The sequence below is a fragment of the Cryptomeria japonica genome, chromosome 10, assembly GCF_030272615.1.
Source record: "Cryptomeria japonica chromosome 10, Sugi_1.0, whole genome shotgun sequence".
Classification (NCBI taxonomy): Eukaryota; Viridiplantae; Streptophyta; class Pinopsida; order Cupressales; family Cupressaceae; genus Cryptomeria; species Cryptomeria japonica.
The window spans coordinates 449638505-449926862 of NC_081414.1; the positions used below are offsets into that span (position 1 = coordinate 449638505).

General features: G+C 37.0%; 2 protein-coding genes across 2 annotated transcripts; one reads left to right on the forward strand and one right to left on the reverse strand.

Annotated features, from left to right (window-relative positions):
* The first annotated feature begins 38305 nt into the window (after positions 1 to 38305).
* On the forward strand, positions 38306 to 38776 carry LOC131859019 (uncharacterized). Its single transcript, XM_059212531.1, has one exon. It carries the CDS (start codon positions 38306 to 38308, stop codon positions 38774 to 38776), a length of 471 nt encoding a protein of 156 aa, XP_059068514.1.
* Positions 38777 to 74837: 36061 nt separating this feature from the next.
* Positions 74838 to 228352, reverse strand: LOC131067533 (probable protein phosphatase 2C 40). Its single transcript, XM_058002574.2, has 5 exons — positions 227980 to 228352; positions 135464 to 135519; positions 75802 to 77211; positions 75401 to 75665; positions 74838 to 75119 (listed from the first exon to the last, which is right to left on the reverse strand). Exons 3-5 carry the CDS (start codon positions 77188 to 77190, stop codon positions 74986 to 74988), a joined length of 1788 nt encoding a protein of 595 aa, XP_057858557.2. The 5' UTR covers positions 77191 to 77211; positions 135464 to 135519; positions 227980 to 228352; the 3' UTR covers positions 74838 to 74985.
* Positions 228353 to 288358: the final 60006 nt, after the last annotated feature.

The window sequence follows — 288358 nt, forward strand, 5'->3', positions numbered from 1 at the left end:
TGCCTTGGGAAACTACCCTCCTTGAGACTATTGTTGCGTTGTCTTTTCCTAAGAACGATTTCTTGCCAAAATTAATAATAGGAATAAAGGCAGACTCAGGCGAAAAGGTTGGCCTGTCTATAAAAGCAAGCTTCTGTTAGTCCTTCCATCATTCCAAAAGTAAGTTAGTTTTGAAGAGAATAACAATTGGAACACTATTGTTGTGAGAAATGGATACTCTAGTGAGGTTGACAACAATGAAGGTCCAACAAGCCTTCCTTGGGAGGGTCAGCAACATTCGCCTTGAATGTTTGCTGGGAATGGATAATGACTTGGTCATTGCAACAATGAATTAGGTGCTTGGGAAGGATTTCCTCATCAATAAGGATAGGTACCGTGTAGACACAAATATTGTGTTGCGTTTTGTAGACACAAATATACTGAATCTCTGGTTCCACGATCTTGATTCCTCATCCATTGGGATTTCTAGAATCCATGACAGATAGCTCTGATTGGATCTTAGCAGTGGGTTTGCCAAGAAAGGCCTTCGAAGGTTTTTTCACCTTCTTGACATTCAAGATCCCGCAATTTAAAAAAAAATTAAATATTAGAAGGTTTCTAACCATGTATCTCAAGCGAATATCAAACCTTTCTTAAGAGACTTATGGATTTCATTTTGAAAAGAAGAATAAGGCTAGCTTGAAAGCAATGAAACAATCAGGATGTAGTAACACCAGAGGAGATCAAAATGTTCGAAGCAAAGGTTGTTTCAAATGAAAGAAAATATAACATAACCCCACACTTAAAGGTAAGAGAAACGCGAGCACTAAATATTATTCTAGAATATAAGATTTAGAAGAACCTTGATAAAAGAATTTCGAGTTTATAATATTGAAGTTTGCATGTTAGAAATTTGTATGTAGGGATAAATTATTTCATTGCTTGTGTGTCTGTGTGATTAATTCCTTTCTCCTTGAGTAGAATGAATAAAAAATGTATATAGATGGATAAGATACATAGATGGACCCGACCTCCTATAGCTGATGAGATAGAGCCTTGCTGTCAGATAGACATCCATAGCTCTGACAATGATATCACCCTGGTTCCAAACAGACATTGCTCTATTTCTAAACAAGTGTCTATAGCCTCGATAGAGTTATCTGCATCTCTTGTTTTCAATTTTTCATTCCTTTTCTTTTGAATAGACTTAACCCTTTTTCTTTTAATATTTCAAGAAACCTTTTAAAGGTTCTTTAGTAGGTTAGGAATTGGGGTGGTAGCAGAAGCAGCGTTTGGATTTTTCACTTATTTCATCATATATTAATTTGTCAAACAAGAACTCACAGGAATATTAAATAAGAATTTATGCTAAGAATTCACAGAGATTCATGGTACATGACAAGACATTTTAAATGCACAAATTCGTAGTTATAAAATGAGAGGAGGAAATAAATCTTATATCCTATATAAAATGCATTTATTTTCTTCTTACCCAAGGTGTATGATTTACATCATCTCTAGTGCCATGCGACATAATATTTGCCTTGGGAAACTACCCTCCTTGAGACTATTGTTGCGTCGTCTTTTCCTAAGAACATTTTCTTGCCAAAATTAATAATAGGAATAAAGGCAGACTCATGAAAAAGGCTGGCCTGTCTATAAAAGCGAGCTTCTGTTAGTCCTCCCATCATTCCAAAAGAAAGTTAGTTTTGAAGAGAATAAAAATGGGAACACTATTGTTGTGAGAAATGGATACTCTAGTGAGGTTGACAACAATGAAGGTCCAACAAGCCTTCCTTGGGAGGGTCAACAACATTCGCCTTGAATGTTTGCTGGGAATGGATAATGACTTGGTCATTGCAACAATGAATTAGGTGCTTGGGAAGCATTTCCTCATCAATAAGGACAGGTACCATGTAGACACAAATATTGTGTTGCGTTTTGTTGGGTCCTTGCTGGATTTGGGCAAACCAGCGCCCGTCATATTGAAATTGACTCATGGGTTGTTTGGAGATGAACTTTAGTGGACCAGACTAGGTTCTAAGGCACACACAGTATAGGGTTGGGCTTCCTGTCGCAACCAACTTAAAAGAGAGAGATGCAGTTGTGCTCTAGCTTCTCTTTATTGGAAACTTTCGCACCATGTGTTTGGAAGAGCATAAAAATTGTTCCCTTCCTGTGTGTGAGTTTCTGAGGAAGCTCTTAGGACAGACCTGACTCCTGATATGGGCTGGATTGAAGAATTTAGGGTCATGGTATTCAACATGAATGTGGACTCTAAAGGGGATGAGTGGTTGGATGATTTCGACCTCGAAGATGATGACGAGGATGAGGATGACAACGACAATCAAAATGTGTCCGACTGACTCGAGGAACCTTATCTCTGCTATTGTGGACTGCCTACACCAACCAAAAGAAAGAAGAAAAGAATAAAAGAATGACACCATTTTGTAATTTCAAGCTCTTTTTGAAAAAGATGTTTATAACGTTATGTAAATACTGTTTTTAAAAGAAAATACATAGGAGTATATATGACTTTACTAGATTTCTTGTATGTCTGTCAATTTTCTTTCCCTTTTGAATGGGATTTTAATTCTGGTGATGCATTAAGATGAACAATTTTAAATTACATGGTCTTTTGTTTGTTCCTCTTTAAGGAATGAAGGTTGTCATTCACCGTTTACAAAAACTGATAAACGGAATTAGGATACCCGTTTCGTACAATTTCCTTATTCATGTAACATTGCTTTCGGTCCTTTTACTTTTTCAAAATGCATGATGTTCGAAAAGATGTGCAAAATTCAGAAAATACAAAGCTTCCACCACATGAAACGTGGACATGAGGCACTTGGGGAAAATACTAGCTATACAAACCTACCCAAAAGGGAAAGCACATGTGGCATACTCTTATTGAAAGAAAAAACAACTAACCTAGCATAACTTCCCTTTCATCCTAGGCTCTTTTTTCTTTCAAATTTAAGGCAACACCGATAAGAATAGGTGTATGATAGATGCCTGTCATGGGGTCTTTCAGATCTTATAGGGATGAATGATGATAGCATATATAAACCTAAAAAACTCACAGTGCACACCCTAGAGATAACGCAATAGATGGCTTTACCTTCAGGAGTTGAAGAAGTGGCGGCTCTAATCACTTGCTCTTTTTGTCATTGCATAATGCCCCTGATCGCACAACCGCACAAGAGTTGAATGTAGTGTAACCCGAGCTTTTCGTAGGAGGAACTTTCATTTGAGATTTGAATTTCTGCATAAATTGAGTTCAAGCCACTTTCGAGCTTTTTGGCTTCCTCGGGGTGATATTTGGGGAGTTGACAATCTTCCGTCTGCCCCTTTGACATTCATTGGCGAATGATGAACAAAAAAGCTCTAACTTGTCCTAGAAACTATCATTGTTGACTTTGATTGTCTTCAGGTTCTGCACTTCTATCTCTGTTGTGTGGAGCGTCTAATTATCTTAATCTAGGAGCCCCATGTGGAAAACCTTTTGTGGAGTCAATAAAGAGCTTTCAAGAAATTTCCCTTGCGATATGCTTGGAGTAGGAAATTTTGATAGGGCGTCGGATTGTAGAACTTCCTCTTTTTGTTGATTCAAATGACTTGAGTGCCAAACTAATGGAGATTGTTTTTGGAAGTAGGACATCTGCTGGGAAGAAACACCAATCTTGGCTAGGGTTTATCTTCTCTTGAGGACCATATTTTTTCTTTGAATCTTCGACATTCATGAACCGAGTGAAAAAGGTTGGCGATTCTACCTTCTTTTTTTCTTCTCAGGGCTACCATTTCTCCATCTCAATGACCTCCAACTACTCTTGAAAGTTATGCACCATCTCGTTGGCTATCTAGTGATTATAATCTTCATAACATGATGTCATGAATGCATCCTTCGTGGTTATTTGTGGGCACTGATGGAAAAAGCCATTCATTACTCCTTCAAATAGACAAAATCTTCAATCGAAGAAGGAATTCCAAGGTCCCACTGAGCGTGCCAAGAAAAACTATTGATCCTCGAAACCGATTAGAGCCAATTTCAAATGATAGTTCGAGACGTTCATAAGCATGGGACCAAATGTGGCCTATGAAACAAACTCCAGGATTTTAGAAGTCAACTCTTTTTTTGGGAAAGGGGGATTGGAAAAGGAAGTAGGACGACCAACACCCAAACTAAAAGCTTTTGAAGGAATGAAACCTCAATGAATGCAAAGCTTTTACAAAATATTAGAAGCATTTTGTAAGGGAAACTTGGAAGAGAACGAAATGAACAAAGTAACTTAGACATAAGTCATAACATTCAAATTCTCTCATGAGAAGCACCTATAAAGGCCAAACAAAATTGATAACCCTAAAATCTTGGAAAGACATGTCCCTTTACATCTTGTGAAACAAATGCCATCCAAAATCGATTTTCATAAAATTGAAAGAGTGATTACACATGATCCATATTTCATGAATGAAGGAAATAGAAATTAAACATTCATTAAGAAAAACAACCATGCACATAACATCATTTATATTAACAAAAAGGTGACAAAGGCATAATCTATTGATTTACAAATGACATTAAGGCCATGATGCAGGTCACAATTCATGCAAAAATAAGTGGTGGTGGGGGGGGGGGGGTTGGGTAAGCTTATATTTCTCCTTTTAAATCTTTTACATTCATAGATGTGCTCGACAATTCCCTGTGTTTTGTTTTCCTGCAACAAGATACATGACGTGTTATCCAACATGGATTGTCAAACTTAATGGATTGGGATTACTTGACACCTCACTGATTTGTCTTTCAAACAAAAAAGTCCCACATATTTAGTCTACAGTTTTTCCCATTTCATATTTATGTTTCATTCATATTCATATAACATTTTTCTATGTACACCTCATATTCACTCTACTGTAGGTCTGTCACACTTGTGATTTGCATTATCTGGGTGACGCATCGATGGAGTACATTACATGTGTGTTGTGGAGAACATTCCCACTCAGCGTGAGAATTTTGGGAGTAAGGCCAGGGTGGCGTTGCCGACTGGTTCTGTGCTGGTGAATTTTGGATTGTAGATATCTAAATGTGATATCTATTGTATAGGTAATATTTGGTCTAAATATTGTTATGTATGTCAAACTTGTTAAGAATGAGATAGTCTTTTACATGATGGTTTTAGGGTTTAATTTAATACCAATCTTAATAGATCTACCAAGCATATTAGAATCCATCATATTATATTTTTGAATTAAGTCATTTGCATAACTTGCTTTGAGATGCCATAATTAATCTTGGAATGTTGTCTTTCCAAATAATGAAGAAAATTTAGAACAATCATCTCTGATAATTGAATTGAATTATTTTTATTTGTGAATTAACTTGACAACTTATAATAAACAAGTCATCCACATATAACAATACTCAATATAATGATGATCTAGCTATCTTGATAAAGAGATCACGATAAAGTTTTAAACATATCTCAAATTCCCTATAATATGACTTAACCAAATGGAAAACCAAAATAGCAAAAAAATGGTTAAAGGATGAGGTGTCTAATCAAGACATAAGCCTTAATAAATAATATATGTCCAAAATAGTTACCAAAAAAGGGGTCAAAAGGAGATAATGTATCTGTGCTAGGAGAAGTAATATTGAGCTACTTTCACCTAGTTTGCAATATATCTAATGCTTGACCAATTCTAAGCATTAAATCACACTCATGTGAGACAACCATATTTTAAATGATATATGGGATTGACTCTCTACAAGATTGTTGCAATTGGTCATCATGTGTGAGAAGTAGAATCTAGAAGAGAAATGAGGAAAATGCACGAAAACAAGCTCCTACTCTAGATCAAATCACACCTAGATAGAGAAAAGAAGACAATTAATGTATTTGCAATAAGGGTTCATATAGAATATTATCTCTTGATATGGATGCCTGTTATCATGTCTTAGATGAATTTGCATGTGAGGAGGGATAAGAAGTATGCAAGTGGAGAGATGAGATTAAATCAAGTTGATGGAGGGTAAGGATTGTCTTAACTTGCATGGAAAAACGAGATGCAAGTAAGTGAAGGCTTGAGGAGAATGCAAGTGTCTAGAAGCAATTGCATCATGTGGTGGATGAATGAATAATCTACATGCACAAAGTCCGTATTTTGTGTTGAAGTAGAAATAGGTTATTATTTATTAGTTCCAACCAAGCAAGCATGCTATGCATTCCCCAAGTTTTTACTAGTAATGAGAACTAATAATTAAACATGCTAAGTTGCTTAATGCTTTTTTTTAAAAAAAATTATTTCAAAATATACAAATTGTTTTATCTATTATTTTATTGGATAATAGTACTCAACAATCTTATTAATATGATGTAAGCTTTTGACTATTCGTTGGAAAAAAAATTCGTATTTTTCCTAATATCATTTTAAACAATACTATTTTACACTATTTTTGTCCTATTTCTTTTGACTATGCAATAATTGACAAGTGGAGCCATTTGATTTTTAGTAATAATAATTTAAAAAATAAATAAAATTATAAATACCAAACATATAAAAAAGTTACACATGTGACTTTGGTAAATAAGGATAAGATGCCAATAATCTCTTATATAATATTATATAATAATTTGATAATTACTATATAATAATGTAATATATATTAATATAATAATAAATAAATTTATATAATAATCAATACATAATTAAATTATTAATACTTATTTGTATATATAATTATTGATAATAAATAATATAATAATAGGTGTTATTAATAATTACTATTACAATAAATTATATAGATATATAATTGTAATTATTATTATACATATACTATCAATTATAATTATTACAATATTTAATTTATTTATAGTAATAATAATTATATATTAATTATTATTAAATATATTACATAGTATTTTGATTTTATATAATTATATATATTAATCAATTCTAGTTTTAAAATATATGTACATGGAGCTTTAATTCTAATTTGACATACCTATGCAAAACCTATACAATACAAATCTAGTTTTTGTTACATGCACAAATCATTATTGTTATAATTTTGTTTAACTAAGCAACATGTTATATATTTTATTAGTAGGAACTTTTTAAAATGTATGAAGTATGTTCATTAGCTTAATCAATTAAAGGAGAATTAATTTAATTAACCAATGAAAAATAGATAATTTAATCAATTAAATAATATAATTTATTTAATTAATTACTAATTAATTAGTAAATGAATAGCATATAATTATCAAACATTGTTATTAATAGATCATGCAATTGGATAAAAGATGAGATCTACAATTATGAATTGTGATAATGTAACTTTAAAGTATATGGTACTAAAATTTTCCATTTGGTTGTTAGGGAGGTATTATTTGATTTTTGCATGAATAACATGATTAGTTTTAAAAATTAGATAAGTTGTCTTAATTCCTATTCATTGAAGAAAATGGTGATTGTCTTATTGATGCAATCTATAATAAATAATTTTGGTCTATTATAGATAGGATTTGAAAAATAATTCATCTATTGCTTTAGTTGTTTTATCATTTGATAGGAGTGCAATAATTTAAATGATATGTCTTAAATGTGAAGATAAGATAAATGAAATGATATTTGAACCTTCAAGATAACCTAAACATTTAAAATTATAAAAATTCTCTACACAACCTAAATGCTGAAAAAATATATTCTCAATTAGAAACATGAAAATTTCACAATCCATAATGTTCTAGCTATTGTATTTCCTAGATTTAACTTGTAGATATTTTTATGTCCAACATTTTTATTTATTTTTGCTCGGTAAAAGGCCTAAGCCATATTTTATTAATAAATATTATTACAATCTTCGCCCAGTGTGGGTGCCAGTAGGAAAGAGCGGAGAGGAGAAAACCTTCGGCCTTGCCCAGGACCATAGGTCCAGTCAGTGACTACTAGCTTTTAATGATTTACATATAATCTTTTACAAATTCTGCATTCTGGCTAATCAAAAGCCCTTCATAGGTAGCATCCTAGTTCACTGTTGCCATCTTTTACAAATTCTACATTCTGGCTGATCAAAAAGCCCTTCATAGGTAGCATCCTAGTTCATTGTTACATCCTAGTTCACTTCTGCCAAATTTCCTAGTTCACTGTTGCCATATTTGCCATCTTTTGATTATCTTGCAAAAACTGATTTTCAAAACAATCCTTCTGCAAAACCACTTTGTTAAGTGTTAGTGCCAAAGAAGAAGAGCCAATATTATCTTTGCATACTTACCCCTGTTGTTATTATAGCCTAGGTTTCTTTCATATTAAGTCATCATCATAAATTATTGGCTATACTATGAAAGATTACCCAGTCTACAATAATATTAGGGGTATAAACACTGGTCAGCAAAGGACTGATAATAACACAACCTATCTAGCATGTACTTCATGCTCTTACCATGATATCCGAGACTTATATATGTTTAAATATAAATGCTGAAGTAAATCAATATGCCAGAGTTAATAAAGTACTCCCTGTTACTGTATTTTAGTATGTGCCTGATTCAAAAAACATCCGCATTCTAAACTTCACTTATTTAGTATAACTATATGTTTTGAAACTGTCATCAAGTGAGTATCTTACCCTTTGCTATCAAGTTACCCTGATACCCGATGAGGTTGTTGGTAGAACCTATGCCGATACCGGATGGAGCGGTCACTTGTTGGCTATGTCATTGAGTCATTGGAAAGCATTATTCTACGTTACCCCGATACCCGATGGGCTAGGTGACAAAGGAAGTGTTATCAGCTAGACTTACTCCGATGAGGCGATACCTAAAGTGGGCCATCAGGGTAACTTGAGCCATCGGGGAGAGGTGTTTAAGGTTATGTAGATACCCGATGAGGAAGACAAACTGAGCACAGAGAAGGAGGCTATCAAAATGACTTACATTGATGAAGGAGAATGCAAAGCAAATGTTTTGAAGTCATTGGGACATCGAATAGTGTAGGAAATAGCTACCCCGATACACAATATATCATGGCGGATGGAAATGAGGTTTCATTGAGATAGCCTACACCGAAAGAAGTGACTAAAAGAGTACCAAGGTGATGTCATCGAGGTGACATCGGTTATTCAGAAGAAGACATTTTCCACTATGCCAATACCCGATGAGGAAGCTGAGGTATTTGTTAGGAAGGAAACCTTATCGGGGGAGCATAAGCCGATAGACCTAAAGACAGACAAGCTGGAGCCTGATGTCATCGGGTCATCGGGGAAACATAGGATGTCCCGACACCCTATAAGCTTTGCAACACAATGAACAAGAAGGAGGTTTCATCGGGGAAGCGTATGCCGATAGACCGGAGAAGTAAAAAGATGCACAAGTATGAGGGCGATGTCATCGGGTCATCGGAGAAACATAAAATGAGTTTTTCTGATACTCGATAAGGTGACCCGATGTACCAAACGAGATGCGAACTACGAAGGAGGACTCATCGGAATAACTTTTAACCATCGGAGGAACATATTTGGAGCTATGCCAAAACTTGACAGTCTACATAGAGAGATCCCTATGTATATATGCATATATATCTATATACATATTTATATACTTCTGTATGCATGCATGTGTATTTATTTATACACATATGCACACACACACATATATATATGTGTGTGTGTGTGTGTGTGTGTGTGTGTGTGTGTGTATGTATAGTGTAGTCACACAAATCTGTCTAGCTTAATTAAATAAATATTCACTATTTATTTGATTAAAAATCCACTAGCCATCAGTTAATTAAATTAATATTTAATTAATTCATTCCCAAACATTCTTCTATTAATTAAATAAATTATTCAATTTATTTTAATTAAATTCATTAAATCAAATTCAAATCAATTAAATAAATAAAATCTATTTATTTAATTAAAATCCCCCTTTCCTCTTTTAAATAAATTAAATAAAAACATTTATTTAAATCATTATCCCCCCCACTTGCATTTTCCTACAAATGCAACTTGCACACATTTATTGAAATAAATGAATTCTTATTTTAATAAAATCCTATTTTCCCTCACCCACCAAATCCACTTGCAAAATATAATCCCCTTCTAGATTCTTCTAACCCCTTCCTAATTAGCCTAATCCATCCCCTAATTATTGTCACATTCCTAAGCAAAATGAAGTCACTTCTCAAAGACTTCAAAAGTCTTTGAAAAGCATTTAATGCTTTGTGTGTTCAACAAATTAACCCCCCAAAGTCTTCCAAGACCACTAATGGCTCTTACATGACCATTTATGGCTCTTACATAACCATTTATGGTTATTTCAAACTTGTCTCCCCAAACATTTATTGTTTTGACCATATTCATCCTTTTCACATTTGCACAAGAGTTTATCCATTGGATAAAAGCTTTATTCTTTGAATAAAGAGTTTATTCATTCAATTAACCTTGACTTTAACCCCCAAGGTCATATCAAGCATTTAATGCTTATTCCCTCCCCTCTCAACCTATCTCACATTGACACTTGTCATCCTGGGATTGGGTTGAAAGCCCTCACATGGATTTGAAATCATTCAATCCTGACCCTTGTTGAGATTACTCAATCTCAACCACCCATTGCTCCATTTTTCCTATAAATAGAGCCCATTTCTTCATAATCCAGATCCTGAAAACTTGTATGCATTTAACCTATAGACATTTTAGAGAGCATTTAGCATAGCAAACTCCTATATTGTCATTTTGGTTAAAATAAATCATTCTAGTATCAATAGCTTAATATTAGCTTCTTTATTTACATTTAGAGCAATATTCCAATCTCAAACCTCCATAAGCATCCATAGTGCAAAAAGCTGCTAAGAGCTACACTATTTTGGAACTTGGAGAGGAGAGGAACAAGGGAGAAGGAGCTAAGAGCATGCTAAGAGGCATTTGGAGATGCCTCATTATCTTTGTTTCGTTTGTTAGATATATTAGCATGATTTTAGCATCTCTTTTGATATGCCTGTTTAGATTAGCTTTTGGTTAACTAACACTAACGATTTTCTGGTTTCTTGTGTTGTTTGTCATTTGCTAACCTTGTCCATTTAGCAGAGCATCATATAGATTTAAGATAATCCTGTTATATGTGTACAAATGAGCATATGTATTTCTGTCACATTTGTGAAAGTTCCAACCCTATTCTGTCCTTCCATTGTATGATGTTTTGTATATATGCATATATTTGTATCCCTATATGCATACCAACATACTTTGTGTATATTTGTTTGCTCTGCTCTAAGAATACTATTTATAGGTATATATATGATTATATGTGCATATATTTGTATATGTGTCAGTGTGTATATATATAGTTATATATGTCTACGCGCATATATATATGTATCTGCTACCATATATATGCACGTGTGCACATATAATTATATAAATATAATATATACGTACACATATACCGCTATATGTGCATATACATATGTATACCTTCCAATATGTGTGTGAATGTGCTATTTTTAGGATTATGTCTAAATCTCTGCTTGCCTATGAGTATCCTGGTTTGATTGCTTGTACGTTAATGATGTGGTTCTATTTGTTCCATCTACCCCTAAATTAGCTAGCTTATCTACCAATGTGTTAGCTTCCCTATATATGTGATTGAGCGTGTAATCTGAGAAGCTTTCCATTAGAGAAAGGGGTCTATCCAATAAACTTTTGAGCTCCCAGTTTGGCATTGTCCTGGTCCTTATTGCATTAACTATGATGGCTGAGTCCCCTTCTATTTCCAATTTGGATATTTTTTATTTTTTGCATAGGTTTAAACCCTCTATTAAGCTCAACAATTCTGCCTTATTGTTAGTGTAATGCCCTACATATCGAGATCTTGATCCAATACATATCCCTTCATATGAGTGGATTATACATCATGCCCCTGCCTCCCCTAGGTTGTCTTTGGATGCTCCATCAAAATTGAGTTTGCACCATCCAATCTTCGGGGGAACCCATTTGCATGCTTTTCTACCATCAGTCTTGTCTCTGTTCCCCTTCCCAAAGAAAGGAGGGATTTTAATCCCATTCCACTTCTTTCTGATGTAGTTATCCCAGTCTTTAAATGTCTTGTCATGACATGGAATGCTTGTATTCCTATTATTGGAGGTTTTTGTGATGGAGGCTTCTATTTTTGCTATCAAATTTTCTACCTTCATTTATGTCTCTTGGAAGATTCTCCTGTTCCTCTCCTTCTAGATCTCCCAGATTACTATTGCTGGGCTGCATATCCATAAATTGTGGAAGATGCTATTCCTTTTGATGATTGGCCAACTTCTGAGCCAATCCTTTAGGTAAGGGATGAGGGCACCTGACCAACCTAGTTGTGCCATCAGCCAATACCAACATTTCTGTGTGTAGTTACAGGTTGTGAATATGTGATCATTTGTTTCCTCATCTTTCTTGCATAAGAAACAAATTGAGGGTCCTTCATAACCTCTAAGTTTAAATTGCTCCACAGTTAGGACCTTCCCCTGAAATGTCGCCCATGCAAAGAAGCCAACTTTCGGGAGACCGAATTTGTCCCAACATATTGTGTTAGGGATATAGTCCTTGATATTGTTTGCCTCATCATATATGGTTCTGAAGCCATCTTTGCAGTTGTATTGTTCATCCTTTGATCTCAACCATATAAGCTCCTCTGGCCTAGGTTTGAGTGTTATTAATCAGCTCTCAAGAATTTGCACCAATTCTCGGTCATTGTTGTCCACCAAGAATGGGAGCATGTTTTTCCATTTCCATCCCATTGTCGATTGTGGTGCCAATGTCATATAATCCCTTACATGATTACCCTATAAAGATTTCATTTGGTCTTTTATGCTGGTTGTGTTCATTAGGCTATCTATTGAAGGGTAACCCCCCCAGGAATCTTCCCAGAGCAAGGCAGTTTTACCACCATGAATTTCCCAAGATAGGTGGTTCACTATGAGCGATCGACTTTCTTTTATAAAGTTCAAGATTCTAGATCCCTTGGGTGGGTTTGTTTCCCTAAATACTGTCTCTTTCTGATTTTTTGATATGTATTTGCTCCTAAGGATTCTGGCCCATTTGGCTTCTGAGAATGTGTACATTCTCCATGCCAATTTTGCCCCTAAAGCCTTATTTTGCCATAGTAATTTTCTAATTCCCATGCCTCCATCACTCGTTTCTCAACATATCTTTTCCCATGATATCAGTTTCATTTTGTTTTTATCCTCTGCACCATTCCAATAGAAATATCTAATTATTTGAGTTAGTTTCTTAAATGCCCCTTTTGGAAGTGGTATACATGATAGAAGATAAATAGGCATTGTTGCTAATACTATTTTTATGAGGGTTAATCTTCCTACCCCTGTCAACCATAAGGCTTTCCAAGATGACAAATTATTCCTTACTTTTTCACTCAGGGGATCCCAAAGTTTATTGGTTCTGATACCTTTGTCCAGAGGTATCCCCAAATACCAGATTGGTAGATGACCTATTTTGTACCCTAGATACGAAGCTATCATGTATTCCTCTTGTGCTTCCATATTAAAGAAGAATATTTCTGATTTCTCCTTGTTTACCATCTGTCCTGAAGCCACCCCATAAGATTGTAATATATTCTTAATTTCCTTGGCTTCTTTTAACTGTCCTCCAAGAGGAATAATAAAACCAATTAGAAAACCAAACTTCCAAGCATGAGAAATGAACTCAACTAAGTAGCTTTTATAACATTCTCAAGAGGCTCCACTCTCTTTACCAATCCATGTGGGATAAAACATTTATTCATAAATAAGCCTCACATAAAGACATAAAAGGGCCCATTTTTAAAACAACATTGTGCAACTAGGCCAAGGGGTACAATTAACTTAAGTCATAAAGTGACAATATAATAGACTTAAGTAACTAAAAATCAAATTATATTTCTTTTAACATAATTAAACTTCACTCAACGTCCAAGAATGACATATTTCAATGCTAGGAAAATAAAGGCCAACTCACTACTAAAAATAGACACTTATTAAAAATATCAACCGCTAATAATAGTAAGTGTGTCCAAACATCAAACTAGCCTAATCTGGGATGCACTAAAACTTACTATAAATTGTAAGTGCTAAAAATGACCACTGCTAAAAATAGAAAGTCTCAAACAACCTGTCCAAAATCATTCTTGAAGGTGTCGTTTATCTCCATTAATCCATATGAACTCATTGGTGCATCTGGAAAACCCCCCAAAGCCAACACCAATTGTGCTACGAGAAAACCCTTAAAAAATAGGGACATTACATGTTTTTATGGTTCAAAATATTTCTTGAAATGTTAAAAATAGTTAAGAAGAAAAATTGAGCTTGGGCATGATTCAATACAATTGGGAATGCCTAAGCATGACAAAATCATGACCTTGGCTATCCTATGCATGAACTCAAGTCCACTCTCGAACTTATTTCTATTTGGTCCCATAGTCAAGGAAATTTGAGAAATTTATGATAACATATCATTGAATCATTCACTTTGGATAATTATTATACCAAAGGTGCTCCCTATGTGAGGTTGATTGAGCTTATATTTTCCATCAATGTCGTACACTATTATCCAAGGCATGCAAAATGATCTAAACGATCCTAACCATTTCTCATTTGTTCATTTTATGTCATCATTTTTTCCTTCTTTTCATACATTTATCAATTTCCTGACATCATATTTTCCTTCTCCGCTCATTTATTTACTTGTGTAAATGGTGGAATGTGTTTCTGCTAAGCTCTCTTAGTTTAGCAATCAAATAAATTGATGTGGGTAATTAAAAATTGGAAAAGTTGGCATTGGAAAATTTGGCATTATTACAAATATTAAATATTTTTAGGACCATGGAGTTGCACTTACTAATTAAAAATTTGTTTGCTAAATGGTGCAAGTTTATTTGTAAAGAACATGCTTTGTTAAAATAGTCTCATCTACATCTATGTATGTGGTAATAAATTTCATAGCTACTTCCTTGGGATACTCTTGGGTGCATATACATATGAGTCTAGACATAGGGAGTAACCTTAAATACTAAATATTGATGAATGTTGGAGTTGAGGATGTGGAAGACCATTCTATATTCATGAATTTGAATGAATCAATGAATGAAGGAATTTTAATGACATCCACATTTTTGAGTTTACTTCAATGTTGGTTCTCTTGTTATAAATCTTGAGTAAGAAATTCAATGTTTTGTGAAGCTTTTCCTCTTCAGAAATCTCATTCAAATTGTCCACCTTTAATTTTTTATCTTCATATGTTGCGCACTCCTTGATGAAATTCCATTCTATTTCCACCACCCCTTGTTGCAAAAACTGCAAGTCCTTTTTTCCCAGTCTTTTTGAGTTTCACATCTCAGATGATGAGAGCCAGTAAATTTTTAACCTTTCCCTTAATTGTAGATCTCAAATAAACATTTTCACCATGCTTCCATGTGCGGTTAAATTCTTCTATATATAATGTCTTTTTTGTATCTATCTATTTTGTCCACATGACATTCCTGAATTTTTCTAACACCCACTTTTTTATCTCCTTATTAGTGTTAGGATAGTCATGCAAATTTATTTCCCACATGTTCAACCACTTGCTATTTTGTTTCTTCCAAGTCTTTTTCATATGACTTAGCTCCTCTTCAACAATCATTTTGGGCCACTGTTGCTTATCCATATTTTCAGCCTTTTTTGAGTACCATAACAACTGAGTGAGATCTAAAGCATCAACTAGGAACATAACAACCTTAGCTAAAATAATCTCATATAGTATTGTTGATTTGACTTTGAGGCTGCTAGTGATTAGTTGTTTTTAAATTCATTCTATTTGGCACTATTTTTGGTTTGACATGTTATTCCCCTAAATCTCACACCTGTAAAGGATAATCAATACCACTAACAAACCAAAAAGGATTTCTTGGTCTTCCAGTCTCACAAATATGCTTTCCTACATTTGTTTTGAAGAAGGTATAAATATTTCCACCCTCCTTGGATCCTATTTTATCTAAATGTCTCATAACTAAGCCTACTTTAAAAATCAAATCCTAGGTACTTGTATTCCACCACTATCTCCAAGGGGCTGCACTCAAATATAAAGTTAACTTTTTGCTTCTTTTTCAAATTAAAAATCATGACTTTGGACTTATTGGTATTCACTTGCATCCCAATCTCTTGACAAAAGAGCTCAAGAGATTTCAAATGCTCTCTTGAACCTTGTACAAATTTTGCAATAAGAATAAGGTCATGTGCATATAGAAGCAACTTCACCATATATCTCGTCAATTGGATACCTCTCCAATGGTAATGTTTAATTACTCTTTAAGTTATCAATATATAAACCAATCGATGTGGGGAATAAATGAGACCCCTGTTTGATGCTAATGTCACTACCAAAGCATTCTAACATTCCCTCTTTAATTCTAATTTTAGATCTAACCTTCTCATAGAGTTTATGGACAACAATTCTAAACTCCTTAGGAACCCCAAGTTCTTCCATTTTGTGCCAAATCTCATCTCTAGAAATACTGTGAAAATATTTTTTGGAATAAAAAAAAGTAGCAAAAAGCTTCTCCACCAATGCTATCCCAAACTTTTTCAATGAAATGTCGTAGAGTTGCAATGGTCAATAGTAGAGTGTTTAGGCTTGAAACAAACCAACCCTCTTTCTCTTTTTCCCTCTTCTTCTACCCATTTATTGGTTTTATGCTCTAGCATTCTTCAAAAAAGATTTCCAAAAGAGGGTTGACCATAATAGTATGGTAATTAGAAGGATTATTGATATCTCCACTTTTGTGAAGAGGTATAAAAACACTACTTGTCCATTTAATAAAAAAAAATGTTTCGGGTAACTTCTTTAAAGATCTTCTTGATATGTGGGGCTAAGAGATCAACTCACCACTTTAAAAATTTTGCCTACAAACCATCAATATCTTGTGCTTTACTACTTTCCAAATTCTTTATACCTTGATTGATGTCTACCACCTAAAAACATCATTTGCAGCATTAATTATGGGTGGATTAATTTTCTCATTCATTCATACATAGAGGAGCTTCAAATAATCTAGCCACTAGGCATGTGTGAAATTATATTGTTTGTTTTCTCTTTGAATAACTATCATTGGTACTTCAAGTTTTAAAAAATTAAGTTTTCCAAACAACACATAAAACAAAATGGGAATAGTGAGAGATCGTGTGTGGTTTCAAAGATCCATAGGAACCATTATCAAACATAATGGAGTAGTGGGGCCAACCCAACAAATTAACTGAAGGTTTTGTAGGAACAAGTTGGACCCACATCTTTTCTCCTTTTTATATTCTTGGCTCATACTTTAATATTTTAATGCCTTCTTTTCCAAAGAAACAAACTGGAACTTCATAAATAATGGACAAATTGGGCCTTTAATCCTTCTTGAACCACCAAGATAGTAGTCAAGGAAACTTAACATGGAGATTTGGGGGTCCAAAGTAGAAAAAACATAATTTTTGAGGGAAGACAAACACCTAAAAACCATGGGGTTAGGGAAATATGCATCAAATATATTTGAGACAACTTGTGGTTTTCAAATGTAGATATCAGGTTCCTTGTTAAGGATTTTTTATGAGGACAATTTGAGAATTCCTTAGAATCGCACTCTCCAAATCTTAGGACTTATAGATTCATACCCCAATACTCTTGCAAAGAATATAACTGGGACTTGGAGTTCCTCTCTATCATGGTTTCTTCAACTAGTTTAATTATTACAAATTAAAGGTTGATATTTGTAAATGTGAAACAATACAAGGGTATTCTAAGACACAGATATATTAGAAAGATGAGAAAATCACAAAGAAAAAAACTCCCCATGATCTTATGGAAAATAACTAAAAGCAATACAATTTTTTCTACCAAAATACATTCTTTAGTAGGAGAAAAACCAGATTAGGTTATGGTTAAAGGAAAAAACAATGATATTTTTTCGTTGCAAGACCTAATTCTAGGCCAAAGAAAAGTAAAATTGAAACTATATTAGAAAAAAAAGGATAAAGTAATAAAGATCCATACAACCCCACAATCATTGCACTATTGTGGTCATCTGAGTTCTATGCAAATGAGCTCATGAGCATAAAAAAGATGATTGAGTTTATAGAAGAAAAGGGGCAACATGAATATATCAAGATAAAGGAAATTATATAAGCTAGCTAGAACCTTGAAAGGGAAAGCAATTTGCTCAAGACACAAGTAATACATTTACAAAATAATATGAAAAGAGGACAACAAGAGATAATCGATATAAGATAATAATTAGAAAAGTCAAAATAAATGGAAAAGAAAGAGCTCAAAGAGAATAAAAGTGACTCTACATAGTTGGAAGAGTTTCAATTAGCAATGGCAAGTAGGGAAGTAAGAGAAGAAATAGAAAAAGACAAATCTTGGGCTCAAGTTGTAAATGGGCCATAAATTGAACAAAAAGAAAACATAGAGAAACAAATAAAAAGGTAAATAAGATAAGAAGAAAAAACAAACAAGACAAGGAAATAAACATCATCATCAAAGGATTGAAGGACTTTGGTGAAAAGGAGAAACTCAATATTCTAGCAAGAGACTTTCTTAACAATAAGCTAAAATGGGAAGGGTTATTTGTAATGGCATGAAAAATTGGTTCAGATATAGTAAAAAGGAGAGACTCGATATTGTAGCTTGTATGGATTGGTTATTTGTAATGACATGAAAACTTGGTTTAGATTTGGTGGTTTCACATGTAAAAACTACAACGAGAAAAGTGTGTTGGCCTATATAATATGATCTCAGAGTTCTATTTTTGAGTTGTTGGAGTTCAATATTGAGAGATGTCCTATTGAGTTTAAATGTGATCTTATTGTTGGAGTATAATAGCACTGAGAGAGGGTGGGGGTGAATTTGTGGTATACCTATTTCAAATGACCTTGAAATAACCTTTCAAAAACCTTGAAACATAACAACTATGTGGACAAGCATACTTAGAATCAAGAAGTTGGGCAAACAATGATAACTCAAGAAAACAACTCAAAACTTCAACAAAACTCATGACAAATTATGATAGATATCATGACAACACAACAATACTAACAAATCAATTCCAAGAATATATCAACACATTGTTATGAAGCAAAACATGAAATCATAAGTATAAGAGTTAAGAGTAATATATTCACACAACCTTTAGATACCATAACTCAAAGACTTGCTGTGAAGTTTGATTGAGTATAATAAATATGAGTAGAGGATAACTTAAAACTAAATGACACATGAGGATGAAGCATACCAAAGTAACAATACATAACACAAAACTTATCCCGAGTGGAAAACCCTCATGAGGAATAAAAACCATTCGAAAATGCCTCACGAGAAGTGCCTCACTGGCTACAATGTGTCTCACTGACATTCAAATATGCCTCACTGGCAATGTGCCTCACTGGCTATCCAACAATACACATCATATCATTATAATTTTGATACAAATATAGAGTATCATCTCTGTTTCACTTTATAGCATCTTCTGATCCCACATTTTTTAGAAGCAGAAATCAATATCCAAATACAATATACTAAATTGCAATATATGTAGTAATATAAAGTATTTACAATTTCGTCAATGAATATATTTCCAATGCACAAAAAGTGCCATATAAAAGTACTGATAAGTTTTTCACATGAATATCTCTGATAACATAGCAATAGTCACAAAGACAAATGATATGTCTATCTTTTTACACGTGTTGGTGAATGCCTTCAATATAAATAATCATCTTTGTTTTTTAACCAAAAGAGCCCCATAACTGTTGCTAGAAAAAATAATTGTTCTTGCCAAACTGAATGTTTTAAGCACTTTCACTCTCTGTTAAACAAAAAAACAAGAGCAAACTTACCCTAAACTAGGGTATCTAACATAAACATTTCATTTTCAACAAGGAATGCCAACCCCTTAACAAATGATAGAAAAAATGATTAAATAACATACAACCCCATAACATAATATAACCGTAGCACCTAGGGCTTTTAAGATATTTTGTTTGCTTCAAAAAAATATGCAACATAAAGATGCACTACTGAAGAAAACCAGGGTTCAAAAACTGAAGAACACATTTATCCATAACAATAAGACATTTGCAAAACCCACTTCTTCTATTAACAAATTTGTTAAACCATAACAAATTTGAGACATGAACGATATTATTGGATTCAAAGAATGCCATCCAACTAAAAAAATCTTCATTCCAAATGTTTCCTCTTCCATGCTTGCTGCTAACTGTCACTTGGTTCCAAGATTGCAACTATCAAAACAAGTCATGCCCTAGTAGGCGGCTAGGATTTCAAGATGAAACCAAACTCAAATGCCCACAACCTGTTTCTATGTTATTAATTAGCACAAAGACATAATGAAACCTGTGTGCTGAATATACCAAAAAAAAAACTTTCGGCCAAAGTAAATGATAATGTCTTATGCACCCATGACTAGACCAACACTTCATAATGCCTTCAACACATGCACATGGTCTCCAAACATAATAGGCCCATAGTAATAATGCCGACAAGGATGCCTTTTCATAATGCACCAATATAATATGATGTCCATCTTAATGTCTTGGTCTAAAAATAATGTTGATCACAAAGTATTTTACTTTTCAAAATCAAAGACCACCATGGTCTTATAACATATCAATTTTGATAAACCTTGTCATATATGAGCTATTATACTAAGATATCCAAGACTACATTTATTTTACCAAGACACATGATATCATTATATCATGTAAAATATTTGTAACCAAGTGATGTTGACTAAGATTAAAAATCCTTGCAGGACATAAATTATCAACAACTTATCAACCTTGTAAAAATAAACTATTGATAACTTATCAATGCAATATTGATAGGATATCAATCCTTATTGATAACAAGGATGTATGAGGTATCAATACCTTATGAACAACAAGAACTCATAACATATCATATGACAAAAGTGCAAAATTCCTTATATATAGCAATGATATAATATGCACATGTATAAATCATATGACAAGAAAATCATTCTGTATACTTGACCATGGCAAAATTGTCCTTTACAATATATGGCATGTGCAAGCTGAAGTATGACAAACTATCTATCTGAAATGGGTCAAGCTGATAAAAAAACACTAAACTAAATAAGCCCATGCCAAGGTGACTTGGAAAGATGTGCCAGAATGATGTATATATATCATACCAAATCAACCAAAGTGTCATTCAAGTATATTTTACCCTAAATCAATAGCATCAACATCAATGTGTCACAACTTAAAGCAACCTGTCCAATGCACCATACCATGGAGATCATGTATTATATCACACGTTTGTATCCAACACAAACCTTAATGCAAACAACCCTTTTGATATTAATGACAGAAAACTATGCCGAGGGTCAACAACTCCCCCTTTGGCATTGATGTCAAAACCCAAAAACATTTACGTGATCTAACATGATACTCTTTCTCCCCCTTTTTGACAGAAATGACAAAGGACAATGGTGAGAGAGCCAAACATTATCCAAGCATATGTCCAAATTGGTATACCAATCAAATAAGACCATCATTTTGAGAGTATCAACAAGATTATCAACCAAGATATATGAATTTAAGCATGGCAATGTGAATGTTCATTGAATTAAAATGTTATTGAAAATCATTGAAAGTCACTGATGTAACCATATGCCAATACAATCATAGTACTATATAACATGGAAATACAACTTGATAACCTATTACCTTATCATTTTTCTTTATCATCAAGGACAGAATACAAGTGACAAAGGACTGCCATATACCATATTCATGCATAAAACAACAATTGTACTACACTCATTATTAGTGTAAGACAATAAAGCACTCTTGCCACTAATGAGTCAAAAAGATACTACAATGATACTGAACAAAATCACAACTCTGTCAAAACCACTGAACATAAAAGATGACTCCAACTTGCATATGTTCGAAGATCATATGCTAAATGCACTATATAGCAAGGCTGAGAGGAGTAAGCATAAGATCCATGCTAATAGATGAATGTCACTAAAAGGTTCACATGACATGCCCTGTCAATAGCCATAGAAAATGTCAGTTCAAATTGTGGAGTACAAAGACCAAGTAGAAATCAACAATGCCAATATACCACTTTCCAAGTACAAAGACCAAGTAGAAATCAACAATGCCAATATACCACTGTTCCAAGTTGTACTACAATAATACCCAATGGAAATAAAACAAAATGCTCAAAATGTATCAAAATGCATAAAAAATGTCACTGTTTTTGTTACTATGCTCAACAACTACAAACCAGACCATTTCTCTGAATACCACTCTATAATCATGTCCACAAGCACCAAGAAAATAGAGATCTTTGAGATCTAAACCAAGGTATTACAAGAAAATTAGTAGCATAGACTAATAGAAAGGAACTTAACACTTTCACAGCCTTATCATGAGCCACAAAGACTGCCAGATATTATAGGTTTCACAACAAGGTATTCACTTTAGTTTGTTGTTGAAAAGCATGCACACATTTCACTGCTAATCACTGGAAAACAATTTTAGAGAAGCTACAACAAAGCATACTAAAAATGCATGAACTGTTCAAACATGCAAAGTAATATGCAGAAGCAGAAGTGTATACAATGTGAACATTGTCCCAAAAATTTAATGGATCACTAAATGAAAATTACTGATACAATATATGTGTAAATTACAATGCAACTACAAAAGAAAATACAATACACAATGAATAGCTATCCAAGAAGGTAAAAGAAGTAAATGATCTGCAACTGGTCAAGCTCATGAATGTGAAGACTCAAAGGGAATGTCTCCAAATATTGTTCATCGTCACTAAGCACTGTCACTTTATTTATGATTTCTTTATAGCAACAACATCAAACATAGTTTGTACACACTGACAACATAGGCACTCTTATCAAATACTTGTGTGTCTCAAGGAAATCATCACAGTGCTATGCAATATTGGCATTTCATTATCTGCTTACACCCTATCAAGACACTAATATTGTTGCCATATCCTGGAGATAGAGTCCTTCACCATAACTGGTAGTATATCACTGTTTGTTGTCATCAACCCAAAACACCTCAATGTGCATTCCAAATTGTTACCTATCTCACCTTGTGAGTAATAAGAAACATTGAAAAAGACTTTTGACTTAGATCACATGTGAGTACCAACACAACATCACTTGCAAGCATATACCTAGGTTGGGAAAGGACAAAGAGAACTTGTATAATTAAATTACCAAAGATTCACTTGACACCATCATTATATCTATCATTGCAAACAAATGATATAAGTATCAAGGTCATGAACCATAGTTGGGTTATCTTTTGTCACTGAGATATCCTTAATGAAAAGTACTAACAACCATCACTGCCACTACTCCATCAAGAGTCATGTCACTACACTATAAAGGTTCACACTATAAAACCATTGTCCTATGACATAGAGCACTTTCACAAACAACTTCTATAAGTGGATCAAACTATGTCAAGGGCAAACATTAAAAATATTATATAAAGAACCAATTGTGCTAAATGTTCAACACACATCAACTTCACTCAAACACATATCAATTATGAGCACCTGCCAACTGATTTCTAAGCATCTATCCTCCTTGCAATAAGATTATTTCAAACACAATAATGCTACTATTATGCAGATCACAGTCGTGCGGATTACGACTTGTCATAAAGCTCATTGTACTCATCACATCTGAAAAGTATCAATCCCAAACACATGAAACCTGAAATCATCTTCCTTGAAGAAATGGGAACTATTTTACTACTTTTGCAAACATAAAGTGTCATGGAAATGGTTTCCTATTTATTACATACCACTACTTCAACAAAACAAGCATGAATAAAAGCTCAACACTGTTTTGTTATCAAAAAATCTCCAAGCAAGAGATATGTGTCGAAGTCAATTAAATGACTTTTGCATGAAATGACAATCCCTGAAGTACATTGAAGCACAACATAGTAACATAAAGCATCACTGAGTAAAAGATGATTGAATACCATGCCAAATTATAGTACTTTCCTCAACATGATCACAGTGATAGCATTAGGAAATAATCATAGAACTGTTGATAAATGTCTGCAACAAGTTATCTCTTTGTTGATGTTCTAGGGGTTTGACTAATACCTTAATAGTTATCTCCCCTTAACCTCATTTTGATCTTTCAGGCACTGTGTGTTGTTTCTTGTGTGATAAACACAAGATTAGTTTTTCCTTCATCTTGACTTTGTTTTCTTCCCCATATCTTCAAGGACTCTTTCTTTTTCTTATTCTAAGTACTCGTTCTTTTGTTAAACCTGCACTGTTGTACTTTAGGCCTAATATTATATCTAAAACTTATAACATGATGACCAACAGGATAATGAATTTTTGACAAACCATAAAAATTCCAACACTCTTTTCATGTGCCCAACCTTATTGCAGTTAAAGCAAACAATATTGTAGACCCATAATAACTATAATCTCTAGCTCTATGACCATATTTATGACAAATATAGAAATTACCATCAAACTGAGAATAGTTATACCTCATTGGATAATATTGTCTGGTAGATGAAGACCTTGTGTACCAATTGTTTCTTCTTCTAACTCTATTGGTGCCTTTGTGTTGTCTTCTATCAGTATCCTTGTTTTATGTTTCAGGTGTAGTAGAATGATAATTCAAGCCTGTCTTCATTCTTGGAGTCTGTCTAACATTGCAGCTCTTTCCATCTGTTGTTGTAAACACCATTTCATGTTTAGAATCACCTTGAACACCAGAGGTTTTTCCTATTTAAAAATTTAAACCAAGAAGATCCTTGTGATTTTTTGAACTACTCAACATTTCATCTAATGCATTTGTGCCTTTCACAATTTTTTTTATCTTGATGTTTTCAAGATCTTTTCTCAAAGTAACTACTTCTCCTTCAAGTTTTTGACATTCATTAGTTTTATTTTCCAAATTTAAGTTAGTTACATCTATTATTATCTTAGCTTCTTCTTCTTTTCTCTTGACTTATTCAAGTTGATTCCTACAATCTATAACCAGGTTTTATACATTTTCAAGGGCTGAAAGAGTTTTAGCCTTAAACTCCCTTTCTTCTTGGAGTTTCTTCTCTAAGTTTTGATTCACTTTTCTAAGACTCTCATCCTTGTCTAGTGAAGAAACAAGCTCTCCTTCAAAATAAACTTCAAACTCATCACCTTCAAATTCTTGTTCAAATTCACTCAAAGTTGGAACCTCTTCTTCTACTTCAGGATTGTTCTTAATATCACTTATAGTATCAACTAAAAAGGATTTTTCTTTAGACAGAACTTCATAGGACTTGACAAAGATTGTTTGATTATCCTTTAGCTTGACACTAGTATTTTTATTTTCATCTTTGTTTCTTTTGCACTTAGCCATAGTGAGTACTCTGCTACCAGGAATCCCCTAAGTTGGTTAGACAGGGTTTGGCTCTGATACCACTTGTTGGAGTACAATACCAATGAGAGGGGGGGGGGTGTGAATCAGTAGTATGCCTATTTAAAATTACCTTGAAATAACCTTTCAAAAAACTTGAAACATAACAACTATGTGGACAAGCATACTTAGAATCAAGAACTTGTGCAAACAATGACAACTCAAGAAAACAACTCAAACCTTCAACAACACTGGCAAGAATCACAAGACAACCTCTATTGAACAGAGATGTAGCATCATATTAATTATGTACATCATGACAACTTATGATAGATATCATGACAACACAACAATACTGACAAAACAATACCAAGAATATATCAATACATTGTTATGAAGCAAAACATGAACTCATAAGTATAAGACAAGAGCAAAGATATTCACACAACCTTTAGATACCATAACTCAAAGATTTATTGTGAAGTTTGATTGACTATGATAAAGATGAGAAGAGGACAACTTAAAACTAAATGACACATGAGGATCAAGCATATCAAAGTAACAATACATAACACAAAAATTGTTTTGAGTGGAAAACACTCATGGGGAGTAAAAACCACTCAAAAATGCCTCACTGGCTTAATTTAGAAAAAATCCTCACTGGCTACAATGTGTCTCATTGAAATTCAAATGTGTCTCATTGGTAATGTGCCTCACTGGATATCCAACAATACACATCATATCATTATAATTCTAATACAAATAGAAAATATCATCTCTCTTTCACTTTATATCATCTTTTGATCCCACATTTTTCAAAAGTAGAAATCAGTATCCAAATAAAAAAATACTATTATACATAACTTGCAATATATGCAGTATTATAAAGTATTTATAATTTCATCAATGAACATATTTCCAATGCACAGAAAGTGCCACATAAAAGTACTGATCAAGTTTTTCACATGAATATCTCTAATAGTAGAGCGATAGTCACAACAACAAATGATATGTCTATCTTTTCACCAGTGTCGGTGAATACCTACAATATAAATTATGGTCTTTAATTTTTAACAGAAAGAACTGTTACTAGAAAAAACAATTGTTCTTGCCAAACTGAATGTTTTAAGCACTTTTGTTGTCTCTGTTAAACAAAAACCGAGAGAAAACTTACCCTAAACTAGGGTATCTAACATAAACATTTCATTGTCAACAAGGAATGCCAACCCCTTAACAAATGACATAAAAAATGATTAAATAACATCCAATCCCATAACATAATATAACCGTAGCACCGAGGGTTTTCAAGATATTTTATTTGCTTCAAAAAAACATTAAACATAGAGATACAATACTGAAGCAAACTAGGGTTCGAAAACTGAAGAACACATTTACCCATAACAATAAGATATTTGCAAAACCCACATCTTCTATTAACAAATTTGTTAAACCATAACAAATTTGAGACATGAATGATATTACCAGATTCAAAGAATGTCATCCAACTAAAAAAAATTTCATTCCAAATGTTTCCTCTTTCATTCTTGCTGCTAACTATCACTCGGTTTCAAGACTACAACTATCAAAACAAGTCATGCCCTAGTAGGCGGCTAGGGTTTCAAGATGAAACCAAACTCAAATGCCCACAACCTGTTTCCATGTTATGAATTAGCGCAAAGACATAATGAAACTCATGTGTTGAATATACCAAAAAAAATCTTTTAGCCAAAGTAAATGATAATGTCTTATGCACCCATGAGTAGATCAACACTTCATAATGCATTCAACACATGCACATGGTCTCCAAAAATAATAGCCCCATAGTAATAATCCCAAAAGGATTCATTTTCACAATGCACCAATATAACATGATGTCCATCTTAATGTCTTGGTCTAAAAATAATGTTGATCACAAAGCATTTTACTTTTCAAGATCAAAGACCACCATGGACTTATAACATATCAATTTTGGTAAACCTTGTCACATATGAACTATATACTAAGATATCCAATGTTGCATTTCTTTTACCAAGACACATGATATCATTATATCATGTAATATCTTTGCAACCAAGTCATTTTGACTTATTAAAAATCCTTGTAGAACACAAGTTATCAACAACTTATCAATCTTGTAAAAATGAACTATTGATAACTTATCAATGAAAATTGATAGGATATCAATCCTTATTGATAACAAGGATGTAAAAGGTATCAATACCTTATGAACAAAAAGAACTCATAACATATCATATGAAAAAAGTGCAAAATTCCTTATATATAGCAATGATATAATATGCACATGTATAAATCATATGACAAGCAAATCATTCTGTATACCTGACCATATCAAAATTGTCATGTGTAATACATAGCATGTGCAAGGTGAAGTATGACAACATGTCTATCTGAAATGGGTCAAGCTAATAAAAAAACACTAAACTAGATAAGCCCATGCCAAGGTGACTTGGAAAGATGTGTTAGAATGATGTATATATTATACCAAATCAACCATAGTGTCATTCAAGTATATTTCACCCTGAATCAATAACATCAACATCAATGTTTCACAACCTAAAGCAACCTATTAAATGTGCCATACCATAGAGATCATGTATTATATCAAACTTTTGTATCCAACAAAAACCTTAATGCAAACAACCCTTTTGACATCAATGACAAAAAACTATGCCAAGGGTCAACACTTATGCCTCTTCTTGTAAAGTTTGGCATTCACACAAACAACCTACAAGAAGAGTAAGTTCAACACATGCACATGAAGGTTTAAAAACAAGGTAAAACTATTGTAAATTAGGGAAACTAAGAAATATTTGTTTCTATACTTGAGAAACACCTCCATATGGTAAAAACTAACACATGAGGCAAGAAAAACAATGAAGAAAATGATTTACATTCGAAGCAATATGTTGATGCTTATAATCAACAAGGCTCCAAATGTATGTAAAATATTTTGGCGTATTAAGAGGGCTAAAAATCATTTCCTAGCTAACCCTTGGTACAACAAAGAATGTAAGGCTGCTAAAAGATCATTTAAATGGAAGGATCCAAACAAAGAAAGTAAGATAAAATATGAAAAATTGATAGAAGCGAAAAGAGAAAGTTATGTGATATTTAGTTTAGAAACGAGTTAATTACTTTGGAGAAACACAATGCCAAATTATTTTGGAGGGAGCTATAGTATAAGAGAAAAACAACAAAAAATAATATCATGAATGTCCATTGGTTAAATTTTGTGAATCTCCTAATGAATAGTCTCACAAGAAAAGTAACCCTCCCATGATAGACACATCAACTGAGCTCTTTGCAATGGAATATATCAAGTAAGGAATACAAATTCAACAGGTGGTAAAGCTCAAGACATTGATGGGTTACACGGACAATTTTTAAAATGGGGAGCAAAGCTCGTTACTCCACATATTACATAGATAATCTTTAACAACAACACAAAGTGTAAACTTTTGATTGAGTGGACAACTAGTTTCATTATCCCTATCTACAAAAATGGTGATATCAATATCCCTTCCAAGTATTATACTATTATAATTGATCCTTTTCTTGGAAATTTTTTTGGGAGCATTATAGAATGCAGAATCAACAAGTGGGCAAAAAAAGAGGGAAAAGGGGCAATAGGGCAGGCTACATTTAGGCCAAGGAACTCTACCATTGATCATGACATCATTCTTAGACACTTCATTGAAAAGGTTTGGGACAGTCAAGGAGAAGAAGCCTTTTGTTGATTTATTTATTTCAAAAAAGCCTTTGACATTGTTCCTATGGATAAATTCTTTCTCGACTAACCCTTTGTATGACAAAGAATGTAAGGATATTAACAGATCATTTAAATGGAAGGAGAAAAAAAAGAAAAAAAGAAGAAGATAAAATATGAAAAATTGATTAAATCATAAAAAGAAAGTTATGTGATTTTGAGAAGGAAAGAGTTAATTAATTTGGGGAAACACAACCCCAAAGGTTTCTAGAGGGGGCTATAGTAAAAGAGAAAAACAACAAAAAATAATATCACAAATTCCAATTGGTTAGCTTATGTGAACATCCTCTATAAATGAGATCAAAAGAAAAGTAACTCTCCCATGATAGAATATCAACTAAGCTCTAGAGAAAAATAGAGGGACTTGGTACTTTGAAAGAATGTAGAGCATCTACAAACTTTATGAGTGGGTTAGAGTTAAAATCAAAACTAAAATGGGTAGGTCTAAATGCCTTGGTAGTGACATTAGATTTGAACATGTGTGTCCTCTAACCCCCACTTTGTTTGGCTTATATATTGATAAGTTAGAAGAATGACTAAACAAAACCATGGGAGAAGGCATTTTAGCTAGCAAGTTTTGTGATGACATTACTTTTGTATGTGGATGACCTTATTCTAATTACAAAATCTACCCATGTTTTGAGGGAGCATTTGAAGGATTTGGAACTCTTTTTCCAAGAGGTTGGGATGCAAGTGAACATGAACAAAACCAAAGTCATAATTTTTTCTTTGAAAATGAAGAAGTGACATGCTAAATATATCTTCTAGGGAACTCATTTGAGATAGTGAAATAATACAAGTACACAAGAATTAAGTTTTATAATAGGCTCAACTAGGAGATGTGTAGAATAATAATAATTCAAGGAGGATGGAGAGATTCTTACCTACTTTAAAAAAGGTGCGAGAAAATGGAGTTATGGGATTAAAAAACAAAGAAAACCCTTTTTGGTTTGTTGTTGTGTCAATTGTCCTCTATGGTCCTGAGGTTTGGGGGAGTAACATGTCAAACCTCAAGTGGAGACAACTAGAAAGAATCCCCCAAAAATCAATTTAATCAATTGTCTTAAAGTCAAATCCACCACTGCTAAAGCAGGAATGTTTCCAATGGAAGCATCAACGATAATCCATTTGCTAAGCTACTTAATTTTTTTTGAAAACACGGGTAAACATTGATGGCCCAAAATGGTTATTGATGAGGAGTTAGACTGTAGGAAGAAGAATTAGATGAAGTAAAACAAGAAGTACATGAGAAAATGGGACATTAATCCGTAGGAATATCCTAATACCAATGAAGTGACAAAAAAAGTTTGTGTTAGAAAAATTCACAATTGGGCCATGCGGATGAAATAAATTGGTCAAAAAAGCACACTATACCAAAGAGATCAACCTATTGTGGGAACGTGACTAAAAAGATTATTTAAGCACCATAATTAATGGAAAGGCTAAAATTTTAGTTTCTTAGTTGAGGACTAGGTCTTATCATCTTAGATGTGAGACGAGAAAATGAATGATCCCCAAGAAAGAAGGGAAGAACAAACCTACATTTTTTGTAGCAAAGGGATGGTTGAGATTGATTGCCACTTCATCCTAGAATATGTAGTGTATGAAGATATTCCTACTTAGTTTAAAATTTTTTTGCTAGTGGATAATTTGAACATTTGATATTTTTGAGGAGACTAGACTTTACAAAACAATAGGTCTCTTAATCAAAATACATAATAGAAGAGTTCATATCGAATGAAGCTTGAAAATGGATTAACATTGGGTCTCTTGGTCCCAAGCTTGGTCTCCTGGAAATTATTAAAATCATTCATTCATTTATACTTCATAGAAAGGGTGGGCTCAATCGACACACTCTAAGCTTTTGATTTCTTAGGTGGCCAAGTTGATGTGGGACCTCCTTAACCCACCTTTTCCTATTTATGTAGCATTTCCTTAAATTGAACCTTTCCAAATCTTCATTTCTATAGCATTCTATTATTAAAGTTCACATTTGTTGTTCCCATTTATGTAGCAGATCATGATTACCATTTGTACCATTTGAAGGATTCCACCATTTTTAGACTAACCAAATTTTGGTTGACTTTTTATTTCGTATACTTCACTCACACCTAGTTCTCCAATAACTTGCATTTTATTATGGTCTAGTGTCACATATTTGCTTCAAGATTGAATCAATCGTTTTAGTTTTAATCCCATATTACTTTTATATGTAGATCATGTGAGTAGTTCTTTATATTAAGAAACCACATGGGCAACATCGAGTAGGTTCTCTGACAAAGTAGTAGAGAATAGAAATTCTATACAAAATTATTAAAATATTCATATCTTAAAATTACCATTGTTTGTTAATATTTAATAGTTATATATATTTTTAATGATATTATGGATATTTAATATTTGCTAATGGTTATCACTTATATATTTATATAGAATATATATTTAATAACATATTATTAATGTTAAATATTTTTAATGATTATTTTTTAAACTTAATATTAGTATATTTAATAATGTGATTATATTTAGTTATTAATTTTAATGAATAAAAAAGTTGTTTATTATGATATATAACTATATTTGGTACTTCTTTTATACTTGATGTATGAAATGATTAGAATATTTGTACTCTTTTACAATTAATTTTTCTTTTTTCTTATAGTTTATATTTTTTTAGTGATTTGCAATTTCTTGATTTTTTTGTAATTAAAGCATAAATAAATCTATGAATTTATATTAAAAAATTTAATTTTAAGTATCATAGTTAAATTAATTATAAAATATATGTATTAAATTGAAACATTCAAAGTAAAAAATAAATTGCATTGTAAAGAAAAGCATCATTATTTAAAAATTTACAATTTTATCAATATAATTATAGTAGACTTATCAACTAGAAGATAATTATTATAGTATTTAAAAAATAATTTTATTTTAGAGGAAAGGGGGGGTCTGCAAATTTTCGGGATGGAGTGAAACTTGGAGCGAAAGGCCTCCGCTAGCAAGAATGCTATGGTTGGTAAACAGAAGGGGGGATTCAGACATGGCAGGGGGGTTCAAACATGGTAGGCTTGGTGGCAAGTGGTAGGCCCAAAAGAAAAATTTCAATTCGAGGAAAAGTAAAACCATCCCCTCCGAAGAAATTTTTATCCTTGTGGGAGTAGTCAACGCTACAGGCTCAAAGGAGCAACACGGAGTCAAGGCTAATTCGCCAAGTGGGTAGAGAGAGGAACAAAATTTACAAAAGAAACGATCGAGGAAAAATTCAAAGTATGAGGCCCTAACCTATTGGGAACTAGACAAGGTCCCCACCAAAGAAATCAGAAGGATCAAACATGGCGAAAGGCCAACAATGACTCAAATGGAAAATCCTACTACCCTCTGGTGGAGGAGTACCTAGTGGATCTCAGTCTTTGGTTTTTGTGTTTTATATGTTTCTTATGATGTAATAAGGTTCATTGGACCATTTGATGATGTTTTGTCAACTATGTAAGGCATTTATGTCATTTGATGCTATGTAACCTATCAGGACCTATTTGGTCCACTAGTGGTCAATGGTCACCCAAGTGTGTCAAAATGGGCGAGATCAATGTATTTGACATATTGAGACATATTTGGCCTATTTGTAATGATTTTGATGTGTCTAGGCGAGTTTTATAGGTTAGAATGTCATATTGTCAAAGTTGAAAATAGTTGCATGACAACTTTTGCAATTTTGTTGACAATTTTTGCAAGTAGTGGTTTCCAACAACCATATGGTTCAAATGGCAGTTATGGTCGATCGGTTTGATGTATTTTGTCTATTTAATCCTCTCTCTAACTAAGGCAAAGGTTGTTGACACATTTTTGAAGATTTGGCAATACAATTTCATAGTTTTCCCTACTAAACTGTTGCAAATCACGTGTTTCAGACTGAATTTCTCCTTTGTACGGATTGGTACAGACTTATAATGAGTTTGACATGTTAGGGAAGTGAGTTGGCTTCCATTTCCAACAATTTTCAGGTGTTGAATTTCTGTGTGGAGAGAGATCCATCAAATTTTGTCAAACCGAGTCTGCAAACCCTCTTCAACTAGGGTTTTGTACAAAAATGCTTATAACTTGACATTCCCTTGTCCAAAATTCATGCCACTTGGGGGAATGTTAGGTCTAGGAGTGTATTTTAATATTATTGAAGTTGTAGGGGTAGCCATGAAGGGTGGAGTAATATTTTTGAATTGTTAACCTGACATCTCTATGTGACAGGTTAAGGGTTTGACTACTCTTTTGTGGACTCGACAGATTTGATGAAGATTGGACCCCAAATGTTGGTGGAATATGTGGTTTGGAGGTGTCCCAATTTGTGGTTTGACCCTGCGATCAATTTGAAGGGTGGTTCCTTTGTAAATTAGGCCCAATTGGGGCTCTAGGCCTAATAGGACAGTGATAGACCTAAAGGGATAATTATTGTGTCAGGGTCTGAGTTTGGAGTATGTTTTAGGCCTTGTTAATAAATTTAATTTTATGCATTACATTGGCATTCTTACCCTTTGGGTAGGTGTGCATTAGTGTTGCCCTACGTAGAAGGCTACTAGGCCTAGGAAGGGTTTGATGGGTATCAAACCTTAGTTTGAGGGTTGTGACCAAAAGGAGTCTATTTGGGGTCTGAAAATTGCTTTTGTAAACATGTTCCAAGGTTCACACATGACTGTCCAAGGAATTTCACATCATGTTTATGTTGGCCTTGAGTTTTAGCATTGAAGCCTTGAGGGATTAGGCTTGGTCACACGATGAGTAGTCCATCATGCTTGATATGTTGTTACTGATGTCTAGAGGCTTGTGAGGGGTGTGTGGTTGGTTGGGAGTCTGATCCAAACAAGTTTGGGAAGTTGTGCCCAAATGTTGCCTAGTTTACTCATCCCTCTCTGGGCTCTGCATCATATTGGTATCAGAGCAAGTATGATCATTGGGAGGACATATTCTGGTGTATGTCAACAGAAGAGAGCCAAGAAGAGGCTAGCATAATGCATCCAAAGGGAATGTCCACAGAGGTGGCTAAGAAATTCCAAGAGATGTAAGAGATGATCAAGACCGGGGGTCAAGGAGGCACTCAAGGTTGAACTAAAGGCAATGAAGAAAGGAAAAGGGCCAAGTGAGGATACTGATGAAGAAGGGGAGAAAGAGGATGAAGAAGAAGAAGAACCCCAAATGTAGGAGTCCAAGATACTTTTTGATCAAATACCATTCCTTGAAGCTCTAAAGACAATAGGAAAACATTACTCAGAAGCCAGGATGGAGATTCCTACCTATAGTGGGAAAATGAATGTTGAAGAACTTGTAGATTGGATAGATGCCCTGAATAATTATTTTGAGTAAAAGGAAGTGGCTGAGGAGAAGAAAGTGAAGTTTGCAAAGACCAAACTAAAGGGTGCTACTTTAACCTAGTGGAACTATACTCAAGGTGAAAGGGTGAAGATGGGCAAGAGTATGATTCACTCATGGGACAGGATGGTGTCCAAACTCAAGGCCCAATTCACACCTGCTGATTATGAAGTGCAGCTGTATAGGAGAATGCAAAATTTGAAGCAGAAGGATTTGGATGAGAATTCCTACATAGAGAAATTCCACAAATTGAGTTTGAGATTAGGGCACCGTGAAGAGGAAAAGGAGAAGGTTGCTAGGTACTTGAATGGACTCAAATTCAACATTTAAGATGAGATGAGTCTAATGACTCCTAAAAATATAGATGAATTCTTTCAAATGGATTTAAGGGTGGAGGATAAATTGAGAAGAAAAGGTGAAAAAAATGGTAGGGGGAGAGGAGGCAAGAACTTTAGAGGAAAAAGAAATTTTGGGGGAAGAGGATAATCTCCAAAACCCCAAGGTGAGTCTAGCCAACAAGAACAAAGTGGAGACTCAGGTTCAAGAGGAGGCTTTAGAGGAAGGAGACCCAATGGAAGGGGTAGGTTTGGAGGACCAGGGAGAGGTCCTAGTGTCTTCATAGGGATATGCTTCAATTGCAACCAAGTAGGGCACACTGCAAGCAAGTTTCCTGAGAAAGCCTCAAACTCTCATGGAGGAGAGAGAAGGAACTAGTTGATTCAAGAAGAAGATTGCCAAAGTGTCAATTCCCCAATTGGAAGTGCAACCCTAGCCCATGATGGAGAAATATTGATGACGAGGAGAGCCATGTTGAAGGTGCCTCAAGTGAAAGAACCCCCTCAGAGGAAGACATTATTCAGAACCACATGCAAGGCCTATGGTAAGATATGTAAGGTAATTGTTGATTCAGGTTCTAATGAGAATTTTGTTTCCACAGAGATGGTAGACAAGTTAAAGTTGAAAAGTTTACCTCATGATAACCCTTATAAGGTGTCATGGTTGAATAAGGGGCAAAAGGTATTAGTGGATGGACAATCTTTGGTAGAGTTTGAGATAGGGGAGTATAAGGACAAAATATTGTGTGATGTGATCCCCATGGATTCTTGCCATCTATTGTTAGGACGTCCATGGCAATATGATATACAATCCCGACATGACGGGAAAACCAACTCCTTTCTCATAACAAAAATGGGAGAAAATATAATATGGATCCTTTATCGGATGAGAGTGTGGATAAGAACATTGGGTCAAGTGTCATGTTAGTAAGTGGAAAGGAGTTTCTATACATCCTAAAGGAGGAAGGGACCCCCGGGTATGCTTTGATTTTGAAGCCCAAAAATAGTCCTAATGTGCCTAGTAACGGTAAGGAAGAAGTCCCCAAGGAGGTGCCACAATTGTTGGACAAGTATAAGAGTATAATGGTGGAGGAAATGCCTAACACTTTACCACCCATTAGGGACATAAGCCATCATATTGACTTCATACGAGGGTCTACATTGCCAAACAAACTAGCCTATAAGATGACTCCATCTCAGAATGAGGAGAATGCCAAGCAAGTGCAAGAATTATTGGATAAGGGGTTGGTGAGAAAGAGTCCCAGTCCATGTGTTGTTCCAACAGTCCTAGCACTTAAAAAGGATGGTAAATGGAGAGTTTGTACCGATTCTAGGGCCATCAGTAGGATTACCATAAGATATAGGTTTCTTGTGCCTAGAATTGAAGACTTAATGGATTGTTTGGGAGGGGCTTGCTACTACTCTAAAATTGATCTCAAGAGTGGGTATCATCAAATCAGAATAAGGAAAGGGGATGAATGGAAGATAACCTTCAAGACAAATTGAGGTCTCTATGAGTGGATGGTGATGCCTTCTGGGCTATCCAATGCCCCAAGCACATTTATGCGCCTCATGAAAGAGGTATTGAAAGACTTCATTGGTAAATTTGTTGTGGTTTATCTTGTTGATATTCTTGTGTTTAGCAAGCCAAAGGAGGAGCATTTGGAGCACTTGGACCTGGTTTTGAAGTAGTTGCATGATGAAAAGTTGATGATCAACATGGAAAAGAGTGTCTTCATGAAGGAGGAGCTTGTCTACCTTGGTTGTTTAATTTCCAAGGGGAATTTGAAGATGGATCCAGCAAAGGTGGAGGCTATCTTGACATGGCCAACACCTAAGACAGTAGGTGATGTGAGAAGTTTCCATGGAGTGGAAACATTTTACATAAAGCATCAAAAAATTTAGTCATATATGTGAACCTATCCTAGACACAATCAAGGGAGGTCAAAAATGTAATTTTTCTTGGTCACATGAAGCAAATGAATCTTTTGAATATCTAAAAAGGAGAGTAGCACAACAACCCATTCTTGTTTTGCCTGATTTTAACAAGTTGTTCATAGTAGAGTGTGATGCTAGTAATCTTGCCATAGGGGTTGTCTTGAGTCAAGAAGGCAAGCGAGTGTCTTTCTTTAGTGAGAAACTCAATGATGCTAAAAGGAAGTATTATACATATGATTTGGAGTTGTATGCAATGGTACAATCCTTGAAGAAATGGAGGCATTACCTTTTACCTAAAGATTTCATTGTTTATACTGACAATCGTGCTTTTTGTTTTCTGAATGGACATGAGAAGCTTAGTCACAAGAATATGAAGTGGGTTGAACATCTTCAAGCCTACACATTCACCATCAAACACAAGAAGGGGCATGCTAATAAAGTGGCAGATGCATTGAGTAGGAGGGTGTGCATGGTGCAAGAAATTCAGTTACAAAGTGTGTGAATTGAGAATTGATTCCCTCAAGCAAATGTACAAGGATGATGAAGATTTCAGTGAGATATATGAGGTTTGCACTCAATTTTTAGATTCTTACTGTAGACACCTAAAATCATTTTCACCGTATACACTTACCACTCTGATTTTTCTCATTTTTTGTTGTAGCAGGGGTTGTTGTTCAAAGGGAGCCATTTGTGTGTCCCTAGATGCTCCATGAGGGAGAATATTATCAAAGAGAAGCATTGTGGTAGTTTGGGAGGCCACTTTGGGCTTGATAAAACACTAGAACATGTGAAGAGGTTCTATTTTTGGCCCAAGTTGCAATCAGATGTCAGGAAGTTTGTTGAAAGTTGCAACATATGCCAAAGGTCTAAGGGAACATCATCAAATGCAAGTTTATATCAACCACTCCCTATTCCTAATAGGCCATGGTTGAGTATCAGCATAGATTTTGTTTTGGGTCTTCCTAGGACTCAAAGAGATTTTGATAGCATCTTTTTTGTGGTAGATAGGTTTAGTAAGATGGCTCACTTTTTGTACTAATGATGCTTCCCATATTGTTGGCTTATTCTTCAAAGAAATTGTTAGAATACATGGTTTGCCTCTCAACATTGTGACTGACAGGAGTTTGTGGGCCACTTTTGGCATACATTGTGGAAGAAGTTGGGGACTCAATTGTCCTTTACATCAACATATCACCCTTAGACTGATGGCCAAACTGAGGTAGTGAATAGATCATTGGGAAATCTCCTTAGGTGTCTTACCAAGCAGAATGGAGAGGTATGGGACATGATCATCCCTCAAGCAAAGTTTTCTTATAATGCATTTTGTCAATAGAAGCACAGGAAGAATTCCTTTTGAGGTTTTATATGGGATTCATCCAAGAGGCATTCTATAATTAAGGGATCTACAAGGATTGGAGAGAAGGAGTTCTCAAGGAGAAGACTTTGCATTGACCATGAAGGACATTCATGATAGAGTAAGAGAAACTCTCCAAAAGAACACAAAGAAGTACAAAGAGAAGGCCAATGAGAAGAAGAGAGATGTGCAGTATAAAGTGGGGGACTTGGTGATGGCACACTTGAAGAAAGAGAGACTTACAAATGAGCAACCAACAAAGTTACTCATGAAGAAGATTGGTCCTTCCCGGATTGTGCATAAATTTGGTCCTAATGCCTACGAGATTGAAATTTCTCAAGGCTTAGGAATATCTCCCATTTTCAGTGTTTCAGATTTGTTTCCTTACAAAGGTGGTGTTGCGGGTCATGAGGCAGGTTTTCCATCAGATGGAGATGAAGGTTGGTTCAAGGATCTACCACCTAGCCAACCCTTGAAGTTGGAGAGCATCTTGGACACCAAGGTGGTCAAGAAGACTAGAAAGAAGAACTATAAGGAGTACCTTGTCAAATGCAGTGGCCTACCTACTTAAGATGCCACATGGATGAGTGAAGATGAAATTCTAAAGCATGGTACTTCTGTTTATTGATCTGGTTCATCAAGGGACTTGAGTTCTTCTACCCCCCAGGAGTATGGTGCAGGAGCACGTAGTGGCTCAAGGGGATATCATTCTTTGGTTTTTCTGTTGTTTATGTTTCTTATGATGTAATAAGGTCCATTGGACCATGTCATGAAGTTGTGTCAACCATGTAAGGCATTTATGCCATTTGATGCTATGTAACCTATCAAGACCTATTTGGTCCACTAGTGGTCAATAGTCACCCAAGTGTGTCAAAATGGGTGAGATCAATGTATTTGACATATTGAGGCATATTTGGCCTATTTGTAATGATTTTGATGTGTCTAGGTGAGTCTGATAGGTTAGAGTCATATTGTCAAAGTTGCAAATAGTTGCATGACAACTTTTGCAATTTTGTTGACAATTTTTGCAAGAAGTGGTTTCCAATGGCCATATGGTTCAAATGGTAGTTATGGTCAGTTGGTATGATATATTTGGTCTATTTAAGCCTCTCTCTAACTTATTCAAAGGTTGTTGACATATGTTTGAATATTTGGCAATACAATTTCATAGTTTTCCCTGCTAAACCGCTACAAATTACATGTTTCAGACTGGATTTCTCCTTTGTACGGATTGGTGCAGACTTCTATTGAGTTTTTAAATTTAGGGTAGTGATTTTTCTTCCATTTCCAATAAGTTTTAGGTGTTGAAGTGTTGTGTGGAGAGAGATCCATCAAATTTTGTCAAACCGGGTCTGCAAACCCTCTTCAACTAGGGTTTTGTACAAAAATGCTTATAACTTGACATTCCCTTGTCCAAAATTCATGCCACTTAGGGGAATTCTAGGTCTAGTCATTTCTTTTAAGATTATTGAAGTTGTAGGGGTAGCCATGAAGGGTGGAGTAAGATTTTTGAATTGTTAACCTGGCATCTCTATGTGATAGGTTAAGGGTTTGACTGCTCTTTTGTGGACTTGGTAGATTTGATGAATATTGGACCCCAAATGTTGGTGTAATATGTGGTTTGGAGGTCTTTAGGAGGTGTCCCAATTAGTGGTTTGACCCTGTGATCAGTTTGAAGGGTCGTTCCTTTGTAAATTATGCCTAATTGGGGCTCTAGGCATAATAAGACAGTCATAAACCTAAAGGGCTAATCATTGTGTTAGGGTATGAGTTTGGAGTATGTTTTAGGCCTTGTTAAGACATTTCATTTTATGCATTACATTGGCATTCTTACCCTTTTGGTAGGTGTGCATTAGTGTTGTCCTACGTAGAAAGCTACTAAGCCTAAGAGGGGTTTGATGGGTGTCAAACCTTAGTGTGAGAGTTGTGACCAAAAGGAGTCTATTTGGGGTCTGAAAATTGCTTTTGTAAACATGTTCCAAGGTTCACACATGATTGTCCAAGAAATTCCACATCATGTTTATGTTGACCTTGAGTTTGAGCATTTAAGCCTTGAGGGATTAGGCTTGTTCACATGGTGAGTAGTCCATCATGCTTGATATGTTGTTACTGATGTCTAGAGGCTTCTGAGGGGTCTATGGTTGGTTGGGAGCCTAATCTAAGTGGATCCAAGCAAGTTTGGGAAGTTGTGCCCAAAGGTTGCCTAGTTGACTCATCCCTCTCTGGGCTCTACATCACCCTCCCAATCAGAGAAGGAGATTGATGATCATTCTGTCAAACATCACAGCTCTGATCATAGATCACTACAAAGATTGTTCATAAAGAAACATGCGTCCCCTGAAAGAGCCACTATTAGCACATAATTTTTCAAAATTATTTATGCTCTTTAGGTACTATTTGCTTATGCTTTTCAATAAGTATTTTTTATCATGAGAATAGTTACTGCTGAAGTTTTATGTGCAGGAATGATCCTACAACACCAATTCGCATCCATCTATGATTTGTCTCTAGAGAGTCGACCATCAACTAGGCAATTAGGGGGTGGCACTAAGTAAGATAAGGTTTTCACTTTGACAAATTTAGCCAAAGAAGTAAGATCTATGTAATATCTTAGAGGTTGAGCTTTTGTGAGGTTTATATAAAGATTCATAAAAATGTGTATTTCATTAAGGGGAACACATTTTGTAGAGAAAAGTAGATTAAAACCATTGGTGTAGCTTACCCCGAAGAAAGCACCTTAGCAAAGAAAAAGGTCATCAAGAGGTAACTAACTATCATGAGAAGGGGATGGGAGTTACCCCGATACCCGATAGGCACATCGGGAGGTTATAAACCGACATGGTAACTACTAAAGCATCATCGGCAAAGAATTCACAATCGGAACATGTGAGTTAGGGTTTTGTCGATAGCCTTATCGACTATCGGAAAGACCTACACCAACAGGAAGAAAGATGTTAGTCATCGACATAGCTTAAAGAGATCAAGATGTATCATTTCAAGCTATCCCAATACCCGATGGAAATAAAAAAGGAGAAGGTTCATCGGAGAAAAAATGACTATCGACATAAGCTATTCAAGGTTGTGCCAATACCAGATAAGGGCATCGGGAAAACACATGCCGATGAGAAACAAAGTGACTTAAGGAATGAAATATTTCTGGTGGCGCCAAGGGAGTAATTCATCAGAAAAGCATATACTGATGAGCCGTTACAGATTTAATTCAAAACTAAAACCAAAGTAGCTTGTATTTAATGCTTACAACTGAGTAGATTGATGGCTCACATGAGGCAAATTAAGAACCAAGTGCAAATGGAGTCCTAGTGAAAAACACACAAGATGAGAAGTATTGCTCACAATTCTTCACACATCATGGAAGCTTCAAGTTCATCAGGAAGGAAGAGAAGTGCTAAGGGGTCCGAGTCCACATGTAAAGAATCTAAAACAACGGAAGTCCCTCCTGAACAGAAATTGAATCAAGATATTATTGATCAATTGCAGTCTCCAGGTCCAAAATCCAAAAGGTCGAAACAACATTTGCCCAGAAGAGATCAGCTTGAAGACAAGTTTAAAGGGGTTGGAGACGTATGGACAAAGGTGAGGGGTTATGAACTCTTCCTGTTTCATTTATTGAGAAAAGACAGAGAAATACCAATCTGTAACCCATGGATAACCAAATTAGGTAAACTTGTTGTAACGAATGTTTTCGTAAATATTAGACTAATGGAAGTCCTAGTAAAAAATTATAATTCTATAAAGAGATGAATTCAGTTTCCAAATAGGAGGTGTTTATCAGATTTTGCCGTGGCATTATAGATGAAGTTTTTAGCTTAGATCCTAACCTTGATGTGCCCTTGTCATTTGAAGAACTAGAAGAGGAATTTGTTAAAATGGATACTACTTACAAAGGGTGGAACATAGCCTTCCATAGGGTTGAGAAGGACATTCTAACCAAAGAGGATGGTCCCCCATTTAACATGGATATGTTTAGACACTACTTACAGTACACTTATATGTCATGCACACAGGTTGGAGGTATAGAGGTCCCTGAGGTGGCTAGTATTGGGCCGCTGGTGTTGGCAGCAAATGTACAAATGTATGAGTTGAGACCCTTTGATTATGCTACTTATTTGGTAGAAAAATTGCATGAGGGTTTCTTGAACCTCAGGGATAATAGGGAGCCCAGTTTTAAGTTTTACTTGCTGTTGATGCATTTGATTTTATTTTATGAAAGATTTCGGGGTATGTAGCCAATGAGTTTAGAATTGAACATAGTGGATAGAGCAGGTAAAGAACAACCAGTGCAAATGTGAACATCAATATGGGACTCATGATACGTGAGGTCAAACTACATTAAGGTTTGAAGAGCTAATAGTAAACTCACTATACCAAGTTTATGGTGTCTCGTGTGAAGGATCTATTTTCATTGAGATTAAGAGATTTCTGAGACCTACTTCTTTTGATGAGAGAGGTATTGTCAATCACAACTAGGGTGATATGGATTTGAAGTAACCCCATATGTGTTGCCAAAATTTGTACCAGACATGATTGCTTATCTGGAGATTGTAAGGCAATTAAGTGTGTCAAATGCTAGACATTTTGGAGATATGCGTAAGCAAGCTTTCCTACCCAGGACTCTTAGTTTTAGGGACTTCACCATTGTATCAACAAAGGCTTATGAAGCCATTGATAGGAAATTAATTAAAGAATACAATTTTTTCAAATATGTTGCTAGAGTCAATTATGACCCTGAAGGATATATTCACAGTTGTAAGAAAGGCCATAATTTGGGAGATTATTTTCATAATTGCTTGGAAGCAGAAGATATGTTTAGGAACATGGAGGAGGAAGAGGCCTAGATGGAAATTGATGAATTAAACAAAAATTTGGAAGAAAAGAAGAAGATATTGTAGGAAATGGAAACCAAAGAGGAGGAGAGAGAAAGTGAGTCAGAAGATGTTAATATAGTATCTAGGCATCAAGCACTAGACACAGTAGAGGAACATGACTTACAAGAACAAATTGTTGTCGGGCTGAACATCCATAATGATACACAATATGATGAGTATTTTTATTTTGTGTATGAAGATGTTTTTATCAAGTAAAAAGAATTTAAATCCTTTTTATATAATTTCAAAGGTAAAAAATTGAGGGAATCTATACCAAGCATAACCCCTGAAAAGGAATCAGAACTGTTGAGGAAACTCAAGGAAGAAATCAATTTAGAATTAACTACTATGACCCCTCAAAGGGGAAGATAACTTCTTAGTGAGGATGCATTATCATCTTTCCAGTATGGGATATGAGTGCATCATTTATTTTTGATATCATGTTACATTCTGAGAATAAGAAATTTAAATTGGATATTCCGGGACTAAATGATGTGTATATTGGCTCTAGATTTGACCAGGGTGAAGTGGATCTTCTTTTGTGGGCTCTTTACCCTCTGAATAAGAGACTGAAGATCATTGATTTGGATAAAGCCTTTGGCCATATGATGAAATTAAAAGTTGGTGAAATGGATCCTATTGTTACTGCTGACATGGGCATCGATATTTCAAAATTTAATAAATTACAATTAGTCAAAGTGATCAAAGAAAGAGATCAGTACAAGGGACTATATGAAGAGTTTCTAAAAAGATCCATGATGTGTCTCAATGGAAAAAGAAATGTAAAGAAGTGAAATTGGAAAATAAAAGGTTAAAAAAGAAAATGCAAAGTGTGAGGGCTGATGCAACCTTTGTTTTACTGACCAAGAGGTTTGAAAAGTTGCAAGGTTTCCTTGAAGATTTTTGGGTTGTTTATCAGAAGAATATGGATAATGCAGTATCTCACAATTGGATTTATAACAGATTAGGAACTTTGTTACGTGATAAGACAATGGCCAATGTAGATGCCAAAGTTATTGAAGGAATACAAAGGTTGTTGAGAAAACATGAAGACTTTGACACAGAACTACAAAATGAATTTGGTGAATGTAAGGAAATAGTACAACATGGTTTTCCAGAGATTAAAGATAAGGATAAATGGATTATGGAATGCCAAAGTCTTCCCAGTGCCTCCCTTAACATTGCCCGGTCTGATGGACTTGACATGACAGAGACAATCGAGCATATGGAAAACTTTGTCACTCTGGAGATTGTGGTCAGAGATATCATCTATGATGTAGATACCTACAAATCAAAAGGATACTTGAAGCATATCCAGAAGTTTGATCAGATGCTTGGAGATCAACCATAAATATCAAAAGGATGTTCAAAGATGTGACTTTGCATTTTATAGTTTTTGGTTTGTTCATGTTGTTAGGGCGGTTTTTAGGTAGTTAGTTTCTAGTTAGTTTTTGTTAATTTTAGTTTTAATGAAAGGGTATCCCTTTCATTTTCAAACTGAATCCTCATCTATATATAGAGGATCTTTTAGGAAAGACATAAAACACAAGTTTATAGTTGTATATCAAGACAATCTTTATGCATTTCTTATGAACTCGTTGTCTGGAAGTATCAAGTTGATGGATGATATACATTGAAATCAACTAGTTTAAGTATCATATTTTTAATATAAAGATTCAAGTGTTTTTTGATCATGATGGTATCTATCTTTTGAAATTGATTGGTCAGTTCCTCAGATAAATCTTTTTAGATAGATTGTTTCATTGTACAGTCTTATGTTGTTGTAATTGAGATTGATTTTTTAGTTTGAACATTAGTTTGAAGGATTGGTTGGCAAACTTCGAATTGTCTTATTGGTCTTTCAAAGTAAAGTTAAATTCAGTAAGATTAACTGGATGTTACATTTTAATTACAGTTCATATAGAAGCCTTTGAGATGATGGTCTTGTTTCATTACCAAGTTATTAAAACTATCTCTAAGGTTAAATGTGGGATTTTTCATTTGAAATGATATGAAACCAGTAAGGAATCAAGACATTGGTCTTTTATTGATTTTATATATTTAAATCAAGTATTTTTAGAGCAAGCTTCATCAAGGAAACATATTTCTAATTCATACAATCACTACTTTATAAAATATCATTTACAAGTAAACAGTTACAATTTTTCAGATAATAAGATTGGGTTTAAGAACAATTGGCATCTTGAAGTCATTAAATTTTTTAAATTCGCTATAGAAAAGTCTTTAACCTACAGATTTAGGTTTCAGGTATAGGTTCACCCACCTTGGTTTAGCGAAGCTTGAAGTGCAGAGGAATTTGATCTATCAACATTCCCATTTGTTGGCTAAGATTGATTTGGAAGTCATTAAGAGAAGTGGCAAAACTCTTTGATTTCCAATCTGAGGTTTTGGGAACCAACAGATTGGCGACTCTATTGGGGAGTTGCTAAAAGAAGTTTTCTAGAATCTTTGGTGAATAAATTTCAGATTCTACTAGGAAAGGAACTCAGACCAACTAAAATAAGGTTTTCCTCCAAAGGGGGTGGCGACTCTACTTTTAGTTCATGATTAATGCTCTATCTTGCAAGAGGGTAAGGAAGAACCTTAAGCACTTGTCATTAGATTTTATGTGGGGACGGATATCTTTGCACAATACACAAGATAATAATATTGAATTGAGTCCTAAGAAAAGACCAAATAGAAAGAAAGATCAAACATCAGAAATGACATCTGCAGGTTTTAAAAGTTTCCCTAGCAGGGAAAGAGGAAACTTAAATGAAAATGAGGATCCTACATCAAGCCATCACAGTCCTTAAAGTAATGATGAAAACCTTAATCCATTTTCTCTAATAAGCATAGAGAATTATGATTGGCGTCATGAGATGGATTGTGATAGACCAGATAAAGAGGAAGAGGATCTCCAATGGGATGCCCTTATTCGTAAAATGGCTAGCATGGGCTCAAATGAGAACAAAATGGCTAGGGCCCTTAGAAGGCAACCAAATGAAATATTAGATAAATTGAGAATAAAAAGAGATGCACTCATTTCCCCAAAAGAAAAGGCAACTATAGGTGAAACTTCAAGAAATGAGAGGGTTCGGCGTGAGGAAGTTGGAAGTGAAAGGGGGTCAGGGGATGACAAAATTCCTAGATACAACCTCCCTCACAAAAAGAATAGAGAACAAGTATTCACTAGGAATCTTTTCAATCCACTATTTGAACCCGAAGCTGGAGAGAGAAATAGAAATAGTGACAACATGAGTGATAGGAGTAACCATTGGAGGGAACCAAATTGTGGAAGGTTTCAAAATCAAGGAAATCCAAGACAACAACATAATGGTGACATGAATTAGAACAATAGAGGGAAAAATGGTGGAAATGGAAATCATGGGAATTATAATCCTAGGTATAGGGTACCTATGACTATTGAAAGATATAGGGAGTTGGATTTTAGTGGAATAATAGGATACCCAAATCATATTCAAATGAGTTGAGGACTGCTATTCCAAAGTTTACTAGCAATGAGGTAGAATCGACTGAACAACATGTGATAAATTTGAGGAATACCATTGAAGAATTTCAAGTTCCCCATGAAGATGTGTTCATGAAATTATTTGTGCAATCCTTGATTGAAGACGCTGGTGAATGGTATAGAGGCTTACCAGATGGATCAATTGTCAATTGGTAGGATTTTGCAACACAATTCATTGAAGAGTTTGGGGATCATAATGACACATCATTTGCTTCTCATGAATTAACCAATATAAAAAAAAACTTTAATGAATCAGTGGCAGAATTTAATAAAAGATTTAATAAATTATTTAATAGAATACCAAGAGATGTGAGACCAGTTGACTCCTTCCTAATTGATTTTTACTTAAGTGCATTTGATAGTAAGACTCATTATGAGATCAAGTCACACAAGCCTACACCATTGCAACAAGCTTTTAAAACTGTCGCTACTATTGAAAACAATAGGAAAGATTCTGGTAGACTAAATAAGAGAGATGATGTAAAATTGTATAATCCTAGGGCTCCAAAAAGAGACGATTTCAAAGAAATAATGGATATGCTCAAAGATATGAAAGGAAAGCATAATAGAAATGATAGGCCACCAGCATATAAAATATAGGCCATTAAATTATAAAAATGATAGGCCTAGACCCCATGACATGCCATACAATACTAATTGGAAGGATGGTAAGCCCGAGAAGCCAAATCAAAATAAGGAGACTCTTGATCCATTTGAAGAAAAGTAATCATTTGGTAGAAGATTGCCCATGGTGTGACATTTGGAGGTTACATCATGCACCCGACCAGTGTGTGATTGCTCAAAGTTTATTAGAAGATGAAAGCCAAGATGAAGATCAGCGACCCACAATAAATGTGCTTTCCTTTGAACCATTTTGGGGTAGAGATGATTATAGTTGATCAGAAGAAGAGTATGTATCAGATGTATGTCTGAGAAGGATAAATCAAAATAGCAGTATGAAACAACTATTATCAGATGAAGAGGAACCACCCTTGCTGAGAATTTTTTTCCTAAGAGATGAAGAGAAGAAGGCTTATACAATAGCAGCAGTAGCATAGGCTAAGAGTAATTATCAATTGAGAAACAAAACAATAAATGCAGATCAAGGAAATCCAACAGGGATGTTTGCAAAATAACCAAAGCAGAATGATAGTAAAGATGGCAATCTAAAAAAGGGGAATGAAAAGATATCAAAACAAAATGAATAGGTAGAACTTCCAAAGTTAACAAAAACTGTTGATAAGAAGACAACCGGTAAGCAAGTTTCAAGCTGTAATTCAGGTGAAAATTTCCCTCCCTTTACTTGAGATTATGAAATTCCCTAATTATAGAGATGAAACAGTAAAAATAATATCTAATGTGGGTAAAATCAATCAAGAGAACCCTAAGCAGTGACAAATTGCTGAAAATCCACCAGTCGTTTATCTAGGTACTTCTTTGGTTAAGAATCTAAACCAGGTGGACCCATTTTATCTAACATTGTTGATTAATAACAAGCTTGTCAGGAATTGCATGATTGATTCAGGGGCAACAGTAAATATTATGTCGATTGATGTTATGAAGGAACTAGGAATGAATGTTGACACCCCATACGGGCAATGTTATGCTATGGACAATAGATCGGTACCTGTGGTGGGAATCATGAAAGATGTGGAATTCAAATTTCCAGCGTGCCCTGACGCCTCTTACAAAACTGATATCACAGTGGTGGAGGTGCCTACAAGTTATGGGATGCTTTTATCTAGACAATGGTCTAATTTGGTGGGTGGATATGTGCAATTGGATTTATCATATGCAACCATCCTAGTAAATGGCACAAAGGTTAGGATTGATAGAGAACCCATGTCATCATACATCATTGAGGAAGTGGACCCAACTCAGATGACATGTTTTTGCCATACAGACATGGATAATTTTCACGTAAGTATAGTTAAACCTACCATGTCAAATATAGAACAAATTGAAATGCATGCTAAAGAAAAAAAAACATGATATGGCAAATGTATTTTGATGGGGTATGTAGCAAAGATGGAAATGGGGCTAGAGTTGTGTTTATATCTCCTAATGGAAAGTCTTTTAAATACTCATTCCTTTTAGCATTTGAATGCACAAATAACATAGCAGAGTAGAAATCTCTCTTATTAGGACTCAGAATTGCAAACATGCATGGGATAAAAATGCTGACAGTTTATGGTGATTGAGAGCTAATGATATCTCAGGTTAAAAACAAATTTGCTACTAAGAATTTAAAATTGAGACGTTACAAGAATGAAATTTGGGATTCCATAGAATTTTTTTGATGCTTTTGCGATAAATTGGACAAAAAGATCAAAGAACATCTTAGCAGATTTCATGGCTAACCTTGCAATCAGGCATAATGACATCCCTTTCGATGAAATAACTCAAGTGGAAATCAAAACAAGGTCAACAGTACCAGATAACATAAAAAGATGGCAAGTTTTTGATGATGATCGTGATTTATTGAAATTTTTCATATGCGAGGATCAACAAATTGATTTGACTGCCTATGTAGAAAATCAGGATGGTAAAGACACTTTGTTTGGGAAAGAGATTTTGCAACTAAAATCAAATAAGATCTTAAAAGGGTTGGTGTTGTTGGAAAGGATTTTTTATAATCAGGATAGAGCCGATCTAAAATCTAGCCCTGTAACATAGGAGGATGTTGAGAAGATAAATCTTGGAAGTGAACACAATCCTAGAGAGGTGTTCATTGGAAAAAGACTTACCCCAAAAATAAGAATGACCTTGATAAATTTATTAATAAAATACAAACATGTTTTTGCATGGTCATATGATGACCTTAAAGCATATACAAAAGACCTCTTTCAACATGAAATTCATCTGAAGCCAGATGCGAAACCTTTTAGACAGAGACAAAGGCCTATAAATCCAACACTAGCTCCAAAGATGAAGGAGGAATTGATGAAAATGAGGAATGCAGGGATCATAAAACCAATAAGACATTCAACGTGGGTGTCCAACTTGGTACCTGTTAGAAAGAAGAATGGTGATATAAGACTTTGTGTGGATTTCAGGAATCTAAATGTGTCTTCATTAAAGGACAATTATGCTTTGCCTAACATGGAAGCTTTGTTGCAGAAAGTTACAGGAAATGAATTGCTTTCCATGATGGACAGATTCTCAGGGTATAATCAGGTGAAGGTCAAGGAAATAGAGCAATACAAAACTGCCTTTACAACACCTTGGGGGACATATGTTTATGCTAGAATGCCTTTCGGACTCACTAATGCAGGAGCTACTTTCCAGAGGGCTATGGATGTGGCATCTGAAGGTTTGATTGATTATATTCTAGTTGTTTATCAAGATGACTTGATAACTTATTCAAAGAAAGAAGAAGACAATTGCAATGATTTGGAGAAGATCTTCATAAGGGCACTAGAGTATGGTGTTTCTCTTAACCCAAAAAAGTGTCATTTTGGAGTAACAAAAGGAAAATTGTTAGGACATATTGTATCAAAGGAAGGTGTTATAATTGATCCTGAAAGGATAGCGGCTATAGATAAAATTCAAATACCTAAAAATGTTAAAGTTATCCAGTCATTCTTTGGACAAATAAATTTTGTTAGAAAATTTGTCTCAAATTTTTCAGGAATTGTGAAACCAATTTCTAAGATTCTTAAGAAAGGGGCAGACATCAAATGGACAAATGAAGCCCTATAAGAATTTGCAAGTATCAAGAGGGCCATTAAAGAAGCCCCAGTCCTCAATTCTTATGATTTTTCAAAACCTTTCCAAGTGTTTTCTTTTGCATCTTACCATACCATAATAGTTGTCATGTTACAAAAAAATGATGAGGGATATGAACAACCTATGGCATTTTTTAGTAAGACATTGCGGGCATCTCAGTTAAATTATGATCTAAATGAGAAACAGGCTTATGCATTGGTTAAAGCTGTAAAATATTTCAGGCCATACCTGGTAGGAGCAAATGTAGTTGCATATGTGCCTAACACAATAGTAAAAGATATTTTCAGACAGACTGAGACTACTGGTCACAGGTGCAGGTGGATTAATCAGATCTAGGAATTCAGCATAGATCTACAAATCACCAAGCTTGTTAGAGGGCAAGGCCTGACTAAACTTATGGTGGATTCCAACTTAGAAGCAACATAAATAAATCAAGTGGAGCTAGAAAACTCAGAGGTAAGGATTGAGAGATGTCCATGGTATATAGATGTTGTTTATTATCTAGCTAACTGCCTAGAGCTCACTGCTCAAATACAAAATAGGAAGTCTCACTGACTTACAAAATGGATTATATAAATCCAGTGTCTTGTACTGCTTCAAAATAGCATCTATAATGCCAGATCCAGTACCAGTTTCTGCTCTGCTTCTAACATAAACCCTTAACCTATAATTCGCATAATAGGTCTGCCTTATTTTGCCTAACTACAATCTTCTTACTTCATTACAAATGTTCTACAATGATCTCTCTTATATAAGAGTCATTTTACAACTTGCCAAGTCAGATTACAATGATTTTACAAATAACAAACAAAATATATTACAATAAAAAATCATGTCGGCCTCTGTGTCGGTATGCTACCTTTCACTGCTGGTGCTGGTGATCTGAGTGCCGGTGTAGAGTCTGATCTTGCTAGTGCTGGTGGAATGCCTTGTCGGTGGAATAGGATTGTAAGGTTGCCATCAATGACAAAACCTTCAATCACCTACAATGTCTCATTGGAGTGTGCATATGCCAACAATCTCCCCCTTTGGCATTGATGGCAACACTCACGAGAAAATTCCAAAACTTGTAATCCAAAAATTGTGTACCAAAAATATGTGAGCTCCCCCTGAGCAGATAAGTCTTTTGCTGATTATTTTCTCATACTACTACTCCCCCTTTGGCATCAATGACAAAGGTTGCCAAGGTGTCAATAGAGTTGTAGTTTTTCTCTCTCAACCTTGTAACTGGGTGGTTACAATTTGAAAAAGATCTGCCAAAACCAAATTTATGCTTTCCATAAACTTATTACTGTCTTTTATTGCTGCCTCTGTTCTTTGAACTGTACCGGTGAGTTGCTGCATATGCTCTGCCGGTGTTTTCTGTCCTTGTACTAATGCCTCAGATATTTCCTTTCTCAAGGATGCTAGATAGTCCAGTCTGGGACTTAGTCTTAGTCTCAGATTCTTAGCCTTGTTTATTATTCTCTCCTTTTCTCTCTCTAGCTTCAGTAGTTCTACCTCAAAACTAGTTATCTTTTGCTCAAAAACTGATAATGTATCCGGTGAATTAACAAAATTGTCCGCAAGTTTATTTATTTCTTCTTGTACCTTGCTCATTTTCTTATCTATGTCCACTGTCAAAAAGTTTGTCTTGCAAGTATCTTTGTACAGAGTTTTACATTCCTTCAATATGTTACATAGTTCTGGTAGAAGTGTGTCAAATTCCCTAGTACACTTCTTTATTTGATCCTCAAAGAATTTTTGTTTTTCAATTTCCAATCTGTCTTTGAATGCCTGTTCCTTTATTTGCTCAACTGTCACTGTGTTGTCAGTAATATACTTCGACAAAGTGTCAAGTTGACTTAAAGAATCCTTATTATCTATGTTGCATTTAGGAGCTATCATCCTCAAAATTGGGATTGTGTCATCTATAGCTTTATAAGCTTGTGAACTACAATCAGTTATTTTCTTCAAAGAATCTAAAAGAACTTCAGTTACATTGGTTGATTTGTAACCTGTTGAGGAGGAACCAAAATTCTGAATTCCGCCGGTGGAGGAAGTAACCATGCTTGTAGTGACCTCTGGTAGGTCAGTCTATGTTTCTATTTCCTTAAGCAAGGGTTTTTGTTTCTCTCTAGTTGCCAGTGGCACTGTTTCCACATGAACCTGTTCCTATTCCGGAGCCTGTTGCTCTGCTTGTCTCTCTATCTGTGTCTCTGTCTTCCCATCTGTCGGTTTACCTTTAGTGTTAACAATGTTGTCAACTACCGGTGGCTCATTAGCCATGTGTCCTTGTCTATCACAATGTTGACCTTTTGAGTATCAACATCCACTGTGTATAGTACCTCGGGATTAGGATTAGTATCCTTTTGTGATACATCCATACTGTCATCTGCCGGTTGGTCTTCTATTGTTGTTACCAGTGTAGTAATCAGAGGCAGTGGGGATAAGTTATCTTTTATTTTGATACTAGGAGGTCCACCAACCTTTCCTTTACCCTTATCTTTGTCCTTTTGATAGACTTTGATAGGCTTGGGGTTCCTGTACTCTTCCTGGTTTTCTTTCTCCACAAGGAATATATCCCATCCATTTTATGTTTCTTCTGTTACCTCTTTTACTCTTCCTGCCATTAGTGCAATATGCTAGTGTGTAGTAGAGAATACTGACCGGTTGGCTTTTGCAATTAGATTATCTATTTCTTTTGGAGAGTTGACTGGGTAGACAACAAGTAATTTTTCAATTTTGATTTTCTTGTCAAGTTCTACAATAGATTGTCTTCTTGCTTCTAGTCTCTTGAATAATTCATCTGGTAGTTCATCTACAACTTCCATCAAAAACTTCTTATAGATATCCAAGTGCAAAATAACACTATTTTCAACTTGCTCTTTCTCATTTGTTGATAGTGTATCATATAATTTTTCTATGTTCTTGAGTTTTCCTTCTTTTGTGATTTCATCCAACAGTCTATCAATCGGAGAAATATTCTGTTGAGTCCTTTTCTTCTTAGGTGTTAGCTTTTTCTTTGGAATTGTCTTCTTTACCAGAGACCTCACTGCCTGTTGTTTTTGTCTAGTTCTTCTAGGCGAGGGTGTGGATACCGGTGAAGGTTGTCTTTTCCTTACAACTCTTTTGAATTCAGCTGGCATGTCACTCTCTGAAGAAGTTGCTACTGGTGAAAGGTGAGTTTTAGGTTGTTGTGCCTATAACTCATCTTCAGTGATACCGATTTGTTTCAGTACATCTTCTTTTATAGCCTTAGCCTGCCTTGAACCTCTCCTCACTATTGCTTCCACTTTCTTAACTCTCTTCTTAGATTGAATTTGGCTTTCAATGGTCTCAACACTACCAAATACTTCTTCCTTAGGTTCATTTGGTGCTTCCAGAAGTGCTTTAGCATATGTTTCAATGATGTGGTCATCAGTCTCATAACCCATTTCAGTAACCCAAATTGTTCTTGGGATAACTACTTCCATCCAGATCTCATCCTTTTTAATCACAAAACATATATCATCTTTGTATTTGTTAACAATTTCTTGTGATAGTCTGATTCTTTTGTTCATTTTGGCCTTTAGTGCTTGAAAATATTCATCAATATTATTTTCCTTGTTTTCACCCATGTTGTTAAATAAGTCTGATAATTGTTTTCCTACTGATATGTCAAATCCAAGATTCTTGTTGCCTATACCGGGCACCTGTTTGGTTATATGTAGCATTAAGCATACAAGTAAATTACCAAATCTAAAAGTTCCTTTCTTATCCTTCTTGATCTTCCTTAAATTGTCAATCAATTCATCCTTTAGCCATTCACATACATCAATTTTTACATTATCCTTAACCATATCATGTGCACTTTTTATGCATAAACTGGAAACTGAGTTAAGTTTGTTTGCATGTGTTGCTTTGTATCCTAAAATCATGCTAACAAATCTCACATTTATATCGATCACATCATTAACCCTTAGAGACCTTCTGTCAGATGTTACACCAGTTAGATTCATTACCAGGTCATTTGAGACCTTCTTTGTTTTGTCTGGTCTGCTACCGGTGGAGGGTAACCCTGTTACAACTTTCACCGCTTTCTTGGTAATTTTATGGATTGAATCTAACCAAAAGAATGCACCATGTACTCTTCTCAATACTATCCTAATAACTTCCTTAGGCAATTCCAGAATGCAGAGGATCTCAATGAATCCTAGGGTTTCAACAATTTGGTGTTCATGTTTTACTTTACCAGAATCATCATAGATAACAGATTTGTACATGTTCTTGATTTCTTCATCTCCCAATTCTTCTATATGGCAATGGATATAAATTCTAGGGTCTTCTGCATAAACAACTCCTTTGGGAATTTGGGAAAAAGCACCTACATTGTCATCCTTTTTAGCTATCTCGAGAACTAACTGAAATACGGGCCTAGGGCGTTTGATTACCTCGACCACAGTAGGGTTTGCTATGAATTCAGGTACAGAAGAGGATGCCATGATTATAAATACCTTTTTCTGCCTTTGGAAGGATTGATCGCTGAAATGCTTTGCCTCTTTGCTCGAAATGCCTTAGCTTGCGCTCTTCGAATGTTTGAATGCTCGGTGAAGTGAAATGGAGCCAAAAAATATTAATTTATAATGTCAATCTGCCAACTACCACATTTAATGCTTGCCGGTTAAGTAATCACTTAACATAACTGCCGGTATAGAAGTAATTTCAACTTCTTACCATCAGCCGAGGGAATAATAGCATATGTCTCATTGATTGCCAAACCCTCAAAGAAATTTCTTCAATTTGATGAAGAGACTTCTGCCAGTGGAGTGCTACTCTATCCTGTCGGTGAAGTGTTGCTTAGTTCTACCAGTGGAGGAGTATTCCTATCCACATTTAGTTCTAATTTCCTGATCCATTGTTTTGAAAATTCTTGCTTAACCTCTTCAACTTTTTCTTTACCTTTCAAACTAGGACCTTTATTGTTTGCCGATGAGGACTTGCTTCTACAAAATTTAGCAATATGCCCAATTTTGTTACATGCATAACAAGTCACATTATTTCTCTGAATAGCCTTTCCATCACCTATGCCGGTTTGTGTTCTGCATTGATTAGATAAGTGTCCAAATCTTCCACAAACATAACATTTTACATTCATTCTGCAATTCTTAGAGTTATGACCAAGTTTGTTGCATTTTGAACATTGACCGATGGGTGCATTGGTGTTCTGATAGTTTCTAGATCTACATTCATTTTCTCTATGACCATACTTATTACAGTTAAAGCATTTTCCATTAAATTTATAAGCAGTAGGTTGTCTTACCGGTTTGCTATGATCCTGTGTGTTTGCAGTACCAGAGCTTTCACCAACTTCAAAGCCAATTCTAGAAGTGTCACCTTTAGGTTTTTGATTCTTCAGCAAGTTACCAAGTTCCTCTGACCTTTTCTTGAATTTTTCTTTATGTTGATTTGCAGTATCTAGTTCTCTTTCTAAGACTTCTTTCTGTCTCATCAATTCATTGGAGTCATTCTGAGTGTGCATTAGCTCTGTCTTCAACAAATCATTTTCATAGCTAAGTCTTGTGTTCTCATTTGCAGTATCACTTAGTCTTCTGGTCAAATCTTCTTCATTCTTCTTTCTATCTTCAATTTCTTTTCATAATCTCATAGTCATATCCTGCATCTCATTCTTTGTTGTCATGTTCTCTTGTTTCATCTTGTTTAACATATCATTAAGAGTTTCTTTTTCATCATTTTCATTTTGAATCTTTTCACAAAGTTCTCTTCTCTTGTTTCTTGAAATAGTAAGATTCTCTTGAAGTGCTTGAATAATATCCTGAGTAGCCTTTAGATCATCTTCAAGTTCGATATTTTTCAATTTTTCTACATCATAGTCTAAGAGAGCTCCTTCAAGTTGCTTCATCAAATTTTCCATCTCTACCGATGTCAAGATCTTCCTCAAGCTGTTAGGCTTCTGAAAATGGAGGACCAGGCTCTGATACCAATTGTTAGGATTCCCACAGATACTGAGAGGGGGGGGTGAATCAGTATCTAACCGGTTATAAGATTTTATTAACTTAAAACATGTAGAGCATATTAATACTGTGTACCGGTAAGCAGAAAGTAATGCAATAAACATAGATAAAAACAACCACATGAAAAACACACCATAACACAAGGATTTAACGAGGAAACCCGGTGTGGGAAAACCCTCGGTGGGATTTGTGACCCACAATATTCACTTACTGGCCAATAAGAGAATATTACTTCTACAAGAGGGGCTTGCACATGCAGGAAGGCCAACTGCCTAGAGCTCACTGCTCAAATACAAAATAGGAAGTCTCACTGACTTACAAAATGGATTATATAAATCCAGTGTCTTGTATTGCTTCAAAATAGCATCTATAATGCAAGATCCAGTGCCGGTTTCTGCTCTGCTTCTAACATAAACCCTTAACCTATAATTCACATAATAGGTTTGCCTTATTTCGCCTAATTACAATCTTCTTACTTCATTACAAATGTTCTACAATGATCTCTCTTATATAAGAGTCATTTTACAACTTGTCAAGTCGGATTACAATGATTTTACAAATAATAAACAAAATATATTACAATAAAAAATCTTGTCGGCCTCTGTGCCGGTATGCTACCTTTCACTACCGGTGTCGGTGTAGAGTCTGATCTTGCTAGTGCTGGTGGAATGCCTTGCCGGTGGAATAGGATTGTAAGGTTGCCATTAATGACAAAACCTTCAATCACCTACAATGTCTCATTGGAGTGTGCATATGCCAACAATGTCAAGGTCTCATTGATAACCAAAAGAGGACAATCAAGCTTCAGGTAGCTAGATATGTTTTGCTACAAGGAGATTTATACTGGAAAAATCGAGATGGTGTCCTACTCCTTTGTTTAGACATGGATCAACCAGAAGCAATCCTTAAGGAGTTGCATGAAGGTGTATGTGGAGGACATTTTTCCGCTAAAACCAGTACACATAAGATATTACATGCCAATTATTATTGGCCCCAACTTTTCAAGGATTGTCATGCATATGTTAGGAAATGTGAGGCTTGTCAAAGGTTTTCAGGGAAGCTAAAATATAATGGTGCATGCCTCTTAAACCCATGCAAACTGGGGAAGCTTTCCAAATGTGGGGCATTGACTTCATAGGAGAGAGAGCAGAAAAATCAAGCAGGGGACACAGGTGGATTCTAGCAGCAACGGATTATTTTACCAAGTGGGTAGAGGCAATCCCAACTAGGCAAACCACAAGTAAGGTGGTAATAAAATTTCTTATGAAAAATATCTTGACAAGGTTTGGTGTACCTCATAAAATTATGGTTGATAATGGAATGTGCTTCAGGTCAAAGGAGTTTTCTGATTTTTGTGAATCATATGGCATTGTTGTATCTTATTCTTCGCCTTATCACCCACAAGGAAATGGACAAGCTGAATCCAGTAACAAAAATTTACTCAAAATAATTAAAAGGATGTTGGGAAATAATAAGAAGTCTTGGGATTCAAAATTGAATATAGTAGTATGGGTAGATAGGATTACCATCAAGAAGTCTACTGGATTTGCACGTTGTGAGTTGGTATATGGGAAAGAAGAAAAATTACTTCTAAACAATCTTCTCCCGGTATATAAATTTGTAACACAAGAGTAGTTAGAGGATGTAAACTTCATAAAGGATAGGATGAATCAGTTAGCAAAATTGGATGAGGATAGAAGAGAAGCTCAAAAGAAGAACATCAGAAAGCAACAACAGATCAAATTATTGCATGACAAGAAAGCACCTGACATAACTTTCAAAGAAGGAGATTGGGTATTAAAGCGGAATGCTAAGGATCAGGACAAAGGGAAACATGGAAAGTTTGAAGCACTTTGGCTAGGTCCTTATGTCATTGTGGAAAAGGGAGGAGAAAATTATACATTTTATAGAATACTGATGGGGAAATTCAGGAATTCCCTACCCATGGGCAATATCTCAAGCACTTCTTCTACTAAGTAAAACAGGGAGTAGTTCTTTGTACCTATTAGTTAGGGTTATTTTGTTTTTGTTTTCTATTCTTTATTTTTATGGTTTTTAGTAGATAGTTGGTCTGCTTTCCAAATATAACTAGGATCTCACTATGTTCATAAAGAAACATACGTCCCCAGAAAGAGCCACTGTTAGCAAATTAATTTTTCAAAATTATTTATGCTATTGAGGTACTATTTGCTTATGCTTTTCAATAAGTTTTTTTTATCATGAGAATAGTTACTGCTGAAGTTTTATGTGCAGGAATGATCCTACAACACCAATTACCATCCATCTATGATATGTCTCTAGAGAGTCGACCATCAGCTGGACAATTAGGGGGTGGCACTGAGTAAGATAAGGTTTTCACTTTGACAAATTTAGCCAAAGAAGCAAGATCTATGTAATATCTCAGAGGTTGAGCTTTTATGAGTTTTTGTTCAATTTATATAAAAAATCATAAACGTGTTTATTTCATTAAGGTGAACACATTTTGTAGAGAAAAGAAGATTAAAACCATCGGTGTAGCTTACCCTGAGAAAGTACCTTAGCAAAGAAAAAGGTCATTGGGAAGTAACTAACTATCGTGAGAAGGGGATGGGAGTTATCCCGATACCCGATAGGCACATTAGGAGGATATACACTAGTACAGTAACTACTGAAGCATCATCGACAAAGCATTCACAATCGGAACATGTGAGTTAGTGTTTTGTTGATAGCCGATAAGGCTATCAGTAAGACCTACAACGATAGGAAGAAAGATGTTAGTCATCGACATAGCTTAAAGAGACCGAGATGTATCATTTCAAGCTATCCCGATACCCCAATGGAAATAACAAAGGAGAAGGTTCATTAGAGAGAAAATGACTATCGACAGAATCTATTCAAGGTTATGCCGATACTCGATAAGGGCATCGGAAAGACACATGCCAATGAGCAACAAACTGACTTAAGGAATGAAATATTTCTGGTGGTGCCAAGGGAGTAATTCATCAGAAAAGAATATACCGAAGAGCCGTTATAGATGTAATTCAAAACTGAAACCAAAGTAGTCTGTATTTAATGCTTACGATTGAGTAGATTGATGACTCACACAAGGCGAATTAAGAACCAAGTGCAGATGGCGTCCTAGTGAAAAACACACCAGATGAGAATTATTGCTCACAATTGTTCACGCATCATGGAAGATTCAAGTTCATCAGGAAGGAAGAGAAGTGCTAAGGGCTCCGAGTCCACATCCAAAAAATCCAAAACAACGGAATTCCCTCTCACATGGAAATTGAATCAAGATATTATTGATCAATTGCAATCTCCAGGTCCAAAATCTAGAAGGTCGAAACAACATTTTCCCAGAAGAGATCAACTTGAAGACAAGTTTAAAGGGGTCGAAGACGTATGGACAAAGGTGAGGCGTTATGAACTCTTCCTATTTCATTTTTTGAGAAAAGACAGAGAAATACCAATCTGTAACCCATGGATAACCAACTTAGGTAAACTTGTTGTACTGAATGTTTTCGTAAATATTAGATTGATGGAAGTCCTAGTCAAAAAATATAATTCTATGAAGAGATGCATTCAGTTTCTAAATGGCGAGGTGTTTATTAGATTTTTCCATGGCACTATAGTTGAAGATTTTAGCTTAGATCCTAACCCTGACGTGCCCTTGTCATTTGAAGAACTAGAAGAGGAATTTGTTAAAATGGATACTACTTACAAAGGGTGGAACTTAGCCTTCCATAGGGTTGAGAAGGGCATTCTGACCGAAGAGGATGGTCCCCCATTTAACATGGATATGTTTAGACATTACTTACAGTACACTTATATGTCATGCAGAAAGGTTGGAGGTATAGAGGTCCTTGATGTGGCTAGTATTGGGCCGCTGGTGTTGGCAGCAAATGTACAAATGTACGAGCTGAGTCCCTTTGATTATGCTACTTATCTAGCAGAAAAATGCATGAGGGTTTCTTGAACCTCAGGGATAATAGGGAGCCCACTTTCAAGTTTTACTCGTTGTTGATGCATTTGATTTGATTTTATGGAAGATTTAAGGGTATGTGGCCAATGAGTTTAAAATTGAACACAGTGGACAAAGCAGGTAAAGAACAACCATTGCAAATGTGGACATCAGTATGAGACTCACGATACGTGAGGTCAAAATACATTATGTTTGAAGAGCTAATAGTAAAGTCATTGCACCAAGTTTATGGTGTCCCATGTGAAGGATCTATTTCCACTGAGATTAAAAGATTTCTGAGACCTACTGCTTTTGATGAGAGAAATATTGTCAATCACAATTGGGGTGATTGGTTTGTTCATAAGGATTTTACTTGCTTCAGAATTTATGGTTTTGAAGGAACCCCATATGTGTTGCCAAAATTTGTACCAGACAGGATTGCTTATCTGGAGATTGTAAGATAGTTAAGTGTGTCAAATGCTAGACATTTTGGAGATATGCGTAAGCAAGCTTTCCTGCCCGAGACTCTTAGTTTTGGGGACTTCACCTTTGTATCAACAAAGGCTTATGAAGCCATTGATAGGAAATTAATTGAAGAATACATTTTTTTCAAATATGCTACTAGAGTCAATTATGACCCTGAAGGATATATTCACAGTTGTAAGAAATGCCAGAATTTGGGAGATTATTTTCATATTTGCTTGGAAGCAGAAGATATGTTTAGGAGCATGGAGGAGGAAGAGGCCCAAATGGCCATTGATGAATTAAACCAAAATTTGGAAGAAAAGAAGAAGAGATTGCAGGAAATGGAAACCAAAGAGGAGGAGAGTGAAAGTGAGTCAGAAGATGTTAAGATAGTATCCATACATCAAGCACCGGACACAGTAGAGGAACCTGACTTACAAGAACAAATTCTTGTCGGGCTGAACATACATAGTGATGCACGATATGATGAGTATTCTACTTTTGTGTCTGATGATGTTTTTATCAAGTCAAAATAATTTAAATCCTTTTTTATATAATTTCAAAGGTTAAAAATTGAGGGAATCTATCCCAAGCATAACCCCTAAAAAGGAGTCAGAATTGTTGAGGAAACTCAAGGAAGAAATCAATTTAGAATTAACTACTATGACCCCTCAAAGGGGAAGACAACTTCTTAGTGAGGCAGGCATTATCATCTTTCCAAGATGGGATATGAGTGCGTCATTTATTTTTGATAGCATGTTACATTTTTAAAAATAGGAATTTAAATTGGATATTCAGGGAGTGAATGATGTGTCTATTGGCTCTAGATTTGACTAGGGTGAAGAGGATCTTCTTTTGTGGGCTCTTTACCCTCCAAATAAGAGACCGAAGATCATTGATGTGGATAAAGCCTTTGGCCATATGATGAAATTAAAAGTTAGTGAAGTGGATCCTATTGTTACTGCTGACATGGGCATCAATATTTCAAAATTTAATAAAGCACAATTAGTCAAAGCGATCAGTACAAGGGACTATATGAAGAGTTGCTAAAAAGAGGACAACCTGTGCCACAGATCCATGATGGGTGTCAATGGAAAAATAAATGTGAAGAAGTGAAATTGGAAAACAAAAGGTTAAAAAAGAAAATGCAAAGTGTGAGGGCTGATGCAGCCTCTGTTTACTAACCAAGAGGTTTGAAAAGTTGCAGGGTTTCCTTGAAGATTTTTGGGTTGTTTATCAGAAGAATATGGATAATGCGGTATCTCACAATCGGATTTATAACAGATTATGAACTTTATTTCATGATAAGACAATGGCCAATGCAGATGCCAAAAAAGGAATACAAAGGTTGTTGAGAAAACATGAAGACTTTGACACAAAACTACAAAATGAATTTGATGAATGTAAGGAAATAGTACAACATGGTTTTCCAGAGATCAAAGATCAGAATGAATAGATTAAGGATGAGGATAAATGGATTATGGAATGCCAAAGTCTTCTCAGTGCCTCCCTTAACATTGCCCGGTCTGATGGACTTGACACGACCGAGACAATCGAGCATATGGAAAACTTTGTCACTCTGGAGATTGTGGTCAGAGATATCATCTATGATGCAGATACCTACAAATCAGAAGGATAATTGAAGCATATTCAGAAGTGCGATTAGATGCTTGGAGATGAACCATAAATATCAAAAGGATGTTCAAAGATGTGACTTTGCATTTTATAGTTTTTGGTTTGTTCATATTGTTAGGGCAGTTTTTAGGTAGTTAGTTTTTGTGAATTTTAGTTTTAATGAAAGGGTATGCTCTTTCATTTTCAAATCGAATCATCTATATATAGAGGATCTTGTAGGAAAGACATACAACACAAGTTTATAGTTTTATATCAAGACAATATTTTATGCATTTCTTATGAGCTCGCTGTCTGGAAGTATCAAGTTGATGGATGATATACACTGAAATCAACTTGCTTAAGTATCATATTTTCAATATAAAGATTCAAGTGTTTTTTGTTCATGACGGTATCTATATTTTCAAATTGATTGGTCAGTTCCTCAGATAAATCTATTTACATAGATTGTTTCATTGTGCAGTCTTATGTTGTTGTAATTGAGATTGATTTTCAGTTTGAACATCAGTTTGAAGGATTGGTTGGCAAACTTCGAATTGTCTTATTGGTCTTTCAAAGTAAAGTTAAATTCAGTAAGACTAACTAGATGTTACATTTTAATTACAGTTCATATAGAAGCCTTTGAGATGATGGTCTTGTTTCATTAACAAGTTATTAAAACTTTATCTAAGGTTAAACGTAGGATTTTTCATTTCAAATGATATAAAACTAGTAAGGAATCAAGACACTGGTCTTATATTGATTTTATATATTTGAATCAAGTATTTTCAGAGCAAGCTTCATCAAGGAAACATATTTCTAATTCATACAATCACTACTCTATAAAAATTCATTTACAACTAAGTAGTTACAGTTTTGAGATAATAAGATTGGGTTCAAGAACAATTGCCATCTTGAAGTCATTAAATTTCTTAAATTCAACCATGCTAATCTATCTCCTTTCATGTCTATCCCTATTTGTTGGGGCTAGCAAGCAAATCAATCAGATCATGAAGAAGTTTTATTGGCAAGGGTTGGCAAACAAGAAGAAAATAGCAATGATATCTTGCGAAAAGATCTGTAGAGATAGGCGGGATGGAGGCGTAGGGATTATGAACTTGCTTTGGTAGAATCAGGCTCTTGGAGGAAAGCTGGTATGGAAACTATACACCCACCCCCATCTAAAGTGGGTTAAGATTTTACAATCAAAGTATCTTAATCCAGATAGTTAGAGAAGGAATATTCAGATCACCCAATCCTCCAAAAGGCTCTAGAATCTAGAATTTCATTCTAAACAACAAAAATCTTCTACTCAGACACCTATCATGGGACATATATGATGGGCGGTTTGCACTCTTCTAGGAAGACTCTTGGGGAGGTCATCCTCCCATAGACAGGCTAATGGAAACTAGTCCATGTAAGGACTCCTTCATTCAACTATGGCGTAAAAATCTCTGAAATTATGTGGAGTTGGATGAGTCCCATTCAGTTTTAGGTTGGAAATGGAAGGATTTCTCCAGTGTCATAGGTCTAGAGGATTGGAATATGTTGAAGGATATTCTTGCAGGAAGAGTTATCACATTTCGAAATGGCTCTGGCAAGTTGATATGGTTCAATTCTAAGGATGGACAGTATAATTCCAAGGATGGGTTCCATTCTGTATATAAGAGACCAATCCTAACTAGGGACAATCTCCCTATCAAATTGTGCTGGGACAAACATTGTTTGCCTAAGGCTAAAGTTTTTTCCTGGGCGGCCATTCAAGGAAGAATTCTAACCACTGAGCACTTCAAGAAAATTGGATTTGAAGGGCCCTCAAGATGTGCCTTATGCAAAAAAGAAGAAGAAATCTCTTCTCACTTTCTAATTAATTGTCCCTATAATCAAATGCATAAGAATTGGCCATGATTGAGGATTCCACCATTTTTTGGGAATGCTAAGGATGATAGTCAAGATAAAAGGAGGAATTGTGTTTGGTCCCTTCCACAATATGGATGGCATAAACTCAACTTTGATGGAGCATCGCTGGGGAACCCTAACAGGGCTGGAGCAGGCTATATTATAAGCTCATGGGAAGGTATTATTGGTGCAGAAAAAGTTGTGAGCTTGCGACAAGCTACAAACAACTTTGCAGATCTATTTGGCCTTATTAAAGGGTTGTTGCTATGTAAATCAAAGGGGATTGACAAGGTAGAAATCAAGGGAGACTCAACAATTGTGATCAACGCCCTAAGATCGAGATCTATTCCCAATTGAAAATTAAAAAGCCTTCTAGATCGGGCCCTGAGTATCTTGGATTTCATACAAGATTATATGATAAATCACATATACTACGAAGCCAATTTCATAGCCAATAAGATAGCAAATAGGGGTGTTGATGGGAATAACGTGGACCCTGCTGAGCTGGATAATATTGCCATGAATACCGCCATCGTGGGAGGCAAAATAAGTGATTTGGAAGGGTAGACATTTTTTATGTCAGCGATTACGATCACCTTCCACATCATGACACCGTTGGGTCATGATGTTATCTTGATATCGAGAATTTTTGCAATATAATACAGATTCCCAATAATACCTGGCTAAGGGTGGCAAACATGCATGGAGGTTTGATCACATCACTTGCAGTAATGGCATTTGTGCCATGTGAGGTGAAACTTACCCTCCCACGAGTGTAAAACATCATGAATCTACGCCCATTTTTGCAGATTAAGCCTAGTTTGGGCTTTAAAAAGAGCAACACGGTGGTGAAAACTGAATTATGTTTTGCTCACAAGTCGTGGATATTTTTGGTCTAGCCCTGCAGTATGGAATCTACCCTGCGATTAACATGGGAGAAATGAAAATTATCGTTTTTGGGTGAAATTAAGCATAAGCAGTGGCTGGAAATTCTCTCATCAGAGGATGCTTGGTGAATCGGGTGGTTAAGCAAATCCTAGGGGAGGAATTTATTGTGTCTGAACACCACCATCGTGTTAACTGTGACATCCCGACCGCATTCGTGGCTATTTTGTTGGTGATGGGGGGATCGAAACTTGCTACCATGCAATTATGCCAAGCGGTTTTCATGATAGGGCCGAGGGATTCTGATGAGAGGAGGGTGCAAAAAACAAAACACCCCATCCTCATGGTAAAGGATGAAGTTGCGTTTGAGGCCAGGAAACCAAACATAGAAAGAAATAAATGGCTTCGGGTGGTGGAGATTAGTGGAAAGATTATCTTATCGCAGAGGGTTTTGAGCTGTAGTCGGCGTAGGACTTGGTGGTAGAAGGCATGGTGGGTGTGGAGCCGTTTGAAGAATCCTGTAGACCATCAAAGAAATCAAGTAAGTCTCATGGTTTACATGAAAAGATGGCCGCGGAATCCTCTGTTGCAACCCAACGCTTGTCCTTGCATGGTGAATGCAAATATGTGGACCGCAGTCTGCTATCAAAGAAGAAGCCGAAAAGGACCTTTGGGCCAATGTTGGACGGCCCGTCTGGTGATGAGAAATCCTAGTTAGGGTTTGCAAACTGTTTGTGTATGCCTGGTTTTTGTTTATTTTGTGATTCCTTTCTGTAAATTACCACGCCTTTCGTAGTATAAGTAGTTTATGTATGCACGGGTTTTGCAATATGCCATGCTAATAACAGATAGGTGGTCCAAGATACTAGGGTTAGATGGTATATACAGACTTCTCAAATCTGCTGCTATGGCAACATTTTCTAACCTATTTCATTATCAATATATTACTAACCAAAAAAAATAAAAAACAACAACTTGAAGATAATCCCTTTATACTTTCAAATGAATTCACACATACCTTTAATATAACAAATGTTTATAGGTTCATAAATTTAGATTTTCATATAAAAATAATTACATCACTATTAATTTATATCAAGTAATTTTTTTAATGTTATATTCTTAATACAAAAAACATTAAAAGATGTTCAGAGATATCAATCTGTATTTATATTCAAAATCTTATTAAGAATAAATATATTTATTTAAAAGATGCTTAAATATAAAAATCTTAAGATGCTTATATTGAAATTGTTATTGAGAATAGATAAATGTTTCAAGAGTGATTTCTCTTGGTGTCTTTTTAGATAGATGTATTTAAGACATTTATGATAGTACTTCAATAATGTAACAAGTATGAGGAACTTTGTATTATCCAAAAAAAAAAAAAGCCATGTAGGAGGAACTTTGCATTGTATTAAAGGTACTTGAGAGGTAGGTCTTTCTCATTTATATTATGTTAGTTTCTTGTTCTTTTGTGTTTCAATATTAGCTCATTTTTCATCATATACTTAGAAGTTGGAGGACTTCAAATATTTGAAGGATGATGGGGTGAAGGTACTTGAGAGGTAGGTCTTTCTCATTTATATTATGTTAGTTTCTTGTTCTTTTGTGTTTCAATATTAGCTCATTTTTCATCATATACTTAGAAGTTGGAGGACTTCAAATATTTGAAGGATGATGGGGTGAGATAAAAAATCTGTCATGTAAGAGGAAATTTGTATTATATTGAAGCTACTTAAAAGGTGGGCCTTTCTCATTTACATTAAGTTAGTTTCTTGTTATTTTGTGTGTCAAAAAATGGTAGAGAAATTTACCTCTTGAAGATAGAGTATGAATAGGTTCACATTGTTGTAGATTATTGTTCTTATGTGTTTTGTTGTACTCTTGTTGATTTTTTTGTGCATTGGTTTGGATGATTTTCTAGGCGGCACATATTAGAATTAAGGTGCCATCAACCTTGTAAAACTTATGTATTTAATTATTCATAATATTATTTGTAAATCATTCATAAGGGATGAGGGATTCACCATCAATAGCAATTATTTTTTACCATCAAGATTTTAGTGGTACAACATTTAATTTTTACGACTAATAAGTTACTATTTATTGGAACAAAATCTTAGAGGTTAGTGGTCTTGGGTGCTCATTTTTTTATGGGGTTGTTATGAGATTGTTTTGTCACTTTGTGTGGCTATTATTAAAGTAACATCTTGTAGTTATAAATAATAATCAACTAGAAACTAACAACAACTAGGTATCTAATTTAGGAAAGTGAGTAAAATTATTACAAACTACATTATTTTATCTTATTAATGCTTAATTTATTTAAGAAGGGGTGTTGGGATATGATAACCAATTTCGACACCTCATTTAAAAGATAAAAAATTTATATAAATGAAATTTAAGATGAGAAGGCAATGCAATTAGCAACTTGTAAATTTATGTTTGGTAGAATGCAATGAAATTTGAAATTTAAATTCAGTTCTATTTAATATTTTCTTGTGAAGAAAACTTTGAATTCAAAGATATATGATTTGTATGTTGAGTAGTATATATCTTTGTGCATTCTTATGGTGATCATTTTGTTTTGTATATGTTGCTTGGTTTTCTTGAAGATTGTATCATCTTCATGTCTAGTTTGACTATCACCTGGATGCTTTTTGTGGGCTTGGTGCAAATCTAAATTAATAAGCTCAATTCTGAAACTTTTCAGCTCTCCCTTGTTTTGAAGGATCTGTTTTATTTTAAAACAAAAATTCTATTATTTTCTTTTCAAATTGAATTGTTTGCTTACCATATATATTTTAATTCATAAGATTTTATTTTTTAAAAACATAAAAACACATTCTAAAATAAATTTGTTAAAGTTCTATTTTTTTATTATTAGTACTTGCTATTAGGCAATTCTATTGTAATGAATTTTTTTAATGCTAAAAACAGTGATTAAAAATATTCATTTCAACAAATTGTAAACAAATATAATTTTTATATATAAATTTATTTATTTTTCTAAAAGTTAGATGCATATTTTTAAATTCATTAATTACAAAAAAATAATTTTCTACAACATAATTGGCTAACACTTCTTTTCTTTGTTATACACGTTTTTTCAAATGGAGGTTATGAATGCTTTTTTTTGGATAATGGAATGTATTTCTGCACTTTGGTGTCTATTTATCTATTTAAACTTCTATGCATACATCAAAATCATCCCATTTTAAATATGAAAAGTTTTATTTTTACTAACTTCAAATTAATTGATTCTATATTGATATAAATTTATTTTCTATTTTTTAATTATATTTTAATATACATTTAATGTTTTAAATTTGTTTAAATCAAATTTAATTTAATTTGTTAAAATTAAATGTAAAATAAATATATTGAGCCAAAATATTTTTATAATTATTATAAAAAAATATTTTAACATATCACATTTAAAGTCATCAATTCAAATAATTTAAATTAACTAAATACAAAAAAAATTAAATAAATATTTTAAAATATAATAATTTGCAAAGCCTTATTTAAAATAAATATTTTTTCTTATATTAATTAAAAAAATATTGAAAAACAAAACTAAATATAAGAATACTTCATAAATTTTTTTCATTATTTTAATATTGAAGATTGTCATAAAAATTCATTCATACAAAAATGTATTAAATATATATTTTGGTAAGTAGATCATATCTTTAAATACACCCACATTTGTCACCAACTATAACCCATATAAATATATATTTAAAACAAACAAAAATATCTTTTTCATTAATTTGTTTCCTCAAATTAAATATTCCCAATAATTTGAATGAAATAAACAATGATAATAAAAACCGTTTATATGAGCAAATCACTTATTCAAGTAAACTAGTCACATTAATGTTATTTAATATTATTTTATTATGTATAATTTTTAATTAATATTTTTTATTAAAATTATGATAAGTTTGATTCTTCCAAAATTATCTTTTATTCTATTAGTTTATATCATTTTCTATTTGTTTACTTTTTAAATTTTTTTTTTATAATTTTTTTTTGATCGATAACCAGGATAGATTTATATTGCTTAAAAAGGAAAGATTACATGCTTAAAGTTGATCATCAACATACCACAACATGGGGTCTCGCCCTTACAAAACCAACAGAACTCGAGATAAACACCGAACCTACATGGCCTACCACCACAAAAACAAACCATACAAAAAAACTTCCCCACCCAAAACCCAACAACCCCCATGGGGCCAACCTTTCGAAACCAACCAAGGGCCTCTTCCCTTGAGAAATTAGGAATGCCCTGACTGGGACCTACCACATGTATCTCTGCCCGCCACCTGGCATGGTACCCGGCCTGCCATCTTGAAGCGAACTACGCTCCACCACCTTCACTTGCTTCTGAGGGACTTGATGACGGACCAAAGGCCGCCCATCTTCATCCAAAGGAGCCTCCGACTTAATTGGGATCTGTTTGCGACACAATTTTGCTCTTTCCGTCGGTCCCAGCTCTCGCACAAACTTGACAACTTCCCTCCACCCCTTTCTTGCATCTTCCAACTGAGCATCCACTGTTCGAGACGCTGATCAAACCACCAACGACTGAATATCTCCCGTTTCCACACCAATCCGCCGCCACGGTCCTTGCACCACTCTCAGACCTTTTCCAATCTCTGCACTAGCCACTACCTCCTCCAGCCCTCCCGACCATTCAAGTCTCAGCACCAAGGATGTCACCCGCATCACCTCCTCTATCGAACCACCCACCGTTAGGGCCAACGCCACAAACAAGGACGAGATGTCCAGATTTGTACGCGATCGACAGTCGGAAACCAGAAATTCTTCCCCGACCATCAAGCACACAACCCTCCAAGACACTTCCCCATCAACCCTGAAAACATTCAACAGTCGATTACTCGAAATTGAACCACGGAATGCAGGCATTTGGCCGTCTGTAGACAGAGAGAAATTGGCTTCCATCCTTCCCCACTCTCTCGTCTAAAACCTGCACTCACAAACAAAACCAAAACCAACCACTGCAGAGTGCCAGAAAACCAAGAGACTAGGCCCTAAAATAGCCAGAGCCACATCAAGAAATAATTACTCCACACGTAACACCTCAAACCATGCATCATCGTCTGATCAGCCCGCCAATTACTACCATCATCATTCCTACACCGTCGTTGCAACTTGCTACCAGATCGAAGGTCACAAGCCACGTGACACATCTCTTCCCTCAAGTCCAGTGTCAAGAACAAATCAAACCAAACTCAAAAACACAACTCGGGTTCGCTTTTCACTTCTAAAGCACAATCAACCAAACTCAAGAGAACACACATTCCGTAGGTCCTCAAATAAATTGAAGTTGCTATCCAAAGAACCATTAGCTCCAACATTCGAGAGCTTGTCTACCTCAATGTTTGCTTCCCTGAGAACATGCGAAACCTTAAAATCATCAAACCCGCACAGAAGGAGATTCATCCTTCTGATGTGTTTGTCAAGATGTCAGGCCTCCATCCAACCCTTAGCAATCCCATTCAGCACGATCTGGGAATCCCCCTCAAGATGGAGTTTCTTCACGTCCAATTTCTTTGCCAAAAGAATGGCTTCTAAAGCCACTTGACACTTGGCTTCATTGTTCGAACCATCCACCAACCTCTTAGCTCCAAAAGCTAGAATACTTCAATACTCATCACGAGTTATGACCCCTACCCCGGAGATCCTGAGATTCCCCCTAGAAGCCCCATCAAAGTTGACCTTGATCTAGCCCTTATCTAGCGGAACCCATTCCTGACTTTTGTCACCCTTCCTGTGGGGATTAACCCTCAAAAGCCCATTAACAAGCCTAAATTTAATCAAGGGCCAACTCACCAAAATACCAGCATCAAACTGAGTGAAGGGAGTCTTAGCCAAGTTAACCTGAGAAGCAGCGTTAGTGACTAATTTCGAAATGGCCCTCTCCAATCTGATCAGAAAGCGTTCCAAAGTTTCCGCTTTATCCTCAAACAGTCTTCGATTTCGTTCTTTCCAGACTTCCCACACTACAGTAGAAGGCAGAATCTTCCAGATAGCAGCAAAGATAGAAGACTTACTCAAAGCTAGCCACGATTCCAACCAATCGCGCAAATCCCCTGCCATCGGTCCCTTCCAACTCAGCGTCTGCAACCCAAAACGCCAAGCTTCTTGGGAAAAGTCGCAATTCAGTAGAAGGTGATCCACCTCTTCCCCCTCCTCCTTACAAAGCACGCACTGAAATGGGCCTGCAAACCCCATTCTCTTAAGTCTATCTCCAATCAGGATCCGCTTGTTACCTGCCAACCAAGAGAAGGCACCCGCTTTCGGTAAACACTCTTTATTCCAACAAACCTTAGCTTCCCAATCCACCTTCCTGCCTTCTGTCTCCAACAAAGTATACCCCAGCTTGACTGAATAACTGCCACTCTTTGCACCACACCATATTATTTCATCTTCCTCCCTGGAGCACGTCACCTCCCTATTATCTAGGATATTCCTCAACAACCTTTCATCCGCCTCCTCCAAGTCTAGACCACGGGGATCCTTCCAATTCATCTGCTGACCCAACTCAGATGATTCTTGAGCCAGAAAATCGTGCACCTTGGTTCCCCAATGTTGAGCAGTCTTTAGAATAATCCGCTGGGGGGCCTTGGTATCCAGAGATGGGCAACCATCCCGAGAATCCTGCCAGAAACTCGCCTTACGACCATCTTCGATCCACTAGGTAAGGTGATTAGTAATTAGACTCTTGTAATTCACCAAAAAGTTCCACAGGGCTGATCCTCTCGAGGGGTTTTCAACCGTGAGAATCCTCTCCCTGTCGCCACTATCCAAATACTTAGCTTGAAGAATGCGAGCCCATCTCTGCTCCGGCTTGTTGTACATCTACCACACTAACTTTGCCCCCATAGCTTCATTAATTAGCTTCCAGTCGTGGAGCCCCGCACCTCCTCCCCCTTTGGGTTTACACACTCTGTCCCAGGCCATCAAAGGGATTTTGTCTTGTTCCTGATTACCGTTCCACAAAAATTTCCTCTTTTTTCTATTGAATATTCTTAATGATCATACCTGGGAGTTTAAAACAAGCCATGGAGAAAATCGACATTGCTGAAATAACTGTCTTCAACATCAGAAGACGACCAACCAGCGTGAGCCACTTACTTTTCCAGCCCTCCATTTTTGCTTTGCAACCATCGAGAAGCCCTTTCCAAATCTCCGCCTTACCTGCTCCAGCAAAGAGCAGCGTTCCAAGGAATTTCCCAGGTAGCTGACCAATTCTAATCCCAAAAAGTTTGGCTATAGACCTCTGAGACCCAGCTTCAGTGTGGAAGAAAAATATCTCCGATTTTTGCTAATTTATCTCCTGACCAGTAGCCCGAATAAATCTGTCCAACACTTTTTTCATCACCGATGCTTCTTGCATGGAGGCCTCTCCGAAAAGACAAGTATCGTCTGCAAATCGTGAATGGGTTGTAGAATCCACCCCACGAGCTATCTCGATACCTTTCCACAACCCTTGAGAACGCTTTCGAGCAATCGAACAACCAAGAACTTCTACCAATAAAATGAAAAGGAAGGGGGATATGGGATCCCCCTGCCAAATACCCCGCGAGGTAGGAAAGAAACCTTGGGGGCTGCCGTTGACTAAAACCGAAGCAGAAAACTGCATAACCATGCTGGAAATCCACTTAATCCAAGACTTACCTAAACCCAAATTTGGCAAGCACAACCAAAAGAAAAGACCTATCAACTCTATCATAGGCTTTCTAGATATCTAACTTTAGAATCATTCTTCTTTGTCTGCTCTTCATGGCTGTGTGGATCGCCTCATGAGCCACAATAACCCCGTCCACTATATTCCTCCCCGGAGTGAAACCACTCTGTTCACAAGAAATCAGTTTGTCTAAAATCAGTTTAAGCCTATTCACGGCAACTTTTGAGATGATTTTGTATATAGTGTTACACAACGAGATCAGACGAAACTCCTCAAAGCCCTCTGACTTATCTTTCTTAGGAATAAGCACCACCAGAGTACAATTGAATTCTTTCAGAATAAAACCCCTAGACCTTGACTCTTCAACCACTTTTAGTAACTCACCACCAAGCAAATCCCAAAAGAACTGGAAGAAGAAAGTCTGGAAACCATTTGGACCTGACGCTTTCTCCCCACCCAAGCCAAAAACAACAACTTTCAATTCCATCAAAGAGACATGTACCTCGAGCATCCTATTATCCTCCCTAGAGACTAAGGGAGGGATTACCTCCAAAAACTCTGCTTGCATACTGCCCTGACCTGACCCGCTCTTCCTCCATAAATTCCCCAAAAAAGCCACCGCCTCCTTGTTAATCCGAACGGGATCCTCCGTAAGGGTCCCATCCATGAGTCTCAGAGATAAAATTCTGTTGAGACTTCTCTTAACCTTCACTGAACTATGAAAAAATTTGGTGTTTCTATCTTCAGCTTTAAGCCAATTCTCTCTCGATTTTTGCTTCTAGAAAATCTCTTCCCTCTGCAGAACTTCCCCATATCTACTTAGCAGGTCTTTCTCTGTGAGATAATCCACTTCGTCCATACCTTCTGCCATGACTTTCGAGTTCAAAGCCCCCAACTCTCCTTCAATCTTGCGTTTTTCATCAAAGATATTACCAAAAACAACCCTGTTCCAAATTTTCAGTTTCTGTTTCACATAACTAAGTTTTTTAAAGAATTGATAGGCCAAGAAGCCTTCCACTATTGGGGCCTCCTTCCACCAACAAATCACCTGTTCTCTAAAGCCCGACTCCCTTAGCCACATCTTTTCCACCTTGAAGGGACATTTGATCGAAACTCCATCCTTCTGCACAACTAGAGAAACCGGGAAGTGATCCGAACCTGAAATAGCTAAAATTTCCGCCTCAAAGACAAGGGGTGCCAAGTTCCAATCCCTTGCCAAAAAGAACCTGTCAAGTTTCTCAGGAATGTTGGAGAAGCCCATCCACCTATTGGTCCAAGTAAAATTCCCCCCTTTAGCAGCCACTTCATACAAGGCGTTGGAATCCACAAAGGTTTGAAAATTAGTTCGAATCCTGCACATCCTTCTCACTCCTCCACGTTTATCTGAGTAGGAGAGCATGACATTGAAATCCCCAACAACAATCGTTAAGGCCGGCCTTACATTCTCTAAAAGCTTTGAAATTTCCTCCGAAAGATGACACTTCTCCGTAGTTTTAGTGGGACCATAAACGTTGATTAAGAAACATGAAAATTTCAAAATCCTTGAATTCACCTTTACCATCTGCCAATGTCTAGAACTTGAGACAACTATTTTAATTTTATAATTAACAATGAACAATTTCAAAAAAAAATCAATAATATAATAATTCAAGAATTAAAATCATAACAAGCAAATATCATTTTCTAAAATCAAAGAAATAATTAAAATTAAAAAAATTTCAACCTTAAGATATCACCTTCACCACTATTTACAAATACACTAATATTGAAATATTTCAAACAACCATACTTTTTCTTAAAATTAAAATATAATTAGTAATAAAAATAAACATATTTATCAAACTAAATTTATTACTTTTGCTAAAATACGACAAGTACTCGCCACTATTAATTTTAACCTCAGATTACCACCATTAAAAGGAAAACAACAAACCTAAACCAAATGAATAAAACAAAAAATCTCTCTTTCAAATGAGAACTAAATTAATATGCCAAATTACACAAAAACAGATTTCTTTGCAATAATGTGATTTAGTATATAATACATGACCAAATATGTAGCGTAAGGGCTTTATTTTGTTTTCATTGTCGTGGTAAAGAATATTTAATATCTAGAATGAAGTTGATGCTGTTGATGTGCGCTGCTGCTGTTGCTTCCCCAGCAAAATTATTACCACGGTGACATCATCATGATACTTCCTCCGTCGGCCGGAAGGGATATTCATCAACTCTTGTATACTCATACCTGCCAAAAACAACTACAATAAGCTCTACCTTCACCTGCACATACCTAATCATAAAGCCTTAGGTGAATGAACTCAATAGTGCGATTTGACTCATTGCTTCCCATATGCTCAAACATTCTATGACATAATTAACTCTAAAAATTCATTTTCAACATAAAAGATCTCTAACTGATCAAAACAAATATATGAAATTCGTATACAAGGATTAAACTCAATCTCACACTACAGCAACTAAATTTCATGTCAAGTAGGAACGAAAAACAAAGATTCTGAGCATCACCTGCATTTTCTGCAGCTCTTATTAAGAGTTGCTCTAGTATGTACTTGGCTGGATCGCCCAAAGGGTTCGCCAGAATGAATGAATCAACAAGTTTGACAACCTCATCATTGCTAAAAAAATCGAACAAACCATCACTGCCTATGACAACAAACCGATCATGTTCTGAGACCCTGTGAATATTCACAGATGGCTGAGTACGAATATATGGTGGGCTAGATAAATTACGAACTCTTAGTATACCCATCAGGACATTGTTCATTTTTTTCTGTCCCAAATCAACCATAAAAAGCTGTGAGATCTTCCACCAGATAAAAGTTTCCAAAGAAATGAACGGATAGATCAACCCATGTTTGAATCAAGGAAATAAAACAATTAATTTATACATTATTCCAGAATCTTACCTTCTTTAGATAGCCAACTCCGAAAGCACGAGTTACCTTAAGTTTTCCTTTCACCTTTCCCCCAACAATTGTTAAGGGATCATCAGGATGTTCTTCCAAAAGCTGCCTTCTTTCTGTCTCCTCATCAACGGTATGAGTTTCTGTAAGCTGTATTGCTTTTAAACATCGATCATCATCATTATTAATGGGGCCATCACTTGTTGCTAAAACACATCTGCTGTCGCCTAGATTTAGTGTGTAAAGGTCCTGACAATGAAGAAGCACCACCAAAACACACGATCCAATTGTCACTAAATCAGGACGGTGATCCATCTCTTGCTCAACCATATACATGAAGTCACTCTCAACTTGAGCCAGAGCAAGTTGTAGGCATTTACTAACCCCCTGCCTAAATGACTCGGACGAAAATTGTAAAGAATTACTATCCCCCTCACTATATGACTTGCATGGAACTTTCATATCTCCACTTTGGTTCATTTCTGTTTGCATTATTGTAGCTTCCAATGATTTATCTTTCCTGACAAAATTTAAATTGGGTGATAGATGGTTGCAAATATCATAGCCTTCAGACAATTGCCCTGGGCCGCTCTTTACACCTGATATATCTGCCTGGCAAGTTTCCTGCTGCTTCACACGCCACTCTAGTAAATGCAAATTAAATCCAATGTTCTCATATAAGAATCCCGCCAAGAAATCGGCTGCATCTCGACCATTGAATCCATCATACACCCCACAAAAAAGCCATCCATTCTCCTCTGAGCATACAGCTTGAACTCGATCTTCCCCAGCAGCTCCACCAGCCATTTGGACGTCAGTGGCATTTAGAAACCTTGAGGTCTCTATTCTAGTAGGTGCACTCGTAGATCCTAAAAGAGATTTCCCATTATTGACGACCTCACTTTGGATGACTAAGCTGCCATACATTGTGGAAATACAGCTCTGACAAGAAGAGGAGGAGGAGGAAGAAGAAGAAGAAGACGAAGAATCTAACCATGAGAATGAAGGAGATGATTCCAGTCTCCTAAATGATCTAGGAGAATCTAAACCAGGTAAAATCTCAACCCCAATCAACCCATTTCCTATCTTGGTATTGGCCAATGTAGCATTTGCACTCAGTGCAGCACCAGACAAACAAGAAAATGAACTACTCCTCTTAGTGAAGCTCTGATTACTAACATTTATCTCACTGGGGACTTCAACATCATGTGAAGGCTTGCTGGCAATAACGTTTTTGTCATTGCATTGATAACCAAAACTGATGCTAAGTTCTCCAGTTTCAGTATTTTTATCCATTTCAACTCCATCGTCTGGCAGCATGTCGCTTGGGATTGTCTCTTCCCTGGGAGCAAATGCTTTTATATTTGGCTCATGAGATAAATTTGCTCCCATTTTAAAATCAACTCAGGGTGGCTGCAAGAAAATCAGTCCAAGAATAAAATGCCGAGAAGATGTGAAAAATAAAACCATAACTTAGAGGTAAAAAAAAGATAGCATGTCTTAAGGAATAGCTGATATAATGCTGAGAAAGTGCAAAATTGAAAATACCAAACCATTTATTGATGGCCAAAGATGCCAGCAAAGTTTGCAAATAATTATTTAGCAAGTTCGTTATGGATATCATAGAAATGATGAAATATATGAATTACAAGACCAAAATAATATAAATTGAGTTACTGTACATTGCTTTTAAACTACATCAAGCAAAGTCAAAGATATTTGATACAATGCTTTTAAATTTTCTTTGAACTTCTGGAGAAGAACCTTGCAAGGAAAAAATATGGATATCCTAATGCAGTGCTTTATTGGAGCATACACCAACAGTCTAATCGAAGACACATGCACAATATTGTATGACTAGTTATAATGGAGCTAAATTTTGAAAGGAAATTACTGCCAGAGTGCTTGACTACCATTCTGAACACACAAGTCTACGGCAGGTTGTGTTAATCTGGAAAAATGCTTGAGTTTAAAAGAAATAAAAATTCATTTCCATGAAAGATCATAAAACATATGAAGTTGATAGTGCCTCATTACGACATCTTATAAATCATGTTTTAGTCTTATTTTGGATAATCTCTTTGCCTTTCTGAAAATCTTCATGATGAGGAATTTATTCTTATGTACCAGGTCCATGATATTGTATAGTAAAGGTCACAATTTTATGTCAGAACTGTAGCAGAGGAAATGAGAATATTTACAATATATCTGGGAAATACATGCATATTCACTAATGCTGGAAATCCTCCTCATAAACCAGTGTATGTGTGCTAGAAAGGGCTCTCACTAGACCCTACCATATAATTTAATCTACATCATCCTTCCCAATTCAACCTTCTAGTCTTCTCCCAGCTCATGTGGTATTGGAGGGCATGCGCGCCAACATCATCAGTCACATTAAAAAGTTTACCCAGTGCACTGCAGTTTATAGGGGGGCAACCCAATTCTTGCTATATATATATATAGCAGTGTTCCACAGGGATGCGTCCCCCCCAAAAAAACCCCACGTCCCCTGAATGGGAATGTTTACAAGACTTGGGGACTTGGGAGAAATGTCACCTCATAGTACCACCACCTCTGTCACCTTCGATAGGGACGCGGCTGGGTCACTTGCTATATGGCACATGCCATTAGATACTAATTGCAGCTTTAACTTTGTGAAAACTAGTTTGCCTTTCATGGGGTGCTTGTTATATTGCAGATTTTGCCTTGAAGATTTCAATTCACCTCAATTTGTATATCAAATCTGCCCCCCAATGCCGCTTCGCCACCATCCCCCTGCCATCCCCTCGTCATCCCCTAATTTAGGCCCTTGGTCCTCCCATCCCCGCATCCCCCTGTCAAGAAACTCTGTGGAACTATTTTATATATATATATATATATATATATATTCAGTAGAGCTTATCTAGCTAATGAAGGGGCTTGTTTTCAAATGATTTTGGCTATTCTTGAGCATCCATAAAAAGATTATAATTCTCTACACTAATGGATTTTCTTTTATGCAATTTTTCCCATCTTCATTAACTTTGATGATAAACAATTTTTCTCACTCTCAGTATAAGGCATAGTGACCGGGAGATGATTAAAGGTACTAGTTTGGCAGATGGTTATAAGTATCATTATGCCATTTTCAAAAAAAGTTGGAGATAGGTAATTGGAAATGGCAATTATATATATTCTACATGCTAAAATGCTTAAAAAAAAAAACTAAAATTTTGAAGTATTGAAATAGATTGATTATATTGATATTTGAGAATCATCATCATGATAGGAAAAAAAATTTACAACCATAATTACCTAGAGATGACAAACAAACTAGGAGGGTAATGCCATTATATTTGGAAACATGGTATCGGGGACCTTGAAGATGTATATGTTTTTTATTAATTGATATAACTTCAATGCATGTACACATCTTCAGACTAGTTATCATTTCGCTTCATATTCTTACCTCTTTGGAATTTAATAAGGAAATTTTCTACCACCAAAAAAACTTGTAAAATTTTATGAAAAAAAGAAAATTACAAGTTTGTTAGTGTATTTGTTTAGTTCTTTCAATTTTGTCAACCACATATCAACACTTTAAGAAAATCCAATGTAATTTATGTGATAAAAATAAGAAGATATTAGAAGTTTCTTGATTTTCAAGGGATGCTTATAGGAGATGTGTAGGAGATGCACAAAAACTTCATTTGAAGTCTCCTTATATGTCTCCATATAGGTCTCTGAGACGAGGGCGCATTTTTGGTACGGGAGATGAGTGCCAAGGGTTAGGTTGTTAAGAACTCATTTTAGTGTCTTATTTCTCTCTGCTCCACTTCCATTTGTGCATTTGAAACTGTTTACCCATCATAGCTGATCAATCAAAGAAATCTCCAATTGGGTCCCTATTGTGACGTTTTCACACATCGCCCCGTTGCAAATGGGGACCCCTGTTTTTTGCTTTTTAGGGTTTGCTTTTTTAGGTCTTTTAGGGTTTTGTCAGTTGGCTTTTGCATTTTTGAGTGCTGTCGAGGAGATCAATAGGATAGCAAGTCCGGCTTGAGTGAAGTCCTGATCTTGAAATTTGGCTAAGTCTGGAATGTCCTGATCCTGAAATTTGACTAAGTCTGGAAACTGAAAAAATCTCAAAAAACTAGATTTTGCAATATAACTCCTGGAGGTCTGAAACTACTCTCAAACATCCTGAAAGTATATATGGAATATAACTTAAAGTATAAGTGACATTTCCTTCTTATACTTAAATGTTATATTCCATAAAAATTATCCTGATAGAGAGTTCGAAAAAGTCAAATTTCGCTCCTGTCCTTCACTGAGGATCCAGAGTGAATTTCGCTCCTGTCCCTCTCCAAGGGACCAAGGCAAAGCGCTCCTGTCCCTCACCAAGGGACCAGGGCGAAAGGGGCTTATTTGAGTCATTCCTGGCCTTGTTTGGTCAGATTGAAACATCAAAGGCATGATGAAGGACGAAATGAGCATGATAGAGCATCCAAACTTGATCAAAGACAATGAAATGATGGAGTTTTTGTCTACAAAGGTAAAAGCGCTCCTGTCCCTCACCAAGGGACCAGAGCGATTTTCTTTATATACACATTTTTAGACCTTTCTTAGACTTGAACTCTTATTCATGGCGTGTAACAAGATGATATCTTCCTTAGCCATGACATTTCATGGTGAAAAGTGAAGCATTTTGGCCTAGAAGACAAAATTCGCTCCTGTCCCTCACTGAAGGACCGGAGCTTGAATTTCAAATTTGCATTGTTCTTGCAGGATCAAGACAATTTTATGATTTGAAGAGACCAAGGAAAACATGATTTATCCATTGAATATAATTTGGAAGGCTAACAAAGGACGGATAAGCTTGGATTTGCAAAATCGCTCCTGTCCCTCTCCAAGGGACCAGGGCGAAAAACCTAATATCCTGTCCTTCTCGCCAAGTTTGGACAAATCTAAGCCAAGGCGCGAATTTGAAATGATGTTTAAAATGCCTTGAGGTTGATATGATCAAGAATTTGCGCAATGGATGCAAAAGGCGCTCTTGTCCTTCATTGAAGGACCAGGGCAAAAATCTCTAGAACATCAATTTTGCCTTGCAAAAAACGAGTTGAACATGCACTGAAGGGACGAAAGGGATCGTTGCTAGCCCCACAGCGTGAATTGGCAATTAAAAAATGAAGGATTGAGGACAAAAGTGAAAAGGCGCTCCTGTCCCTCTCCAAGGGACCAGAGCAAAGTTATTGGCATTCACTATTTTCTACTTGGGCGTTAATATCCTCCAAATCGCATGAAATGCCAAAATCATCAACTTCGAAATATTTGAAAAAATTAATTAAATTGGCATTTAATAAATTAATTTTGGGCCTCAAAAAATCGAATTTCTATTATAAAGGCATTTAAAATTAATTTTTGTGAAATAAAAAATTAAAAGTTGAGTGCACAAGGCATTATTTTGTCTTTATTTATCAAGTCGGCCTTCTTCTTAGTGTTTTTTATATTTTATTTTTTGGCTTATTTTGTCAAGTCGGCCTATGGGAAATGAAATGGTGAGCGCTCTATATATTTGGGGTGTGTTTTTTCATTATCCAAATCATTCACTCATTATTTCAAAGTGCGAAATTGGAGAGCTAATTGAAGGTGCGAAAGCTGGCCTATTTGGAGCAAATTTTCCTCAAGTGTTGAAGACTTAAGGTGGTAGAGTTGATGCTTGTGAAGACTAAAGGAGGCGCATTTTGCTAAAGGGAGTCTTTGATCTACACTTTGCCTAGCAAAATTCATCTATTTTTACATCATTTCTTAGAGTTAATTCTCAAGAGGAGGTATGGCAAAATCATCTTGACACCCTTATTCAAGGTTTGATTTTTTAGACATTTTTTGGAAAAATCTAAGTATTACATGGTTAATTAGGAAATGATAACTCAAGATTTATCATGAAGTTTCCTAATTAAAATCTTGAGTCTTCCTTTTAAAGTTTAATTTTTAGATTTCAAGATATATTACTAATTTTGAAATGTTGTGTAGGTATCAAGATGGCGACTCCAAAGCCCGGAGGATCTACAAGTCGGCAAGTTCTCATCAAGGACGATCAAGCAAGGACAAGGGCGACCCCCTCCAGCCTAGCATCGACAAGGACGGCCTTCTTTGGACTAACGTCATTAAGGGCGACCTCTTCCAATCCAGCATTCCAAGGCGAGGTACATCATCATCCTGCACATCAAGGACACAAGAAGTCAGAGCAAAGGGTTCGTTGAAGAAGCAGATAGTTCCAGATGAATTAATTAAAGCTAGCTTCTCAACAACATCAAGTTGAATATTTACCAAGTTACAAGTGTCAGACGAGGTGGCATCCTAGTCATCACTTCTCCAGTCAGTGTGGTCCACCTCAGCATTTCCAGATTCAATGTACCTAACTCATGGAAGGTGGCACAAACTCCGGTGTACCTACCCCAGCTATCCATTGGTGGAATTTTCTAGAGAGGACATGTGTCCAAGCAATACAATTTTATCATTGGTCAAGCATTGAATGTTATGTAATGGTTGTAACAAACCCTAATTAGGGTTTTCATTGTTGAATCTTGGCCATTGATCTCGAATTGATCTAAGCCATCGAATTGTATTGAGGGCACTATATAAGCCCTGGCATTTCATTTTGTAAAGGAGTTAGAATATAGTTGGAAGCAGTTAGAAGGCAGATAGAGGGTAGTTAGAAGGTGATTAGCTAGTTGATAGAATAGCAATTAGAGTAGAGTAGAGAGAGAAGGCAAAGATTGTTGCCAAGATGTTGTTGTAAAAGACTTGTAACTTCATTGAAGAAATGGTGAAATTTATGGGTCGATTCGACAATTTGCATGGTCTCTATACTTCTCGTATTTGATTTCATGTTATTAGATGAGTGAAAGAAATGTGCTTGATTGATGGTGGAATTCGTATATCCATACTACTAGCAGTTTGTTGATTGCAGACTTGCCTTGTGTAGTCAACTAGAATCATTCAGCTTAAGCTTAACTTCAATTGTTGCTTCTTCATTGATATGCATCAACCTGATGGTGTCTATGCCTGCAGTGATGATTTGAACATCATAAAGCTTTCCTTCGAAGATCACACTAACCTTGTGGAGATGGTCCTGGGATGTCAAAACAAGACTTAGTTAGAATTTCATCAAAGATCATTCATTGCTCCTACATTCTTAGTATTAGAATTAGATCCTTTCCTCACCCTCCTCTTTTTTCCCTTTTTTTCAAATCAAAGCTAGTAAGAGCCTGTGTTCCAACAATATTCAAAGCAGATCAGACATTCAATCATCAAATGTAAGTCCCCTTGTGATTCCAGCAAATCACATCATACCACAGAGAGCTTATCTGTAATAACCCACCAAAATTAACCCAACAAAATTGAGTATATTTTTTTTTCTTTTCTTTTATTATGTTTTATTCAATTGCATACTCTGGGCATCCATCCAAATAGGATTGGGCAATCATCCATTCGGGATGAGCTTCTAACCATACGGGTTAGGCAATTGTCCATACGGGACGTAAATTCCATCTATCCAATACGGGATAGGCATCTACCCATACGGGGTAGGCATCTATCCAAACGGGATAGGAGATGCTCTGGCCAGAGACTTAGACTCATCGGGACCATTCGGGTCCTGAGCCACTCACTAAGTACTACATTCTTCTAACAAGAATGCACCGAGGTCGTCGTCCTTAGGAGTAATAAGAAAAATAACACAAGCTTGAATTCCGCCTCGGAATTTGGCTTAAAGCCTCGGGAAGTCAAGCGAATCCATACGGGATTCCTTCCGAGTATGCATTGAATTAAGTTTGATTATCTTATCTTTCAATTAGGATTCTTACTCAACCAAGCCTAGACCCCACCCACGAACGCCTGAGTACGAGGGACAACTCCGTCCCAAGACTGCCTACATACCCACTTCGGCGTGGGATCAAGGCGTAAAGTATGTAGTTCTATCTTCTAATCTATGGTTTGATGTAAACTGATTTTTGTGGGTACGCAACCCTTTCTAGGGTCAGTGTCCCAGACAGTTTCTCTGCGGTTGCTACCCACGAAGGTAGCACTTAAGCGAAGGCTCAAGATGGCCTATTGCTTGTGGCCTAAACAAAATAACTAGAACCTAATTCTTATCATGAGCGTCACCCAATTTCAATCACCAATATCCCTTCGAGGTGAATAAATAAATAAATAAATAAAGTAAATTTCGCGAGAGCTCTTAACTTGACCATCCCTAAGAGGGTTTACTATGGTTTATCTCAACGGATGTGGAATTCAATTGAAAGTTATCTTATTAAATTATCGATCCAAGAGGGATTACCCGCCCCTTGGATTTTTAACTTCCAAATGTCCCTTATTACTCCCCGACGATTTATAGGGACGATGCCACAGACGTCGTTAATGCAGCTTTATTAGGCGTTAAGTGCAGTAGTTCAACACGACGGCATTACCCGTAAGCGTGACCCAGAGGCACCGTATATACCGAACGCTGCTAGTTTTAGTTTTCCAACTCCATTTGTTTAGTTTTCTAAACTAACATCATACTTGAATATAATTATGAAATGGATGTACATAATTTAAACCTTAAATACTATTTGAACAAAGAATATCATTATTCTACAATTAATTGGATTAATACATGTATTGGCATGGTAATGATAATTGCGAACTTACGAGTAATTGCATGAAAAATACGAATTAATCATAATGCAATGCAAAAGTAACGTCATTTATATTCAAAATGCAGAAATGTTTTCTCTATCGCAAGACTTAATTAGTTATAAGGTTACAAATTTCTCATGAGTGACCAAATTGAATAATAATGAGACTTTACTTATCTCCAAAAATTATGGGTCAAATAATCCATTCATTTCTCTAAGGAATTGAAATAATACATTGAATTCAACTCTTGTTAATTTTAAGGAAATTAAATTTAACTAAACAAATGTACATGAAAAAGAAATTAATTTAATTTTAATTTAAAACGATACACAAAAATACTTAAATGTTAAATCGAATGTTAAAACTTCCATCGAAAATTCCTACGGCAATCTCGTTTTATTAATATATATATAAAACCAGGGGGTGGGGACCACGGGTCCCGTCACTCCCTGCGGTCCTGCATATGCAGGCCCGTAGGGGTTGGCGGGGCCACGTGGTCCCCTCCACTCCCCTGCGGCCACTTGTAGTGACCGCAGGGTAGTGGGGGGTACCACTAACCCTGCCGGTTTTCGGTAACGCCGCTCCGCGTACACGCGGTTATTTTCGGGTCTGTGCGTACGTGCGGATATTTTTGGGGTCTGTGCCGAATGCAGTGATTGATAATGCAACATTAATATTTGTAAATTGACATTAGGATTATAAATATATATATATATATATATATATATATATATATATATATATTTATATATATATATATATATGGTTTCAAATTCTTTACAAAGGATAATTTTTATTTAAGAAGGTAAGAACAGGTAAAATAACTGAGCATTTCTTGGTTTGTCTCCTTACAGAAACCAGACTTTTAATGTATATATATATATTTTTATCTGAATCACAGAGAGAGAGAGAAAGATTTATCCAGCCATTACAGGAAGGGAGTTGTTCTCAGACTTCTCAGGAAATTGGTTTGTTTCCAGGGTTATTCTCAGAGTCCAGGAGGATTTATTCGACTGGTAATTTCAGTGAGCTCTTTGTTCAATCCACAGAGAGTTTCAAAAAGAAAATAATAATAAGAATACTCCTTAAATGAGATTTGGATAACAATAACCAGAGAGATGAAAGATGGTTCTTCTTAGCAAGAATCAAAAAAGAATAAGAGGAACAATTTAAATCTGGATCTAGATTTAATATTACATTATTATTTTTTTTTTAAAAACAGTGAATCTAATTCTTTGTCAAGCAAATTTAATCTACTTCCTTATCAAGAATCTGAAACTAATAATCAACAATTTGTTCTATTCTACTCCAAAATTTAAAACTAAATTTTATCAAAGTTTGAAACAATGAATCAACAAATTTATTTTTCTTTCTATCAAACATTTTAATCTACTCCAAATCTGAACTAAATTTTATCAAAATCTGAATAATGAATCAACAATTTATTTTCCAAAATCAAGAATCCAAACAATGAATAAACAATTTAAAACATTTTAATCTAATTCTTATCAAAGTCTGAAACTAATTTCACGAATGAATTTCTTTTCCATAAAATAATCTAATCTAATCTACAACAAGAACAAGATGCACAAACTAAGCTTGAAGGAACCTGGATGCTTGCAAAAAAAATGGTGTAGAGTCTTCCTTGATCCTCCAAATTGAAGAGAAATCCTCCCAACAAAACCTTGGCTGCAAATGAAAAATGGACTACAAAGGAGAAATTGCAGAATTTTCTTATGGAATAGCTAGCTTTTCTTTTGAAACTTGTACCTATTTTATAAAGCAATTTTCAAATTCCCACTACCTAATTTTAAATTAAAAAAAATGAGATTCTCTCCCAATTTGGCCTCCATGCGAATTAATTGGGCTTAGTGGGAGGAGTTACATGCAAGGAGGTGGAGAAGCCTCTAGAAGCTTCTTATTCCTCCTACAACATGTGCCTTAATGTGAGGGAAATTAAGTAACTAATTTAAAATATATATGCATTTTCCATGTGTGTGGGGTTTATTATTATTATTATTATTATTTTATTCCCTTACAATATTCATTCAATAATTCATCCAAAGAATATAAGTAGAGTTTTGTAATTTAAAACAAAAAAAAAGGGTGGTAAAGGAGGGTTGTGACATCCTCCCCCCCTTAATCTGTGCATCGTCCCGATGCACTTATTAAATGCATTCAAAAGAGTTTATAGTTCATGTTCAAAATAAAAAGGGAAATAGCTGCTGCATCTCCTTAGCATCCTCCCAGGTGGCATTCTTCTCGTCGTACTGGTCCCATTGCACTTTGCACTGATCAACCTCTCTGTTGCGCAACTGGCACTGGCGCCTCTCCAAGATTCTGAATGGCTCTATCATTATTCCCCCCATTTCTTGGACCTGCAAGGCATCCCAATTCAAAATGTGTTTCTCGTCAGGTACATATTTCTTAAGAAGAGATACATGGAAGACATCATGGATTCGGCTCAATTGGGGAGGCAAGGCCAACCGATAAGCAACTGGATTAATTCTTCCCAATATTTCAAAGGGTCCGACATAACGAGGTGCAAGCTTAGTCTTTTTCCCAAATCTTATGGAACTCTTGTGTGGCCTAACCCTTAGGAAGACTTTCTCTCCTACTTCAAACTCCCTTGGTGTTCTGTTTTTATCTGCATAACTCTTCTGCCTATCCGAGGCTTCCTTCAACCTTTGCCTAATTTCCTTAGTTTTCCTTTCCATTTCTCTCAACATATCTGGCCCAATAATCACTCTATCTTCAAGACTATCCCAACTCAAAGGTGTTCGACATGGTCTACCATACAAAGCTTCAAAAGGTGCCATTCCCAAAGATGTTTGATATGTATTATTGTAGGCAAACTCTACCAAAGGTAGGTACTCTTCCCATTTTCTCTGTTGGTCCATGCAGTACATACGAAGCAGGTCTTCCATAATCTGATTTGTCCTTTCTGTCTGACCGTCGGTTTCAGGGTGGTATGCGGTGCTAAAATTTAGTTGAGTCCCTAGAGCTGATTGAAGAGTGGTCCAAAACCTGGAAGTGAATCTTGCATCTCTGTCTGATATGATTTTCTCTGGTACTCCGTGCAACCTAACTATCTCCTTAATGAAACGTCTAGCCAAGGTGGGTGCATCATCTGTCAGATTTCCTGGTATAAAGTGTGCCACCTTAGTGAGCTTGTCAATTACCACCATTATTGCATCATGCCTAGAAGGTGACATGGGTAGCCCTTGTACAAAATCCATACTAATAACTTGCCACTTATGTTGGGGTACATCGTGCGATTGTAACAATCCAGCTGGGTGCCTATGTTCTGCCTTTACTCTTTGACACTCCAAACATTTGGCTACATACTTGACAATATCGTTCTTCAACCCTTGCCAAAAGTATAACTTCTTTAGATCTGCATAAAGTTTGTTAACTCCTGGGTGGCCTGAATAAGGGGCATTGTGAGCCTCCGATAAAACTACTTCCCTTAAATTCCCTGAATTAGGAACATAGATTCTGTTATTGTATCTGAGTAGCCCATCTTCATCAAATGTGTACCCTTCAACCTTAGGGTCGGTCGGGTTGTGTCTTATAGTTAATTTGACTTGCTCATACCATGGGTCATGTCCTTGTTCATCCATTACTTGCTTTTTGAAAGAGGTTTTGAAGGTTGCTATAGTCATCAAGTGTCTTCTCCTACTTAAGGCATCTGCCACCCTATTTTCTTTCCCCTTAATATATTCGATCTCAAAGTCATATTCACTTAAGAACTCTAGCCACCTTCTTTGTCTGGCATTTAAGTGAGGTTGGGTAAAGATGTATTTTAGCCCTTGGTTGTCCGACTTAAGCTCAAAGGGCTTCCCTAGTAAGAAATGTCTCCACTTTTGCAGGGCATGCACAATTGCTGCCAACTCTAAGTCGTGGGGTGCATAATTGACTTCATGAGTCTTTAGCTTCCTAGATTCATAAGCCACTACCCCTTCATCTTGGACAAGTACCCCTCCTAACCCTTCAGTAGAAGCATCTGTTACAACTGTGAAGTGTCCATTTGGGTCTGGTACCTTTAGAATGGGTGCTGAAGTTAGTTTTCCCTTCAAGATTTGAAATGCCTTATCACTTTGCTCGGTCCATACAAACCTTTTGCCCTTCCGTTGCAATGAGGTGATGGGATTTGCTATCTTAGAGAATCCTTCCACAAACCTCCTATAGTAACCTGCTAGCCCCATAAAGCTTCTTACCTCTGAAACATTCTTAGGGATTGGCCATTCTACTATCGCCTTTATTTTATCTGGGTCGACTGCTATTCCTTCCTTTGATATTATATGCCCAAGATAGTGAATCTTTTCCTCAAAGAAGGCGCATTTGGACAATTTTCCATATAACTTATGTTCTCTCAATCTTTGCAAAACAATCTGTAGGTGCGCTAAATGTTCCTCTTCATTTCTAGAATAAATCAAAATGTCATCCAAGAATACCAAAACAAACTTATCCAAGTAGTCATGGAATACACTATTCATCAGGTTCATGAATGCAGCTGGGGCATTAGTTACTCCAAAAGGAACTACTGTGAATTCATAGTGTCCATATCTCGTCCTGAAAGCTGTCTTTGGAATGTCTTCTTCCTTAATTCTGAGTTGATGGTACCCTGACCGAAGATCTATCTTGGAGAAAACTGCCGCTCCTTTCATTTGGTCAAAAAGGTCCTCTATGCGAGGTAAGGGATACCTATTCTTTATGGTAACTTTGTTCAACATCCTATAGTCGATGCATAGCCTTAAGGTTCCATCCTTCTTCTTAACAAATAAAACTGGCGCTCCCCATGGTGATACACTTGGCCTTATTAATCCCTTAGCTAAGAGTTCCTCTAATTGCATTTTGAGCTCTTGTAATTCGGTTGTGTTCATCCGGTAAGGTGCCTTTGATACTGGTTCAGCTCCTGGGAGTACTTCGATAGAAAAGTCAAACTTTCTCTTAGGGGGTAAACCGGGTAGTTCTTCTGGAAAAACATCCCTAAACTCTTTTAAGAAAGGGGTATTTTCAAATGTTGGTGTATTTTCCTCCTTCCCTTCATCAATTTCGACCATAAAGATTTGTCCTCCTCTTCTCCTTTCCTTCTTTAATTGCATTGCTGAGATAGTTTCTACATTAATGGGTTTAAACTTTCCTTGGATTTTGACCCTTTTCCCCCCATCATCCAAACATTCAACAATTTTGCTATAACAATCTACATTAGCTTGATGGTCTGCTAACCAACTCATTCCCATAATTACATCATATAATCCTAAGGGTGCCACATAGAGATCTACCCTTGTTTCGAACTCAGGGAATTGTACCTTTGCCCTTGGCAAACACTTAGTTACTTCTCTAGTTGCCTTATCCCCATATTGAACCGTCCATGATGACTCCATTTGATTAACTTTAAATGCATATTTGTTCACTAATTCAGGTGAGATGAAACATTCAGATGATCCAGTGTCAATTAGAATTGATATTGGTTGTTCAAATAGTGTACCTGTAGTTTCCACGGGAACATTCTGGTATCTTCTTCTTTGGTTCCTAACTGCTGCATGAATCCTCTGTTGGGGCCCTTGTTGGGGTTGATTGGCTCTAATTTGTCCTTGCATCCTGGGGCAGTCTCTAGCAAAATGATTTTCCCCGCACATAAAGCATCCGCCTGGAGGACCTCTCCTACCTTGGTTTCTAGGGGGATCATTCCTTGTTTCATTTCCCCTGGGTGGATAAGTTATCCTGTTCTGCTGGTCATTCCTGTTATAGTTGCCTCTGTTATCATTGCCCCTGTTATTATTGCCCCTGTTATCATTGCCCCTATTATTGTTGCCCCTGTTATTATCATTTCCATTCCTCTGATATTGATTAGGCGGTGGTCTCCTTTCGGAAGAGTTATTCCTTTGACCCTTGTTGAAATTAGTGTTTCCATTGAATTCTTGCTTCCTTTTAAATGAGTGGTTCCCATTATAGTTTCGTCCTGCTAGTGTTTGAATCTTCCTCTCTTGCCTTAGAGACTTTTCAAGAACTTCATTCATGTTTCTGGGTCCATGCATATCAACCTCTGCCCCTATGTTGGTATTCAACCCCAAAATGAACTTCCTTGCTTGGCCTTCTTCATCCCTTTGGTACATAGGCACATACTTAAGCAACTTGGCGAATTTATCCCAATATTGTTGAACGGATAGGGACCCTTGACGTAGGTTATGGAATTCTGTCACTTTCTCATCAAAGAACAATTGAGGAAGCCACCTATCTCGAAAATGGTGAACAAATTGATCCCATGTGATTGTATCCCTGTTATACCCATTTTGTTCCTTGGTGTTGGTCCACCAACTAGCCGCCTCCCCTGTGAGTTGATAGGAGCCCCATAAAGCCTTAGTTGTTTCGCGGAAATCTCTTAGCTCAAAATATTTCTCCATTTCATTTAGCCAATTCTCAGCCCCTTCACCAATCTGCCTCCCATCGAACTTAGGAGGGGTGATTTTCTTCAAATCCTTGGAGAGTTCTAATATGTTATTTTCCTTTCCATTACCCATCACATTTCCTTGATTGCTACCAGGGTTTCCATTGTCGGTACCACTTCTATTCTCATAGTCATTCTGCCTTTCCCTAAGGTCCTGCAGTGATTGTTCCAGGAAGTTGATTTTATCTCTTTGTTCGGTTAGAAGGTCGATTATAGCTTGGACCCCATCTCCATTATTACCTAGGTTGTGTCGATCCTCTTCATGATCTTCCTCATGGTTTCCTTTATGGTTTTCCTCATGGTTTTCCTCATGGTTTTCCTCACTTTGGCTCCTAGTACGTCTTCCATTACCCCTTCCTCTTCCTCTTCCTCTTCCTCTTCCTCTTCCTCTTGCCATTCTAGGTTTTACCTGAAAGTTAAATTATGTAGTTAGTTTCTCCTTTTTTGTAGAATAAAATTTAATTTCCTATTATTGTAAAACATTCCCTTAGCTGAATAAATTGAAGTGAGCACAAGGCCTAGATTTGAACCTTTGCTCTGATACCACATGTAATAACCCACCAAAATTAACCCAACAAAATTGAGTATATTTTTTTTTCTTTTCTTTTATTATGTTTTATTCAATTGCATACTCTGGGCATCCATCCAAATAGGATTGGGCAATCATCCATTCGGGATGAGCTTCTAACCATACGGGTTAGGCAATTGTCCATACGGGACGTAAATTCCATCTATCCAATACGGGATAGGCATCTACCCATACGGGGTAGGCATCTATCCAAACGGGATAGGAGATGCTCTGGCCAGAGACTTAGACTCATCGGGACCATTCGGGTCCTGAGCCACTCACTAAGTACTACATTCTTCTAACAAGAATGCACCGAGGTCGTCGTCCTTAGGAGTAATAAGAAAAATAACACAAGCTTGAATTCCGCCTCGGAATTTGGCTTAAAGCCTCGGGAAGTCAAGCGAATCCATACGGGATTCCTTCCGAGTATGCATTGAATTAAGTTTGATTATCTTATCTTTCAATTAGGATTCTTACTCAACCAAGCCTAGACCCCACCCACGAACGCCTGAGTACGAGGGACAACTCCGTCCCAAGACTGCCTACATACCCACTTCGGCGTGGGATCAAGGCGTAAAGTATGTAGTTCTATCTTCTAATCTATGGTTTGATGTAAACTGATTTTTGTGGGTACGCAACCCTTTCTAGGGTCAGTGTCCCAGACAGTTTCTCTGCGGTTGCTACCCACGAAGGTAGCACTTAAGCGAAGGCTCAAGATGGCCTATTGCTTGTGGCCTAAACAAAATAACTAGAACCTAATTCTTATCATGAGCGTCACCCAATTTCAATCACCAATATCCCTTCGAGGTGAATAAATAAATAAATAAATAAAGTAAATTTCGCGAGAGCTCTTAACTTGACCATCCCTAAGAGGGTTTACTATGGTTTATCTCAACGGATGTGGAATTCAATTGAAAGTTATCTTATTAAATTATCGATCCAAGAGGGATTACCCGCCCCTTGGATTTTTAACTTCCAAATGTCCCTTATTACTCCCCGACGATTTATAGGGACGATGCCACAGACGTCGTTAATGCAGCTTTATTAGGCGTTAAGTGCAGTAGTTCAACACGACGGCATTACCCGTAAGCGTGACCCAGAGGCACCGTATATACCGAACGCTGCTAGTTTTAGTTTTCCAACTCCATTTGTTTAGTTTTCTAAACTAACATCATACTTGAATATAATTATGAAATGGATGTACATAATTTAAACCTTAAATACTATTTGAACAAAGAATATCATTATTCTACAATTAATTGGATTAATACATGTATTGGCATGGTAATGATAATTGCGAACTTACGAGTAATTGCATGAAAAATACGAATTAATCATAATGCAATGCAAAAGTAACGTCATTTATATTCAAAATGCAGAAATGTTTTCTCTATCGCAAGACTTAATTAGTTATAAGGTTACAAATTTCTCATGAGTGACCAAATTGAATAATAATGAGACTTTACTTATCTCCAAAAATTATGGGTCAAATAATCCATTCATTTCTCTAAGGAATTGAAATAATACATTGAATTCAACTCTTGTTAATTTTAAGGAAATTAAATTTAACTAAACAAATGTACATGAAAAAGAAATTAATTTAATTTTAATTTAAAACGATACACAAAAATACTTAAATGTTAAATCGAATGTTAAAACTTCCATCGAAAATTCCTACGGCAATCTCGTTTTATTAATATATATATAAAACCAGGGGGTGGGGACCACGGGTCCCGTCACTCCCTGCGGTCCTGCATATGCAGGCCCGTAGGGGTTGGCGGGGCCACGTGGTCCCCTCCACTCCCCTGCGGCCACTTGTAGTGACCGCAGGGTAGTGGGGGGTACCACTAACCCTGCCGGTTTTCGGTAACGCCGCTCCGCGTACACGCGGTTATTTTCGGGTCTGTGCGTACGTGCGGATATTTTTGGGGTCTGTGCCGAATGCAGTGATTGATAATGCAACATTAATATTTGTAAATTGACATTAGGATTATAAATATATATATATATATATATATATATATATATATATTTATATATATATATATATATGGTTTCAAATTCTTTACAAAGGATAATTTTTATTTAAGAAGGTAAGAACAGGTAAAATAACTGAGCATTTCTTGGTTTGTCTCCTTACAGAAACCAGACTTTTAATGTATATATATATATTTTTATCTGAATCACAGAGAGAGAGAGAAAGATTTATCCAGCCATTACAGGAAGGGAGTTGTTCTCAGACTTCTCAGGAAATTGGTTTGTTTCCAGGGTTATTCTCAGAGTCCAGGAGGATTTATTCGACTGGTAATTTCAGTGAGCTCTTTGTTCAATCCACAGAGAGTTTCAAAAAGAAAATAATAATAAGAATACTCCTTAAATGAGATTTGGATAACAATAACCAGAGAGATGAAAGATGGTTCTTCTTAGCAAGAATCAAAAAAGAATAAGAGGAACAATTTAAATCTGGATCTAGATTTAATATTACATTATTATTTTTTTTTTAAAAACAGTGAATCTAATTCTTTGTCAAGCAAATTTAATCTACTTCCTTATCAAGAATCTGAAACTAATAATCAACAATTTGTTCTATTCTACTCCAAAATTTAAAACTAAATTTTATCAAAGTTTGAAACAATGAATCAACAAATTTATTTTTCTTTCTATCAAACATTTTAATCTACTCCAAATCTGAACTAAATTTTATCAAAATCTGAATAATGAATCAACAATTTATTTTCCAAAATCAAGAATCCAAACAATGAATAAACAATTTAAAACATTTTAATCTAATTCTTATCAAAGTCTGAAACTAATTTCACGAATGAATTTCTTTTCCATAAAATAATCTAATCTAATCTACAACAAGAACAAGATGCACAAACTAAGCTTGAAGGAACCTGGATGCTTGCAAAAAAAATGGTGTAGAGTCTTCCTTGATCCTCCAAATTGAAGAGAAATCCTCCCAACAAAACCTTGGCTGCAAATGAAAAATGGACTACAAAGGAGAAATTGCAGAATTTTCTTATGGAATAGCTAGCTTTTCTTTTGAAACTTGTACCTATTTTATAAAGCAATTTTCAAATTCCCACTACCTAATTTTAAATTAAAAAAAATGAGATTCTCTCCCAATTTGGCCTCCATGCGAATTAATTGGGCTTAGTGGGAGGAGTTACATGCAAGGAGGTGGAGAAGCCTCTAGAAGCTTCTTATTCCTCCTACAACATGTGCCTTAATGTGAGGGAAATTAAGTAACTAATTTAAAATATATATGCATTTTCCATGTGTGTGGGGTTTATTATTATTATTATTATTATTTTATTCCCTTACAATATTCATTCAATAATTCATCCAAAGAATATAAGTAGAGTTTTGTAATTTAAAACAAAAAAAAAGGGTGGTAAAGGAGGGTTGTGACATTATCCACACGTAGAGACCCTACATACAAGAACCTTTAAGTCATCCCGATTGATCCTTTTCGCGACATCTTCAGCATTCGGAGGCTTTACTCAAGAGAGGATAAGGTACCTTTAGGTATTTTATTCTGTGTTTGATAGTGTACAAAATACACGTCAACAGTCCCCTACATGAAGTGTTGCCTAAGAGTATTCATTCAGAATGTTCAATCTAAAATTCCTTAGTGAAATTGGTTATGGGATACTTATGGGGTCGATGCCTAGTAATGCAACTTTTCCCTAGGTGAAATTAGGCCTCTTTAGGTTTTTGGAGGTTTCAAGGACATTGGAGCATGTCCTTGGCTCCTCGAGTTCCTTGATTCTCCGAGATCCCATTAAGTATATTTTGTAAGGTTCTAAGTTTGTAGTTTTGGGGGTGAGGGTGTCATGATATAATTTGTGGTTGATATTGTTCACTTTGAAGTTTATTGGGATGTGGACAAATTTGTATTTGTTATGAATTTGGCCAGTCAAATGTCTATTTTGTAGTTTTGCTGAATTTTGGAGGTTCTTTGCACCTTTGCACCTTGACATAATCTTGGAGTTCCTAACCTCAAAATGCCAATGTCCCATGGTCCCTATTCCCTCTGTTATACTAAACCCCAATATCTCAACACTCCTCAATTCCCCACAAATATTTTTAGAGTCTCATGTACATTTGCACCCTTATCCCGAGGTCCCCATTTTATTCATTTCCCTAGTTCCCACACCACCCTTCATTCTTTTTTGATAGACTTGTGAACTCCTTGAAAGCTTTCCCTAGGTTCTATAAAACCCACAAATCTTGCCAAGTTCAAAAATGATTAAGACCCCCAACGAGATTCAACGCATTCATTCTCACCTACCCCTCAACCATTCTTGGAACTTCAGCAACTAGTGTTAATGTGTGCAAATCTTGATGGTTCCTCAACAATTTTTGCAAGCTCCGGTGTCTCCATGCTTTGCATGCTGTAACTAGGGATGCCATTAATGGCCAAAACTACAATTGAAAGAGTGTCTCCAAATACTCTACACGTACAAACCGATGCATTTGTGATAGGTTTTCTATACCAGATCAAGGAAGGATGATGCATGAAGGAATGGGCATATCCTCCAATGCTTAAAGAATGTGGATCTCTTCCCTAGGTTGCACGAATGTGATAGAAGTATTTAAAACCGAACTTTTATTGTTTTAAGGATAGAAAAGCAAGTTGCATAGCTAGAGATAGAGAAATATTGCAACAAACCTTTAGCGTTTTAATTTCCAGTACAAAGTACAGATATTATTGCATTGTAACAATTTGGGTTCATCCTTAAGCTTTTAATGAATCTTTATAACCCCTAAAAAAGCCAGTTTAACGTACAATCAACATTGTTTGAGTGTCTCCATGTGTATTGTGTGTGTTTCTAATGTATTGTTGATTGGTTGGCCAACAAGAAGACTATAAAATCCTTGCAAATCTTTTGTAAGCTATCTTTTCAGGATAATAAAGAAATGTATAGGTCTATTCATGGATTATTAAGTTAGACTCTTTTATGTTTTGCAATTTCATTTATCTTTTCATATGCATGTGTAGAGCCTAGCTTATGTATATATTTGGAAAGGTATACTCTTCAGTGATATCTTTATTAAGGTATCACAAAATGTTTTCTAGTCATTACATCTTTTGTATGAAATCTGTGGTCCGGTTGCCCAGCTGGATGTATTGATTTGCTTGTGTTTTTGATACTCTTTTGTAATGTCCCCTTCTTAGCAGTGATTAGTTCAATTGGCTGGTAGTCTATTCAGGAGGCTCGTAGGCTAGTCGGGCGCAGAAATTAGGGTTTCCTATTTTCTTGGAGGATGCTTGAGCAATTTTGGTGGCTTGCATGTTGGAGTTTTACAGTTCTAATTCTGGATTCCTTCTAGGTTTTCAGAGAACTTTAGATGGTGTGACATGCAACTGAATCTGAGGACTTTTCCAGACTTACTATTTTTAGTAAGTGGTGACGGCTGCTCAAAATGTGGTTAAAATGCATTTGGACATACTTAATATTTTTAGCAGTATGCTATTTTTAGTAAATGCTATTTAACAGTGCTATTTTTAGCAGGGTTTAAGCAGGCCAGTTCAGATGGCTATTTCTGGCGGGTTAGTTTGAGCAGATGGTCTTCCAACATTCTTGGAGTTATTTTTGGCAATTCAGAGCTTATGTGGGTGCTTCATTGTTCACGTAAAATGTTTTATAAAAAATATTATTTAAGGCATGATGGACGCCTTAAGGAGGAATAAGTTGATTTAATATATTTCACTTTATTACCTATGGACACCACATTATACTTTATTGATATTATTTATAAAGTATATTTGCCTCTTTGTGAAGGACGACTTGGGAAAAAAGGAGAAATGAAATGCAGATTTCAAAATAATGAGAAGTGATTGTGCATTTGGGTTTGGCGTCCATTTGGTGGGAATGTGGATTTGAATTTGGAGACACAAAGGCTATAAATAAGAGTGTTGGGCTCTTGTTTTTGACCCCATGAACATTTTTGTAACGCAGTGTTGCCAAAATTGAGATTTGCTTCAAGGAATGCATACCTCCTAGCTTGTTCTTGCCTTCTTGCTTGAGAGATAGCAACTAGTTGAGATTGTGAGGTTGTTCTTTACACTGAAGAACAGATGAAGTTCATTGTAAAGGTGTCTTTTGATGTTTTTTGATGTTTTTTGGGGTGTTTGTGAGTTTCCAGGTTGTTGATTGTAAAATCCCCAATAATATTTTTTTTAATTTTCAATGAGAATTACAAAGCAAACACCATAACCCGTTAAGGTTAGATAAATAATCCAAACAATTGAAAGGGAACCCTTCCACCTTTTGATCACCAAGAGCCCAATCTGGGAGGGTGAGAGCATACGGTGTTCCAGGGATCGTTAGCACCATAAATCAACTGAAATTACAATGCACGGGTGGCAAGCCAGCCCCTTCTACTTATCCAGCACGATAGAAACTAAACTTCTTGGCAGTAAACCAGCCAAGGAAAACAACAAGAAACTTAAACTCAATCACTCTACTACGTATTTCAGCGGGAGGACATTACATAAAGCTATCACTCTACCGCATATTTCAGCGGGAGGACAATACATAAAACTTATCACTCGACCAGGAAAACAACAAGAAACTTAAACTCAATCACTCTACCGCGTATTTCAGTGGGAGGACATTACATAAAGCTATCACTCTACCGCATATTTCAGTGGGAGGACAATACATAAAACTTATCACTCGACCACTTATTCAGTGGGAGGAATGAGTTACAAATACCAGAAAATAGGCGGCAAGCCTGCCTCTTCCACTTGTTCAGTGGATATGCTTACAATCCAGAATTGGTTGATAGTACTACTATTCAACCTTACACAATAATGAGATAGAATATTTAGAATAGAGCAGTAATGCTTTCTAATGCTGACAAATGTCTCCAACTAATCACTACCTCCCAAAAGCTCATTTAACATGAAAATATGAAATTCTGGAAATCAATAACATGTAGACCAGCAACTTCAAGAATTCCTAAAATGCTCATAATTCACTCAAAACTCACTCAAATCACCCCAAACCACACCCAAACCAACACTATGCATTAGGCAACCAAGTACAAACAAAGAGATAACATCAACATGAGCTCCAACTAACATCACGCTTCCCAATGCACACCCCAGAAAGTATGCTTAGGCATAAAGGTACGATTTGCAATTAAAAAATGAATACTCAAAACCAAGGGCTAAAAACTTACAAATCTCTCCGTCAACAGCATAGGAAAGTAAAGAGACAATACCCAGAATCAGTGGCAACTTGCATAGAGACTTGTGAGTGGAAATAAGCTTCAGCCAGGATGCCAACCAGCAACCAAAAACACACCAAACTTGCACTAAACAAGACCAGCAGATGCACACCTTCTCAATTCTCTCTATCTATTCCTCGGAGTGAGAAATAGTCACAACTACAGCTAGGTGCTATATTTCAAGCATGAAACCGGCAAGGGCTAGGAAGCTCACGACTTCGAAGCAACAATCATGCACCATTTCAGCAGCACTTCGTTGTATAAATTTTCATGGATGAAAAAATGAGAAGCCAACCTCACTTATTTATAGATTTGCTTGTTCAAAATCACATTCAAATGCCCCTCAAATTCGTCCCAAATTACATGACAGTGTAATTCGCCCAAGTAGTTTCCAAATTACGTTTCATTTCACCCCTTAAGTGGCCGCCCAAGATGTATTTTTGCACTGTCTAGACAAGTCGAACTTATCCAAGGTCCACAAGTGATAACTTAATCACTTAATTTCTCAATTCAATGCCCAACTTAGAAAAAGAATTAAAATTCATGAATAGCATATATTTTTCATTTTTCCTAAGTAGTTCAAACAATTGAATATTAAACTTAATGATAAAGTGTTAATATTTAATAAATTAATCCGCAGACCAAATGTAGAACAATGCCACTGAGGACAAAAGTGCCAGAAAGACCAACAACTGAATTGAATCGGAGCTCTAAATTATACTGCTAAAAATAGAAATACTCAAACTGCCACTCACTAAAAATAGTAAGTTATGAAATACTACTCCGAAAAATATGATCTTCGCACCCAGAGGAAGAGCTCGGAATGCACAGTAAAACTGTACCATCCAGTCAGCCACACCCTAACTAAAAATAGTAAGTTCAAACTGCACCACCGAATCAATTGCATGTTATGCCATCCTGGAGTGCACGGAAAACAAAGAAGGAATCCATAAACAGAACTGAAGAATCCCCTCCTGACAACCTTAGAAAGCTTGTGCAGAACTCCACAAAAGTAGGAAACCCTAATTCTCCTTTCCAAATAGCCTACGGGTCTCTGGAATAGGCCAATGGACCGCTAAATATACATCTTTGAGAATGGGACTTTACAGTCTGCCCTCCCCAAAATTGCTTGTCCTCAAGCAATCACAAGCCAGGATGTTGTAAAATCTCCTCATTCTCCCATGTAGCATCCTCCACCAGTAAGTCTTTCCACTTAACCAAATACTCTTTGATGGTCGTCCTCCTCAACAATCGTTCTCTAACATCAAGGATGGCCTTAAGAACTAGCACCAATTCTCCCTCTTCATCCAAAGGAGGCAAATCAGAAGAGGAGGCAAATCAGAAGAGACTATCACATTGTACCCAAATGCCTTTTTGAGGCGTGACACGTGGAAGACATTATGTACTCGGCTACTCGCTGGTAGCTCCAACTCATAAGCCACAACTCGAACTCTCCTGATGACCCTGAATGGCCCATAAAAACGTGGCTTAAGCTTTTCTGCTCCACTCTTCTTGAGGGTAGATTGTCTAAAGGGTTGTAGTCTCAAGTAGACCATATCCCCAACCTCAAATGAACGATCAACACGCTGTCGATCAGCTTATAACTTCTTCTGATTCTGTGCAATCTGGAGGTTGTCCTTCAATGCCTTCAGAATATCCTGACACTGTTGAACCATATCACTATCCTGAGGTGCTTTGCTATCTCCAAACACCAAGTCAGCAAAGCTAGGGGCCTCGTAACCGTAGAGTGGCATGAAAGGAGACATCTGGATGGACATGTGATATGTGGAATTATAGCAGTATTCACCAAGGTGTAGCCATCTTACCCACGCCTTCTGCTATTTTGAAACATAATTTCTCAAATAACCTTCCAACCACTTATTAATTATCTACGTCTGTCCATTTGTCTGAGGATGGTAACTCGTTCTTGGGGTGAGCACAGTACCACACAATCTGAAAATCTCCTACCAAAAAGAGCGTAGGAACTTGTTGTCCCTATCACTCACAATGTTTTTAGGCAGCCCATGTAGCCTAAACACCTCATGGAAGAACAAATCAGCAACCCGAGCTGCTGTAAATGAGCTGGTGATGGCGAAAAAATGAGCAAATTTTGTTAATCTATATACCACCACATAAATACAATCTTTCCCACTAGCTTTCGGCAACCCAGTGATGAAATCCATAGAGATACTTTCCCATTTTTGACTGGGAATTGGCAATGGTTGCAATAAACCAGTGGGTGTTGTGTTCTCGTCCTTGTTCTTCTGACAAGTATGCCCTAATGTACCTCAAGACATCTTTCTTCAACCCTTTCCAAGAGAATCTCTCTCGGATCTGCTTGTAAGTCTTGACAAAACCTTGGTGACCAGCAAGAAGAATGTCATGAAAAGTCTGTAATACCTTCCCCTTCAACCTAGATTCAGGTAGAAGAAGGATCCTACCCTTGTACATAATCAATCCATCAACCAATCTATACTTTTCATCAAGAAAAGTGCCCTCAATAATGCTGGTTGCAAACTGATTTTTGGCATAATCAGCAAGCAACAAGTCCCTCCAATCAGCAGTAAGCTCACTCATAGAGCTCAGATGGGGTCTCCGAGAAAGTGCATCTGCCACTATGTTGTTCTTCCCTTTGACATACTCAATGTCAAAGTCATAAGCCTGCAACTTACTAACCCACTTTTGCTGCCTTTCGTTCAAGTCTTTCTGGTTCATTAAGTGCTTAAGACTGTTATGATCAGTCTTAACAATGAACTTACTCCCCACAAGATACTGCCTGAACTTTGCAAGGGCATGCATTATGGCAAACATCTCCTTGTCATAAATTGAATATAGCCTTTCAGGTCCTCTCAACTTCCTACTCTCAAAGACAATTGGATTCTTGTCTTGCATAAGAACTGCACCAACATCTCCTAATGTATCACACTGTAGTTCAAAAGGCTTGGTGAAATCGGGTAAGGCTAAAACACGACATGAGCTCATGATCTCCTTTAACTGATCAAACACTGTTTGTGCCTTTTCTGACTACTCAAAGGCTCCTTTCTCAGTAAGATCTGTGAGGGGGGAAGCCAACTGAGAGTATCCCTTCACAAACCTACAGTAAAAACCACAAAGACCCAAGAATCCCTTCAAGTGTGTTATGTTCTCGAGAGGAGGCCAATCAATGATAGCTCTAATATTTTTGGGGTCTACCTTCACACCTCCTGCACTGATAATGTGACCAAGGTAGAGCAATTCTTCCATTCCAAATTCACATTTGGACTCCTTTGCAAACAGGGATTCGGATTCCAGTATGCACAAATGTGGTCGGGGCGTTAGTCAAGCCAAAGGGCATGACTAGGTACTCAAAATGCCCAAAGTGGCATCTGAAAGCAGTCTTCTCCACATCTGACGCCCTCATCCTGATTTGGTGGTAGGCTGATCTGAGATCTATCTTTGAAAAGAACACAACTCCATGTAGCTCATCAATGAGCTCATCAATTCTCAGAATTGGGTACCGATTTTTGATGGTTTTCTGATTCAGAGCTCGGTAGTCCACGCACATGCGCATGGTCCCATCCTCCTTCTTCACCAAAACCACAGCCGAAGCAAAAGGGCTCTTGCTTGGCCGAATATATCCCATGTCAAGAAGCTCCTTAATAGTTTTTCTATTTCATCCTTCTGCTTCTTGGGGTACTGATAGGGAGTCGTCATAACAGGCTTGGCTCCCTCTTCTAGCTCAATGATGTGTTTTGTACCTCTTTCAAGAGGTCTACCAGGAGGTGGACTCTCAAACACCTTACTCCTCTTGGTTATCAAAGCCTGGATGTCTTCAAGATAACTCTTCTCTTCAGGTGGACTGGATGGCGTAAGCATGAACTTTGTTGGTTTACCAAGGAGTGGATCCCCAAGAGTCTTACTCTTCTCTGTGATCAAAGCTTGAATGTCTGCAAAGTAGCCCCTCTTATCTTCAAGTGAGTCTAAAGGCAATATCATACACTCCGCTTCCCACTCCACTTGGTTATGTTGGATCAACCTCTTCATCCGCTTCAAAGATACTACTCTAAGTCCACCATTGGACATTCCTCTCAGGACTACCTTCTTCCCATCTGCCATGAATTTCAGCTCCATGGTTTGCAGATTTAGAGCAATCTCTCCAAGAGATCTTAGCCATTGAATTCCAAGGACTGCATCATTAGTCCTTCCAATGCTAACCACAAAGAAGTCATCCCGAATCTCATGGTTTCCCAACCTGAGAGACATGTTGGAGATCATTCAGTTGCAAGATATAGTGGAGCCATCAACTACCATGACTTTGAAGCCTTCTACTTCCTCTGCCACTAGCCCCCTCTTTGCAACAATTCTCTCATCAATAAAATTATGAGTCGCTCCCATGTCAATGAGAGCAATGACACGATGTTCTCCTATCACACCCCGAACTCTAAAGGGCTCATTCTTGTGAATGCTCGAGAGTTGAGTAACCACTCCTCTGTCTTCTGGCTCAGTTTTAGGCCCTTCAGGAGCCTCTTCATACTCGTTGTCCTCAATTTCAGTCTATTGTTTAGAAATTTCAGAATTTGATCCATCAGCAGAATAGCACTCCATTTGATGTAAATTGCCCTTCCCATGACACTTATGTCCTGGGGCCCAAGGTTCTCTGCAAGAGTAGCAAAGATTCTTCCTCCGGAGCTCTTGACAAAGCTCATCATCCATTCGCGAAGGAAACTTCTTGGTCTGATTTGTAAACTTCTTCTTATCCTTCCAGAAAGAAAAAGGCTTGGATTGAAATTTGTTCTTAGGGGCAGCCAACTCCATGCTTCTAGCCTTCTTGATTGTATCAGCCAAGGTGGGGTGGGTCAAAGGCTTTTACCCAACCTTTCAACGGTTCTTCAAGCCCCTCAATAAATAGGACCAATAACCTCTTCTCCGAGATACTACTAACCATAACTGAAAGGCTTTGAAACTCAATTATGAAAGTGTCCAAAGAAACCTGCTGCTTGAGTTGTGCAAGCTCTCTAAACTTCACCTCCGGATCCTTGGTATCAAATCTTTCTATCAATTTGTTGGTGAATTCAGCATAGGTATGGATCAAGTTATGACCAAGGGTGGCCAACCCATGGTAACACCATTCATGAGAAGCTCCATCTAAGTGCAAGGTAGCGAACTTGATGGCCTCTTCTTCAGGCATAGGTCTCAAGGACAAGTAATTGTCCAACTTCTGCACCCAAGCTCTAGCCGTGCTCTTACTGCTTCCATCGAAGTGTGTAGAGTAACCTTCCCAAGAGCTTGATGGTAATCTCTTGGAGTGGAATACCAATTGTCATTCCTTCTTCCTCTCTTCACTTTCTGATTCATGTACTGATCCAAGGTGAGGATATCTCGGATCTCTGCAGGGAGAGAAGCATACTCCATATAGCTGCTCCTTATCTCATCAGCTGTAGGTATCTCAACTTCATTTTGTGGTGCTTCTCTAGGTAGAAAGACGGGTTGTAGAGGTCTTGGAGATGAACCTCCATTTTTTCTCCCATTGTTACTCTCGTTTCCATTTCCTCCAGGAATATTAGAAGTACTAGCTTATGGGTCATTGTTGGGTTGATTAGGGGTCCCAACAACATTCTGGTTAAGTTTGGCCAGCAATTGAGAGATCATGTCCACCATGGCATTGAACTGCCTCTCAGCCTTTTTGTCAGGTGCCTCATTCTGTTCTGGAGCCTTCTCTGCCATTGAATCTACTGAATCTGCAGAATCCACTTCCGTGCCTCTGTTTCTCAATACCTTTGAAAAGGTATCTTCTTCTGGCACTAATGGAACCTGAAACTGTTGTCTTCTCTGTTCTCTGTTGTAGTAACAGACGTCTCTGTCACTCATGGAGAACTCTGATCACTCTGAATTTCACAGGCTGGCAGGAAGACTAGCTCCAATACCACTGTAATATCCCCAACAATTTTTATTTGATTTTCAATGAGAATTACAAAGCAATCACCATAACCCGTTAAGGTTAGAGAAATAATCCAAACAACTGAAAGGGAACCCTTCCACCTTTTGATCACTGAGAGCCCAATCTGAGAGGGTGAGAGCATACGGTGTTCAAAGAATCGTTAGCACAATAAACCAACTGAAATTACAATGCACGGGCAACAAGCCAACCCCTTCTGCTTATCCAACAGGATAGAAACTAAACTTCTTGGCGGTAAACCAGCCAAGAAAAAAAACAAGAAACTTAAACTCAATCACTCTACCGCGTATTTCAGCAGGAGGACATTACATAAAGCTATCACTCTACTGTATATTTCAGAGGGAGGACAATACATAAAACTTATCACTCGACCACTTATTCAGTGAGAGGACTAAGTTACAAATACCAGAAAATAGGCGGCAAGCTTGCCTCTTCCACTTGTTTAGTGGGTATGCTTACAGTCCAAAATTGGTTGATAGTACTACTATTCAACCTTACACAATAATGAGATAAAATATTTAGAATAGAGCAGTAATGCTGTCCAATGCTGATAAATGTCTCCAACTAATCACTACCTCCCAAAAGCTCATTTAACATGAAAATATGAAATTCTGGAAATCAATAACACGTAGACAACCAACTTCAAGAATTCCTAAAATGCTCATAATCCACTCAAAACTCACTCAAATCACCCCAAATCGCACCCAAACCAACACTATGCATTAGGCGACCAAGTACAAACAGAGAGATAATATCAACATGAGCTCCAACTTGATGAATTTATAAGGCACTGAGAGGAGGGGGTGAATCAATGATAGTAAAAACAATACAAATCTGAATATCAATTTCAGCAACTTAAAAAATAAATAGACATGTAAGAAATAACACCAAGTATGCAATCACCACATAAAGCATAAACCACATGATACAAGATTTTATACGTGGAAAACCCAAATGGGAAAAACAACGGTGGGAGTTAGTACCCACAAGATCCACTATCTGCAGTATAGAGATTTGACCGGTTAAGGTCTACAACACTCGGTTAAGGGCACAACTTGTTATAAGTGTCTAAGCCCGGTTAAGAGCTTTACAAAAAGGCCTATGAGGACCAACTCTGTTAGGAGCTACCCAAGTAACTGGGATTTGCAAACACAAGTTGATGTGTCACCTAGTTAGAGGATTTAATGATCAGAACTGTTAAGATCTGACTGCACCTTGTTAGGAGTTACGAGGATTTTCTTGCTGCAACTATTAGGGAGACAACAAGTACAAATGATCTCAGTATAACACCTTTTGTGTCTGATAAGATCCGCTTTAGAACATTACAACATCACAAAAACTTCATCTCTCAACTCCTCTGATCTTCGCACTATCAGAAAATACAAAGTTCGCTCATCACTTATCACACTATCAAGCTCATGTATATATATCTCTTCATACCTCATCACACATTTAAAATCATAATAAGGTCGGCTAGAACCTTGTTACAATTCCCTAGGTTCAATGCACCTAGACAATCTTGCATTGTACGCTTTAGTTATGTCGGCCACTGACATAACAAATCCAATTCTGTGTCGTTTTACCGATCTGAGTGATTTTCATCACTATCGGTTAAGTCTCCATCAACTAATCTGTTCTGTCAAACAAATCTCGTTCACCTGATCGATTCAGCACGGGCGGTCACGAACATATCTTCACCTAATAGTCTTCAATGCTGCTGCAAAACCACATCATCTCAATCTGCATGATTTTCATGTACCGGTTGTCGGAATGTAACATTGTCTGTCATTTACCGATTGAAGTCCTAATTACCGGTTCTGATAAAACTGTCTCTGCTTTACCGGTTAAGTCTAGCCGGTTGAACTGTAGGACTAAGATGACTCAAAGAAACATAGTTGCCATCAATGACAACATACAAAATAGTCATCATACATAAATCTAATCTCTATGCACAACAAACATATACTGGTTGCATCAAGCGAACACACATTACCGGTTTAGTTCACATGATCAAATGCCAACAATCTTCCCGTTTGGCATTGATGGCAACACTTCGGAAAATTTTGTCAACCAAGTGTGCAAAACAAAAAAAACTTCATGACATACATTCCCCTTAGCAATTGCATGCCATTACAAAAATGAAATCATTACTCCCCTTAACAGTACATACAAAATTTTGACTGGACTCTTAACTATTTCTACTCCCCCTTTGACGACAATGCCAAATAAAGAAGTAAAATACATATAGTACATCAAAATTTGTAAGCAAAACTGCATGTATATATAGAAATAAAAGTGTTAAGGTCTTTACAATGCAATTCTTAAGAAAACATCACTGTAATGAAACTTCAACTGCTTAAGATCAATGTCCCATGTTTCCAACAGTGTCTCGGTAATCTCAACATGTGTCAAGACCTGTGCTGCAAACTCCTCCATAGAATCAACTGTACTCATCTCACGAGTAGCCAAAATTGCTTCTGACTCCTTGAATGCTCTTTGAAGAATATCTACTTTCGGAAGTAGCTGAATCTGGAGTTCTTTCTGTGATCTGATCCGTTTCACTTGCTCATGTTCACAAAGTTCTAACTGGTGTTGTAGAGCAACAACATTTTTACCAAAAGTGATCACTGAGTTCTGTACCGGTATGAAAGTTTCACTTAACTTTTGTATTTCCTTCTCAGTATCAGGCTATCAGCTCTCTTCTTCCTCAAGTCAACACAAAATAGTGAAAATTGGGAAATATTAGCCAAAATCTTACAGCCGGTTTCCAATCTAGCCTTCAACAAGTCTTTATTCACCGTTAGGACTACTTTGCCTTTATCTATCTCAACCATTAACTGTTCTCCCCTTTTCTTCTTGTAATCCTTTTCAACAGAAATGTATGCAGCTTCTTCAAGGGTTTTAAGTTGTTCACCGACACTAACAACTAACTGTCCAAGTTTGGCAATAGGGGTAGCCAATAACAACTAACTGTCCAAGTTTGGCAATAGGGGTAGCCAAATGTTCTGTATCAATCTCTAGTAGGAGACTTGACAAAATATCAACAACGGTCTTATAGTCTGCTTCCCTTTGTTGTTCCTTCAATCTTTTCTTTTGTGCCCGGGATTGCATTGCAGTAGCAATCTCCATTAACTCTAAAGAACTCAAATTGTCCATATTAATAGGACCTTTTATGCTTATGGAGTCATCATCATCATCATCATCTATTGTTTTCTTCAGTTTGGATTCAGGAGGTACCTCAAGAGTTGATTTTATTTCTTTCGTTCTCCTCTCCTATTCCACCTTCTCTGTTTTCTTCTCTTCCTCCTTATCTTGTTCTGTCTCCTCTTCCTTAATGGTGTCTTTGACCGGTTGCGGATTCTCAACAGTCTGATCTTTCATTAGTGCTTCCTCTTCCTTATCAATTGAATCCTTCTGATTATCCTTAGTAGCAACATTTACATTTGCATCTGCACTTACATTGACTGGTGGAGTCTAAGTCTCCGTTGACTGTGCATCCACCAGTTGCTCAGTTGAGCTTTTGTTTGCTTCTTTCTCTTCTCCTTTGTTCGCAACCTGTTCCTGCTGAGTATCAAGCATCTGTACATCAACTTCAAAAACATCTACATTGTCAGCAGTATTAGCAACATTATCAGCATCACCGGTATCATCATCTGTTATATCTACTGGTTCAGTATCAATAGGATCATCTTGCATATACTTGTTGTCCGGTTCAAAGTCTGTGATCTTTACACCTTTAGGAAGTTCTTCTGACTTTGGCTTATCAAGAGTAATATCCTCGATTACTTCATCTTTCTCCTCTTCTTCATTGGGAATGATACCTAAAGCCTTTTTCACCAAAATCTCAGTTTCCTTTTGAACTGATTCGGTCTCTCCAACAAGCATTCTTGTTAATCTCTTCTTTGATTTCCTCTTCAGTTGCTTCCGGTTGCAAGTGCTTAACTATATAATCAATAAAATCTTTATCGAGGCTAATTGCCCCTTGCCACCTAGCATCAATCAAATTATATAAGGAATCTGGAATTTGCCCTTGTAATTCAATGAGGGCTCTACTAAACTTGTTCATACTGAAGATGACTGCATCTTCAATCTCCCTTCGTTGACTTTCAGACAAATGAGTAAACAGTATGTTTAAACCTTTGTAAATACCATACTCCTTAATAATTCTAACCATTCTAGTGAAAGAATCTTCAAGTGTCAATATTTTCGTAGCTGCTTTACCTTTTCGAGTAGTCTTCTTCTTCTTAGCACTTGCCCTGAGTGCTCTCTTATCTTCTTCGGATTATGTTTCCTCTATATCTGTCACCAGTTTGTGAGCTTTCTCCTTTCTTTTTCCGGTTTGGGCAGGCACAACAGGAGGTTCAACAGTTTTACCTTTCCTTCGAAATTGTATTTTAGAGGGTTTCCCTCTTTGGGATTCAGCAGGCTTCACCTTAGGTTCTTCTTCTTTCTTCTTCTTAGCTGCTTTGGCTTCTCTGGTCTTACCGGTGGGGGTACCAATTGGTACACTGGAAGTTCCACCTTGTTGAGCCTCATATTTGGCTCTTGTTGCAGCAATCTGTTCTTTCGTGAATCCAACCTGCTCAACAAAGTGATGCAGAGTGGGCAACAAGAAGGTAAGAAGACCCAATTCACCCTTTTAAGCCTAGACAAGGCTTATCTCAACCCACAACTAGGGTTCTACACACATACTTATGTACTCAATCAACCACTTTCTAAGGAGGGTTAGGGCTGTTTGACAACCAAGGACACTCATCCTATGCCTTTCACCCAAGTTTGAAGACTTCCTACTGCACCCGGGTCAAGGAACCCCCAATTAGGCCTATTCCTTATAGCCCTATTTGACCGGTATTTCTCAAATAATTCAAATTTCCTTCAAAGAACCCTAGGAACAAATTACATTTTGGAGTACCCTTTTGGGACTTACATCCAATTCCAAGAGATAGAGTTATGACCTTGCTCCAGCACCCCTAAGCACCTACTAGGTTGGCAGACCTAATAGGCCTAATTAGGTCCGTTTTCCAAAGCAACTACTTAAGAATGGGGTTGTAGAATCTAGCTCACCCCTTGGGCATGTTCCTTAGGTATCTAATAAACCAAAACCACCCTTAGACCGGTTCCCAAAATCTCCTTAGGTGACTGTTCTCTCATTCCTCTTCAAGGCTAGGCTAAACACATGGTTTTGTTTAACCTAGGGTATGGTGGAAACCACACTAGAACTCACTCCCAGATTCCACCCCTTTGGAATCACAATATACACACCCTCAACCTGCATTTCCCAAAGGGCGAATGAGTTCCTCAATAGGATTTGCAGGTTAGGGTCATGTTTTTGGTGAAACCCTATGTATCAGGTCCTTGAGTGACAGTTTTTGATAAACTGCCTACAACTTGCTCCAAACTCCACCAATTCAAGTCAGACCACTTGCATTCGAACCTGCACTCACACCACAATCCAACCAATTTAAAACTTCATGCCAACCAATGCTCTATCAGATCGTACAGTACGGAAAACTAGTGAAAATGGGCAAAATCTGAGTTTTTGTTTATTCAAACCACCAACTTACATTCATCATCCCACCAACTCACAGATGATCTCTAAGGCACAAATAGGCCTTCCCCCAACGGCTACAACTGATTTTCAATTAGTTAGGACCGTTGGAACTTCTTTGCCAATCGGTGGGGAAATGTTGCTTAGCAACTTTTGCAACTTTTTACATCTTTTGACAACTTTTCAATTTTGACATTCCAAAGTCCCTAATGGACTTGTAGACCAATCCTAAGCCTAAAACAACTTAGGGAACAACTTAACAACATACCTTCTACCTTAGATGAACCCATGGTCAGAGTTGGTCACTAGGTTTATAAATGACCTAGAGCCAACTGACCTTACAAGAGGTTCTTTATTACATTCATAGGTTCCAAAGATCCACACTGATTCAAAACACCATTCTAGGGTGGAGGACCATCTACCAACACACAAACAACAAAAAAAATCCAAAACAAAGAGGTGTCCAGCACCACAAAGGCCTCTACCTCTTTCTTTACTTTCTTTGCTATCACCGGTTGTTGTAATTCAGAGTGCACTTTCAGTAGTTTCTCCTTGTAGGTTCCAAACCTGTCAGCGGTGGTATAGACCGGTTGAGCTAACAAATGATCAACATAAGCAACAAGTAGATCTTTATCTACTTCATAACCCATGGGCATTACCCATGTGGTCCTGGGAATAACAGCTTCGATCAAACATGTATCTGTGTTAACCATAAAACAGATAGGATTCCCATACCGATTGACTACCTCTACCGGTATGCGTTCCCTAGCATGCATTTCCTTCTGAAATTTCTTAAAATATCCCCATGAAATATCATCAAACTTGTTTTTCAGCATCCTAATGTTGTTCTTCATCTGCAATAGGGCAGGTGTCCCGGTTATCCATTGTACATCACCAATACTGGGGAAAACGTTTTGGAAATAAAAGAATAAGCCCATGATAAGTTGTCCAAACTTGAATCTAATCTTCTTGTCCTTCTTGACTGCTTCCAAATTTGCCACTAATTGACTCCTTAGAGCTTAAGTCAAGTCATAGTCCACATTTTCCTTAATCATCCAGTATGCAGTGTGAATTGCTGCTGCCGACATACTGTTCATTTTGCTTGAATAGAAAATTCTATAGCCAATCACCATAGATGCAAATTTAACAGCAGGATCATTAATATCATTCACAATCATGGCTCTTCTATCCCATCTAGATCCAATTAACTTCTCAACTTCATTCTTAGGTACAGACCTAAGCAATGGCACTTCACCGGTTGAGAAGAAACCGGTTACAGCATGGATTGCTTCCTTAGTTATTTTGTGAGGTCTGTCCAACCACATGAACTAATCATGAATGCGGCTCAAAACAAATGTTACCAACTCGTCATCAAAATCATAGATGAAATTGATCGCATGATGAAAACCTTTATCGACTACGCTTTTGAACTGATCTTTCAATCTTCCTTATTCATTACATAGAGATATATATTGCTCATAAATAACTGCAACTCCCAAGTCTTCAAGTTTGCAGTGATAAAAGGATCTTACATCCTCTACATGCAAAACACCATTCGGTACACTGGATAGGACACCAACAGGGTTAGTTTCCTCTGACTTGTATGGATGCCATTTGAATTTTGGTCTTGCCCTCTCGGTCACATCGACAAGATGAGGTGTATCCATTTCAAATATGCAAATCACCAAGCAAAGAGTAGAATTTCTCAGATAAATACCTCTTTTGCTTCGGTACTAGGGTTTCCAACCATCAAAAACTTTTAATACTCGATCACCGATTCAAACTTCACTTCGATCGCCTTAGATTGCTGGTAAATGGTCTGAATGCTCCTAGCACAAACTTATCTTTGCTCTGCTCGCTTCACCAAAAGTTCTCAAGACGCAAAGTGACAAATGAAATTCAAAAAGTTATATTTATTTGCACTTTAACTACTGCAATAAATGCATTTACCGACAAAACCCTAAAACACCTTAAAAATACTCTAAAGCATATTACCGGTAGCAAAAATTCAATGATATTTACCAGTTATGATCCAAAAACACATCAAAACATCAAAATGCATCAGAATATGCAGATTTAACTTAGTATATCATCCAGGGGTTCAACTCAAGATTTGACAATAAGCTCACCCCAAGTTGTAGAAACAACTTAGTTTGTCGGAGATGGATTCTCCACATTAGGTGAAGAATCTGATTCCTCAGATGGTTTGTCATCACTCTTCTTCTTCCAGGTCTTATTCATCTCAGCTCTGGTTTCTTCAATATCAACCTTCTGCTTTCCTTTCCAGTCTTCAGGATGATTCACCAGTTGGTTCTTTTGTGTTCTGCAAAACTTGGCAATGTGTCTCGGTTTGTTGCAATGATAACATGCCATTCCAAATGCTCTCCAAGGTCCCGAGTTGCCTCTACCTGTTCTTCTTCTACAGTTCATTGCCACATGTCCAAAATTGTTGCAAATTGAACAAGTCACATTGACTCTCTTTTCCATCTCATAAGGACTAGACCGGTTAACATAGGGTCTTTGCCAATTTGTGTTCCTCCGGTCAATGAAATTCCTTCTCCAATCACCAATAGGTCTTGGGTTCATGTGAGGTGTTGGATTGTTTTCTCCATATCTGCATTCAATTGATCTATGCCCATACATGTTGCATGTATAACAATAACCTTCAAATCTTCTAGGCACATATCTGCATTCAACTGATCTGCATGTATTAGGTCTATAACCAGTATTAGCATCAGATCTGCTTCTACAAACATGTAATGTCCCCTTCTCCACAGTGATTAGTTCAGCTGGCCGTTAGCCTATTTCAGAGGCCCGTAGGCTAGTCAGGAGCATAAATTAGGATTTCCTATTTCCTAGGAGGATTCTTTGGTGTTTTTCAGGGGGTGTATGTGGGAGTTTGACAATTTGGATTCTGGATTCCTTCTGGGTTTTCAGAGAGCTTCAGGATGGTTCGACATGCATCTACATCGGGTTACTTTTTTTGGACTTACTATTTTTAGTAAGTGCGACAGCTGCTCAGAATGTGGTTAAAATCACTTTGGAAACACCTACTATTTTTAGCAGTTCTATTTTTAGCAGGATATCAACAGGTTTGTTCAGATGGCTATTTCCAGCAGGTCAGTTTGAGCAGTTGGTCTTCCCTCATTTTTTGGTGCTATTCTTGGCAAGGGTTCCTCAGCTCAGTTTAGTGACTATTTCTGGCAGGGCAATTCTCTCAGCTTCTTTCCCCATATCCTTGGAGCTTGTTTTGGCAGGTTCAGTATTTGATGAAAAATGGTGTTTTAAATTAAATTATAACTTAAGGCAAAGGTTGGACGATTTATTTAAAAGGGATTGCTTAAGTTATATTGATATATAAGTCATTTCCTTAATTATATATTGGGTGATTTATTGTTGAGGAAAAATACTTTATAAAGTGAAATATTAATATGACAAGATGGACGCGTTATGGAGAAATAAGTTAATTTTATAATATATTTCACTTATCTACCTTGGATGCCACATTATGATTTTATTGTCATTTTTATAAAGAATATTTGCTCCTATGAGAAGGGCAATTTGGAGAAAGGAGAAATGACATGTAATTTCAAAATAATGTGAAGTGAATGTGCATTTGGTTTGGCGTTCATTTGGAAGGAATGTGAATTTGAATTTGAGCCCTCAAAATATATAAATGAGAGTGTTGGGCTTCTCATTTGGTATCTCAGACAATTTATACCATTATGCTGTCAGATTAACTCCAGACAATCTTCAAGGGTGAATACCTCCTAGGGCTCTTGACAGACTTCGAGTGTGAGACATCACTCCTAGCTGTGATTGGATCTTTTGAATGTGTGGTTCGATTTTAGTGTGCATTTTCAGATTTTCAGTGTGGTGTGGATTTCAGTGTTGCTGGTTTTTTGTGTGGTTGAAGCGAAGATTCAATCGTATCTCCCTGCCTGTGCAATCGATTATTCTGGGTAATAGCTCGTTGGAAGTGTATCTGGAGGGTGATCATTCTTCCACCTTGGTGTTTCATTTGGTGTTCTTTCTGATTTTTGGCAGCAAATCGAACTTTCCAGCTAGGCCGTACCATCTCTTGGCTGCCTTGGGTTGCGTGTTGGCTGTTTGTGGTGTTCGCAGGGCAAGTTTGAGTCTCTGGTTGCATCACCTTAGTCATAGCTTTCATTTGCTTCCATTTTTGTGTCATTCGGAGTTGATTTGGAGGAGTTATGAGCATTTTGGGGTGTCCGTAGCTTGCTGGTCTGCGTGTTTTTTGTGTGTTATTGATTTTTAGAATTTCATAGTTGTGTGGTAGAAGAGCTTTTCGGTGTGATTAGTCTAAGTTGGTTTGGGAGTGATTATCTATTATTGTTGCAGCTGTTGGACTTGTTATCAACACTTGATTCTTCATTCTATATGATTTGTAATGCTGGTTAGTAGTACTAACAGCAAAGTTATGTTATTTGTTAGTCTCATTGCATAAGTGAAAGAGGCTGGCTATGCCGCCTATCTTTGGGATAGTGATATTTCATGTATTGATAATCCATAATGTGCATTGTAAAGCTAGTTAGTAGTACTAACAACTATCTTTTGGATTATTGCTTGTAGCCCCACTGCGTAAGTGGAAGAGGCTGGCTTAGCCGCCTATTTTGAATATTTTGTAATACTGTCCTCCCGCTGCATAAGCGATTTAATTGATTGTAATGTTGTCCTCCCGCTGAATAAGCGATGGAGTTGATAGTAAATTTCATTTCTAGTCCTCCCGTTGCATAAGCGGTAGAGTGATTGTTCTTCAATTTCTTGTATTATCCTTGGCTGGTTCACCGCCAAGTGATCTTCAATATTCTCCATATTTGCTGAAAAGTGGAAGGGGCTGACTTGCCGCCCGAGCATTGTATTATTTCTAGTTATTTGAAGCTAATGATCCCCTCAACACCGTATGCTCTCACCTTCCCATATTGGGCACTTGGTGATCAGAAATTGGAAGGGTTACAACTTCAGCATTATTGTATCTTGATTTCCTAACCTTAACGGGTTTCTGTTGTGATTGTAACTGGAAACAAAATGAATTTTTTTTTGGGGATATTACAAAACATTAGCAGTATGTCCTGGTTTATGACAGTTAAAGTAAACAGGTTTGTAAGCTTTCTTGTCCTGGTAGGCTTCTGAGCCTTAGGAGCAGTTTTACCTTCATGCATGTTGCTCTTGGTACCAAAGGGTTCTCCCTTCTCAGATGTATTGTATCCTAACCCAGATGTATCACCTTTCATCCTCTAAGATTGGATCTATTCATCCAACATAGAGGAACTCTTGTTGAATTTATCAAGCTTCTCATTGGCCTCAGCAAGTTCCTTTGTAAGATCTTCATTTCTTTTCATGAGGGTCTCTCTAAGAGAGATTGCCATTTCAAGATCAGACTGTAATGCTTCTATTTCTTCTTTCTCCTCATGCCAATGTTCATACAAAGTTGCATTCTCCTGCTTGATCTTAAAGATTTCATGCTCTTTATCTCGGATCTGATCCTCAGCCTTTCTTCTCGCTTCAAGTTCTTCACTCATCTGGATTGTAAGTGCTTCCAGCTCTTTTCTCAGGTTAGTCTTCTCACAATTTAGCTTCTCCACTTCTTCAACCAGTGCATCAATGTTCACCTCATCTGAAGAGCTGTTGTAAGAAATCTCCAACAATTGTTCGGTCAGTTCCTTCCTTTTAGCTAGTGATGTCTTATACTTGCCTCTTAGGGTTTCTAGCTCATCCTTGGTTTCAGCAAGTTCTCTAGCCATCTCTCTATAGCTCATTCCTTCACCCATATTTGCCTTAGGATTAGAGATCCCTTCCAAGCGGTTAATCCTTAAGGAAGTTAGGCTCTGATATCAATTGATGAACTTATAAGGCACTGAGAGAGGGGGGGGGGGGGGGTGAATCAGTGATAGTAAAAACAATACAAATCTGAATATCAATTTAACCAACTTAAAACTCAATAGACATGTAAGAAATAACACCAAGTATGCAATCACCACATAAAGCATAAATCGCATGACACAAGAGTTTATACGTGGAAAACCCAAATGGGAAAAACCACGGTGGGAGTTAGTACCGACAAGATCCACTATTTGCAGTATAGAGATCTGATCGGTTAAGGTCTACACCACCCGGTTAGGGGTACACCTTGTTAGAAGTGTCTAAGCCCAATTAAGAGCTTTACAAAAAGGCCTGTGAGGACCAGCCCTGTTAGGAGCTACCCAAGTAACAAGGATTTGCAAACACAAGTTAATGTGTCACCTGGTTGGAGGATTTAATGATCAAAACTGTTAAGATCTGACTGCACCCTGTTAGGAGTTACGACGATTTTCTTGCTGCAACTGTTAGGGAGACAACGAGTACAAATGATCTCAGTATAACACCTTCTGTGTCTAATAAGATCTGCTTTAGAACATTACAACATCACAAAGACTTCATCTCTCAACTCCTCTGATCTTCGCACTATCAGAAAATACAAAATTCGCTCATCACTTATCAAACTATCAAGCTCATGTATATATATCTCTTCATACCTCATCACACATTTAAAATCATCATAAAGTCAGATAGAACTTGTTACAATTCCCTAGGTTCAATGAACCTAGACAATCTTGCATTGTACGCTTTAGTTATGTCGGCCACCGACATAACAAATCCAATTTTGTGCCGTTTTACCGATCTGAGTGATTTTCATCACTACCGGTTAAGTCTCCATCAACTAATATTTTATGTCAAACAAATCTCGTTCACCTGATCTATTCAGCACGTGCGGTCACGAACATATCTTCACCTGATAGTCTTCAATGCTGCTGCAAAACCACATCATCTCAATCTTCATGATTTTCATGTACCGATTGTCGGAATATAACACTGTTTGTCATTTACCGGTTGAGGTCCTAATTACCGGTTCTGATAAATTTGTCTCTGCTTTATCAATTAAGTCTAGCCGGTTGAACTGTAGGACTAAGATGACTCAAAGAAACATAGTTGCCATCAATGACAACATACAAAATAGTCATCATACATAAATCTAATCTCTATGCACAACAGACATATACCAGTTGCATCAAGCAAACACACATTACCGGTTTAGTTCACATGATCAAATGTCAACACAACTAACATCACGCTTCCCAATGCACACCCCAGAAAGTACGCCTAGGCAGTGTTGTGACGTTTTCACACATCGCCCCATTGCAAATGGGGACCCATGCTTTTTGCTTTTTAGGGTTTGTTTTCTAGGTTTTTAGGGTTTTGTTAGTTAGCCTTTGCATTTTGAGTGTCGCCCAGGGGATCACATGGATAGCAAGTCCGGCTTGAGTGATGTCTTGATCCTGAAATTTGGCTAAGTCTGGAATGTCCTGAAAATTTGGCTAAGTCTGAAAGTCCTGATCCTGAAATTTGGCTAAGTCTGGAATGTCCTGATCCTGAAATTTGACTAAGTCTGGAAACTGAAAAACCTCCAAAAACTAGATTTTGCAATATAACTCCTAAAGGTCTGAAACCACTCTCAAACATCCTGAAAGTATATATGGAATATAACTTAAAGTATAAGAAAGAAGAAACATAAAATTTATCCTGATAGAGAGTTCAAAAAGTCAAATTTCGCTCCTATCCTTCACTGAGGATCCAGAGCGAATTTTGCTCCTGTCCCTCCCAGGAGGACCAAGGCGAAGCGTTCCTGTCCCTCACCAGGGGACCAGAGCGAAAATGCTTAGTGGGGTCATTCCTGACCTTGTTTGGACGAATTGAGACATCAAAGGCATGGTGAAGGACGAAATGAGCATGATAGAGCATCCAGACTTGATCAAAAACAATGAAATGATGAAGTTTTTGCCTAGAAGGTCAAATTCGCTCCTGTCCCTCACTGAAGGACCAGAGCGATTTTCTTTATATGCACAATTTTAGACCTTTTTTGGACATTAACTTTTATTCATAGCATTAAGTAAGATGATATCTTCCTTAGCCAAGACTTTTTTTTGATGAAAATTGTAACGATTTGGCCTAGAGAGCAAATTTCGCTCCTGTCCCTCAGTGAAGGACCGGAGCTTAAAGTCTGACATTGCTTTGTCCTCGCAGGATTTTAACGACTTGATGATTTGAAGAAGTCCAAAGAGATGCATTTTACCAAATGAATATAACTTGAAGTGCCGTCGTGAAGAAAAATGAACCAAAATGCAAAAATCGCTCCTGTCCCTCAGTCAGGGACCAGGGTGAAGTCTATTGTAGCTCCCGTCCCTCTCCCAGGGACCAGAGCGAAATTCTTCATAGGGTATGCACTGGGCAAAGATCAAGCAAGTTTTATGTTCGAAGGCAAGAAAGGAGGTGAATTGAACCCGTTGAAGATAAATTGAAGATTATAAAACGTCAACAAGGGACCCAAATGCCCAAGTTCGCTCCTGTCCCTCAGCCAGGGACCAGGGCGATATCTTAGTTATGTTGCCTTTTCGCTAAGTTCAAGCCTCTCCAAGACAAGGTGAAGAGTGGTAAAGGCGTTTCGAAGCATCTCAATCAAGCACAAAGTTACGAAGACCACCAAATTGAAGGATTTGCACTAAAATACCCCAGTTCGCTCCTGTCCCTCAGGAAGGGACCAGAGCGAAGTCTTCATGAGGACCTAGATTTCGAAAGTTTATCAAGTGTTAAGCAACCAAGGAGGATCAAAGGACTTCATTTTACACGATGAAAGATATTGCAAGTTGATGGAAGCAAGGACGAGTCCAAAACCTTGAAGTTCGCTCCTGTCCCTCAGGCAGGGACCAGAGCGATATCTACTATAATTGCCAAATCTCTCAAAAATCACGTTAAGTCAAGGTTATGCGAGATGATAAAAGGTCTAAGGTGTCTTTAGAAGGTGAAATACAAAGGTTTCGAACGTCAAAAGACTATCCAATGAGCCAAGGAAGCTATATCGCTCCTGTCCTTTGGACAAGGACCAAAGCGATTTTTATTAAAACACTCATGTTCCTTCAAAATCATGACAATACAAGGATAGGCAAGATCGAGGACGTCATTTGGAAGGTAATGAACGAAGAACAAAGGTTAAAGGTTAGCAAATTTGAGCCAGGACACATGGATCGCTCCTGTCCCTCTCCAAGGGACCAGGGCGATGATCTTCCAAACATCTAAACGCCTTGTAGAAGTCAAGTGAAACAAGCGTGGAATGAAGAGACAATGTTATTATTCGCCTTATGATGGAGATTAAAGATCGAAGATGCAAGATCAAGGAAAAACTATGAAGTTCGCTCCTGTCCCTCTCCAAGGGACCAGGGCGATATTTGCTAAATCACTAGTTATCCTTCGAAGATTATGTCAAAGCAAAGTTATAAAGGGTTTAAAACGTCGTTGGGAAGGCAATGAATGAGGAGTCAAAACCAAGAATGAAGAATTTCAAGTAAAAACATAAGGATCGCTCCTGTCCCTCTCCAAGGGACCAGGGCGATATCAACCTCAGGAGGCACTCATCCACAAAATCAAAAAATTCAATTGAGTTAGCATTTAAAATTAGCGCATGGGCCTTTATTAATTAATTTTTGCCTTTTAAAAATCGAGCTTATTTAAAATTATAGGCATTAAATTAATTAATTATAAATAAAATGGGGCGCTTGATTTAAAATTTGTTTCATTTTACAAAGGTCGGCCTTTTAAACTTATTTTAAATTTGCCTTATTCACCAAAGTCGGCCTAAGGTCAATATGAAGGTGAGCGCCTATAAACGAAGGTGTTTATTTCATTTTCACATCATCATTTATCATCTCTCATATGCGACTTGGAGAAGGCAAAAGAGGAGCGAATTTCATACAAAGGAAGGGCAAAATTATCATTCAAGAGAAGGTGCGAATTGTGTTCAAGGTGCGAGTCTCATCAATAGGAAGGCACAAGCATTATCAAAGGAGTTTGAGTTTCAAGTTAGGCGAACTTGCCAAGGACATTGAAGAACACATCAAAGATTCCAAGGGTGGCGAATTAATAAAGAGGACGTTCATTATCCTTCAAGATCAAGTCAAAGGCTTCAAATTTTGATTTTTGCCTGGGCAAATTCCTTTATTTTGCATTCTAGTGTTAGCTCTCAAGAGAGGTATGGCGATATGGATTTATTGTTTTTGAACGTTGATCGTCATAGCTTAAATTTTGAATTTTGAATTTTGAATTCCAGTAGCCCAATCGTTTTTTAGGAAATAATAACTCAAGGATTTATTATGAGGTTTCCTAAAATTAATTTAATCTATGCTATTCATTGCAAAATCATGTTTCTAATTTTGAAATGTTGTGTAGGCATCAAATGGAGATCCCGGAGTTGGAAAATCAAGCCAGGACAAGGACGACCTTCTTCGATCCAGCCTAGCATGGACAAGGACGACCTTCTTCGATCCAGCCTAGCATCGACAAGGACGGCATTCTTTGGACTAACGTCATCAAGATAAGGGCGACCTCTTCCAATCCAGCATTCCAAGGCGAGGTACATCAATCATCCTGCACATCAAGGACACAAGAAGTCAGAACAAGGGTTCGTTGAAGAAGCAAATAATTTCAGAAGAGTTAATTAAAGATAGCTTCTCAACAACATCAAGTTGAATATCTATCAAGTTACAAGTGTCAGACGAGGTGGCATCCTAGTCATCACTTCTCCAATCAGTGTGGTCCACCTCAGCATGTCCAGATTCAATGTACCTAACTCATGGAAGGTGGCTCGAACTCTGATGTACCTACCCCGGCTATCCATTGGTCGATTTTTCTAGAGGGGACATGTGTCCAAGCAATACAATTTTATCATTGGTCAAGCATTAAATGTTATGTAATGGTTGTAACAAACCCTAATTAGGGTTTTCATTGTTGAATCTTGGCCATTGATCTTGAATTGATCTAAGCCATCAAATTGTATTGTGGGCACTATATAAGCCCTGGCATTTCATTTTGTAAAGGCTAATTAGAAATAATGAGAGAGAGTTGTAAATAATAGAAAGCAGTTAGTAGATAGAGAGTAGTTAGAAGTTGATAGAATAGTAATTAGAGTAGAATAGGAGGACAAGGCAAGAAATTGTTGCCATTGATTGTAAACAAACTCCATTTTCATTGAAGTAATGGTGAAGTGTGTCGTTTCTTGCAATTTGCATGGTTTCTTGTTGAGTCTTCAATCCTAGATGGTAGATGATTAGATGAATGGAGGAAATGCGATTGATTAATGGTGGAATTCGTATATCCATACTACTAGCAGTTTGTTGATTGCAGACTTGCCTTGTGTAGTCAACTGGAATCATTCAGCTTAAGCTCAATTTCAATTTGTCGCTTCTTCATTGATATGCATCAACTTGATGGTGTCTATGCCTGCGGTGATGATTTGAACATCATAAAGCTTCCCTTAGAAGATCGCACTAGCCTTGTGGAGATGGTCTTGCGATGTCAAAACAAGACCTAGTTAGAGTTTCATCAAAAATCAAATCATTGCTCCTACATTCTTAGTATTAGGATTAGATCTTCTCTTCGCCCTCATCCTTTTTCCATTTTTTCAAATCTAAGCCAGTAAGAGCCTGTGTTCCAGCAAAGCAGATCGGAAGTTCAATCATCAGATGTAAGTCCCCTTGTGATTCCAGCAAATCACATCATACCACTGGAGCTTGTCCACACGTAGAGACCCTACTAACCAGAACATTGGAGTCATCCTAACTGATCCTTCATGCGAATCTTCAGCAGTTAGAGACTTTATTCAAGAGAGGATAAGATGCCTTTAGGTATTTTATTCTGTGTATGATGGTGTACAAAACACACGTCAACAGGCAGAAAGGTACAATTTGCAATTAAGAAATGAATACTCAAAACCAAGGGCTAAAAACTTACAAATTTCTTCGTCAACAACTTAGGAAAGCAAAGAGTCGATACCCAAAATCAGTGGGAACTCGCATAGAGACTTGTGAGTGGAAATAAACTTCAGCCAAGATTCCAACCAGCAACCAGAAACACACGAAACTTGCACTAAACAAGACCATTAGATGCACACCTTCTCAATTCGCTCTATCTATTCCTTGGAGTGAGAAATAGTCACAACCACAACTAGGTGCTATATTTCAATCGCGAAACCGGCAAGGGCTAGGAAGCTCACAACTTTGAAGCAACAATTTGGCACCATTTCGGCAGCACTTCATTGTATAAATTTTCATGGAAGAAAAAATGAGAAGCCAACCTCACTTATTTATAGATTTGCTTGTTCAAAATCACATTCAAATGCCCCTCAAATTCGTCCCAAATTACATGACAGTGTAATTCGCCCAAGAAGCTTCCAAATTACATTTCATTTCACCCCTTAAGTGGCCGCCCAAGATGTATTTTTGCACTATCTAGACAAGTCGAACTTATCCAAGGTCCACAAGTGATAACTTAATCACTTAATTTCTCAATTCAACGCCCAGCTTAGGAAAAGAATTAAAATTCATAAATAGCATATATTTTTCATTTTTCCTAAGTCGTTCATAACAATTAAATATTAAACTTAATGATAAAGTATTAATATTTAATAAATTAATTGTCTTCGGACATGTAGTGCCACGGTTAAAACACTTCGTTGGTGAAGCAACCACCATGGTTTAAATCCCTGTTGGGCCTTTGTACTCGCAAGGCCTTGTGCCTTCGCTGGGCCGTTGTGCGGATTTGAACAAGTGAAGTGTGGGGATGAGGTCCCCCGTTTGTGGCCTCACTGGTTCATAGCTCCAAGTCAAAAGCGTTTACCTCTTATTTTTTTAAAAAAATATTTAATAAATTAATCCGCAAACCAAATGTAGAACAATGCCACTGAGGACAGAAGTGCCAGAAAGACCAATAGCTAAATTGAACCAGAGCTCTAAATTATACGTCTAAAAATAGAAATACTCAAACTGCCACTTACTAAAAATAATAAGTTAAGAAATACTGCTCCGAAATATACGATCTTTGCACCCAGAGGAAGAGCTTGGAATGCTCAGTAAAGTTGTACCATCCAGTCATCCACACCCTAACTTACTAAAAATAGTAAGTTCAAACTCCACCACCGAATCAATTGCATGTTATGTCATCCTGGAGTGCACGAAAAACCCAGAAGGAATCCATAAACAGAACTGAAGAATCCCCTCCTGACAACCTTAGAAAGCTCGTGCAGAACTCCACAAAAGTTAGAAACCCTAATTCTCCTTTCCAAATAGCCTACAGGTCTCCGGAATAGGCCAATGGACCGCTGAATACACATCACTGAAAAGGGGGCATTACATTGATTTACTGTGGATTTGAAAGTGATTTTCAATCATAAGTCTAAGAGGAATTTTTTGTTGCTTCTGCGTAATCTCTCATTATTTTCCTATGGTCTAGGCACCCCTTCCTGCTAATTTTCAGATTTTATTTTGCAGTTTGGAATTTTATCTCAAGGTCACCATTCCGTCCCAGGTCGTACCATGCCGATGGCTGTCTTGGGAAGTGTGCTTTAATTGTTAGATCAGATTTGCAGCTGGTTTTGGGTCTTGTCTTGGATGCCTCCTCTCTAGGATTCATTAGCATTTTATTTCAAGTCAATACATTGTGAATTGGAGATAGGAGCATTTTAGTGTGTCTCATGTTGCTGGTCTGTATTTTCAGTTTGTTGGTTAAGTATACCAGACTTTAGCATTTAGAGTTTTGGGGTTGTTTTCCTTAGTTGTGAGCCTCTTGAAATTTGGGAAAAAAAACATTGGATATTATTTGTACCTGTTGGACAATAATATTACTTGATTTGCAATTCATGCTTCATAATGTAATGTTGATTAGTAGTACTAACAACAAACATCATTCTGATTAGTTCCCTAATACCCACTGTATAAGTGGAAGAGGCTGGTTTATCGCCTAGCATAGTTACTTTATCTTTCCAGCATCTTGTTTTTCAGCTAATAATGTATTGCTCCCACTGCATAAGTGGTTGAGTCTTCTTTGGTTTGTAATTCCCCCACTGAATAAGTGGAAGTGGCAAGTTATACCGCCAAGTTTGTTGTTAAAATTTCAGTATTTTCTTATCCCGTTGTAAAGTGGATGTGGCTGGTCCAATCGCCAACATGTAATGCTTTTAATGTTTCATCTTTGCTAAGGCTAATGGGATAAATTGTTGTGTTGAAATTGGAAAAAAACTAAGGGCGACATTTAATCTTTGCGTCTTGTTTGACTCTTTATATTGATATTCTCTTTGATATTAGTGGATTCATTATGATTACTATGATGATGTTGATTCTATACCCTAGATTAATTATTGAACTTAGGTTTATGATTAGCTTCATGATTATTCACTATTTAGAGATGTGGTTCATGTTTATTGCTCATGATGATTTAAAATGTGATAACCCTAATTTAGTGTTTACATTAGATGTAAATGATGTTGATGTCATTTATTATGTGATGTCTTTGCTATAATGTCTTACTATTGTGGATGTGAAAGGGACGATGTCACATCACTCATATATGAGCGGGGTGTGATGTTGCAATTCTCTTTCACCTGCTTGTGTATCTTATGTTTAGATATATGTTGTGTATAGACATTTGGTGATTTGTAGGATCTAGGTACTAGGCATTGACTTCGCCTAGTCTCATAGTTTAGAGTGTGACTTTAATCCCAATGGTAGTTGATCGGAGGTGACATTAAGGCCCTACTACATCTTAACCCTAGTCAGTGTCCTATGTGAGTTCTAGTGTTCTTGGTCTAGAGTCATCTTGTTAGGATTTGAGTGGTTTTATGTATGTTGTGTTTTATTTAATTTTATTGACGGTTTGATGTTATATGGTTGTGGTAAATAATAAATAAATTATAATATATAGTCCTAAGTGTGTATGATTAATTATGTGGGATTTAATAAGTGGGTCTCATGTTATAATATTTTTATTATTATTAGTATTTATATTATGTGGAAATGATTTATTATATTTTATATTTATTGTGGAAGATATTATTTGGTAATTGGTTTTAATTACGATTTCATTTTGTTTGTTTTTTTGGAGTGGTCTCTTGTTTGAACTTGGGGTTGCTAGTTTGGTCCTCAGTGCAAGAGGAAAGTGTTGTTTTTTGCATTCAAGTGAAAATGGGAATGTATGAAAAGTGGTTTTGGGGATGATTGTGGTGGTTTTTCAAAAATTTGGATTTGTGGAGAAGGGTTTCAATTTGCATGTGTTTGGGGGGAATTTTGATGAAAATTTGAGAAGGGCATTCGTGAAGATTGTAAGGGGGTTTCATGGATTTGTTTTTGAAGACTTGGATTGCGTTTGGAATTTCATTTTGGAGGCTTTTTGGTTCATGTTGGATTGTCGTTTGTGCAGAGGTTGTTCATCTTCATTTTCATACTCTAATCTCCGTCTTTTAGGTTGGGGCTTTCTTGATTTACTCTTGCTACAAGTTTCGCAAATGGGGTTGAAAGCTGAGTGGGCTTAACCTTGGAGGAAACTCCATGGTTAAGCGTGCTCGAGTTTTAGTACTGGGATGGGTGACCTCCCAGGATGTCTCAATGCTTCACCTCTATGAGCATCACCTAGATGCAATGAGTGCTAAGTGTACCATTCATTCTCATGAGAAATGGGTTCTTGTGAACCACTACTCATGAATCATGGGTTAATGACTTTGTCTCGAAAACTACACAGTTAAATCCTGATAGCAATATCATGATTTACTCTTGTTTTATGTGCTTTTACTTTTAGAAAATGAAAAAAAGTGTTTATTTGGTGTTTGTATGATGTTTTAAAAGTTCTAGAAATGATTTGGTTTCATGCTTTGTTATTTTGTTAAATAGATGTTTTGGGTGCTCTCATTTCACTCTTTTAAAGGGTTGTTTTCGGTATTTGTCATCTTGTGATTTTAGTTTTGTCATAGGGTCCGTAGAAATTTATTTTTTAGTAGGAAACTCACCCATCTCAAATGGGTTTGTGTTAGATTTTGCTTTTTTGGTCATCTGGGTGTCGAGATTTGAGCCCAAACTCAACCCAGAGTCGTAGTCTTGTTGCTGTTGTAAATGCACTAAAACAACATGTATATGCACTAACAGAAGTTACAAAAGCGCTACTTTAGGTGGCATAAGTGCAGTTTCACAGTTTGACCCCCAAATCAAGTTTTAGGAGTCTATGTCATCTCGGATCAGTCCAGAGGCTTGGATTTAGGTTTGTAACTCTTTGTTGTGCATTTACAAAGGTTGTATGATTGTTTGTGATGGATTCATGTGTCTCCTTTCAATTGCATATGTTCGTCCATTATGGTTCATTGATTCTGCATTCTTGATGATGCTTTGAGAGCAATTGGATTAAGGAATGATTTGTGGATCAGAAATGATGTTATGGTTCAGGTTTATGTATGGATATTTGGTTTGGATTGGTGATCATAGGCCCGATCCCATGCTTGATGATAATGAATCAATGTCTATATATATGTTGTTTATTCAAGACTTATCCCCCTTGTTGGTTAGGATTTTATGGAAGTCCTAATTCAATTTATGAGATCTTTACTTATGAGATGTGGTTGTGAAGATTTATTATGTGTACCATGGATGATATGATATTGTTGTGATCCTCTTGTTGTTACCATAGGTTAGTGGTATCTAAGTGGCAAGTTAGGGGGAGTGTCTTCCAATTGGGTGTCAAGGCCTAGGTGGCTACTAGGGAATCTCATTGGAAGTTTCTTCTCAAGTGGGTGTCGAGGCCCTAAAGTGGCTGTCAAGGAATCTCATTGAGAGTTGGATTAATCAAGTGATAACATTAAAAATTAAATGAATTAAGGGTTGGGTTGAACGCATATTAATAAGATAATTGTTGGTGCCCCACTCATGGCCTTGAGTGATTGTTTAGGCTCAGGATGAGATTGGGAAAGCTTGTATGGCAGATCGAACTTCTTTGTTTCCATGGAAGGATTGTTTGGTTCCACATATGCAGTCAAATGGGCACTGAGGTTTGGAGTTTGGAGAGGGTCGGACCCCAGGAAAACTCATGTTGGTGCAATGTGATGACACTCTTCCCTAGTTGTAGCTTGGTACCCTATCCTATGTGGAGTTGTGAAAGCCTCTGGTGAGTTGTGCTTTATGGTTGAGCCTATGTCTTGAGGTGTTTCCGTCCTTCAGTATGTTTCGTCTTTGTGAGTGTTTGTATTCCCCTTGGATGTATAGGTGTCAGCCTAGGTCAAGTGATGTGTGTGGGGCCTTATGTCATTCTCCGAAGCACAGGGGGTGGACCTTTTTGGTTCCACATGGTCAGGTGGTTGATGCCTTCTTCCATTGGGATATCTGGGGTTTCTTGGCGGGCATTATAATATGACAGTGTTCTGAGGTAGTGTTTGAAGTCAGATGTGTTTGACATGATTTTGGTTACTTGATACAGTGGTTCAAGGATAATTTCATGATCAGGAGATCTTAATCTTTTCAATTCAGCTATTCCTTTCTCTGTCGGAAAACAATGAGTCTTTTGGTAGCGTTTTGTATCTCGCCCTAAGGCAATGCGTCCCAGTTTTGCAAGTCATTTGTATCTTGCCCTAAGGTTGTGCACCTTAGTTTTGCAAATCCTCTCGGGAGCAATGGGTTCCAAAGGCAACATTGTAATAAATCATATTCATATTGTGAGTGTGATTCTCATCGTGGTTTTTTCTTGCTTGGATTTTCCACGTAAATTTGGTGTACGTGTTTGTTGTGATTTGTGCTTCCATGATTTATTACTGCTGTGATTATATGGTTGTAGCTTAAAGTTTGAAGATCAAAAATTAAGTGTTTGTGGTGTGTTTACCATTTTTTGAGCATGTAGATGGGAGACATAAGGGATTAGTTTAATATTATTTTATTCTCCAATTAGGCATGGAGTTTGAAGAAATATAAGAGTTTATTATTCATTTGTTGGGTTATGTGTAAGAGAAAACTTGGAAGAAGAAAATTACAGGGATTTGCAAAAGCTCTTGGAAGACGAAAAACTTTCTTGGGATCATCATCTTCGAGGATGAAAGATTTTTCTAGGGTAATTTGCAAATAGTCTCATTTAGAGGCTAAGCCAATTGTTTCAATGTGGTTTTGGTTCGAGGCTTTGAGGATCTCTTTTAGTGATTATTCTATGCATCAAGAATATTTTTATGGATTTCTAAATCTATATAGAGATTTTGATAGATATGCATTGTCATATGCTATGGTAAATATGGATTTCTCATATTAGTGGATTTCTTAATGATTTCTCAAAGCTCATTGTAGCTTTCTTCCTAGCAAGCCGTGAAGCCCTTTTTGGTTAATGATGCTAGATTTATGTGAAATATTAAATGGGTATTTAAAAAATCTATTCTTATGGATTAGGCACCCCTTTGCAATTCATATTAAAGGTTTTTTTTCTTATCAAAATTTGAATTTTTCTATAAGTAATTGTGGACATCAGATGTATTTGATTATGCAATAGAGTTAAATTAAGAGAAACCATGGCTTTTTTTCCCATTGCTGAGGTTGTTGCAAGAATCATATAATTATATTCAAAACAAAGAAAGAGACATGGACTCAACACAACGAAATAAAAATGAAAGAATACAAAAAAGGTTTGTTTGTATATGATATTTTTCTGGGTGTTTGATATTGTGTTACTAACACAAGAGTTTGGCATTTTTCTTGCATAGTTGGAGTGGCAACTAGTCATATCTAATAGCTGGATCGATCTTACCTTTGTTGGTGTAGAGATAAAGACAAAGCACGGAGTCGAGTCTCCCTTTCAAAGTCGACTTGAATTCTTTGTAAGTTGGACGCAACTAGAAATCATTGGCGTTGAATTAAAAATATATCCAGGAACAGATTGCATGATGCCAAATCATCCCTATGTTAGGCCTATGACTATGAGAAGGCATTGAAGTATATGAGGATTAAGACATGGAATACACATTGGAAATTACAAGCGGATAAGGATGGCATGGAAGCTTTATTGATGGCACAAGCACTCCAGATTGAGTTAGTTGGAATCATTAGCTGACTATATGATACTATTGTTTGCAGTTGTAGCAAGTTTTATGTGATGTTTGGTTTTAAATGCTAGACGTGAGAAATATTTGCTGAGAATTATTTCCTTGCTGCTGTTGACTCTCATCTTGGATGGTCGATTGCTTGCTAATTGAGAGCTTTCCTATCCCTTGACCGTTGCAAGTCACTGGGTAGTGTATTTATGTGTTAGCTCAGTTCTGAGGCTAGAAAAGAGGACTCAATTCCATATACTTCTAATTTTTAATAATATTCAAGTTATATTCTGATTTAATTGCAGAAATTGGTTTTAGTATAGTTTGCCATTCTCTCTCATCTGTGTGCATATATGTAAATGATTGTTGGGATTTGGCATTATAAACCTGAAAACAAATTTGAACATAAACCTGCAAAATCATTAGAGAAGGGGTTTTAAAATAAATTCATAATCACTGTCATATTTATGCAATCCTTTGTCAAATTGTCCATGGTGAGAAATACACCAAAATGGTGAACAGTCAGTGAGAATGTAAGTGTTTGACATAATGCCTGAACTGTAATTCACTGGAGGGTTCAAGGAAAAGTGCAAAAATTTGACAAACATAAAGGGTAGCAACTTACAGTTGGAAGAAGAGTCTTAAGGGCTGATTTTCTTCTTTCCTTTCTACGACATTTCTACTAACTCAGCATTCCCTCAAATGCCACACCATCCCTATGGGACCCGCCAAAAGGCTAAAGAGTGTTTAAATCTATAGTGCCTAGCTTGAAATTGACCTTATTGACTTTGGCATTGGCTTGTGTAATAGCTTCGACTCTTCCTTTTTTTTCCTAACAAACCAAACTGAAGGGATTTTTTTAAGGCTGTGAATAAGATATTACTCCCTTGATGTTGTGCTGGATATTATGAGTCACAAAGTCCTGCAATAAAATAATTCTTCCACTCACAAGTTGTACAGCCTCTCTTTAGGGGCAATAATAGGGTACGAATGGGCTTGGAGCTCACAAAAAATATATAATATTTTATTCTTTGTTATTTCATTTTTAAATGCACACCCCAAAATACCAAATAATATTGCCCAACACATATATCACATTCACTATGATGTCTAAAATTGATGTTAATCGATAGTAGATTGCCCAACAAGAAAAGCTCTGTAAACTTCAAATATCACTTCCAATATTTCCCTGACAATCTCTTTTAAATACTCTACAATTTTTTGTCTTGCCTCCAATATTTCACAGAACTGCAAACCTTCAATCTAACCTGCAAATCTTTCCACCCAAATTGGAACTTTGAATGAATCTCATCATATTAACCAGTGAGGATCCTTCACCACTGTGACTAATCTTCTCCAAGAGGGTTTTCATCCTCTAGAAGGTTGAGATGAACCAAGTTCAATTCCAAGAACCACAAGGGTTTTAACTAGAGAGAAAGACATAATCTCCATAATGGAAATGACCTCCCTGAATTGCCTTGTATACTTTTCCCACCAAAATTTCCAGACTAGGTGCAATTTAAAATCCACTTATTAATTAATAACTCCATTTTAGCTCCAAAAGATCTTGTTATAAAAATATTGATGATATTTGATATTCAAGGTCCCATTATTATGTGTCCATCTTCTTATCTTCTTTCCGATGAACTATTATACAAAGGTTCCCATTAAATTATTTTAATAAAATTAAGAAACCTTAGTAAAATACTTAAATTAAAGTCAATAATACACCTGAGTTGTGAAAACTATCAAAAAGTATCGGAATCGAAACATGCCTGCACTCAAATGATACCTGTTGTGAGGAATTCACACATCGCCCCATTGCAAATGGGGACCCCCACTTTTTTCCTTCTTTCTAGGGTAGTGTTAGAGTCCTTAACTATTAGCCTTTGCATTAGAGGGGTATAGGTGGTCAAAAGGCCAGGAGTCAGGTGATAGCCTTGTGTGAGGTGTGAAATGAGTGAGTTAGAACCTTCACTTCATGTGCATACCCTTAGGAGCATACTTCATGACCATCACCCTTGATAAAATTTCCTCTAGGAGCCTTGTCTGAGCCTATATTTGAATGTGAATTAGAGCATTTGAATGAAGATAGTGAGAATGGTTTTGATTTGAGATCACCTCTTCTTTGGAGCAAAGTTTACTTCATGAGCTCCTTGATAGGGATGATGTTTGCATTTTAGGCCTTCATAGGGAAAGTTTGACATGGTATTGTGAATGAAAGATTGAGTAACCTAAGGATCGAATTGATAAAACAATGAAGTAATGAAGGAAGGGTTCATTTTGGTTTTCACTTCACCTTCAAGGCAAGAGGAGCAAACTTCAACTTCATGTTTGGAGGGAGAAGAGCGAATTGGTTTCATTTACTCAAAATAGGATGCCAAACAGCTAATAGATCATTTCCTTGTGCTAATTTGATGTCTTAACATAGAACACCTTTGAATTTGAATGATGAAAGGTAAGTTAGAGGGCTACTTCATGAACTAAGGTACATGAGAGAACGTCAACTTCAAGAATCAAGGTACATGAGCGAACTTCATGTTCTGAGCTTCAAGAGCAAATTTCAAGAGTAAAAGTTATGGAGTGAACTCTACTCCATGTGTTCCTAATTGAAGGCGAATTTGCAAGATTGATTACAAGACCACTACCTTGAACTGATTTGATGTTTGGAAAGAATCATTTTGAGTTGAGAAGATGAAAGGTGAAAGTTCAAAGGTCAATTCATGTGAAGCAAGTTTAAGGGTAACTTCATGAGTTGAAGATTTGGAGCGAACTTAATGACTTGAAGATTTGTAGCGAACGTCATGACTTGAGGAAGTAGAGCGAACTTCAAGAATGAGCACACATGAGCGAATTTCGCCTTCAAGCCTTCATGAGCAAAATTGGAAGTAGAGGAGCGAAAGATGTTTGATAGCATTTACCTTGAATGGATTCAATTTGAAATGAATTTCATGAATTCAACAAGAGAAGCTAGCTTCATGAGTTGGAGATATGGAGCGAACTTCATGAGTTGGAGATGTGGAGCGAACTTCACCTTTGAAGGGAGCAAATTTCATGATGGAAGAATGAAAGAGACTTGAAAGCATTTAGTTTGAAACAAACTTCAAGGGTCATTGCACATGAGCTAACTTCATGATTAAAAGGAGATGAGCGAGTTCAATGTTCAAAAGAGTCAATTTCATGAATTCAAGAGGGAGAGCGAACTTAATGAGCAAGATGATTGAAACAAGCTTCATGTGCACACCACTTAGAGCGATCTTCATCTTCCAAGCTACATCAGCGATGTTCATGTTCAAGCCTACATGAGCGAATCTCAACTTCATGAATTGAACTACCTGAGCAAATCTTGACTTCATGAATTGAACTACATGAGCGAATCTCAGCTTCATGAATTGAACTACATGAGCGAATCTCAACCTCATGTTTGGAGACACATGAGCGAACCTCATGAACTCAATGAAATGAGCGAAATTCATATAGTCAGCATAAAGACAAAATTCAATCATTGAAGATGCGGGTCTGATGTTTTAGGGGGACGAATTCATCATAGAGCATCAGAATTAAACAAAAGAGGAGCGAATTTGTCAAAAGGAAGCGAATTTCACTATTGAGCAGTCCAACTTCATCTAAAGAGCAGCAAATTCATCTTCCACAAGGCAAAATCCCTTCAGCTACAATGAGTTCCTTGATTATTATCATTCCATTTTTTATCAGAATGAGAGATTAAGTCAAAATAGGAGTGTGTAAAGATTATATACTATGTGTGTTTGATGCCTATTTGTTTTGTAGGACGTAAGGAAAGAGATCAAATGGACCAGGTTGAAGGAAGATCGGAACAAGGATCTCAAGGAGAGAATTTCAACATCAAGGTCAAGATACAAGGAAGACCTCTTAAAGAAGCTTCATCAACAAACACAAGAACATCAAGGATGGGAAGATCTCAAAGTATTCAAAGATTCCCACCACATCATGACGACATGAGGAGATCAAAAGAATGCAAGGAAGAATCCACTCAACTACCTCAGGGCACTAGAGCATGAAGGAAACATAACTCAAATTATGAAAGAATGTTTTACAATCTTCAATTCCCTTCGGGAATCCAAGACTCGAAGTCAATACATTGAAGAGTTACATTCAACCAGGTGCACCATTCATCAAATGTATCAATAACAAGGGAGGAACAATCAAGGTCATCACACAATATACATAATCAAAGAAGCAGATAGTTTCAGAAGAGTTAATCAAAGTCCGCTTCTCATCATCATTACATTGAGCAAATTGGATAATGTTGAGTATCAAGAGATATTGCTCAATATTCATTCATAATGATAAATCAAGTTTACAAGTGCGAGTTGAAGTAGCATCCTAGTCATCATCCCAGTCACCACTCACCCAGTCAGAGGAGTTCCACATCAACATGTCTAAATTCAATGTACCTGACTCGCCCATGATGGCACAAACTTCGAGGCACCTACCCTTATTGTCTATTGGTCATGCCAAAGTGATGTAATTACTTCATTGGCCAAAATTGAGTTTGTTTTAACAAACCCTAATTAGGGTTTTCATTGTATAATATCGGCCATTGATCTCAAATTGATCTTAGCCATTGAATTGTATTGAGAGCATTATAAAAGGCTCAAGCTCTTCATTTGTAAAGGTTAATAGCGAATAGTTAGTAGCAAGAGGAGAGTAGAATAGAAGATAGAATAGAAGTTAGAGTAGAATAGGAGGAGAAGAAATTGTTGTTGAAGACTTGTAAATGAGATACTCTTTTCATTGAAGTTATGGTGAAATGTATTATTTCAACAAGTCTCATGGTTTCTACTTCTCATTTTGTTTCATGTTAATTAGATTAAATGGAGGAATTTGTTGAATGCATTCATGTGGAATCCGTTTAGTCCATACCACTAGCCTCTTGCTGATCATAAGTGTGCCTTGTGTGGTCAACTGGAATGATATGAGCTTAACTTCGAATCCTTATACATCCGTTGCTTATGCATTAACTTGAATGGTGATCAATGTTTGATGGTATTGATTCGAATATCTTTGAAATGTCCTTAGAAGATTGCACTGAGCTTGTGTCAAATTGTTCAAGTTGATGGTGAGACCTCGCTCAGTAGGATTCCATCTAATCATTCATCCATCTTCTTACATTCTAGGCCTTAGAATAGACTTTCTCAACCCTTCACCTTTTGCCCTTTTTTCAATAATGACTTAGTTTAGGATCAAAAGCATCACTATATTGGAACATCAGATGATCAAGTTCCAGCGATTCAAGCATTCGATAATTCAACATAAGTCCCTTTGTGATACCAACAATCACATCAACCAACTGTGCTTATCCACACGTCATGACCCGACATACCAGAACCTTGGAGTTGTCTCAAGTGGTCCTTAAGCCAATCTTCAGCATTTGAGAAGCTCTGTTCAAGAGAGGATAAGATACTTTTGGGTATTTTATTCTGTGTTCGCATGTGCATAAAAAACACATCAACAATACCAATTATGATTAATGAAAATCAGGCCTGACTGAGTGACTTACTATAAATAGACACTCTAAATATCTTGGAGAACCCACCTAAGTTCGGAATTCACTACGGAAAGTTGCATAGTAATCCTCTAGACCAAGTGAGCTCATTGCCAATATCAAACATCCCCTTGGCAAGGTTGATGATCTTCAAGAATGCCAAAGCCAACTACAAAACTGAAGTGACCAAAAATGGGCACATTACGCCAACCGAGACCTATCAGCATGATATGCATATGAACTAGTGGTAACCATCCAGTTTTACAAAATAAAATGCATAAAAATATATACCTCTGATGGTACCACCATCCAAGGTTTACAAGACAAGCATGGACGAACTAAAAATAGGATAAATGATTGATATACGACTTGAACAAGTCTGATATAACATTTCTGATTACAAAATCAAATTGTTGCAATAACATAAATTAGTCTAAAGACTCAAAATGAGCATGGAATATCATACCCAAAATGTGTGTTCATCACTCCAATTAAGTATACATTGAAAATTGAAGCAAGAGGCTCACATAGTATTGTTACAACTTTGTACTACTGTCACACTGTCAAAATTTAAAACTAATGCATACTGAAAATACTTTGTAATCACCTTCATACTCCAAAACAACAACCCCTTGTGAAAGCAAGCAAGTCTAACCATTGAACAACAATTGAAAATGTATCTCAAACACATGAGACTAATTGATATCAGACAAAAATAGAAATTAGGATAATTGCAGGTTTGAAACAAGGATATAATGCTACTGGTATAGTAGGTACTAATTCCAACATAACTCACCAAAATCACCAACGTTCACCTTTTTATGGATTGGCCCTTCAAATCTCAAACAGCCTCTTTATATATGTTAAAATATTCAACCAAATTGCATTAGTAACATTTAGTAATCAAAAATTCCTCAAAATACATCAAATATTTCTATTTTACCAAACATACAAAGAAAACTCAGCTTGTATTACAAATGCTTTTGTTCGCAAAATTGGTATTCCAAGAGGGTTTTCATCCTTAAGAAATATGAAGAATGCATAGTCTTTCTCAGAGCAAATGAGAATGAAAAATAAATCAGTTACCCTTCTTTTCAAGACCCAACCTCCAATAAAAAGTTTAGAGCTATTTTATAAAAAAGAATTATTTTTGCTTTTTGTTGCTTTTTGACAAAAATTAAATGATTTTCTTGCTTTTTCATTGCTTTTTCTGAAAAAAGTGCTCTTTGCTTTTCATTTTTTTTTTTGAAAAAGCATTTTCCCTTAATAAAGTAATATTGTGTCCTTATGACCACTTTTCAATACCATGAGCCTAGTGACACTTTATTTGCACATTGAAAACACCTTTCTATATAATTTTACTTTTTTGACAACTTTAGTATTTAACTATTTCAAAATTTATTTTTCTTGGCACAACTACCAAAGTTACGAAAAGTATTAAAATAGCCCAAAATAAGAATTTTGGCCAAACAACCAATACCTTAAATGCATAGGATATGGATCTATCTAAAATTTGGTGCTCTCCGAAGATGACTGACATCTCCAAGAAGTGTCGAGTGCTCCCACAATGTCAAATTCGCAAATGAAAAGTATCGTTGTGCACATCTTGGCTCCAAGAACTTCTTGTCATTTGGGACACTCCAAAAAAGTTATAGTTTCTAAGAATGTTGGAATGGATCAAAAAAGGGTGTTGAAGATTGTTGTAGATATGGTATCAGCATATTGTGTTGTCATTGAAGTCTCAGGTGCAGTTGTGTTGTTGTTATTAATGTCAACCCTCGGTGTTGCGTTGTCATTAATGCTTTCTCTTCTATGATGATGATGTGTTATGTTGTTGAAGTTCATGATTAGACGTCATGCCTTGTTTGTTGTCAACTGTGATGATATCATTTAAGATGAGGATTAGAAGCATTGTGAGATTGTGGATATGATGTTAACGGTCTTGTGCATGCTACAAGCTATTGTTCTATCTCTCTTGTTGCTCTTGAGTAGGAAAATGGTGCTACAAGGATGTTCTAGTCTCTGCAGATTTGTGAACTGTGAAAATACAGACAGGTGTTTTGAAGACTATCTAGAAGAATGCTCTGTATTCCTTTGCACTTAAAAATATTGATCTTGTGGTTTGGAATTTAGCTTCCTTTTTTTGGTGGACGTTGTGCACCTATCCTTTTAGCTCTCTAGTGTTGCCACAAATGTTTTCTGGCAAATGCAATATGTTGGTAGTTTGGTTGCTTGTCAGGGCTAGTGTAGAAAATGCTCCGCATTACAATTTTTGCTCCTATGGCTTGGTGGACGTACTTACTATGCAATGTCTTAATTCAAATTTCAAGTGATGAAGTGTACGACAAGTATGTTTAATAATGTTCTATCTCATGACTGTGTTTTTTGGCCTTCCGAGTATAAAGAACTTTGTATCTGTTTGGTTGTGCCAACTTGTTTTGGCATGACAGTGTGAAAGAAGTGTATTGGAACGTTGTTGAGCATTCATGGAAGGTCTCTATGTGGTCCACATGATAGTGCTTGAGCTTTGATGCCGCATATTGTCTAGAGTTGGTTTTCACGGTGATTTGTGGTTGTATGGCCCATAGTTTAAAAACTCATGGACTCGCCACGAACTCGCGAGTCCAGTGGTGCCACGAGTCGACTCGCCACAAACTCGCAAGGTGAGTCCTAGCGAGTCTTTCTAATTCACTCGCGCGAGTCTTTTGCTTGGACTCGCGAGTGTTTCTAATTCACTCGCGCGAGTCTTTTGCTTGGACTCGCGATTATTTTGACTAGACTCTTGCAACCCAGAAAACACATCAAAAAATTATCTAAATCTTTCTTTTTCAAGTCAATCCTCATTCTCTTCATCAGAATATATACATGAAATATAACATTTAATTATAAGTGGCATTTCAATGTCTTTTTCCTTTCTTATACTGTAAGTTATATTTCATGTATATATTTGCAAGATGTTTGAGAGTGGTTTCAGATCTATAGGAATTATAATGCAAATTCTAGGTTTTAGAAGATCTTTTAAATTTTCAGACAGTCAAATTTCAGTAATCAGTAGGCTCCTATTAGCATTCTCTCACCCTCTCTATCTCACTCACTTTATCTGCCCCGAATTTTAGACCTATCTATCTCCATATCACTCTTCCTCTATCCCCTCTCTCAACCACTCTATCTCAGTCTCTCCTCTCTCCCCGAAGATCTAGACCTATCATTATATGTAGTTTTGTAAACATTTATAAACTTATGCTGCTATTATACATTTTAAAGTTTGAAACTATGAGTATGAATGATGAAATTTCAAATATTGAGTGTTTGGAGGTCATATGACATATGTAATGTTTCAATTATGGCTCTTATGTTCTCTAAATGCATTATTTTCTTTATATTTTTTTGTAAAACTACGGTTTTATTTTTGCCGAGTCTTTCGCGAGTCTTTGACGAGTCCGAGTCCAAGTCCAATTTTTTGGTTTGCCGAGTCCGTGGTGAGTCCGACTTTTAAAACTTTGGTACTACGGCCCATAAGGCCTATTCTCTTGCTTTCTATGCATCACCAACATTGGAGGTTGTGACGAGTTGTCTTTGGGTCCTGCTATGCCTCGATGTGATTTGCACTATGTAAATTCATTTGGAAGTTGTTTTTTTGGGCCGATTGGTAAAGTTCTACACGTTACCCTGTTGCTGACTTGGGAAGTTGTCCAATACTATTTTGATGTTTGGGGCTACATAGAAAGATGCAATAAGTTGTTTTTAGGTCTACTCTATCTAGTTTGGACTGTGTTGATGTGGCTAAAGTCGGATTACTACGACTCTCTCTAGTCAATGCAGAATAGAATATTTTGCTAAGTATTCTATCCTGTCTTGAAATAAGGGATCCCTAATGTTCTTTTTAATTGATCAACGAGGACGACCTCAAGGTTCCAATTGTCATTTCATGATTGCAGGATAACTCAGTTGTTTGATGTGTTTTGCTGGAAACACAAAGGGGACTTACGTGGTTAGATAAAATCAGGTTCGGTTGTATAGGTTCCCTAAGACTCTATAGTCTTGACTTCATCGGATTTATCTCTAACATGATGTTGTTTTGGACTTCAACTTTTAGATAAAAATAAAGGAAAAAAAGGGGGAGAAAGAGAGAGAAAGAAGATAATTAATCTACCCAAAACAACATGTTCAGGAATATAGACTGAAACCTTCTAAAACCAGATTCAACTTTACTAGCTAATAAAGCACAATTATGTCAAATCTGATGCAATCTTCAAAGGGAGTTAGATTTTCATGCTATTAAACATAAATGCAAAACTTTTACATCCATCCATTTGATATCTAATAATCGCACTAAGCATATAAGTGGGTTAAGACAAACCATACAAGGGGAATGGCAATCAGCCAATCCTTAATGGTAAGAACTCCAAGGTTTCTATCAAATACTAACCTCAAAATACTATCTGAAAACAAAACACATAACAGAAAATTAAATGGTGAAGGAGACCATGCACTCACATAAAATTAAGACAACTTTAACTTCCATTAAATCTGTATAAAGTTCGCCAGAGTTTCAGCAACAATCTTAGAACTTCTTACAAAAAGAGGGAAAAACAGTCCCTTATATAGATATCCAAAATTGGATGAATGGCCCATATTTAATCTTACAAGTGGCCCAGATTCATCCTCCAAGGAATGGCTGCCCATACCTATTAATAAGGAACAAATATCCCCTACCAACTACCAACTAATAACTACCCAACACAAAGTTGCCCCCCCCAAAAGTGCACTTGCACAAAGCTCAAAATCTGCAATGAACTTAGGTAGTTGGAAAGAAATAACTAACTCTAGGAAAGCTCTTTTTATTTCACCAAGGTAGATTCTTTTTCCAAAAAGTCAATTTCCCCTTTCAAATAATCCTTCCATATGTCCCAGTTTGCTGCACGCTTTGCCCGAAAATATTCTTGGAACCTTGTGCATACAAGAAACAATTCCTTACTAGGAGGAATGGGATGATTATGCATTCTGAAAAGGATTCCCTCACGATGGTTGTCTACGACTCGAAGCTGCTCTCACCATTCTAGTCGATGAGCCTCAAAACACAGTATATCCGCGTGCAACCTGCTGGCGAATTCTCTGTCCTTCATGGAGTATGCGGTCTTATCAGTCCTTAACCTATCACTCCAACGTGATATTACATCGTCACCCTCCATGCCATATTTCCAGCCGATGACCAACGCATTGAGGATATTTTCACCGATATTCTCGACACTAGATAAGGCTTTCTTGCATTCCTCTTGTACTTTGTTGATGTTGCCCGCCATGTCATTTTTCATGCTAACAATCCAATACCACTCTTTAAAAGTGTTGATATTATGGGGATGAAGGATTGTCTACAGTGCGGGAATCCGAGCGTGATCCAAAATAGAGCCTTCATGATGGGTAGAGCCATACCAATCGTCTCCTGGAATTGGAAGTACTCTTTGATCACCCCCTGATACTGATATTTCATTTTTTCAAGCTTGCGGGGAACGTCGGCTCTAGAGGTCTACGATGTCCCTGGTGCGTCAGGTCCTTTGGAAGATTCTGCCACCTGATTAGGCATTTATCTTGCACACCTGGACATGAATTACGAGACAGGTTAAGGTGAAAAATGCGGGTCAGCAGTGCCAGAAGACAGCGTTAGCGATAAAATCGATGATCAGCAAGATAATTTAAAACTTGAAAGCACGTTTAAAACAGGCTATTAAATAATTTAAATTTTGCATTTTAAATGCAATCTGGACATGGAAGATCAGTTAGTTTTGGTTAGTTGTTGGTTTGAGCAAATTTTCAAAATACTGCTCCCTACGTTGTTCACGATTGAAAAGTTGCAAATGCTACAGTTTGCGCGATTCAACGTTTAAGTTTTTAAGTTTGTTTGTGTTGATCGTTTTGAATGCGTTCTTTTGAAAAGATGAGTCCATGTTTTGCAATTTCGGCTAGAACCCCTAAATTTGCCTAAGTTTTAAATTTTCGGTTGGAGGGTCAATTTCGGCAAACGATGGTTGTGTTGATGTTAAGTTTGGGTTTAATCTTCAAGATTTTACACAACGCAATTGCATACTAACCCTAAGCAAAGAAGAAAAACATGATTCTTGCAAAGTTTAACCATGTGAAAGGTAAATTCCGACTTACCTGGCAGCGGTTTGTAGGAACTAATTGTTTGCAAAACTATTGTGCGAATTTGGCGAAAGTGGCGACTGACTTGGAGCAATTTTGTAATTCTAAACAAAATGCCGAACTTTGCTAGAAGAGAATTTTGCCTTTATACAAACTCGGATGTTTTGATAAAAATGTGAATTTTATCCTCAAGAAGGATGCCGATTTTGAATACCTTTAGGTTTAATGATCTTCGAACTTTTAAATGAAATTCGCAACTTCAACTTTATTTGAACGCCCCTCCCTTTTTGGCGAATTTCAGTGCTGTGAAGTGAAACTTTAAACACCTTGCAAATTCAACAAAACCATCGAACCCTATCCTCGCCTACATGCTCCAACATGGAGTTCGGCTAATTTGACAATGGGCGCGATATATACTACAAACTCGACACTCAAGGGAAGATGAGCGACTCTCCTTTCGACTTTAAAAAAAAAACCTTTTTTGATGAACTTCAAGCAATTTGGGTGCAATATGCAATTTTGATTTTTGGCGACTCCTGACAAACTTCGGCTTTTCTTGCTGGATTGTACGATTTTAAGTTTTCGGCCTATTGAGCCTTTTTGCGTGACTTTGACGTTTTACTCCTAAGAAGACTCTTCGTGCGACTTTGATGTTTACTTTTTCAGCTAAAACAGCCGAATTGCAGCTTTATACTTCTTTTTTCTTACATCGCCCTTAGCTTTTGAATTTTTGGGCTATGGAGGCCGATTTGCATGATTCTTTCTTCTTGACTTAAGTTTTGAGTTCTCACATTTCGGGCCAAAAGGCCGATTTGCATGATTTCAACATGTTTACATTTTTGGCCTTTGGAGGAGGAACATGTGATTTAGAGTTTTTGCGACTTTGTTTTAAAATGGCCCCTCTTTTTTTTATGAATTTCGGGTCTTATGGATGTATTGCGCGACTAAGTCCTTTGTTTAAGTTTTCGGCCTTTTGAGCCTTTTTGCGCGATTTGGAATGTTGAGTTCCTTTTCAACGAATTTTGGCCTCATGGACCAAAACACGCAACTTTGTTTTTTTTGAAAATTTCGGCCAAATTGGCTTAAATGCGAGATTTTAACTTTATGAATTTCGCCTACACTTTGACAACTTCAGGCACTCTAGGCATTTTGCAAGATTTTTGCCATATATGTTGTAGACTTAAAACTTAGGTCAATTTAGACTGTGAGATCTTTGATATGCCTTAGGCATCCTGGCTTCAGGTTTCAAAGTTGCTGAAAAGCAATTTTGATTTGACAACATTTTGTGACCTTGCCTCAGGTGCTTTCTTACTCAAATAGCCAACTTTTTTCTCAGTTTTTCAAAACCTCGTGTTTTATTGGTGGTCTGGATTAGATGCAAAATTTTGCTTCTCATTTTCAAGATGCGAACCCTCTAGGATATAGGACTCAAGATAGTTCAATCTTAGGTTGGATCACCTTCCCAATGCTCAAAATCTTCATTGTTGCGACTTCTCTCTGCGAACTCACAAAACTCCTTCTCAAGGCCTCGATGAGGCAATAGAGGAAGAAGAAGGGGGGACCCTGCCGACAACGGGGAGTGTGTGCAAGGCACAACAAATGGTGACTCTGTTGGAGAAATGTTTCCAATCATTTCAGGGATGATAGTCCGGATCGAACCCAGAATCTTTGGATTAACCACCACAAGTTGGAGGAAAAGATAAAGAAAAGTCTTTCAAGACTAAATAATGATGCAGGTTAAATCAAATCATAAATCATCGGATTAGCCAGTGTGTGCAATGAGGTTCATTCTATCTTAAAAAGAGTTGAAGCATAAATGTTTCATTGTGTCAAGCTACCTTGGGGACTCATACTCCAAAAGCAACCTGGATAGAGCCCCGCTACCAGCAAGCATTCATAGCCCTGGTGGAGTTATCACCTGTAAGCTCATAGAGATTGCTTTGTTTCCGGTAGATTTTCTTTTTCAATACCAATAGAGGTGTTTGCACTCCCAAAGCCAAGTCTCTTTTGATATTTCATTGCTTTTTAAGTTTCTTCCTTTTGATTTTCTTCACTTTTCACCTTTTGCGGCTTTGTAGGCAATGAAGCCTATGTGGGATTGAGCATAATAGTGGTCGCGGAAGCAGAGCTTCAGATTTTGACATTGACACGGTGTCCTTTTGACGAACAACTAATTCCATGCAACTGTTAAGTGTAGTAATCACGATGTTGAGGATAAATTTTGACGAGAAACAAGATTTTGAGATGAAAGGATTTCTAGATCGATCTAAGCTCCCTATGGGATGTTCTGGTGATTAAGTGTCTTACCAGAGCTAAGATCGAAGAAACAATAGGTCACCAATCTCTTACTTTGCACACCAATGCCATACAACGAACGCAAACACTCCTTCCAAAATGACAGAAGACCAACCCCTTCAAAAGCAAACCTAAACTAAAGCAAAAAGCAAACTAATCTAGAGCAGGAAAACGAAAAAACTATTCTAATATTTACACAAAAAAGGCTTCAAAACAAACCTATGGTTGGAAGTAATGCTTAACGAATTGACCATTTACAGGCAAGGGAACGTCCTCACTTGTTAGGTTCCTCAATCGGAATGCATTTTCTCCCAAAATTTCAAAAATTTGGAAAGGATGGAGCCATAGATTATGAAATTTCTCGTGCTCTCCTTTCCGTTCATGTGCTTTGTCCCAGCAAAGGACGAGGTCAGAAATGTGAAAGGCTTTCACCTTTTCTCTCCTGTCAAACTAGCGTTTGACCACCTCCTGATGCTTGGTGAATTTATCAATCGCATTGTCCCTCTTCTCTTCCAAATATAACAGTTGGGACAGTCTAGCTTCAACATTGTTATCGATCCCTAGATATTCTTGCATGAACTGCAAGGTGGGAATTCTCAATTGCACGGGGAAAATGGGGTCTAATCCGTATAATAAGTGATATGGTGATGTTTTGATGGCTGACTTAAGTCTCGTGTGGTCTGCCCAAAGGGTGAACCTGAGCTTAGGATTCTTATCAAGCAGTTTTTTAATCACCTGTAACAAGTTCTTGTTGGTGGACTCGGCTAGACCATTCCCTTGGGGATAGTAGTTAGATGAAAATTTTAACGTAATCCCATCATCAAAAGCCCAGTTAGAAAATTTTAATGATGCAAATGCAGGACCGTTATCACAAACTATGGCATGCGGACATCCAAAGCATGTAATAATATTTTCCTTTAAAAATTTAATAACAGCATCAGCATTGCATTGTTTCAAAGATTGAGCCTCTGACCACCTCATACAATAATTGGAAGCAGTTAGAATGCACCTGTGTTGCGCAGAGGAAGGTAGATTGATCATACCAATAAAGTCGAGCACTCATTGACTGAACGACTTCACCTCCACAACTTGCTGCAGCGACATTGTTGGGGTCCGTTCCTTGGTTGCAGCTACTTGGCAAACGTGACAGGTCTTTACATGTTCATGAGTATCCCTGAATAGGTTAGGCCAATAATAGCCTGCCCTTAATATCTAGTGGGTTGTTGCCAAACCTGATCCATGTCCGGTTCCATACTTCGTGTGGAACTACTCCATGATATGCTTTGCTTCTCCTCGATTTACGCATCTTAGGTAAATCCCTTCATGATTTCTCTAGTACAAGACAGCTCCTTGCAGCATAAAGCGGCTTCTTTTCATCCTTAGAGATCTTTTCTGCACTAGATTGAGGTGTGATGGACACTTCTGATTTAGCAAGTAAAACGAGATGTCACATACCATTCATCTGGCGAGACTTGCTCAAGTATTTCTAATGTACGATCCCTGAACATTGACCTCTAACTAGCTTCATGGGCTAGATTTCAATATCGTACTCTTGGATGATGGTCACCCACTTGCCTCTTCTTTCTCCCAGCTCATTTTGCATTAGCAGTGTCTTCACAGCAACATCCGGCACTATGGAATGTATCTTGCTTCTCAATATGTAGTGCCGAAACTTCTTGATGGCCTTAACCAGTGCATAGGCAGGCCTGCTTCTCTATATTGGGGTACCTCAGCTCTGCATCCTTCAACGGGCTACTCATGAATTCTATTGGATGCTCCCCTTCTTTGTCTTTCCTCTGAGTTAGAATTGCGGCACAGGTATGCTCAGAAGCAAAAGAGTAGATGTAGAAGGGTCGTAAATAATCCGGGCTTACCAAAATTGGTGCTTAGACAATAGCTTGTTTGATCTCCTCAAAAGCCTTTTTGGTCACCATGGTCCATTCTATCTTGGCATCCTTCTTGAGCATGTCATTGAGGGGCCGCACTATTTCTGCAAATCCGGTTATAAATTTTCTGACGAAATTTATCTTCCTGAAATATGATTTCAGCTCCATTTTACTTGCGGGAAGGTTGATCTGTAGTATGGCTTTGATTTTGTCGGGGTCAATTAAGATCCCTCTATCTAAGATAACATGACCAGGCAATTTGCCCTCAGTCACTCCGAACATGCATTTTTTGGGGTTTAGAGAAACCCCGAATTGTCGGTATCGCTGAAAAACTTTTCTCAGATCATCCACATGGTCTTCCCTTTTCTTGGAAAACACAGTCAAATCGTCCATATAGATGATTATGCACTTGCCTACCAGGTCCTTGAAAGCGATGTCCATGGCGCGTTGGAATGTTGCACCTATGTTGATCAACCCAAAAAGCATCCGTCGGTAAGCAAACTGGTGCAAGAGCACCTAAGGGTGAGCAAATACCCTTTTCAATTTTGGCATAAGGACTAGTTCAAGTCCATCAGATTGTTTATAGGGAGCTTGGAGTGTTTTTTTTGTCTTCTTTTTTGGAGTGCATATTTTCGGCGAGACTTACCCCGATTACACCGCCAGCATGTGGAGCGCAACCATCGGAATAACTGGTTTTACCCTATCCCAATGCCCCAATGAGTATGCGTAAGACCGGTGTGGACCCATCGACTATCCGCGGGATTGTTTTCTACCTACCCTGATAGCCCGATGAAGTCACCAGCGGTTGGAGTGAGTCAAAGTGGAACCATCGGCTATCGGCAGAAGTGTTTTCCACCTACCCCGATGAGCCGATGAGGTTGCCAGCGGGTTGGAGCAAGTCGGAAGGAGCCATCGGCTATCGGCAAGACTAGTTTTCGTGCTGCCCGGTAACCCGATGGGAAAGCATGTTGTGTGGAGCGCATCATCGGCTATTGGCATAACAGGTTGGGAGCTACGCCGATAACCCGATGAGGAAGTGGAGCGCACCATTGGCCATCAGCAAGAATGTTTTGTGTTGCTACTCCGATGACCTAATGGAAACTGACGAGGAAGTGCGCAATTGGTAAAATGTCATCGAACATCGGAGGAAGTGTTTTGATGCTACTCCGATGACCCGATAGAAAAGCAAGTTGGTTGTAAACTGCCATCGGACATCGGAATAAATGTTTCGGTGCTAACCCGATGACCCGATGGAAATAAAAGTCAGTTATAGTCAGAAACCGAACCGTGTCGAGTTGAATCTCGTCTATTAGGAAAGATTCATGACATATCTAAGAGGCTATAAAAGACCCAATGGGCATTCTGTAACGAGGTTAGAAGGAGGTTGGATTGGGATTGTCGGATGTGTTAATTCCATAGGAACAAACTTCTTTTGAATAGCAATGTGAAGATCGTTTTCTGGTTCCTTTTTCTCAAAGTTCAATTTGTGTTTATAAATTGTAAACAATGGCTTAAATCTTTCAATACCAATGCGATAGAGTAGATGTTACTTTTCTGCGTTTGTGAGTTCTAATTGTGAAGTCGTGCCAAGCTCGGCTCTATAGACAAAGTTATTTTTTTGTTCTTGTTTTCTATTGGTGACAAGTAATTATAAACATGGCTATGTCTTGATTCTCCATCGTGGGATCCACACGACCATTGGAGGTTATCAAGAAGAGTCAGCCATGTATAATAGAGTTCTATTTGTAGCAGACCAGGGAATGGCGTCGGCCGTTTCAACAGACTGGCCCTAGGCGAGCTTGATGGTAGCCCGGCCAGGTATCAGTGACCAAGAGGAATCACTTGCAGGGTAGACCGGAGTCTAGGTTGTTAGCCTCAGTCCAGGGGAAGATGGGATCAATAGGAGAAAAGATCCAAACTTGAGAGGAAAACGACTTAGGAGAAGTCGAAGGTATAGCTAATGATAGAGAAAACCTTGCAAGGTGTCTGGTTAGATTCAGTGGAATAGTGAGTTGGTGGATTTACGAAAGTGAATTCATAAAGAGCAGAGTAATAAACCTCGGTAGTGAGGGCCTAGAGTGGATTAGGGGAGTAGAGAGAAGCATTCTCAGGTTAGGCTAGGAAAAGGGCCTTGGTGTGAGTCAAGCTGACTCAAACAATCTAGAGTCCTCCCTATCAGATTGGTATCAGAGCCAGTTAAAGATTTGGGGCGAAGAGTGCAAGACTGATCTAGTATCAAAGGAAGGAGTAAAGATGGTGACCAATGTAGAATTGGCTAAGAAGGTCGAAGACCAAGAAGAGGAAAACCGATTGCTCAAGGAAAGGTTGGAGCAGTTGGAGCAAAAACTAGGTGTGATGGAAGTCAAGACAACAGAAGTGACTGGGAAGATAGATGAGAAGGGTAAAATGTTAGCAATAGAGGATGAATTCCCTGCCCCAGACCCTGTTGTTGATCAAGTACCATTCTTGAAGGCTTTGAAGGCAATGAGTGGAAAGTCTTTGTTAGGAGTACCACTGTTTAGTGGCAAGATGGAAGCAGAATTGGTAATGGAATGGATAGAAGGTATGGAAAATCATTTTGAGTGTGAAGGTGTGATTGAGGCCCAAAAGGTTAAAGTGGCTAAGTCAAGAATGAGAGGTGTTGTTGTTACTTGGTGGAAGTTTATACAAAATGAGAGAGAGAGAGAGAGAGAAGGTAAGATCCCCATCTCTACTTGGAAAGGGATGGTAAACAAAATCAGAGGGACTTATCTTCCTGAGGATTATGAAGTGCAGTTGCATAGGAAAAGACAAAACCTAAGGCAGAAGGAGTTAGATGTAAGTACCTACATTGAAGAGTTCCAGAAGTTGTGTCTACGGTCAAAAGTGATGGAGGATGAAACCATCAGAGTAGCAAGATATCTTAACGGTCTGAGATGGAACATACAAGAGGAAATAAGTTTGTTGAGTCCAACTACCGTTCACAAATGTTATCAGTTGACCCTGAAAGTAGAAGAAAAGAATAAGAAGAAACATGAAGGTACTAGTAAAGGCAGAGGTAGAGGCCGAGAGTCAAAAGGTTATAGAGGAAGCTACAGTGGCAGAGGAAGTGAAATGAGACCACAAGGAGAGTCAAAATTGACTGAGCAGTCTAATGAATCCAGTGGAAGAGGAAACTATGGTAGAGGAAGAGGCCATAACAACCATAACAGAGGTAGATCTGGAAGTTCTGGTGGAGGTTCATACTTTGCAAACATTAAGTGTTACCATTGCAGTAATTTTGGTCATCCTGCATATAGGTGTCCGGAGAAGGCAACCTCATCACATTCAGAGAAAAGAATCAACTATGTGCAAGAGGATTCTCGTAGTGTGAAGTCTCCTGAAGTAAATCTTGATTTAGAGAATGGTGAGAATCTGATGGTTAGAAGGGTACTAATCAGGGAACCGGTTAAGGAAGAGCCTAAACAGAGGAGGTCTCTTTTCAGAGTAAAGCGCAAGATACTTGGTAAGGTCTGTAGGGTGATCATTGACTCAGGATCAACTGACAATATCATCTCCGAAGAAGCAGTAAGTAAACTTGGGTTGAGTAGCATGCCACACAGTCATCCTTACAAGGTCACATGGTTGAATAAAGGACAACACGTGTTAGTAAATGAACAAGTATGGGTTGAATTTGCAATTGGGAAATATTCTGACAGAATTTTATGTGATGTTCTACCCATGGACGCCTGCCATTTGTTGCTAGGTAGACTGTGGCAATTTGACAGAAAAGCTATCCATGATGGTGAAAAGAACTCTTAAGCATTCACAAAGGAAGGGGTGACATACAAGATTCAATCTTTGGTAGAGGATGAAGGAACCAAGACCAGTGGTCCTAATGTGTTGTTGACTGGAGGAAAAGAATTTTTGGGAGTTCTCAAGAAAGGAGATGGAGAACATTATGCTCTCTTAGTGAAACCTAGTCAAGCAGAGAAGACTAAACAAGAAGTTTTACCTACAGAGGTTCAGCAGTTCTTAGAACAGTTTAAGGACATTGTGAGTGATGGAACACCTGTGCGACTACCTCCTCCCAGAACAGTAAGTCACCAGATAGACTTTATTCCCGGAGCATCACTACCTAATAAGGCTGCATATAAGATGACTCCTGAACAAAACAAAGAAGTGGCAAGACAAGTACAAGAGCTGCTTGACCAAGGTCTAATCAGAAAAAGTATAAGCCCGGGTGCTGTACCAGTGGTGTTAGCAACCAAGAAAGGAGGTAAATGGAGATTATGTACTGATTCTCGGGCAATAAACAGAATCACCATAAGATACAGATTTCCTATCCCTAGAATTGAGGATTTAATGGACTGTCTGGGAGAAGCAAAGTATTTTACTAAGCTGGATTTAAAAAGTGGATATCACCAGATCCGGATTAAAGAAGGGGATGAATGGAAAACAACTTTTAAGACTACAGAGGGGTTATATGAGTGGTTAGTTATGCTGTTTGGGCTTACTAACGCCCCTAGTACCTTCATGAGGTTGATGAATGAGGTGTTGAAGGACTACATAGGTAGGTTTGTAGTCGTATACCTTGATGATATCCTCATATTCAGCAAAATAGAGGAAGAGCATCTGAAACACTTGCAGATTGTATTAAGGAAACTACATGAGGAACAGTTGGCAATCAACCTTGAAAAATGTGAATTCATGAAACAAGAACTCATTGATCTGGGTTTTCTAGTATCCCAAGGTATTTTAGAAATGGATCCTAGCAAGGTGGAAGCAATACAGAGTTGGCCTACATCGAAAATTGCTACTGAGGTAAGAAGTTTTCATGGACTTCCCCAATTTTATAGGAAGTTCATTTGAGGTTTTAGTGAAATTTGTGCTCTTGTTTTTGATACAATTAAGGGTGGGTTGAAAACTAAGTTTAGGTGGACTAAAGAAGCCGACCAGGGGTTTGAGTTGCTCAAAGAGAGGATAGCTACCCAACCCATCCTAGTTTTACCAAGTTTTGATAAGTTGTTTACCCTAGAATGTGATGCTAGTCATATAGCAGTAGGAGTTGTTTTGAACCAAGAGGGAAGACCAATAGCATTCTTTAGTGAGAAATTGAATGACGCCAAGAAGAGATACTTATCCTATGACTTAGAATTTTATGCCTTAGTGCAAGCTCTTAGGAAGTGGAGGCATTATCTCTTGCCCAAAGAATTTGTAGTGTTTACAGATAACCAAGCCTTGAGTTTTATCAATTCTCAAGAAAAGTTGAGCAATAGACACATCAAATGGATAGAATACCTGCAGGCATACACTTTCACTATCAAGCACAAAAAGGGATAGCCGAACAAGGTAGCAGATGCCTTAAGTAGAAAACTTCTCACTGTCCAAGAAGTGACTTTACAGAGCATAGGTGTGGAGAGTTTCAAGGAGCTTTATAGGGAAGATGAAGACTTCTCTGAGGTATACAAGATATGCAGTGAGTTTAATAATCATTTCAATAGCCAGTATGCAGATTACACATTGCAGAGTGGTCTTTTGTTTAAGGGATGTCATTTATGTGTGCCAAGGGGATCTATGAGGGAAAATCTCATAAAGGAAAAACATAATGGAAGTCTTAGTGGACATTTTGGTTTGAATAAAACACTTGAGTTGGTGCAAAGATTTTATTATTGGCCGAAAATGCATAAAGATATCAGGAAGTATGTTGAGCAGTGTTTTGTGTGTCAGAGAGCCAAGGGTACTCGTTCAAATGTTGGACTATACCAACCTTTACCGATTCCCAAAAGACCATGGGAGTGCATCAGCATGGACTTTGTTGTGGGTTTGCCAAAAACCAAGACTGGCCTGCATAGTATTTTTGTCATTGTTGACCGGTTTAGTAAAATGAGTCATTTTGTTCCCTGCAAGACTACGCATGATGCTAGTTACATTGCACATTTATTTTTCAAAGAGGTGGTAAGAATTCATGGGCTGCCTCTCAGTATAGTTTTAGACAGGGATGTGAAGTTTATGGGACAATTTTGGAAAACTTTGTGGACAAGACTGGGAACTAACCTTTCTTTTGGTTCTACTTATCATCCACAGACAGATGGTCAAACTGAGGTCATTAACCGAGTACTGGATAATCTTCTGAGGTGTCTGACAAAAGAGTATGGACAGATGTGGGATCAAGTGCTACCACAGGCAGAATTTGCCTATAATGACAGTGTCAATAGAACTACAAGCAAGAGTCCTTTTGAGATTGTTTATGGACTCCACCCACGCGGTGTTTGTGAACTTAGAGATTTAGGAAGCTTGGAAGGAAGAAGTGGACATGCAGAGGATTTCACTCAGTCCATGAAAGAGGTGCATGCACAAGTGCAGAAAACATTGATCGACGCTACGCAAAGGATTAAGGCTAAAGCAGATGAGGGGAGAAAGGACATTCAATTTGCAGTTGGAGACATGGTTATGGTACATCTGAACAAGGCAAGATTGCAAAAGGGAGTCCCTAGTAAGCTTCAAATGAGGAGAATAGGTCCTTGCAAAATTTTGGCTAAATATGGCTCAAATGCCTATAAGGTGGACTTACCCGAAAATTTGGCATTGTCCCCTGTGTTTAATGTCAAAGACTTGGTTCAGATTAAAGGTCCCGTAGTAGTGACAGATGGACCGACTCCAGAAGGGGAGACTACTCTCAGTGATATTCCAGTACCACCTGTTTCTAAACCGCAAGCGGACCAGATTTTGGATTCCAGGGTGTAGAAGAAAACGAGGCATGGCGTGTATATGGAACACTTAATCAAGTGGCGCAATTTACCTGAAGCCGAAGCCACTTGGGTTGTAGAATCTGATTTCAAAAGACTGGGTACTGATGTCGCCTTGCCGCCCCCAGGGGGGACTTGATTTTTTGTGTGGGGAGTATGGTGCAGGAGCACCTAAGGGTGAGCAAATACCCTTTTCAATTTTGGCATAAGGACTGGTTCAAGTCCATCAGGTTGTTTATAGGGAGCTTGGAGTGTTTTCTTTGTCTTCTTTTTTGGAGTGCATGTTTTCGGCGAGACTTACCCCGATGACACTGCCAGCATGTGGAGCGCAACCACCGGAATAATTGGTTTTACCCTATCTCGATGCCTTGATGAGTATACGTAAGACCGGTGTGGACCCATCGGCTATCAGCGGGACTGTTTTCTACCTACCCCGATAGCCCGATGAAGTCGCCAGCGGTTGGAGCGAGTCAAAGTGGAACCATTGGCTATCGGCGGAAGTGTTTTCCACCTACCCCGATGAGCTGATGCGGTTGCCAGCAGGTTGGAGCAAGTCAGAAGGAGCCATCGGCTATCGGCAAGACTAGTTTTCGTGTCGCCCGATAACCCGATGGGAAAGCATACTGTGTGGAGCGCATCATCGGCTATCGACATAACAGGTTGGGAGCTACGCCGATAACCCGATGAGGAAGTGTAGCGCACCATCGGCCATTGGCAAGAATGTTTTGTGTTGCTACTCCGATGACCTGATGGAAACTGACGAGGAAGTGCGCAATTGGTAAAATGTCATCGGACATTGGAGGAAGTGTTTTGATGCTACTCCGATGACCCGATAGAAAAGCAAGTAAGTTGTAAACTGCCATCGGACGTCGGAATAAGTGTTTCGGTGCTAACCTGATGACCCGATGGAAATAAAAAGTCAGTTATAGTCAGAAACCGAACCGTGTCGAGTTGAATCTCGTCTGTTAGGAAAGATTCATGACATGTCTAGGAGGCTATAAAAGACCCAATGGGCATTCTGTAACGAGGTTAGGAGGTTGGATTGGGATTGTCGGATGTGTTAATTCCACATGAACAAACTTCTTTTGAATAGCAATGTGAAGATCATTTTCTGGTTCCTTTTTCTCAGAGTTCAAATTGTGTTTGTAAATTGTAAACAATGGCTTAAATCTTTCAATACCAGTGCGATAGAGTAGATGTTACTTTTGTGTGTTTGTGAGTTCCAATTGTGAAGTCGTGCCAAGCTCGGCTCTATAGACAAAGTTGTTTTTCTGTTCTTGTTTTCCTGTTGGTGACAAGTAATTATAAACATGACTCTGTCTTGATTCTCCATCGTGGGATCCACACGACCATTGGAGGTTATCAAGAAGAGAGCCATGTACAGTAGAGTTCTATTTGTAGCAGACCAGGGAATGGCGTCGGTCGTTTCAGCAGACTGGCCCTAGGCGAGCTTGATGATAGCCCGGCTAGGTATCAATGACCAAGAGGAATCACTTGCAGGGTAGACCGGAGTCTAGGCTGTTAGCCTCAGTCCAGAGGAAGATGGGATCAATAGGAGAAAAGATCCAAACTTGAGAGGAAAACGACTTAGGAGAAGTCGAAGGTATAGCTAATGATAGAGAAAACCCTGCAAGGTGTCTGGTTAGATTCAGTGGAATAGTGAGTTGGTGGATTTACGAAAGTGAATTCGCAAAGAGAAAGGTAATAAACCTCGGTAGTGAGGGCCTAGAGTGGATTAGGGGAATAGAGAGAAACATTCCCGGGTTAGGCTAGGAAAAAGGCCTTGGTGTGAGTCAAGCTAACTCAAGCAATCTAGAGTCCTCCCTATCACAAACACTCCCCACCTTGTGGTGAATGTTACCTTCAGTCTGTCCTCGTACTCAACCATTACCTGGTTGTATCCAGAATAATCATCCAAAAATGACATCATTTGGGATTCGTTGACAATTTGTAACACCTCATCCAAAGAGGGCAGCGGGTAGTTACCTTTTTTTGATGCTTTGTTCAGATTGCGAAGTCCATGCACAATCTGATTTCACCGTTATTCTTCCTTACAGGGACAAGTTTACGACCCACGTAGAGTGTCTTACTGGAAAGATGATGCAGCCAGCCAACAACTTCTTTACTTCCTGATAGATCAAAGGCTCTAAAAGAGCATTCACTGGTCACTGTCATTGCCTAAATGTCTTCGAATCTGGTCTGTGTGGTATGGTGTGCGTTATGATTGAGGTATCATAAGTTTTCAAGTCTCCATACCCCCAAGCGATGACATCCAAAAATTCTCTCATGTTTCTGAGAATTCCCTCTCTTTCTTGGGCCGTGCATACTTTCCCTATCAACACATTCTTCTGATTATCCCTCAAGCCTACGTTGATCTTGTCACATATGCCTCCTTCGGAATCACCTTCCTTGCGAGACTTCAACTGATTCCAGTCAAAGATCCTTTCCATCTGTACCATCCCTCGAGGAATAGCGTTTGTCTTGAGGTTTAGGACACCTTCGATGTCAATTTCTGCTTCTTGAGGCTCTTCTTCATCAATAATTTGTGTTGTGAACACATCTGAACTTGAGATGAAGTCTATAATGTGTCTGTCATCATCAAACACCTGGAAATTGGTGACATTATCAGGAATGGATGGAACTAATGTCAATTCAACGGTGAGCTTTTATAAACGCTGCATAGACAGTGGCTCCAACGAGCTTGCAGCGTGTGCCAAGGAGTCTGCAACCTGATTTTGTGATCGGAAAATGGTTTTAATGTTGAAAGCATCAAAAATTTCCATTATGTCCCAAACGCGGTTGCGATAACAATTTAGCCTTTTGTCATAACATGTGCACTGCTTTCTAACCTGTCTGACCACAACTTCTAAATCTCCGAAACAGTGCAATATTCGTGCACCGTTTTTAATGGCCAGGAGCAGTCCATGAACCAAAGATTCATACTCTGTTCCTTTTTTGGTACAATGAAACTGCAATATGTAGGCGGCTAGATAAGTCTCACCACTAGGGCTTATCAACTCTATTCCTGCCCCTGCTCCTCATTTAGATTTTGAACCGTCAAACCTTAGTGTCCAAGCCTCATTCGGATCCGTTACAGTGCAGGTTTGAGTTTCCAGCTTTTGCAATTCATCATTTTTATGTTGGAGGACCTCATCTTTGGGACTTGTAAGTGGACTAGCATGTTCATGTTGTGGCACGAGTTTTTACTACATCTGAGTGCCTCTTGTGCACTTGATCCAATGCTATTCTGCACAACGAGCATGTAATTTCAAAATGTGCAGCGTTATGAACTTTGCACCAATTAGGTAGAAGCAGGTCCTCAACGGAAATTTTGCGATTCAAGTGTTGTGTTTGCTCTGTGCATTTGCAGAAAAAGTCTCTGAAGCTACCGAACAACTCATTTTCTTCTATTGACGATGAGACATCATCATGTCTATATTGCACTTCAATGTTTCCTGTGATTCTTTCTAAATTTGGAACTAGTCCTGAACATTGAACCAGCAAGACTTCATTTGTGGGGCCCATATCAGGCCTGTAGGTTCCCATATCAAACTCCAAAATAGAGTTTCATTGGTCTGATTATACTCTATGATCATTAGCTTAAGCCTAGGTTCAGACTCAATTCAGATTTGGTTTGCCACACCTCTCCATGGCATCCACATGTGGGTGAAGATTGAGTGCAACCATCCATTGAGGACACGAGTCCAATCTCTACTTAGCAACATACCATATGCCCCAGGAATGTCCACTACTTGGATATCAATGTACATCTGAATGCGTGGATCTGCTGTTAATTGCATATGGATGTTTTTTAATTCACCCACCACATTTACTTCAATTTTGTCTAACTGCGTCACTTTTTTGTTGGTCTTGGTGGGGGTTAGGCCTAAAGCAGTGCATATAGATAGAGGCATAACATTAGCTGAAGCTCCAGAATCTATCAAACAGTTGTGCAGATTTTTACCGAAGATCCTAAGTGTCAGCAAGAAAGGTGGGGGTTCCAGCTTTTCTGTGAACAAATTAATGGTAGGTTCTATCGAGATTATATCATTTTCTGTCACCGAGTTATCTTGAGCTCTTCCTCAGAAACTGACTTCAAAACCAGTTCTTATGGACTGATCAACCGGAGATTCCACTTGTTCCACATTGTTGTCCTCATTTTTGTTTTCAAAAATGAAGGACCATTACATGAAATTTTTGTGAAAAAAATGAAAATTTTACTCTATGGCACGCTTCCCGAGGCAAAATTTCGACTAATCCTTGGACTGACTTAATCCTCAGTCCATCCTCGAACTACGTTTCGAATTTTGTCGCATTCTGGGTTCGTTTGCTATGTCTTTCCTTCAATTTTGAGTTGTAAAATCCTGACTGCAGGTGGAGAATTTTCTTCAAACTGCAAGTTTTAATGATGTCCATTGTTTTGGTCTTTGTAGGGAAATTTTTAGCTTATTACATGTGCATTTTTATTAAAAGATGAATACTTGTAATTTGTTTTAAATTTCTCCTTTATTGTTTTTATTATTTTTATTGTTTTTTGGCTTTTTTAGTTAAAATAGGGATTTTTTGGTTAAGTTACAAGTAAACTTGTAGTTCTCTCCAAAAACCCCTACTTTAATGGTTTTTACATGTAATAGGGATTTTAAACCCCTATTACATGTGTGCAAGTAAGTTATAACTTGTTGTAGGGGTTTTATTTCCCCTTTACAAGTGCATAAAACTTGCATCTCTTTCCAAAAATCCCGATTTTGCCTTTTAAGTGAAAAAGTGACAATTTAAAACTTGCACTTTGTCTCCAAAATCCCGATTTTGCTCATAAAGTGCATTTTTGACATTTTAAACTTGCTATTTGGCCAAAAAATCCCGATTTTGCCCAACATGTTGAAAAAGTGAAATTTTAAACTTGTTATAACTTCTAAAAAACCCGATTTTCATTGTTTCAATGCATTTCGAACTTGTTATTGTTTCCAAAAAACCCGAATTGCAAGGAAAAACGTTTTTTTTGAGGATTTTAGGCAAATTTTTGTGGAGATTTTTTGGGAGATAGAAGGCGTTTTGGATTCCTCCCTATTTTTATGCATTTTGAAACTCTTCTCATGCCATTTGGTGGATTTGTTTGCTGGTTTGAAGGCATTTTAACAGCAAAAAACGTTTTTGAAAATTCCACGTTTTACTTCTTCAAATGCCCCAAATCATACCTCTCCTAAGTCGTTTTGGCTTCTTTCATCTAGGCGTGGAGATTGGAGTTTTGTTTGATTCATTTTTCATGCATTTGCTGCCACGTTTTTCAGTTTTGGGCATTTTTTCAAAAACGTGGCTAGGGTTTTGGAATGCGGTTAATTTCTTTTTAAGAGTTCTCCTTCCTTCTTTCAAAGATTGATCATCTTTTTGAAGAAGGCATTTTCAGTTTGAAGCAAGGTTTGATTTCTTTTCTTTCTTTGTTTCATTTTCTTGTTTTCTTGTTTTTCCTTTCTAGTTGTAAATGGTTGGTTCTTCCCCAAAAATCGGTTTTTGTGAGAGAGATTTTCCCCTTGATATGCAATTTTTGAATTGCATTGTTCTTCCCCATTTTCCCTCTTTACTTGTATTCGGGATTTTAAATCCCGATTACAAGTTGGATGAAAATAATTGTTCTTCCCTTACGGATAAAAGATTTAACCATCTTTTGTTTAAATTCCAAGTTGCAAAGATGAGAAATACCCATTCTTTCAAAATTGGGTTTTTAGAACCGGATTACATGTTGAAAGTTCTTCCCATTTTCTTGAAGATGATCTTCCCAGAATCTTTTCATATTCATTTCCACATTCCGTACATACCATCTTATCCACTCATTTCACACCTTCATTCATTTTCCCCATTTAAAGTCTACCTACGGTCAGCCATCCAGAACCCGAAATTGGTCCAAAATGCACTCAAAAAACACTTGAAAATGAGTTCTAAAGGTCCAATTACAAGTGCAAACTTGTAGTTACCCATTACACATATGAAGTTGCATGTTTGTTCCCCGCACTTGCAAGTTAATGCTCTTGTTTTCCCCACACATGCAATGCAACTTCCAAAACCCGAAATTCACTTGTGAGCCCATTTTTGCATCAATTTCTCTCTTCCCTTGTCAGTCTGGTTTGCACACACAATCTACCAAATCAATGGATTAAGGCATGGGCCTTATTTTGCAAGCAAATTTCAAGAATGGAGGACGATACAAAAAAGAGATACAACAACAATTCATGGTTGCGAGCATAGAATGCTTTCAAGACAAAGATGGTCATGACATGAAAAGAGGAAGGCAACCCTTTCCCTCCTGAAAAGATAGTACTACCCCAAGCAAGAAGACAAGGATGCAAGTTCCCGTTCCGGTCCAAGATGTCTTTACCAATACAGAATACTTCAAGTTCTAGCATCCTGAAGCGACATGAAGATCATCACAGACAAAGGATGATGCAGTTAGAGTCGTGTCTTTAGACACATGGAATAGTTTTAGTTATGCATTTGTAATTTTGTTTTGACAAGTTACATGTAAAAGTATTTTTGTATAAAGCAAGTTACACATTACTTGCACTTTTGTAATTACATGTAAGGTAACTACAAGTTGTGTCCAATTAGGACTGTAGTTGGAATAAGTCTTAGTTAATTATTGAAGTCTTAGTTAGTTATTGAATAAGTCTTGGTGGTTGAGGGAATCTCTCAAGTTAATTAGGATCTTCCCACCTTTTTCTCAAGGCTCCTCTTCTATAAATACTTGAGGGGTCTATTGTAATTTTTATCTTTTGGAAAGCAAGCAAAAACTCTGCCAAATTTACAGCAAAGAAGTCTTTGAGCTTTCATGTGTAAATTCAAGAATTGAAAGAAATAGAAGGAAATTGCTCAAGCTTTGAGTCTTTGTGCTACATTCTTGAGTTAGTGTTCTATATTATCTTTCTTGCAAGTGTTCCTAAAGAGCTTAATCACATCTGATTTGCAATCTTTGTGCTGCAAGTAGTTGAGTTTAATATAGATTAAAATAAATATTTTGTTGAGAGAAGCTGCAAGTCTTTGTGCTTTCACTTGTTCTTAGGAGAATTTAGGAATAGATTTTGTGGGAAATAGCTGTGAGTCTTTGAGCTTACACTACTTCTCATTGTTTTAAAGAAGAAAAGATTAATGTTTTTCAATCTTTGAGCTGTCATAACTTGTTCTTTATAGCATTAGTGTAGAAAATGGTAGATAGGACTTTATATAATCAAGTCTTTGAACTTGATATTGTCGTCCCGTCCCGAAGGAAGTGACGGAAGTCTTTGCGCTTTCAGAAACTTCATTTCCTTTCTCTCATTTCATTTGAAAGTGGTTACTGTTGTTTATATTCAATTGCTACCATTTTCTGTGAAGAGAAAAGGATATTGTCTTTCTTGAAAGAAGAAGAAAGATTGTTGTCCCATCCTATTTTATTTTCAAAGTTGTAGTTAGATAGGGGGAGTCTTCCCTTAATTAGGAGAGTTTTACTCACACACTGTGGTTGAAACCACAATTTTGTATATTTCCCCAAGTGTACAAAAATTTTCAACCAACACACATAATTCACTGTTGCACCTCTAGCATTTGTTGGTCCTCTTTCTCTTACTTCATTGTTGATTTTCACAGGTTGCTCCGGTGGAGCTCTCTGTCCCGACTCCCGAGTTCTCATCACCCTTTTTTGTCTAGACTGGCGAACCTTCCCTAAGGCTGCCCAATGCTGCATCTCTTACCTAAGAAACCCTCATCAGCTCAGCCAACGACAAACTAATTTTGACCTTCCTGAACTCTTCTGCCACCAATTGGCCCAGCCTATTGATTTTCGACTTATCGGAAGGTTATTCTGTTTGAGGTAATTTATTGGCTTCATTTTGGCTTGGGGCAACAGTTGGCTGATTTGGGAAAACTGGTGCTCTAGCGGGAGCTTGTGCTTTCTAAGGTGGGCCTCGGTTCGCATATTGCTGTGGCACCCAAGGGTAGCCTGGGTCATTATTTGCATTTTGATCCGGAGGAACTTGAATGTCCTTTGGAGGTGTGGAGGTGGTATACGGGCCACTATTGTTGTTCTGATTGTTGTTATAGTAACCCCGGTTGCCGCGTTGGTACTGCTAGAATGCATTCACATCTACAGGCTGGCTTGCATCTGCCACTTTATTTTCTTCCTGATTAGCGAAGAAGAAGGGAGGGATATAGGTCTCTAGAACCAGGGTCATATCATACCTAGGCAACGGAACTATCTCATATCTAGTAGGGGGAGGTGTCGACTAAGACGCTGTATTTTCAACTTCCCGCTGAAATATGTTGGCTGCTACCTGAAATTCGTCGCACTGCAATCCTGAGTGCTAGTTGGTATTATGCAGCCTGCACCAATTGGATAGAGCAGCTTCGGCAAGGAATACCTTGTCTGTTGGTTTGTTTTCAGATGCAGGCGGATTGTCTAGTGGCGTAGGAACTCCACCATTATTAGGACGAGTATTCCATGTCCTATTCGGCCTTTGATAATTCTGATTTTGGTACTGGTTTTGGTGTTGGCCTTGGTGCTAATTCCTTTGTGTGCTTTGCAACTGATTGTTCTGGTTGCGCAAATAAGTGACTTCAGTAGAGAGCTTTCTCATTTGGTCGGTCAACTCCCGCATCTCATCCTTTCCTCCTATGTCTTGGTAGATGTTGCGGTATTTTGCAGATAAACAGGTTGGTTGGGAGGTATTAGGAATATAGGTGGTTCGGGGTGGAGCACTAATTGATTTGCAGGCTGCGGGGGTTGATATGTTGGTTGCGGGATTTGATTCACCATAGGTGCCTGGTGAGCTAAAGCTTGACTAATTCCCTGAATCTAGTTGGGCATCGCAGGCGGTCCTAATTGGAGTAAGGGTCCTGCATCATTCTAGCCTAATTTCTTACTGATCTCCATGGCCTTAGCATATGATTTTGTTAATGTGGTTGGGGTAGGCTACGATTGCCAAACAAACAGCTGAAGCGTCACTTACCACATAAGAATCTTGCAAAATGGTAAAGGCCTTGTGAAATCTGTTGTTAAAGGAGCTGATTGGTTCATGCCCCTGCCTCTTTACCTCTACGAGAACTGTCTATACAGCTCTATGGGCATGATGGGGATCCCATATTTGCCGATGAAGGTTGCTTTTAACTTTTCCCAGGAATCAATGGATGAAATAGGCAAATGAATGAACTAGTAAAACGCATCTTCCCCTAAGGAATAAGGGAAGAGCCTACATGCAACGTCGGCATACTCAATCCGCTTGTTACGTAGTGCATCTTCAAATATTTTGATATGCTCTTCTAATGTTCTGTTAAAGTCATTCACATGGAAGATCAAACAGAACTTATCTGGGCTTTTCGACATATCATGGTAATCTATGAAGACCAATGGGGACAAGTTGTCAACCAACCAAGTCGCACCATTTGGAGCAGGTTGTTGATGAGCCATTTGTGGCTGGATTGGTGGAACTAAAGGGGTTGTTTGAGCGGTACTTGTTGGGACGGTGTAAACTGCGCTCATTGGGACAGCAAATTGCTGGTTGGATGAACTAGGTTCGCTTGGGCCTGTCGCCCTACGGTATTGCTTACGCTTGTAAACTTGAAATCCGGCAAATCTTTCTCGTTCAAGGGTGGACCTTAAAATTCTTTAAAACCTCTCCGGAGAGAAATAATTGATTCATTCCAGCTTGCCCTCCTAGCACCAATTCTGTTGACGTGGCTAAAGTCAGATTGCTACGACTCTCTCCGGTCAACGCAGAATAGAATATTTTCCTAAGTATTCCATCCTCTCTTGAAATAAGGGATCCCTAATGTTGTTTTTAATTGATCAACGAGGACGACCTCAAGGTTCCAATTGTCAGTTCATGACTGGAGGATAACTCAGTTATTTGATGTGTTTTCTTGACTTCATCAAATTTCTCTTTAACATGATCCTGTTTTGGACTTCAAGTTTTAGATTTTAAAAAAAGGAAAAAAAGGAAAAAAAGACAGAGAAAGCTGCTAATTAATCTATCTAAAACAGCATGTTCAGGAAAATACAATGAAACCTTCTAAAACCAAATTCAACTTTACCAGCTAATAAAGCACAATTATATAAAATCTAATGCAATCTTCAAGGGGAGTTAGATTTTCATGCTATTAAACATAAAAGCAAAACTTTTACATCCATCCATTTGATATCTAATAACTGAACTATGGATATAAGTAGGTTCAAACTAACCATACAGGGGGAATGGCAATCAGCCAGCCCTTAATGGTATGAACTCCAAGGTTTCTATCAAATACTAACCTGAAAATACTATATGAAAACAAAATACAGAACAGAAAATTAAATGGTGAAGAAGAAGACCATGCACTCACATAAAATTAAGACAACTTTAACTTCCATTAAATCTGTATAAAATTCGCCAGAGTTTCAACAACAATCTTACAACTTCTTACAAAAAGAGGGAAAAACAGTCCCTTATATAGATATCCAAAATTGGATGAATGGCCCAGATTTAATCTTACGAGTGGCCCAAAGTCATCCTCCAAGGAATGGCTGCTCATACCTATTAATAAGGAACAAATATCCCCTACCAACTACCAACTAACTAATAACTACCCAACACAAAGTTGCCCCCCAAAAAGTGCACTTGCACGGAGCTCAAAATCTGCAATGAACTTGGGTAGTTGGAAAGAAACAACTACTCTAGAAAAGCACTTTTTCTTTCACCAAGCTAGATTCTTTTCCAAAAAGTCAATTTCCTCTTTCAAATAATCCTTCCATATGTCCCGGTTTGCTGCATGCTCTGCTCGAACATATTCTTGGAACCTTATGCATACAGGAAACAATTCCTTACTAGGAGGAATGGGAGGATTATGCATTCTGAAATAGATTCCCTTGCGATAGTTGTCTACGACTCGGAGTTGCTTGCACCATTCTAGTCGATGAGCCTCAAAATGCAGTATATCCACATGCAGCCTGCTGGCGAATTCTATGTCATCCATGGAGTATGCGGTCTTATCAGTCCTTAACCTGTCACTCCAGCATGATATTACATCGTCACCCTCCATGCCATATTTCCAGCCTGTGACCAACGCCTTGAGGATATTTTCACCAATATTCTTGACACCAGAAAAGGCTTTCTTGCATTCCACTTGTACTTTGTTGATGTTGTCCGCCATGTCATTTTTCATGCTAACAATCCAGTACCACTCTTTAAAAGTGTTGATATTATGGGGATCAAGGATTGTCTGTAGTGCGGGAATCCGAGCGTGAGTCCAAAATAGAGCCTTCATGACAGGTAGAGCCATACCAATCGTCTCCTGGAATTAGAAGTACTCTTTGATCAGCCCCTGATACTGATATTTCATTTTTTCAAGCTTGTGGGGAATATCGACTCTAGAGGTCTGCGATGTCCCTGGTGCATTAGGTGCTTTGGAAGATTTTGCCACCTGATTAGGCATTTATCCTGCACACCTGGACATGAATTATGAGACAAGTTAAAGTGAAAAATGCAGGTCGGTAGTGCTAGATGGCGTTAGCGATAAAATCGATGATCAACAAGATAATTTAAAACTTGAAAGCACGTTTAAAACAAGCTATTAAATAATTTAAATTCTACGTTTTAAATGCAATCTAGACATTGAAGATCAATTGGTTTTGGTTAGTTGTTGGTTTGAGCAAATTTTCAAAATGTTGCTCCCTACGTTGTTGATGATTGAAAAGTTGCAAATTCTACAGTTTGTGCGATTCAACATTTAAGTTTTTAAGTTTGTTTGTGCTGATCGTTTTCAATGTGTTCTTTTGAAAAGATGAGACTATGTTTTGCAATTTCGGCAAGAACCCCTAAATTTGCCTAAGTTTTGAAATTTCGGCTGGAGGGTCGCTTTCGGCAAATGATGGTTGTGTTGATGTAAGTTTAGGTATAATCTTCAAGATTTTACACAACGTAGTTGCATACTAACCCTAGGAAAAGAAGAAAAACATGATTCTTGCAAAGTTTAACCATGTGAAAGGTAAATTCCGACTTACCTGTAAACAGTTTGAAGGAACTGATTGTTTGCAAAACTGTTGTGCAAATTTGGCGAAAGTGGCGACTGACTTGGAGCAATTTTGCAATTCTAAACAAAACACCGAACTTTGCTAGAAGATATTTTTTCCTTAATACGAGCTCCAATGTTTTCATGAACATGCATATTTTATCCTCAAGAAGGATGCCGATTTTGAATACCTTTAGGTTTAATGATCTTCGGACTTTTAAATGAAATTCGCGACTTCAACTTTGTTTGAACGCCACTCCCTTTTTGGCAAATTTCGATGTTGTGAAGTGAAACTTTAAACACCTTGCAAATTCGAACAAACCATTGAACCCTATCCTTGCCTACATGCTCCAACATGGAGTTCGGCTAATTTGACAATGAGCGCGATTTTGAACTTTCTATATATATATATATATATATATATATATACTGCAAACTCGACACTCAAGGGAAGATGAGAGACTCTCCTTTCGACTTAAAAAGAAAAATCCCTTTTTTGATGAACTTAGAGAGATTTGGGTGCAATGTGCGATTTTGATTTTTGGCGACTCTTGACAAACTTCGGCTTTTCTTGCTGGATTGCACGATTTTAAGTTTTCGGCCTATTGAGCCTTTTCGCGCGACTTTGACATTTTACTCCTGAGAAGACTCTTCGTGCGACTTTGATGTTTACTTTTTCGGCTAAAAGAGCCGAATTGCGACTTTATACTTATTTTTTCTTACATCGCCCTTAGCTTTTGAATTTTTGGGCTATGGAGGCCGATTTGCATGATTCTTTCTTCTTGACTTAAGTTTTGAGTCCTCACATTTCGGGCCAAAAGGCCAATTTGCACGATTTCAACATGTTTACCTTTTCGGCCTTTGGAGGAGGAACACGCGATTTAGAGTTTTTGCAACTTTGTTCTAAAATGCCCCCTCTTTTTTTTTATGAATTTCGGGTCTTAAGGATGTATTGCACGACTAAGTCCTTTGTTTAGTTTTCGGCCTTTTGAGCCTTTTTGCGTGATTTGGCATGTCGAGTTGCTTTTCAACGCATTTCGGCCTCATGGACCAAAATGCGCAACTTTGTTCCTATTTGCCTTAGGCCTTCAAATTTCAGCCTAAAAGGCTGAATTGCGAGATTTCTTGTTCAAAAACAAAGTCTCTTTTTTGAGAATTTCGGTCAAATCGGCTTAAATGCGAGATTTTAACTTTAGGAATTTCACCTACACTTTGACAACTTCGGGCACTCTAGGCATTTTGCAAGATTTTTGCAATATATGTTGTACACTTAAAACTTAGGCCAATTTAGACAAAATGTGAGATCTTTGATATGCCTTGGGTATCCTGGCTTCAAATTTCAAAGTTGCTGAAGAGCAATTTTGATTTGACAACATTTTGTGACCTTGGCTCAGGTGCTTACTCAGATAGCCAGCTTTCTTCTCAGTTTTTCAAAACCTCGTGTTTGATTGGTGGTTTGGATTAGATGCAAAAATTTTCTTCTCATTTTCAAGATGCAAACCCTCTAGGATATAGGACTCAGGCTAGTTCAATCTTAGGTCAGATCACCTTCCCAATGCTCAAAACTTCACTGTTGCAACTTCTCTCTATGAACTCATAAAACTCCTATTCAGGGCCTCGACGAGGCAACAAACGTAGAAGGGGGGACCCTGTCGACGACGGGGAATGTGTTTGCAAGGCACAACAGACTTCTTTCACCACAAATATGTTTTGAGGTCAGCTTGTTGGGGTCATTGCTTGTCTCGTGTTTTGGCCAACCTAATTTGATGTTTTCTTTGCTTGTAGAGGATATATTTAGAATATCATATCAGTTGCAAAGTGCTGGATTGAGTGATGCGAAGTGTAGTGTAGTAAAAGTATGTGGTGGAAGTTTTGGAGCTAAATTGCTTAATGGTTGATTGAGGCAGCAAGCCAAGCATAGCCAAGCATCTTGAAATTTAGGCAAGTAGAAACTTCAGAGTTCAAATTTTACTATACCAATGTGATGAACCATTTTGTGATGTTGAGTCTAGATCATTCTCTCTTCAAATGATATCTCTCTTGCCAAAGAAGTCTATGAAGACTATTGTCCACAATATTCTTATGCACCCTTTAAAAGTTGTTCACTTTTTTAGAGGACAATTTTTATTATGCACTCTACTAATCCCTGTATGGAACCACTCTAATGAAGATAGAGTGTTTTCGTCCTCAACTTCAAGAAACCATTGCGGTTTTTGTCCCTTTGGCATTTGAATCTTCTATATATCTCAAATGAAACCTCCAGCCTTCTTTTATAACCATCTTGAGAGCTTTTCAAAAAGTGCAATATAAAACCACTTTATAATTTAAATAAGCCTTACATCCCCACAAAGTGATTTAATAAAATAAATAATTAGTTTGGGCACTTTAGTCACATTGTCAAGCATTCAAGATTTTAAACTTCCCATTCTCATTCCAACAAACTTCTATACTAAATTGTTCATCAAATTATTTTAATTAAAGTACCAACCTTATTAAAATTGATTAAAATAAAAGCTCAATATTACAACCAAGTTGTGGAAATGGTAAAAAAGCATCGAAATTAAAGATTGATTGTATAGGAGTGATACAGATGATGAATGATGAGAATCGAACCCGATTGGGTGACTTACTATAAATAGATGCTCTATCCAAGAATCTTGGAGAACACTAGAAGACAAAAATATCTTTGGAAAGTTTCATATGAATCCTCTAAACCATTTGAGCTCACTAGTAACATCAAATAACCACTCTAATAAGGTTGAGACACACCTAGAAGGTCAGAGCCAACTAAGAAGCAAGAAAACCCAAAAATGGGGACATTACAGAACCTTCACCAATCAACCTTTAACTCTATTTGTGCAATGGTGAACAAGAATGAAAGTTCAATAAAGATGAATATTACCAATGTTCCACGGCCATTGGGGACAAGGAGATGAGGGGATGCGGGGATGGGCTTTGGGGAAGGGGGGACAAAAGGGCCTAAGTTTCAGGGACGAGGGGACGTGGGCCTAGGGGGGAACGCGTCCCAGTGTAACACTAAATATTACTTGAACAATAAGGGAAATGACTTTGATTTTGTCTTTAAAAAGTCTTGGAATCCACATTTTAGCATTAAGGGGGCATTTTTGGGCATGTGGTCAAATCAAATGCTAAATAAGAAAAAAATAATAAAAGAAGCCAAAATCCTGACAAGTTCACCAAGACAGAGAACTAGATAGGCATGAACAATGCATGGACAAAACCCTAGACGGTCCCCAATGCAAACCAAACCTAAACTATTATCCAAGCCAAACCTAACCCAAACTAGTAGGCCTCAAGTCTTGAACCAGTGACATAGCTAATAAAGAGGTATTTTTCTGTGTCTAGCAATGATAATAATTTTGTGCAAGTGTATCCATCCCAGAGATTAGAAAATAGCCTTAAACTCGCCAAACTCGGCAAGTCCGAGCCCGAGACATGCTCGTCGAGTCTCTGGAGCTCGGACTCGAGCTCGGCCAAGTCTAGTGAGAAAACTCGCCAAACTCGCTGAGTTGGCGAGTTTGGCATGAACTCGCCAAACTCGGTGAGTCCCAAGCCTCAAACTCGGCCGGCGGCAAGGTCCATAAGAAAGCAAAAAATAAACATTTTGAAAAGCTTTTTCAACTTTTTTTTTTTTTGGATATTTATCTCTCTAACCCCTAAAAGTGAACTTCATTTCATTTACTTGCAAAAATAGGAGTAAAGTGAGTTGGGAAGAAAAACAAGGGTGCATAGAAGAAAAACCAGCAAGGAGTAAGCTCAAGTTTTCTTCAATTTATCACATTGGGGCTGCATTGTGTTTGGATTTGGTGCATCAAAAGTTGGATAGGAAGAGTTTGCAGCTCCTTTCAAGCTTGTTGTAAGAGGTAAGATTGTTTTTTTGAAGATTTTTTTGTTTCTTGTATGCAAAAATTCCATTTTCTATTCATTTATTTTGGAAGTTTTACATTTTCTTCCAAAATCTTTTGTATGTTTGTATGTAGCATGTAGTATGTAGGGTTTGTAAATTTTATTTTTTTTAAAGTAGGGTTTGACAAACCCTACAATTTTTAAAAAAAAAAATCCAAACCCTACCTTAGTTTTTTTGAATGTATGTATTAATTTGATTTTGTAATTGTAATGTTTTATTGCAACAAACTTCACTTTCTTATTTGCCTCAACTTCAAGTTTCACAAAACTATCCTACAATGTCTACTTCAGCTTCTAGACCCATTAGAAAGGACCCTGCTTGGAAATATCACGAGGATTTTCTAGGGCAAGGTAAGGGGCAAACAAAATGTACATTTTGCAAAACAATATTCCATGGAGGTATATATAGACTGAAATACCATATTTCTAGTGTGCGTGGACATGATGTCGAACCATGCCTAAAAGCACTCCCTGAGGCCGTACGTGATTGTTATGTAATGGTTGAGGAAATTGAAAGGAAATAGAAGCAAAAGGAGGATCGAGTAGCCATTAGGAGAGAGGCAACTTTAGGAAGAGGGACACAGTTACGTTGTGTTGGAGGCCCTTCTTCCTTACCTCCATATCGTCCCACTAAGTTTTCTATTGCTGGTGTTGGTGCTTTCGCTTCTACTTTTGTAAGTGGCAATGTCACTGCCACTTCTCATTGTCCTAGCACTAGTAGTTGTAGTGGGAGTGCTAGCATTGGACCTAGGATTCGTAAATCTAGGTTCAATACCTTCTTTGTGCCTCGCACTACTCCTGGGTCCCAACAGTCGCTTGAGAGCATGGGTTGGAACAAGGAGGTCCGTTATGCCGCTAAAATGGCAGTTGGCAGGTTTTGGGTCTACGACAGTGTTCCATTCTTTACAACCAGGTGAATGTTTTATGTTTGATTGTTTTAATTTTTATACTTTGATTCTTCGTTTTATTTTTTCTCGTACATACTAAATAGTACATACTTAACTTATCTCATTTAATTTATTTGTGGCAGGTCTCCTTATTGGCAAGAAATGGTTGATACCCTTACCATATGCAAGGCAGGGTTCAAAGCCCCTTCTGAGCCTGATTTGAGGGGACCCATTTTGACTCAATTGGTGAATGATGTGAAGAAGGAATTAGGTGAACAACGCCAGATATGGAGCACTAAAGGTTGCACCATCATGACTGATGGTTGGACGGATAGGAGAAATAGAACTCTCAATTTTCTTGTTTCTTCCGCAGGTGATTGATTAATTTTAGTTTCATTTAGTCATTAATTTTTTATTTTTTATTTAATAATTTATTGAATGATCATTGATCTTGGTTTATTTTTTATTTCAGGGGGCACTATTTTCATCAAGTCCATTGATGCCTCCGCCCATTGCAAGAATGACACCTACCTATGTGAGTAGATAGAAGAGGTGATTGATGAGGTGGGTGAGGAGAACATGGTACGGGTGGTGACCGACAATGCAGCAAATTATGTTGCTGCAGGTAAAATTTTGATTACAAACAAATTTTGTTTGCAAATTAATTACTATTTTGTAACTTCATTAATTACAATGCAACGAATTATGTTGTTGCAGGTAGACTATTGATGGAGAGGCACCCATCTATAATATGGACTCCATGTGCTGCCCATTGCATTGACCTCATGTTGGAGGATGTTGGAAAACTCCCATGGGTCAAGAGATGTGTAGAAAGGGCGAGAAATGTGTGCAAATTTGTATATAATCATTCATGGGTGTTGGCTCTTATGAGACAATACACAGAGCAGAAGGAGTTAGCTCGTCCAGGAATCACAAGATTTGCCACAAACTTCATCACATTGCAGTCCATACTTCGCTGTAAGTCGGCCTTGAGACGTATGATTGTTGGTGAGGAGTGGTCTTCCTCATCCTATTCTGCCACCCCTGCAGGGAAAGATATGGCAGACTGCATTTTTTATGAGCAAGACTTTTGGGTCCCTTGTGATGAGATAGTGAAGGTAAATTTTTTATAAATTCTACAATTTAACTTTTTGTTTTATAACTTATTCATCATACTCTCTTATTTGCTCATTTTTCTAAATTACACAATATTTTCAATTTTGCAGTTTGTTAAGCCCTTGGTGGTTTTGTTGTGAGTTGCGGATGGAGAAAAGCCCGCAATGGGCTACATATATGAGGGAATGGATAGGGCGAAGGAGGGCATCAAATCCGTCTATGAAGGAGATGAGAGCAAGTATGGTCTCATTTGGGAGATCATTGATAGGAGATGGCATCGTCAGCTTCATAGGCCCATCCATGCAACAGCCTATTATCTGAATCTGGCATTCCATTTTATCCCTTCTTTCAAGGCTGATGTGGAGGTCCTTAATGGGCTATATTCGATCATGGAGAAGATGGCACCTTCTCGTACTACTCAGACAAAGCTTATTCGGTGTTGAGGACTGCTGATATTATTTATTATTGCTTCTGCAACTTCCACGGTTGGGCTGCCAGCTAAGAAGACCACGTTTTTTCTCTTAGTGGCTTTGTCTTGCTTCGATTCCTTCTTATGGCTGGAGCGCTTCACTAATGAAGCTATGATTATCAATTCTAGTGCTAGGGAAGGGTCTTTAATGCTGCATATCAATTCATATCAGAGGGCAGATCTGAGAACAGGGGCAATTTGGATAAGGCACAATTTGGGCTCAAGAAGGACCCCATTTTCAGATATTTGATTGCTTCTTCACATTGGCATTGGGCGATCATTCAAACAGGTTCTCTTATTTGCTTATAGCTGATTATATTGTCAAAGATGTGTTACTGGTATTGCTACCATAGACAGCAATACATGATTGCCTGAGATTTAGGAGTGTATGCATATATTGGCAAGCTTTAAGCTTGATTGATTGTACCTAAAATTTGCATTCAATAAAGGAGGAACAGGTTGCAAGTCATTTGAAGCTATGTCTCTAATAATAATAGTTTGCATGCCAAGTGTTTGTGAAAATGCCTCTTGGCTGTAGGTGCACATTTGTCATTGAAATTCATCTAAATGCATTTGAGAAGAGCAAAGAGTCATTAATACTTTGAGTTTATAATTTAGATATCACAGAAATCATTTGAAATTGCATTCCATGTGTATTGGTGTCAATAACACACAAATTACGCAAAGCCTTTTCTTGTGTCATAAACTTCAAGAAAGCAATCAGATTTTAGTAACAGCTGGTTTGAGGGTTGAAGGACAACTGTTTGACAATATTCCTTGAGCCTATCTTCAGCATTTTAAGGCCATAATCAGAAAGGGGTATTACATCATCAAGTTTGTAGAAGAGACCTTAAGTGCATTCAAAGAAAAGGAGAAAGAGATTGACAAGCTCAACCTAAAGCCTATGTTTAGCTCACTTTTCATTCTACAAAGCTGAAAGTCAATCATCTGTTGCAGGCATAGACAAGGAGCAAGAAGCTAACACTAGAGCTATGGAGATCAAGCAAATTATTGAAAGATTGATGAACTCCGAAAGAACCATAATTTGGAGTCTAGTACCTTGGGAATATAAAATAAGAATTTGAGGATGAAAGATGGCACAATGACTTCAGCATTCCGAGTACCACAAAGAATCAACATGTTGATAGAATTTGGGAAGAACATTAAGAATGCAATATCATGGGGCTAGAGAAAAAACTTTCTTATGATGGTATGTTATCTTCTTTTGATCAGAATGGTAGGGTGATGAGCTTTGCATTTTCAAGATTACAACAAATGAATGGAAATCATTGTCAGAGATTGAGTGTGTGGGAAGTATTCTTCCTAGTTAAGGATCCTCAACCACCAAGAGATCTTTAGATGAAACTCACACGGATACCAAAGTAGCACAACATAGTCATGGTGCAACTACTACATTGTTGGATTGAAGATCAACAAGACAAGTTGAAGGATAGTGGTGACAAGAAGAATGAACCATGGATGATTATGGGTCAAAATTTAGACTTATTGCTGCTGTCATCATTCAAAACACCCATCACATGATTTCATTTGCATGCACACAAGTGGATTTGCAAGTATTTTCAATCAATGGAGGGAGCATTTTTCAATTGGTGACTGTTCGGAAAGCATTTTTTACTCTTACGGAAGTGCATTCAGTCATTACAATGCTCACATTTCCTTTCCTTGCAAGGAGGTTTCAATTTTGCAGTTGTTTTTCCATTTTCAAGTTGCTAACTCTGGTAAAATCAGATTCTAAATTGTTATTTGTAAATTTGAACAGCTGCAAGATTAATCATTTTGGGGCCACTAAATCTTTGGGAAATGTTGGTAAATGGTTTCAATTGAAGAGAATGAATGCTTCAACCAACATAGATTTAGGTTGGGTAGAAACCCAGATGATTCATGACTGTCATAATTTGTTTTCAGCCTGCACTCATGCTGATTTGCATCTTCTCTTGGAAGGAACAACTAATAACATCATTAATGAAGATCATATTGAAAGGGTCAAGGAGGAATATTTGAAATGTTTGCTCACATTTTTGGTTCCAAAATGGAAAACTTGCACTTGTGGTATGGTGAGATATGCACATATTTTATATTTCAGCACATATGGAAAGAAAAAATTATCCTTTAGAAAGGTGAACAAATTTCAAAAGGTGCATAAGAATATTGTGGATAGCAGCCCTATAAAACTTATACGGCAAGATGGTGTCATTTGATAGGAGAAGGATTCCAACTCTATGGGCATCACAATATGGTTCAATATATTGGTATAGTTAAGTTCAAACTTCAAAGTTTGCACTTGCCTGAAAATTAAAGATGCTCTTTGGTTAAAAAGATACAATGAGGTTTGGGACAGAAGTCAATGAGATATGTTGGAAACTCCCTTGTTTTAAAAATGAAGCTAGTAGATGGAATTAATAAGCTGAATCTATATGGATCTAATAGTATATTTATAGTTTAGATCAATGTACCAAAGTGGCATAGCAGAAGCGTGATGAAGAGCTCCTAAGATTGATTTAGGACCTTGGTATTCATAGAAGAGTTCAATTGGAAGTTGGAGGATTGAGTTCAAATTTCTTGAGGGCAAGCAATTTCAGGGAGGGAGAACTATAATGTCCCCTTAATGAATGTGAGCACTAGTTAAGGACCCTTAGACTATTTTAATTTCCATTACCTTATTGGGAGTAAATGGGAATATAATTAATTACTTAAAATAATTTGTCTAAGTGCACGCAAATTCTATTAATTAATATTTTATTTTTATATAGTGAACAATGAAAGCGAAAAGTGACTTTATTGGGGCCTAAAAAATAAATTTAAATTAAAAAATTCACTTGGAGTAATAAAATAAATTTTAAAAAGCATTTTTTTGAAAAAGCAACAAAAAAGAGTATAAATGGAGGAAATGGAAATCGAAGAGGCATTCTTGGTATTTTCAATTTTACAAATCCCAATTTGGAGAGATTGAATTGCTTTCATTATGTAACTGAAGGACAAAAACCGTTTTGACAATCAATTTCATGGATGAAAACCCATCTAACCAATTCTTGGTGAATTCAAATAGGATTACCTAACAATTCTTGGTGAATTCACACGGGATTCACGATTGTGCTTAATAGTGATTGCAGAGATTTATCAAAAAAAAATTATAGGACAAGAATATTCAATATTGAAGAACCCTCCAAGTATTTTGTTTTGGTTCTTTCTAGTTGAAAGGTTCTCGGATCATTTATAGAGAAATTATTTTGAAATATAAGAGTAATTGTGGTAAAATGATGCCCTAAAGGGGCGTAGCACCATAGGATACCTCAACTACCACCTTTAAAAGTCTATTGTACCATGTGAAGATAGGGCGTTGGATTTTTTAAAGGAATATCATTGGTCTTTAAAGGAGTTTGTATGTTATTAGGACTCAACACTCAACCGACCAGCTTGGTGGAGTATTTGAAGGGGTTTTAAAAAAAGAAACATAACTTTAAGAGAAACATGAGCTATTGGAAAACCTTTCTAGGAAGGCTCATAGTACATTTAGGACTCTAAAGAACTTGTCGTACGGCCTTTCTGTTGATGTTTGACTTTGGAGAATTAAAAAAAGCATCACAGGTTTAAAGGTAAACTTTGGAGACTCCTATAGCAGTTAGGTCTATTTAAATAGCAAATTTCTATTGGGTTTTAAGCCTAAAAAAGCATGCAGCAATAGGTTAAATGATTGAGGACGTCTAAAGTTATTAGGACTCATTCTCCCAATCACATCACTCCATCAGCTACAAAAGGGAGCTGTATAGAATAGAAGGTGTGACGTGGGATTCCATTATTGATAATATTATCTATATTTCATTGGTGGTTTTCAATATATGTGTAAACAGATATGGTTAGTCAACAATAGACTATACAAGTTGTTGGTGCATGTGTAATCTTCATATGCTAAACATTGTGATCAAATATAGCAACTCCAAGGTTTACAATGTGAATAATCGAGTTTAATGTTGGCTAGACTCAATGAATATGATGTGATATTGCTGGTAACACAAAAGGACTTACATTTTGCTGAAACATGGAAACTAACTGATTTGGAAAACAGAAAACAAAAGGGAAAATATTTAGGGAAACCTAAGCTAAACGCCTAACAATGCAAGAAATGAATGTTGACTTAGTGAAACAAAACCAAGATTTGTTTTGCCATGAAGAAACAACTACACAAAGATGGTGCAATCTCCTAAGGGTACGCAAATGATTTTCATATCACTTATGCACATCAACACCATGAACAATGAGCATAGAGGAATTGAAGTTAAGCTTTCAATTGAGTTCAGACTAATCATGCACTACAATTTGCAATCAACAAATTCCAAATGGTATGAACATATAGGTTTCACCATTAATCAACAATAAGATCTTCCATTCAACCAATTATCTTCATGTAAACAAATCTTAATTTAATTTAAGAAGTAGAAACCATGCAAAATGTTGAAACAACACACAAGAATCCACCATATCTTTCAATGAAAAGCATAGGTTTATTCCAACATAGCCTTGGCAACAATTATTGATCTCCTCCTACTCTACTTCTACTTGCTAACTATCTATTAACATTTACAAATGAGAAGGAAAATCCTTATATAGAGATCCTGACTACAAATGAATGGCCAAAATTGATTTGAAATCAACGACCAAGATTTGGACAACAAAACCCTAATGTGGGTAGTTATAACAACTACCTTACATTAATATTGACCAATGAGATCATTACAACATTTTGGACACGTACTTCCCTTGAATTCGAACAAATGGGAAATGAGGTTAGGTACATTGAATAATATTTAATGTAGTGCCACGTCATTTGCTCCTTTGATGAGTTAGGTTCAATGCACCTAGACATGCTGACTTAGAATCACTAAATTAGTCGATGATGATCGGGTGCCACCTCAACATGGATATCTCTTCATACCTAACATCATCACCTTGCTTGACTGATTGTGATGGTTCATATTCCCAAATTGCATCATCTTGATGATCAAGTTTCTAACTTTGATTAACTCTTATGAAACTATCTTTCCTCATTTCACCTTCATGTTTGGGAATTCTTCTTCTTCGGATGTTTTCAATTTCATTCTCATGTTCGGGAATCCACCTTGTCATGAACATTGTGATAACCCCTACGGTATCCCCTGATGTAAAAATATTTAATAATGTTAATATATGAATTAATTAAATAAGGTTATTGTAAATAAATGATTAAAATGATAATATAAGTAATATATTAAAAATAAAGGAAATATATTTAATATATAATAATAAAGAAAAGTATAATTTAATATTTGATATATTTAAAATATATATAATAATAAAGAAAAGTATTATTTAATATTTAATATTATTTAAATGGCAATATAACAATGTAATATTTAATGTATTTAAAACACCCATATTCAAAGCACAATGTAATTAAACTATAACGAGCCCCCCCCCCCCCAATTACCCCCGCACGAAGTGGTGCGATGGTACCATCGCATCCCTTCATACAGAACGGGACCCGTGGAGGCGTACAACCCTTCATGGGGTATAAAGGGGACAGCAGCACGCAGATTGAAGGGGAGGAAGGCAGCGGAAGGTATAAGGAGAGACTGCAATCAGCGGAGGCAACCACAGATCAGAAACTACTGCTGCGAACAGAACAGGTAAGTAATGAAGTAATATGTGTTAATGTTTATTTATTGTATGTTAAGTAATATATGTTAATGCTTATTTACTGTATATATTAATGAAAATAAGTAATTAATATGTTAATGCTTATTTACTATATATATTAATGAATATAAGTAATTAATATTCTAATATATACATTAATGAATGAATATTTTAATACAGATGTGATGAATGGAATTAATGCATATTTAATACATATGTCAATGAATGTAATTAATGCATATTTAATATATATATGTTAACGAATACATATTAATGAATAGTTAGGAATATATGTTAATAAATAAATGTGAATATATGATAATGGATGTTTCCTGAATATACGTTATGGAATACATGTTAAGTTAGGAACAAATAAATGTAGATTATGGAATGGAAAATAGTAATAAATTGTAAAATGTAATATAAATGTGATTGTATGAAGGAGGCTATAGGGAGGAAACTCCCTTAGCCTAATGGAGGGATTAAGATAATCCCTGGTAGGCAGTATATACTGAATATCTATATGCATATATGTATGGCTTGGTTGACAAAGTTCATCCAAGAAGAGACGGATCTGGCCGGTCCCCTCTGGTAGACTTGGATGACGGGATGCATCATCCAAGGCAAGGAATTGGCATATGGTCTTCCTTGGATGGCTTGAGTGTAAGAAATTACACCCAAGACAGGAGTCGAATTAACCTTCGATTTCCTAGATGGCTTGGGTGTAAGTAGTTGCATCCAAGACAAGAATTGAATTAACCTTTGATTTCCTGGATGGCTTGGGTGTAAGAAATTACACCCAAGACAGGAATTGAATTCACCTTCGATTTCCTGGATGGCTTGGAACCAAGATGGGTTCCAAGAAGGCAAGCTTCACAGCCGCCTAAGGACATATCTCCGTATGGCATTCGTATCCTTTTTATTAGATAAGAATTGTGATTAGTGTTAATTAAGTATTTTAATTTTTTTTTGCAAGTTGGATTATTTATATATATATATATATATTTGTTGTATACTAACAATCTGTTTTGCAGGACAGTGATCCCTAACTAGTAGGGACATTACAGTGGTATCAGAGCATAATCTTGCCAACTTGTGGGAAGGATTCTTAGTTTATGATTACATATCAGAGAAAGAAAGGCGCGAAAGCAATGGCTGATCAATTAGCCAAACAACTTCAGACTTTCATGGAGCAAACCAATGAGAAATTCGAAAGAATGAGCCAATTAATCCTCCAAAGTACAAACAGCAACAATAGAGATATGCCAAACCCTAGATGAGAGACACACTCTAATCACACTGATAACGAACGATCTCCTTAGAGTTCTAGACAAACAATTCCCGAATTTCTTCCTAGAGAGGAACATGTGGGGGAGGAAGAGGAACCAGCCACACTTGGGGTGGAAGAAATCGCCCAAATTTATGCTAGATTAGAGCCAGAAGTTCAGAGGGTGGTTTCCTTTAGGGACTTCTATGAGTCCAAGACTAGTGAAGGTAGAAGGAGAAAACCTATGGGTAATGACCTCAAAGCTAAAGTCAACAAAATGTACCTACCATGCTTTGATGGGTCAGGGAAGGATATCGCCCAAGCTTGGGTAGAAAAACTAGACACATACTTTTCATACAGCCCCATGACCGAAGGAGATTCTATAAAATTTGCCATACTACATTTAACCGGAGCAGCCCATAATTACCCTAGGACACAAAAATGTCTCCACCTACAATGAGTTTACCCAAAAGCTCATCAGCCGGTTCGACCAGAAAGACTCTGAATGGTACTTCCAAGAGTTAACACACCTTAAGCAATTAGGAACCATTGAAGACTATATAGACCAATTCCAAAACCTGTCAGTAATGGTCCCTGACCTATCCTAGAGAAGGCTTACCTACATGTTTTTAGAAGGCTTGTAAGACTATTAAAAAAAATTTAAAACCTCTGGAACCATAGAATTTAGGAGAGGCCATTAAGAAAACTAGGATGGTCGAATTTAGTGCTCCCAAGAATACCTCAACCAAAACACCACATAGGAATGAGGGACCCCAGAGGGACCGCCGAGAGAGGCCTTGCCGCTTTTGCAAGAAACCTTGGAGTTTGAATCACCAATGTAAGGAGAGAGAAGAACTCATGGAGAAAGGGTTATGTTTCAAATGCAAGGCCCCATGGGGGAAAGGCCATGAATGTAAAAGAGGACAGTTAAATAACACAGAAGAAATACGGGATAAGGAAAGACCCTATAAAAGGGCCAGATTTGAAAACAACGAACCAAGTACCTTGGCAGTCATCACTCAAGGAAGTGAGAATAGATGCTTCAAACTCAAAGGGACTATCAAAGGACAGAAAGTAATCGCATTAGTTGACACGGGAGCCTCACATGACTTCATTAGCAAACACTTAGCAGCAAAGAGAAGGTTAAAAACTCGAGAGTTTGGAGGGTTTGAAGTGATCATGGGCAACGGAGTCATAGACAGGTGCACTTAAGTTATACCTCAATTGGAAGTCACCCTGGGGGGGCATACAATTACAGGGAACTTCTTTGTGGTGAACCTAGAGAATGACATCATTTTGGGGATGCCATGGATAAACTCATTGGGACGATTCACCATGGATAGTCCAAATCGGGAGATATGCTTCCAACATGAAGGGAGGGAGATAACATTAAAGGGAATTCCCGACGGCTCTCCAAAGATAGTATCATGCAATAAAATGGAGAAAATCCTTAGACATGATCAAGGAGAGTGGGTCGCCCAATGTATGGTCTTGGATAAATCTCCAACCGAAGGTCAAATCATTCAGAATGGTATACAACCCATCCTTAAGAGACACAAAAAAGTCTTCGAAGACATTCTTCCGGGTTTACCCCCAAAAAGGGGATTTGAGCATTCCATTGAATTAGAAGGAGCAAAACCTGTCATTACCACTCCTTACCGCCACCCCCACAAATTCAAAGAGGAGATTGAAAAAACCATAAAATAATTATTAGAAATGGGACACATCCAACCAAGCAGCAGCCCTTTTGCTTCATCAGTAGTATTGGTCAAGAAGAAAGACGGGACGATGAGAATGTGCATAGATTACCGAGCCCTGAATAAAAAGACTAAAGAACAGATACCCTATTCCAAGAATTCAAGGACTAATGGATGAATTCCACAAATCAAAATATTTCTCTAAAATCGATCTAAGGTCGGGATACCATCAGATTAGAATGACGGAAGAGGATATCCCCAAAACAGCATTCAGATGTCACTATGGACATTTCGAGTTTTTGGTTCTACCATTTGGTCTCACTAACGCCCCGGCCACCTTTCAGTCATACATGAATCATACATTCAGGCAACAGTTGAGAAAATTTCTTCTAATATTCTTTGATGATATACTCATTTACAGCAAGACATGGGAAGAACATCTCCTGCACATCGAAGAGGTATTAAATATTCTTGAGTCTGAATCCTTCTATGCTAAAGCCTCCAAGTGCAAATTTGGGATGAGAGAAATCATCTACCTAGGACACAAAATTAGTAAGGCGGGAGTAAGTGTGGATGAGGAAAAAATCAGAGCCATCAAGGAATGGCCCACCCCTAGAACCTTAACACAACTAAGAGGGTTTGTGGGACTATGCAGCTACTATAGATGTTATGTAAAAGGGTTTTCCAAAATAGCAGCACCCCTCACCGACCTAACTAAGAAAGGAGCCTTCACATGGAATGACCAAGCCCAACAGGCCTTTGAACAACTTAAAATAACCATGAGCTCATGTCCAGTATTGGCCATTCCCGACTTCTCTATACCTTTTGAACTACAATGTGATGCATCTAGGTAGGAAATTGGGGCAGTCCTCATGCAAAAGAAACACCCCCCTAGCTTTTGAGAGCAGTAAACTTACCAAAGCAAAAAGACACTACTCTATCTATGACAAAGAAATGTTAGCCATAATGCACGCCTTGGCCAAATTTCGCCAATACCTCATCTGTGGGAAGTTTGGTGTGAAAACCGATCATAACAGTCTACGCTTTTTCTTGAGCCAAAGGGACCTTAATGATAGGCAACAAAAATGGGTGAGCAAAATATAAGCCTATGACTTTGATATAGAATATGTAAAAGGGGTGAATAACAGGGCAGCAGATGCATTATCCCAAAGAGCACACCTCAATGCCCTTACCAGCATCTCAAGGGACTGGAAGGAAGAAATCCTTAATGAATATAACCAAGATCCACAAGCAAAGGAAATATTGGAGGGAAACCTTCCCAATGAAGACTTTAAAGTTAGGGGAGACCTCATCTTGTACAAGGGAAGGGTATACTTGACCCCTCAAACCAAATTAAAAAACAAGCTCCTAAAAGAATTCCATGATAACCCCCTGGCAGGACATCAAGGATACTATAAAACTTATAAACACATAAGGGAAAGGTATGCATGGAAAGACCAAAAGAGAGATGTCCAAAAATATAAACAAGAGTGCCTAACTTGTCAACGCAATAAAACCGAACTCACTCACCCAGCCAGATTGCTTCAACCATTATCTATTCCCAAACAGAAGTGGGAGAGCATTTTGATGGACTTCATAACAGGGTTGCCAAGGACACAAGGAAAAGATAGCATTTTTGTGGTGGTAGACAGACTCACGAAGTATGCCCATTTCCTTGCAGTCTCCATTGAATACAAAGCCTACCAAATAGTCAATTTATTCTTCACGGAAATTTTCAGACTCCATGGACTCCCTCTGAATATTGTCAGTGACAGAGATAGCAAGTTCCCTCTGAATATTGTCAGTGACAGAGATAGCAAGTTTATTAGCCAATTCTGGTAGGAACTCTTCAAAATGGCAGGAACGGTCTTGACCCCTAGTACCAGTTACCATCCTCAAACTGATGGGCAAACTGAAATAGTGAACAAATGGATAGAGGGCTACCTAAGGAATTATGTTACAGGGCAACAGACGGCCTGGGTCAAGTGGTTACACCTAGGAGAACATTGTTACAACACGACACACCACATGTCAATAGGGATGAGCCCTTTTCAAGCCTTGTACGACTATAAGGCCACAAGCTTTGGAGAACTAATAAACCAAGAAAGCAAAGTACCAAGAGCACAAGATTTTGTTCAACAGAGTAAGGATATCATGAAGACCTTGAAAGAGAATTTACAACAAGCCCAAAATCAAAAAAAGATCTATGCAGACAGGAAGCGTACAGAAAGGACTTTTGAGGCCGGAGATCTAGTGTTTTAAGGTTACAACCATATAAGCAATCTTCCCTCAAGAAGAAGGGGGCTGAAAAATTGAAACCCCGGTTCTATGGACCCTATAAGGTAATTCGAAGGATTGGGGAAGTAGCTTATGAAATAGAACTCCCCAAAGACAGTAAAATACATAATGTGTTCCATGTCTCCCAACTCAAAAAGGTTCTCGAGCAACACTTGGCTCCTTGCAGTGAACTACCACCCCTAGATGATGAAGGGAAACTCACCTTGTACCTTGAGATCATTCTAGATACACGGGAAAAAGAGCTTAGGAACCAAACCATTACCGAATACCTGATTAAATGGAAGAATCTCCCAAATGAGGATGCTACTTAGGAAAAAGAGGAAGATCTAAAGATGCTTGAGGACAAGCAAAATTGAGATGGAGGGACTGTGATAACCCCTACGGTATCACCTGATGTAAAATTATTTAATAATGTTAATATATGGATTAATTAAATAAGGTTATTGTAAATAAATGATTAAAATGATAATATAAGTAATATATTAAAAATAAAGGAAATATATTTAATATTAAATAATACTTTTTATAATAAAGAAAAGTATTATTTAATATTTAATATATTTTAAATGGCAATATAACAATGTAATATTTAATGTATTTAAAACACCCATATTCAAAGCACTATGTAATTAAACTATAACAAGCCCCCCCCCCCCAAACCCTGATTACCCCTGCAAAAAGTGGTGCGACGGTGCCATCACATCCCTTCATGCGGAAGGGGACCCATGGAGGGGTACAACCCTTCACGGGGTATAAATGGGACAGCAACACGCAGATTGAAGGGGAGGAAGGGAGCGGAAGGTATAAGGAGAGACTGCGATCAGCGGAGGCAACCACAGATCGGAAACTACTGCTGCGAACAGAACAGGTAAGTAATGAAGTAATTTATGTTAATGTTTATTTACTGTATATTAATGCTTATTTACTGTATGTAATGCTTATTTACTGTATATATTAATGAATATAAGTAATTAATATGTTAATGCTTATTTACTATATATATTAATGAATATAAGTAATTAATATTCTAATATATACATTAATGAATGAATATTTTAATACAGATGTAATGAATGGAATTAATGCATATTTAATACATATGTCAATGAATGTAATTAATGCATATTTAATATATATATGTTAACGAATACATATTAATGAATAGTTAGGAATATATGTTATTCCTTAAATGTGAATATATGATAATGGGTGTTTCCTTTATATACATTATGGAATACATGTTAGGTTAGGAACATGTAAATGTAGATTATGGAATGAAAAATAGTAATAAATTGTAAAATATAATATAAATGTGATTGTATGATGGAGGCTATAGGGAGGAAACTCCCTTAGCCTAATGGAGGGATTAAGATAATCCCTGGTAGGCAGTATATACTTGTTGTGACGTTTTCACACATCGCCCCATTGCAAATGGGGACCCATGTTTTTTGTTCGTTTTCGCTTTGCTTTTTCTAGGGTTTTGTTAGTTTGTTAGTTGTCTGGATTTAGGGTCAAGCCTTAGGGTTTTAATTACCGTCTTTTCGGACCAAAATCCAGTCGGTTTTGGGAGCTTTTTGATTTTCCTTTTCTAGAATGCAAATTTTGAATGCAATGAATTTGCCAGAATGGTCTAATTTTCAATTGGAATGTTGATGCAGAGCTTAAACTTGTCTAAGTGTTGAAGATGAAATGTGAATTTTTGTCCAATTGAATATTTTTGACCAAATTTTGACTTTTTTGAATTTTGATCCTGGGCATTGGAATTGATTTGTTTTCGCCTCGTGAAGTGTTAAAATGTGAAAAATCTTGTTATTTTGGCCTGTAGGAGCAAAATCGCTCCTGTCCCTCAGTGAAGGACGGGAGCTCAATCTCAAATATCTCATCATTCTTGCAGAGTCCAGACAAATTTTACGTTTGAAATAATGGAGAACGACGAGATCTTTCCATTGAATATAAATTGAAGATTTTCATGAGCACAGAAATGCCTCCAGGGGAAAGATTGCTCCTGTCCCTCAGTGAAGGACCGGAGCTACAAATTCAATTTCGCCTTGTCCTTGCAAGATTTTGATGACTTAATGATTTGAGGACGTCCAAAGGAAGATGCTTTGCCAAATGAATATAATTTGAGGTGCAAAAACGAAGGAGAATGACCTATATTGACCAAATCGCTCCTGTCCCTCTCCAAGGGACCAGGGCGAGGTACCTTGTAGCTCTCGTCCCTCTCCCAGGGACCAGAGCGATTTCCTTCATTATGCAAAATCCAGACAAAGGTCAAGGCAAGTTTACGTTCAAAAACAAGGAAAAACATGAGATAAATGCGTTGAATATAAATTGAAGATTTTTGGGACGTCCATAACAGTGCTAATTGCCTAAATCGCTCCTGTCCCTCAGTGAAGGACCGGAGCTACAAATCCAATTTTGCTTTGTCCTTGCAAGATTTTAACGTCTTGACGATGTGAGAAGGTCCAAAGAGGTACATTTTGCCAAATGAATATAACTTGAAGTGCTGTCGGGGAGATCAACAGGGTAGCAAGTCCGGCTTGAGTGAGGTCCTGATCCTGAAATTTCGCTAAGTCTGGAATGCCCTGATCCTGAATTTGACTAAGTCTGGAAACTGAAAAACCTCCAAAAACTAGATTTTGCAATATAACTCCTGGAGGTCTGAAACCACTCTCAAACATCCTGAAAGTATATATGGAATATAACTTAAAGTATAAGAAAGAAGAAACATAGAAGGAAATGTCACTTATACTTAAATGTTATATTCCATTAAAATTGTCCTGATCGAGAGTGCGAAAAGTCAGATTTCGCTCGTGTCCTTCTCCAAGGGTCCAGAGCGAAATGCGCTCGTGTCCCTCTCCAAGGGACCAAGGCGAATCGCTCGTGTCCCTCACCAAGGGTCCAGAGCGAAAATGCTTAGTTGAGCCATTCCTGACCTTGTTTGGATGAATCGAGACATCAAAGGCATGGTGAAGGACGAAATGAGCATGATAGAACATCCAGACTTGATCAAAAACAAGGAAATGATGAAGTTTTGCCTAGAGGGTCAATTTCGCTCCTGTCCCTCACTGAAGGACCGGAGCGAAGTTCTTCATAAGGTACGATCTGGGCAAAGATCAAGCAAATTTTATGTTCGAAGGCAAGAAAGGAGGTCAATCGAACCCGTTGAAGACAAATTGAAGATTATCAAACGTCAACAAAGGACCAAAATGCTTAAGTTCGCTCCTGTCCCTCAGGAAGGGACCAGAGCGATTTTTGTTGTAGATGATTTTCTCGCCAAATTTCAACCGATCTCAAGGCATGAATGAATGAAAGGAGGCATTGCGAATCCGTTGAATATAATTTTCGAAGGTGATGAAGTGAAATGAGGCCCACAAGAGCAAAATCGCTCCTGTCCCTCAGTCAGGGCCAGGGCGATGAGGTACGTATCTTCCCACTTTTTTCATTTTTGGGCGCTAAACAAATATTTTTTAAATTTATTTAAATGCTAGAAAAAAATCGATATTTAATTAAAAGCATTTAAATAGCGCATGGTATGTATTTATTAATTATTTTTTGCCTTTGTAAAAAATCGAAATTTATTAATTAAAAATAAAGGCATTTAATAATTAATTATTAATTTAATAAAAATCAAAAAGGGAGCGCTTGGGTTTATTTTGTCAAGGTCGGCCTTTATTATTTATTTAAAAATCGTTTTAATTGCTATATTTTGCAAAAAGTCGGCCTAAGGTCAATATGAAGGTGAGCGCCTATAAAGGAAGGTGTTTATTTCATTTTCACATCATCATTTATCATCTCTCATATGCAACTTGGAGAAGGCAAAAGAGGAGCGAATTTCATACAAAGGAAGGGCGAAATTATCATTCAAGAAGAGGAGCGAATTCAATCAAAGGTGGTCCGAAACTACTATCCAAAGGAGAGGCGAACTTGAAGTTTCTATTTGAGCGAAGTTGCCTAGGACGTCAAAGACATATCAAAGATGGCGAAATTGCTAACTTGAAGAGGAGATCACGTCCAAGACTTGAAGGGTGGCGAAGTTGATAAGAGGAACGTTTTTTTGAAGATCACATCAAGACTATCGAATTTTGATTTTTGCCTAGGCAAATTCCTCATTTTGCATTCTAGAGTTAGCTCTCTAGTGAGGTATGGCGATATGGATTTATTGTTTTGATTTTGATTGTTAATCGTCATAGCTTAGATTTTGAAATTTTGAAATTTTGAATTCCTAGCTCAAGAGTCGTTTTTAGGAAATGATTAATAAAGGACTTATCATTAAGTTTCCTAAAAAATTGCTCTCTAATTTATGTTATGTATTGCAAAATCATGTTACTAATTTTGAAATGTTGTGTAGGCGTCAAATGGAGGTCTCTTCAAGGAAAATCAAGCCGGATCAAGGACGGTCTTCGCCAGGACGATCAAGCCAAGACAAGGGCGACCTCTTCCAATCCAGCGTTCCAAGGCGAGGTACATCATCTTCCTGCACATCAAGGACGCAAGGAGTTAGAACAAGGGCTCGTTGAAGAAGCAAAATAGATCCAGAGGAATTAATTAAAGCAAGTTTCTCAACAATATCAAGATGAATATCCACCAAGTTCCAAGTGTCAAATGAGGTGGCGTCCTAGTCATCATTTCTCCAATCAGTGAAGTCCATCTCAGCATGTCCAGATTCAATGTACTTAACTCATGGAAGGTGGCACAAACTCCGATGTACCTACCCCGGCTATCCATTGGTCGATTTTTCTAAAAGGGACATGTGTCCAAGCAATACAATTTTATCATTGGTCAAGCATTAAATGTTATGTAATGGTTGTAACAAACCCTAATTAGGGTTTTCATTGTAAAATCTTGGCCATTGATCTTGAATTGATCTAAGCCATCAAATTGTATTGTGGGCACTATATAAGCCCAGGCATTTCATTTTGTAAAGGGGAATTTTAGAGAATTAGAGAGAGTTGTAAATAGTTGAAAGTAGTTAGAGAGTAGAATAGGAGGACAAGGCAAGAAATTGTTGCCATTGATTGTAAACAAACTCCATTTTCATTGAAGTAATGGTGAAATATGTCGTTTTCTTGCAATTTGCATGGTTTCTTGTTGAAGTCTTCAATCTTAGATGGTAGATGATTAAATGAATGGAGGGAATGTGATTGATTGATGGTGGAATTCGTACATCCATACTACTAGCAGTTTGTTGATTGCAGACTTGCCTTGCGTAGTCAACTGGAATCGTTCAGCTTAAGCTCAATTTCAATTTGTCGCCTCTTCATTGATATGCATCAACTTGGATGGTATCTATGCCTGCGGTGATGATTTGAACATCATAAAGCTCCCTTAGAAGATCGCACTAGTCTTGTGTAGATGTTCCATTGATGTCAAAACAAGATCTAGTTAGAGTTTCACCAAAAATCAAGTCATTGCTCCTACATTCTTCGTATTAAGATTAGATCCTCTCTTCGCCCTTATCCTTTTTCCATTTTTTTAATCTAAGTTAGTCAGAGCCTGTGTCCAGCAAAGCAGATCGGAAGTTCAATGTAAGTCCCCTTGTGATTCCAGCAAATCACATCATACCACTGGAGCTTGTCCACACGTGGAGACCCCACTAAAAGAACCTTGGAGTCTACCTAACTGATCCTTTACGCGAATCTTCAGCAGTTAGAGACTATTTTCTCAAGAGAGGATAAGATACCCTTAGGTATTTTATTCTGTGTATGATTGTGTACAAAATACACGTCAACAGAATTGGCGCTAGAAGGAGGGCTTGTACGTGAACTCCAGATTCTATCACTTCAAATTTACGGAGGTTATCTCAAGAGCTTTTGTCCCTCCTCCTGCGCACAACAGAATTGGCGCTAGAAGGAGGGCGAGCATTTGAACGTCAGATCCTGAGGAGCGCCTGACAGTGAACACGAACTCTTGAATCCAAGGAAGATCAGTGGAAAGCTTTTTCTCAAACAAAGAAGGAAGGTGACTGCTGGATCGTTAGTTGGACTTACGCGAGAAGAAATCAAGCTGGAACCAGTTGAACGTTCAAGTTGAATCCGAGATATTCAAGATCTCTCTTATTCCAGAAAATCCAAAAAAAGTGAAAAATAGAAAATCCAAAAAAAAAGTGAAAAATAGAAAATCCAAAAAAAAAAAATCAAAAAATCAAAAAATCAAAAAGAAGGATTTCTCAATGGAACAACAACAGTTTCACGAGGAGCAACAAGTTGATTTTCCTGAACTTTGGTGGAGATTAGATACACAACTTTATCCACGCAGATTGTCCGAGTTTGCAAGACCAGGGCAGTGTCGAGTTCACGAGACAGAGGAACATGATGAAATGCATTGCTTGAAGTACTTATCAAGGATGGAATCGGCAGCACAGGGAAAAATCTTCTTTTGGGATGTCCCAAGGCCAGAAACGGAAGAAAACAATTTCAGTGTCCCAGAAACCAAAGATCCTCTTCTAAGCTTCATGTGGATGATCGAGAGTCAACTCATTTTGGATGGCGAAATGCGTCTTGAAAACATATTGCTACCATTGTGGTGTAGAATTCACAACTCACCTCACTCTGAATTTACTTGCTTAGTATGTGAAATGGCTATCAATCAAGTCAGAAACCAGTTTGGAATGCCAACTTTGTCCAAGGAAGAATGCATCATGAACAGATCTTGGGGTGCACATCTCGCAGCCGAATTCAGGAGAACCTATGAACAGGACATCGTTCCAGCATCTGAATGTGAGAAGGATCAAGTGTACGTTGACGATACCAATGCACCTGATGATCAATGTATTACAATGGATAGCCCGCCATGCCTTGCACCTGAAAAGGAATACCATGAAACAAAAGTTGAAGAATCAGTTGAAAATACAATAATAAAGGAAGATCCAGGAGTTGAACAAGCAATTAAAGGAGAAGATGACTCATTCCTTGAAGAATTCTCACTTATGCTACGAAAGGAAATTCTTGAGGTTGAATTGCAAGAGTTTTCAAATGTTCTCATTGAAGACGACAATCAAGTTAAGAATTTGAACAAAGAGATACAAATCATCATAAGTGAGCCCAGATATGAAGAACAATTCAAAGGGGCGCTTGAAGATTTCATCACCATTATGCTATTTGAGGAAGCATTGAAAGATTTTGCAGAGGAAACACAAATGGAATCACTGCCAAATTTTTTTCTAGATAAGCAAGTTACTGTGAGTGATATGATCCACCATCAGCTCCGACCTCCTGATACTATTCTTGAAGGAGAAAGGCCACCTGAGATTATCTTTGATCCACTAGAGGAGATGTTTGAAGCTCAATCTATCAAGGAGACTCTCATTTTTGAAGATATGCTAACAAAATTTCATGAAGATGCTTGGTTTATGCAAGATGTCTCAGTGAAAACAGAGAATCTTGAGCTATTCGAAGGGGTGCTGAGCTTGTTTCAAGAATTTCCTAACCAAGATCAACATATTGCGAATGCTCGTGGAATAGTTCATCATCAATGGCGACCTCCTGAAGCAGCTGGTGACCTCGCTTTCGACAATACAATTCCGTCTGAGCTTGAAACATGCCAGGTTGTCTCTTTCCTTAATCCTAGCTTTGAAAGTTATTATGATTTTGATTATGGGGATTTTGGGAAAACAACTTGCATCTGGATTGATCATGGTTCTAACGAATTACCTCAGTTGATCATTTTGAGTGAAAACTTGCCTGAGTATGAGAGATGCATGGTGAGAGTTTGCCTTTCTGTATTCAAGGATGAATTTGCTAGGTTGAGAACCATCATGTTTGCCATGCTCCTGTTGCACAACCTGAGAAATCATGTAAAGTCATGTATATATTTTGCTTTTTTGAGTCGTGTCGAGTCTAGGACTCTTGTATATAGGTTTAGAGTAGGTTTTCTTTTCGTGTTTTTAGGTTAGAGGTCTTTTGAGCCTTGTTCTTGATTTGCCTTGAGTCATTTGACTCATGATCTAGTGTGGCTCAGGTAGTTTAGTTGTTTGCTTTTGGTGTGCGTTTTAGTTTAGTTTGCTTTGGGTCGGTTTGTCGGTCGGTTTGCTTTAGTTTAGGTGTCTTGAGTGGGAGCCTCCATCTTGTGAGAAAGGTGTTTGTGTTGTTGCCCGCACGCTGGCAATATCCTGGATCTTATGTTAGACTCATTTCTTAGATATCTATTCATGAAGTGCTCGGAATCCAAGGTTGTTCCTCTCCAGTTTTATCATCTGATTAGGACCTGTATTTGACTTGGAAGGGAATCATTTTCTGTGTCTTGATGCCGACATCTGTTGATTACTATATCTTCACACATTAATAGACTCCGAGTCATTATGGTTTTCAGGCAAAGCTGTGATTGGTGAAAAATCTAAAATCTGGCTTCAGCGCCACCGCAATCCTCAAACCCTAGTAAGCTTCACTGCTTACGAGCCAAAAGGAATTGACGAAGAGAAAAGCAATATCAAAAGGAAAAAATGAGAAAAAAGAGAAAATGAAAGAGAAAAATGAAAAGAAAATGAAATGAAATGAAATATCAAAATTGGCTAAAGGGAATATGCGAGTAACTCCATCGGGGCTATAGACGCCTGACTGGCAATGGAGCAATGTTCGTGAGCTTGCGGCGATAACCTCGTCGGGACTATGGACGTCTGACTGGCAGCGAGGCTCTATCCAGGATGCTTTTGAAGTTTAGATAAACTACGTAGCTAATCACAGGGGAACCTGAAGGTTATAGTTGTCTTGTCGAGAGGAATAAATACACTTGCACACACCTGGGTAATCAAAGACTAAGTGTCTAGATTTGGTTAAAGATTCTCCTTCTACTTTGAGTGCATTTTCTAATCTCTTGATGAGCTAGGTTGAATTTTCCAGAGGTTCTAGGTGTCGATTGAGTCTTTATCTCTGAAATGTTTTTCAACATTTATTCAAGGTGGCGCTAGATGTTGTGACGTTTTCACACATCGCCCCATTGCAAATGGGGACCCATGTTTTTTGTTCGTTTTCGCTTTGCTTTTTCTAGGGTTTTGTTAGTTTGTTAGTTGTCTGGATTTAGGGTCAAGCCTTAGGGTTTTAATTACCGTCTTTTCGGACCAAAATCCAGTCGGTTTTGGGAGCTTTTTGATTTTCCTTTTCTAGAATGCAAATTTTGAATGCAATGAATTTGCCAGAATGGTCTAATTTTCAATTGGAATGTTGATGCAGAGCTTAAACTTGTCTAAGTGTTGAAGATGAAATGTGAATTTTTGTCCAATTGAATATTTTTGACCAAATTTTGACTTTTTTGAATTTTGATCCTGGGCATTGGAATTGATTTGTTTTCGCCTCGTGAAGTGTTAAAATGTGAAAAATCTTGTTATTTTGGCCTGTAGGAGCAAAATCGCTCCTGTCCCTCAGTGAAGGACGGGAGCTCAATCTCAAATATCTCATCATTCTTGCAGAGTCCAGACAAATTTTACGTTTGAAATAATGGAGAACGACGAGATCTTTCCATTGAATATAAATTGAAGATTTTCATGAGCACAGAAATGCCTCCAGGGGAAAGATTGCTCCTGTCCCTCAGTGAAGGACCGGAGCTACAAATTCAATTTCGCCTTGTCCTTGCAAGATTTTGATGACTTAATGATTTGAGGACGTCCAAAGGAAGATGCTTTGCCAAATGAATATAATTTGAGGTGCAAAAACGAAGGAGAATGACCTATATTGACCAAATCGCTCCTGTCCCTCTCCAAGGGACCAGGGCGAGGTACCTTGTAGCTCTCGTCCCTCTCCCAGGGACCAGAGCGATTTCCTTCATTATGCAAAATCCAGACAAAGGTCAAGGCAAGTTTACGTTCAAAAACAAGGAAAAACATGAGATAAATGCGTTGAATATAAATTGAAGATTTTTGGGACGTCCATAACAGTGCTAATTGCCTAAATCGCTCCTGTCCCTCAGTGAAGGACCGGAGCTACAAATCCAATTTTGCTTTGTCCTTGCAAGATTTTAACGTCTTGACGATGTGAGAAGGTCCAAAGAGGTACATTTTGCCAAATGAATATAACTTGAAGTGCTGTCGGGGAGATCAACAGGGTAGCAAGTCCGGCTTGAGTGAGGTCCTGATCCTGAAATTTCGCTAAGTCTGGAATGCCCTGATCCTGAATTTGACTAAGTCTGGAAACTGAAAAACCTCCAAAAACTAGATTTTGCAATATAACTCCTGGAGGTCTGAAACCACTCTCAAACATCCTGAAAGTATATATGGAATATAACTTAAAGTATAAGAAAGAAGAAACATAGAAGGAAATGTCACTTATACTTAAATGTTATATTCCATTAAAATTGTCCTGATCGAGAGTGCGAAAAGTCAGATTTCGCTCGTGTCCTTCTCCAAGGGTCCAGAGCGAAATGCGCTCGTGTCCCTCTCCAAGGGACCAAGGCGAATCGCTCGTGTCCCTCACCAAGGGTCCAGAGCGAAAATGCTTAGTTGAGCCATTCCTGACCTTGTTTGGATGAATCGAGACATCAAAGGCATGGTGAAGGACGAAATGAGCATGATAGAACATCCAGACTTGATCAAAAACAAGGAAATGATGAAGTTTTGCCTAGAGGGTCAATTTCGCTCCTGTCCCTCACTGAAGGACCGGAGCGAAGTTCTTCATAAGGTACGATCTGGGCAAAGATCAAGCAAATTTTATGTTCGAAGGCAAGAAAGGAGGTCAATCGAACCCGTTGAAGACAAATTGAAGATTATCAAACGTCAACAAAGGACCAAAATGCTTAAGTTCGCTCCTGTCCCTCAGGAAGGGACCAGAGCGATTTTTGTTGTAGATGATTTTCTCGCCAAATTTCAACCGATCTCAAGGCATGAATGAATGAAAGGAGGCATTGCGAATCCGTTGAATATAATTTTCGAAGGTGATGAAGTGAAATGAGGCCCACAAGAGCAAAATCGCTCCTGTCCCTCAGTCAGGGCCAGGGCGATGAGGTACGTATCTTCCCACTTTTTTCATTTTTGGGCGCTAAACAAATATTTTTTAAATTTATTTAAATGCTAGAAAAAAATCGATATTTAATTAAAAGCATTTAAATAGCGCATGGTATGTATTTATTAATTATTTTTTGCCTTTGTAAAAAATCGAAATTTATTAATTAAAAATAAAGGCATTTAATAATTAATTATTAATTTAATAAAAATCAAAAAGGGAGCGCTTGGGTTTATTTTGTCAAGGTCGGCCTTTATTATTTATTTAAAAATCGTTTTAATTGCTATATTTTGCAAAAAGTCGGCCTAAGGTCAATATGAAGGTGAGCGCCTATAAAGGAAGGTGTTTATTTCATTTTCACATCATCATTTATCATCTCTCATATGCAACTTGGAGAAGGCAAAAGAGGAGCGAATTTCATACAAAGGAAGGGCGAAATTATCATTCAAGAAGAGGAGCGAATTCAATCAAAGGTGGTCCGAAACTACTATCCAAAGGAGAGGCGAACTTGAAGTTTCTATTTGAGCGAAGTTGCCTAGGACGTCAAAGACATATCAAAGATGGCGAAATTGCTAACTTGAAGAGGAGATCACGTCCAAGACTTGAAGGGTGGCGAAGTTGATAAGAGGAACGTTTTTTTGAAGATCACATCAAGACTATCGAATTTTGATTTTTGCCTAGGCAAATTCCTCATTTTGCATTCTAGAGTTAGCTCTCTAGTGAGGTATGGCGATATGGATTTATTGTTTTGATTTTGATTGTTAATCGTCATAGCTTAGATTTTGAAATTTTGAAATTTTGAATTCCTAGCTCAAGAGTCGTTTTTAGGAAATGATTAATAAAGGACTTATCATTAAGTTTCCTAAAAAATTGCTCTCTAATTTATGTTATGTATTGCAAAATCATGTTACTAATTTTGAAATGTTGTGTAGGCGTCAAATGGAGGTCTCTTCAAGGAAAATCAAGCCGGATCAAGGACGGTCTTCGCCAGGACGATCAAGCCAAGACAAGGGCGACCTCTTCCAATCCAGCGTTCCAAGGCGAGGTACATCATCTTCCTGCACATCAAGGACGCAAGGAGTTAGAACAAGGGCTCGTTGAAGAAGCAAAATAGATCCAGAGGAATTAATTAAAGCAAGTTTCTCAACAATATCAAGATGAATATCCACCAAGTTCCAAGTGTCAAATGAGGTGGCGTCCTAGTCATCATTTCTCCAATCAGTGAAGTCCATCTCAGCATGTCCAGATTCAATGTACTTAACTCATGGAAGGTGGCACAAACTCCGATGTACCTACCCCGGCTATCCATTGGTCGATTTTTCTAAAAGGGACATGTGTCCAAGCAATACAATTTTATCATTGGTCAAGCATTAAATGTTATGTAATGGTTGTAACAAACCCTAATTAGGGTTTTCATTGTAAAATCTTGGCCATTGATCTTGAATTGATCTAAGCCATCAAATTGTATTGTGGGCACTATATAAGCCCAGGCATTTCATTTTGTAAAGGGGAATTTTAGAGAATTAGAGAGAGTTGTAAATAGTTGAAAGTAGTTAGAGAGTAGAATAGGAGGACAAGGCAAGAAATTGTTGCCATTGATTGTAAACAAACTCCATTTTCATTGAAGTAATGGTGAAATATGTCGTTTTCTTGCAATTTGCATGGTTTCTTGTTGAAGTCTTCAATCTTAGATGGTAGATGATTAAATGAATGGAGGGAATGTGATTGATTGATGGTGGAATTCGTACATCCATACTACTAGCAGTTTGTTGATTGCAGACTTGCCTTGCGTAGTCAACTGGAATCGTTCAGCTTAAGCTCAATTTCAATTTGTCGCCTCTTCATTGATATGCATCAACTTGGATGGTATCTATGCCTGCGGTGATGATTTGAACATCATAAAGCTCCCTTAGAAGATCGCACTAGTCTTGTGTAGATGTTCCATTGATGTCAAAACAAGATCTAGTTAGAGTTTCACCAAAAATCAAGTCATTGCTCCTACATTCTTCGTATTAAGATTAGATCCTCTCTTCGCCCTTATCCTTTTTCCATTTTTTTAATCTAAGTTAGTCAGAGCCTGTGTCCAGCAAAGCAGATCGGAAGTTCAATGTAAGTCCCCTTGTGATTCCAGCAAATCACATCATACCACTGGAGCTTGTCCACACGTGGAGACCCCACTAAAAGAACCTTGGAGTCTACCTAACTGATCCTTTACGCGAATCTTCAGCAGTTAGAGACTATTTTCTCAAGAGAGGATAAGATACCCTTAGGTATTTTATTCTGTGTATGATTGTGTACAAAATACACGTCAACAATACTGAATATCTATATGCATATATGTATGGCTTGGTTGATAAAGTTCATCCAAGAAGAGACGGATTTGGCCGGTCCCCTCTGGTAGACTTGGATGATGGGATGCATCATCCAAGGCAAGGAATTGACATATGGTCTTCCTTGGATGGCTTGGGTGTAAGAAATTACACCCAAGACAGGAGTTTTAATTAACCTTCGATTTCCTAGTTGGCTTGGGTGTAAGTAGTTGCATCCAAGACAGGAATCGAATTAACCTTTGATTTCCTGGATGGCTTGGGTGAAATTACACCCAAGACAGGAATTGAATTCACCTTCGATTTCTTGGATGGCTTGGAACCAAGATGGGTTCCAAGAAGGTGAACTTCACAGCCGCCTAAGGACAGGTATGGCATTCGTATCCTTTTTATTAGATAAGAATTGTGATTAGTGTTAATTAAGTATTTTAAAATTAAATTGCAAGTTGGATTATTTATATATTTATATATATATATATATATATATATATATATATTGTATACTAACAATCTGTTTTGCAGGACAGTGATCCCTAACTAGTAGGGACATTCCAAACATCCTCTTACCTTCATCTTCATCATGTCTTGAACTTGTCTTTTCTTGGTGTAGTTCTTGACTTCATGTAGTGGAATCCTTGTAGTTGTCGTTATAGAGCTCTTCATCATGATGTAATCCTTCATGTTGTAATGCTCCTCTTTATCATCATCTTGAATTCCCTGTTGAATGGAGAATGTCATCCTCATCTCTACATTGTTGTCTTGCATTGACCATCTTGTAAAGTCCCTCATTTCGACCTTGGATTTGGAAATCCAAGGTCAATTCAATCAGCTTGTTTTTGATCCTTCATAATAAAATGATGTCTTGAAACACCTCCTTACATGCCTTGATCGTCTTGGACGTCATGATGAAGTATGAATCTTGGTGTTGTAATTATTTGAGCTTGTATTATCTTTTGCATTTTCATCTTCATTCCTCGCCACCCTCCTTGAATTCCTCTTGATGTTGCTGATCTTGTCCTTGTAAATGGTGTCTTCCCCATGTGGTGAAGTCCATTCCTCCTGATTCGCCTTGATGAAATGTGAATCTTGATGTTGTAAGTCCTCCAACGAGCTGGTATTTTCCTTCATCCTCTTTCATGTTGTGAAATCCCTCTTTCCATGTTCCACGAGCCTCATTCTTCAATCATACCAGAAAAGACAAAGAAAATACCTTGGATCAAAATTGCGAATTAAAACCCTAGGTTAAAATGATGCAAGAAAATTATGATAATGATGGAATTTAGTCCTTGCATTCCTAATTCACATGGAATCAATCCCCAAAATGTTTATGAAACATCACCAATAACTTTAACTATTCACAAAAACACTTCACAAAACCCTTGAAAGATCTTGAAATGACATTCTGCAGGTCTGATTCAACTCCTTCCAGGTCTGATTTTCCTTGATTTGCTTCTGATTTTACCTGGAAAATGATGTTTTAACCTTCCTTTATGTGCACTCAACACATGATTTTGAAATCTGATCTCATCATTTGATCTGCTCTGTCATGAAATTCGTCTCTAACTGCTGCTGGTCTGCCTTCTTACTCTTGGATTTTACCTCAGATCCCTCCTTTTTTCCCTTTAGGTCTGTTCTGCTCCTACTTCACTCCTATAAAATTCGCTTGGAATTGAATTGCATTTTGATGTTAGAATGAGGTTTTAATCTCTCCTTTTTATAGCGCTCCCATGTTTGTATCCACAACACTCCAACAAGGCCGACCTGGTCTTAAACAGTTGCAAATTTAATTAATTTAAACTACCTTAGGTCGGCCATGCATTGTCCCTTGGATTTTATTGCATCTTAAGTCAAGTCGGCTGGCTCAATTTATTAATTTTGCCTTGCTTGAGGGTAAAAATATAAGGTTGAGCGCTATCACCCTTCAATCACCCAATTCCCACTTGCATTCTATTTATTCTCTGCTCTACCTTTGGGTCTGATTCGCACCAATCTGCCTTAATTCGCTATGAATTTTGAATTGATATTTGAAATGAGTTTTTTGATTTCTGCTTTATGGCACTCTCAATTTTGAATTTGTGATTTTCAAATAGGGCCGATCTGGTCACTAACTTCCTAGGCAGGTTTGAGGGGTACTCAAGGACAATGAAAGGGCGAGATTTCATGCTCCGTAGGGACTGCTATGGGCACATTTCCATGTGGCCCATGGACAAGGACTACAGTGGGTTTTAGGGGTGTAGAGGGACTGAGTTGGGCGGCTTTAAGGTGAGGAGAAGGACTAGCATAGGCGGGATTAAGATGGTGATAGGGACTAATGAAGGTGGGTTTGAGAGGTGAGAAAGGATTTGGTAAGTGAAGGGCAGATTTGAGATGGGGACAAGGACTATGCAAAGGTGTGCTTTCATAGTGAAGAGAGACAAATGCAAAGCGGTTGTGAGATGAAGTGAGGGACTAGATGCTCGTGTGATTTCTTGGGTGTGAAGGACTAAATGTTGAGCGACCTTAAGGGGTGATTAGGGACTTTGATGCAAGGAAGGATTCCTTAGTGTGCATAAGCAAGGATAATGTTCATGCAAATTTGAAACGTTGTCAAAGACTTCAATGCAAGGCGGGATTCTTGCTTATCCAAGGACAACATATAGCACTCCTTAGGGATTGTGAGGGACTAAATGCAGCTCAGTGTTGGGTGCAATTTCAAGGATATCAAGGACAAAGAAATGAGGATCAAGGGCACATTAGCAAGGTAGTCAAGGACTATGATCTGAGCATGAAATAAACAAATGCTAAAAATGGGTGCATATTTACCCTCCTTGTGGACAAGAAAGGGCGCCTTTGAAGGGTGCATAAGGACAAGGAAGGGCGCAAATTCATGATGTTCAAGGACTAAGGACAATGAAAGAGCGGAATTTCATGCTTGACAAGGACAAACATAGGTGCAGTTTTGTGGTGTCCATGGACAAAAGAAGGCCCTAATCCAAGGTGTGCAAGGACTAACACGAGCGCACTTAGCATGAGGACAAGCACTAAGATGAATGCTTGGAAAGTTTGCTAAGGGAAATCCCCGAATTAGCTAAGGATTCAATCAAGGATTTTAACATTTGGTCTCTGCATTTCATACTTAAACCTTAGATTTTTTTTAGTTTTCAACTTTGAATTTCCATATTTTAGACAAGAATTTTCAAAAAATCTTCCTTATTCCCCATCCTGTCAAGGTCAGAAAATCCAACCTTGGAAGGAATTTCCTTTGTCTAGGCATCACGTCTTTGAATATTTCATCACTCATCAACAAGTAGCACTTTCAAAACCTTAATCCTCTTGATGACTTTTCCTGACAACTTTGCAACATTTTTTTGCACTTTTGACAATTATGACAATCTGAACAATATTGACAATTTTTTTGACAACTTTTAGCAATTTGGACAAGATTTGATATTTCTCACAATTTTGCTATAAATCCTCAGTCATGACACCTATTCATAAGTTCCAAACTTGAAACTTGAATTCCTAACTCGACCACACCCTAAGGACGAACTTTGCGCTCTAAGTCACTTCAAGGACTGATCAAAGCATGGTTCTTGGACTGACAAGACAACATGAAACCTTCCCACAAACAAAGGCTAAAACCACGAAATTATTACCAAGCTAAGCAACTAAGCAAAAACACTAAGCTAGAAAGCAAAAAAGTGGGGGTCCCCATTTGCAATGGGGTGTGTGTGTTTACAACACAACACAAGTCTAAAACCATTGCTAAATTAGAAAAATAGAGTAGTTTATAAGGGCATTGATAATCTTTCCAGACTACAATGATAGAAAACAAATTTGAGCACATTTGCAGTAATGACTTGGAAGAATCCAGGACTATTAAGAGAGTCAGTCAAATGTATCTTAGGCAGCAGCAAGCAGTCATAATACATTTTTTTGGTTCATCATTCAAAGATCATGTTACCTTCTACTAATATAAACATGTAATGGTTCCTCTCTAAATAATGTTGTAGTAGATTATATTTGTTGAATGGAGCATACATATATATGTAACTGTTTCAGCATGATCATGATATACATTTTGACAAACACTCGACAATTTCACGACAAGGTTAGAATCTTTTAGCATTGGCATTCCATCAAACATTTGTAAAAATTCAAAACAAAGTAGCTTGGCACTTTAAATCTTCTCCCTCTTCTCCCTAGTTATTTAGGAGTTATCAAATTGAAAAGATTTAGAGACTCTATTTAGTCTAATGGAAAAGGTAGTAAAAAGAGACATTGTCTAAAGCGGACTAGTGTTGTCTCCAAAAAAAAAAGTTCATTCTTAAAGATCTCAAGCTTCAAGGTATTTCTCTAACAACAAAATGGATTTTGAAAGCTTTTAATGGCAGCAGTAAATCAAGGAAAATTTTACAGAGAAAAAATTTTGTTCTTTCCAAGCCTAAAAAAGGTAAACACTAAGAAGCATTGCATCCTCATGATATCTTGTTTTGTAAATATTCTATTACACCTTTGAGGTATAATGTGTTTAGTAGCAAATGGAGAGCATGGGAAAGTGTTAAGCATTTGGTCAAAAATAAAGAAGCTTATTTAATGGCTAATAATGTTTTCATTTCTTATAGGTTTACATGGTGAAATTTGAGCTGGAATAATGAACCTCTTGCTCTCTACGAAGGTGTTAATAAGCAGTGGACCTCCAAGAATATTATAGAGTTTAAAGACATTCTTTTGAAGGGTTTGGATAAGGATTTGAATAATTTACAATCTAAGTCTAATATTCCTTGTAGTAAATAAAACATATACTGTTTTAAAGAAATATTTTTTTGGGGTTAATTTTCCTATTTCTATCAAATTGAATAGTAAGATCTTAGAAAATTTTGAAATGGGAATATGGTTCTATTTTTTAAGAGATGACCAGCAAAAGGATATTAATTTGGTTGATACGAAGGAGATTATTTGTTTTCTTCATTCTATTTGGTATGTGAATTTATTTGTTGATGAGTGGTCTTGCACAAGCTTGTAAAATACACAAGTACTCATGTGCCTAAACGGGTGGCAAGGTACTCGCATAAAAACTCACCCCCTGTGTTTTCCATCAACTCGTGCCAATTTTCCAATCAAAAACTACCTTGTGAGTTTCTACCCAAAAATTCAACAAAATTCGTCTAGTATTAATGAAAATCGGGATTTCATCCATCAATTAAAAAATTAACCTATCATGTGCATTTTTGAGGCACATCTACAAAAGTTTGATGTGACCGAGGAAGTTATATGCAACTTAGGGGTCTAGCGCACGATATCAAAGCTTTTTACCTGCTATTGAAAGCTCATTGTTGCTATATGAAATAGGGTTTTAAATTTTAATATAATAATTTAATTACTTTTTCAGTATTAAATATTGATTGATAATTATAATGTAAGTATTTATTCTTTAAGAGTATCATTGAATGAACCTTTAATTGTTTGTTTAAATAAAATATTAATATAAATATTTTTTAAAATAGTAAAAACAACTAATATCTTGGTGATCGCATATGTAAAAATTAAAATATAGTCGATATATATTATAAATAAATAAAATAACAAGTTTATTTTTATTTAAATAAAGTTTGATATCTATTGATTTTTTTCAATGATGTATTTAAAATATATATTGATAAATAAATAAATAATATTATTGTATTTTAATTTTATATACATGTCAAAAAATTTAAATTGAATGTCTAGGAGAGCTAAGGATAATATATATGAAACTCAAATTTTGATTTATATATGATGGAAATTAGTATCATGTTTTACAAATTCAGTATATGTGTTTTTAATGAATATTTTAGAAAAAGATGTATTTTCAAATGTTCGATAAATTTGTCGAGTTATTGCCGAGCTTTTCCTTGAGTTTTTGCCAAGTCCTGAGTTTTAAAAATTTTGGGCTTGTTGAGTTATAGCCAAGTTTGATTTTTTCAACTATGGTCTTGCATGCTAAATAATATATAGTCCTGTTGTGACCTTTTCACACATCACCCCATTACAAACAAGGACCCCCCTCTTCTTGCTTTCCGCGTTTGTTAGTTTAGGATTTTGGCAGCATGTCTAGCAATTTTGAGCTTTCAGTGCCCGAGTCTTGAAATTTTAATCATGCCTAATTGTTATTTAGGGTTTTTATAGGATCAAGTGTGTAGATGTTAGATGTTAGATGTTAGATGTTAGATGTTAGATAACCCTAATTTTGTCTAAGTGTGAGCCTTTGAGCGTAAACGTATTTTTAATGATTTTGTTGGTGATATTTAAGTGCCTAAGGGTTTTTAGGGGTTGTTTTCCAACTCCTAGAAGGTTATTCAAGTTGAATTCGCACTTTATCCTGATAGGTTTCCCTTTGTTTCACTCAAATTTTGGTGAATTTGCCTAAGACCGATGCCTTATATTGAAAATTTTAAGCGTCCAAATGATTTTCAATGGTCAAATGATCAAATCCCTGATGAAAATCCATGTTTTAAGGGTCTAAAAGTCAAAATTCCTAATGGGAGGTGCTTTTCCCCCCATATTTCCGATGACCCATGATTTTCCCCCACTCAATCCTGATGGGAGAAGAATTCCACCAGATTTTCGATGGACCCTGTTTTTCCCCCATTCGAATTCCTGATGGAGGGCGATTTTCCACCAGGAAAGGTAAAATTTGACTAAGTGTTGGGAAATCTTCCTGATGACCCACGTTTTTCCCTAGGGAGTGAAGATGACTTTTACGCAGATGAAATTCATGTTCCTGATGTCAATTGATTTTCCACCAAGACAGTTAATGATAAATGTTTAAGGATTTTTATGTGGATGATTGTTCCTGATGAAGGGCGAATTTCCCCAAGTGGCAATTTTGATGAAATTTGATCTGGATAATTATCCAGATAGGGGTCGATTTTCCCCTAAGGTAATTTTTTCAGCTCAATGACGAAATGAGTTGGAATTTTCATTCCAGATGGATGGCGATTTTCCCTTGGAGACTTTTTTTGTGCAAATTTGATGGAATTTTGATTGGTATTTTTATCCCAATGTGGGGCGATTTTCCCCCAGGGAAATTAAAGTGAATTAAATTTTAAAAATTTTAAATAAATCAGCTCCAAATTTAATTGTTTTGCCATTATTGACGATTAATTAAAAATAAAAAACAATTAATAAATGATTTGCAATGATCATTAAATGATTAGATACTTCTTGAAGCAAATCGTTTTTCCCCCAGGCAAGTATAAACAACAAAGTTTTATCTCACATTCCCTGAAAAAAGTTTAAGAGGAGGTTGGCCAGCATTATTATATTATTATATTTGTTGCGTGTTGCATCTAAGTGGAAAATTGGAGACATTTTGGTGGCTGATTGTGACTTTCCCAGCTAGTCGATTTTTTGCTAAGTGTCATTTTGACACCATTTCTTGAGCTGGAGTTGCAGATTGGAGGTATATTCTTCCTAATCAGACCTGGGCACCATTTTCGGAGAAGGTTGCATCTTGGTTAGTGGCCATTTTTGCCACACTAGGGGATTTTAGTGAGTGACGTCATTGCTGGGAGAATAGCGATTTTGATTTGGAGGGCCATTTTTTACGATTTTCATTATTGATGCTAAGTTTCCTTGGTGTTAATTGGCTGTCATTGTTCTCAGACCTGATTTTGCTGCCATTGCTGAAGTTAGTTGAACCTCTATTGCTAGCTGGAAACACACTTTTCAGACTTGACGTTTCATTTCCAGCTCATTCTTACCTAAGGCGATTTTGTTGTGTTACCCCCATTTCTATTTTCGTCGAACCTTTCGTTTGAACCTCATGCGGGAGTTCGACAGTTCAACAATTCGGCGGTTCAAAGAAATTAAGGATCCGAAAAGGGGTAACCAGTCATTATTTCAAGTTAAACTCAAAAGACCTTTGAATGCCATTTGTGATAAGGTACTTGGCATGAATCACCGAAGTTTCCAAATCAGGCCATTAAGTATTCAAATTGTGGGACCCTTGCCAACATGCTTGTATATACAATTGCAAAGAATGAAATAACAAATTTCGTGAGTTCTATACAGACCCGAGGAAACCTATTGGAATATGTTTTAAGTATTTGGAATTCATTATAGTCGACACATCAGGCTCTATTACAAACTCCGAACAAGCTTATGAAGTTCTATTTCTGAGCGACTTTCCGACTTGGTTTGCGCTTCTCATTTAGACCCGATGGATGTTGTTATGCTTGACATCCAGGATGTAGTCTAACATACGATGGACGCAAAGTTCAAAGTCTTAATCAGATTGAATGCTCCTATCGCCAGTCTCAATGATGCCTTTAAGCCCGATGTGATTCTAGAGGAGTGCACCCATAAGATATATGGCCCGATCATAAAATCTATGCCACCACAGTCCAAAAACAAGGTGGCGCAAGTTAGGCGGGATAAGGAAGTATGGAAGCAACGGATTACTCATATTGGGCTTCCTAACTTTGCGGCCATTCAGAACTTCTTCGCAGCTCATCTGGAGTGGAAACCTGTCACCGCCACAACACAGAACCAGCCTAGAGGTTCCACATCACATCATCAACCCTGATCGTGCTAGCAGATTTCGGCCTCTTGCTTAGTTTCTTTGGATATTTTCTAGAATAGTTTTAGTTATACAAAAACTGAATTTTACTTTAGGGCAAGGTTAAGTGACTCTGCGTTTCAAAGACAGTTAGCCTATGTTGGCTATATATATATGTTTTAAAATGACTTTGAAAAGGCTCGAGAATTTCTTGGGGGATTTTATATTGTAAGTAGGGAAGAGAGGAATGTATTTTTTTGTTTTTGGGCATAATCATGATGCAGGAATAAAGATGATCTTTGAGTCATTTATTTTGCATTCTAAGGAAGGAAGAAATATATTTCAGATCTGTGTGTTTGTGTGTATTTCTTTTGACTGTAATTTGGCCTTTGAGTCATTCCAGTTATTCTCACAATGTTTCCTAGCTCATTCTAGTTATGCGTGTGTTTGTTGTAGAAACTTTGATTTCTTATTCATTCATACATCTGAAAGCAAATTGTTTAATCTTTTCCCTCTTTGTTGTGGGTACTTGGAAAAAGAACTTTGTGTCATTTCTCTGCTATCCCTTTGTTTTATAAATTTGTTGTTTGCATCTGTATTGTGGCTATGAGGAGATGTTAGTTGCCTTTATTGCTTTCCGGTTAAAACCATATTCACGTACATACATTTTATCCAACGAAGGCAGTTGTACCTTCATATCAAAATTCAGAGAGAACTTGTAATTGTCATTACAAGTGACTCAACTATTGGTCCTCTTTTGTCTTTCAGTTTGGGCATTGCGAGTCAGTTTTAAGGATTCTTTAAAGAAGGACAAGTGTGTTCACCAACAGATTTTTGGCGACTTTGTTGGGGACGAAAAGATTAGTGTTTTCCTATTATATATAACAATGCCTTTCCATAAATAAGGCTAGCAACTCTATTGAATTAAAATATCTCAGAATGATGGCTAGAGGCCTAGCCAAGAAAAACAACCGACTCAAAAGAAGATACACACCAACAATTGAAGAAATTAATGTTGAAGATGACCCAACACTTCAAACTTTTTGGAATGCTTTCAAAGAAAGCATATATGAAGTTGAGAATAAAGGATTGAATCCATCTGAAGATTTCAGATCTGCACTGTTGTTAAAAAGTGTATATCAAATATATTATCAACTCAAGAACCTAGAGCAAGAGACTCATCAATTGCAGGTTGTGGTAAAGAGACCAAAAGTGCTGAAAGAAGATGAAGAACCGATGTCTTATAACTTTTCAGTTTTTGGTGGGCAAGATGTTGTACAGACTCCGACTGAGTGGAATGACTTATCAGCACCTTGGGTTCAAATCCAGCCAAATAAAAGAAGGCTTCCACCGAATTTCTAAGAAGTGTTGGCTCAAGATGATGAGAAGCTTCATGAATTTTTAAATGCCTTCAAAGAAAATATTTGTGAGGCAAAGAAGAAAGGGTTACATCCTTCTGAAGACCACAAATCTGCACTGTTGTTGAGGAGCATGCACCATAGATACTATCTACTTAAAGATCTTAAGCAAGAAACTCATCAGTTGCAAGAAATAGTAGAAAGTTGAAAAAGATTAAGGAGAAACTTGGAGATGACGAATATTGTGTTCTTTCATATCCTCATCTTTCATATAATCTTAGCATCATGGATGAACAAGATGTTGTGCTAGTAACAGCGCCACAGAATCTGCATCAGGATGGAAGTGAGAAGCCTAAACATCCTTTGACATGCATGCAAGCGGGTCATGTTGAGCAACCTGAAAAAGAAGCATTCCCAGAAGAACATAAGAGTGTCAATGTTTCTGATTGGTTCCTGAAGAGTTCATGTGATAATCTACAGTGTGGAGTTGAAGATGTCAATGGTAATGTTACTAAAGTTGATACTGATGCTTTTGTTCATATTTTTGGTGATGCAAAGAAAGGTATGAATGCTGACATATATGCACCTCCATTTCCTCTTGAATTAGAAACTTTTACTTTTGACATTGATGGAAAAGATCAAGAAAAGGATAGTATTTTGCATAAGGCCACAAAAGAACCTTTAGATTGTAATCAAGAAATGGAAGTTTTCATTTTTGGTGATGAAGTTAAGAGAAAGATTGAAAATTTGATGTTCATAGAAAAAATTAATCAATCAGATTTGTGCGTGTTGAAGCCTGGATGTTTATCTTTCAAATTTCTTGATCAAGAAAATGGAGAAGAATCACAAAAGAAGGTAATATACGCTTTTACTCCAAGAAATTATTTTCATGTAGAAAATATTATGCAGATTGAAAAGATTCCATTTCAATTTCTTGAGTTTCATGTTGATGATTCAATTGATAAGAATGGAATTAAAGAATATGATGATTTTCTGATGGAGTTTGATGAGGATATGAGGAAAAAGCATGGTACTTTTAGTTATGATTTTATTTGTCTAAAAAATGAAGTCGTCATCTCTGTCAAATCTGACCCTATGCTGGAAGAATACAATCTTCAAAAGTTGCAGTCATCAGTGGCATGCATTGAAAATGGTTTATCCTGTGATCAAAAGGAGGAAATCTTGGTCTTTAACATTCTTTCCCACTTCCTGATGAAGTTAGTAAACCCATAGTCAATGTTGAGCCGGGTCATTTCATAGAGGTCATATATGAAACCAGGAAAGAAACATACTATGATCTGGAAGTTTTTGATGAAAAATGGTTATTTGGATATGAGTGTGTATACAGATTATTGCTGCATTCTGTGAATCTAAGACTTAGCAGTAAAGCAGTCACCCGAAGGCCGTTATTCATAGCTACATTTCATGGCCACAACCCATTGCAGAGGAAGGGCTCATATTTTTCCCAACCAATTAATGGTTTCACTTGAGTAGCTTGGTATACTTCCTGAGGTAAGGGGCTTTTCGCCCTATGCATTTTTGCAAATAAATTTTTGTTGTGTTGAAGGTTTAAGTGCTTTGGCATGTTTAGCATTTCGGTATGCCCAGTTCCCCTCCGCCCGCTACAAACAATTCCCTGTACTCATTTTTTCTCCTGACTCTGTAACCCAATGGACTATAGCACTAGTCTTTGCCAGAATATATTTCCAGAGACTTTATGGATTCTCTTCATCCCTTGTGGTCCTCGTCCCCAGTCAGAGCCATTGTTACCCCCATTTTTGTTTTCGTCGAACCTTTTGATTGAACCTCACGCGGGAGTTCGACGATTCAACAGTTCGGCGGTTCAATGAAATTAAGGATCCGAAAAGGGGTAACCAGTCATTATTTCAAGTTAAACTCAAAAGACCTTTGAATGCCATTTGTGATAAGGTACTTGGCATGAATCACCGAAGTTTCCAAATCGGGCCATTAAGTATTCAAATTGTGGGACCCTTGCCAGCATGCTTGTATATACAATTGCAAATTATGAAATAACAAAGTTCATGGGTTATATACGGACCCGAGGAAAACTATTGGAATATGTTTTGAGCTCAGTTACCGATTCTTGCCTAAATTGCCTGGGTCCTGGTCCTGGTCCCTGCCCGGTCCTGGTCCCAGCCTGGTTCGCCCTGGGTCCCACCCGGGTCCTGCCCAGGCGGCTGGGTTCCCTGTGGGTCCTGTCACGCAGGACCCACAGGGAACCCAGCCGCCTGGGCAGGACCTGGGTGGGACCCAGGGCGAACCCAGGAGGACCCAGGTGAACCCAAGCCCGTGGGTTCCCAAAAACGGGGCCCACGGGTTAGAAAGCAATTAAAAACAATTAAAAAACAATTTTTTTAATCTTATTTTTACATCTAAACCCTAATCCGCCCCTCTATGATGCATTTCATGCATCAAAACATGCATTCAACCTATTCTACTTGCATTTATCTATTATCATTTATGTATCATTGTATGGGAAAGTTACATTGTATGTTTCATATTTGTATGTTTGAACTGTGAACATATATAATTTTGATGTTTGAAGTTTGAACATATATATATATATATTAAAAAAAATTTAAAAATATATATATATGTACGGACGAACCCGTACCCGTACCCAATTTTTTTTTTTTTTGCCGAATCCGCGAATCCAAACCCGAATCCGAACCTGAATCCGAACCGGAACCGGTAACTTAGGTTTTGAGTATTCGGAATTCATTATAGTCGGCACATCAAGCTCTATTACAAACTCTGAACAAGCTTATGAAGTTCTATTTCTGAGCAACTTTCCGACTTGGTTCGCACTTCTCATTTGGACCCAATGGATGTTGTTATGCTTGACATCCGGGATGTAGTCAAACATCGATGGACGCAAAGTTCAAAGTCTTAATCAGATTGAATGCTCCTACCGCCAGTCTCAAATGCCTTTAAGCCCGATGTGATTCCAAAGGAATGCACCTTCACGATATATGGCCCGAGCATAAAATCTATGCCACCACGGTCCAAAAACAAGGTGGCGCAAGTTAAGCAGGATAAGGAAGTATGGAAGCAACGGATTACTCATATTGGGCTTCCTAACTTTGCGGCCATTCAGAACTTCTCCACAGCTCATCTAGAGTGGAAACGTGTCACCACCACAACACAGAACCAGCTTGGAGGTTCCACATCACATCATCAACCCTGATCGTGCCAGCAGATTTCAGCCTCTTGCTTAGTTTCTTTGGATATGTTCTAGAATAGTTTTAGTTATGCAAAAACTGAATTTTACTTTAGGGCAGGGTTAAGTGACTGTGCGTTTCAAAGATAGTTAGCCTAAGTTGGCAATATAAATGTTTTAAAATGACTTTGAAAATGCACGAGAATTTTCTTGGGGGATTTTCTATTGTAAGTAGGGAAGAGAGGAATGTATTTTCTATTTTTGGGCATAATCATGATGCAGGAAGAAAGATGATCTTTGAGTCATTTATTTTGCATTCTGAGGAAGGAAGAAATATATTTCAGATCTGTGTGTTTGTGTGTATTTCTTTTGACTGTAATTTGGCCATCGAGTCATTACAGTTATTCTCACGATGTTTCCTAGCTCATTCTAGTTATGCATGTGTTTGTTGTAGAAACTTTGATTTCTTACTCATTCATACATCTTAAAGCAAATTATTTAATCTTTTCCCTCTTTGTTGTGGGTACTTGGAAAAAGAATTTTGTGTCATTTCTCCGGTATCCCTTCATTTTATAAATCTATTGTTCGCATCTGTATCGTGGCTATGAGCATCTGTTAGTTGCCTTTATTGGTTTCCGGTTAAAAGCATATTCAAAAAACATACATTTTATCCAACGAAGGGAGTTGTACCTTCATATCAAAATTCAGAGAGCACTTGTAACTTGTAATTGTCATTACAAGTGACTCAACTGTTGGTCCTCTTTTGTCTTTCAGTTTGGGCATTGCGAGTCAGTTTTAAGAATTCTTTAAAGAAGGACAAATCTGATCACCAACATGTTGAAGACCATTTTTGAGGAGTTTTTTGAGCAGTTTCAAGGGGCTGCCATTGAGGTTGTAGGTCTGTAACACCATTGTTGCAGACTGTCCTTAGACTTAACTCCATTTCCAGCCACCTTCTAAGTTGGGTGATTTCATTTGGAAGGAATTTTTATGCCATTTTTGGGTCATTTTTTGGGTTTATCATCAATATTTAAGGTGCTGGTAAGTCTGAAAACTCCAATTTTCAGACTTGTCTTTAGACTTTTTTCATTTACCAGCCCTATATTTATACCCAATTATGATTGTTTTGACCTTGGGAAGGTTGTTTCCATTACATATTTGCATTCTACGTGGCTGCAACATGATTTTAGTGACTTATTTTAAGTGTTGCGGGTTGTCTTCAGACTTATTGGCAGCCATTAGAGATCTTGGAAAGGTGTCTTCAAACATTTTTTGAGTGAAAATCAGACTTTTCACACCTTTCCTAATACATTTCCAGATTTGATATAATCCTATGACCTAGATTTTCAATGAATTTTCTAAGCATGCTAGTGTCTTCAGACTTAGTTAAGTCTGAAAATGATGATTTTTAGAGGTTTTATGAGGGTTTTGACCCTATACTTATGTTCTATTTTCAGAATTCATTAAAAATGTAGATAAAAATCCTAATTTACATTCCTAAAAGTATCTAAGTAATAAGAAATCAGAACTTGTCTAATTCTGAAAATAGCTATCAAGAGGATTTTTATTTTTTTTTCTCAGTTACTGAATTCTAGCTTCGTGTTGGAATTCCACGCAATGCAAACATGAAGGACAAAACGAAGGATTGGTATGAGGCGAAAATCAAATCGAAGGCGGATGCATGCAAGACTATAGTGAACAAAGAATGGATGATCGATCCTAGGCCTCATCATTCCAAAGCACCCAAGACACTCATGTGCACAGATTTGAAGGAGGAATATAGCGACTTGGTATTCCTACTTAACTGAGTGATGGTGATGTCACAAGGTGCAATATATCATGGATGGATGTTCTATTTTATCCAGGATTGTCTGAGAGGAACAGTGATAAATTGGTCAAAGATCATAAGTGACAATCTGGATTTTCAGCTAAGGAATGTGGAGAGATCCAAGTGATTCGCCATAACTTCTTACTTGGTGTATATACTTGCACGATTCGTTACTTATAAAGGATTGATACGTAGAGGTGAAGTTGGGAATGGACAAGGGCAATACAGGAGTTATGAATGTTATCCACAATTGAATATGTATAGAGTTGAAGATTATAAGAGGTTGAACGATGCATTCATCATTTACATTATGAAGATGTTGCAAGGCGGAATCCACAAGAGGTTGTCCAAGGAGGCGACAGAGTTGATAGAACAATACGGATCATGGTACGTACAGTTTCCCACTTTCACATACCTTACGATTCATGGATTTCAGTCCGAACCCTACAGGCTTCCTAGGTATCCTACAGATAGAATGATCCTATTGGAGGTGGTGAGACACCTTCTAGAATATGATTCCATCCAAAAGGATAAGCATACAACGGTGATGACATTTCCTATGAAGTTTTCCATTCCGCTGCTACAACTAGTATGGTGATTGAAGAACTTGCATTTGATCGCCTTGGAAAGTACAAGAAGAGAGAAAGGTTTGATCCACATAAGAAGGTTGGAAGGATCAGAGGAGATAGATTCATACACAAGGTGGGCATTGAAGATTATTGGGCCAACTTGATGGATGAGCAAGCAGTCAAGAGAAGAATGTGGTCCAAAATGTCTGTAGATTTCATGAGAAAGTGTGAACTCTTTCTCATTCCTGATCAGGTGTTGGATGATCAAGATCATATTCATCCACAATATGAGAATGAAATGAAGAAGGCTATCCTATTGCCTAATTGATCAAAAAAAGAAGTAACAAATTTGAATGAATTGATGAAAGAAGTCCTAAGTTTCTCCAGAGGATGGGTAGATAGACACATGAACAGGTTAGTTGATATGGGTGTTATCTTCACATATGATAAGATGAAGCAGGAGGAATCCTTTTCAGAGGATGATTAGAAGACAATCAGTGACATAAGGATTCATGCAAATGAGGAGAGTCAAGCTCCAAAGCGAAGGAAGAATACACCAAGAGAAACCAAGGCTAGAGGGAAGAAGATTGAAGAAGTAAAGAAGAAGCAAAAGCCTAGCATTCCTTCGCCCTCAATTTCTTATCAATTAAGGAGATTGACATGTCGGAGCAGAATAAAGAGTTTGAACAATGTTCTAATACAGTGATATTGCTGGAAAATACTCAGGAGATGCATGCCACAGCTACATCCGCTCCACCTAATGAAGATGATGATCAATCGGGGTCTCCCACTGTCCTTTTGGAGGTTAGCTTGGGAAAGAATGTGTATGATTTGACTAAGGATAATGATGATGATGATGATGATGTTATCTTAGCACTAAAGGAGCTTGATCGGGAGATGTGTCTTGATGACAGAATGGAGATGACCGCTATTCCTAATTGGCTGATGAGGAGCATGGAGAAAAGTAAGAAGATGATAGAGGCGCAGCCCATTGATGATATTGATGACTACCTTTCTAAGAGTAATCAGGAGAAAGAGCCTAGGAGGGCTGAGATACTTTCACACATAGCTAGAGATGAGACTGGAATGCGGATTGCACATGTGACCGTCCCTATTGGTGATGTGACTATGGATGCAGCTACTCCCATGGATTTCCAAATCACTTTGGTTGCCCTTGGACGAACTACAAAAGAGCAAGAGTTCCAAGAACTCAATGATACAATTCAAGTGATCAATGCGAGGGTGGATAGAGAAATTGAAGAAAAAGAGAAGTACAAAGAAGAGAATATCAGACTTAGAGAGTATATTGCAGGGATAAGGCGTGAGAATCTCGCCTTTATTTCTCCTATTGCAGTTGATCGTGGACTACATGCAGATTATGAGGCAATGAGAGATACACTCGAATTTGGAAAATGGATTGAAGATGTAAAGAAACAGACTGATGATTTCCTTACTCATTTTGTCCAAGCATTTGTCAGGACAATGGCACTCATATTTAGGATACAACATTTGGAGGGAGTTTGGGAGGAATTCCAATCTATTCAAGAGAAGACTATTCCCCACCTCAGAGTGTTGAAGAGAATTAATATGTCCGCGTTGATCAAGGAGAGAGTTGTGCATGATGGAGATAGATATGATTTCCATGGCTGGTATTGTCCATTAGCCATGAAGAAATCTACTTATGAGCACGCACAAAAGAATTGTGCAGAGATGGAAGGATCGATTCAGGAGATACAATCAAGGATCCTTGCATCTATTGAGGAGTTATTGGGAGTGGATGTCAGTGAGGCCAGTGGTTTACTTAGCAGAGTTGAAAAATAAGATGAAGTTCATGTACTTCAATCAGTTGGATTCTTTGAAGAATCAAATAGACGATTTAGTTTCCTTGTTGATTCATGTCCATAATTTGCAAAAGCTTATGCCAGATTGGGAGAACACCTTAGATGCTTGCTCGGATGCGTTGGACGTGATTAATTTGTAGTAGGATGCCTTACCCTGCATTTCCATGGAGGAATTAGATTTTGTATTGGCTAGATTCTTGGAGTATGCTATGAGAGAGAGAGACATGCAGGACGAAATCTTCTAGAAGATTCCTTACTTGATGATTGGGCATTATTTCATTGAGTCATATGTTGGTGGCTCCATTTTTTATGTAAACCCTAATTAGGGCAACTTTAGGGCATTGATGGCATGATCTTGGCCCTTGATTTTGATTGAATCTTGGCCATCCATTTCAATTTGAGACTCTATATAAACCCCATTGCCTCTAATTTGTAAGAGAGATTTTTGAGAATTGTCAGTATATGCTGCAGATTTGAATACAAATCATTGTTCGACTTGATGGTGATTTTTATTTAAGTGTTGCATTGCATTTGTGGTTCTCATTGCCTCCAAGTTAGATTAGAATTTTCTTTCAAGTATTGTTAGATTGAATGAAAGACTTATTGAATGCATTTGTGTGGAATCCATTTAGTCCATGCCAATAGCCTCTTGTTGACTGTAAGTGTGTTGTGTGGTCAACTGGAATTTTTATGCACACTTAACTTCAATTGTTATACGTCCATTGTTATGCATTAATTTGAATGGTATCAATGTTTGATGGTAATGGTTTGAGCATCTTTGAGATATACCTTAGATGATTGCACTAAACTTGTGTTAAGTTGTTCGATTTGATGATGAGACATTGCCTACTAGGATTCCAGTGAATCATTCACCCCTTTTCTTGCATTCTAGGCTTTAGAATATAATTCCTAAACCCTATTCCTTTTGCCCCTTTTTTTAAAATCTTCGTTAGATTAGAATCAAAAGCTGAATTGCAAAATCCTAAGTCTTCAGCATTCCTATTCCAAATCTGATTCATAAAAAATCTTCAAATTGAACAATTACTTAAGTCCCCAAGTGAAAATAGCAATTCACATCGACCATTGAGTTACCCACATGTCAAAACCTGACCGTAGAAACCTTGGAATCATTTTAGTTGATCAATCCTTTAGCATCTGAGGTGATTTTGTTCAAGAGAGGGTAAAATACTTTGGTATTTTATTCTGTGTTCGTATGTGCGTAAAATACACATCAACAGTCCCATAGATGGCATACTCGCCGATTACTCACCAAGCTAAATGAATAGCGAGCTTTATCACCATTTAATCGCCAGAAAGGCTCACCAAATTTCTAGCGAGTATTCACCAGAAAGGCTCACTAAATCCAACTCAAAATGCAATGTCCCCACTTTGAAATACAATTTAATTATAAATGATAATAATAAAATTAAAATTAAAATATAAAAGAATACAATTAAATATAATTAAATTTTAATTAAGTTAATGAATGGTCAAAGGTATGAAATGAAAAGTTGTGACTCCCTCAAACATGAGATATAAAAGGGAGAAGAGAACCTCATTTGAGGGGGATAATATGGGAATCAGAAGTGCAGATCTGATTGTGAAAGGTTTTGTCCCTTTCAAAGGGCAGAAATAATAAAAAATTACACTCTTTCAAAGGGTACTACTGGTGAAAGGGTATGTCTTTTGCCAAAGGGCATACATGATGAAGGGGTGTGACCTCTCCCTCACATTGGAGGATATAAAAAAGGAGAAAGTCTCATTTGAGGAGGACATCCAAGGGAGATCAATTTGAAGAATAATATATTATTCCCAAAGGGCAGCAATGAAGAGTAATGACTCATCTCTTATGAAGAGGTGTGACTTCCCACAAATGAAGATATAAAGAAGAGATTAATTCAATTGAGAAGGGGGAATTGGAGGAACCATCCATAAGATCAAAGAAGACAAGAAAGTCAATGGATCAATATCTAATATCAGAATTAATAAGGATGAAAATTAGCAGACTTTGATATTTACAAAGGCAAGATTCAGGGCAATCCCAAAAGGGGACATTACACAAAAACTCGGCCGCGTTAGAATAAAAGGGAGTTAGGTCAAAAATGACCCCAAAAAGCCAAATTTGTGGGTTCTATTTGTTATGCAACAAAAAGAAAAACCTCTAGAGTTGCTGCCACCTGCAACATGCCATTTCCAGCACATTTGCATTGATGAGAGAAGATTGAAAAGGATTTTTGGCAAATTTGGAAGGCGTTTTTGAATGGATTCATCACCATTTTTTGATGACTTCTTCTGATTTTTTTGGACTTTTGCTGATTTGAAGTCATTTATATTGATATAAATCAATTTTATGCTATTTGTTAGTGATTTATGTATAATTTAGGTTATCTTTTGCATTAAAAAATTAATATTTATGCTTTCACTTTGTATGTGAAGGTTAAATACATCTTATAATGGCAAGTAGAGAAGCTTTTGGATCAACTTCAGCCTCAAGCACCGCCCCTTGGTGCCACCTACGATTACAGGCACTCGTCTTGTTGGAGCTAGAGACCCTACCTTACTCATCATGACACCAAGCCCTATACCAACACTACCAAAGAGATAGAAAGAGAGATGAATGCACTACTTGCATTCGCTGAAGAGAAAGAATTGCAAAATGAGAGGACAAGGGCAATCATAATAGCATCCATAGCTAGTGGTCATGGTGCTCAAGTCCAACAAGAATTAGATGAAGATACTACATGTCAGGGCACGGTGGGCTTTCTTCGTGGTCCACGCACCCAAACCAAATCCACCAGCACATCATCTACTTCAAGTAGAGTGCAAGCGGTAGCACCTACACCTACACACATGCCACAGAGTTTTTTGTGCCCAAAAATACACCTAGAGCACAACCATCATTGGAAACTACAAGGTGGAATAGGGAGGTGCATGAACATGCGAGTATGGCATGTGCTGATTTTTGGTACTTCAATAGCATTACTTTCAATATGGTGTAGCCCTTATTGGGAGAATTTGGTAACTGCATTGAGAGTTGTGAGAAAAGGCTATAAGGTACCTTCTTGCAAAGACTTGAGTGGAAGGTTAGTTAATTTATATTCTATGCTAGTTTATACTTATAGTAATTTATGTTAAATTTTAGCCTAAATTTATGTTGAATTTAGGCTATCTTTTTGTGTTTAAAATTAAACTTTTGCACTTTCACTTTGTACCTGCAGGTTGCTCGTGAATGCAACTAAAAGGGCAAGGCTAATAGTGGAAGAACAAAGGAAGGAATGAAAAAGTATGGCTGCACTATTCTTTCAAATAAATGGATGGATGGGAAAAACTGCACCATTATCAATTTTTTCATAGCTTCAAACAGTGAGGTTATTTTTTTGAAATCTGTTTATGCCTCTAACAAAGTAAAAATTGGAGCAAAATCGTGTCTAATATTGGAGGAAGTTGTAATGGAGTTGACATAGAAAATGTGGTCCAAATCATAACTAATAATGCAACAGGATATGTGGTGGCTGGGAGATTGCTCCAAGACAATCATAAGAAACTTTTTTGGACACTTTTTTGGACACCTTGTGTAGCACATTGCCTTGACCTTCTTTTGGAGAAGATGGGCAAACTTGATTGGATGACACCGGTTGTAGATGATGCAAGGAGCATCACAAAATTTATCTACAATCACCCTTGAGTTCTTAATTTGATGAGAGATCACACCCAAGGGAAAGAGTTGATAAGATTGGGGCTAATGTTGCAAAGCATTATTGGTTCATTGACTTCTTTGAAACAAATATTTGTGAGTCAAGCATGGCTAGACTCATCTTATTCAAAGAAGCTTGAAGAAGAGAGGGTTGCAAGCATAGTCTTTGACAGCCTTTTTGCACAAAGAGCTACGGAGATTGTGAAGGTAAACTCAAAACTTTGAATTTAAATTCAAATTGAATATTTATTTCTTTTCAATTTGTCTTTCATTATAAATTTGTAACTTTAATCTTATTGTATTTGTAAATTGTAGGTGTTGAAGCCCTTGATTAGAGTTCTTTATTTGGTAGATAAGGATCAAAATCTAACAGGTGTATTTATGAGGTCATGGATAGGACTACAGAGTCCATCGGAAATTGTTGTAAAGGGAACCACCTCAAGTTTGATCCCATATGGGAGATTATTGATAGGAGGTGGAATAATCAACTCCACCAACCCATCAATACAACAAGGTACTTCCTCAACCCCAATTCTTTCTATTCAGAATCCTTCTTAGATCCTAGTGGAGAGGTTATGGAGGGCCTCACAACAATCATTTAGAGGATGACACTCTAGGTTGAGGTGAGAGACCTCATTGTCCAAAAATTGGAAAGTTACAGGACTAGAAGGGTTAGGCTCTTTTCTTCAAAGCTAGCTACCTGAGGAAGAATCATTTAGACACCAAGTATAAAATTTGGAGTCCTTGTTTCACATGCATCTTACAAGTTACAAATTTCAAATTTACAACTGTTGATAATTTGACCATGATAAAATATGTCTTGGCATTGCTTCCTAACTCTGTGTAGTCTTGGTGGACAAAATGGGGTGCGAATACCCCAAATATCCAAAGATTTTCCCTTCGCATTTCATGCCAACCTTGTAGTGCATCTAGTTGTGAGCATCATTGGATCTTGTTTGAGGCCATCCACACAAAAAAGACAAACAAATTAGCTCAAAACAGCCTCAATGACCTTGTATTTGTACAACACAACCTTCAACTATGCACAACATGGGTAAAGGACAAATCAGAGGACACATTGGTTTGAATTAGATAGATCCTTGTAGTGATTGGACAGGGCAAGATGAGCAACCTTCGTTGTTTATTGAAGATGAGATTCTTGATTTTGAGAGGCAGGCATTGGAGAATGTGGATGCAGCAGGAGATGTAGGATTAGATGACATTGATGAAGCTAAGGAGTCATTGCCATCTACTACCACGTTGGAGGTTGAGCCACTAACTTCCATGCCAGGAGAGGAGCCACAATAGATTCCAAGGACTAGAATGTCTACTTCTCCCATAGTTTTTAGAAGAATAGGGAAGAAGAACATGTAAAATGTTGTATTTACTTTTAGCTTTACCATTTACAATTTGTCAACTATCTATTGTATTAGGCTATCAGCCATCGGGATTATACATGATGATGCGATTTTGTAGTCAATTTGCATTCAAATCAATCAAATTTAATAGAAAACATGTTGGCACTCATTTATGGACTCACTAGATACTTGTCACTGAATTTTCCAAAAAAAAAAAGTGTTGATAAAGAAAATTCAGCAATTTTTTAAGTTGTCGAGCTTTTTGCTAAGTCAAATTTTGGGTTTGTCGCATGTTTGCCGAGTCTAATTTTTCCAACTTTGTCTAGTTCTATGTGGCTGAACCTAATAAAGTGTGTTTTAGATGGTTGTTAATCCTTAAGAATCTCATTGTTAATGTGAAGTTGACATCCTTGGGCATTCCTATTAAGAACTACCCTTCAAATTTTAAACTATTGAGCATCTTTTTTAATTGTTTTCATGATTTCCAGCTTTGGTTGTCTTTTTTAGGGAATTGTGTGGGTTGGGACAACAAAGAGGGTTTTTATTGGTATGAAATTATTTTTGGCTATGTTCAAAAGTTTCCAAAGATTCTTAATAAGCTTTAATTGGTTCATATTAATAAGATTATGTGGCATATCTAGAAAGCTAGGAATGAAAAGGTCTCTGAAGACAAAAGAAGGTGCCTTACTGATTCACTATGTGAGCTCACTCTTATGAATATTCCATGCAGGTTTCTATGGTGTTAGAAACTCCAAAAGACGGGTTTTTTATTCTGCTAGAGGAAGGTCTTACTCTGGTCTACAAAAAAGAGGTGAAAGGGGCTTATATTTGGCCCATGACATGAGCAAACTAATTGAGGAGTTGGAAATCCAAAGAGAGTGCACTAAAAACAATAACATCAGCATTCTGGACAAATTTGAAAAAGTCAATTATCTTAGCAATGTCTAGTACAGAAACAGTTAAATATGTGATGATTATTAGTACAGATCTGGATCCTATAGATTTGGCTAAGCCTGCTATTGGGACTTTTGAATATGATGATTATTAGTACAGCAAAAACTAAAAGTGCTGATGGGAATAGTTTTATGTTCTTCTTTTGTCTCTTGAACCGGTTATACTAGAATATGTTTTGATCATTTCGATAGCTCCTACTACTGATGTGGACTTGTTTTGCGGATGGTTGGTATTAGTTCCGAGCTGTTAGTGTATAGTTGGTCTTTGGTGACTTTGACCTCATATTGTACCTATCTTTTTTTAATTATTCTCAATATTAAAAAAAAATTGAAAACCTCATTATTTTATCACAAGGAATTATGCCACTGATTTGGGATCAATTAAAATTCTGGAAATTATTTAGGATGAATTATATATTCTAATTTTCAACAGTTGTAGATCATATCTGAGCATGAATCTTAGCATAGGCTTGGATTAAATTCTGCATTTGTCTTAGTATTTAAAATAAGTATTATATTCTCGAAATTATTATAAATCATCAGCATAGTATGGATTTCAGTTTTATATTTTATTTTTAGCATTTATGAATAGGTATTATGGAAATTAACATAGATAATCAGCACTTTCATATTTTACTTTCAGTTTGCATACCCACAAAAATATTATAAAAAGTTGCATACTCTGCAAGATCACGATTTGGGGACATTATAGTAATGACAGATTCGGCACAATTCATATTCCTATTTCCAATATCAGTATTTTGGTACAAGTCTGATCATTCTTCAAGAAGCAGAAAAGTCATGCAGTCCTCTAGCAAGTTAAGCACACCATATGAGCTCCTAGGGTTTCATGAATGTTGCAGATTCATGGTTGTTACCCATGCTTTCTGATGATTTTGAACATATTTTTGCAGTCTCAGGGATTCTAATCTGAGATGCAAATTTAAGAGTAAGATCTTAGGGTTTCAGGGCAGCTATCAGATGTTTCAAACTTCAAAGTTTCATTGCATATTTTAAGGATAATTTATTGTGTGTCCATTAACACTTTCACCAAAACCTTGTTCCTAGGGTTTTTATCATACCTTTAAACAAGAGATTCAACCATGCCTTTTCAACTTTGTTAAAAACTGAAAACCTTAGGCAATGGTTTTCACTGTGTGGACAGACACAAATAGATAGGGTTTTCAGATTCAAGGTATCAAAATTGAATTCTCAAAATTTCAATATTTGTCGAGAGGATTCGCCAATTTCAATGCAAATTTTTTTACCAAAATCGCCAAAGGTCACACGTGCAAATTACTTTTTTAGCAATGTCTATTTCCAGTGTTCTATTTTGAGTGACGAATGAAGGCCTATTTTTGGGCTGCTTTTCTGAGTTTTATTTTATTAATTATTTTATGATAGATTTGCTTTAAATTCCTTTAATCCACTTTTTTCTTAAGCTCCTTTGATAGGTTTCCTTTAAAACAATTTTTTTGAGATATTTAATTATTATTCTCAGATTCCTAAAAGCTATTCATTCAACCAATAAAAAAATGCCTTGCACACAACAATCAAAATGGTATATGATGCTATTCTTATGCCACTAAAATATTGCCCCCCATGTTATATTTATGTTCACACTACTATGTTACTGCTTTCATTAATTAAATCAAAAAGCATATCATATTGAGTCAAGCTTTGTATTGATAACACTCATCTAATTCTTGCTCTGCATGCATCGTAGCTTTAGAAATTCTAAAAACATGTATTTTCAATTGATATTCCTTTAGATTTTGTTAGCAATGGATTACTAGTTTCTATTTTAGCAAGTAGGAAGTTGTTTGTGTTTAGATTAATAGTTTCATCCTTAATATCCAAAAATCTTGTCAACAAGTCACAATTGTTAATAGTCTAGTGTATGTATCCGACGAAAAAACATAATCATTTTCCTTGATGCAAACCCCCTTAGTGAAATTTTGTAAAGTGTACATATATGTATATTATGTTGATAGTTTTAGGTTGAATTGGATCTCAAGGAGCTTTCCCTCCTGATTGGAAGAGAATTTTAACCTCACACATTGTTCTATTGTGTGTTGTTTTGCAAAAGCCAAACTAAAACACTAATATAAAGTAAATATCTCCTTAAACATAGGCCCAAAGCCTCAAAATCTAGTTGTTCCAACACAAACTTTATTTACTGAGCACCTAAGGCCTGTTGGTACCCCTACAAAATTCCATTTTAGGCTTTCCATTGTTAGTTAATTGTCATTACATCTTCAAAATCACATCAAGAACAAGTCATCTATTGTTCATCCCATCAAGTGGTTAGGGGTGTCTTGTCTTGGGTCTTACCAACTAATGATTTTGTGGGAGAACATGATCATGACAAAGTAGAATATGAGAAAATTGATGGAGGGCAAGGATAGAGGAATAAAGGACCAGCAGCAAGAATAGCAAACAGGGTGAGACGTTTGTGACTAGTTCATCCACCATTCATAAACTAAAATAGAAAATGAAGATAGATGTGCTAATTCTTTGGCTATACCATATGAGATCCATGCCCAAGACTCAACAAAAAGTGGCATGTAGAGGAGTGATTTTTTCCTAGTAATTAGTTGATGATCTCCACCTAAGGTAAAAGTTTATGTTTTCCAGTTAAAAACCAATATTGATGCAACTTCCAATTGGCAAATTTATTATGAAATGGCAATCAGCAATTGGCAAGCCCTTTTGTGAACTATGCACCTAAGTTATAAGGCTAAAGAAACATCATGTGTAGTGCACCTTTTGGGTGGCTTCTGCCCAAGTAAAAGCTGGCAAGAGTTTGAGGAATGTGCACCAAGGTGATGAGAGATGGAAAAACCATTACAAAGTCGTGCCAATCGTGGGAAAAGACAAGTGAGATACCCGACGAGAAGGAAACGAAGCCGAAACTTCAAGTCGAGCACAAGTTTTGAGTGGCACTGTCAAGAGCAAATGGCACCTTAAAAGTGGAAAAGGGCTTAGTGATCAGCATCTAGGAATAGGATAAATGTAAAATGTTTCAAGTCAACTGAAGCAACCTTTTCAGCTAGCAAAACCCAATCAAAACCTCACCCAAGTTAGAAAAATGGCAAAGTGAATTGAGATCTCCACCATTCAAACATGGTGAAAGGATTATGTATATGCACCTTAGTAAAGGAGAAAAGGAATCAATTTGGAGCACCATTGGAGGTGGGAAAGCCATAGTGAAAATATGACAAGAAGTGAATAGCCACGGTGAAATCTAACCAACCTCGAGAAATAATAAACAAGTAAAAATCACGCTTTTCAGATAGATGTGTCAATAGAAAACCGTGACAATGAAGTGGCAAATGATTAGTGAAACTGCAACTTAACAAGGCATGATCATTAGTGAAATGTGCCAATCTCACATGAGGTTTAGCTATCAAAGTGTGGCACACAATCTAATTGGCAAAGCAAGTGGAAAAGTATGCTTTAAAGTTGGGAAAGTTGTTATGAAAATATGCTAAAGGTGACAGGAATGTTAGTGATCCGTACTAAAGCTAAGTCACTAGGAACACGTGAAATAAGGCATGCTTTTGGAGTGTATCAACTAAGTTAGAAAATGTGGCCAATGACTAATAAAGCACAACAAACATTTGAGGGGAAATTGACAAGAAGTTAGGTACACTTTTAGAGTGGCACAATGACTCAAATGTTATGCCTAAAATCACAAAGGTGGCCATAAGTTAAGTGATCTCCACCAAAGGAAAAAATAACAAATATGAACTACACTTTCCAGTTGGCTCTGCCATCCAAAGTTCTTGTAGTCACACTTTCTGGCTAGCTTAGCGATGGCAAGACTCCTTCAAGCATAGGAAAATCCAAATTCCAGTGTTGCACATTATCACGTGGTCATCAAGGATTCGGTGTTCACAAGAAAATCCATCAAAATTTGAAACATTTCTACTTTTACAAAGTGCTTTTTTTGTAGGTATGCCGTTCCAAGGAATGGTGAGAGGCACTAAAAAATCCACATTTCTACTTTTACAAATTTGCTTTTTCATAAAGTTATTTTTTGAGGCGTGTTGATGTGTTTTTTATGCACATGCGAACACAGAATAAAATACCCAAAAAGTATCTTATCCTCTCTTGAATAAAATCTCTCGGATGCTGAAGATTAGCTTAAGGATTATTCGAGAAGACTCCAAGGTTCATGTATGTAGGGTCACTACGTGTGGATAAGCTCATTGGTTTGATGCGATTGTGCTAGAATCACAAGGGGACTTACATTTGAATGCCTGAATGCTTGATTTACTGGAACTTAGATCATCTGATGTTACAATATGGCGATGCTTTTGATCCTAAACTAGCTAGAGTTTGAAAAAATAGCAAAAGATGAGGGGTTGAGAGAGTTTATTCTAATCCTAAGAATGTAGGAAGATGGATGAATGACTATATGGAATCCTACCGAGCGAGGTCTCACCATCAAACTGAACAATTTGACACAAGCTCAGTGCAATCTTCTAAGGATGTTTCAATGGTGTTCAAATCATTACCATCAAACATTGCTCACCATTCAAGTTAACACATAAACAATGGACGCATAATAATTTGAAATTAAGCTCATATCATTCTAGTTGACCATGCAAGGCACAGTTGCAATCAACAAGAAGCTAGTGGTATGGACTAAACGGATTCCACACAAATGCATTCAACAAATTCCTCCATTCAATCTAAGTTATTTATCATCTAACGTGAAGATCCAACAAGAAACCATGCACATTGTAAAGAAACAACGCACTTCACCATAACTTCAATGAAAATGGAGTTCATTTACAACTTAGGCAACAATTTCTGCCTTCTCCTCCTATTCTATTCTAACTTCTATTATATTCTCCTCTTGCTACTAACTATTCGCTATTAGCTAACTATTAACTATTCTCCTCACTATTAACCTTTACAAATGAAGAGTTTGAGCTTTATATAGAGAGCTCATTTACAAAGAACGGCCAGGATTGATTCTCCATCAATGGCCAGGATTTTACAATGAAACCCTAATTAGGGTTTGTTGCAACAAACTCTCCTTAGCCAATGAGAAAATTACGTTCAATGAGTGTGGACCAATAGATATCAAAGGTAGGTGTCTCGGAGTTTGTGCCATCACTGGTGAGTCAGGTACATTGAATCAGGACGTGCTAATGTGGACTTCATTGATTGGTGGAAGGGATGATTGGGCTGCCACCTCAATCTTGCACTTGTAAACTTGATTTGATTCATCATCATGCAAGGATGTTGAGAGATATCTCTTGATACTCAACATTATTCAATTGCTCAATGTGATGACGATGATGAGAAGCAAACTTTGATTAAGTCTTCTTAAAATATTTGCTTCTTCAATCATGCTCGATGTAGGTCTTGTGATGAATTTGGTTGACTTTCGCTTGCTCATGATGTACTTTGATGCAATTGGTTGAATGTAGCTTTTCAATGTACTAAATTTGATTCTTGGATTCCTAAAGGAAATTCAAGATTGTCAAACATTCTTCCATCATGTGGGTTATCTTTTCTTCATATTCTAGTGCCTTGAGGTAGTTGAGTGGATTCTTCCTTGCATCCTTTGATCTCTTCATGTCATCATGATGTGGTGGGAATCTTTGAATATCTTGAGATCTTCTCCTCCTTGATGTTCTTGTGTTTGCTGATGAAGCTTCTTTAAGGCATCTTCCTTGTATCTTGTTCTTGGTGTTGAAATTCCCTCTTCTTCCAACCTAATCCTTTTGATCTCTTTCTTTACCTCCTGCAAAACAAACAATTGAGCATCAACACACATGATTTATAGTCTTTTCCTATTTTGACTTGATCTCTCATTCTGATTTCATGTAATTTTTCACTAAATTTAATCAAAAGTTCATGCTATAGGTGTAATTCGGTCAAATTAGGAGACACTGTACATATCTTCAAGGAATTTCAGTCTAAATCATGGGCAAGGTATATGGAAATTTTGCTTCAAATCAAGAGCAAAGGACATGGTTTGATGTATACTTATCATTCAACCTCTTACACTTGCCTTTACTTTACTCAAACCTTAAGTGTTTTAGTCGCTTTAATGCTGAATTAGCCTTCAAAAAGACCTTAGGAGTAATTTCACTCAATGCCCTTGACAAGGTACACTCCAAATTTCGCTCTAAACCATCAGCAAGGTACATACATGACCTTAGCAAAAATTTGCTCTAGACCCTCTGGAAGGTACATGTCCTTGGTGAAGAATTTCGCTCTGGGACCTCAGCAAGGTACATATCTTCATGAAAAGTTCGCTCTCAATCCTTAGCAAGGTACAGGGTCCAAGTAAGAAATTTGCTACATGTCCTTAGCAAGGTACACTACTTCAAAATTCGTTCTAGGACCTCACTTGGAGAAATTCGCTCTTGATCCCTTGCAAGGTACATAACTTTGTGTTGAAATTCGCTCTAGGACCTTAGCAAGGTACACATGATAAAATTTGCTCTAGGCCTTGTGTAAGGTACATGGTTTTGAGTTGACCCTTAGTTCAATCTCTTCCTCTTTCTTCTACCTCATTAATTTGAGCCTTAAGTTTTCCAATCTTTCCACATGAAAGCATCATCAATTTGACCCTTAAGAACACCTATGGAGGAAATTCGCTCTATGACCTTTGGAAGGTACATCACTTGGTGAAGAGAATTTCGCTCTTGATCCTTTGGAAGGTACATGTCCTAAATGCAAAAATTTAAGGACACAATTCATTCAACCAAGGTTTACTCTTACAACTAGAAATATGATCAGATAACACAAGAAACCTAGGCATGATCCAAGGGGTTCTAGATCTACCTTCATGCTCACAACCGACTATCTTCACTCCACCCTAAGGAGATCAATTTGACTTGATGACCCTCTAGCTACTAGAGAAACTCTATTCCTTCAATGCAAAGATTAATAGCAAAGACTCTAAGACAACCTAGAAAGCAAAAAGTGGGGGTCCCCATTTTCAATGGGGTGATGTGTGAATACCTCACAACAAGGCGTAGTCCTCAATTTCATATACATGGGTAGGTCTTTAACAATTTTCACAAGCTCCCAAAAAATTGACCATATTTCAAAGACCCCAAAAAGATTTTGACAAAATTTGCAAGTCAAAGGTATTTTAGATTTTCAAAAATAACTTAAGCAATAAAAGTTGTATTTTAGGAGAGATAGATTTAAGTTTTTTTATTTCCTCCTTTAGTAGATAGGGATAGAATTGCTTTAAAGCAACTATTTTATGGAAATATTTTATAATTATTTTATCTCAGAAAGCTGCCTCTTGAGAGCTTATAAATAGTAATTAGTGCCTTGAACATATAATTAGTAATGATAGTCAAAGTCAAACTTGTGTTGTAGAAGTTGTTTTCAACAGAAATTATTGTTTTCACATATTTTGTGATTTCATAAAATAAATTGAATCTAGTAACTTTGTCAAATTTAGATTTGATGATTATTATTCATTATTAAGTATAGGCTTTGCATGCTAGTTAGAAAAAAAAAAGATCTGTAATCATATTCATTTGTTTAACCATTTTCTATTGATGTAGATTTATTGATTCCTAATTTAGCCAATACTCAACATTCATCTGCATTTTCTTCAACATTCATCACTGTTGTCTTCAAATCTTTGTTTACAGGCAAACATCAGTCTTCCTTTTAGCTAGAAAGAAGTTATCTTTGTTTGTGCTTGATAGTTTACCCTCATTTAAATATGAAAATCTTGCTACAGGGCTTAATTGTTGATAGTGCAATGTCTGCATCTAGGGCCAACACATAGGCAATTAGTAATTTACATTTGAAAGGAAGCTAAGGTGTGGAAATGAGAGATGAATAAAAAGTACAATATAAAATAATTTGCACAAAATTAATAGCATCATCAAAATCATTCACCAAAACACACTAATATATCCTAGGAAAATCATTTCAGGAAAAAACTCTAAACCAATGGATTGATCAACAAGAATATCAGATACAATACAATTCAAGCAAGCTGCCATAAGAGGAGACAACGCAAACACTCAGATATAAAGTAATACTAGCAACATAACAATAGCTACAAAATACACGAAACAAAATCCATCCCAAGCACCCAACAAATAGAGAAACTCATACATTGAACCACCAAAGAGGAATTACAATACCGTGAGGACTGCCCAAAAGTGGTATCCAAGTCCCCTAGTCAGATTTTAACACCCACATCCCAAGAGAACTTTTAACTTATGCCCTAACTTTCAAAGGTTAAAAACTTTTGATGTGAGAACATAATTGAGCCCCCTTTTTTCTTTAAATGGAAGATCTCAGAGACATTCACATAACTATAAGCCGCTTTAGCTATTTAAAGGCCATTTCAATAATTTTTGAGGCTTAAAACAACCTCTACAGCCCAAAAATTGCATTTAAAAATTAGGATACAAGGTTGAGAAATCTTTCCGAGCATTCTCCGACTTGTCGAACACCTTGCAAGAGCAAAGGTAATACCAGCACTATAAATTATCTACTAGGGGTTAAGAGGCCCATAGACTTACTACATCACCTAAACTTCTCTATTCTAACTGATTTTGTCAAAGTGTCTACATCATTCTTCAAACTATCGACTTTCTCTAGCAATACTCTCCCATCTTCAACCATGTCATAGACAAATGATATTGTACATCAATGTGTTTTGTCAATGTGCGGAAGGTCAAGTTCTTTGCCAAGCTGATGGCATTTTCACTATTGCAATACACTCTAGTTGTTTTTTCATGCAACTATACATTTGAACATAATTACAAAATCCAAGTGAACTCTTAACAAGCAAGAGTAGCTACCATGTACTCAACCTCTATTGTGAAAACAACCACAACCTATGACTTACTCATCTAACTCACTACACTACCAAATAAGATAAACACCTAGCTACTGGTAGACCATTTGATGTCGAGAATTATTGTTTGTGTATCATCAATTAGAGGATGTTCCAGATTTTTGCCTCAACCTTAGAATGGTGGTTAAGCATTTACAAATCAACAATTCCAAGGGCCATCTTGAGGTAACCAGCTCTTTCGCCATTCCTTCTCTGATGAATGGCGTTTTGAATAGGTCTACTAAAAGCATGGAAATCATTCATGAAATCACTTACCATCATCTAGAGGATTGTATACTCCATCGTAACTCCTGCTCTAAAGAGAAAGCGGTGGCAAGTGTGATAGGGAAGGGCTGTCAGTGAATGGGAGTCACTAGACCAGTTTAGGTTTGATGGATCTCCTTTGTTTCTTTTCTGTGATTCTTAGAGTACTGAGGTTGGTAGTTTTTCTTTGAGTTTTTGTATGTTTGGTGCTCAATGCTCTGGGTTGGGGCATAATGCTCCTGTAGCAGCCCGTGTAAGGCCTAGTTTTTAATCCTTAGTTTTTCTATGGATGAGGGCTCCAATAGACTTCTCCATTAATCTATCCACACGAAAAAAGGATTTGGTCATTATCCTCAGCAACAGAAGATTATGCCTTAATTGTTTCTGGAATGGAAAAAATATATATTTCAGACAGTTTCCAGAGTTAACTATAAATACTTTGAATAAACAACCTTCGATATTAAGGACAGGGGCATTTTGATGGAAGAAACTGCTAAAACACAGTGCAACCCCAGTAAGTCAACTGTTGAAGTTCATGCACTTATTGGTTGTCTCAAACTACAGAGAAATACTTCCATGACTTAAAACCCATTTCTCTACATTTCGAGGAGTATACAAATATAAGAATGTCCCTCTGGTCTTATTCAACAATTCCATCTTCATACCAGCATCAACAATAAATCATTTAAAACAATTCAAATATGGAAGCTGACATCCTAAGGCCAAAGGTAAGAGAAAACCTACAGCCTGGTCCAGGGAATATTATGTCCTGCCTTTGGAGGACTGGGAACAGGTTTATTTGAAACTCCTGACTTCTAATCAAAAGTGACCCTAAAGAAGAAATTGCGAAGGCATAAAGATGCAAAGCACTAGTCATAATCATATTGCCCTGCACGTAGCCTACAGTGATATATATGGGTTACCAAGGCAATCGCCCTCACAGTTGTACTTCTGCTAAACCTTCCAATATAGGATTCAATCCTCATCTAAAAACAACTCAGAGATGAATAAGAAAGAAAATTAGCAGGTACACCAGCTCAGTTAGCCCGATGTCATACTTTCTGAATTGAAAGAATCCAACTGACAAAAGAGAAACCATATAGCAGGCAACCTAGCGCTGCAATCTAGTTTCAGCTCAATTCTCAGTCAAAAGAAACGATTTGGATCCACACTAGTTATCTTAAGCTATGTGCACTATATCCTAATGGCATAGCGTCCAGAAAATGATATTCAAGGCAGTATTAGCATAGCATACCTTGTTACGAGCATTAGGAGATGATGACTCTGCTCTGACTAAATGCCCATATCAAGATCAATCCAATCCCGGCATTCGCAAACTTCATAGCCTGAGCACGATTGGCTTCATTTATACACTGGACGGATCTCTGCACGGAAATTGGTAAATCCCAACTGAATGAACATGGATGGATATGATGATGTGTAGAAATGAGGTTGAGGGTGATTGATTAGACAAGATTTGACCTTTGTACTAAGAAATTATATTAAATGGTGAGGACTATGTGGCGAGTCGAGCATTGCAAAAGGTGGTACCTTGTCTAGTAGGTAGGCTAGCTAGGTAGATATCCAAACAAGACAAATGCATACAAAATGCTAATTCCCGTTGCCCCCTCCCTGCCTTTTCATTCATCTTGCGTATTACCTATTCACACTGACTACGCCACTCCATTTTTACAATGTCTTTTCGAAATAGCCAACTCTTTTTTTAATGACGAGTGTCTTTTTCAGATATTGAAAAGCCAACTCTCAAGTTTGTAGAGCAGAAAGAGGTTTCAAGTTTTTTTTGGGTTCAAAATATATTTATTATATGAAAAATATATTATTTTAATGTATTATTTGACTAGCATATTTATATTTTTTTAGAACTTTATGTAATGTACGTAGAGAGATATCGAATATAAAAATATGTAATATTCATAAATATAAAATAAAGTAAAATTAATTATTAAATATAAATCTAAAATTACAAAGACTAAATATTTTCTTCTATGTCATGCTTTACTCTAAACTACTATTTTCATAATGATTAAAAATAAGCAATTTTTTTAGAGATACTAATTAGATCCATTAGTTTAAAGCTTTTCTTACTAAATTGGTTGATAAATTCATAGTCTTACAAGCAAATGACAATCATATCATATGGTCTTGGGAAAATATATATTACTTGTTTTATAGAGTAAAGTTTATGGTTGTGAAGGCAACTTGATATATTAATGAAATACATTAGTTATTAAGAAAAAATGTAAGAATTTGGAAAGCAAAAAAATCAAGCTTTTAAAGAGAGAAAACTAATGTTTTCATTTTTCAATCTGTTTTTTTCAAGCACATTTACTTGGAGGTGTTTGAGAGTGAGGAGTGAGCAAGATTAACAACTTTGTCAACTTTGATTATCATCAAAAGAAAACTAAAAATCTCCTAAATTCTTTTATATTTGTGGATTTGCAATGAAAAAAATTGTATTTGCAAGTTTATGAATTCATTTTTGCAATTTTTTTTAGCAAATGTACTATATCTAAAAACTAAATCATAAATATTGAAATGTGCTATAGCAAAGTTAAATCAATAGATAAACCAACAAGATTTGGCATTAATATTCAAGTATAATGTAATGTCCCCCTTTCAAATTAGGATTTAATAATAAACAATTATAATAAAATTATAAATATAAAAGAACAAAATTAAACATAACCATGTAACTAAGATTTAGTTAAGTTTAATGAATGGTCAAAAGGCAAAAGATGAAAAGTTGTGACTCCCTCAAACATGAGATATAAAAGGGAGAAGAGAACTTCATTTGAAAGGGGGTAATTTTGGGAATTAGAAGTGAAGATTTGATTTAAATAACAAGTGCAGATTTGATTGTAAAAGGTTGTGTCCCTAAGGGCAAAATTAATGAAGAGTTTCTCTCTTTGAAAGGGTGCTAATGGTGAAAGGGTGTTTCTCTTGCCAAAGGGCGTCCATAATGAAGAGGTGTGACCTCTCCCTCACATTGAGAGATATAAAGGAAGGGAATCAAAAGCATTCAATGACATGACCATCGATCAGATCCGATCGGAACTACTATTAAGTTACGGGAATTGGTAGCCTCCTAATAGGGGGCATCACAGTGGTATCAGAGAATGATCCTGCCATCCTGCAAGGTAAAAAGATAATCAAGAGCAACATTTTCAAATATCATTAATTCTATCAAACATAGCAAGAGTGGCAACGAGTTGATTGCATAATTTATCATCACACTTAGAAGAGCAATTGGAGCAAGTTGTAGATTAGAAGATCGTCATCATCATATTTACTGAAGACTACATCAGAGAGAGCTATCTTTCAGTCTAGACCCTTTGATTGAAAGGGAAAGTTTAAAGATATATTATTCACTTAGTATTCATTTATATTGATTGAGTTTAAAGACCATTGAAAAAATAATTAAAATCATTCAAGGATAAATCAATGAAAGAAGTGGAATAACCAAGCATTCAAATCAAAAAGATTGCAGACCCAACAGTTTTATAATTATCTTAATATTGTGGCTCTAAACCAAGATAAGTTCTATTTTATAAATTATCCTTAGAATTTTAAGTTGAATATTATAATTAAATGTCTTCATTTTTTTATTTAATTATATTAATAAAATGTATGGCAAATCTCATCCCAAGTTGGAATTGTTGTCTCAGGACCAAATTAAGGTAAATCCCAAAAGGAGATCTAAAGTTACGCGTATTGTACGTGAAGAAGACAACCAAGTATATAATATTTACTCCAGATTAAGAGAAAATATTATATGAAGACCTAAGGTGGAATGGGCATGTGCTACATCATACTTAGGCAATGGATAAGACATGTGGTGGAATGGGCATGGGCTACATCATACCTAGGCAATCGATAAGGCCTAAGGTGGAATGGGCATATGTTACATCATACAAAGGTAATGGATAAGACCTGCGATGGAATGGGCATGTGCTACATCATGCCTAGGCAATGGATAAGGCCTAAGGTGAAATGGGCATATGTTACATCATACAAAGACAATGGATAAGGCATGCGATGGAATGGGTATGTGCTACATCATACCTAGGCAATGGATAAGGCCTAAGGTGGAATGGGCATATGTTACATCATACAAAGGAAATGGATAAGACCTGCGGTGGAATGGGCATGTGCTACATCATACATAGGCAATGGATAAGGCCTAAGGTGGAATGGGCATGTGTTACATCATACAAAGGAAATGGATAAGACCTGTGACAGAATGGGCATACGCTACATCATACTTAAGCAATGGATAAGACCTAAGGTGAAATGGGCATGTGTTTACATCATACAAAGGCAATGGATAAGACCTAAGGTGGAATGGGCATATGTTACATCATACTAAGAAAATGAATAAGACTTGCAGTGGAATTGACACGTTCTACATCATACTTAGGTAATGGATAAGACATGTAGTGGAATGGGCATATGTTACATCATACAAAGACAATGGAAAAAGGTTTGCGATGGAATGGGCATGTGTACAAAGGCACCAAGAGATGGATCTAGTCTTGGTTGGACGTTCTTGCCTCTTGTGCATGAAGTGATGAATTGATTGGCCCAAGAGAGATCTGGTCCTAGTTGGATGCTTCATCCTCTTGTGGATTAGTTCCTCCAAGAGATGGACGGGGTCCTAGATGGACGTTCCTACCTCTTGTGGGCCAAGTGAACTATGTTTGCATATATTCATGTGTATGATTTGTGTCTAGATACATTCAAGTGCTTACTCTATCTATGCTTCATGCATTCATATGTTTACTTTGTGTTTTCAAGTGTATGCTTCGTGTTTGGTTCTATATTTTTAGTTAACCTAGAATATGATAATAACTAGAGTGAATCAAAAGATAGGGATTTATTACATTTGAAGTCATGGATGTGAGTCATACTATTGTGCACACGTTGGGTCAATCCAAATCAATTTTAATGCTATTACAAGATGACCTAGTTCCTTCTCTCAGAGTGATGAGAGAAAACATGTCTTAGATTTGCAAACCTTACAAATTCTCAATGCCCTGGGTAATAATAAAGTAGCGCAACAAAAGGTGAATTATGATTAACCCCGTGAACATTTCTTGAGGACAAGCAATTTTGGGAAGGGCAGACTGTAATGTCCCCCTTTCAAATTAAGATTTAATAATAAACAATAGAAAATAAAATTTTAAATATAAAAGAACAAATTTAAACATAACCATATGTAACTAAAATTTAGTTAAGTTTAATGAATGGTCAAAAGACATACGATGAAAAGTTGTGACTCCCTCAAACATTAGATATAAAAGGGAGAAGCGAACTTAATTTGAAAGGGGGGTCATTTTGGGAATCAGAAGTAAAGATATGATTTAAATAAGAAGTGTAGATATGATTGTAAAAGATTGTGTCCCTTTCAAAGGGCAAAAGTAATGAATAGTTTCTCTCTTTCAAAGGGTGCGAATGGTGAAAGGGTGTGTCTCTTCCCAAAGGGCATCCATAATTAAGAGGTGTGACCTCTCCCTCACATTAAGAGATATAAAGGAAAGGAATCAAAAGAATTTAGTGACATGGCCATCAATCATATCAGAACTATTATTAAGTTACGAGAATTGACAGCCTCCTAGTAGGGGACATTACATATAAGTTGTAAAGTAATGCTTAGAAATTACAAATAATTTATAGCAAAATTAATTTATGAATAACCTTACACAATGCAATCCAAGAATAAGAATTCAAACACATACTTTTGATGATTTCCTAGAATATCATTGAAGACTAGGATGTAGCAGGTTTGAAAGTTCCAACAACAATAGAAATGAAGGTATTAAGGATGCCTAAATCAAATATATTAAACACTCATTGACCCCATCTGTCTTTGAATTTGTTCTTCTCTAAAATCTCCAATACTTATGCTCAAAAAATGGATTATTTCTCTTTAGAAATTGCCCAGAACTCCCTATCAGTAATGAACCAAACCCTGGGAACTCAAATCATCACTTATCAACCTAAAGATAAACTCAAATGAATTTTCCATCTGATTAGGGTCACATGGGAGAGGGAGTCATGTCCCATTGCCAACAATTAGGAAAACCCTACATCCCAAATACATGCAATTTTCTTCTTGAAACCCTCATCCACCACATGAAAATTCAATTTAATTCAATGCAATTCAATTCAAGCAACCATTTGAAGTTATAGAAGCGATATAATGACAATGATTGGAAACTAACTAACTTTCAAACTTATCATGAAAAAATTGTATTATTAAAACTTAAACATTAAAGGCAAAACTAATTGTAATTATCGACAAGCATTAACTTTAATCAAGGGAGTTTATATTGACAAATGTTCTTCAATCTATTATGTGAATATAATACGCCTCTCAACATAATCAATATGTTGATAAACAAACTGTATTACCATGTCAAGTCACTTACCTCAAGATTTTGCACAAATTATATTGTTTTGTGAGGGTAATATCAAGAATGTTTCACCTACATAAATGATAACAAAGATAGAACAAATGGAATTGCCAAAAAATGGAATTTCCCCTATCTATGGATAGAAGGGGACTCAAATAATATAATAAAGTGCCTCAATGGGACTTCAAAACCTTCATGGTCGATTCACAACATAATCACTTCTGCTATTGACATTATTAGAACCTTTAAAAAATGTCATATCTCCCATATCTATCGAGAGGCCAACTGTTCTGCTGATTGGGTTGCCAATGTGGCGGTTAAAAATGAGACAATTACCACGTGGATGGATGAGAGCGGACTCCCCGAAGATGTCAGACAAATCATAAGTGATGAGCGATATAGAAGTACCCCAAAGACTCTTGATTGACAGGGTAATAATGAAAAGTACTGATGTGAGCACTTCGAGTTATTTCTATAATGATAAAATCACTCATTATAACATCAATGCAATCAACTCCCACGCTTGCTGGGTAATTGTTTTAGCTCCGAAAAGCTCTTTGTTTAACCAGCTCTGCAAGTTTCAAAATTTGGCTGTGAGAAGCGACATCATAGGCGGAAATAGGAGACGATATGAGCCAAGTAGCTGTAAAGAATGGAAACAGAAGGAAGAGGTGTGGGGTATTTTGCAGAAGGGCGGTCTCTCGAACTTCATAGAGAGACTCCACGGCCGTGATGGAATAGTAACTAGCCTTTTCTATAAAAACTAGAAGAAGGGCATGTTAAAAATGGGTGACCAAATGGTGGAAATTGATGAAGATTTAATTGCTAAAGCTACGGGTCTCAACAGGGAAGGCTGCAACTTCTACAGAGATAGGAAGGTCAGCAGGGAAGCCATTGAAAGGTACCCAGTTACTGAGAAAGAGAAAAAATGATTGGTAAAGTTGAGAAAAACCTACTACCCACCTAGGGCTTTTGCCAAACCCTGGCGGGAAATTCTCTTTGTTTTAATGCGGTATATTACTCTAGATGGTAGGTTTACGAAAGTCTATGGGTATCATTTTGTTCTATTAAACCACTTTAGGCATAATGATAAGGTGAATTTTCCTTATTTCTTGCTTTGCTCAATGAATGCTTCCCTTAAAGCCTACAAAGAGAATCCTCTGGGCGATACTGCAATGCACCAAGGCCTAATGGTCCTAATTTATGACCATTTAAAGGCCAATCAAATTAACCGGATGCAGCCCTCTGTGGACTCTGAGGAAGATATGTTTGATTCTTCTTTTTCGGAGGAGGAGGAATCCAACAATGATTCCTTGTCTGATACTGAGGATAGCTTTGATGATTCAGAGTATGAGAGTAGTAAGAAGAGGAAAACAAGACCCTCATCTTCCAAGGGCAAAAAACTTCAAATCAAACCCTTGATCAACATCTCTTTGAAAGAAGAGGATTCAGATTATTCTGAGGAGAAGAAGAACCCTAAAGGGTTGCTGAAGAAGAAAATTAAAAACCAAGCCCAGACCCAGAAAAAGCATAAGAAAAAAGAGGAGACTGGCAAGGAACCGAAAGCTGACAAGCAAGCTAGGACCCTGGAAGCCAAGCACGGCCTGGAAAAGGAGACAATGGAAGAGACTCTCAGGGCTGCCGACACTATCTCCGCCCTCCATATCCCTAAAGATTAATAGGTAACCCCTAGAAAAGCGACTCCCCCCTATGGCCCTCCTCCTGAGGGCTTGCATGGTTTTATGAAAACTATGGAATGGCTCATTGATGGTTACAAGAAAGTTGTGGATGAGTATAAAAAACTATGCAACAGAGTCCTGATTCTGGAGACCATTAATATAGGGGAGGGGAATACAATGGCTTACTATATTGAGGATCTGAAAAACACTATTGCTAAAGCGGAAGACATCAGAGATGCTTTCAACCCCAGGTTTGAGAAGATTGAAAAGGAGATGCTGGACAGAAAAAACCTTGCAGAAACTAGTGAAAAAACACTCTCGGATACTGTCACTAAAGTGGAAAAAATTGAGGAGTGCCTTAAGAATATCGCGGAGCAGAGCCTTAGTATTCTAAAAATCTCGGCCAATAATACTCATACCCTCATTAGTAAGCTTGATGATGACAAGGAAATCTAGGAAATTGACCTGGACGCTGAAGGTACAGGGGAAGCTCAAGGTCCCAGAACCCGCACCAGAGGCAAGAGGAAGGAAAAGAAAATGAACAAGGATCTGGAAGAGCTGAAAGCTGTCGGAGCTACTTATGATGAGTTGGTGATAAAGGCAGAGGACCTGCTAAAGAAAATTGTTGAGTAGCGTCTCCCCGGTTTCTTTGTTGTGTTTTGTTGCTTTGTTGCTTTGTTGTTCTTTCTGTTCGCTTGTCTTCTAGCCAGTTGTTATGTATGCAGACTTTTAATCCTTTTGCTGCTATTTCTCTTTCTATGATGTAAAGGTTTCGAGTCCTTAAAACCTATTTTTTAATCAATTAGAACAAAGATAGAACAAATATGTCAAAGAAATACCATACTACATGATAATTTCATGATTCATAATTCACCAACCAAGAGAAAAATATTCACCATGCACACCATGCATACAAAGAGTATGTTGTTCTAAACAAAGCATAAACAAATTGTTTTAAACATACAAAGAATCCATGCATTCAAATGCATGCAGAAGTCTTATTATAACTACAAGCTGACTAAACTTATTTTTCAAAGATATTAGAGTTTTGTGCCCATACACACTAAAAAATGGTTAACACCCACGTCTCCTATTTTTAACATTTCACGCATGTAGTCTTTACTGACCTAATTTTTCCAATTTTCCCAATTCCTCTTGATTTTGCCCAATTTGACCTAGTTTGACTTAATTTGACCAAATTGAGGTCTCTGGATGTCAGTTTGATTGTTTTTCCTCATAGGTTTAATTAATTAAATCCCTTTTACTATGTATTCTTTAATCATTTAATCATTCATCATTAATCATCTCTTTTTAATATTAATTAAATAATTTATTGTTTAATTAATTTCAAATTCACACTTTAATTAAATGATTTTAATCATTTAATTAAATATTCAATTTATATTCCCATAATTGAGTAATTTATTTAAATTATTTAATTAGCTAATTGTGTCATCATAATTAAATAAATATCTTTATTTATTTAATTATTTGTCCTAATTTTCTTCTCCTAATTTTCGAAATAGAAACAAATATTTTATTTGTTTTATGCAATTCTCTCCAAATCCTCTTAATTTTTGAATTTGGTAAACTAATATTTTTCCCTATTTTAATTGATTTTCAAAAATCAATCTTCTTGGCAATATCTCAATCATTTTAATTTTAAATTCAAAAATGAGATAAGCACATTCGAAAATCACCTTTTTATGAGGAGATATTTAATAAAATTAATTTATTAATTATCTCCATTTATCCTCTCATATGGAGATATTTAATACTTTTTAATTATTAAACCTCCATAATATCTCCAACTTGCTAATTTGATCTTCATGAGGAGATAATTGAAGATTTTATTTATTGATTATCTTTGATATCTTCTCGGTTTTTTCCATTTTCATCCATCTCCTGAATGGCAACTCTATCGTGCCTTCAATTAGGTCCATCTATATAACCAAAAATCATGTCAATCATGTACGTTCATCGATTTCAAGTTCTCTATAAATTGAGAGCTCTTTCATAAATTGAATCATCTAGTGTTTAAGTATTGTCATTTTGTCCAATCATCTAGCAAATTTAGTTTGCATGCATTGCTATTTTGAAATCATTTCATCTTAAAATCACATTCCTAGTGAATCTCGCATATCATATCCTTGCTTTTATTTTGTATTTGCACCTGCACAATGAGAGAAACATAATAGAATTAGAGATCAAAGGAAGAACGAAGTTTAACTAAAGAAACACTCAAGGATGGTATTCATTTATTAAGTTTTGTATCAATTATTTTGTTGGTTAGATAAAAATAGATTAGCATGATTGATTAAGTTTTTTTCGTGATTAACTTAGATTAATTTCATGCTTTGATTTTCATGATTAACCCAATTTTCTTGATCCACATTTGGTGACCTGACGTGAATCACAAAATCTGATAAAATGTTAAGTTTTCGTTTCTACAAGTATCTATGAGGAAATCATCTTGCAAGTGCCATATTTGATATAATTGTTCTTTGTGCAAGATTTTGATGTGCATTGGTTTCTCAGATTTTAATGCTAATTGGATCTTTCAATTTATGCTTTTTAGCTAAGATCTAAGATGTTTAAATGAACAAACAAATTACACTTAGATTTAAGTAGATGGATCAATGAACAACTTCACTTAGATCTATGTAGGTGGTCGATGAACGATTTCCACATAGTCTAATTAGGGTTTTAATTCATAAACAACTTCTTTTTTAGTTGCATGTCAAATTTTTATTTTGCATGTCAACTTTTTGGTTGCATGTCGCTTTTTTGTATGTTGCTTTTTAGTTGCATGCCACTTTTTTGTATGTCTCTTTTTAGTTGCATGTCGCTTTTTTTTGTTGTAGGTCACTTTTTAGTTGCATGTCACATTTTTATTTTGCATGCCAACTTTTTAGTTGCATGTCATCTTTTTAGTTGCATGTCGCTTGTTTGATTGCATGTTGTTTTTTTAGTTGCATGTTGCTTTTTTTATTGCATATTGTTTTTCTTTGCATGTTGTTTTTCTTGTGTATTTCTTTTTTGCAATTTTTCTTTTTCTAACTAGATATAGAGGTTTCTTGTGTAATTGATCAATTTGTGCAACATTTTAGCATCTATGGGATGAAGACCAAAACAAATCAGATGACTAACTTGTTTGGTGCAAAACGATTGTCGAAGACTTAAAATCCAAACAATTTGTGTGTTTCATTTTTATTAGATTAGCTCACAATTGAATTGCTTAAAGATAATGAACGTGTGTCTTCTATGTTTTGAGCACTTTATTGTTATATAGGGTGGACCCATAGTTGCACCAAGTATCCTCTCCCCTTGCCTTCAGGATCTTGGGTGTAAGAGAAAGGTGACAATGATGCCCACTTTCTCTTTTATTAATGAGGTATTCGGTGGAGATTTCATCACCCCATTTGGATATTTCAAAACAAAAATAAATCTAGGGATTTCATCATCTCTTACTGATTTTCAAGCGGTATTTTTCTTTGGCCTTCTATATAAAAGGCTTTTCCAAAAGATTGCTTTCGGTCAAAGTATTTGAATTTGAGTCTTTTGATAAGGGTTGTCAGATCTTTAAGTAGCTCACTTTACGAAATCCACATACTAGCTTTGTTCCTCAAATAATTAATTTAAAAGTGTTTTAGTAGCCCAAAATCCCCTTTGCTTGCTAGTGCAGGAGACTGAAGCTCCAAAGCTGCCCCACATTTCTACTATTCATTGTGGAGATAGAAATTCCCCAATTCATAATATCTTCAAATCTTTGGGGTAAGAGATTTAGTGTTCCTATTCCACGGAGGGGAGCTAGTGTCACCAATATCTCTAGTTGTCTGTTTTGTTTACTTGAATGAGGACAACAACCAGTGTCCTCTTTCCAGCCTAGGTAGTACATGCTTCCAAGTTCTTTATTTGCTAAAACCAATATTGTAAAAATTTAAGCTAATCTAGGTCCCTTTTTCAGTCATAACTCTGAATCAAAGTCAAGCAAAATCAAACAACCATTTCTTCCTACTGTGTTTTCTATGATTATTCATGATAAACACAATCATTTTAGAAAATTGAAACTTGTCATAAACTTCAAATGTTCCAAAGAGCCAAAATTTGTCCAAACACTTCAAGCATTGAAACATCAAACAACTTCAAACACTGCCATATCCATTGAGAGATCAAAACTGTCTCAACCATACATAGGTTTCATTTTAGCCTTACATATTCATCGTAGGGTCGTTGTCATATTGCATCATTCTATTTTAGAGATTAAATTTGCATAAGTCTTAGGTCCATGTCCATTTACTTCATATCATTTTAAGATAGCCTTTTCATAATTGTCATTATCCTTGTATTGTCCTTGTATTGTCCTAGAATAAGTTTTCACATAACTCATAGGGTCAAATCATTATCTCCATTTTGCATTATCTTCAAAACTAGGGTATTTCATACTAATATTCCAAAGTTGCCATACTAGTCCATTCACGTTGTCCCTTTAGCACACAACATTACTATCCTCATTTTAGGTCATTTTCTCAGTATCGTTTTTGCATTACACTTAGATCCTAAAATCAGATTTATTAGAATCCTAGAAATGTCAACAAAAATTTAGATCAAACTTTGTGTTATTGTCAAGAAGTCAAAACCTTGTTAGAATTTAGCCCAATGTCAACCTTATTAGGTCAAAACCCTAGATGATCAAACTAGCTATGGGCATGACGTTGTCATAATATTGTCCCTTTGTCCTTCAAAGGTCTCGACTTCATTGCAATTCCTCAAGGTCACATCTTCAGGTTTGTAGTCTCAAATATTCCAAAAATATTGAAAAAATACAAAAATATAGGTGCATAGTCTTTCTTAGCTTGCATTTGTCCATTTTTCTCAAAATCTCAAAAATCAAAACAAAAATATAGGTTGCATTTGTCCATTTTCAAAATTTCCAAAAATCCAAAAAAAATATATATAGGGTTGCATTTGTCATCCTTAGGTGCTCATTTCATCAAAAATTCAAAAAAATAAAAAATCCAAGAAAGTTCAACAAAATTCATGTCATCCTTTTGCGTGCTTCCACTGTAAAAAAGTAGGTCATTGGGCAAAATCCTGCCCAAAAAAGCAAAAGGCAGAGCCTAAGCAGTTCAAACCTCAGATTGAAAGTTAGAATATGCCAGAGAAACGGGTGTGGCAAGTTAAAAACACAGAAAATAAGGAAGAAAATTCCAATTGCTTTTCTCCTTTGGGGGAACAGAAGGAAGCCTCAAACTCTATCTTCAGTCCCACTATACAGGAAGCAGAGAGAAATGAAACAACCAAAGCCAGTCCCATAAGAACAACTCAAAAAAAGGATTTGAACGATCAGAACGATCCTCCAAATGCGATAGCTGAAGTGGTTGATGACACATATGAAAACAAGGCAGTGGAAGCTAGAGACTATCAACCTGAGGAAGGAGAGATCCCAGATCCCCAAGTTGAAAGGACTAACTCTTCTGTAGCCATACCTAGTTTTGAAATTCAAGAAGCCCAAAAGTGTGCAATTTTGGGAATGAGTCTTTCGGATTTGGATCAGAATTCAAGAACAACAAACAATATTTCAACTGATTCCAGAGCTCCTAAATGGGGTAATGAAGAAGAAATTTCCAAAATCCTCATCAATCCAGAAGCGGCTCCTGTGTCAGAAATAGAATGGAGCAGCCTAAACACAGGAACAAGAAAGCAGCAACTCCCTCGACATCTCTGATAAGGAAATCCAGCAGAATAGCTCAAGTTGATGTGGGATACGTCTCCTCTTCCCCAGGACGACCCTCTAACCACAAAGTTAGAGATATGGAGGCCAACAAGAACATAGCAGATGGAACTCAAAAAACTCTCAAGGAGCTGGGAATTGGTAAGTAGCTATGAAGATAATTTCTTGGAACATAAGGGGACTAAACAATCCCCATAAACATGATATTATTAGGAATATGATAAGAGATAGCAATCCTGACATTTTTCTTATTCAAGAAACCAAAATGAGTAGAGAAAAAGTTGAATCTTTGAAGTTCTTCAAAAATGGTAATGTTAGTGGGGGTAGTTCTGAGGGTGCTTCTGGAGGCATTGCAACCATCTGGAATCTTAACACTGTTAAAGGCCAGGTCATTACTCAGGAAAGTAATTTTTCTTGTATCAAATTTGAGCATCTTAAAGATGGTTCTTCATGGGTTCTCACAAACATTTATGCTCCTAATACCTTAAAGGCTAGAAACTCTTTTTGGAAAAGATTAGACAGGCTAGGGAAAGCTTCAAAAATCTTAGTTGGATGGTTATGGGGGATTTCAATACGCCTTTGAAAGAGGAGGAAAAATTTGGAGGCAGTCCTCCTCAGCTGGAAAGTAGGATGGCCCTCATGGATTTTATTAATTCCCAAGCTCTTAATGACTTGGAGATACAGGGTTGTAATTTCACTTGGACAAATAGGAGAAATGGTAATGACCTTATTCAAGTGCGTCTTGACCGAACTCTCATTTTTGATGACTGGTATAGTCAGTACTTTTGTTCTTTGTCTACACATATTCGGGTTGGTTCCGATCACTTTCCAATCACCTTCAATGCTGATCTAATCAATAGAAGGAGAAACTATCCCTTTAGATTTGAAAAAATGTGGACCCTTCACCCCGACATTAAAAAATATATTCAAAAATGGTGGAGTATCCAAGTTGAGGGAACGGCTATGTTCAAAGTTGTTAAGAAGCTCAAAAGTGTGAAGGACAACATTCGAATCTAGAATAAGAACAGCTTTGGGAATATATTTGAGGCTAAGAGTAAAATACAGGAAAACCTTAAAGAAATACAGGACCAGATCCAGAAGGATGGTTTCAGTACTGTTTCTATTGCTAATGAAAACGAGATCCTTAAGAAATACCATGACATTATTGCTAAAGAGTAAATGTTCTGGAAGCAGAGATTGAGATGCATTTGGCTCAAGGAAGGGGACAGGAATACAAGATTCTTCCATATGTCAACTATCAAGCATAAAGCAGCCAACAGGATGAACAAGTTAGTTGTGGACAGTGGGGACCTGGTCAAGGAGGATGAAATAAGGAATGAAGCTAAGAGGTATTTCTCGGACCTCCTAAAGAGGGATCAAAGTTTGGATGCTGAAGCTCAGTCCTCTTTTCTTCAGAACATCCCTTGTCTCATTGATGCCCAAAATAATGCCTTTCTCTCTTCCATTCCATCTATCTTAGAAATTAAAAATGTTGTTTTCTCCTTTGATGGAAACAAAGCACCTGGACCTGATGGTTTCCCAATGCTCTTTTTTCAAGAGTTTTGGGACATTATTGGGACTGATGTTGCTAATGGGGTTAAGGAATTCTTTGGGGCTACAAAACTCTTGAAAGAAATCAATGGTACTTTTATTGCTCTCATCCCCAAGATTAAAGGTGCTGACTCTTTGGACAAGTTCAGACCTATTAGCCTCTGCAACTCCTTTTACAAGATCATATCTAAGGTCCTGACTTCTAGACTCTTGTCTATCCTCCCTGCCTTAATTAAACACCAGTAGAATGGGTTTGTTCCTGGAAGACAAATTCTCGATTCCATTATTACAGTTCACGAGAATATTCACTCTCTTGTTAAAGTGAAGAAGCAGGGTCTCATCCTTAAGCTTGACCTCTCCAAAGCCTATGATAGGGTTGACTGGTCTCTTCTTTAGAAAGTTCTCACTTCCTTTGGGTTTGCCCCAAGAGTTGTGGATCTTTTCTCCCAACTTACCACTTCTGCATCCTTTACTGTTCTTGTCAATGGTTCTCCTTCAACTTTTTTCCAAGCTTCGAGAGGTCTTAGGCAAGGAGATCCTATCTCCCCCATCCTTTTTATTATTATGGCAGAATGCTTTGGTCGGACCATGGAAAATTTGGTGCAGCAAGGATCCTTTAAGGGCCTCCAACCCTCTTCTGCTGACCTTATTTGTTCACACCAGCAGTTTGTTGATGATACAATAATTTTGGGGGAATCAAGCATCTCAGAAGCTAAAGTACTGAAGAGTACCTTGTGCAAATTTGCATCTGCAACGGGGCAGCTTATTAACTGGGCCAAAAGTGATGTCTTTTTCATTAATACCCCTGAGAGAAGACAATAGAGGATCAGTAGAATTCTTGAGTGTAAGATTGCTGACCTTCCTGCTACCTACCTTGGAATCCCCTTGGGGATTTCCCCTTCTGACTCCTTTTGGAGTTCTCTAGTTGATAAATTTCACAAAAAACTTGTAGGTTGGAAAGGGGCTCTCTTAAGTCAAGCTGGTAAGCTCCTTCTCCTTAAGGCTACTCTTCAAAGTATCCTTATTTATGCTCTTAGCCTATTCAGAATTCCAGTCAAGTATGATGAAGCTATTGAGAAAATTCAAAGAAGATTCCTATGGTCTAGGGTTGAGGAAAAGCAAAGAGTGTCCTTAGTGGCATGGGATCAGGTCTGTAAGCCAAAAATCAAAGGTGGTCTGGGGCTCAGGAGGATTCGCACTTTAAATGAAGCTCTCTTGTCCAAACAAGCTTGGAGATGGTTTCATTCTGATTCTGAATGGTAGAAAATTTGGAGAAGTAAGTATTCTCTTTTGTCTTCTTTTCTTAATTCGGATTTTAGCATAAATGGATCCCATATCTGGAACCATGTTTCTAAATGTAAAGATGTGATTGCTAAAGGAGTGACATGGAAACTTGGAAATGGCAGAAAAGTCAAATTCTGGGAGGATCCCTGGCTTTTTGACAAATCCCTTTTGGATTCCTATGAGTGGGCTTCCCATGCCCCTTCCTGTATTGGCTCTTTTGGTACCTTAGTGGCAGATTACTGGGATGGGAACAATTGGCAGAACATTGATAGTATTCATCCTAGCCTCTCTAAGCTCAAAACCCAATTGTCTGCTATTTGGCTGAATAAGGAAGAGGATTCCCTGATTTGGAAACATGACCCCAAAGGCATTTTTACTGTGTCTTCGATGTATTGTATCCTTTCCCCCCCCTCCTATAAATCCCTTCTAGTCTAAACCTTGGTTAAAAGGTCTCACTCCCAAAATCAATTTGTTCTTTTGGACTATTCTCCAAAATAAGATCCTTACTATTGACAACCTAAAATGCAGAGGTTTTGCCCTTCCAAACAAGTGTGTGTTGTGCTTTCAAGAGGAAGAGTCAGTGGACCATCTTGCCCTCCACTGTTCCTTCTCAGCCTTTGTTTGGGAAAGCTTCCTCAAGAGCTTTAGTCTAGCTTGGGTGTTTCCCAGTAACAACAGAGATTTGTTCTCCTCCTAGGAAATTCAATGGACTAACTCTTTTCTGAGATGTATGTGGCAGCTCTCTCTTCCTCACATTTTGTGGGGTCTTTGGAAGGAAAGAAACAACCGAATATTCAGGGATGTGTCCCTAAAACAAGACATTGTTTTTTAGAAAATTCAAAGGGCTATCCAGGAAAATATGGGAACCATGGAGGTTTCTTGTTACTCAAATAACTCCTTGGAGTCAAATATCTTAAGAGCTTGGAATATGAAGTTCACTGATGGTCCTAATCTCAGCTACAATAAAAGGCTTGAAGCTAAATGGCAAACCCCTCCCCAAGGCTGGCTCAAAATCAATTTTGATGGTGCAGCCAAAGGAAACCCAGGTCCTTCAGGCTATGGAGCTATTCTTAGAAATTATAGAGGCATTTGCAAAGGTATGATTGCTATCCCTTTTGGTACACAAACCAATCATAAAGCGGAAGCCATGGCAGCCCTTCAAGGCATTATCCTAGCCAAAAAATGGAACTGTCCTTATCTTTGGATAGAAGGGGACTCTAATAATATAATAAAGTGCCTCAATGGGACTTCAAAGCCCTCATGGTCGATTCACAATATAATTTTTTCTGCTATTGACATCATTAGAACCTTCAAAAAATGCCATATATCCCATATCTATCGGGAGGCCAACTGTTCTGCTGATTGGGCTACAAATGTGGCAGTTAAGAATGAGACTATTACCATGTGGATAGGTGAGAGCGGTCTCCCCAAAGATGTTAGACAAATCATAATTGATGAAAGATATCGAAGTACCCCAAAGACTCTTGATTGACAGGGCAATTATGATAAGTACTGAAGTAAGCACTTCGAGTTACTTCTATAATGAGCTAATCACTCATTATAACATCAAAGCCAGCAAAACGTGTTTTATAATCTATTAGATCATTAAGGCCACACACGCTTTCTGGGTATTTGTTTTAGCTCCGGAAAGCTCTCTGTTTTACCAGTTCTGTAAATTTCAAAATTTGGCTGTGAGAAACGACACCATGGGCGGAAATAGGAGACGATATGAGCCAAGTAGTTGCAAGGAGTGGAAACAGAAAGAAGAGGTGTGGGAAATTTTGCAGAAGGGTGGTCTTTCGAGCTTCATAGAGAGACTCCACGGCCGTGATGGAATGGTAACTTGCTTATTCTGCAAAAATTGGAAGAAGGGCATGCTTAAAATGGGTGACCAAATGGTGGAAATTGACGAAGATTTAATAGCTAAAGCTATGGGTCTCAACAGGGAGGGTTGCAACTTCTACATAGATAGGAAGGTCAGCAGGGAAGCCATTGAAAGGTACCCGATTACAGAGAAAGAGAAGAAAAGACTGGTAAAGTTGAGTAAAACCTATTACCCGCCTAGGGCTTTTGCAAAACCCTGGCGGGAAATTCTCTTTGTTTTAATGCGGTATATAACTCTAGATGGTAGGTTTACGAAAGTCTATGGGTATCATTTTGTTCTGTTAAACCATTTTAGGCATAATGATAAGGTGAATTTCCCTTACTTCTTGCTCTGCTCTATGAATGCCTCCCTAAAAGCCTACAAAGAAAATCCTCGGGGCGATACCGCAATGAACTAGGGTCTTATGGTCCTCATTTATGACCATTTAAAGGCCAGTCAAATCAACTGGAGGCAGCTCTCTGTGGACTCTGAGGAAGATATGTCTGATTCTGATTTTTCGGAGGAGGAGGAATTAGACAATGATTCCTCGACTGATAATGAGGATAGCTTTGATGACTCAGAGTATGAGAGTAGTAAGAAGAGGAAATCAAGACCCTCTTCTTCTAAAAGCAAAAAACCTCAAAGCAAATCCTTGATTAGTATCTCTTCGGAAGAAGAGTACTCTGATTTTCGTAAAGAGAGGAAGAACCCTAAGGGGTTGCTGAAGAAGAAAAGTAAAAACCAAGCCCAGACCCGGAAGAAGCATAAGAAAACAGAGGAGACTGGCAAGGAACCGGAGGAGACTGGTAAGGAACCGGAAGATGACAAGCAAAATAGGACCCTGGAAGCTGAGCACAGCCTAGATATGGAGACAATGGAGGAGACTCTCAGGGCCGCCGACACTATTTCCGCCCTCCATGTCCCTAAAAATGAACAGGTAACCCCTGGAAAAGTGACTCCCTCTTCTGGCCCTCCTCTCGAGGCCTTGAATGGTTTTATGAAAACTATTGAATGGCTTATTGATGGGTATAAGAAAGCTGCGGATGAGTACAAAAAACTTTGCAACAAAGTCCTGATCTTGGAGACCATTAACATTGGAGAGGGGGATACTATGGTCGATTATATCAAGGATTTGAAGAACACTATTGCTAAAGCGGAAGACATCAGAGATGCCTTTAGTCCCAAGTTTGAGAAGATTGAAAAGGAGATACAGGACAGAAAAACCCTAGTGGAAACTAGTGAAAAAACGCTCTCGGACACAGTCACCAAAGTGGAAAAGATTGAGGAGTGCCTTAAGAACATCACGGAGCAAAGCCTTAGCATTCTAAAAATCTCAGCCAATAACACCCATACCCTCATCAGCAAGCTTGATGACGACAAGGAAATCCAGGAAATTGACCTGGACGTTGAAGGAACAGGGGAAGCCCAAGGTCCTAGAACCCGCACCAGAGGCAAGAGGAAGGAAAAGAAAGTGAATAAGGACCTGGAGGAGCTGAAAGCAATCGGGGTGACCTATGATGAGTTGGTGATAAAGGTAAATGATCTACTAAAGAAAATTGCTATGTAGTGTCTCCTTGGTTTCTTTGTTGTTTTTTGTTGTTTAGCTGTTCTTTCTGTTCGCTGGTCTTTTGGCCAGTCGCTCTGTTTGTGGACTTTTATTCCTTTCACTGCTTTCTTTCTTACTATGATGTAATGGTTTCGGGTCCTTAAAACCTATTTTTCAATCAATCAGAACAAAGAAATAAAAAAATTGGCCAAATTTCATCACCAAACATTATTGATCTTAACAAACATAATGACTTAGTGTTACCAGTATTGTAGAGAAGGTGACCTTCCAATTGAAAGAGTGCCATCCCCATATCAATCTTCCTACTCTCATGGGACCATACCATTGCAATCAACCAATCAATCATGTCAATCCAACGTATACATGTCCCAAAATGTGCATCAAACTTATCATGATCAAACAAATATCATCTCCACTTCTCCGTCACTTGAAGAAAAAATAGCTTGAGAAATAGATATCTTGGAATACGATGTTAAAAAAATTGAAGAGACTAGATCCCAGATGTCCAAACTATTTCAAAAATTTAAAGGTCCAAATACCAACTTAGAGTCAATGGAGATAAAATATCTCATTGCAAAATTAAACATACTAGCTCTCCTCTCACAAATAAACAATTTCAAACAATGAACACAAATCAAATCTCATTTGATCAAATTCCAAATCAAACCTCATACAATCAAATTCCAAATCTAGCCTTGTTCAATCAAGTCCCAAATCAAGCCTCATTTGACCAACTCTCATACCAAACTTCGTTCAATCATATCTCGAATCAAAACTTGTTCAACCCAACACAACCAAAGTTTGGTATAATTCAATAAGGGCCACCACCAAAGTTCAAAGCAATTTTTCTTTTGATGCAACCAAGTGTTCCTCAAGCAACCACACAACCCCCAATTCCACAAGTAATGTACAAACAAGATAAACGCTGCCAAGGTCACAAACAATTACACAATCAATTTTGTATTTGGTCACATCATATGGAGTGAATATCCTCTCATATCCTCAAATACATCATCAAGGGTTTCCTAAATAAACACAAGTGTAGTTACAAACATGCCACCCTTTGGACATCAATCGAATGTAGTCAATGTGCCGCCTCCCCAATTTTAACATTTGGAAAAATTGGGGTAACCCCGCAAATTTTTGGCCTATTTGTGGTTTTATAGCTCTATGCATGTTTTCTCATCTCATGTGTGGTCATCGCTTGGTTTTCCCCATTTTTGCACCAACTTTGAATTCTAGGTGTCAATCAGGCCTATAAACCCGATTTACACCAACTATAAATTCTAGGTGCAAATTAGGATCATAGGCCCAATGTGCACATCTTTTATATCACCTATTTACACTAGGTGCAAATCGGGTTTGTAAACCCAAAATGTGCCTTGCCCATGGAAAAGTACAAATCGGGTTTACAAACCCAATTTGCATTCATCTATTGCTCTTGAGTTTTATTAATTACTTATTTTTCGAGTTCAAATAGAACTCTTCTTGTTATAATTTTATAATCGTACCCTACATTTTTGTTCTAGTTTCCTTTTTCAACTAAGGGCAATTTCGTGGTTGTGCTCCTCCTTCATTTTTGTAAGATTTCCTCACTTTTGGGTAAGGTTGCTTCCATTTTATGGTTTTCTCTTTCTATTTTGATGAATCTTTTATTTTTACATTTGAAAACCATTTTTGTCTTGCGTGTTCAATTTTTACCTATGTATGGATATGGCTTTTGGTTTGTTTTCTTCCACGATGGTGTGTTCGGGTCAATGAACCTAAACTACATCATTATTTTGTGGTATTTGGGTTCATTGACCCGAAAACTCACCTTTTTTTTTCCCTTTTATCTCATTGCTTATTGCACGCACCTATGTTGTGGTGTTGTTCGGGTTCATTAGCCTGAAAAACACCACAAATGATGTTGTTTGATTCAATGGAACCGCACAACATCCTGTTACCCTAAACACTTTGTATTTTGTGTTGCCAATCGACTTTGGTGCGGTGTAGATTTATGAACCTGAACCACACCAAACTTTGGTGGGGTTAGAATTTATGGACTCACCTCTTACCATGCCTTAGTTCATTTTAGTGTAGGGTAGGCTCGTAGGCCTGACCTACACCTTACACTTGCTATGTATGCCTTGGTGTATGGCGGGTTTGTAAACCCACTTTACACTGAGAAGCTTGTTCATGGTGTATGGCAGGTTTGCAAACCCGCCTTACACTAGTTGTTAGTCCTTCCTTTTTCTAAGTGTATGGCGAACCTATGGGCCCACCTTACACTTTGATCTTTCTATTTTGGTGTATGGCGGATTCGTAGGTCCAACCTACACCATATTTGAGTTACACTTAATAAGTGTAGCTCGGACCTATAGGTCCAAAATACACCTATTCTTAGTTTTTCCCAAACGTACAATTCGGGTACATAGGTCTGAACTACACCTAGTTTTTTCCCAAGTGTAGTTCGGGCCTATGAACCCGAACTACACTGTTGAAGCACACTTTGTAATTCGGGCCTATGAACCAAATTACGCCAATTGCACACACATGGATCAGGTTTATAGGCCCAATTTACTCTTGAATTTTCATGATGCAATGTAGGTTTTGAAACCTTAATGATACTAGATGCAACTCATTCATGAGCCTGCTTAGTTCAAGATGATCAAGAAAATTGATGTTTTCTCTTCTCCAGTACTGATGATTTTTCCATGTTACAGTGTTGTTATTGTACAAATGACAGAGGCATCTCCAAGAAAGAAAGCCATGAAATTTAAAAAGAAAGATCCACATCCAATCTTCCCACCTTTGTCAGTTTCATCAAATATTAATCATATAAGGGACATTGAGATAGGTCATGTTCACCTAGTAGAGTTTCTCAAAAGAGTTGAGAAGCCACCTTCATACTACAAGATGGATTCCATCATCATCAATGGCATTCATCTCATCTTTTCTTTCCCTATGTCTGCTCAAGAACCATATTTTATCATGGCATTTGCAAATCACTTTGATCTTGTTAGCAAGAGTGTCAAGGACACAAGTGGCAAAAAGTTGATTAGACTTGACGAGGACTTCTTTGTTATTATCTTCAAGTGTCCTAGCATTGAGAAGTACTTAGATATCACCATGCAATAGACACAGGACTACTATGATAGGAATTCAAACAAGTTTAGGAAGAACATGAATAACAATTGGTTGAAGACCCCAAGGCCTACAATTGCCAGGTGGCCAAAGACATTTCCTATAAGTGAACTTATTGAAGAGGTCAATGATTTGGATACTCTCTTGAGTAGGGTGAAAGGGCTTCCCACTTCTAACACCTATTATGAATGGATGTATCAATATATCCATGTAATCAAGCAGAACAAGGAGAAGATATATTGGGGGAAGTAGATAAGTGATGTTTTTTGTGAGCAACTTACCAAAGTGCCCACTACTCTTTAGTTCTACATGACACCATATCTAGTATATGCAACAACCTCTATGAGGCATATTACATGACTGTCTATATCAGGAGACATGAGGAAGGTTTATGTATATGAGTACTAATCCCAATTAGTGTTGAAGAATAGTTTCAATCATTTACAAAGAGTGAATGATGCATTCTTTGGATATCACATGTGCATTTTGAACAAGGAATTGTACAACAAAAGAGTGTATGATCATTCTTGGCAAGTTGTGAATGAATACATATGTATGTTATTACAATTCCCCACTTTCACATATCTCAGGGTAGGATGTTTCAATGGTGAACCCTTCATGCTCTCGAGATACCCATCAGAAAAAATTATTTTGATAGAATTGGCTCGTCAGATGGTGGTAGTTCATGAGGCACAATCAAGTTCTCACAAAACGGGCCTGAAATTCTCTCTAACTATTGGTAGGTATTCTATCAGCTCGATCTTCAAAGCTAGGGCTATGGAGGAAGAGATGAGGAGAGTAACTATGAAGCTCTTCAAGACACAAAAATACTTTTCCTATAGGGGAATGATGAACAAATTGAATAAGGCATATGTTCATGTTCATTGCATTGAAGACATTTGGATTGATTGCAGGATGGAACATGATATCAGAAAGCTTGATTACTGTCGGCTCACAGTGGATCAAATTCAGGAATTTGATCTTTGCTGACATCTCGTCTTAACCTTACCTATGTTGAAAATAAATTTTCATCAACTCCTTTGCCTCTCATACAATGGCCATAGAAGGAGTCAACTTCTATTAGGGATAGATTTTAGAGTATTCTTGCAAATACCAATGTATGGTTTTCAAGCAAGGTAATTCAGTTGAATCCCTTCTCTACTGGCTCTGACAATGATACAACTGGACCTGTTGGTAGAAGATCAAAAATTAGAACAAAGAACAAACAGGATCCCGCTACTCCTCAAAAAGGCTCCAAAGTTGAAATTTACAATTGGGGAAAATAAAGGAAAAGCCCAAGGAGAATCATCCACTACAAATTTTAAGGAGACAAAGGAGTCTGAAATACAAGATGAACATCCTGATCAGGAGCCTATTGATTTTTATCAACTTCAAGATGCGCAAGAGGATAATGAAGAGCATGGTGAGTATGATGAAGAAGGACTACCAAAATCAGATAAGTCCCATGAATCCCTACTGTAGGTATTTCTATCTTATTCTACTATGGTTTATGCTCTTGTTCCTACCACTAAGTCAGAACCCCTTGGCTCGACTATCACATATGTCACTCCTAGCATAATTGTACATGTTTCTTCCATTAGTGCTAGTGATTCTACCCTAGATACCCCACATGACAATATTGAGAATGTTTTCTCTACTTTCCTAAATTTGTCTCGTGTCAGCTACCATGTTGGATGACTTTGATAAGTTCATGACAGAGACAGGTCCTAGACCCAACGAGTCATTTTTAGAAAATCCTCCTATTGTTGTGACCACAACATCACCTATTGTGACTAATACTCAAGAGAAAATAAATCCTTCTCAAGACCTAGTCATAGGTGTTGATGATGATTCCTCTTTGCCACTGTGGTTCTTCTCAAATGCCCTTAAGAGGAATAAACTAGTTGTTTCCTCGGATGGTTTTGATTTCAATCAGTACATTTCCACCAAGCCTAAGACCACCAAGAAATCTTAGACTATTGTTATCACCTAGATTTGCACCCTACAGTGATACATGAGAACATTATGAGGTTGTGGGTAGCCTACAGTGAGAATGAACCTCTGGAGAAGGCCAAATTCCTCTTGATACTTCACCTAAAACTACTTAAACCTAATCTTTTGCAGAGGAAAGGGTAAGAAGGAGAACATGAAACTAAAATTCTAAACCTAAGGTGATACACCAAATGATGATTTGAGACTTACATACAGTAAAACCAGTAACAAAACTTCTTATGCGCAACTCAGAAACTCATAATCTTTACGTCAATAATTTACAAGAAGGTTAAAATAAAAGGAAACTTAGTAGGAGAAAGATGTTTTCTCACAACTTGAGACTAATTTTATCACTGGCACAATCTATAACCTGCAAATATGTATGTATTTATGGATAAAGGTACTAATATGATGCACAATTACAAGGATAAGACACTTCACATAAAATTGCATCAATCACCAATCACAAAATATCATAAAAATGAGAAAGCCAAAACTGTTCTATTACTGTCAAAAGGTATTACAATGTTGTCAAACTCTAAGATTGAATTACAAATTTACCTCCTGCCAAAAGAACTCTCCAATTACAAGTAGCAAGAAATAACTAATAAGAACTAACTCCAAAAAAAAAGCTTGAACATACTTAGCCTTTTTCAAGCAGTTACATGAAAATAGTCACTAAAACCTCCTAAAACCTCCTTGGTTGAATGCAACTAAAAAGCCTATTTTTAAGCCTCCTAAAATACTCCAAAAAGGCTTCAAAATGAAGAAAAAGCCAACTTTGACCAATTCCATCATAAAAGATTTCAAAAATGCATCAATCTCCCTAAACTAACTCAAAACAACCCTATATACCCTCCAAATATCTAGCAACTCCCCTATATACCCTCAAACTTATAAATTTTGCAACAATATGTTCATTAACTCCTTTGACCCATTCCTAAAGTATTCAAATTTTCTAGCTTAGCATAAATATATCTTGAAGTGATAAAAATTATAACACTCAACAACATATTTACTTTGGAAATCTGATGCTAAGTTACAAGGCATATTATGACAATTTCTTTTCAAAGGGAAAACAAATGAAAGTAATATTGTTTAAAAAGAAAAGCAAAAAAAAATGCTCAAGTCATAGTCGACATCTTAGGGTAAAAAGAAACCCTAAACACATAGCCACCACTCATTTTTTCTTCATTCTTTCATCTTTTCTTTGCTTCTTTGTGAATATTTTTTAAAAAGAAAAGAAAAAAAAATGCTTAAGTCATAGTCGACATCTTAGGGTAAAAAGAAACCCTAAACACATAGCCACCACTCATTTTTTCTTCATTCTTTCATCTTTTCTTTGGTTCTTTGTGAAATTCACCGCCACCAGGGTTTTCCTAGAAGATTTTGAAGGCAACATTCAGGCCACCATACTAAGTTCTATCACTGTTTTCTATCTCTGCAAAGAAGATTCACTGTATTTTTCTCTATTCTCTACCTTAACGAGGTTGTTCGCTCATTGTTTAGACTGTACCATGGATTTACTTAGGTTTTGGATTGATTTTATGAGTCTTTGACATCTTTGATCTATTTTGTGATACTTCCTTGAACCCTTAAAACAATGATCTATGTTCTTCATTGGTTCTGCAACCAAATATATTATTCTTGAGTGCTCACTATTTTAAAACAGGCTTTTGTCATTACTAATGATGCTCTAAATCTTTTTGGTGAGCTGGGACTTTTCTAAGTTCTAGATCTGCTTTGATAGTGAAAAATATCACTATTTTTATGTTATTGATTGCCCTAATGTCTTTGAATGTGTAGACAGTAAGATCTTACTATTGTTTGTCTTATAAGCTACACTTTGACAATGAATGCTTAAATATGTTATCATTATATAGTTCTCATGCTTGCTGCACTAATATTGTGTAAGTTATCCTTTCATGACTGTATGTGTTCATAGAATTCATTGATTTATTCTTTATCCTTGTTGTCCACCTTTATGACTACTCTTTTCTGGCTTGATTTCTATGAATGTGTAATCCACAACAACAGATCTGGGACTACTTTCACTAATGTAGCAGACTTAAAGGACATCGTGAACTTAATTGAATCTATCCTTATGCTGATTACTGTCTTTTAAATGCTATTTGTCTATGAGACTATTTTTTCTCTATGATTGGTCTCCAACTTTTTCTTTGTGATTGGTCTCCAAGACAATGAAATATTCAACCAATGTCTCCTTATCATCAATGATTGTATCTCTTTGTTGTTGTAGGACTATCATATTCTCGACCTTCGTTGTGTGTGATGATTGCACTTTTCTTGAAATAAAGAGACCACTATATTTTCTAATACTATTCTTCGTTGTCATTAAAGACTTCATGAAGGTTCTCAATGCAAGCTATAGCTTTATGATACTTTTGGGACTATTATGAAGCTTCCTCTAATGTGTGAAGCTACCTAGATAATGTCATTGTGATTTAACTAGTTTATCAAATAAGCATTTGATTTGCCTTGATGAATGATGGTTTAGAACACCCCATAACATCATAAAATGTTGTCGTGTTTGATTCATACTCATAGTATGTAACTATGATTGCATTAATGGCCATAATGTTTTTTTCTAAAAGCTTTAAAATTGTTAAAAGGTGCCTTTGGATGCATTAGTGGCTATAGCTTATTGTTTCATCATACTTGGATTGTATTGTGACTGAAAGATTGGCTACTTGGCTGTCAATAGGCTGCTATATTATGATCTTGTAAATGAAAGACCTTTTCCTCAATGGCTATCACATCATCATTATAGCCTTTGATATTGCTCTATGTTGCTTTGAAGATTTTCCATTACTATGACCTCTTATTATGTTTGATATAGGCTACAACAACATCATACTACTACTCAATACTGCCAGCCTTACCACCATAGCTCAAACTCATTGCTTGATAACTATCCATCTTGCCAAGGGTTTTCTTTTCACTAGAGCTCTTTGTGTTGATTGTTTATCACTTTTTATATCACTTTCTTTTGAGAGTATCATTGTTTGGTTTTCCTTATGTCAGTATGGTTCCATTGGGCACAAACTTGTTATCCATAACAATGATCTCATTTTCTCACTGTTGTGAATGATGAGTTCCTACTCGATGAAGCAATAGTGACATAAGAGCATGATGGGTTCAACCCTTGTGGGAGCCTCATTTCACTCCACATGCTATGATATCTGACATATAGGTATGAAATATAAAGTATTCCAATAATAAATATCATACATGTACCTACACAATGAACTAACATGTTAGATAAAGTAATGAAGTTTAGATTTTGTTGATGTTGTTTCTCTGCTTTTCTCTCTAATACATGTGATGCCTACATAACTTTTTTGATGATTTATAAGGGAAATTGTGTGTTTACTAATGTTACATATAGAAGCCTAGGCATCCTGAGCTCTAACACCACCCTTTTATCTCTTGTAGACACTTTTGGAGCAGCAAAGTAGGAGGAGTATGAAGACAAATGACCACTCAACCTCGGGGATTCATCATTCAAGCAATGACTGATCCCTACTCTTTTATATGCTTTTCTTCTATAAATGTATAGTTTCCTTTCATAATGTATTAAATGAGTCATTCCCATGGCTTGTGTGGGACACTATACTTTTTGAATTCATGAATAAAGAAAGCAATCCATTGTTCAAAGATGCATATCCTTGTTTCTTGAAAGAACATTTGCATTGAATATATTGCTTTAGTTGATAGAATCTCTTACTTATATGAGCACTTAGCATAATCAGATACGTACTTTTATTTTTTTAATGCAAATGTTGTTCCATCTCTATCTAATTGAGCTGGAGGCAAAATTAGGTAACAACTATATCAAGGGTGAAGGTGGATAAAGCTAGAAACAAGTATGCATAGATTACAATTCCTCCTCTTGATAAAGATATTGATCAAATTTAAGAATCAGATTATGTCATCAATAGGGTTGAATTGGGCAAACAAACTCATGATTTAGCCTCAGGAAATGTTCAAACAACTCTAGATGCTTTTGTTGCTAGATATGATGAAGATAAAATCAATAAAGATAAGATCAAGGCACAGGTTGAGTAGCTCACCACTGTGCTAATCAAGGTGACTTATTCTTCAGAGACCATTGAGCCAGTGATCTCATCATTGGATGAACAGGTTGTGAAGAAAGTCGAGCAAGCAACTTCACCGAGCAGAGTAGTGGGCGAGTGGATGGATAGGATGCTTAGCCAAGGTACGTGGCTCCTAGGTCTAGCAATTAGCTTAGTAAAAAATATTGATGCCATGAAAACTGAGGTGGATAACAGCATAAACTCTTCTCCCAATAATTACAAGCACATGAAAAGGATTTTGATGCATGGTTGAAAATTGAAGATTTTGACTTAGATAATCTTGTATAAAATGGTGTCATTCCTTCTCGATCTATGTATGTTGAGCAACAAGAGGCACTCAAGAATCAAATGAACATCTTGGAGCGACTTATCAAGGATATGAGCAAAGCTCAAAAGGAATGCATGGACAAAAGAAGGGAATTGTTGACAAGATATCAGAAATTCCTTGTACTTTCCTTCATGAAAATCAGAAAGCAGTAGATGTTGATGTGATCATCAAGGAATTTAGTTAATTATTAACTAATGAGATTGATAGAGAGGACTTATCTTTGTCCTCTATTGACAAATTGGTTGATCTATAGTTTATTCTATATTTTCTAGACTCTCTTCTAAATAAACATAAGAAATGTTGTGTTAATTTAGTAGATTCTATCACACGGGTCAATTTCATCACCAGACATACCCAAGGACCCCTATGAAGCTTAGATGAAGATTGTTCTACAAAAAATTGAAGACTTCTAGAAACAAGATCAACATGAAGAAAATGACACTTTGTCATTTTCATAATTTTCTAGTGGCATTTTGTATTTCCAATCGACACCTTAAGTGTCATTTTGTATATGCTCTAGTGCACATGTAGGACTGCATGTGTCCTAAGTCAAATAGGTCTCTACTATTGACTTGGTCACAAATTGGTTGTTACTTTTCCTATTTTTGAGCATCATCCCTCTTCTATATATACGAGGGATTTCATTGTAATAAGGATCTTTTTCCATCATTATTTTATGCCACAAAACTATGTCGAAGTGAAAAGAAAACTGAGACTTTGTGTTCATATTGTGAGTTTGCAAACTTAATCAAAGAAAAGATAATTTTGGCTTTCAGACTTCATGTTGAAATCAATCTTGAATATAATATAGATGTTCTTATGTAATTTGTGCTATATGTTCTCTAAATATCTAAGTTGTGCATTGTTATTGCTGTAAAATACTGAAGAGTAATTTGAATTTATACAAGTAGACTTGGTGTTACTATGTAGATAATAGTGTGAATTATTTGAGATTTTACTTTTTACCTATAAAATTTTGTATTAAGGGGATGATAAGGTAAAGTCTTTGTGCTTTATTGAGTTGTCTTGTTAGAGTAGAAAATCTTTTGATATATTTGAAAGTCTTTGAGCTAGCAATATATCGATGTTTGGGTTATAGTGGTTGATAGGACTTAAGTATTTGAAAGAAAATTTGAGTTATTTTGTGTACAAAAGACCCATCCCTAGTCATTTTAAAAAAGGGAAGCAACAAAGGACTTTGCTCTTTCACAAACATTTTTTTTTCTATTTGGTATAGATTTTAGTATTACTACAAATTTAAGTTATTTTATTGAGAAAAGTAGAAATTTGTTTTAAATAGAGAGTTAGATAAAAACTTGTTCTGAAAGAAGAGAACTAAGTTATTGCATCATCTTCGATTAGAGTACAATCAGCAAGTAGATTTAGAATAGATAGTAATTGCAGTAGAAAGGGGGAGCCTTCCCTTATAATTAGGAGAGATTGTACTTTGCCTTCTAAGAAGTATTATCTCACATACTGTTGTGAAACTCACATTTTGTAAACCTTCACCAGTTTACAAAATTTTCACCCAACATAACAAAAACCATACAACACGCAAACTTCAAAGTGATATCACAAACAAGATCACCCAAACAATGAAAATGCCAATCTAAACTTCTTGATAGTTTGTTTTAACAACTAGGTTATACACAAGAGACTATTTTTTAACATTATCATCTACCCATGTCTAGCAATGGCTTGTCCTCCCATCAAGAAAGTGCTCCTCAAGTAGTCTCCATATCTCCCACCATTTCCTCATCCCCTAATGTTTCAAAAGAGTAGTCTACAATATCTCCATTAAACGACACATCAATTGATGCAACCTCCCAAGGGCTATCCACAATAGGTTTCCAAGCTAATCCAATTCATAATGCAAGTCGGGTCCCTTCCATACTTCAGAAATGTAAGACCTAATGACACCATATGCTCCCATTATAGAGAGTCTCATTCAAATTCCATCACCCTCGTGTCAAAACATTGATTCCTTTCCAAAATCCCCCATGCATATTCAAAATCATACCCCATGTCAAGAAGATTATCCAAAGAATAAAGAAATAAGTCCTAAAATAGATCAAGATCTAGATCTTAATGCTTTCCCATTGTATCCAATATTTGACCAAGATCTCATTTCCTTTTATGATTCCATTATCCCTAACCATCCTATCCACGATGATCCCTTTCCATCTCAACAACACATTGTCCTTCCAAGTCTTATTGACACTCTACTTCCTAAGCAATATCATGACATCCCTTCCATCCTTCCTAACGATTTCATTCAAAATAAAGAGCAAAACACCCTTACGATGGAGTCCAATGATCCCTTTCTAAGTCAAGATCAAAGTATCCCTCATCCTTCATATCTACCACAAGATCTCATCATCTCTTCAGATCCCTCCATCCTTCATCTCCATGTCTTAATTACCCATTTCTCCCACAAGATTCTATCTCACTAGATGATCCCATCAATCCTCCTAGTCCCCCTCATGCTCCCAACACCGCTATTCAAGTTTTTCATGAACCCCTTATATTTCAGATGGATTCCTCCACCTTTATCCGATATGGTTTACTCCATGAGCCTATCATTTCTTTCATACCATATCCTTCTCACAATGAACTTGTGTCTTGTTTCAAAACTAAAAAGTACCTCATTGGTAAAAATATTTGTCAAAGCATGAATTATCAAGGCAAACAGTTAGGCCTACATGGACAAGACATTTTAGAACCCCTCCATATCAAAGAAAATCTTGATGGCCATGGCCTTGGCTACATATCTCACTCTCAAGACATTGATACCCTTTTTGAATCCCACATCCATCCATCTAAGTCCAAACATGCACATTCCTCATCATCCAAATCTATTTTGGGTCCTCATATCCAAAAATTAAATCCTCCATCCCTTCCATCCATCTTAGGTCCATACATTCTTCCATCCATTAGCTCTCAATGCACATTTTATGTCATAGATCAAGATCGGGAAAGACACACATCTTTGAGAATCTTCCACCCATCGAAAATACCTCCATATCATTCCCATCCACCCATGAATCATATTCCTCTTCCAAGTAATGGATGCCAAAAAATAAATCCACAAGTCTAACAATCCACATATATTTAAGGATCAACATGTCCCATCTAATCGACATGTAAAAGAACAAACCATAATATGATCCAAAAAGAAAAAGAAAAAGAAAAAGAAATATCCAAAAGGCCACAAAGGCCCATTGAAAAAAAAGAATTTCAAAATCCATATGGCTTCCTAAGTCACTTGTAGAAGCAATATGTTCCAAGGAACTACAAAATAAAGAATAGTAAAAAAACCATATGGATTCCCAAGCAGCCCTTGGAAGCACAACATCCTAAAGAAAAATAAAACTTGGTATCCAAAATCGCTATCCCTCCTTCTAAATTCCTTCAAAATTTCAAATTCATTTTGGGTCCTTATGTCCCAAAATCCATATTCCCTCCTCGTGAAAAATTTCAAAGTTCAAAATTTGTTCTTCCACCATTAGTCCACCACTCCTCAAGGTGTGTGCCAAAGTTGATCTTCCCAACATTTTCCTCTACTCATGCACAAGTCTTCCAACTTCCCATCAATTATCCAACACTTATTTTCCACCCTCCCATCCCTCTTATCCAATCCTTTGCATAAATCCCTATCCCATTTCATCCATTTCATTATCCTATCAAAATATTTGAGCATGCCTTCATAGCCATGATTTATTGCAATGCATGTTTCAAGGGAACCATCCAAACAACAAGACGCTTGAGTCTTTACTCTATGTCCTATTATGAATCCATTGTCTTCCAAAAAAAGGTGCAAAAGAATTTTTTTTTGAAAAATGATCCTGAAAAATATACAAAAAATTGAAAAGGGATCTTAAAAAAAAAGTAAAGAGAAATAATTCGTCCACTAGTGAAAACCTGGCAAATAGGCACCTTGAGCAAGTACCATGATGAAAACATAGGAGAAAACCATCATGTGTAATCCTTAATCTTCTTGCATTCTATACTTGGGGGCGAGTTCCATTCATTTTATCCTAGTGCATCCTATCCATCAAATCCTTCATCCTTCATGCCCATCATCCTTATGTGCGTCCATATTCCCTTTTTCACCTTTGATCTTGACAAGGCTAAGGATCTTCCTAAGCATCACACGTCCTATTTTATTCACCTTGGTCACATCCCTTTTATCCATGGGTAAGTGCATAAAGATGGTGGTAAAAAAGGGGGGTATAAGTGGACACTTTTTTTTTTTTTTTTTTTCTGAAATTAGGTGAACCTGAACTTGGAGGAAACATTTGAAAGTCATCCACTCAAGATATGAAGATAATAAAAGAACAAATATTGTATTACTCTGAATATAGTTTCCAAACTACTAAACTTTTTCAAAATTGGATAAGATTAAGGGGGTCAAATCCTTCGCGCATGAAAAACAGACCCTGATTTTTTTTCTGAAAAACATAACATAGTGTCTGACGTGCGCATAAAAAAAGTCAGTTAGATTTAGTATTTTGACAAATCCTTTGGCTTAAAGATAGTTAAGAGTGAGAAGTAGAAGATGTGTATTTTTTGTTGAGTATTTTTTTTTTAATGATTTTTCCAATCGAGCACATCCTGAAAATTAGGTATTTCTTCGTGCGTGAAGCACAAGTTGCACTAAACAAATCGAAAATACAATTTTTTAAAAAAAAATTGTAAAGAATCAAGTACAGTACTATAATATATAAAGTTTTTAAAATTTGGATAAGTATATCAAAACTTATTAAAAAAATGGTGCACCTATGTCTGTGAGAACTATGGAGACACTGGTAAAAGATATTCAATAATAATATGTTATTCTTGTTCAAATTTTAAAAAAATTATATGGTTAGAAAGCTCAGAAGATGGGTGAAAATATGGTGGCAATTTTAGAAATACCCACTTGATGAAGTGTAAACCTGATGATGACAAAGCTGATAAACCAAGTTGATAAAATAAAACATGTCAAAAATGAGAGAAATGGAGGGAAATCAAACTTGCAAACCGTAGCTTTGTCATCCAGGCCTATTTCCAAGCCTAAACAGTCAAAAGCGTGTACAGGGTACTTATGGTATAAAAAGCGCGTACAAGGTACTTATGGTGTAAGAAGCACGTACACGCTCTTTTTACTATAAACAGCGTGTACGCGCTATTGTTTAAATTTTGGGTGTGTATAATATGATATTGTATATATAATATGTGTATATATACATATAATATATAATATTTATATATATGTGTATATAATAATATATAATATATTAAGTATATATATACACATAATTTTATTGTCTCTCTCTCTCTCTCTCTCCCTCTCTCCCCTTCTCCATTCCTCCATACTCCATCCCTCTCTCTCTCTTGCTCTCTCCCCTTATCCCTTCCTCCATACCCCATCCCTCTTTCTCTTCTTCTCTCCCTCTCTCCCTCCATACCCCACTGCAACTATGTCTGCAGTTCTATAGAAGTAAGTGAATTTATTTCTTGTCTGCAACTTCCTGTTTGATTTTTATCATGTATGCTCTCCTAAGAAAATTGACTGATGGATTTGTGTGTGTATATTGAATAGGAGGAATAGGGTTTGAAATTGAACCACGGGTGTATTACCGTGACAAACAAGGAAACCTGCAGCAATATTCTTCTCGAATGTGTTTTTAATGAGCAAAGAAGATGTGGAAAATAGTGTCAACAAAGAAACATGATGAGTCAGAGTACCTGCAATATGTTTTTCAGAAGGAAACAACCAGTAGGAAGAGAAAGAGGGAGAGTAACACAGATGATGTCCTGGAGAATGACAGTGGTGGGTATGCGAGAGTTCCCATGTTGTTACACAACGCCTGTCACCTAAAGAAATTAAAGTGTGTTGTATGCATGTCAGTGGTAGTATATGATGATCATCACTTGTCAAAAGGCTTGGAATGGTACATACCCATGAAAGAAATCAAGTGTGTAATTCCTATAGTCACAATCGAGATCAGTCCTATAACCTTGCAAATTTAATAGCATCATATGTTTTAGAACTTAGGCAGTACTCTTAGGGTTAGGTCAAGCTCTTACACTTGTTTTTTAGCGAAGCCTCGTTGTTTGTTCGCTTGGAGTCTCTCTTATGCTGACAATGGTCTAACTTAGCTATATCAAAACTAAACTACTGATGTTCTATTGTATGATGTTCTATTCATAACTTTAAATTTGATATATCATTTTATTAGCCCACCATATGACCCCTTAGGTGTCATTGGAGGTCATATTGTTTCCTAAGAGGTCATATTGTTTCCTAAGAGGTCATATGGTATCATGTGACCCCTTAGGATACCATATGACCCCTTAAGACACCATACAACCCATAAAAACACCATATGGTGTCCTAAGGGGTCATAGGATGCCATATGACCCCTCGGGACACTAATGACCCATAACAACACCATATGGTGTTCTAAAGGGTCATATGGTGTTCTATGACCCCTTAGGACACTATTTGGTGTTGTTATAGGTCCTATGGTGTGATAAGGGATAATATAGTATCATATGACCCCTTAGGACACCCTATGACCCCTTAGATGTTGTTAGGGGTCATACTGTGTCTTGGATTTGATCTCTCTTCCTCTCCCTCCCCCCTCCTTCTTCTCTCCCTCTCCCTCTCCCTCTCTCTCTCTCTCTCTCTCTCTCTCTCTCTCTCTCTCTCTCTCTCTCTCTCTCTCTCTATCTCTCTCCCTCTCTCTCTCTCTCCCTCTCCCTCTCCCTTCCTCCATACCCCTTCTTCTTTCCCTCCCTCCCCCCTCTTCTCTCTCTCTCCCTCCCTCTACCTCTCTCCCTCTCTCTTTCTCTCTCTCTCTCTCCCCTTCCCTCTCTCTCTCTTCCTCCCCCTCCCTCCCCCATATCCTCTCCCTCCCCCTCCTTCTTCTCTCCCTCCCTCCCCCTACTCTCCCTCTCCCTTCCTCCATACCCCTTCTTCTCTCCCTCCCTCCTTCCCCCCTCTTCTCTCCCTCTCTCCCTCCCTCTACCTTTCTCCCTCTCTCTACCTTCCCTCCCCCCCCCCCTCTCTCTCTCTCTCTCTCTCTCTCTCTCTCTCTCTCTCTCTCTCTCTCTCTCTCTCCCTCTCCCTCTCCCTCTCCCTCTCCCCTCTTCTCTCCCTCTCTCCCTCCCTCTCCCTCTCTCCCTCTCTACCTTCCCTCCCTCCCTCCCTCCCCCCTCTCTCTCTCTCCCTCCCTCTCTCTCTCTCTCTCTCTCTCTCTCTCTCTCTCTCTCTCTTCCTCTCTCTCTCTCTCTCTCTCTCTCTCTCTCTCTCTCTCTCTCTCTCTTCCTCTCCCTCCCTCCCCCCTCTCCTCTCCCTCCCTCCCTCCTCCTTCTTCTCTCCCTCTCTCCCTCCTTCCCTTCCGCCCCCCTCCTCTCTCCCTCCCCCTACTCTCCCCCCCCTCTCTCTCTCTCTCCCTCCCTCCCTTTTCATTCACATTTTTTCTACTACCAATACCACATACGGGGTACTGAACCTATTAGTTCACTACTCTGCCATAAATTTTTTAAGGTGTAGGAGCGTGTACGCGGTACTTATTACTTGTAAGCGCATACGGGGTACTGAGCCCATTATTCGCTACCCCGCAATACCATTTTTTAGGCTTAGGAGCGCGTACACGATACTTATCAGTACATAATGGGAAAAATATACCGTTGGGCTTGCCAACATTTTATGGACTAACAACGCACACGCGGTTATTAATGTAGCACGTACGCGATACATAGACATAGTTTTAGTTGCCCAAGAGCCTCAACGACCTCAAAAGAAGTTTTTGAGGTCATTGAAGGCCCCACTAGAACTGTGTCTGCACTTCTATCATTGTTTTATACATAGAAGTAAGTGAATTTTTTGTTTTTGCATGATTTCAAATGATTGAATTGTTGTTCTTATTAGTTTTGTCAATATTATTGTGATTGTTTAATAGTTTGATTCCAAAAAATAATGATAAGATGCATATTTATGCTTATTTGTTTGTTTATGAACTTTTGTTTACATATATATGTAATATGATTCTATTTAGGACAACCGATATCAACCATGGGAAAGAACAAGCGAGGAACGATGGAACAACGAGAGGTTAAAAATGAAAGACAAAGGCAGCGTATGAAAAAATTACGTGACATAAGAACAATGGGAGAATAAGGTATGTCATCCTCAACATGTCAATTCGATTTACCAAACAAACATAATGCACCTAATGCAATTGAAGAAGACACATTTGATTTACCGTATGAACCTAATGCAATTGAAGAAGATACTGCATTGAATAATTAATTAAATGATGAACATACACCTTCTCTATTTGATGAATTGAATGTACATAATGCATCGATGTTAACACCTCCTAGAATCACTCGTAGGAAACCAAAGTATCTAATTGACATTGATGAGAATATATTGAAGCCAATGCCCAATAAAATGAATGAACGAACTTGTAGGAGAATGGTTAAAATAATATGGCAAAACTATTTTGAAAACTTAAATCAAACCGCAAGATGTCAATTAATTGTTCAAATGATTAAAAATTTGAATTTTAAAGAGACAATGAAAATTCTAGGCCTAAGATCATCTGAATGTAACAGTGAAAGAATAACTATTGTGAGAAATCTATTTGATGCATATCAAGATATTGGTTCAAAATCACGTACTAAAGATTCTAATGCTACTCGACATGTCATTACATCAACCATAATGAGCAAGAAAATAAAAAAAGATCGTTTGATAAGCAAAACAAGTAATTCATTAAACATTAGTAGAACAACATTAAGTAAAGCATTAAAGAGGTGGGAAAAAATAGAGGAACCTAACAATAATTCTCTTTGGACATTCTCGGGTAGACTACCACGCAAAGACAAGGTTGTTGTTGATGCACTAAGAACATTAATTGAAATTTTTTGGCATGACAACACAAGAGTTTCGCCCAACCAAAGAGATGTTGTTAGAAGGTGAATTGGGTCTACAAATCGTGAGCCACATGCCAAACACTATTTGGATATGACTCAAACTAAATTTTATGAAAGATTCCTTCAAAATTTTCCTCAAATAAGAATTTCTCAAAGAATTTTTGAAATGGCAAAACCTTTTTATATTAAGATTAATCATGTACGCACCACATGTTGTTGTAGGATGCATATTGAATTTTCCATGCACTATGATATTTTTCATCATATTTGTTCTACTTTGCACACTAATTATATACAAGCACCTCCTAAGTCGGTAAGAGAATTTATTTCAAGTGTGCTATGTAATAGACATGATGGTTGCATTTATTATAAGATGCCTTGTTTGGAAGTTTCTTGTGCTATATGTGGTGGTTTGCAATGTTTACCAAGATGCGTACATTTGGAGAGCACACATGAAATTGGTATGAAACTAGTTTCTTTTGGACAATACAAGACAGTCACATATGGAGTTAAAGATGGAAAAGATTTGAAGAGATGTGAGATAGCGAAAAATGATATATGTGTAGCTGAATTTATGAAAATGTTTCAAGAGAAACTAGTTTATGAGTACATAATGCATACGCATAGAGCTCGATGGTTAGATGAGCAATTCAAGTTATGTAAGGACATATTTCCTCTTGGCACCATTGTCTCTATCGTTGATTTCACTGAAAATCATACACTACAACCTCAAAATGAAGTGCAATCTATGTATTATCACTCTACATAAGTTTCTATTTTTGTACACCTACATTCATGCATGCAGATGATAGCATAGAGGATGATAGAAAGGTTGTAAGAGAGTATCACTTATACATAAGTGACGATCGTACTCATTCATCAAAGTTTGTACAATGATGCCTTAAATTTTTCTATGATAGTTTAAGGGAAAGGAAAATACGATACAACCGATACTTAATATGGTCAAATAATTGCACCGCACAATTCAAGAATGCAATGATGTTTTATTGGTTGAAAAGGATGCATATGACAAGTGGTGTACAAAATTTTTGGAATTTCACTAAGGCTGGACATGGTAAGGGAGAGCACGATGGTGCAGGAGCATGTGTGAAAATAGCCCTAGCTAGAGAAGAATTGAAGTACAAAGGTGGTGTTGAGTTGATAGATGCAAAAACAATTGTGCGATGGTGTAAGTCTACGATGGGTCCAGGTAATCCAAGTACATCAATGGTTCATAGATATTTTTGGTTGATCACCGAATCTAACATTGAAAACTATCTAGATTGTTATACAGTTGCAGGATCGAGTGACATGCACTCATTTATGAGTTCAAATTCAAGTTCACTGGTAATTTATATGAGACAGATGGTATGTTTTTGCTCTAAATGCATGTATTGTTTGTGGGAAGAATGTGAATCACAAGAGTGGGTTGACAAATGGTCTTGTAGACCATTGGTTCCCATTGATTCATATCAAATTCCCAAAGCACTATAATTGAGCCAGATGGAGACATTAGTGGATTTTGACCATGTATCCGACCTAGTGGATTCAGGTCATTTTTTGAGTTATTTTTTTTGCAAGTATTCTTTTTGGTTCATTTTGTTGTACATCATACTTTATTTTTGGTATTAATTAACACTTTATAAATGCAGGTCATGTGTATGTAGTTATTGCAGAAGAGAACAATGAAGAAGGAACAAATTACTATTTGTGTCGTTGTGTTGAGCCAAAAAGAAAACTGACAACCACAATCATTGAGGGAGAGGGTATTGAGTACCCAATAGGGTCTGTTGTCATGACAAGAACATGGCTTTGGAGATACCTTATAAAGAATTCTGATGTTTGGTTGTTCAAGGAATTTGAAACACACAGACATATTCTTCATTTCTCTAACCTTGTTGTTGCAACAAATATTCATTTGATGAAGTATCGTAGTAGACTTCATAACAAGATTTTATTGAAAGTTCGTGAATTTGACCACGAGGCAATACTTGACACAATATGGGTTAGAGCCGATCCTGAAGGCTCACTTGATTGATTGTATGGTTCAGAGTAGAATGATTTTGAGAATTTTGTATAAATCATCGATGAATTGTTCTATATTCATTTTTTGTATATATAAATGCCCATGAGCTGATTTTTACATGTTTAGGGACATAATTTTGTATATTTAAATGGCAATGAGCTGATTTGTACATATGTACATGCCAAATTTTGTATATTAAAATGGTGATGAGATGAATCACACATATTGTAATGCCAAATTTTGTATAAAAGCCCATGAGATGATTTGTAAGACATTTTTTTGTATAATCAAATAGCCAAGAGCTGATTTGACCATATTTAGAGGCAAATTTTTGAATAATATATGACAATGTTTTGAGTATATGTGATGTGTCCTTGGTCAATCATGAGCATTCTTGATTCTTGTATAATCATGGAGAATTATTTGAGTCATTATCGGGTCATAGGGGTCATAGATTGAGACTAGATACAATTTGAGCAAAAATTGTCATTGTTGTCAAAAAAGTTGTCAAGCAACTTCTACATTGCGTCGGTAGGGTATGACTCTCGATGTTACGACACTTTGGGATGCATGATAGGGGAATGCCTAGCGTAAAAATTCCCACCCAGACACGCTCGTGACGTCGATTTGTGCACATGACGAACCAAATCAATTCTAGCCAATCCTGCAACTTTGCATTGCATGCAACTGACAGTTTTTACAGCAGGCAAAAAAATGCTACCAAATTGAAAATGGCTTTGAGTCATCAAAAATAGAGATAGGACATTGTAGAGGAGCCTCACACGACCCCATAGGTTCAAATGGTTCGACCATATGTGTCTTGGATTTGAAGAAACAGTCCATCAAATTTTGATAATTTTTGGACTCAGGGCACTTAAGAGATCGCCCTGGTACGGTATGACTCTCAACGTTTCAGCACTTTGGGATGCATGAGAGGAGCATACATAGCATAAACCTTCCCACGCAGATGCACTCATGACGTCGGATTGTGCACACGATGAACCAAATCAATTTTAGCCAATCTTGCAGCTTTGCATTGCATGCAACTGACGGTTTTTGCAGCAAGCAAAAAAATGCTACCAATTGAAAATGGCTCCGAGTCGTTAAAAACCAAGATAGACCATTGTAGAGGAGCCTCACGCAACCCCAAAGGTTCAAACGGATTGACCATATGTGTCCTAGATTTGAAGAAACAGTTCGTCAAATTTTGACATTTTTTTGGTCTCAGGGCACTTGAGAGATTGCACCGGTATGGTATGACTCTCGACATTCTGACACTTTGGGATGCACGATAGGGGCATGCCTAGCATAAACCTGCCTATCCAGATATGCTCACGACATTGGTTTGTGCACACGATGAACCGAATCAATTCTAGCCAATCTTGTAACTTTGCATTGCATGCAACTGACAATTTTTGCAGTAGGCGAATAAATGCTGCCAATTGAAAATGGCTCCGAGTTGTCAAAAACTGAGATAGGCCATTGTAGAGGAGCCTCATGTGACCCCATGGGTTCAAATGGATCGACCATATGTGTCTTGGATTGGAAGAAATATTTCGTCAAATTTTGACAATTTTTTGGACCCATGGCACTTGAGAGATCGCCCCGATATGGTATGACTCTTGACGTTCTAACGCTTGGGATACATGACAGGGGCATGCCTAGTGTAAAAATGCCCACCCAGATGCGCTCGTGATGTCGGTTTGTGTACACGATGAACCAAATCAATTCTAGCCAATCTTGCAACTTTGCATTGCATGCAACTGACAGTTTTTGCAATAAGCGAAAAAATGCTACCAATTGAAAATGGCTCCGAGTCATCAAAAACTGAGATAGACCATTGTAGAGGAGCCTCACGCAACCCCATGGGTTCAAGTGGATCAACCATATGTGTCCTAGATTTGAAGAAACAGTCCGTAAAATTTTGACAATTTTTTGGACTCAGGGCACTTGAGAGATCGCCTCGGTACGGTATGACTCTCAACGTTATGGCACTTTGGGATGCATGATAGGAGCATGCCTAGCGTAAAACTACCCACCCAAATGTGCTTGCAACTTTTGTTTGTGCACGTGACGAGCCGAATCAATCATAGCCAATCCTGCAACTTTGCATTGCATGCAACTGACGGTTTTTGCAGTAGGCAAAAAAATGCTACCAATTGAAAATGGCTCTGAGTCGTCAAAAACTAAGATAGGCCATTGTAGAGGAGCCTCACACAACCCCACGAGTTCAAATGTATTGACCATATGTGTCCTGGATTTGAAGAAACAATCCGTCAAATTTTGATAATTTTTTGGACTTAGGGCACTTGAGAGATCGCACCGATATGGTATGACTCTCGACATTCCGACGCTTTGGGATGCACGACAAGGGCATGCCTAACATAAACTTTCCCACCCAGACGTGCTCACAACGTTGGTTTGTGCACACGACGAACAAAATTTGACCATTGCGAGCGTGAGGGTGCTCTCGCACCAAACACATATTGTTGTTTATATTCATATTGTCGATTTTTGTTGTTTATATTCATATTGTTGATTACATATGCAAATATTCATTTAAATTTATAAAAGGGCAGCCACCAAATACAATGAATACACAATAATGAACTGAATACAAGGAGTTTTGTAGGGTTAATTCAACATTTTAGAAATTTTATCAAATCATATTCCACGATTGCAATGTTTTATATCATATATTTTTGTTGTTTATATTCATATTATTGATTACATAGGCAAATGATCAATTAAATATATAAAAGGACAACCACAAAATACAACAAATACAAAATAATGAACTCGGTACACATTTATTGGATCGAATATCAACATCTATATATATAAAAAAGGCATGTCTGCCAAGTCAATACAAGTATTACAAAAATGTGGCATATGCCATGTCCAAATCGATATACAATAAAAATGTAGAATATATCTACATGTATTGGTCATTCTATGACCAAAACTAACACTATATGATCCTAAACTTGTGGTGGATCATCAAAATCAAGCCTCTTCGATGCAGTACACAACTCTGTAGATGGCTGCAAAACCATAATTCCAAAGACAAGTTAGAATTCTTTTGTAGAAAATAGTTCACAATTAACAACATAACTATGCATTTAAATATAATTCCTTTGCAATTGAAATGTAGATTACCTCATCGACTGATCTAGGAGCTAATGTCTTTGCTCTCCTCTCCTTGTCACTCTTAGGAGTTTTCTTGAAGACATACTTAAATGGATCCACGTTATGGCCATACCACGAAGGGGTCTATTGTAGATTAAATGTATAATTAATAAAATGTACTAACATAAATATATCAAAAACACTTAAAAGATATAATATAGAGAACAATGACGTACCTATGCCTGAGATGCTTCTCCAATGGATTGAGGATGGCTCACCATTGATTGAGAAACTGTCACTATTACCTATAAAAAAAATGTTCAAAGATTAAATACAATTAATATAATGATAAGTATTGTAGGTTAAAAACAATTAATTTTACATATCAAACAAAAGTGTACCGGATCTTGAGATGCTTCTCTTGTGCACGGAGGAGGGTTCGCCATTGATGAAATAGGTATGGATATTTCCTATATGAAAAAAATATAAGATTATAATATATCACAAGTTCACATGTACGCGTGCATATAATCATGAAATCAAGAAAATAAAGTAGAGATACATACCTCCGCCCTCTCTTGATCCACGGGCGAATTAGGTGCATTCAACAAATCCACATAGCTTAATGACCATTGTACATGTAAAATAGACAAAAAAAATTAATCAATCTACAAACCCTAGCTAATACTTGATTTCAACATTTTCAAACAAATGTACAACTAAAAATGTGTTCAATTACCTTCTTCCCATGTTTTGGCATCTTCGAGGAATTCTTTTTCTTAGGACGAGCCCTAGACGCAGAGGGGGTACCCTAAAAAAACAAAATTAAATGAGATATTAGTATGGATAATATATTAAACATAATTTTAAAAATCTAAAATGAAATGACTTGCATATTCCATCAAAACAATACATAAAAAGGGTTGTGCAAAATATGATACCGTATAGCCTTGTAGGCCAAAATCAATCGCTAAGAGCGTGATGTCATCAATCTGGGACATTTGGTCCCCTGTCAACACCTACAAACCAAAAATTGGACCAAGCATTAAAGATAGTTAGTATATCTTATATTTTTTTGAATTCAAAGTGTACTATTCTATTTTAACATGTTATAATATTCATACCTTAGGCATCAAAGTTGCAGCTATAGTAACTGGGGGAGGAGTATGGGATACCGCTGTTGCATCCTGAAATGCATATTATTTGTCTCAATTTAAATCGATGTATAAATAAAAATTCATTTATGTAATTGCAAATTTAAAGTGACTAATAAATAAAATGCTATGAATTCAAATCAACACACTTGTGTTTGTCGCTCATGGGAAAACACCATGTCCATCAACTCATCTGTCAGTGTGAAATCCTTAGTTGTGCGGGCCTGACATCTACTCCCACAAATCATGCACGAATGAGATGTGGATCCATCTGCATCAACTACATCATCTATCCCCAAGCATATCCCCGAGAAACTGACAAAAAATATGCTGGATCGTCTCTCTGTTGCCACCTAATGGCTCATCATCCAATACAATAGGGTGTGCTAATGACGTCCCATGTTGGATGATGGCACCAGTCAATGTTGTGGCTGCCTGAAGAGTTTGTAGCTCCATCGACTCTTTCAACTCTACTGGGACAACATGATGCACCTTGGGTTTGGGTTCTAGGGGGCAGCGACTCTCCACGGGTAATCGCCTACGGGCTCCAGGTCTATCTTGGGCAGAGCGAACACCTCTACCATGCAACTCTCTCATGTCAAAATAGTTTGGGCGCACATTGAGCACAAACTCACAATATACTTTTCTCAAAAAATATAATGGCGCCTCATAATTATTACAAGGTGGATCATCAAAGACCATCCACCATCTCTGCCAAAAAAGATTCTTCATCTGCACATTGGTACAACAATGTATGGGAAACCTCTTTGCATTAAGAGGCAATGACTGACCAATTTTGGGATCAATGAAAAGGGCACATATTTGTTGTTTACTAATATTTTTGTTTTTTACTCCCTCGTAGGATAGCCCATCGACATAGAATTGACGACACCTATCCCTAAAGCTTCCCCATTTGGTAATTTGTGTGGAAACAGCTATGGCACCACTAGATAATGTTTCTAGGCTAGTGGCGAGGGATTGATGATGCTCAAGTTCAGATGTTTTCAATTTAACAATCAGTTTATTGATTTTAGACGTATTTTGTCCCAACTGATTAATTAATTGCTCTTGTGTTTTAGGTGTGCAGTCAAAAGGAGGAATTGGGGGTGTATCTTGTGAGTTTTCAGGAGGTGCATTTGGTTGTTCTTGTTGTGGATTAGAAGAATCTAGTTTTTGAAACAAAAAATGAAAAAACCTAATCAAAATTAATGAAATTAAATTCAAAATGTAAAACAAATTGAACAAACGGGAAAGAAAGACAAAAATAAACAAAAACTAACCTTGATCCATAGTGTCTGGAGGAGAAACCTAGCACCCAGTTCACGGCTTAGGAGAGAAAATGAAGAAAAAACAAACTAAAAATGCGCTTTTCACGGGAAAATAAGACCCAGTTTTTTTTTTAAACTTTTTTTGACAGGCACCGTGTACGCGGTTCTTTTGGAATTATTGGTGCGTATGCGCTCATTTTCCTATAAGTAGCACGTAAGTGCTAATTTTCCTAGAGGTAGCGCGTAGGCTCAGGAACAACAAACCTAAGCACATACGTGGTCATTTCAAATTTTAGAACCGCGTACGTGCTGCTTGTTTTTCCATTTTTTTTGGGTGGTGTCCACTTTTCTGACCACCATTTTTGTACACATACCCCCATATTGGTTCCCTTATCATGCCCTCATCCTATTCATATCCCTTATCCATTTTTGTTCTTTCTTATCATATCCATAGCCTATTATTATCCCCTAATCCACCCTTGATCTTGATATAGAATAAGGATGTAAAACGCTAAAAAAAAACACCATGGTTTTAAAAACTTATTGACATGTCCCTTCGTATGGATCACATGACATCTAGTGTACCATGTTATCATCTTATCTTGTTAAGTCCAATCTCCTAGCTCGTCCAAAAGAATGTTATCCCATCATCAGATAGTCCTTGGGAAACAACTCATATTTGATTCCATAATATGCTTCCTTTATCTTCCCTCTATCCATTATAATTTCGCTAGTCCATTCATCCATCCATAATGTCCCTGCCTTGCTAAACACTAGGGGAAATTCTCTTACCATGATCAACTGATGGATTCCTTCTTGTAAAAAGATTAGAGGATGACTCTTGTACATTGCATGTGATGTCCTGAAAAAATCCCTAAAATTTGCATAATGTCCTTAAAAAAGTGCCTAAAAATTGCATAATGTCCTAAAAAATATCCCTAAAAATTGCATAATGTCCTTAAAAAAAATCCTAAAAATTGTATATAGTCTTGAAAAAATCCCTAAAAATCGCATAACATCCTGAATTTTTTTTTCAAAAACATCCAAACAATGTCCTCAAAAAACCTTTTCCCAACGACACTCAGAAAAGATCCTGATGAAATCACGGAAACATCAAATATCCAAAAACCTAAAAAATTCAAAACAATAAAAAAATACAAAAACAATAATTCTTCATTTCATTAATAAACTTGTAATAACATTGTGCTTATCAAATCATGCAACAATAGGCAAACCATCAATTCAATCAACAATCAAGCATATCAACTTGTCACATCAATCAATCAATCAACATTATTAGTCCTTTATCAATTATCATTTGCCTTATACAGGGTATAGTATACTTGAAACCAAACTATGTCCATCTTAAACAAGGTACTTCATTCCTGAAACTAGACATCATGATCATCCTATCAAACAAAAACTATCAACTATGATAAAAAGATCAGAATGGTTGTTGACTCACTTGGTCTATTGAATCTTATTTTTTTATTGATTTATTTTTTATCATGTTCCTATGCTACTCAAGGATATCCACAAGTGATGAGAGTGGCGAGGATGGTTCATAATATTTTTATTTTGTTTTCTGCTTGTGGGATGTTTTTATGACATTTAAAGGCAAGTATGTTTTGGGTGTTTGTGTTGGTACGTTCACTTTGTGACTATCACACATACCTCGACCCTTGGCATAAACACCTAACATTTTAGGACATGGAAACATTCCTTGTCTGTTTTATGTCAATTTTTCTACAAATGGATTGCATTCTTGCTCTGACCTCATATGTCATGATGTGATGTATCCACTTGCCATATCAAATAATTCTCTCTAAAAGTAAGGTGCATTTATGAAAGCAAGGTTTCATCACTACTAATTGTTCCCCGACTACTTTTTCTTTCTTACTAACCATTTTTTCTCTTTCATCATTTTTCCTCTTTCATTTAACATTCTTCTCTTCTTTCAAGAGATCATTCATTTCTTTCATATATAAACAATCTCTCGAGGTGGCATCCTACCTCCATCCCTCAGTCTGCTGGGGCATGATTTTTTTTCAATTTTCTTTGAAACAATGCATGAAATTGCATTGTCTCAAAGAGGGGAAAAATGTAGACACTAAGAAATGGTCAACACCTATGTCTCATATCTTTAACATGTCATGCACATAGTCTTTACTGACCTAATTTTTCCAATTTTTCCAATTTTTCCAATTTTTCCAATTCTTCCTAATTTCTCTTGATTTGACCTAATCTGGCTTAATTTGACCCAATTGAGGTCTATGGACGTCCGTTTGACTATTTTGTCTCATAGGTTTAATTAAATAACTCTTTTTAATAATTATTCTTTAATCATTTAATCATTCATCATTAGCCATCTCCTTTTTAATATTAATTAAATTATTTAATTATTTAATTAATTTCAAATTCACACTTTAATTAAATGATTTCAAACATTTAATTAAATGTTCAATCTCTATCCCCCATAATTGAATAATTTATTTAAATTATTTAATTAGCTAATTGTGTCATCATAATTTAATAAATATCTTTATTTATTTAATTATTTGCCCTAATTTTCTTCTCCTAATTTTTGAAATAGAAACAAATATTTTATTTGTTTTATGAGATTCTCTCCAAATCCTCCTAATTTTTGAAATTGGGAAACTAATATCTTTCTTTATTTTAATTGATTTTTCAAAAAACAATCTTTTTGGAAATACCTCATTCATTTTAATTTTAAATTCAAAAATGAGATATGCACATTCGAAAATCACCTTTTTATGAGGAGATACTTAATAAATATTATTTATTAATTGTCTCCATTTATCCTCTCATATGGAGATATTTAATAATTTTTAATTATTAAACCTCCATAATATCTCCAACTTGCTAAATTGATCTTCATGAGGAGATAATTAAATATTTTATTTATTAATGATCTCTAATATCTTCGCCTTGGTTTTTTCCATTTTCATCCATCTCTTGAATGGTAGCTCTGTCATGCGTTCAACCAGGTCCATCCATCTAACCAAAAATCATTTAAATCCCGCCTGTCCATCGAATTTTGAGTTCTCTATAAATTGAGAGCTCTTTCATCAATCAAATCATCTAGTTTTTCAGTGTTGTCATTATGTCCAATCATGTAGTGAATTTTGTTTGCATGCATCAAGCTATTTTGAAATCATTTCATCGTAAAATCACGTTCCTATTAAATCTTGCTTATCATATTCTTTCTTTTATTTTGTATTTGCACTTGCACGATGAGAGCAATATACTAGAATTAGAGATGAAAGGAAGAACAATGAAGTTTAACTGAAGAAACGCACAAGGATGGTTTGCATTTATTAAGTTTTGTTTCAGTTATTTTGTTAGTTGGATTTGGAAAGATTAACATGATTGATTAGGTTTTTTTCATGATTAACTTACTTAGATCAATTTCACGCTTTGGTTTTCATGATTAACCCAATTTTCCTGATCCACAAATCTAACTGCCATTTTTGTTCCATGTGTATGCTTGAATTTCTCTCCCATCAATCATGTGGGGTGAGAAGCAATGGTTTAAAATATATCTTTTTTTGAAACTTCACTCCTACTCATACATTCGGCCCATAAAAATGGCACCATCGAAAATAAAAGTAAATTACATCAAGGTCATTACACATGTAGTTTAGGTAGTAAATAAGTTATAAACTACTAATCTATGGTGAGGAAACTAAGAAATAAAATAAAAAGTTTTTAGATTTTTTTATTTATTTTTCATCGGTAATGGTCTGAAGCCGAATCGATTTTGATTGGAGCTATGAACTAGTGAGACCATATTTTTGAGGGGCCTCATCCTCATATTTGTTGGGTATTAACACCCTTATATGTCCTTGTGTCATCCTATCTAACTCTCCATGCCTAGGCATCACCTTATCTCTCCATTGCTTGTGTGCGGGACCACCAGCTATGACTCCTTATTTCTCTAAGGCTCCTTATCACTCCAATTTACCAACCTTTTCGCTCCAATGTCGCACACTCCTTATCTCTTCGCTAGCACAACCTTTTATCTCTCCAACATACTCTATTCTCACCATTGTGAGCAACTTCCGTAGCTGCATTTGGGTTGTCGTCCACCACTATAGGGCATGGTTTCCACCATGGACATTTTGTACTCCATGCTCTTCATACTCCTCTATGGCACTATTGGTTGTAGTGTTGGTGTGTGCATGACCATTCCTCATGTGCCTGCATCCTTGCATCTCCACGCATCCCTTCTGACTTGGCAATTTGCATGTGCATGGCAAGGGCATTAATACCCCCCACATCTCTGACAGCTTGGGAGAAGCACAATTTGCATTTTGGCCATAAGTTTGCAGTGGGTGGGAATCGAACACTAGACCTCTTGTGAAGGAAGGCACACAACAACCATTGCGATATGGGGTCATCCCCAAAGTTTTTATATTAAAAATATTTTTGTTATTTAGTTTAATTTAATTTAATTTAGGCTATTTAATTTAATTTAATTTGATTTAATTTTTTAATCAGTAATCGCTTTTGACTGGGGCTATGAACTAGAGGGGTCACAATGGGGGACCCCATCCCTTTAATAATTTTTGACCTATTGAGGCATGAACACCTCCCTAATTTGTCTCTTGCTGATATCAACTCTCAATGGGATGCCTTATCACTTCTCTCCTATCTAACTCCTTATCTCTCTAGCTATGACTCCTTATCACTCTGAGCAACTTATCACTCATAATCCTCCCTTATCACTTATGCTCCACCTTATCACTCTGAAATGCATTATCACTCCTAACATCTTATCTCTCATGTTCCACCTTATCACTCTGAAACGCTTTGACCTTCAACCTGACCCCATTCGCCTGCATCCTTTTGCTACCATTTGCAACCATTTCTCACATGGTATCATTCATGGAGATAGAGTGGAGGCATTAACACCTCACATTTGAATATCACAACCTACCACCACAACAACTTTTGACAGGCAAGGAACACGACACATAATCACCATCACAACGGTAAGAATGATCAATTATTTTAATTCTTAAATTTTAATTAATTTCATTTAATTTAATTTAAGTTATTTAATTAATTTTTTTAATTCTTAAACAATTCTTTAATTTTTAATTAGCTTTAATTTAATTTAATTTTATTTAGTTAATTTATTTAATTTAATTTAATTTTGTTTAATTTATTTAATTTAATTCTTAAACAATTCTTAAATTTTAATTAGCTTTAATTCTATTATGTTATTTAATTTAATTTTTTTAAGTTATTTATTTTGATTTAAGTTATTTAATTTAATTTAATTTAATTTAATTTAAGTTATTTTATTTTTTTAGGTAAAAGGTTGATGATTCAAAACTTAGGTTTAGGAAGTACAAGCTTCAAAATGATGACTTGGGAGTACAATAAGTTTCATAATCGCTCTTTCATGCTCGTGGTTTTGGAATCGGAACTTGCATTTTCAAGCTTGTTGTACCTCCAAACACACATTTTGATTCTTCAAACCTTGTGTTTAGTAAGCAAAAGGTTCAAAATAATTATTTGGGAGTACGATAAGTTTCAAAACCGTGTTTCCATGCTTGTGGCTTTCAAATTAGACCTTGCATTTTCAAGCTTGTTGTACCTCCAAACACACATGTTAATGCTTAACTTTCGTTTAGGAAGCGCAATCTTTGAAATGATGATCTGGGAGTACGATAAGTTTCATAACTAATATTTCATGCTCGTGGCTTTGGAATTAGAACTTGCATTTTCAAGCTTGTTGTGCTTCCAAACACATTTTGATTTTTTAAAACTTAATATTTAGGAAGCACAAGTTTCAAAATGATGATTTGGGATTAGGATAAGTTTCATAATCATGCTTTCATTCTCGTGTCCCCTCAATTAGAACTTATATTTTCAAGCTTGTTGTGTCTTCGAACACCCATTTTGATACTTCAAAACTTGTGTTTAGGAAGAACATGTTTCGAAATGATGATTTGGGAGTACGATAAGTTTCACAATGACTCTTTCATGCTTGTGGCCTTGGAATCAGAACATACATTTTCAAGCTTCTTGTGCCTCCAAACACCTTTTTTCATGCTTCAAAATATTCTTTTAGGAAGCATAAATTTCAAAATGATGATTTGGGAGTATGATAAGTTTCATAATCATTCTTTCATGGTCGTGGCTTCAAAATGAAAACCTACACTTTCAATCTTCTTGTGCCTCCAAACACCCTTTTTGATGCTTCAAAACATGTGTTTAGGAAGCACAAATTTCAAAATGATGATTTGGGAGTATGATAACTTTCATAATAGGGCTTTCATGGTCGTGGCTTATCAATAAAAACTTGCATTTTCAAGCTTGTTGTACCTCCAAACATACATTTTGATGCTTCAAAACTTGCATTTAGGAAGCACAAGTTTCAAAATGATGATTTGTGAGTACGATAAGTTTAATCATCACACTTACATGCTAGTGTCTTCGGAATCAGAACATGCAATTTCAAGTTTGTTGTGCCTCCAAACACCCATTTTTATGTTTCAAAACATGCATTTAGGAAGCACAACCTTCAAAATGTTGATTTGGTAGTACGATAAGTTTCATAATCACGGTTTCATGCTCCTGGATTCAGAATCATAACTTGGATTTTCTAGCTTGTTGTGCCTCCAAACACCCATTTTGACACTTCAAAACTTTCATTTAGGAAGCACAAGCTTCAAAATGTGTATTTGTGAGTATGATAAGTTTCATAATCGTGCTTTCATGCTCATGGCCTCGAAATCAAAAGTTACATTTTCAATCTTTTTGTGCCTCCAAATACCCTTTTTGATGCTTCAAAGCATGTGTTTAGAATGCACAAACTTGAAAAGGATGATTTGGAAGTACGATAAGTTTCATAATTATGCTTTCATGCTTGTGGCTTCAGAATAAAAAGTTGCATTTTCAAGCTTCTTGTCCCTCCAAACACCCATTTTGATGCTTCAAAACATGCATTTAGGAAGGGAAAGCTTTAAAATGATGATTTGGGAGTACGATCAGTTTTATAACTACGCTTTCATGTGTCTTCGGAATCAAAACTTGCATTTTCAAGTTTTTTGTGCATCCAAACACACATTTTGATGCTTCAAAACTTGTGTTTTGGAAGCACCAGCTTCAAAATGATCTATTAGCACATATTTTTGCTAAATATTTTGTACTATTTATTGATGTTTTATATGTATATTTTCATCATAAGAGCATTTACTATTGGATTGCATGTGAAGGAGACATGTTGTTGTGTCAGAGAAATCCAATTGTAGCCTGAATCTATATGAACAAGTATGAACTGGGCATATTAAGGGATGGCATCAAGTATGATGACATTTGGTTAACCTTCATCATGATAGTCTTTGCATTGCAAGAGCACATTTTAGGGTTCATCACAGAAGCAGGGTCATGAGTGCATTCAGAGATGTTTTCAGTTCCTTAGAAGTCCATTAGCATGGTTGTGGAAATTTACATTTGTGAAAGAAAGCCATCTCTTCATACAATATAAAATCATGTTTATTGGCGTAAGTCGTTCCAATAAGATTGCCTAAGGAGAAAGGGGTGCATATTGATTGGCAAAACTCACACCGATGAGTCTGATGGCATTTTCTTAGGGTGCGATCGACATGAAGAAGTTTGGCGAGTTAGTGATCCATCAGGAAGAGCTACATCGATAGTATAACAAGAAGGTGGAATCACCAGCATAGCGTTCACTATTGGAAGCACGAAGAAAAAATTATCCCAATACCCGATGAGGTTATCGGTAGAACTTATGCTGAGGTCGGATGAAGCAGACACTTTTTGGTGATGTCGTCGGGTCATCTAAAAGAATACACTGGACCTACTTCGATGAGGCGATACGAAAAGGAGGAGAATACTAAGTCATCGGGGTAACTTAAGCCATCGAGGAGAGGTATTTCACGTTTTACCGATACCCGATGAGGAATACAAGTCGGGCATAGAGAAGGAGACTTGATTGGGATAAGTTACACCGAGCGAAGTCAAAGTCATCGGGATATCATCGGCTCATCGAGAGGAGACATTTTTTGTTACACCGATACCCAATGAGAAAGCAAAGATGGGTGCGAGCAAGGAGATCTCATCAGGGAAACGTATGCCGATAAGACCGGAGAAGTAAAATGATACACAAGTATGAGGTTGATGTCATCAGATCATCAGAGAAACATAAAATGAGTTATTCCGATACCCGATAAGGTGATTCGATGTAACGAATGAGATGCAGACTACGAAGGAGGACTTATCGGAATAAATTCTGACCATCGGAGGATCATATTTGGAGCTATGCCGATACCCGATGGGAAGAATTCCATGGAGGAATAGAAGGATGGTACATCGGAATGGCCTATGCCAATGTGACATAAAGGGGAAAGTAAAACCTAGCCAGAAGGTGGAGCCATCGGGGAAGCTATAACCATTGGAATGAGGGAAAATGAGCTACGTCGAAGCCCAATGGATTGATCGGGGAGACCTATGCCAATCAAAAAAATGGAGAGTTGCATCATCATTGCATGTACAAATTGGAAAAGCATACAAGACGGATGGCGCCAAGTGATTGAATCATCGGGAGGAGTTGTGCCGACTAGCCATTGCAAAATCTAATTTTAACGAATCCATCTGCCATTATTAAATGCAGGCAATAGATGGAAAGCTTGAAGGATTCAAATATGGAGGGTTCTAGTTCCAAAGGTAAGAGGAAGGTCACTGAAGTTTCAGATAGTGCCTCAAAGAAGTCTAACAGTGGAGAAAGTGTGCAGAAGTGGAAATTAAATCAGGACATGATTGACCAAATGAGCTCACCAGGAGCCAAGTCCTGAAGGTCTAAGGTTAATTTGCCTATCTGTGACCAGCTAGAGGATGATTTTAAGAAAATTGGTGATGTTTGGACTAGCGTTAGAGGCCACAAATTGTTATTATATCACTACTCATGAAGGAGCAAGCCGACCCCAGTCTCAAAACCATAGACGAATGGATTAGGATAAGAAGGCTAGTCAACCTGACAGTGCAATTATTGAGAAAATTCAGAGACTGATAAAAAATCATGAGAAGTTTGATGCAGACTTAAAGGTTGAATATGATGATTGTGTGGCATGGTATTCCAAAAGTGATAGTTGAAACAGGGCAGATTAAGGACAGGAATGTATGGATTGCAAAATGTCAACCATTAATTAATTCTTCCCTAGATATTGTACAAGTTGACACCTTGGACATGGTAGAGACAGTGGACCAGTTGGAAAACATTGTAACTATAGAGATTGCAGTATGGGATATCATCTTCAATGCTAGCACTTACAAGGGTGAGGCCTACCTGCGGCATGTTCAGAAATGTGGCTTGGTCTTGGATGGCCAAAGTTAATTTGTGTCAATTGTAATATTTTTTGTAATATTGTTAGTTGTTATAGCAGTTAGGGAGTTATTAGTTAGGTTTTTGTCAGTTTTTAGTTTTTACTAATGAAAGGGTGTGTCCTTTCATTTGTGTCTTTTAAGTCACATATGTATAGGGAGTCATTTTTGTATACAAGGGTGAGTTCACAATTTATAAGCTCATATCTTTTAGATTGTTTGTTGGGACTAGTAGTGTTATGTAAAAGCAAGTCTATAGAAATAAAAAGTCATTTTTGTGCAAACAAGAATATCATGAAGTACTTGTGAGTCTGTAGCTTTTGTATATCTTTTTATTCCAAAATTAATATATAAGATTCACTGTCTTAATCTTCAGATCATTTTATGTTACATGGTGTTGATGAATCAAGTTCTTTGGATAAATCTAATTAATATTTTCTGTAGTGTGCCATCACATGCTATTGTGTAGGAAACATAATCATTTTTTTAATTCTTGCAACATATAATGAAACCATTGCAGTGATAGTCTTGCATATTTGTGAGTTTTTCAAACTGTCTCCAAAGATGATTACAGATATTCATATACTAAGTAACATATAAATTGTCAAATAACACTGGTCTATTGTTAGTTTTTTGTGAGTAAATTTGGTGAGCATAAGGTCCTCATTAGGGAAACATACTTCTTATTCCTATTAGAATTGTTTTTTTCATAATTACTTAAGGTTCCAACAACATTCTTTTATAATAATTCATTCACTATTTTGCCACATAATAAAGAACAAGTTTGCAGATTAAAGCAAGTTAAAAGCACATAATAAAGAATAGTTGTAGGAAAAAAATTGCCATTCTTGCAAACAGCTAATTTGAAAAGTTTAAATTCATTTTAAAGAAGTCTCTTTGTGCTTTGGAGATTAAGGTATACCCGCCTAGGTCTAGTGGAGTCTAAAGTGCAGAGGAATTTGGTCTTTCACCATTCCTGTTTGTTGCCCAAGGCTGGTTGAGAAATCAGTAGGAGATTTGGCAAAGCTCGAGGATTTCCAATTTGTGGTTTTGGAAACCAACATGATCATTTGGGAGTATGATAAGTTTCATAATTGCTCTTTCATGCTCGTGGTTCCGAAATTGCATTTTCAAGCTTGTTGTGCCTCCACATACACATTTTGATGTTTCAAACCATAAGTTTAGGAAGAAAAACTTTAGAATGATGATTTGTGAGTACGATAAGTTTCATAATCATGCTTCCATGCTCATGGCTTCAGAATAAGAACTCACATTTTCAAACTTGTTGTACCTCCAAACACACAATTTGATGCTTAAAAACTTGCGTTTAGAAAGGACAAGCTTCAAAATGATGATTTGGAAATATGATAAGTTTCATCATCGTGCTGACATGCTAGTAGCTTCGGAATCAGAACATGCATTTTCAAGCTTGTTGTGCCTCCAAACACCCATTTTTATGCTTCAAAATGTTGATGGTAGTACAATAAGTTTCATAATCGCACTTTCATGCTCGTGGCTTCAGAATCATAACTTGCATTTTCAAGCTTGTTTTGCCTCCAAACACCCATTTTGACACTTCAAAACTTTCGTTTAGGAAGCACAAGCTTAAAAATGATGATTTGAGAGTACGATATGTTTCATAATCGTGCTTTCATGCTCATGGCTTCGGAATCAAAACTTGCATTTTCAAGCTTGTTGTATCTCCAAACACACATTTTGATGCTTTTACAACTTGTGTGTAGGAAGCACAAGCTTCAAAATGATGATTTGGGAATACGATAAGTTTCACAATCACACTTTCATGCTCGTGGCTTCAAAATCCAAACATGCATTTTCGAACATGTTGTTCCATGAAACACCCTTTTTGATGTTTCAAAACTTGCGTTTAGGAAGCACAAGCTTCAAAATGATGATTTGCAAGTACAATAAGTTTAATAAGCGTACTTTCATTCTCATTGGCTTTGAAATCATAACTTGCATTTTCAAGCTTATTGTACCTCCAAACACACATATTCATACTTCAAAACTTGCATTTAGGAAGCACAAGCTTCAAAATGATGATTTGGGAGTACGATAAGTTTGATAATCATGCTTTCATGCTCGTGGCTTCAGAATCAGAACTTGCATTTCCAAGCTTGTTGTATCTCCAAACACACATTTTTATGCTTTTACAACTTGCGTTTAGGAAGCACAAGCTTCAAAATGATGATTTGGGAGTACGATAAGTTTCATAGTCGTACTTTCATGCTCATGGCTTCAAAATGCAAACTTGAATTTTCTAACTTGTTGTTCCATGAAACACCCATTTTGATGCTTCAAAACTTGCATTTAGGAAGCACAAGCTTCAAAATGATGATTTACGAGTACAATAAGTTTAAAAACCTCACTTTCATGCTCATTGGATTCAAAATCATAACTTGTATTTTCAAGCTTATTGTACCTTCAAACACACATTTTCATTCTTCAAAACTTGTGTTTAGGAAGCACAAGCTTCAAAATGATGATTTTAGAGTACGTTAAGTTTCATAATCAAGCTTTCATGCTCATGGCCCCTCAATTAGAACATACATTTTCAAGCTTGTTGTCCCTCCAAACACCCATTTTGATACTTCAAAACATGTGTTTAGGAAGCACATGTTTCGAAATGATGATTTGGGAGTACAATAACTTTCACAACGACACTTTCATGCTCGTGGCTTCAAAATCAGAACTTGCATTCTGAAGCTTCTTGTGCCTCGAAACACACTTTTTGATGCTTCAAAACATGCTTTTAGGAAGCATAAAATTCAAAATGATGATTTGCAAGTATGATAAGTTTCATAATCGTGCTTTCATGTTCGTGGCTTCAGAATCAAAACTTGCATTTTCAATCTTGTTGTGCCTCCAAACACCCTTTTTGATGCTTCAAAACATGTGTTTAAGAAGCACAAACTTCAAAATGATGATTTGAGAGTACGATAACTTTCATAATCGCACTTTCATGCTCGTGGATTCAGAATAAAAACTTGCATTTTCAAGCTTCTTGTCCCTCCAAACACTCATGTTGATGCTTCAAAACATACATATAAGAAGCACAAACCTTGAAAATGATGATTTGGGAGTACGATAAGTTTATTAATAATGCTTTCATGCTCATGGATTCGGAATAAAAACTTGCATTTTCAAGCTTATTGTCCCTCCAAACACTCATGTTGATGCTTCAAAACATACATTTAGGAAGCACAACCTTGGAAATGATGATTTTGGAGTACAATAAGTTTCTTAATCATGCTTTCATGCTCATGGCTTCTTAATCAAAACTTGCACTTGCAAGCTTGTTGTACCTCCAAACACACATTTTGATGCTTTAAAACTTGCGTTTAGGAAGCACAAACTTCAAAATCATGATTTGGGAGTACGATAAGTTTCATAATCGCGGTTTCATACTCATGGCTTTGGAATCAGAACTTGCATTTTCAAGCTTGTTGTGCCTCCAAACAACCATTTTGATGCTTCTAAATTTGTGTTTAGGAAGCATAAGCTTCAAAATGATGATTTGGGATTACGATAAGGTTCATAATCACAGTTTCATGCTTGTGGCTTCAAAATCAGAACTTGCATTACCAAGCTTGTTGTACCTCCAAACACCCATTTTGATAGCTTCAAAACTTGTGTTTAGTTAGAACAAGCTTCAAAATGATGATTTGGGAGTATGATAAGTTTCATAATCATGCTTTCATACTTGTGGCTTCAAAATCAAGCTTGCCTTTGAAATCTTTTTGTACCTCCAAACACCCATTTTGATACTTCAAAACATGAGTTTAGGAAGCACGAGCTTCAAAATGTTAATTTGAGAGTATGATTAGTTTCATAATCGCCCTTACATGGTTGTGGCCTCATAATAAGAACATGCATTTTCAAAAATTTTGTGCCTCTAAACACCCATTTTGATGCTTCAAAACTTAGGTTTAGGAAGTACAAGCTTCAAAATGATTACTTGGGAGTACTATAAGTTTCATAATCGCGCTTTCATGCTCGTGGCTTTGGAATCAAAACTTTCATTTTCAAGCCTGTTGTACCTCCAAACACACATTTTGATTCTTCAAACCTTGCGTTTAGTAAGCAACAACTTCAAAATGATGATTTGGGAGTACGATAAGTTTCATGCTCGTGGTTTTGAAATTAGAACTTGCATTTTCAAGCTTTTTGTACCTCCAAACAACATGTTAATGCTTAAAAATTGAGCTTTCATGCCCGCGGTTTCAGAATTAGATCTTGCATTTTCAAGCTTGTAGTGCTTCAAAACACACATTTTGATGTTTCAAAATTTTAATTTTTAGGAAGCACAAGCTTCAAAATGATGATTTGGGAGTATGATAAGTTTCATAATCGTGCTTTCATCCTCATGGCTTCGGAATCAAAAGTTACATTTTCAATCTTTTTGTGCCTACAAACAACCTTTTTGATGCTTCAAAACATGCGTTTAGAAAGCACAAACTTCAAAACTATGATTTGAGAGTACGATAAGTTTCATAATTGTGCTTTCATGCTCGTGGCTTTGGAATATAAACTTGTATTTTCAAGCTTCTTGTCCCTCCAAACACCCATTTTGTTGCTTCAAAGCATATGTTTAGGAAGGGCAAGCTTTAAAATGATGATTTGGGAGTACGATAAGTTTTATAACTGCGCTTTCATGTGGCTTCGGAATCAAACCTTGCATTTTGAAGTTTTATAATCGCGCTTTCATGCTCGTTGCTCTGAAATTACATTTTCATGCTTGTTGTCCCTCCACATACCCATTTTGATGTTTCAAAACATAAGTCTAGGAAGAAAAACTTTAAAATGATGATTTGCGAGTACGATAAGTTTCATAATCATGCTTTCAAGCTCATCGATTCAAAATCAGGTATTTTCAAGCTTGTTGTACCTTCAAACACACATTTTGATGCTTAAAAACTTTCTTTTAGGATGCACAAGCTTGAAAATGATGATTTGGGAGTGTGATAAGTTTCATCATCATGCTTACATGGTAGTAGCTTCGGAATTAGAACATGCATTTTCAAGCTTGTTGTGCTTCCAAACACCCATTTTTATGCTTCAAAACATGCATTTAGGAAGCACAATCTTCAAAATGTTGATTTGGTAGTACGATAAGTTTCATAATCACGCTTTCATGCTAGTGGCTTGATAATCATAACTTGCATTTTCAAGCTTTTTGTGCCTCCAAACACCCATTTTGATACTTCAAAACTTTCATTTAGGAAGCACAAGCTTCAAAATGATGATTTGGGAGTACGATGTTTCATAATCGTGCTTTCATGCTTGTGGGTTCGGAATCAGAACTTGCATTTCCAAGCTTGTTGTATTTCCAAACACACATTTTGATGCTTTTGCAACTTACGTTTAGGAAGCACAAGCTTCAAAATGATGATTTGGGAGTACGATAAGTTTCACAATCACCCTTTCATGCTCGTGGCTTCAAAATCCAAACATGCACTTTTGAACTTGTTGTTTCATGAAACACCCATTTTGATGCTTCAAAACTTGCATTTAGGAAGCACAAGCTTCAAAATGTTGATTTGCGAGTACGATAAGTTTAATAACCGCACTTTCATGTTCATTTTCTTCGAAATCATAACTTACATTTTCAATATTATTGTACCTCCAAACACACATTTTCATACTTCAAAACTTGCGTTTAAGAAGCACAAGCTTCAAAATGATGATTTGGGAGTACAATAAGTTTCATAATCACGCTTTCATGCTCATGGCCCCTCAATTAGAACTTACATTTTTAAGCTTGTTGTGCCTCCAAACACCCATTTTGATACTTCAAAACTTGTGTTTAGGAAGCACATGTTTCGAAATGATGATTTGGGAGTACGATAAGTTTCACAACGACACTTTCATGCTCATGGCTTCGGAATTAGAACTCTCATTTTCAAGCTTCTTGTGCCTCCAAACACCTTTTTTGATGCTTCAAAACTTGGTTTTAGGAAGCATAAATTTAAAAATGATGATTTGGGAGTGGGTATGTGCACAAAGATGGTGGTCAGAAAGGTGGACACCGCCCAAAAAAAAATGAAAAAACAAGC

Excerpts from the sequence above, each read along its gene's own strand:
- LOC131859019 (XM_059212531.1), top strand. The coding sequence starts at position 38,306 with ATGAAGGACATTCATGATAGAGTAAGAGAAACTCTCCAAAAGAACACA.
- LOC131067533 (XM_058002574.2), bottom strand. The coding sequence starts at position 77,190 with ATGGGAGCAAATTTATCTCATGAGCCAAATATAAAAGCATTTGCTCCC. Across the intron at positions 75,666-75,801 it reads GAGTTGGCTATCTAAAGAAG|AAAAAAATGAACAATGTCCT; the intron begins GTAAGATTCTGG and ends GATTTGGGACAG. Across the intron at positions 75,120-75,400 it reads AAGAGCTGCAGAAAATGCAG|GTATGAGTATACAAGAGTTG; the intron begins GTGATGCTCAGA and ends TGTTTTTGGCAG.